This window comes from Felis catus, chromosome A1 (genome assembly GCF_018350175.1).
Source record: "Felis catus isolate Fca126 chromosome A1, F.catus_Fca126_mat1.0, whole genome shotgun sequence".
In the NCBI taxonomy this organism is placed as follows: domain Eukaryota; kingdom Metazoa; phylum Chordata; class Mammalia; order Carnivora; family Felidae; genus Felis; species Felis catus.
This window is the reverse complement of record NC_058368.1, coordinates 3727733-3971525: the sequence shown is the minus strand read 5'-3', so window position 1 is coordinate 3971525 and position 243793 is coordinate 3727733. Positions and strand designations below refer to the sequence as shown.

General features: G+C 42.1%; 1 protein-coding gene, 1 long non-coding RNA gene and 1 pseudogene across 7 annotated transcripts; 1 reads left to right on the top strand and 2 right to left on the bottom strand.

Annotated features, from left to right (window-relative positions):
* Positions 1-687: 687 nt before the first annotated feature.
* Positions 688-132616, bottom strand: SGCG (sarcoglycan gamma). Of its 6 annotated transcripts, none has more exons than XM_023249893.2 (8): positions 132376-132610; positions 81157-81351; positions 51273-51374; positions 46302-46389; positions 37909-38028; positions 19236-19308; positions 4146-4269; positions 688-1462 (listed from the first exon to the last, which is right to left on the bottom strand). In XM_023249893.2, the coding sequence occupies exons 1-8, from the start codon at positions 132562-132564 to the stop codon at positions 1289-1291; spliced, it is 1065 nt and encodes a 354-aa protein (XP_023105661.1). In that variant the 5' UTR covers positions 132565-132610; the 3' UTR covers positions 688-1288. The 6 variants fall into 6 exon arrangements, with proteins under 6 accessions (XP_023105661.1, XP_003980307.2, XP_044896842.1 ...); XM_003980258.6 differs by lacking the exon at positions 132376-132610 and adding an exon at positions 104629-104915; XM_045040864.1 differs by lacking the exon at positions 688-1462 and adding an exon at positions 1973-2762 and having other exon boundaries at positions 132376-132615.
* A 19748-nt stretch (positions 132617-152364) lies between these two features.
* LOC123380919 lies at positions 152365-158756 on the top strand. The gene is made up of 3 exons (XR_006587339.1): positions 152365-153780; positions 154884-155150; positions 158603-158756. It is a non-coding gene; the product is annotated as an uncharacterized LOC123380919 (long non-coding RNA).
* Positions 158757-198833: 40077 nt separating this feature from the next.
* On the bottom strand, positions 198834-207310 carry LOC109497810 (annotated as a pseudogene).
* Positions 207311-243793: the final 36483 nt, after the last annotated feature.

Sequence of the window (243793 nt, the reverse complement as noted above, 5' to 3'; positions counted from 1 at the left end):
ATAGTTACAAATCCTATAAATAGGAAGTTATAATGCTGTTGGTCCTACCACGTCTTGTGCTACTTGGAGATTCTAATTACAGCAACTGGTAAAACACAAAAACGAAACAAAACAATACAAAACATTAAAAAACCAAAAAGCCACCACTCTGTGATGACCGGCATTTAACAAAATGAGCGAGCGATTCATTCACACAAAGCTAGCCCGTTTTCACAGGCTCAGTGTGTCCTGTTTGATTTCTACAGTGGCACGTGCAACCCATTGGTATTAAACATATTTTCAAAAATGAAGAGAGTCTAAGGAGCAGCCAGTCCGTTACTGTTGTGTCAGAAGTAAATACACAGGCTGGGCAGTTATGAGTCCCACCCCCTCCTGGCTCTCTGATCCTGGTGGGTGACGAAACCCCTTTGGACTTGGGTTACTTCACTTGTCAAATGAATATCATCCCATTTACAGTTACCATGTAGTTGGTGTTTGGATGGAATGAGAAAATACGCCAGAGTTTTTTGAAGCGAGAACAGCCGTTGACACGTAGGCTCACGTTTCGGTTTCGCTTCACCGGCTATTAGATGACCTTCTGACTTGTCCTAGCTGAACCTTTTTTTAATCACCAGGAACTTGGGGGAAAATGATACCTACCTCAGAATGCCGGAGTGAGGATTAGAGGACATAAAAGACAAACTGAAGTTTGTGAAAATGTAGGTTGATTTTTATTGCTTGTTGACTATGCATAAAGAAAACATGATTGATTTTGTAGAATTTATTCCCTCGACTACATGTTGAAAATCAGATCCACCTAAGTCCCCTTAAAACCTGAAGGTTTTCTCGTGAGACCTGACACGCTGTGCGTTAAAATGAGTGCGTGGGTGTCAGTGACATAATGGGACCACATTGAACTTTGGGGGCATTTAGACCAATGCTGTTTCCGTGGGGAATTAGATATTCACAACTGAGCAGCCTAAGTTAATTCCACACAGCAATTCAATCTTTCACTGTAGATTATCTACAAGAAAGAAAAGGAAAAGTCGCAGCGGTTCTGATGAAAATAAGTGTAGTGGAACAAACATTTCCTCGTTTGCCGTTGCTAGACGTCCGTGTCTCGTAAGTGGACACCATTCTGAGAGCGCGTAGTGGCATCCTGCTTCCGCTGGCACGTTTTTCCGTCCTCCGACTTCCCATCCGCCGTCTCGGTTTCATAGGATGTTAGGTTGCTCAGTGTGAAGGCCTGAGGTCGGTACCGTAAAGCTCACGGACATGAGGCAGGCGTTCGGTGGAAGACGCAGGTGGCTCAGAGGCAGACGTGACTGCTTTCGTGGCACGTCGTACCCGCGCCAGCCACGGACAGGTAAAGCTTCCCATCTGGACACACACAGATTTCATAGAGTTCTTGTGAGCTGCCGGCAGAGCCCTGAGTCCCCTGAACCAACTTGGGTAAACACACGGTTTCAGCGTCAAGCACGAGCTGTTTGGGAGAAAACAAGAGATGAAGTGGTCCAGTGGGATGAGCGGGACAGCGTGAAACTCGTATCTCCAAATGCTCCAAACAGATTAGTTTTTTCTCCGCATAGAAAATGAAATGAGGCCTGGGACTTAAGTCTTAGATGATCATTATATGATCAGATTTTCTTTCTTTAAGAAAATTTTCAACGTTTATTTTTGAGAGAGAGAGAGAGACAAAGCACAAGCAGGGGAGGGGCGGAAAGAGAGGGAGACACAGAATCCGAAGCAGGCTCCAAGGCTCTGAGCGGTCAGCATGGAGCCTGACGCGGGGCTCGAACCCACAAACTGGGAGATCATGACCTGAGCCGAAGTCAGACGCTGAACCAACTGAGCCACCCAGGCGCCCCTAATATTTATTTATTTTTTTGAGAGAGAGAGACAGAGAGAGAGAGAGAGAGACAGACAGACAATCTGAAGCAGGCTCCAGGCTCTGAGCTGTCAGCACAGAGCCAGATGTGGGGCTCGAACTCACAAGCCATGAGATCATGACCTGAGCCAAAGTCGGACGCTTAACCCACTGAGCCACCCAGGCGTCCCTTCACAATTTTTACCTGTGAATGTTGGGATTTCTGTTGATTTTGTTTTCCTAGAAGAGGCAATTACATTCATCCGATTAGCCACCAACCATTTCCCTAGTTTCTAAAATATTTGAAACTCTGCTGCCTTCTCGTAGGTGTGGAGGAACAGCAGACACACAGATTAACGCTAACTGAAAGTGAGTAAAAGCTATTGGGGTTTTTGCTCCTATTCTAGTTGAAACTGAAATGTAAACAAATGGTCATTAGTTGAGGTTTGAAATTCTGGGAACGAAGAAAGAAGAACCCTCTCGAGTAGCCAAATCTCACCCACTCCAGGGCGCTCGCTTGTTAGCAGGAATTAAGGTGTGTCGCAGGCAGGCCGAATGTTCTTCCCTGCAAACAAGGCTGGACTCTTCTTTATTTACATACTCTTATCTACAAACTCCAATCTTATTTTTTTAACTTTTAAAAAATTTTAAGTTTATTTAATTTGAGAGAGAGAGAGAGAGAGGGAGGGTGGGAGGGGCATAAAGGGAGGGAGACAGAGAATCGCAAGCAGGCTCCGCACTGGCAGTGCAGGGCCCAGTGCTGGGCTCGAACTCATAACCGTGAGATCATGACCTGAGCTGAAACCAAGAGTCGGACGCTCAGCCGACTCAGCCATCTGGGTGCCCTCATGGACTCCGATCATATATGTATATAAACTGATGTGTGCAGTCTGTACTCTCGGGAAGTTGGCCACTCCTGTGTGAAGTAGTGGACGGAACAGTATTAGAAGCAAAGCTTTGCCTTGTGGTCTGGGACACGGTCAGAGGAAAAGAAGGGAAATGTGTACTGTATTGTTTTTAAACGTGGAACCTACTCATGCTATTGTCCAGTCTTTGGGTTCTGTCTGCTCTCCTTTCTTATGGTTACTTGGTGATGTTTCTTTTCTAGTTATTTTTTTCCTGCTCTTCTAGCAAACCCTAGTCACTCAGTAGTCCGCATACCAGTTCCTTGTTCATCTGCGTTGGTCTTTACGGGAATATATCTTGTGGGAGGCCAGACATCTCCTCACTTGGAGCTAGCTCCCAGTAAGAAGGGATAGCAACTTCAATTATGAGTCAGGCTGTATGCAATCATAAACATGACCTCATTGACGGAAACAAGTGACATTATTTCAAAATTAAAATCGGTATGTATTTTGTCAAGGTCATACAGTTGAAGTATGTAGTCACATTATGATGTGGTAATGAGATACCAGAATTCTTGACTTCTCATGTTTGCGTCTATCTGCTCCTGACATCACAACGTTTTAAGTACAACTTGAAGGGGCTTCACCAGATGACTGTTCTATTCTCCTGGAAGGCTGCCGTTGGACAGGTCCTGGCCACACACATGGGCCACCTCTCATGGTCTACGCTTGCTACTACTGTCCCTTCCTGTTAATATTAAATTAACATAATTTAAAAATGTTGTCACCCATATTATCACATTGGTATCGTCTGTGACTTAGTTAATTAAGCAAGTATTATTTTCCCTACTTGACAAATGAGAAGACAGGTCCAGGTCCGGAGAGGCCTGTTAACTTCCCCGAACTCAAACAGGTAACCTGTGAACTGATCTGGTACTAGGACAATCAATATTGAGTAGCAAGCGTTCTACTGCTTTGTTACGCACTTTGGCTTGTGTCGGTGACCTTTTATCCCCGGACTTGAAGTTCCAGATGTCATCTTTCTTGTGGCTTTTAAAGCTCTTATTTTTCACATTTAACTTGCACGCAAACTTAATTTGGTACGAGAAAGCGTAGCGCTCTAGGCAATACGCGCTGGTGGCTGTCATTTATGGGGAGCTCCCAGTGACCGCCATATTGAGAGAAGCCGCATCCACAGGAAGTGGCTCGGCAAATCTGCAGTGTTCTTTCCCAGATGAAAATAACAAGAGACTGGACAGCACAGATACCAGGCAAAGAATACTGTCTGGATCCAGTACAGAATAACTCTAACCTTTCTTGGCTCTTCTTGAAATGCACGATTGTCTCTTGCCTTCTTTCCAGTCGGTTTACAGACGGCCATAAATTTAACGATACCTTAATGGATGTGAGGATCACCAGGAAATACACAACAGGAGCTGGCGCACTGAACTCACCATTCCATCACTACTTTGGAAAACGATATCCATTTGAGAAAGGGCCTCGATTTTCCCAGCATGAGCTTTAATATGAACACCCTTTGGGGCATCCATGCTTAGACTCCGTGTGGGAGACTCTAATCTGAAATGAGGTAAAGAAACAAACAAACACACAAACAAAAAAAAACAGTATTAAAAATGATTCCCCAGGAATCCCTCACTGACTGAATGGCGTTGCATGAAAATATAACTAATAAAGTATAAAGCACCATCGTGTCGTGCTTGAATCCCACTAGAGTGTATACGCCTTATTGACCAATCCGGAAATAATGTGTTAGTTTCAGTAAGGAAATTAACTTGCCATCAGTGAGAGTCTACGAAATCAGTATCCTCTAAAAACGGATAAAACATTAGACAGCCCTACCCCTACGTAGTAGTTTCAGATGGCAGGGTTAAGCACCCTGCATATTACACACCAAAAGAAATTGCTACTTGTGAAAACTCTGTAAAGCTTTCTTTTTAGTGAAAACTCAAACTTGTTTGGGGGAAAAAGACAGATTTAAGGAAGGATAACATGTTCATTTGCCACCTGTTCATAAAATAGAATGCATGTTTAGTCTTGAGGTTTTGTTTGCTTTTTTTTTTTTTTTTTTTTTTTTTTAAAGCTTAGGAGGGTTACAAAGGCAAAGATTTCTTTTGGGAAAGAAATGAACTGGTAGAGTCGATATACTGGCAGGATGGAGACTGGCCTCAGCTGGCTTTGTTTTTGTAAAATCTATCAGAATCTCCTTGGGACTAAGTCAAACATAGATACAGAGCCGGGAATATATGGATCAGAGAAATGCCATTTGCCTCTGCCTGAAAAAACACTAAATTTCCACCAGATGGCACACCATGATCACTTGAAAGGTTCAACCCAAGGCAACGCCCGACCCAACCTAAGGCAACCCAACCCCAAAGTCTGGAAGGCTGATTTGACTGAAATGTTTAAAGATCAGTAAGAAGTGGAACAGGATACAGGGTACAGGTCTGTGATCCACCCACGGCAGGGTAAGATTAGGGTAGGCCTGGGCAGGGGAGACAAAGGGAGCGGCTCCAGAGGACAGAAGTATCTAGATCGTTAATTAGCATTTGAACTGATTGAATATCTACCCCATAGACCTTTGACTCTGGAGGAACTGTTACCTTCAATTGGCAAGTTTTTTGTCTACCACTCTTTGTTACAGAAAACAAAGTTTCGTTTTTTTTTATGTACATCTCAATATGAAAAATTTGATGTTACGCGTTGTGAAATTTATATTTACATCGAGTACAAGAAAACACTTAAGAGATATGTATGGGATGTATTGGTCAAATTATGTTAAGCTTAGGTTATGGGGTAACACTTAGATATATCCAGATGATTCGGTCTGTGGATTGCCTGCCCATTTTGCCACTTTGCCATCTGCTAATTATCTACATTTTTCCTGCCTGGATTGATAGAAAGAAAGGGAGGGGGGATGGGGAAGGAAAGGAAGGGAGAAAAGCATGGAAGCAACTTGCAGAGGTCTGGTCCCTTTTAGGCAAACCACTGGTGATCTTGAAGACCCTAGTGAAGGCAAGTGTGCTTCAAGATCAGTCATCAAACCACAAAATGACTCCACTAGTCAGGTCCATTAGTCAGGACCAATCACCAGTTCTTAGCCAGGTCATAATACGGTGTTTCTGGAATAGCAAATGTCTTCCCCTTTGCATCACTTCTGACCTTGAAGATGAAACGTATCAGTTCGGCACAAGTTAAGACACATTTTACCAAAAAAGGCTGTGATTAGACAGCTCTGAAGTACACATTTCCATGAACACGCTGAGCAACAGTCAGATATAAAAGAACTTACTTTTTTCTCTTTTGTTATATTTTAGTTTGCCGGTTAGATATCGAGCCCTTTCTTCAAATAGGAACATATAAATATTTACTCGTGGCCGGGGGTGTCTGGGTGGCTGTCGGTTGAGTGTCCGGCTCTTGATTTCAGCTCAGGTCATAATCTCATAGTTTGTGGGATCGAGCCCCGTGCTGGGCTTTGCACTGACAGCACAGAGCCTGCTTGGGATTCTCTCTCTCCCTCTCTCTCTGCCCCTCCCCCACTCTCTCAAATAAATAAACATTCAAAAAACATATTTACTCGTGACTTACACGAGGAACAAAAAGTTTTGAACACTGCTCCAGAAATACACTAAATAAATAAGCTGTGTGTGTAAATACACAAACATGCTCACACACAATTCGGGTTATAAAAATACAATTAATTAAGATAATGTGATTGTCAAAGCAGGTGAGTTTTAAGCTGTGTTCCTTTTTAAGTAAAGACACACAGAATTCAGTAACTTCCCAAACTTTGGCCCGTATTCATTTTTGAGTTTAGGGCATGTAACTGGTCAATCACATCTGATTATAATATTTCTTGCTCCTGTCATGTTAGTGCCATTCAAACAAAGGGGAAAAGTTATTGAAACGTATGGATAATGTTTTGATTTCAAGCCCTTTCGGGCTCCCATTAAGCCCAAATTTTGCAAAGAGGATGAGGGAGCAGGGAGCATAAACGCAAACTGACGAGAAAAGCTGGCCTTGAGGCAGCACTGGCCAAATCACGCAAGGGCTGGATCGGGTCCCCTGGCAGACCACGCCGACCGCGAGGCCCTGTTCACTGTGTTCGTCTTTAATCTAAACGTGGTGGGGGAAAATGCATTTAATTCATTTCACCCTTATTTATGAAGTCCCTATTATGTGCTGTTCTAGGTTTGTAGAAAACAGTAGCAAACAAGGCAGACAAGCTTGCTGCCTTTAGGAGTCTAACATTCAAGCAGAGGAAAGGCTGTAAGCAGAGGAACGACCCGATTCCAGCTATGTTTTACAGACAAATCTATTGAGTCTGCTCAAGACAGATAAGCAGCTCAGAGCTCTCCTCTCAGTGCCCACTTGCACATAAATGCTGGCTAAAACACAATGGGAAAACAAAATACATTAAAACACATACTAGGCATAAAAAACAACAAGCAAAGGGCATTTTCATTGTGCCAGAAACACAAGAAACTCCTAGAGTGATGAGTGGGAGTTGAAATGCTGGAGCCCTGGAGGTACTGGGCAGACTAATGCCATGTGGACTGGTATTTTAAATCTCTACAAGGAAGGAGTTGTGGCCAACTACGGGAAGGGGGTGGGGGGGGGCGGAACAGAGGTGTTTGGCAACGGGCTCTGGGCACACAGATGGGAGGTGAAACGCAGCATGGTAACAACCCTAAAGCAGGCTGCTCGTTCGGGGATGTGAGCAGAGAGTCTTCAATCATGCATTAGTGTAGAACCCAAACACACACACTATTCAGGCCTTGCAGGAGCCCAACCTGAGAAATACTTATAAACCCTGGCTTCAGAACAGTGCCCCCTGCAGGGCCCGGGCAGAAGTGAAAGTGAAACAGACATGAAAGGCAAATGGAAGGGTCTCCCCGACCCCTTCTCTCAGATGAAGGGCCAAAGGGCATGAATGCCCAGAATTGCCAAACCACATGGGCGAATCTCTCAACATGAGGAACTAGAGATAACAGATCAGCCAGAAAGGGACTAACACGTAACTAAGTTCAGGGCATCCAAAGAGATAAATCAATGCTCACAGAACAAGACCAGAGTAGAAAAAGAAAGACTTAAAAACCAGGTAAGCAGGTGCGCCTGGGCGGCTTAGCTGGCTGGGCGAACGACTCTTGATTTTGGTTTTGTGTATGATCTCACGGTTTGTGAGATCGAGCCCCCAGTCAGGCTCCACGCTCCCAGCACGGAGCCTGCTTAGGATTCTCTGTCACTTCCTCTGCCTCTCTCTCGCTCACACACACAAAAATTAATAAGTGAAACTTTAAAAAAAATGAAAACCAAGTAAGTAGAAATTCATGAAATAAAAAAATTGAAGTCTTCCGGCAGGCTAAATGGGAGGCGTGCCACATATGAAAAGAGAATAGGACGCTGTAATGTGGCTTTGGCAATTCAGTGGAAAAACGAGAAATGTAAAATCTGAAATAGAAGCTTAATGTTTTTCAATGCATAAAATAAAGCACATAGAATTTCAAAGGGAACTAATGACTTTTAAATACAAATGTAAAAATATCTTTCAATGGGTGATACAGCAATTTATGAGCTTGTTTAGTAATGTATTAAATAAGATCTGGTCGGAGGTCTTACAACTAGTGTGATTTCAAAGCAGGGAAGAGTGTGTAACGTATTCTGTGATACTAGCTATAACCTTTACGTGATACTTGAGGTACCTCTGGCTTCTACAGACGAAGAAGTCAAAGAAACTGCTGATACTACTGTGGTTTGTTGCCTCTCATTTATAGCTGGAGGAATGCAAAATGTGAATTGGAGGTCAGCGAAAATGAAGGATTTCTTTTTCACGTTCAAAATCATTAGCCCGCTAAATTCTATTCTTGGATACCCAGGGGATCCACAGACCACAAGTGAAGAACGCCTGTACTCTGGAGAATGAGAAGACACAGAAATGACGAGGTCACGGTTAATCACTTTCCAGAATTCACAAATAACAAGAGTTCCTAACATTGAAGTGGCAACCTAATACCCAAGTATGAATTAAGACATACCCGGCACCCAGACACTTGGCGGTAGAACTGCAAAACTTTGAGATTAATGAGAAATATTCAGAATGAAAATTGCTCACCAAAGACCCAAAGGTAATGAATAATATCTCGAGAATGCTGATGAAAATTTACCATCGGCCTAAAAATCTATCCCAGCTTAACTATCATTCCACTATGAAGGGACTAGACATTTCAGGCCCAGAGGGAAAAGTTTACTATCTATACAGTGCTTCTAGGAACTAAAACCAGAGGAAAAGAGTATTTTGCAAGAAGCAGTATTTTGCAAAAAGACTATTTTGCAAGCACCATCTAATGGTGGACATTAGGATAATCAACACACTGTGTGGGTAAAGCTGAGTAGGTATTGCTTGAAAAACAGAAAACGGAGATATGAGTAAAAGCAAAGTGGAAACAAGATGGGAATAACTTAAATTTTTTTTTTTTATAATTTGGGAAGAGAATGATAATCACTTAAACTTCATCAGAAAGTATTAATTTATCTCCATGCATGTAAAATATAAAGGGTAACCATTACAAGAATAAAAACGGAACCAGTAGAGGAAAACACCAGAGGGAAAATAAGGAAAAGCTTCTTGATCTAACCAAAGGTCAGTAAGAAGAAAAAATGAAATGAACAAGCACAGTAAATAAAACATAATACCACAGAAATACGTCAAGTATGTCAGTGGTAACAATCAATATAAACGGTCAATTCCCCTATTAAAAGTTAGGAACTTTACTGTCGGTAGGGGGTTAAATCCAGAAATTTGAGAAACTGAAACATGAGATATACCCCACACGAAAAACAAATCTGGTTGGATCAAAGACCTAAATCTGAAAAGCAAATGTGGTTGTGAAAGCATTCGTTCCCTTCCTAATGCCCAAACAGTGTTTTCCAATACACTCAAGTTCCTAAGGGTTTATTTTCACTATTCTGTTCCTGGATGAAACTTCTTTTTTTTTTTTTTTAAGATTTTATTTTTTAAGTAATGTCTACACCCAATGTACTGCTGGAACCCCCACCTCCAAGGTGCTGAGTCATAGGCTTCACTGACTGAGCCAGCCAGGCAGACCCCCTCCTTTGTTTCCTTTTTTTTCCCTGTTTTTGGATGAAACTTTCAATTCTTTAAACTGTTTCCACTTGTTGAGTTGACTAAATGTACTATGTTTTGTTTTGATATTTTATGACTTTTTCTTTTTTCTTGGAATTTCTAGAATTAAGGAAAACGAGCCACACCATAAACTGCCAATCACCATGAGGCACAAATTACTTTCACTATTTAAGTAGACTTGGAATAGTAACCTGTGATAAATGAAAAATAAATACTTGGGATGAGGAATGTGATTATGCAAGCTGTGTGAGATCAATTCGATGCTTCATTTGTTAATCATGCATTTGTAGACACTGATTTTTTATCAATGAGTTGTTTCAAAAAACACGGAAAGAGAAGGAATTAAAATATTCCCAAGATAACACTTTCAGACCATATGCAAATATATGTGAAAACCAAGAATACATTAATAATTACCTAGGCAAAAACAGTTGATCAACATTGACCCTTATAAAGGTAAAGGTTTAAACAGACTAATTTCTCCAAGAAGAAGAATTGGGGGTGCCTGGGTGGCTCAGTCGGTTAAGCATTCGACTTTGGCTCAGGTAACTATCTCATGGTTCATGAGTTTGAGCTCCACATCAGGCTCTGTGTTGACAGCTCAGAGCCTGGAACCTGCTTTCGATTCTGTGTCTCCCTCTCTCTCTGCCCCTACCCCGCTCGCACTCCCTCTCTGTCTCTCAAAAAATAAATACGTGTTAAAAACTTTTTTAAAAATCAGTAAAAGAAGGATTGCACTATTTTTTTTTTAATGTTTATTTACTCTTGACAGAGAGAGACAGAGAAGGAGTGAGGGAGGGGCAGAGAGACGGAGACAAAGAATCGAAAGCAGGTTCCAGGATCTGAGCTGTCAGCACAGAGCCCGACGCAGGGCTCGAACCCACAAACTGTGAGATCATGACCTGAGCTGAAGCTGGAAGCTTTTTTTTTTTTAATTTTTAATATTAATTTATTTTTGAGAGAGAGAGAGAGACAGACAGACAGAGCAGGAGCGAGGAAGGGGCAGAGAGAGAGGGAGACACAGGATCTGAAGCAGGCTGCAGGCTCCGAGCCGTCAGCACAGAGCCTGACGCGGGGCTTAAACTCACGAACTGTGAGATCATGACCTGAGCTGAAGTCAGACGCTTACCTGACTGAGCCACCCAGGCGCCCCAAGAAGAATTGCACTCTTAAGGAATTATATTTAAAAAATTAATCAGGCCCATATGGTTCCAGGGAGAATTCCACCAAAAACCTTCAGAGATCAGAGCATCCCAATTGTCAACAAATCATTCCAGAACACTGAAAATAAGGGAAATCTTCCCCATTCTTGAAAAGCATGGATAACATAGTTACCTAAACCTTACGAAAATAGCACACAAACAAGAAAGTTACAGACTGACATCACCAAAGGTATATGAACGCGAAGGTTCTAGATAGAATATTGGCAGGTGGAATTGAACACCAATTTAAGAAAAGAATGCACCGTGACCAAGTAGAATTGATTCCATGAATGCAAGATTGGTGTGGTATGAGAAAACCCATGAACATGATCCACTGTATTAACACACCTAAAGAACACAGAAACATGGCCATCTCCACAAGGGCTAAAGAGTCTTTGACAAAGTCTAACGGCCATTCAACACAAAATAGAAACTGGTATTTATTTGCTTTATAAAACACGTATTCACATCGTCTTCATGGGGGAACACCGGGGGCATCTGCATTCAGACTGGGAAAAGGCAAGGATTACGCTACGCCCACTTCTTTCTCACGTGGCGCTAACAGTGCTGGGACATGGGATGAGATATCAGAAACGAATCCGAGACACAGAGTTGGAAAAGAAGGCACAATAGTATATTTATCTGCAGATGATAGGACAGCGTACCTGAAAACCCTAATGAGCCAACATAAAACTGACTCAAAGAATAAAAAGTTTGGTAAGGTTGTTTATATAAAATTATCACACGGCAATCAGTAGCTTTCATATCCACAGTGGTAACTTGTTAGGGGATATAATCGCGACAAAAGTGAGCTTAGGGGTAAACTTTTTAAAAGAAAATCTTTATTTCTGAGAGAGAGGGAGAGAGAGAGTGAGCGAGCAGGGGAGGGGCAGAGAGAGGGAGACAGAGGGTCTGAAGCTGGCTTTGTGCTGACAGCAGAGAGCCAGATGTGGGGCTTGAACTCACGAACTGAGGTCATGACCCGAGCCGAAGTTGGATACTCAACTGAGCCACCTGGGTGCCGAGCTTAGCGGTAAACTTCCAAGAAATGTGAAAAACATACATAAGGAAAACTTTTAAGTATTCCTGAAAGGGCAAAAGTGGATTTCAACAAATGGAAAGACATCCCATGTTTCTCGGGTAAATAATGACATAAAGATGGCAGTTTTCCCCGAGTTAATTTATGAATTTAAGATAATCCTAATAAAAGAATATGCTTTTCTTGAACTAGATAAGTTAATGCTCAAGTTCGGAAAAATAAGCAAGAACTGGCAGAGAAATATTGAAAGCTACGAGGGTATGTGTGCATGTGTGTGACAGAGAGAGAGAGCGAGAGAGAGAGAGAGAGAGAGAGAGAGAGAGAGAGAGAGAGACTAGTCCTACCAGACATTAAACTATATTTTATAGGGGCACGTGCATGGCTCAGCTGGTTAAGCGTCCAAGTCTTGGTTTCGGCTCAGGTCATGATCCCATGGTTTGCGGGTTCGAGCCCCATATCAGGCTCCGTGCTGCCCGTATGGATCCTACTTGGGATTCTCTCTCTCCTTCTCTCTGCTTCTCCCCAACTCAAAATAAATAAATAAACTCAATAAAATAAAATAAAATAAAATAAAATAAACTTTATACCCTATTTAACAAGGTTGGGACTAGGGCCTGAACAGGAAGACTAGGGGAACAGAACAGAAAATACACAAACAGACCCACATGCATAGGGAAATTTAATAGATGATAAAGGTTTTATTTCAAATCGTAGCGACAAAGGTGGAATTTCTAATAGATAATCTAGTTGCTGGCTCCGGTGGCTGGATGACTGGAAAAGATAAAATTAGACCCACACTTCACACCTGATACCTGATACAGGAATAAACTCTAAAGGCATCAGGGATCTAAAATGTATCGTAATGTAAAAAGGCAAAACCAGACAAGCAACATGCCTGACTTCCTCTTTCTGTAAGGAAAGTTTCAAATTATGTCTTAAAATCCAGATGTAATGAATGAAATTGTAAATAAATTTGAGTGTATAAACATTAAAAATAGAATGTTAACAGGAAAAATGTTAATATTCAGAATATTTCATATTATACTTTAATCCCTACAAATCCACTAAAATTTTGTTTTAATGTTTATTTTGAGAGAGAGAGACAGAGACGGAGACGGAGCACGAGCAGGGGAGGGGCAGAGAGAGAGAGAGGGAGGGAGGGAGACACAGAATCCCAAGCAGGCTCCAGACTCTGAGCTCTCAGCACAGAGCCCAATGCGGGGCTCAAACTCACGAACTACGAGATCATGACCTGAGCCGAAGTCGGACGCTTAACTGACTGAGACACCCAGGCGCCCCTCTACAAATCCACTTTAAAGAGTCATTAAAGAAGCAAAGGAGGGGCGCCTGGGTGGCGCAGTCGGTTAAGCGTCCGACTTCAGCCAGGTCATGATCTCGCGGTCTGTGAGTTCGAGCCCCGCGTCGGGCTCTGGGCTGATGGCTCAGAGCCTGGAGCCTGTTTCCGATTCTGTGTCTCCCCCTCTCTCTGCCCCTCGCCCGTTCATGCTCTGTCTCTCTCTGTCCCGAAAATAAATAAACGTTGAAAAAAAAAATAATTTAAAAAAAAAAAGAAGCAAAGGAGATGGAAGGCAGTTCCAGGAGAAGCAGCCTTAAATAAAAAGGGAACGATTTATAAGATCTGAAGAGAAGGCTGAGTATTTAAATAACAAAATAAAAATGTGAAAGATGCTGAACCACACTAGTCCCTAGGGAAATGAAAAGTAAAATAACACAAGATAACATGAAACAGATCATCAAGTCTGACAGTGCAAAATACAGGTAAAAAGGTGAGGAAAGACAGACCCTTACACTGCTCGCGGAGCAACAAACCGGATCAGGCACTTTGAGAGGCACACTGGCCAGGTTTGGCAAAGTTCCGTATGTTCACATCCCAAACCCACGCTTTGTAAAACTTGGTAGAATAGACAACTCAGAGCAGGGCTCTCCGTCCTAAAAGATATCTGAAAAGCTACGCACCCGGTACATAGTTTTAAGTTAACATTGTGTTTTTCGTAAGTTTAAGTATTTACAAAAGATATCATTTCTTGCTCTCTCTCTCTGTCCCAAAAATAAATAAAAGTTGAAAAAAAAATTAAAAAAAAAAAGGGGCGCATGGGTGGCGCAGTCGGTTAAGCGTCCGACTTCAGCCAGGTCACGATCTCACGGTCCGTGAGTTCGAGCCCCACGTCGGGCTCTGGGCTGATGGCTCAGAGCCTGGAGCCTGCTTCCGATTCTGTGTCTCCCTCTCTCTCTGCCCATCCCCGGTTCATGCTCTCTCTCTCTCTGTCCCAAAAATAAATAAAAGTTGAAAAAAAATTTTAAAAAAAAGATATCATTTCTGCATATTATACACACCATCATTTTGAAATAACACTCATCACTTTACAGTGTATTTGATGGAAACTAAAAATCACGAAGATTCTATATTGACCTCCTTTGGGTTACAATTCAATATGCTAAGATTTTTTTTTTTTGCTTAAATTGTCCAGCTGTGACTGGGAGTCCTTCGACTGGGAGCTCGTTCATTTGGCTCCTGGGTCTTCTTGATGTACCCTCGCTGTTTTGATTTTTGAGCACAGCTTATTCACTGGCACTGCAAAATGTTCCAAATTCATCTTCTACATTCGCTGCCCCCGTCCTAGAATGAGCCATTTCTTCAAGGAATCCTGATTTCTTTTATTGCAGAATGAGATGAGGAACCAACTGCTGGGTGACACGGAGTTTAATTACCTGATCGCTCACTTCTCGAATTTCTATTCTGTTATTTTTCAAATCTGCCATTTTCATACGACTGTGACATTGCCTAACCTTGTATTCAAAATTTTGTTCTCTTTGCGGGCACCTGGGTGGCTCAGTCAGTGTGGCATCCGACTTGGGCTCAGGTCATGATCTTGTGGTTTGTGAATTCCCCTGATGGGCTCTCCGCTCTCAGCACGGAGCCCCCTTCAGATCCTGTCTCCCTCTCTCTCTGACCTCCCCCGTCTGTTCTCTCAAAACTAAAAATAAACATTAAAAAAAATTTTTTTTAAAGAATACATTTTTTTTCTCTTTGAGCCTTTTATTCATATCTTTTAAAAATCTCTCACTTTGCTCTCTTACTTAGAGTTTCAGGGGGTAACTTGTAGAGGCTGCTAATTCTATGTCTTTGCATTATTATTATTATTGTAGTAAACGCATCTTCAGCAATGACTGTCTGTCTTCCATAGGTGTTTTTATGTCATGGGTAACGGGATACTTTCTTCAAAGTAGTTGGACTTCAGTGCAGTTGTTAACATTAATTTTCCAGCTCTGAGATCTTATGAGGTAGTGTGGATATAGTCCTCCTGTCTTGGCCAAGCAAAGGCCTGTAGTTCCTGATTTCTTTTGGGTCACCCAACCCAGGGCCCAAGTCGCAGCATCTTTAGACTACCAGGCAAATTTTCTACAATAACTTCTCTGGGAGACCAGGGTGTACAGGGCGTCTCAGCCTGAGCATTTCACACACACTAGGCTGTGGCTTGGCATCCCGTCCCATAATACATTAAGGTCCCGCCCCCCATCTCTACGGGATCCTGATTCTCTAGCAGTACATTAGCTCAGCTCTGACAATGAATTTCCTCTTTGTTACTGAGACCTAAGGATGAGCTTGTCTCGCTTTCTAGCTGAACAATGTTTATAAGTCTACAATATATATTTAAAAGTATTTATTTCCTTCCTCCCTCCCTCTCCCCTTCCTTGCCTTACTATTTATTTATTTATTTATTTATTTATTTATTTATTTATTTATTTAGAAGTAAACTCGTATTTACAAGTGTTTGAAACAGGAGCAAATGTTTCCCCGTCCTCTCCTTTTACTTTACCTAATGAAGACACACCTGTATTACTGGCCAGGTGCTAGGCATTGTTTCCGGCAATTTACAAATAGTCACTTAGTCAACTGCCATCACATCCCTATTGGGTTGCAGAGTTTACCCTGTGATGTTAATGTTTCCCGATTCCTTAAGTTTTAGTTCAAATGCTTCCTTCCCTGTGACGTCATCTCAGCTAACCCCGGGAGGATTTTGAGCTTTTTCTCCTATGCCCTCACTATATTTTGGACTTTCATCAGAGCAAGGAACTATACTGTTCTAACTTGTTTGCCTATTTCACTTCCCAACAGACTTTAAAATCATGAAGAGCAGGATCCATGCCTTTTATCAGTGCAGAACTAGCATCTACCCTGGCACAAAAACACGTCTGGTACATTTTTGCTCAATTTTTTAAAAAAACAATGAATTCTGGGGCGCCTGGGTGGCTCGGTCGGTTGAGCGTCCGACTTCGGCTCAGGTCACGATCTCGCGGTCCGTGAGTTCGAGCCCCGCGTCGGGCTCTGTGCTGACTGCTCAGAGCCTGGAGCCTGCTTCGGATTCTGTGTCTCCCTCTTTCTCTGCCCCTCCCCCATTCATGCTCTGTCTCTCTCTGTCTCAAGAATAAATAAATGTTAAAAAAAATAAAAAACAATGAATTACATCACATGAATGAACAGCAAGTCAAAATGAAGGCAGCATGTCAGAGTTCATATTGTCCTTGTGACTGATTTTGCTATAAGAAATGCAAATCTAGTTTAAATACAAATTAATTACCTTTTTTCTTAAATAGTAATTGTCACCCTTCTATGACTATCATTTGAGCAAATATCAAAATTTAAATTTGTGATATTTACACATGTATATTTCAGAGATATATTTGCAAATGCATTATGATCTCAACCCTACAAAATCCACATTCTTTCCTTTCAGGATATTCTAGAATCATTTTCACTGTACTTGGGCCAAGAATAGTAATGGTACTGGACTCAGAAAGAAAAAGTGGGAGAAGGTTTATAGTAAGGATTTACAGAAGAAAATATGACTATCATATAATGGATTAGTGGAGTCTGGCTGTAAATCAAAGGATAAACCACTCAGGGGTCCACTTAGCTGGTGGAGACAATACAGTCAATGCACGTGGGCTTTGGGTCAGAGCTGAATTTGGATGATCTTTTGGACACTCTTTAATCTTTGCTTATTAGAACACGCTACTGTCTTGATCTCAGTCTTTCTGTTTTATAAAATGGGGATGAAGCTGATAATTTTTAGGGTCGAGTTGATGATTAAATGAGATAAACTTTGAGACAGCATGGAACACAGATGCGTGACATTCAGGACATGTTAGCTGATACCTTCCAGCTTCACCCCATTCCTCCAGGAATTCTTACAAGTTCATTATTTCCTCAGTCAATTTGGTTATAATGCCTGGGTTATGTGACGTCCCGCAGTATGTCACGTTTCAGAAAGCAAGACGATACTTGTCTGCCATTTCTTTTTTTAGCAAGGGTCTGCTGTAGAACAGGCAGATTTATATCCTGATGGACAACATAGGATGAATGGTTTAATTTCAAGCGCTGTATCTTTTAAAACAGTGACATTTAGTTCAAAAAGGAGTTTGGTATCTCTACAATTTGTACGATTTTATAATTTCAAAATGGTTTTAATGGGATTATGTTTTAAAGATATTGCATCACTTTTGTATCCTAGAAAAGTAAAATGTTCTTCTTTCCTAACTATAATAATTCTGTAATATTGATCTTATGACCCTTTATCAAAATTAATGAAATTGTTCTCTAACGTAATTAGAGTCACAATTTATTTTCATGCTGCAAATGTTCTCTAAGTGGGTAAGATAAATTAAACTCTCACTTGCTTTTGACTAATATTTAATTAGGCATTAAAAATAAGAGAAATGCTTAATTTCCTTTTATTCCATTTAGTGTGATTATTCACTTGGTATAATACTGATAATAAAAATGATTATGTGTCTTCAACTTCCAGTTTACAAAATACTCTTTACCTAACGGCTTATTAAATCTTTCCCAGAATCCTTTGAGATATGTATTACTACCAGCATTTTATAAATGAGAAAAAATAGTTTCAAAAGGTTAGTTTGGCCAAGGTCACAAGGCTTCTTGGTGTAAAGCCGGGACTGACTTTATTTCTTCTATGATACATAATATATTAGATGTTAATTGTTCTGCCTTTATTTCAAGTTCAAATGATTTTGCTATAAGAAATGCAAATCTAGTTTAATTACAAATTAATTACCTTTTTACTTAAATAGTAATTGTCACCCTTCTATGACTATCATTTGAGCAAATATCAAAATTTAAATTTGTGATATTTACACGTGTGTATTTCAGAGATATATTTGAATATAATTTTGAGTGATGCCTTAGACTTTAGACATTTGTTTTAAAAAATAGTATTTGGGGGTGCCTGGGTGGCTCAGTAGGTTAAACATCTGAATCTTGACCTCGGCTCAGGTCATGATCTCCTGTTCATGAGTTCAAGCCCCGCATTGGGCTCTACGCTGGCATCATGGAGCCTGCTTGGGATTTTGTCTTTCCCTCTCTCTGCCCCTCCCCTGCTCGTGTGTGCACGCTCTCTCTCTCTCAAAATAAATAAACTTTAAAAATAAAAGTGCTTTGATTTGTTATAAAATACAAATATAATATTGGAATAAATGTCATCGGTAGTGCAGTGATAAAGTGAAATGCACATAGGCACACGGAGACCCTGTATGAAGAATCCCTTTGCATCTGGAACTGGGTGACTGTATATCTTCTGACATTAGGTAAAGATACACATTGTTGAGGACGTTATCCTAAGTGAAAGGGCCGGTCACAAAGTACAAATACTGTATGATTCCACTTGCATGAGGTGCCTAGAGTCATAAAATTCATGGAGACAGAAAGCGGGATGGTGGTTTCCAGGGTTGGTGGCGGGTGAGAATAGGGAGGAGTTTACCCGCCACAGAGTATCAGTTTTGCGAAATGAAAAGAATTCTGGAGATGGGTGGTGGTGACGGTACAACAGTGCGAATGTACTTAATACTTTCGAACTCCACACTTAAAAAGTGGTTAAGGTGGTAAGTTTTCTGTTGGGGGCAGATTAAGCATAGGGAATCTGTAGCACTTTTTAGTGTCCTTGGATTTTAGTAAGTTGTCACTAGCTGGTAAGTGGAACATGATGAGAATAAAGACGGTGAACGGAATAAGGCAGATGCTGGTAATAACGGCTAAAATATTATTCCAGCACATATCCAGGTGCCTTCCATAAAAGAGTTTAAATGTGAACAGAATTCTTACCTCAGGTCCTGAAATGGGTCGGCTCTGACGAGTGGGGTCTCCACTGAATGTTCAAAAAGGGCGCCTTCAGGCCCTAAACAAAACCAGAGATGCAACTTTGTACAGAAATCAGATAAACAGCATCAAGGAAATGAAACATTTAGTTTATATACTAAAGCACAAGTGGACTTTGATCTTGTTGCTGAATCTGTGCAGATGGAAACAAGAAACTGCAACTAATATACAGGAACAGTATAGACTGTTAACTTTTCCAGTGAGCTGAAATTATTCTCAGAGGGCACTCTCTTACAAGGAACTACAACTCGGCAATTAGTCTTTAAGGGTATAACAATTACTTTCTAATATAACCAATTAGTCATATTACAATGATGTGTGGTTATTGTAATGGACATAAGTACAAGGCAGGCATAAAGCCTATCAACTGATATGTATTATCTTTACTTTCTCCATCATTGAAATTGTCGATGCACAAATTATATGACCTTACTTCCGTTATTACTATTTGGCTTCAAAGTAATATTCCTCAGGACCTATTTGCATACATTACACTAGATGTTTTGTAAATGGTTTCGTAAAGTAACTCTCAGTAAATCTCTGTTAATTTTCAGTGTAACTATGTTTCCCTTATATATGCATTCATATGAAGTATTCCCAACCAAGATGATATAAAAATATATCATTGGTGTAACGTCTGTTTCTTGTGGAAAATAGGACATATTATTTAGGGTCATATAATCTAATTTAAACTGGGAAAAAAAGTTCCACTATAAAATATCATTATATAAACAATGCATTTAAATAACTCTGTAGAGTATGATCCTGTATAACCATTTGTGTAAGGGAAGCATAGTAATTTAAAAAGCCTAGTCTTGGGGCACCTGGGTGGCTCAGTCGGTTGGGCGTCCAACTTCGGCTCAGGTCATGATCTCGCGGTCCATGAGTTCGAGCCCCGTGTCGGGCTCTGTGCTGACCGCTCAGAGCCTGGAGCCTGTTTCAGATTCTGTGTCTCCCTCGCTCTCTGACCTTCCCCCATTCATGCTCTGTCTCTCTCTCAAAAATGAATAAACATTAACAAAAATTTTATAAAAAAAAGCCTAGTCTTACAACGCTAACTTTTTTTTTTTTTTAAAAGAATGTATCACTAAGATTAGATGTAGTAAATGGTCTGGTCATTTCCACTATAAAATGTCAATAGTTTGGATGACTCCATCTTTCTCTCCTGGAACACAGAATAATTTATGATGAATGGATATTCATATGAAGATCTGTAGTAAGACTGTGGTATAAGAGGAGTTGGAATGGTGGTGAAGAGTTCACAGAACCCACACTCTGGAGTTCATGGACATAACCCAACACTGACGGGGAAATTGCTCTAGGCTGCCCCATCCTTCCCTACCCGTGGCTACTGTAGGTTCCTTCGGTTCAGAAATACAGACGTATTTCAGTAAGAATACTACTGCCCGAACAGCGGATGATATATGCCTAGACACCAGTTAGGTTTTTATAACTATTTACTAAGATTGATTCCACATGTGCACTGAGTATTTATGGACTGAAATGAGCTTTACAAGTGGTGCAAAAACAAGAAAGATTTCCACTGGCTTCATAGCCAGACTTCCACATGGTGCCTCTACTGCCTCCGGTCCATTCTATCCTGCCACCAGTGTGAACGGCCGTTTGCCAAAGAAAATGCTTGGTAAGATAATAATGACCTCCATGATGACATATTCAATGACAGTTTCCATCCTCATCTTTCCTCGACCCAAATTCTGGGAACACAGTCTCTCTTGGCATCGAGAAAATGGCTCCCGTGACGTTTCTCCCGCCACACGCTCTGCCTTTTCACACTGTCCTTTGCTGGCTATGCTTCCTTTATCTGGCAGACCCTAATGTTGGTATCTCTCAGAACTCACTTGGCTGATGATGCCCTCATTTCTATCTCTGGTCAAGACTTGAACTCTGAGCACTAAATAGCTCACATATCCAAGAGCTGACTTGGCATATCCATTTGGCTGTTTCAGACATATCATACATTTATGCATCTAAAACATTAATTGTCTAGTCTTTGTTTTGAAAATGTATTTTCCTCCTCAGTCTTCTCCAGTATCTAGAGAATAATGCCATCATCCAGAAACAAATATAATCCTTTGATCTTTGATTCCCTCTCTTAATATCTGCCACCCGTTTGATCTATTGGCACGTCTTTGTATGTCAGTTCTTAATTTGGAGTCATTAGTGTCCTTCAGTGGCCAATGCTGCCACCTAGCCAGGTCACCAGCATCTACTGCCTGTACAGTTGACATCCTCCTAAATGGTCTGTTTCCTCTCTTTCCTCCAAATAATCTATTTTCCCTTGTAATAGGTTATATTGATCTTAAAATGTATAGATCAAAAAGCACCATTTGAAACAATTCAATGTCTTTCCACTGCATTAAAAACAAATCCAAAGTCCTTATAATGGCCAACAAGTACTTGCATGAACTGGTTTCTCTGTATCTCCCCTTACACCAGGCTTGTTTCAGACTGAAATTCCATATGATTAAAATATAAAAATCATGAAATAATATCACACAGATATGCCCAAATAGAACAGTTATCCAAACAAATGTTGACTAAAATATAAAAATCATGAAATAATATCACACAGATACACCCAAATAGAACAGTTATCCAAACAAATGTTGATTAAAATATAAAAATCATGAAATAATATCACACAGATAACCCCAAATAGAACAGTTATCAAAACAAATGTAAATGTTTTATTTATTTTTAAAAAATTTTTAACGTTATTTATCATTAAGAGACAAAGTATGAGTGAGGAGGGGCAGAGAGAAAGGGAGACACAGAATCTGAAGCAAGCTCCAGGCTCCAAGCTGTCAGCACAGAGTCTGACATGGGGCTCGAACTCACAAACCACGAGATCATGACCTGAGCCGAAGTCGGACGCCCAACTGACTGAGCCACGCAGGTGCCGCAAAATGTAAATGTTTAAAACTCCTCATTAAAGACCAAAGTCTAGGGTCTTCTGGGTGGCTCAGTTGGTTGAGTGTCCAACTCTTGATTTTGGCTGAGTTTTTGATCCCAGGGTCCTGACTGAGCCCTGAGTCGGGCTCCGCACTGAGCATGAAGCCTGCTTGGGATTCTCTTTCTCTGTCCCTCTGCCCCCTCCCCTGCTTAGGTGCTCGTTCTCTCTCTCTAAAGCAAAAATAAAAATAACCCCCCTCCCCCCCCCAAAAAAAAACACAAGGTCTATTCAAATGGGTTAAAAAAATAAATTTCAGCTAAATGCCACTTTCAAGAGAAACGTAAGTCATTTAATATGAGGATTTAGGTTGGAAGGGTAATTTAAAGAGGTCATCAACTTCCTACAGTTTAGAGAAGTCATTGCACAGGGAAGTGATGTTTAGCACTGATGGAATCATTCTGTGATTAAAAGGGGAATATCAACACATCTAAGAGAAGCAAAGCGGGAGCAGAAATTATTGGACCACTGAATTAATCAACCTGCAGACTTCTCATGTAAGATAATACATGTCCTTATCACTTAACCCAGATTTAATTGGGTCTTTTGTTCTTTTCAGCTGAAAGATCGTCAACTGATGGGCCAGGTTATCCGACGTCCACAGAGCTTCATTACCAAGCGTTTGGAGATCTTTGGTTATGTTCTTAAAGGATATGGTGATCTATTAGCATCTTGTAGATAATCTGTCTTCATGTCTTTTTAAGGGACCTGGACTTATCACCTTTGTTTACGTCCACTTTTTCAGTTGTTGAAATCTTATTCTCCAGATCCTCAGTGGCTTTGTGAGTGACTGCAGTGTTTCTCCACCATCACTTCTGACTTCATGTAATCCTGCTTAGCCACAACAGGTGCAAAGAAACTGAACTGGCTTATCACTGAATCTTGCTGTCCTCAAGGGAAATTGGATACCATTATAGGACCCTGTTTTTCTTACTAAATGTTGGGGAATGGGCCCAGCCAAGCAGATCACTGCCAAGGAATCAAAGTAGATTTTTTGCCAGAAGTCAGTTCTGGCAATAGCCTAATAAAACATTTTTTTGAGATGAACTTTTGATGCTGCTCCAGTAATATGTTCTATAACTGGGTTAACAAAAGGGCATGCTAACTTTGGTCACTTGGTGACCAATTCTATTTTTAGGGGGAAAAAATAAGACTGTTTAAAGGCCGTGATCAATTTCAAACCGAGTTCATGAAATTATTTAATCTCCTCCATAAATCTGATTTAAAAACAATTCTTCAGTTCCCCAGCTGACTAGAGCCTAAATGGAAATCGCTTAACACAGAACATTGTGTAAATGTAATGGTAAAACATCTTAATTTGATACATTTATATATTGTAAGATGACTGTCATTGTAGGGATAATTAGCATCTCTATCATGTTACCTAGTCGTCCTTTCTTTTTAGTGACTGTGATAACCAAGTTCTAGTCTCTTAGCAGTTTCGATGATTAAACACAATAATGTTTTCTTTTTTTTTTTTTTTTAATTTTTCTTTTCAACGTTTATTTATTTTTGGGACAGAGAGAGACAGAGCATGAACGGGGGAGGGGCAGAGAGAGAGGGAGACACAGAATCGGAAACAGGCTCCAGGCTCTGAGCCATCAGCCCAGAGCCCGACGCGGGGCTCGAACTCACGGACCGCGAGATCGTGACCTGGCCGAAGTCGGACGCTTAACCGACTGCGCCACCCAGGCGCCCCCACAATAATGTTTTCTATGCTCATTCCAGTCTGCATGAGACTCTGGGGTTTATTTACTACTTGTTGCAAGTTGGTACACTTACACAACATCTGTCCTCTCCCCCATCCCCTGGCAACTATGGTTTTATTCTTGGTTTTTATGAGTTTTGATTTTTTTTAGACTCCACATAGGACATCAGACAGTTGTTTTCCTCTGTCTTATCTCACTTAGCATAATGTGTTCAAGGTCTGTGTTGTTGCAAACGGCAGGATGTCCTTTCTCATGACTGAATAATACCCTATTGTATGTACACGCCGCATCCTCTTTATCCATTCACCTGTTGACGGGCACTTAAGTTGTTTCTGTATCTTGGCTACTGTGAATACTGCTGCAGTGAATATGGGAGTGCCTTCATGTCTTCAATGTCCTCCTTTCATTTCCTTAGGGTGTATACCCAGAAGGAGGATTGCTGCATCATATAGATACATGTTGAGTTTTTTGAGGACCCTCCATACTGTTTTCGACAATTTCCATTCCCACCCACAGCGTACTCCCTTTTCTCCACATCCTCACCGATATGTGTTATCTCTTATTTTCTTGATGAGAGCCATTCTAACAGGTATGACGTGATATTGCATTATAGTTTTGATTTGCATTTCCCTGATGAGTATTTACGTTGATCATTTTTTCGCGTACCTGTTGGACATTTGAATGTCTTCTTGGAAAAATGTCTATTGAGTTTCTTTGCCCATTTTAAAATCTTTTTTTGTTTGTTTGTTTTTGAGTTGTGTGAGTTTTTTTTGTTGCTCTTGCTCTTATTGATTTGTAGGAGTTATGCACTTGAACGTTTTATCATTGAGTTCTTATATATTTCAGATATGAACCCCTCCTCCGATATACGGTTTGCAAAAATTTCTCCCATTCTGTATGTTGCCTTTTCATTTTGTTAATATTTTATTTTGCTGTGCAGAAGCTTTCAGCTTTGTACGGTCCCTCCTGTTGAGTTTTTCTTTTGTCTGTTTGTGCTTTTGGTGTCACATCCAAACAATCTTTGCCAAGACCAATGTCGAGGAGCATCTTGTCTAAGTTTTCTCCAAGGAGGTTTAGGGCACCACATCTGATGTTCAAGTCTTGGATCCATTTTGAGTTAGATTTTGTAAGAGGTGTAAGACAGAGATCAAATTCATTGTTTTGTACATGTTTATCCAGTTTTCCCAACACCATTTGTTGAGGGGACTATCCTTTCCCCATTGGGTGTTCTTGGCTCCCTTGCTGAATATTAATTGAGGGCATATTAATTGAGGGTTAATTCTGGGCTCTCAATCTATTCCATTGGTCTATAGGTCTATTTTTATGCCAGTACCATACTGTTTTTATTACTATAGCTTTGTAGTACAGTTTTTAATCAGGAAATGTGATACCTCTAGTCCCTCTGCCCCGCCCCCCTCAGGATTGCTTTGGCTATTAGGGGTCTTTTGTGGTTCCAAGTTTTAGGACTGTTTTTTTGTATTTCTGTGAAGAATACCATTGGCATACTGGTGGGAATGCTGTTGAATCTACAGATGGATTTGGATAGTATAGACTTCTCCACATTACTGATTCTTTTGATTCATGAATATGGGATGTCTTTCCATTGGTTTGTGTCTTCTTCAGTCTTCAACAAAGTCTTGTAACTTGCATTGTACAGATCATTTACTTCCTTGGCTAAATTTATTCATAACAAAATATTTTATTGTTTTTGATGCTATTGTGAATGGGACGGTTTTCTCTACGTCTTTTTCAGATGTTTTATCGTCAGTGTATAGAGATGCAACTGATTTCTGTATGTTGATTTTACATCTTGAAACTTTACTGAAATTGCTGCTTAGTTCCAGCAGCTTTTTTGGTTGAATCCTTAGAAGATTTTCTACATAAAAAGTCATACCTTCTGCAAATGGAATCTGCTTAAGAATTAAAGAGGTTTCATTTTATTCTTGGAGTACTGAAGACAAAGGTAATGGAAAGAAACCATTTCTTTATGCAAGAGTCAAGATCAGGATTTAGCACCAGTCAGATATTTGGAGTGTACTACGTTAAATAAAGAACCACTTGATCTCTCCTCTTTAATCCTATGCTTTGGGCAGTCATGCAAGAGACCAGGAGAGAGAAAAGTGAAGCAAAGCATTTAATTTTCTTTCCCAGTCCCCAGAGTGAAATTGGCTCTGTCTCTATCAGTTCTCTTTCCTTGGCTCTCAGCCACTGCTGCTTCTGCTCCAGGAAACTCCAAAGGCTACCTGGAGTGGAGCCATTTAAAACAAGAGCAAACTTTTATAGTAAGTAGTGGAAGGAAGCTTTAATGGAAACTGATCTTTAAAAATTAATGTTTATAAAAATATGCTTATTGTATTTTATATTTAACAAAACTTAGTTCTAACTATAACAACTACGAATTCACAGAAAATAAACAAAGAATAACTCAAGTTTTGTCCTGCGGTGCACTTTTTCCAACACAGTTGGAATTATATGATGGCTGTATTAATTTTCTATTTCTGTGTCACAAATTGTGACAAACTTCACTGCTTAAAACAGTAACCACTTGTTAGCTCACAGTCCTTTGGTCAGAAGTCCTACCCAGTGGGCTTGGTTGGATTTTATGCTCAAGGCATCACGAGGGCAAAGTCAAGGAGTCAGCCACGCAGGGCTCTTTTCTGGAGTCTCTGGGTAAGAATCTTGTTCCAAGCCCAGTCAGGCTGTTGGCAGAAGAGAGTTCCACGTGGTTTTAGGGGTGAGGCCCTATTTTCCCACTGTCAGCCTAGCACCTAAGATTCTAGAGGCGCCACATTTCCTGTCACATGGCCCTCTCCGTCTTCATATAGCAACAGAGAACCCTTTTAGCACTTCAAATTCTCTGGTTTCCCTGTATACCACCAGTCACGGAAAACTCTCTGCTTATAAAGAACCCATGTGATTAGAGTAGGCCATCGAGAATGGATCCTCAGATAGACGGACTCCCTTTTGCCACAGAAATAACATAATCACGGGAGTGATATCTTATCATATTCACAGCTTCCTTCCATGCTCAGAGGTGAGGTAATTTTACAAGGGCAAGATCGCTGGGGGTCTCATTCTTAGAATTTTGCCTACCACAGCGACACAACATGACATTGTTCACAAGGTTTACAGAGGCAGTAAAACCATCGTGACGGTCAAACCGATGGCACTGCCACGCTTCCCAAAGGTGAATAATGTCATCTTTTGACCATCAGTAACATTATTGATCTTTGGAGTACCCGCCAGGTCACCTTCTCGGTTCACTTTCACTTCTTCAGCGGCCGGCAAGTCTGACTTCCCAGGTCTTCTTTTGTTACTGGTTTTGTCAGTGGCTCCAGTGTTTCTGTACCACTTTTGGCTTCTGGAGCCCTGCATCTTTTGCAAGAGTCACAATCGAATTTCATGACCAATCTGTCTCTGCCTGGTTGCGCTCTGTCCGCTGTCCTCCAGTCAGTGGAAGACCCGGGGTAGAGATGCGTGGGGCTGTATGTGTCGCGAAGTGCGGACAGGTGAGACATGAGCCAGGTCACATAGCTGTTCCGTGAGCAGCCGGGACTGGAACTCGGTCTGGCTCTCAGAGTGTCATCCACTCTTATTTTTAACAATCGTCTATCAATAGCCCTTCACGCTCTACACTCTGTTCAGAACGATGAGTCCTACTTTTTCTTCCTGACAAACCTCTAGACATTTCTCTAGGACCACCTCAAATCCCTCTTTCCTTGAGAAACCCTGTCCGACCTAGTCTTTGTCTCTTTCCATCACACTCGGGCACAACTGACGTCCTTGTCCAGGCTGCTCCTGTAGCCCTTGGCCCAAACATCTGTTACAATCCTTAGCAGACTGTGTCCAACCAATTAATTTGTGGTAACAGCTCTCCAGTTAAAATATAAACGTCACGTGAAAGGAAGTGTGTCTTAATTATTTTGTACTATAGGCATTTAGCTTCATTTCTAGCTGGCAATACACAGGAAGGCAATGTGAACGTAAGTCCAGAGAAACGGCGTGGGGTTAAGTTAGACAGGTGGTTCTCAACCAGAGGTGATTTGGCAACGCCGTCATCCTTCCGAAAAGTTTCGGCGATGTTTGGAGACATTTTGGTTATCAAAACTCCCAGGGAAAGAACGCTGCTGGATTGATGGCTGAAGGTCAGGGACGCTGCTGAATACGCCGCATTGCACAGATACCCCCACACGTATACCAAAGATACTATCCAGCCCTAAACGTCAGTAGTGTTGAGGCTGAGAAAGTTTAAGTTATATGACACAGAGAGGGAATCAGACCTTAGAAAAAAACAAGGAGAGAAGTCAGAATTGTACGACTCCCTGCATTGCTTTAACTGCAAATTCAGGGAAGCTAAGAACATACTGAAAAGCTGAGAGGAGTCAAGGTCTGGGTCGAAATGTCACTGTTCATGCAGTCACCACTCCTGGCTGCCCTGGTGAGGAGAACTCCGTATTGTTTTAAAGGCATAATGACAAGGAAAGTATTCAGAAATTACAGGTACAGTATATTTGCCCCAGTTAGTTTCGCTGGGGAGCAGAGGGGCTTAGAAGAAAACTATACGCGACAAAAATAACTATGAAAAAGAAGAAGAACATAACTTATCTTTAAAAAGGCTAACTTAAAGGCGCCTGAGTGGGTCAGTGGGTTAAGCGTCTGACTCCTGGTTTCAGTTCAGGTCATGATCTCACAGTCTGTGAGGTCGAATCCCACATCAGGGTCTGTGCGGGCAGCGTGGAGCCTGCTTGGGATTCTCTCTCTCTGCCCCTCCTGGGTGTGCGAACTCCCCCCGCCTCTCAAGTAATAAAAAGAAATTAAAGAAATTGAAAAATAAATAAAAAGGCTAACTTAAATGTGTGTGCCAGAGAGAGCATCTATCTGGTACCAACAGGTTTTTCCCACTGACTCCGGTCAGATCAGTGTAGGGAGTGGTTGTCAGCCTGTGGTCCCTGGAACAGCAGCATTACCTGACAACTCATAGGAAATGCAGATTTTCCACACCTGCTGAATCAGAAACTTGGGGAATGAAGCCCAACAATATGTATTTTAATAAGCCCTCCAGGTGATTCTGAAACATACATGCAGGTAATAAATAATATAGGTGCTTATCAATTTTTTTCACCTCTTCCACTAAAATTAACATCAAGGCCTGGAAGGAGTCCTACGCTAAGAAAAATTTCACTTAAGGGATGCCCTGTGTCGGATGGCTTGGGTTTGAAGCAATCTCTCCTGTTTTTTAGGCTGTTTTCCCTACAGATTTCGTTGCCCTGCAGTGCCATAACACTTTATCAAGACCTCTGCTGTCCTCTGTATATACTGATCCACTTAATCTAGCAATGTTAGTATGGTAGGGATCATCAATCCGCTTTTAAAAATGAGGAAACAGCCAACAGAGATCAACTTGCCTGAGGTCATGTGGCTAGTAATCGTTGAGACAGGAACAGAATCTAGATCTAAAAAGCCAATATACTTTGTACTAGCAATAGTAGAGTTCTTTTTTTTGAAGGTTATTTATTTATTTTTGAGGGTAGGGGGCAGAGGAGGGGTGGGAATCTCAAGCAGGCTTCCCTCTGTCAGCCTGGAGCCTGACACAGGGCTCAAACTCATGAACTGTGAGCCACCCAGCACCCCTGAGATAGATTTCTGATGACTGAGGCACTTGGACTTTCTAGCCATTTCTTTATTAGGAAACAATCAATGTCCTTTAAATAGATCCTAATGTCCTTTATTTTAGTAAGAAAACCACAGACCCTATTGCCTTAGTATATGCTGCAACATAGGTATGATTCTTGTAGTTTGTTTTGTGAGGAGTTACACACTACATAAGACTTTATACTAGGGTTGAGTCTGCTTCTATGTTTTCTTTGTTAGTTTTTAAAATTAATTTTTTTAAATTTATATCCAAATTAGTTAGCATAGAGTGCAACAATGATTTCAGGAGTAGATTCCTTAGTGCCCCTTACCCATTTAGCCCACCCCTCCTCCCACAACCCCTCCAGTAACCCTCTGTTTGTTCTCCATATTTATGAGTCTCTTATGCTTTGTCCCCTTCCCTGTTTTTATATTATTTTTGTTTCCCTTCCCTTATGTTCCTCCGTTTTGTCTCTTAAAGTCCTCATATGAGTTAAGTTATAGATATTTGTCTTTCTCTGACTAATTTCGCTTAGCATAATACCCTCCAGTTCTATCCACATGGTTGCAAATGGCAAGATTTCATTCTTTTTGATTGCCGAGTAATACTCCATTGAATGTATGTATATACCACACTTTCTTTATCCGTTCATCTATTGATGGACATTTGGGCTCTTTCCATACTCTGGCTACTGTTGATAGTGCTGCTATAAACATGGGGGTTCATGTGTCCCTTTGAAACAGTACACTTGTACCCCTTGGATAAATACCTAGTAGTGCAGTTGCTGGGTCATAGAGTAGTTCTATTTTTAATTTTTTGAGGAACTTCCATACTGTTTTCCAGAGTGGCTGCACCAGCTTGCGTTCCCACCAACAATGCAAAAGAGATCCTCTTTCTCCACATCCTCGCCAACATCTGTTGTTGCCCGAGTTGTTAATGTTAGCCATTCTGACAGGTGTGAGGTGGTATCTCATTGTGGTTTTGATTTGTATTTCCCTGATGCTGAGTGATGTTGAGCATTTTTCATGTATCGGTTGGCCATCTGGATTTCTTCTTTGGAGAAGTGTCTATTCATGTGTTTTGCCCATTTCTTCACTGGATTGTTTTTTGGGTGTTGAGTTTGATAAGTTCTTTATAGATTTTGGATACTAACCCTTTATCTGATATGCTGTTTGCAAATATCTTCTCCCATTCTGTCAGTTGCCTTTTAGTTTCCTGATTGTTTTCTTCCCTGTGCAGAAGCTTTTTATTTTGATGAGGTCCCTATAGTTCATTTTTGCTTTTGTTTCCCTTGCCTCTGGAGACGTGTTGAGTAAGAAGTTGCTGCGGCCAAGATCAAAGAGGTTTTGCCTGCTTTCGACTCGAGGATTTTGATGGCTTCCTGTCTTACATTTAATATTTCATCCATTTTGAGTTTATTTTTGTGTACGGTGTGAGAAAGTGGTCTAGGTTCATATTTCTGCATGTCGCTGTCCAGTATTCCCAGCACCACTTGCTGAAGAGACTGTCTTTATTCCATTAGATATTCTTTCCTGCTTTGTCAAAGATTAGTTGGCCATACATTTGTGGGTCCATTTCTGGGTTCTCTATTCTGTCCCACTGATCTGAGTGTCTGTTCTTGTGCCAGTACCATACTATCTTGATAATTACAGCTTTATTGTATAGCTTGAAGTCTGGGATTGTGATGCCTCCTGCCTTGGTTTTCTTCTTCAAGATTGCTTTGGCTATTCGGGGTCTTTTCTGGTTCCATACAAATTTTAGGATTATGTGTTCTAGCTCTGTGAAGAATGCTGGTGTTATTTTGATAGGGATTGCATTGAATATGTAGATTAATTTGGGTAGTATCAACATTTTAACAATACTTGTTCTTCCTATCTGGGAGCATGGAATCTTTTTCCATTTTTTTTGTGTCTTCTTCCATTTCTTTCATAAGCTTTCTACAGTTTTCAGTATATAGATTTTTCACCTCTTTGGTTAGATTTATTCCTAGGTATTTTATAGTTTTTTGTGCAACTGTAAATGGGATCGATTCCTTGATTTCTCTTTCTGTTGCTTCACTATTGGTGTATAGGAATGCAACGGATTTCTGTGCATTGATTTTATATCCTGCAACTTTGCTGAATTCATGAATCACTTCTAGCAGTTTTTTGGTGGAATCTTTAGGGTTTTCCATATAGAATATCATGTCATCTGCGAAGAGTGAAAGTTTGACCTCCTCCTGGCCAATCTGGATGCCTTTTGTTTCTTTGTGTTGTCTGATTGCAGAGGCCAAGACTTCCAATACTATGTTGAATAACAGTGGGGAGAGTGGACATCCCTGTCTTGTTCCTGACCTTAGAGGGAAAGCTCTCAGTTTTTCCCCATTGAGGATGATTTTAGAGTTGGGTTGTTCATATATGGCTTTTATGATCTTTAAGTATGATCCTTCTATCCCTACTTTCTTGAGGGTTTTTTTTCCCAGAAAGATACTGTATTTGGTCAAATGTTTTCTCTGCACCTATTGAGAGGATCATATGGTTCTTGTCCTTTCTTTTATTGATGTGATGAATCATGTTAATTGTTTTGTGGATACTGAACCAGCCCTGCATCCCAGGTATAAACCCCACTTGGTCGTGGTGAATAATTTTCTAATGTATTGTTGGAGCCAGTTGGCTACTATCTTGTTGAGGATTTTTGCATCCATGTTCATCAGGAAATTGGTCTATAGTTCTCCTTTTTAGTTGGGTCTCTGTCTGGTTTTGGAATCAAGGTAATGTTGGCTTCATAGAACGAGTTTGGTAGTTTTCCTTCCATTTCTATTTTTTGGAACAGCTTCAAGAGAATAGGTGTTAACCCTTACTTAAATGTTTGGTAGAATTCCCCTGGAAAGCCATCTGGCCCTGGACTCTTGTTTTTTGGGAGATTTTTGATTACTAATTCGATTTTCTTACTGGTTATGGGTCTGTTCAAATTTTCTACTTCTTCCTTTTTCAGTTTTGGTAGTGTATATGTTTCTAGGAATTTGTCCATTTCTTCCAGATTGCCCATTTTATTGGCATATAATTGCTCATAATATTCTCTTATTATTGTTTTTATTTCTGCTGTGTTGGTTGTGATCTCTCCTCTTTCATTCTTGATTTTATTTATTTGGGTCTTTTTCTTCTTGATCAAACTGGCTAGTGGTTTATCAATTTTGTTAATTCTTTCAAAGAACCAGCTTCTGGTTTCATTGATCTTTTCTACTGGTTTTTGGTTTCAATAGCATTAATTTCTGTTCCAATCTTTATTATTTCCTCTCTTCTGCTGGTTTTGGGTTTTATTTGCTGTTCTTTTTCCAGCTCCTTAAGGCATAAGGTTAGGTTGTGTATCTGAGATCTTTCTTCCTTCTTTAGGAAGGCCTGGATTGCTATATACTTTCCTCTTAGGACCGTCTTTGCTGCGGCCCAGAGGTTTTGTGTTGTGTTATGGTGTTATTTTCATTGGCTTCCATATACTTTTTAATTTCCTCTTTAACATCTTGGTTAGCCCATTCATTCTTTAGTAGGATGTTCTTCAGATTCCAAGTATTTGTTACCTTTCCAAATTTTTTCTTGTGGTTGATTTCGAATTTCATAGCATTGTGGTCTGAAAATATGCACGATATGATCTCAATCATTTTTTTCTTACTTAGGGTGATTTGTGTCCCAGTATATGGTCTATTCTGGAGAACGTTCCACGTGCACTGGAGAAGAATGTATATTCTGCTGCTTTAGGATTAAATGTTCTGAATATATCTGTTAAGTCCATCTGGTCCAGTGTGTCATTCAAAGCCATTGTTTCCTTCTTGATATTTTGATTAGATGATCTGTCTATTGCTATGAATGGGGTGTTGAAGTCTCCTACTATTATGGTATTACTATCAACGAGTTTATGTTTGTGATAAAGTGATTTATATATTTGGGCGCTGCCACATTTGGCGCATAAATGTTTACAATTGTTAGGTCTTCTTGGTGGATAGACCCCTTGATTTTGATATAATGCTCTTCTGCATTTCTTGATACAGTATTTATTTTAAAGTCTAGATTGTCTGGTATAAGTATGGCTACTCCAGTTTTCTTTTGTTGACCATTAGCATGATAAATGGTTCTCCATCCCCTTACTTTCAATCTGAAGGTGTCTTTAGGTCTAAAGTGGGTCTCTTGTAAACAGCATATAGATGGATCTTGTTTTCTTATCCTTTCTGTTACCCTATGTCTTTTGATTGGAGCCCTGAGTCCATTGATGTTTAGAGTGAGTACTGAAAGGTATGAATTTATTGCCATTATGTTGCTTGTAGAGTTGGAGTTTCTGGTGGTGTTCTTTGGTCCTTTCTAATCTTCATTTCTTTTGGTCTTTATTTATTTATGCATTTATTTTTTCATCTTTTCTCCCCTCAGAGAATTCCCCTTAAGATTTCTTGCAGGGCTGGTTTAGTGGTCACAAACTCCTTTAATTTTTGTTTGTCTGGGAAAGTTTTTATCTCTCCTTCTGTTTTGAATGACAGCCTTGCTGGATAAAGAACTCTTGGCTGCATATTTTTCTGATTCAGCACATTGAATATATCCTGCCACTCTTTTCTCGTCTGCCAAGTTTCTGTGGATAGGTCTGCTGCAAATCTGATCTGTCTTCCCTTGTAGGTTAAGAACTTTTTTTCCCTTGCTGCTTTCATGATTCTCTCCTTGCCTGAGTATTTTGTGAATTTGACTATGATATGCCTTGTTGATGGTCGGTTTTTGTTGAGTCTAATAGGGGTCCTCTATGCTTCCTAGATTTTGATGACTGTGTCTTTCCCCAGGTTAGGAAAGTTTTCTGCTATGATTTGCTCACATAACCCTTCTACCCCTATTTCTCTCTCTTCCTCTTCTGGGACCCCTATGATTCTGATGTTCCTTTTTAATGAGTCACTGATTTCTCTAATTCTTAAATCATGCTCTTTTGTCTTAATCTCCCTCTTTTTTTCTGCTCCGTTATTCTCCATAACTTTGTTCTCTATATCGCTGATTCTCTGTTCTGCCTCATCCATCCTTGCCACCGCGGCATCCGTTTGTGATTGCAGCTCAGTTATAGCATTTTTTATTTCATCCTGACTAGTTTTACTTCTCTTATCTCCACAGAAAGGGATTCTAATCTATTTTTGACTCCACCCAGTATTCTTATTATCGTGATTCTAAATTCTGGTTCAGACATCTTGCTTGTATCTGCGTTGGTTAAGTCCCTGGTTGTCGTTTCTTCATGCTCTTTCTTTTGGGGTGTATTCTTTCATTTTGTCACTTGGAAGGCAGAAAAGGAATTAATGAGGTAGAAAAAATTAAAATTAAAAAATTAAAAACACACACACAAACATTGAATAAATGATGCTAGATACTAGGTGTGTTTTGGTCTGGGTGTTGAAAGGGGCTTGAAAGATTAGAGAAAAAAGGGTAAAGAAGAAAAAAAAGGAAATCCTTTGAAAATTTGAAAAAATGAATACACTGAAGTAGACTAAAATGAAATGATGGAAGTAAAATAGAATTTGAAAAAATTTACACAAAAGTAAAAAATATAGTAAAAACAAAAGTATTTTAAATGAAAATTGAAAATAAAAATGAATTTTTTCTCTTTCTGTATTCAAGAAAAAGAAAACAAATGAAAAAGAGAAAAAAAGAAAAAATAAAGAAAAGTGAATAGATGGATCTGCTAACAGACTGAAATACGACTGGAATTACTTTGTTTTCCCCTAGAAGCCAGACTATGAAGCACTTTATAATTCATAAACCAAACAGGCAGTGAGACTTCTATTCTTGAAGAGCGAGGTTGGCCCAGTTGGGCGGGCTCAGTGTAATGTCTCCGTTCTCCACTAGATGGCGCTGCTAGCCTACTGGGGTGGATTGTTGTGGCGCTTGTAGGTGCATATGCGCATGCACAGAAGCGGTGAAAATGGCGTCACCCAGCTACCCAGTCTCTAGTATCAGAAGTCTGTTCTTCCCAATCAGCAATCACACACCCGTCCTCTGTCTTCAGCTCTCGTTCACTCCCCGGTTTTTCACTGTCTGTGACCAGGCCCCAGGCAGTACCTCTCTTCCGAGTTTTATCTCAGATGCGGTTGTTTTCCCTGGCCTCTTACTTCCGAAGGACTGCAGCTTTGACCCATTCCGCCCCTCTGTGGGAGGGTCTCACCGAGCAACGGCAGGTACGTTTGCGGGACCCTGCTGCTGCCAATGCCCAGAGACTGCGGCTGTGTGCCAGCCCGCCCCAGAAAATGTTTGAGAGGTGTTTCAGGGATTACCGACAATCACAACACACACCTGGCACCAGGCTTCACCCTTAACGATCTTGTTCCAGCACCAGCGAATGTGGCCATTCTCTGGGGTCTGCTGGGCCCAGGTTGCCTCACAGCCTCTACCAAATCTCCTTCCAGCAGTGGAACCGCTTTTCCTCACGTGGCCTGAGAACCGCTCAGATCCCACTCTGCTCCCGGGGATTCGTCCTTCCCACCAAAGCACCACCAGGTATGGAGCTGCGGAGTTGCAGCTTGTTTACAAGCTTGTTTGCAGTCCCCTTGTTTACAGTCTTAATGGAATTTAAACCCTCTCCTTTCTCCCTTTTTAGTTTAGTCCCTGTGGCTGTTTCCAATTTTCCACTTTCTCTCCAGCTGTTTTTGGCAGGGAGTGCTTTTACCGTATTCTCCCCACTGTCTCCGTCCTCTCTCCACATGCAAAAGCAGTTCTGTGCCCTCCGTGGCCTCTCTCTCCCCAAGTTCTCCTCTCCGTGCCGCATACCTGCTGAATTCTGTGGTCTAGGTTGTACATATTGTTGTGTTAATCTTCAGATCAGTTTTCTAGGTGTGCAGGATGGTTTAGTGTTGGTCTGGCTGTGTTTCATGGACGCGGGACACACAAAAAACTTCCATGCTGTTCTGCCATCTTGGCGGCCTCCTGAGTCTGCTTCTTAAGGAAGTTTTCATTTATGAGTCTTGGTAATAATGTGTGAGAGAATAAGGTTGCCATTGTTTTTCAGAATAGTACAGAAAAGTGCTGGGATGAATTTAACTACTGTCTCATTACATTTTTATAGAAGCTCAGCAGGTAAATTTCACACACATTCTGGACATTTTTTCTTTCACAAAATTGCTTTTTTTTTCAGCCCTAAAAGTGATTCTTATAAGAATCCCACCCAATCTTTATTTCCAAGAGAGACAGTTTTTTGCAGCAATAGAAGGACTCCAAGTGCTTGATACAATGAGAATAAAAGAAACTCTAGACAAAGTTCTTTTGCAAAACCATATGGAAAAGAGATACTTGAATATCATACAGATGACAGAGGAATTTATAAGCCTTTGGGTTACCCTAATTGGAAAGAGATAAAGGGTAACCATATGGTGGAAGAAAAGAGTAAGCAAAGAGTTATGAGGAGGATTTCATTCTTCCAGGAGAGTATCAAGAATTAAAAAAACAAACATTATGAAGAAGAGTCAACAAATTCAACTACTTTTTCTTACCTGCCTGACAATTTCCAGAGTAAACTTGCCAAAAGTAAAATATGCTTTTGTGGAAGTGTATTCTACGGGATTTTGTTTTTCTCAAGAGTTCCTACGTATAAATGGATAAAGAAAATGTGATATTTATATATGCAATGGAATATAACTCAGCCATAAAAAGAAGGAAATCTTGCCATTGGCAACAATATGGATGGACCATGAGGGAATTATGCTAAGTGAAGTCAGTCACAGAAAGACAAATACTGTGTGATCTTACGTACATGTAGAATCTAAAAAAGAAACCAAACTCATAGATACAGAGAATATACTGATGGTTGTCAGAGGCAGGAGATGGGGTTGGGCAAAATGGGTGAAGGGCATCAAAAGGGACAAACTTTTAGTTATAAAATATCCCTAAGTCCTAGGGATATGATGTACAGCATGGTGACTAGAGTTAACAATGCCGTATTGGATATTTGAAAGTTGCTAAGAGAATAGATCTTGAACCTAACATAACACGGATCACTGAATTCTACTACCAATATTGTACTACATGGTGACTGACTAAAAGTTTTTAAAAAATAAACAGATAAAGAGCACTACATTAAAGAACCTATGTTCACACACACACACACACATACACAGAAACATTGTATGTTAACTACACTGCAATTAAAATAAAAAAATAAAAGTTCTTGTCACTAGAAAAAAACTTCTGTGTGGTGATCGACATTAACTAGACTTACCGGGGGACCATTTCACAATATATACAGATATCAAATCATTATGTTGTTCACCTGAAACTAATGTTATCTATGAATTATATCTCAATTAAGGAAAAAGTTATCACACACCTGTTACTCGAAGTTTATCTGTACCAACCACAACTTCCTTTTCATCGACAGTAAAGAGTGGCTTGCCATCCTTGGAGTTGATCTGGAAGTGTTGACTCTGGACCTCTACCATTTTGGGACCTGCACGATTCATTAAAACAGTTTGTTATGAAGTGTTTACTATACGTAGTGTCAAAATCTCTTTTTACACAGGTCACATCACCCAGCAATACCAAATTACTAAATATACAAAATCCGTTACCAACAGTACTTTTAAAAAATTTTGCGATTAAATTTTTACGTTCTGAGCCTAAATCTATGATATTATTAAAATTAATTTATGTCGAATACATGCTAATCTACAAAGCACAAATGTATGGAGGTGCTGAATCACTCACTAGGTTGTACACCTGACCCAAAGGTAGCCCTGTTTGTCAACTATACTCAAATTAAAAAAAAAAAAATTAAAAAGAACAAGAAAGCGTTAATCTATGTCACATAAAAGAATAAATCATTTAAAAGTGAAGTTTTTCAAGTTAAAACTAGCCAAAAATAACATAATTTGTCTACTCAGCTTATGTAAATTTGTAATCTTTTGAGTATTAGCCAACTAAGGATTTTATATTCTGAAACGTGAGGTTTGCGAAAGACCATTTTTATCTAATGTTTACTTTTGAGAGAGAGCGTGAGCGGGGGAAGGGCAGAGAGAGGGGGACAGAGGATCCAAAGCGGGCTCTGCACTGACGGCAGCCAGCCCGACGCGGGGCTCAAACTCAGGAACCACAAGACCATGACCTGAGCCAAAGTTGGGTGCTCAACCGACTGAGCCACCCAGGCGCCCCATGAATGACCATTTTAAGAGTGGCTCACTTTCAAAGTATAAGAGACTCTTAAGAACAGAGAACAAACTGAGGGCTGATGGGGGGTGGGAGGGAGGGGAGGGTGGGTGAAGGGTATTGAGGAGGGCACCTTTTGGGATGAGCTCTGGGTGTTGTATGGAAACCAATTTGACAATAAATTTCATATTTAAAATAAAATAAAAATAAAATAAAATAAAATGAAATAAAATAAATAAATTTGAAATCTAAAGCAGAAAAAAAAAAAAAAAAAAGAATGGCTGACTTTAATGGCCAAAGCCAGCCCAGAAGATGAATCCTACTCAGATTCTCTTATGGTGTTTTTGTCATCTTCTTCACTCCCTCCTTCTTTGTATTTCAGTGACAACAGCAACACTTTCCTGTCCCAGTTTCATCTCCTAGGTGAGCTGTGGACTCACTGCTTTAGATTCCCTCTAGACTCACAAGGTTTGGTGAGTGTTCCCACGTGCCCGGGGACCGGGGATGCTGTGCCCTCAAGAGCATATGCGACCTTGTTCCATTTCCCTTGCCCACACTCAGGAATTCACCATTTTATGTCTCTTAATTCTTTGTGTTTCCAATCTTTCTAACCCTGGAGCATAACAGATTAATCTCTCCAGAACACAGCTCCGAGCATTCGCTCAAGGAACTACACGCGTTCCCTAATTCTTTTGTAGGTTTGCTTTATATTCTTATCTGGGAGAGTAAATGTACTGAGAAAATGGATATCTTACAGTCTTTGAGTGTGTGTCCCTGTATCACTCCCACTACTCATTAAAGTTGAGGGATGTCTAACTAGAAATTAAATAGAAGCTCTTCAGTGAATACATTAAACAGTTTTGGATATGGTCACCAACATATTCTTACGTTATTTCATTAATCAACACTTCAAAAGCCTTCATTTACCTATGTCTGTGTGTATGTGTAGGAGTTATAAAGTGGACCACAATTCTCTATTTTTCCTCTATGTCTTAATCTTCTTTCTCTTAAGGAAACCTGACTTTATTTTTTGGATAGTGGCCTGCATTTTTGCTCATCTGCACTTTCACCCAGACTCAGTCACTCAGGGATTCAGTGGCACCATTTATCTCTTCTGGATCATGGATATACCTTAGACATTTATCATAGAAGTACTGATTTGCATTAAATGATGAATATTAAGTTATCTGAATTTAAAATTGAAAGGGGGAAAAAACCCTGGAATAATTTCTCCAGTAAGACTTCACTGTTTAGCTTATTGGAGACTCATATAACAGTTCTAGGGGGCTTGATTAAGTAAAAAGGGTTAAATGACATGATTTTTTTTTTCTGTAACCATTGTTTCATATATGGTGACGAAATGTTCAACGAGTTTAGTTGCATAATTTTCATGAGTAGGGAAACCATATAAACCCTTACTCGAGTCAAAGTAAATGCAGGGGTGCCTGGGTGGCTCAGTCAGTTAAGCGCCTGACTTCGGCTCAGGTCATGATCCCATGGTTTCTGAGTTTAAGCCCCGCATCAGACTCTGCACTGACAGTGTGGAGCCTATTTGGAATAATTCTCTCTCTCTCTCTCTCTCTCTCTCTCTCTCTCTCTCTCTCTCAAAAATAAAGATACAAACTTAAGAAAAAGAAAATGCAAAAATATGACTCTTGATCATAGGGTCATGAGTTTGAGCCCCACGTTGGGTGTAGAGATTACTAAAAATAATAATAATAATAATAAACTTTAAAAAATGTAAAAAACTGAGTGTACCACTCAGCACATATTTATGGCATGTTTTTTTATGTTCAAGGTTTTGTGCTAAGAACCTTGGATATATAAACAAGTGGGATATAGCTCACAACTTAGTGCACTGAAAAGCAAAGCATATAAACCTAGTTTCAGGACAATTTGGTAAGCGCTATGATACAAGCATGGGCAGCGTTTAACGAGAACCCGCAATCCATGGTCTGTCCTTGTGGGTCAGGAATGGCACCCTGGGGAAATGATGTCTGAGCTGACCTTGAAGAAAGACTTTCCATTTCCCCGATGAAGGGAGAATGAGGCATGCCAGGTAGAGGGAAATACTAGAGGAAAGGCTCAGAAGTGAATAGAATTCCGTCTTCATTTTATTAAAAACAAGGAGGCATCGAATGTTAACTTTGAACACGTTTCCACTTCAGAAAACATCATTCCCTAGCCCATAACCACAGGGATAATCATCTCTTAAAATAACTGAGTTTCTAATTAATCTTTTAGATTTTATTAATATTCTACCTGTTTTTATGAACCTCGCTGGACACTGATTACAGCCAAGCAAATAATCTTCTTCTGCAGTGGAGCTAAGAGATGAAATTCAAACTCTACCTTGGTGGTAAAAAAACCAAGAGCTATCTGGTAAAGGAAAATTTTTAACGAGCGGCTTTGGTACAAAGAAGGAAATGAAAAATGAAAGAAAGAAATAAAGGACGGTTTTAGGACCTGACTAATTAAGTTTGTGAAATTGGCCGAAGGGTTTTCTCCGGTGAAAATACAACCAAGTTTTTCCTGACACGCAGAATCCCTGACAGCTTTAATTGCATGTGTGATTCCCTCCTCACCCCTCTGCCTCAGTCCCGGCCCCCCCCAGCCTCTTCCCAGGCAGCCGGGCAGGGAGCCAGTCTATTTCGGCCTTATGCTTCCTCTATTTCTTTTGCCCACAAATGAGCAAACACATGTATCTTTCCTTCTAGCTCTTTCCTACTTCCATGAAGGTAGCCTACAATAGGTAAGCTTCTGCCCTTTACTTTTATCGCTTCCAAATATGCCCGGGGAGTTACTCCGAATCAATTCATAGGCGTCTTCCTTATTCTTTTTAACAGATGCATGGTATTCACGCGGATGCACTGTGGTTATTCAACAGTTCACCCATACGTCTGGATATTTAAGTAGTTTTTGAAGTTTCTTTCAAAATGTTTATTTTTGGGAGAGCAGGCGAGCGAGCGCATGCTATTGGGGGAGGGGCAGAGAGAGAGGAAGACAGAGGATCCAAAGTGGGCTCTGGGCTGTCAGCACAGAGCCCAGTGCGGGGCTCAAACCCATGAGCCAGGAGATCGTGACCTGAGCCGAAGTCAGGGTGAGCCACCCAGGCGCCCCTGCCCCTTTGTCTTTTTTTGTGGGACCGGAAAGTGGATTCATTTAGGTTTTCTTCCGAACCTACTGTTTCTGGTTTGTCTTTCCAGCCACTGTAGTTGCCGGTTTTGTCTCCTCTTTAGACTTGGGTTCTTATGAAAACGTTCGGTATCCTTAAGTGGGCATCACTTGCCTCTGGGCCCACTGGTGGTATTTCAATACACTTAATTTTGGGGTTTCCTGGGGGAAGTACTATTTGTTCCTCAGTTGGAGAAAAATCCAGGTGGAGTTTCTGGAAGTCTTTCCGGGTTAGAATCTGCCTGGTGCTGACGGCACAAGTTTTGGATTTCCCCTCTGAGAGCGTGCCGGTCAGATTCTTGGCAAATGCTTGCTGTTCTACGGGGAAGAGTGGTCCGTGTCAACCCATTCACCATCGACATCCTCCCCTCCCTGAGACCGGCACTTCCCCACCCATCTGTCATTCTCTTCCTCTTCTTTTGAATTCTAGAATGTCTGCTTCTGACATGCAATCTAGCATCGAATTCTCTGTATTCTTGCACTCATGCTTCTATCGAGGTCTCCGTAGGCTCACTCCAGGATTTCTTCTGCAACATCTGCGGATATGGTGCTCAGGAGAGCTGAACCAAAGTTCCAGATGATGTCATCACAGTTTTTTTTTTGTGTGTTTTACACAGGCCAGATCTTGGAGGGGTCTCGGTCATAGCCAGAGGAGCTATGACCTGTCTTGGAATAGTGTTGATTACTACTGTCATGACTTTCCTAGACCTTTGGTCAATTACAAACTTGTTGGCCTCAGCTTTGAGCAATGATGGCACGGTTGGGCAGCAAACAGAAGGCTCTTGGTTATTTCTCTTCGACGGGGCTGCAGAAACCCCTGCCCAAAGGATCGAAGCTAAAGAGAAAAAGTGCATGAATTCCCACCAGTCTGGAGAAAAGGTCCCTGAGCATCACCCTTACTTCAAATCTCTTGTCAGAACTTGCTGTGCGCTTTAGTAATTTATTTGCTAACCTGGCGGGGGGTCACTAATCAAGTGGCTGAAATGTCAAACATGTCTGTTACTGTCCTGCTTTGGTCTCTCGAGGATATTCTTACATCCACAGCCTGTTTCGACCTTGTGCTGCGTTTGGAGCGTCTCTTCCCTGGGGCGTGCTGCACCGGAAGGTCCCCTGTCTTCAGGTTTGCAGTCACTGTCCTCTGTCTCCTTTTCCCTGGGGAAGGATTGCAAAGCAGCAATATCTAGGTAACCTCAGAGAAACATGCAGCTGGGATAACACTGGTATTTTCGACCTCACTTCTGATGTTTCTTCTGCTGAGTTCAATCATTACACCCAAAGATATCTTGGCTGCAGGTGCACTGCTGTTCCTTAATAGAGGGTCCATGAAACTCTGCAATACTACATTCACTTTATCCTTCTGTTTTACGTTTCTATTCTTGATATTAGTCACGCTCTGGGTATACAAAGGCTTTTGCAGAAGCTTACCAGGGCTATGCATAAGTTCCAAGAACCCGAACCAACTTAATGGGTTAATGAGATTCTTACTTCTCAGCTTTGCTATTCGAACACCTGGATCTAAGACAGTGTGATTGTGACAGAGGACATCTTTCAGCACCCAGGAAAATGATTTGGGTGTCTGCGTGATGGTGACCAAATTGAGCCATAAACCTTACCAGCCTCCCCACTGGGTTCATTTGGTTGTTAGCTGAAAATCCCCAGTTGGATTGGTAGTGACCGTAACTCTAGAGAAATCGCAGGGCAGAGAGGCCAGCGGCCCTGCTTGATCAAACTCTATACCGACTGCCAGTTGCCGGAAAGCTGGTGGTTCCCCAGGAACCACTGGCTGCAGCCCGGCTCGGTCCTCAGAAAACCCGTACTGCCGAACCCGACCAGCCCTCCTGTGTAAACTTTTTTAAGCTAACCAGAATTCGTCTCTGTTATTTGAAATCAAAAGAAAATGACTGGTAGGCAACCAGAGCTGAACTCACAGTTAGTAAGTTTTCCCGTTATTTTGCTATGAGTTGGTATCTTTCAGCTCAAGGATTTAGAGTGTTAGCTACTGTTCATGTCAGTGTTTGACTTCTTTGGGGATTTAAGACTTTTGGTTTTGACCGTACTGGTTGCCATTGTTTTCAGTGGTTTGGTAATGAGCAAGTATTCATTTCATTACATGGGATGAATTTGGCTAGTTCACATAAATTACATTTTAATGTCCAGGTTGGCTACATTTAACTTCTTCCCGGAAACGTGAGGCCGGAACGGCTGTGATTGCGGAAGTCGTTTACTTGAAAATACCCTCGGTGAGCTGGGCAGTACTCCCTGCTTCAGGGTCTGCCACATAGCAGAGGCTTTTCAACCAAGGGTTTAAGAAAAATCACCAGCTTTAACATTATATCAAGCACGAAACACCCAGGTTAAAACTCAAGATTTAAGGTGAACAATTTAAACCAATGTAATTCTAATGGGAAAAATTTTTTTTTAAATTTTTTTTTAAGTAAATTCCTTGGTGACAAAAATGGTAACCATATTTGCAGGAAATAGGGCCATAATTTAAGGAAACTGGTGTGCCATAATTTAAGGAAATCTGATTGGACAGAGGGAGTGGTACATTCCGGGCTGAGGGAGAGAAGTCCTGGGGTTTGCTTTTCCTGCTAAACTACTAATTCCTGCTAACTCCTGGTTTGGCTTGTTTTGCTAAATAGCTGTGTTCTTGAGCAAATTCGATTTTCACTGCTTCAGTTTTTTTTCATTCATGGAATTGGAGGCAGATTTATATCACATCTAACTCTCTTGTTTTAAATTTTTAAAAAATTTTAAAAAGTGTTTATTTTTTTGGGGGGGGGGAGAGCATCAGTGGGGGAGGAGCAGAGATAGAGGGAGGCACAGAATCGGAAGCAGGCTCCAGGCTCTGAGCTGTCAGCACAGAGCCTGATGCAGGGCTTGAACCCACGAACTGTGAGATCATGACCGAAGTCGGAAACTTAACGGATTGAGCCACCCAGGTGTCCCTAACTCTCTTGTACGATATATGAAAATCTACATTCAACAAAAAACTAAATGAGGAAATAAGTATTTGTAATAAATCATTTTTACAAGAATATAAAGGGAGTCTTTTACTTGTGGAGCTCCTAAGGGGTACGTACATATTATTTACATGTGACAGCATATAGAAAGTTGCATGTAGACATCCAACAAATGACAAATGAATGACAAAAGATGAGCAAAAATCCCTCAAACATATAAAAGCTAGAGCCAAAGAAGTCTGTGAAATAATGGTAAAGATAAATCATAATCCTACATAATCTTTCAAGAAAATATGATTTGATCTTAGACACGTTTCAAGAACACGTACGCTGAATAAACTCAGGTTCATGTCGGGAACCACTGAGAATCTCACTGGACTTAGTGATCGAACAAACTTCTAAGCAAAAGAGAAGTAAGTTATGAAGATTAAAGCAGAACATATAATATGGAACTTGTGTTTCAGCATGATAAAAAGGAATCATCAGGCTAATAGACGGCTGCAGTTTCCAATGGAACATTATTCTGTTTCGTGAAAAAGAGACGTTGAAAGTTACCAGTTTGTGCTGGCGGGACGCTTTTCATCTGTTTTCCCATAACCCAGAAGGCCACTCAGTTTCTTAGATTTGGCACATGTATAGACTGCTGATAGTACAGAGAAGGGATACACATTCCTTTCACCAGGTGAAAGGAATTTCTTCCTTTCATTTCTTCCACCTGTGATCTTTCTCGGTAATCCTTTTTTTCTCACTGTATAAGAGTTCGTGTGATCTCACTGCTGGGTGAGCTTACTCTCTGGTCTTAGCTGGTTGGATAGGATACATAGCTGCCCCCGGGCAGTTGGTTGCACACGTTACTTGGGCCAATCAGAGTACTTTATTGTGAATTTAGAATTCATGAAACTAAAGACCGCGCTGGCTGGTGTTGAGAAGCACAGCCTATCAGATGAAGAACCAGAGAGGTCCTGTACGTCCTACAGAGTTAGAACCGATGTGGCCAAGTGAAAATAACGGGCAGAGATGCTGTAGAAAGGAGGGGTACATGGGCGAGGAGAAAGGGAAGGTGAAGGAGGGGTGGGGAGAGGAAGAGCGAGAGAGAATCTTTTGGCCCTTAGCCCCTGGTCTCTGTTCTTTTGAGGCCAGATACTTTGGCTCCTTTCCTTTGGTCTCTGAGATTCCTTTGCGTTCTGTACTAATCATGTGTCTTTTACTACCTTGAATGGTCCTCTATTTCTTGCAATCGCAGTAACTTTAAAATATCTCAGACTGTCTCCCTCGTGATGCCAACTATTCTCTGCAGTCAACACAGCATGATATTTAGAAAACTCGTACTGTAATTGTTCATGAGTAACTGTGAATTCTTCAGAAGAGAGACGTGTATCCATTCAGCACAACTATCCACGGACCACTCACATGCAAAGCACTGTGAAGAGGTTAGACTCACCCACTTTTAACCTGCCCGTGACCTCCCCTTCAGAGTTGCGTGCGTTGACGGTCACATTCTGAGTTGACTGCAGAAGCAGAGATGAATCCTAGAAGGGCATTTACAAAATGTGACAAATACATCCTATTCACTCATTTACTCACTTATTTTTAGAGAGACATATTTTTAGACTTATTTTTAGTGTGTACATGTGCGTTCCGTGGGCAGGAACACCCAAAAGGATGGAGAGGGAGAATCTTAAGCAGGCTCCACACTCAGTGCGTCGGTGTACAGCCCAACGCGGGGCTTGATCTCACGATCCTGGGATCATGACCTGAGCCAAAGTCAAGAGTCAAACACTCAAGTGACTGAGGCACCCGGGCACCCCAATGACTAGATAGTATTCAAAATGACCGTGGGGCACCCGGGTGGCTCGGTCGGTTAAGCGTCCGATTTTAGCTCAGGTCACGATCTCGCGGTTCATGGGTTCGAGCCCCACGTCGGGCTGTGTGCTGACAGCTCAGAGTCTGGAGCCTGCTTGGGATTCTGTGTCTCCCTCTCTCTGCCCCTCCCCACTCACGCTCTGTCTCTCTCTCTCTCCAAAATAAACAAACATTAAAAATTTTAAATAAAAAATAAAATCACTGCATATTTATATTCATATATAAATTTAGGATTTATATAAGATACTTTTTCCATAGTCAGAGATCCTGTGGCCCTACGCAGTATTTTAAAATCTTGGATTATACTATGTTAAAAGAGTACATGAAAATTTTTTACTCCAACAGTTTCAAACAATACGTATTTATTATATTATTGCTTTTGTGGGTCAGGAGTCTAGGCACAGGCTACCTTGGTCCCCTGTTCAGGGTCTCAAGGGGACTGAAGGGCTGAGGATTCATTCCAGACTCAAGAGCTTCTTCTAAGCTCATGTGGTTGGTGGCAAAATCCATTTCCTTGCTGCTACAGGGTGTCCTAACTCCTTTTTTCATAAATTATAATATTTTTATGCTCGTATGCAATGGCTATAGTGTACCACGTTAGCTCTCTGGGTGAAGATCTAAAATAATCGAGTTTTAATCAGTGTTTTTTCCTGTTCCAAGGAATTAAAATTTCTTAATATTAAAATATTAAAAATTTTTTAATATCTATGTCCAGGACATGACATATTTTTAGAAGATAAATCAGAGCATGGTTAGTTCTTCTGTAAGAAACACCACATTACTTATTTTCGAAATGTAAAGCCTTTTCACAACTTCACAAGAGCTTTTTAAAATTTATCAGATATCTATATTTTTTAAACTTTTGTTGGAAGATAAGGTGGCTTTATGTCATAAGCGCCTCCTGTGGTATCATAGTTCCGAATGGCCGGTTTTGCACTACAGAAGATTGTTTGCTTTTATATAAGCAATTTTCTTCAAAAAAGAACGTAACGATTTGGCTGTTGGATTCAGGCGGGTTTATGATCCATTCAGAGGGAACCGAATGTCTTCCAAAGTTGTAGCGAGTACCGTGATTTTTCAGAAGGAAAGAAGTTTCAGGAACGCTCTGGAACTCTGGCAGGTCCGAAATTCTCCCCATCGCTCTGTGGAAGCAGATGACCTATCGGCATCTCGTGTTTCATCCACTGATGTGACCTTGATACTTGTCTTCACGTTGTTCAAAAATAAGTAGCACGGTAAGAGTTAACGGTTTACCGGTTTCTTACGTAGAGCCTCGGCGTGCAGGGGTGTGAGGAGGGGCTCACCTCCCGCCGTCTCGGGGCTCTCCCTGTGTGGTGGCCTCCTCAATGGTGAGCTTTAGCCTGTGAGCTTTAGGCTGGCTGCTCTTCCTTGGACTCCCAACCATATCTTCTCAACTCGGGGAGGACCCCTGCCTCTTCGTTGGCCCCGCTCCCTCACCGTGGCCTTCGAAACTCTCTGCAAGTAGCAAACTGGGGCGGTCCTGGGGCTCACCTCTTGTGTCCGCCTCTCAGGGAGAACTGTCCTGACCGCCACTGTCCAACGTCTGCAAACTGTCCTACTCCATTTTGGTGCTCTGACAGAATACCAGAGACTCGGTGGCTTATAAACAACAAAGGTTTCTTTCTCGCAGTTCTGGAGACGGGGAAGTCCAAGGTCATGGTGCTGGCAGATTTGCTGTGTCCAGTGAGACTCACTTTCGGGTTCACAGAAGGGGCCTCCCAGCCTCCAGCTCACCTGGTGGAAGGGGTGAGGGGGCTCTCTGGGCCTCCCTGATCAGGGCACTGATTCCCTCATGAGGAAGTCGCCAAAATCCCACCTCCTAATACCATCACCCTGGGGGTTAGGGTTTCAACATGTGAATTTCCAGGCCACAGCAAAAACCATGGTTTCTGATACATTTTCAAGTTTTTTAGTTGTTTAATAAAAGCGGGTAAGTCCGTTCCCTGTTATTTCTGTCTCGTATTACCTGTTTTGATTTTTATCATTTCTTGTCTTTTTCATAGAAGCTCCTCAAAAACAGCTTTCTCTCTGTGAGATGCTTAAGTGTGCTTTTCCAGTCATTTTCAGAATGATTATTTCTACTTAGTTGGAAGTTAATTCTCTTTTTGGGGAGTTTAGTTGGATTCCTTTTTTTAGATGAAGGCTTTCTTATGTGGTTTCCAGTCTCAGTCTCAAGCTTCCCTCTGTGGATGTATTTTGATTTCTGGATTTACCGAGCCTGTCTAAGGGCTTTCCCATTGTTTTCATTGAGACCCCTGGGTTTCTCAGCCTTGTCATGGTGGCTCAGGGCTCGTGTCCTCGGATGACATTCGGGTCTTGGTCTGGCATCTTCATTCAAGTCTGGGCAGTAGGTGCAACTATTTTCTGCCTTTCATTGCTGTCTCATGCAGTGGGTCTGGCTAGAGCCCCAAGCAGTCCCATCAGGCAACATTCTGGTCCCTGTGTCTCTGTGGGCTTTGACCGTAAGCTGTCCCTGCCTCTTTCCAGGACTGTGAACTTCAAAGACAATCATTCCAAGTAAAGCTTTACCATTGCGTGTTTTGGTTTCACTTCATCTTTGACGATGTCTGTATGTTGCTAATTACAACTTTTTTGTTTTATCAGTTATAATTGCTATGTGCTTAGGTTAATAATGGGCAGGGTAGGTGGTTATAAATCATGAGTTCCAGGCCCAATCTTCACAGGACCTCATGTATTAGCTTTGAAGAGTTACCAAGTAATTAGAAGCCAGAGTACCATGTTGAATTATATTTAGAATAAGGAAATTCTCTCACTTCAGCAATATACATAAATTAATATGTGCCAAATTTTGTAAATCCATTTCTGTAATTTTATGGAAAATTACCTCCTAGACTCATCTTTGAAAAGGAAACATAAGTAATACATCAGTGCACACAGAATATAGAAGACCTAATTTTGTTCAGTTAATCCAATTATTGGAAAGCCATATTAGTTACCAGATACTTTATAGCTCTGTGATCACATAATATCATTCCAAATGTTTCTATAATTTTATGTATCGATCGACATACTGCATCAATGCATCATTGTAAGAGTTTAATATATGATTATCTAAAATAATTGACATAATTTTGCTCCCTGATTTTTTTTAAGTATATGGAGATATAAAAAATCTGATAAGATATAACTAAAAGTACTATTAAGTCCAGAATATTAAATTTGCTAGAACTAATCACCTGATTTCAGCCATCAGGCTATTTTACCAGTCTTCTCTCCTCAAAACTATAGGTAGGGAATCAGCCAGCATAACTCTGGGGGGGAAAATGGTTCTAATATTTAAATTATTTGCTCACATCTGACTTCCCCCTTTACATAAGTTTGGGTTTATTCCTCATGTTGCCATATGACACGGCTATTTAATACACTGAAATGCCATCACGATTCACCTAAGTGCCTTAGCTCTTCAGCTAAGCCCACGGCATCTGGCTCACGCATGTATCAGCCTGTCCTATTCCAGGTCATTTGTGGGTTCCTCCTGTCAACTGAGACATTATCAGAAGTAATACAATAGTGCCTAAGAGCTACTAATGTGCCTTGCACTCTCGAGACTCCTTGGCAGTGTATTTATGTGCAAGTCTTACACGGCATCCCATTATGGTTGGTAGTAGGGCTTGGTGACCGTTCTGATGGCTGTGTGGGGGTGTGCTTTACCCCTCCTACAAGACCACATGATTCTCAGCGGTTGGCCTTTTGTATCCTTTCCAACTGCCCTAGAGTCACTCGAAGAGCCTCAGCATGTAGGAGGTACTGACACCTCCTTTCACATGTGTAAACACGGGAGGAAAACGAAGAGTACACTCTTCATCCAACAAGTAGGTTACAGTTGGGTGAAGTCTCAACATTTCATTGAGATGACACCCAACCAATAATTTAGCAAAAGGTTTACCTTTACTATGAAGTCCATAGCATCACATGAAGAAAAATAGAACATATTACAAAAGCTATTTGACTGTGTTTCACGCTTGGCTCTATTTGTTACAAATTTCATGGAGGTAAATGAAGATAATACGGAGGCAGATTTATTTTTAAAGTCACACAATTATTTAACAGATATGTTTAATCTACTTGTGGAGAATCCCACAGGACCATAATCTATAATTAGCGTAATTAGTACAGAACATGCTACAATGAAACTAATTTCTTTCTAAACTTCTCAGATAATTTTAAATGCCTTGAGAAAAGTGTCTTTAAATTACCTGCACTAATGGAAAGAGGTTTAGATTGCCTTTGATAAAGGTTTTAATTACCAGACGTTTTAAATTATGGTTTAAATTTCTGAGGCCACCGAGTTCAGAGCTGAAGCACATGAAAATGGCATCTTTTTATAATGTAATATTGGAAATAAGTTTTACAACCTTCTACCAAGCTTTTATAAAGCGTGTAACATGAACGCGTGTACATATATACGTTCTAAGAACTCTCTTCCGAAATAGCTGAATTTCTATGCTTAACGATTATTAATTTTTCATAAAACACAGCACATTTGCATGTTTCATCACTTTCTTACCACTCTGGAGTGTATTTCCTTGGCGTACAATGGGAATAAAAATTCTGACTCCCCTTCCAGGCGAAGACCATCCTTTGTAACACGCAAGTGACCCATTCCTGTCTGTTAAAAAGACGAGACAACAGAGATTTTGTTTTTGCTTTCCTTTTCACTTCTTTTAGTATCAGCTAAAATTATAGATGCATTTTCATAAATCTTCTATTGGCACTTCTCTGGATTTCTCTTACTTTGCTTAAAACCTTAGTTGTTTTTATTAAATTGTCAATATTTCATTAACCCTTGCGTAATACAAAGGACTATTTAGGAAATACGTGTGAGATTGAAAGAGTCACTTCACAATAAACACCCGAGAGTCGCCACCATGTAAGAAAAAGACTCTTACCATTATTATTTAAAACTGTTTTTTTAAAATAAAATGTAATAAAATGGGCTGTTTTGAGGTGTACCATTCTATGAGTTTTAACACGTGTAGCCACTGATACAATCAGGGTACACAACAGTTTCACCACCCCCACCCCCATGGTACCATTGAAAAAAAATTTTTTTAATGTTTTTATTATTTTTTAATTTTCCAGAGAGAGAGAGAGAGAGAGAGAGAGAGAGAGAGAGAATCCAAAGCAGGGTCCAGGCTCTGGGCCGTCAGCACAGAGCCTGACGCAGGGCTTGAACTCATCAGCTGTGAGATCATGACCCGAGCTGAAGTCGGACACTCAACTGACTGAACCACCCAGGTCCCCCCCCCCACCCCCCCGCCACCATGACACCTTCTTGAGGTTTCATGTGTATCAGGTAAGTTTACAATATAGCAACTGTTCGGTGGCCATTTCTTAAGCACAAAACCGTATAGGAGGACGTGAAGCTCTATTCAAAGGGTCTGTTCTCAAAGAATTTTTCATCATGAAGAATGCCCACAAAGGATAGAAGACTTAATTATGGAGATCACCAGTGACCATCATGCTATTAAATCTCATGGACATTTTTAAACTTCATTCCCTTTGCTTTCTCAGCAGCATTTAACACTGGACCTCTTTCTCATTGGTACCCTATCCTCACTCGGTTTCCAGGACACCAGGCTCTCTTAGCTTCTCTCCTTGGCCTCCATATACATTCATCCTCCTCTGCCCAGCCCTGGACTGCTGGCTTCCTCAGCAGTCCGGCCCCTTCCTGTGAGCCTTCTCTGACCACACCCTCAGCTCCCAGTACCATCTCAGTGTGGAAATTCTCACCTGTTTTTATCTGCAGTTTACATTTTCTCTTCTGAGCTCCAGACCTGTATATACAATTCTCCATCTCTCCTTCCCTTTCGAAAGTTTGGTAACACCTAACTACAACAAACTGAATTCTGATCTCCCCTCTCTTCTGAGTCTACAGTTAGATTTTTAAAAGGGAGAGTAGAATGGTCAGATAAAATGGAACAATGACATTAAGCACAGTTTTATACAGTGAGAGGTGACTTCCGGGACAGAGATCTGTTACTCTGAACTGATGCCACAGACTTCTCTTCTCAAGAACTCCACTGACTGATAAGCCCTGTTAACAAGAACCAGATTCAGTCTGGAATCATTCGGCCTGGCTAGCTGTCTGTGAGCCACCATTATGGCCCTCTTCCCAAACGTGGGTGTGGGAGCAGTGGATTTTGCACTGTGATCAATGGAAGTCCCTCAGTGCCGCTGGGCTTGGGTCAACCGACACCACAGGCAGAGAAGGTTTCCCGAGTCACTCTTACATTTGTGACTGCGTGTGTAGCTTTGGAGGCGGGGCTCCAAATCTAAAAAGTTGACAGCCACTATGGTACAACTTCTCACAAAATGTAACCGTGCAGTTGTAAGACACAGTTTGTGAAATGAAGCCAACATGAGCAATGTTGTAAGATCCATCATGTGTGTATAATAAACCAACTTTTAGCAGACAACTGCATCAGGAACTTTTGGTCCTAGAATTAGCCAAAGTGAGGTTCCAACATTGTACTTTCAAATCTGAAAATCTGCTGTGGATTTCTGGGTTCAACCGAACAGACGCCAGGAGTTTTTCTGGACTCTGTTTCGCTACATCGGCAGAAAACAACAAAAAAGTAATGCGGATCCCAGCCTCTGAAGCAGCTTATTTATATAATCACATCGCAAAAGGGGATTGTTCTTTGTCATGTGTCATTTCCTCCTCTGGCTTTTTCATTCATTGAAAAATGAGGAAATTGACATGAGATGACCTCAGCCCATATTCTATGGTTTTAACAAAATGAATTACAAACCTCTACAAACAATCCATCACTACTCAATGTCTGAAAACAAAACAATATGCCTATTTTCGTTTTTTTTTTTAACTCAGGTATGTTGAGCTACAACTCACAAATAATAAAATTCACCCTTTTTAGTGAATATTTTTGCCAGGTTTCACAATCAAAGTACAACACACCAACACCGTGAAGGTACACAACAGTTCTGGGGACGATAAACAATGCCCCCCCGCAGTCACAGCCAACCCCCACTCCTTGGCAACCACTGCTTTCTGTTGCAATAGTCTTGCCCTTTCCAGAATGTCATCTAAATGGAATCATACAGTATGTAGCCTTTTCAGACTGCCTTCTTTCCCTAGGATAAAGCGTCTGGCAGTCATCCATGCTTTTGTGTGTATCAGGAGTTTGTTTCTTTTTAGAGAGGCAGACTATTCCACTGGAGAATATTCCACGGTTTGTTTATACACGTGTCAGTTGAAAGACATTTAGCTTGCTCTGATGATTACGAATAAAGGGCTTCTGTGCGCACATAGTGGTCATTTCTGATGAGCAAACGCCTGGGGATTTGCTGCGTTGTATGGTAGGTTTATGGTTAACCTTATAAGAAACAAGAAACCGCCAAACCGTTCAGTTTTCCAAGACGGTTGTACCATTTTGCATTCCCATAAGCAATATACGCGTATTCTGGTTGCACTGTATTCTTGTCAGCACTTAGTACTGTCAGTACTTTTTTTCATTCTAATAGGAGCGTGATGGTATCATATTGTGGTTTTAATTTGTATTTTCCTAATGACTAATGATAGTAAGTGTTCTTCAGTGGGCTTTTTACTATCCACATCTTTGTCGATATGTAATTTGCAAATATTCTTACCAAGTTTGTGGTTTTTTATTCCTTGACTGGTGTCTTTTGCAGAGCAAAAGTTTTCAATTTTCAAGAAGTTTAATTTATCGCTTTTCTCTTATGATTATGCTTTTGATATTTTATGTGACAACTTTCCCTAAACCAAGGACATATTTTCTCCTATGTTTTCTTCTAGCATTTTTATAGTTTTAGATTACACATTTAGGTCTCTGACCAGTTTTTAGTTAACTTTTGTGTATGGTGTGGGGCATACATGAAGATTATTTTGCATATGGGTGGATATTCAATTATTCCAGCACCATACGGTGATAATTGTATCCCTTCTCTACTGAATTACTTTTGTACTTTTGTCAAAAATTAACCACATGTGGTTGTATTTCTGGATTGTCTATTCTGGTCTGTTGACCTATGTGTCTGTACTTACTGTACTGTATTGATTACTCTAACCCTACCGTCAGGTTTGAAATCACCCAGTGGGAGTTCAAAATTATTTTGGCAATTCGAATAATTTAAAAAAATCTTTATTATGATAAAGTATACTTAATAACATTCACCATTTTAGCCATCTTTAATTGCATAGTACAGTGGTATTAAGTACCTTCATATCGTCGCACAATCACCACCATCCTTCTCCATAATTGTTTCATGCTTTCCAACTGAAACTCTGTGCCCATTAAACCCAGCTCCCTATTCCCCACTCCCCCAGCCCCTGGTAGCTCCTATTCTACTTCTTGATTCTATAAATCTGATTATTCTATGTGCCTAAAGTTAGTGGAATCATATACATTTTTTGTCTTTCTTTCTAACTTTATCCTAGCATTTTGCCTTTAAATATAAGTTTTAGAATCAGCTTATCTATTCTACAAACATTTCTGCTGGGTTTTTGACTAGAAATGTATTGAATATAAGTATGAATTTGGGAAGAACTAACATCTTAAAAATATTGAGTCTTCCAATGTTCGAACACTATTTCCCCATTGAATCATAAAAATTTCTTTCATCATTGTTTTGTAGTTTTCAGCATATAAATCTTATTCATATTTTGCTTGATTTTTACATAAATACTTCGTGTGTCTTGGTGCCATTATAAATGACATTATTTTTATCTCACACCAGCTTCTATTTAGTCAATACTGTTCTGGCTTATCCTTTTTCCTTCTTTTATTTTCAAACTCTCTCATTTTTTTCTTTTATGTCTCTTATAAGGACATTATAGATGATCTTTTAAAAAACACAACTTGAAAATCTTCATTAATAGTAAAGTTTAGTGTTCATAGTCATTTAAATTAATGAAATATTCTGATGGATTTATACTATCTTATTTTTCTCTAAGAAAAGTCACTCTGGTTATTGAGTACTATCTCCCATGACCTGACAATCATCGGGCCCCTTGAGCTCTGACACCCATAGCAAAGCCCTGTAAGAACACTGTGGTTTTAAGAACACAAAAGGTGTACGATTCCATTAAGGCCACGTGTTCTTGTTAAATAAAATGCCCCAGCTGGGTGAAGAGGGCTTCTACGAAGAGGCGTGACCGAATAATTTAAATTATTATTCAGGTCCCAGAAGGGTGAATAGAACCCCTCAGTGGCGAAGCTCCCCCGGGGAAGGGTGTCCAGCTCAAGTGCAATGGGGAGAGGGTGGTGGCAGAGGTAGGAGGGTGGAAACATGCAAGGGATTGAGTTTATAAGTAGATGAAAGAGCAAGGGAGCTAAGTTCCTCGTTGTCACGGAAGGGAGGTACAAATACAAAAAGAGAGAAAATGAGGTTAATCCCCATATTGTTGCACTGAAGTTAAACATTTGTATGAACCCATGGTGTTCCACATGTAGATGGATAGGTAGAGAAATGTTCATATAAAGGTGTGTGTGTGTGTGTGTGTGTGTGTGTGTGTGTGCATCTGCATGCATGCACGCAGGTGTTAGTTACATGTCCTCTGAGTGGGTCTGGGCTAGCAGCACACTGACAGCAATGAGCGCGTCTGACACTTGAATCTCAGGTTCTAAATACCATTCCACACTAAGAGGGATTAGAGCTCCTTGGAGAGACAGCTAATTTCAGGGCCAGAGTAAGCAAAGAGCATGATGAGCCTGGAAGATCCTGTGTGGGTAGACAAGAAAGGGCACAGAGAATACTGAGGATAGACCAAAAGGCAGAAAAGCCGGCTAAAAGGGGCTCCCAGAGGCCAAATCAGACTGAATATAAGCACTGAAAGAAATGGCAGCAATGGATTATGAGAGCCCACTGAATTGAATTAGAAATCATGAGTCCATACAGACATGCAAAAATAAACAAATGAATGGAAGGGTTGACGAAAACAGTGTCTTTACATAGTTTAAACCTATCTCCTTACCAAATAGTTATACCTGCAAATGGGAAAACAGTAATTTTACAGGGAAGAAGCCTGGCCCTTTAATCACGTGCTTAAAGTGATGGGCCAAGTAAAACATTCGTCGTGCTGATGGAAGTCCTGAATTCCAGAGGGTCGAACAGAGGGTTCCCAGAGTTGGGGAAGGATGAGGGTAGGAGAGGACAGTGCGTGAGCAGAACCTCAGAGCCTTTGAGTGCAAGAGATGAGCAGTGGGGAGGCGAGGGTTTCCTATGGTGACCAACATCGATGGGGATGAAAGGGAGTTGGGCCTCATCTGCAGCACATTGGAGGCCGATGGCAGAGGGAAATCCGGGAAGGAGAGGGGCATTAAGAGGTGAGTGCCTGCTGCTCCCCACTGACTCCTGTTTATGAGGAGAGGGTCTGGAGCCGTGTGGCCATAGGCTCTGGGCACCAGGTCCGTTCTTGAACTTTGAGGTGGAACAGACTTGCTCTGGATCCCTCAGTCTCTCCTGACTCTTGCTGATGGCATTGTGGTTCCGTCACTTCTACTCCCTTGTATCATAGGAGTGGCAGCACGCTCTTTCGGCATCCGTGTGTTTGCTCATGGAGTTGACGAATAACTTTCTTATTTTAATTTATACAGCTAATTCTTACTAATCCTTCGTTTCAGTTCTCCCTGTCCACGACACCCTGTGCATAGCTCTGTAGTAGCACTTATATCATTACTAATATAAGAGCCTGTTTGTTTCTGCACAAAATATTGGTTATTCCTCCGAGAGGTAGAGTATAATCTTCTGCCCATGAATCTGGCCTACCAGCAGGTATGACATCAAAAGAAGTCTTGAGGCTTCTGCTCAGGCCTACTGGAATACTTTAGAAGTCCTGACTAGTCCTACCATGTAAGAAGTCCAGGGACCTTGAGATCACATGCTGGGGAGACCAAGGGCAGACTCTCCAGTTGTCAGTTTCAGCTGAGCCCAGCTTTCCAGCCATCCCTGCACTGGCACCAGATATGTGAATGAAGTCATCCCAAACCCTCCAAACCAGCCCTAATACCAGCTAATTATATCTGAGTGACCTCAATTGACATGGGGGGTGGTGGCGGGCAGAATTGCCTCGCTGAGCCCTGCCCCATTTTCTGACTTACAAAATCAAAAGTTACGATAAAATAGCTTTTGTTTTAAGCCATTTGTTTTTAGACTAACATGTTTTGTAGCAACAGATTAGCCAGGATACTTCTTGTGAGCAGGGATGAACCGCATCTATTCTCAACTCTTCGTTTAATATCTGATGCGCAAAAGTGCTCAGCATGTGGTTGTTGAGCTGTTAAACGATCCGTGTCCAGAAAAACATCAGTTAAGCTGATAAAGCTCGAGGTCACTTAGATCCTACATTGCACCACACTGTCAGTTTCATGTGAATGGGACATCTCATCTCTGGCTTTCCTTCCTTTGGTGCATCAGCTGCTGTCAATCATAATGTGACTGTACCGTGACTCGTTCATTGTTTTGGCAAGAATCAACCAAGTGCCAGAGTTTGACTCTGTTCTGCTCCCACCACTCGTTCAGAGTGGGCTCAACACTTCTGGGCAATAGCAGGGGGCAGGGAGAGCAGTCCCTGCAGGATGATGCCTTGGTTGAATCCTTAGGCAATTTACACAGACGCCAGAAGGGTGAATGAACTCTCAGTGCAAAGCCCCTTCCATGTAACAAGAACAGTGTCATGACTCAAATTCTTCCCATCCATGACTTTAACCTTTACCTGTGGCACAAACCCTTCCCCACTTTTCATCTTCCCAAAGCTGGAGCTCACAGATGGGGTGCTGCTCTGGCCCTTAATCATCATTTTCTTAGTTGCAAGCTTAGCATTCACAGCTCGAACTCAAGTAGAACACGATCTAGTTAACTTTCCCTGGAACCCTAAATTCATCTGGTCAATTTCCTATTGTTGTTGGCTTTCTTCATTCTGGAGGCCAAAAACTGCAAAATATTTGATATTTCTGCAGGCTTCTCTGATTTCCTTTCATCTCTTAAAGTTTAATTAACTTACATATCCTTTTGAATTTACTACATTAATTTGGTTTCACATAACTACCTTTGATAACTTTCCCTTCTTGTAGGAAATAGATTACCCTCCGCTTTCCTTCTCCGATCAGCACTGCCCCATTCAACATTTTCTAAAGGCCAGCTGGGTATGGTAAGGAAACACTTGGGGTTTTTTTTCCTTCCTCTGTAGGAAAAACTCAGTTCTCCCCTACTATGTCTTTCCTTCCTGTTGAGGATCCTGTTCCTCACATAGACACTTCATTTCTGACATTTCTGGTCACCAAATAAATGTGTGGAAGTTTTCCCCGCAACTATAAATCCTCAGATCCCAGCAGAGTGTCCAAGAATTCAATTCAATTCAGACATATCTTCCCAGAGACATCACCAAATTCCACAGACTAAGGGCTCAGTCCCACCCAACCGCTTTTAGATGCCAGTCATAAGCCAAGGTTATCACCTGTGCTTCTGACCAACCAGCTCTTTATTGGAGGTTCCAATGGTCCCCTCCTTGGGTTTGATTAAATTGCTAAAACAGGTCACAAAACTCAAGGAAAAACTTATAATTACCAGTATATTAAAAAATATGGTATAGGACACAGATAAACAGCCAGACGAAGAGCTGTATAGGGCATGGTCTGGGAAAATCCCACGTGCAGGGACCTTTGGATTTGTCTCCATGGAGTTGGGGTATATCACTCTCCTGGTGTGGATATGTTTGCTAATCTAGAAGCTCCCCTTATCCCTTACGACTGGGATTTATGGAGGGCTTCCTTATGTAGGCATGATCAATCATTTCCAGCCTCTCTCCTTTCTTTGGAGAATGGGGTGTAAGGCTGAAAACTCCAATGAAACTGGACTACCTTCTCCCACCATACACAAAAATAAATTTAAAATGGATTAACAACCTAAATGTGAGATCTGAAACCACAAAAATCCTAGAAGAGAGCACAAGCAGTAATGTCTCTGACATTGGCCATGGCAACATTTCTAGATATGTCTCCTAAGGCAAGGAAAATAAAGTAAAAAATAAACTACTGGGACTGCACCTAAATAAAAAAAAAAACACACTTCTGCATGGAGAGGGAAACAATCAACAAGACTAAAAGGCAACCTGCTGAATGGGAGAGGATATTTTCAAATGACATATCCAATAAAGAGTTAGTATCCAAAATATATAAAGAACTGATACAACTCAACACCCAGAAAACAAATAACCCAACTTAAAAAAGGGCAGAAGATATGGACAGACATTTCTCCAAAGAAGACGTCCAGATGGTCAACAGACACATGAAAGGATGCTCAACAGCACTCACCTTGAAGGAAATACAAATCAAAACTATAATGAGATACCACCTTACACTTGTCAGAGTGGCTAAAATAAAAAACACAAGAAACAACAAGTGTTGGTAAGGATGTGGATAAAAAGGAACTTACTTTCACTGCTGATAGTTTGCTGAATGCAAACTGGGGCAGCCACTGTGGAAAATGGTATGGAGATTCCTTAAAACATTAAAAATAGAACTACCCTAGGATCTAGTAATCACACTACTGGGTATTTACCCCCAAAATGCAAAAGCACTAATTCAAAGTGATTCATGAACCCCTATGTTTACAGCAGCATTATTTACAATAGCCAAATTATGGAAGCAGCCCAAGTGTCCATCGATAGATGAATGGATAAAAGAGATGTGGTATGTATATACAATGGAATATTATTCAGCCACAAAAATAGAGAAATCTTGCCACTTGCAATAATACAAATGGAGTGAGAGAGTATGATGCTAAGTGAAATAAGTCAGATAAAGACAAATACCATATGATTTCATTCATATGTGGAATTTGAAAACTAAAACAATGAGCCAGTGTAAAAACAGAGAGAGACACACACACACAAACCAAGAAACATTCTCTTGACTATGGAGAACAAACTGATGGTTACTAGAGGGAAGGTGGGTTCTGAGATGGGTGAAATAGATGATAGGGATTAAGGAGTGCACTTCTGTGATAAACGCTGGGGGATGTATGGAATTTTTGAATCACCATATTGTACACCTGAAACTAATACAACACTGTGTGTTAACTGTATTGGAATTAAAATTTTAAACTTTTTTGTTTAACGTTTATTTATTTTTGGGACAGAGAGAGACAGAGCACGAACGGGGGAGGGGCAGAGAGAGAGGGAGACACAGAATCGGAAACAGGCTCCAGGCTCTGAGCCATCAGCCCAGAGCCTGACGCGGGGCTCGAACTCACGGACCACGAGATCGTGACCTGGCTGAAGTCGGACGCTTAACCGACTGCGCCACCCAGGCGCCCCTAAAATTTTTAAAAATAAGATAAAACCTGTAACTTTCTGGATGTCCTTTATCAAGTTGATTTGTAACTCTTGATGTAAAAAGCATATGTAACTCTGCACCTAATGTTCCTTCCCTAGAGCACTCTCTTCTTTGTAAAGATTGTGTATCCCAGGCAGCTGTCTTTAACTTGGGCTGTAATAAAACTCTTTTATTTCTTAAAAAAATAATAGACTGTTATAACTATGAGCGTTTTATGTAAGCCTTATGGTAACCAAAGCCAAAACCTATAGTAGATTCACAAAAGATAAAGGGAAAAGAACATAAGCAGAACACTATGTAAAAATCATCAAATCACAAAGGAAGGAAACAAGACTTGAAGAAGGGAACCAAGGAATTACAAAACAACCAGAAAACAATCAACAAAATGACAGTCATAAGTTCATACCTACCAAAAATTACTTGAAATGTAAATGGACTAAATTTTCCACTCAAAAGACACAGGGTGGCTAGATAACACAATAAAACCAAACAAGAGTCAACTACATGCTGCCTATAAGAGACTGATTTCATCTCTACAGACACATATAGACTGAAAGTGATGGAAAAAGATATTCCATGAAAATGGAAACCAACAGGAATCAAGGGTAGCTATTCTTATATCAGAAAAAACAGACTATAAACCAAGGACTATAGCAAGAGATGAAGAAGGTCATTATAGAATGCTAAGAGGGTCAATTCATCAAGAGAATGTAACACCAGAAAATATTCACCCAACATTTGAGTATAAGAACTGAAGGGAGAAATAGAGAGTAATACAGTAATAGCAGGAAACTTCAATATTCCACTTTCAACAATGGATACATCACTCAGACAGAAAATCACTAAGGAAACAGGGTGGTTAAACTGTACGTTAGACCAGATAAACATTCAGCCCGACAGCAGCAGATTATACATTATTCTCATGTGGTATACAATGACAATGGAATATTATTTAGCCTTAAAAAAAGAGGGAAATCCTGTCTTTTGTGACAACCTGGATGAACACGGAGGGTCTTATGCTAGGTGAAATGGTCACACAGAGAAAGACAAATACTGCATAGTATAACTTTATGTGAAATCTAAAGAGGGGGGAAATCAAATTCATGGAAACAGATAGAAAAGTGGTTGCCAGGGGCTGGGGGTGGGGTGGGGTGGGGTGGGGAGAAGTAGGAAAAGGTTGGTAAAAAGGTACAAACATTCAGTTAAAAGACCTGAATGGAGTCTCAGGATCTATTGTGTAACAACATGGTGACTATAGCTGATACCACTGTTTTGGGTAGTTTAAATTTGCTAATAGAGTAGAACTTATTCTCCCTCACACACAAAAGGTAAATATGGGAGGTGATGGATGTGTGAACTCCCTGAGGGAAGTCCTTTCGCAATGTGTATGTCTATCATATCATCATGTGGTACGCCTCAAATCTCTTTCAATTTTGTCAACTCTACTTCAATAAAGCTGAAAAAATTATAGAAAATGTCAAGAGTCAGTGGCAAGCAGTGGATGTGGAGGCTCTGGAACTCTCACATCCTGGTGGGAGTTGGCGCAATCCGTCCTCAACACTGGCAGCTTCCATTAAAGCTGAATGTACCCACAACGCATGAGTCACATTCTGTCAGAGTCCACATTCAACTCACACTGCCTCAAGTCCCACTCGGTCTTTGGCCCATGACAATGTGGCTTCCACCATCACCGTTCTACCGAAATTGCTCTCCCCAATAACCTTGTTATTAAAAAATCCAACGCCCCTTCTCAATTCTCATTCTACTGGAAAATTCTTGTAGCATTTGGGACTGTTGGCCAATCCAGAATTCTTCGCACTCCACCTTCCCTTGAGGCTTCGGGCAGTTTGGTTTATCTTTTGGCTTCGACTGTTCCTTTGGCACTTTTTCTCAACAACGTCCTCCTAGGCTTTTTTGTGAAAGGCCCGCGTTTCTTGGAGTTGCATGCTTGGCACCATGTAAATACTGAATATATGTTAAACCTTCACACACATCCTCTTACACGTGAGTACCCCTCCTTAGTGTTCTCCAGATAATTTCTTAAAACACTAACCTAACGTTTACTCTCCCTCTTTAAAAACTGGGGTACACAATACCACACAAGTGACCTACGGGCATACAAGGCTCTTATACGTGGTCCCTATTTCTACAGGTTTATCTCCTGCCCTTCTCCTTCGAACCTTACATCTTTGTGACAATACACTTCTCACTCAACAATCTTTCTTCATCCTTGTATTGCATCCCCAAACGATCGGAGTCCTGTTGAAGCTTTTCTGATCTCAGGCCACCATAACTCCTTCTTCTGGATTTCTACAAAAGTTTGATCACATCTCTCATAGAAACCTTATCCCATTATGTTACATGTATCTAGACCTCTACTGCACTGAGGGTTTTGTAAACCCGGCCTGTATTGTGGGGGCTAGCACCCTACACGCAGCAGGACCCAACAATGGGTTCACTGATTGGCCTTTGCAACCGCGAGATCCACGATACCTTACGTTAGCTGCTCGGCATACATTTAAAAAACGAACAGGTTGATAATTGGTATTACTTCAGAATTCGCACGTTTAGGATGACCCATGGTGTGTAGCAAGGAATTTGGCATTTGGGGGGATGTTGTAGTGATTTTAAAGTTTTTAACCTTGTTGTGCTTTCATAAACTTCATGCCGACACTTGAGAGGTGATATAAAATCAAACTGAGGCTCCTTTAATTATTCTCATAACTATTATTTGTTTACCTCAGGTTTTTGGGTTTTTTCAATCACTTCTGGGAGTTCTCTATGCAACTTTTCTTCCTTGCTAGGCTGCTAGTAAAAACTTTAGGCATCAAAAAAATGTGAGTTTTTCTAGTTCATAAGGATTTTTTCCCCTTAGAAACAGGAAGAATTATTTCACGAATGAATGTTTACAGTTTTTTTTATCTGACTATATTCTAAAGCACTGCAACAGATCAAGGACAGACATAAATTTATTCTTCAGTGGTATGATTTGTATACAATTTTCTCTCAATTTTATTGTGATCCTGATTTTTCATATTGTGGGCAAGGGGTTCCTAGAATTTAATGAGAAATTAAAGTGAGCATATTTTGTGTAAAGATGTCCTTGGGGAATAGTCTCAGAATAATCAGTGATTGTCTTGTCTATTTTCAAATACCCATAAAGAGACTCATTTCTCAATGCTTTATATCTTAGGAAGTTTTGATGTTTATTTCTTCTAAACCATGCAGAAGACTGGATAATGAATTTTCATTTTGGCTCAGCATAAGAAAGGATAAAGTTTGGTCAAGTTGATCAGCTGACTCGTCAACAGTAAAACTTTGAGAGTCTCTAGAAATATATATGGAAACCAGTTCTGGGTATACTTCATTTAATGAAATTGATGTTTCCCAGCAACTTGCTATAGAAGCAAATTTAATTTCAACTGAATTATATCTTCTATTGACTTCCAAAACAAGTTAAAAATATATCTTCTCCTAGAAGAAAAATCCCTTTAATATTATTACAGTTATACAAAAGCAAAAACCCCCCGGAAAAAAACTTATTTGCTAGTAAAGTTGTCTTCTGATGAAAAATGGATAATTTCATTTTGACATTAAAAGCAATCCAAGGAATGATCCAAACTACAAAATGCCACCTAATAAAAACCTATAAAGGAAAATATACAATATACAAATACTCTGGCAGTACAACATACATATTCCTTTGGCTCATAATTTTCCCACTATATCACCGCAAAACTTAAATGCAGGGTAGTTTCCCTAAGTTTTCCATAGACTCACGAAGCAATGCACTTTCCCCCCCCTCAACTTACATTATTCAAATGTATTGGCATATTTGTACAATAGAGGCAGCACAGAATCTTTCACAAGGAAATAAAGACAAATAGGTATGATATGCTCTACCTTTGTTTAAGCAGCAAAGTTATCCCAGTGTATGACAAAATATTGGTTACTGCCTGACAATGATTTTGAAGTTAGTAGGATGTATTTGCGTTTACCACCCTTTCCCATCAAACAAGTTTTAATTTTTTATCAGTTTATATATTTATCAGTTTATACTTATCAGTTATCAGTTTTTATATTTATCAGCTTATCAGTTTATCAATTTATAATTATTAACATCACAAAGAAGTTACATAATTTTTAATGTTTTAATTTATTACATTATTTACATTATTACATTAAAATTATGGAGCTTACTTGTATTTCAGAAACATTTTAATTAAGCATAAGTTTTAGAAAAGTGAGATTATAATTGTACTGAATTTACTAATTTATATTCTGTCTCTAAAATCTCTTTATGTTCCATGGGTCTTTTTGGTGTTTATGAGCCACATGATTTGGACGGGTTTTTTTTAATGTTTATTGACTTTTGAGACAGAACGAGAGTGCAAGCAGGCGAAGGGCAGAGAGAGGATCTGAAGCGGGTTCCGTGCTGACAGCAGAGAGCCTGATGTGGGGCTCGAACTCACAGAGCTGCGAGATCATCACCTGAGCGGAAGTCGGATGCTTAACCGACGGAGCCACCCAGGCGCCAGATCATTCTAGTTTTATGGAATGTTTTGGTATTTGCTAGAGCAAGCTTTCCCTTGTTACTCTTTGTCATGAATAAAGCTAATATGAAGTCTTTTCATCCAGCTGTGCAGACCCTTTTACTCAGGGTTCCTTTCGGGACTGTCGGGAAAGTATATTCCCGCAAATTGAGGGTCTTGCGGATTTGTGTCATTATTGCAATATGAAGTGTGATTCTTCTAGTTCATTTTCTAACTAGTTTGGACTAAAATATGAGTGGGTGTTAGACACTACATTTTGTACCTCATTTTATTACTCAACATATCAAAGGGGGGTTTTGCATTTAATTCTTCTGGATTTTATAAGACAACATGGTAATAATTTGCAAGTAATTCTTTTCCCTCAAATCATCTGCTGTTTAACTATTTCAATGCCTTATTTAACAGATTGCCTTGCTGTACTGACAATATTTCAAAAAATAAAAGGGTAGCATACAGTAATGCACTTCTCTTGTTTTTGGCTTCAACAGAAATGCCTCTAGGGTTTCAGAATCAAGTATGTGTCTGGCTGCTGGTTCGGGTAAATATTCGCTATCATGTTAGGGGAAGTATGCTGGTCAACTATTTCTTTTTATTACCGCCATCTACGATAGCCCATGTGTGTGGTGCAGTGAAAAAAGGGCGGATTTCAAATGAAATGAAATGGATGCAAATTCTAATTCTTATTTTCTCACCCGGTGATCTCAGACAATTTTTAAATTTCTGACACTTCAAGTTAAGGAACACCTATGTTTATGGAGCGGCGCCTCGTATGTGGTGGCATAGATAGGGTATTAGGAAAAAACACATAGACTGGCTTCTTTTCTACCTCGTAGAGTTAATAAAACGACCCAGGGAAGGAAACAGGAGAGAAGCCACCGTAAGAGCAGAGCAGTTTGAGAGACAAGAAGAAAATGAAGGAACATCAAAGAGCCAAGAATGACTGGATGGTGTGTTCACTGAGTAGCATAGATAACGCTACTGTAAACATGAGAAAAGATCAGCGTGGTACTTTGTAAAGGTGACACACAACTTCATGGAGAATTTTGTATTTGCAGGCTCTATGTTTGAAATTATTCACGATATACTGCAAAGACAAAAATAATCAGGTCATAGTGCTAAGGACACCTGGAAAGTTAAAAGGAAGGAGGAATGACTTTGCCCTCTTATCTATATGTGAAAACAATAATAAGCTTATCATAATGAAAACTGGGTCCTAACACATTGTCAAAAGAAGCAACAAACAGGTAGAGGAAGCATATAGCTCTAAAGCAGATTCTCTTCATAGCTGCCTATTATATGATAAAGGAAGCATTATGAAAATATACCAAGCTATATCTAGATAGTTCCGTTAGGGTCCCTCTCTCTCTCTGCTTCTCTCCCCTCATGCTTTGTCTATCGCAAAAATAAATAAATGTTAAAAGGTTTTTTAAAAATCGGGGGCACCTAGGTGGCTCAGTTGGTTGAGCAGCCGACATCGGCTCAGGTCATGATCTCACGGTTCGTGAGCTCGAGCCCCGCGTCGGGCTCTGTGCTGACAGCTCAGGGCCTGGAGCCTGCTTCGGATTCTGTGTCTCCCTCTCTCTCTGCCCTTGCCCCGCTCATGCTTTGTCTCTCTCTGTCTCTCAAAAATAAATAAATGTTAAAATTTTTTTTTAGATAGTTCTGTTAGGAGTAATTTCTTGTTTCTTTCTCAAGTCTTCTTTCTTTCAAAACTGCATACGAAATTCACAAACATTAAAAGTAATAAAAGTTGTCAAAAGCAAAAAACAGATCATTCTATAAATGGTGTTCATAAAACCGGGTGTTTGGGGGAGAGAAATCTAGTTAAAACTGCTCATATCAGGAATACTCTGAATGGTAGTTCCTTAATTTGCTATTTGGAAAAGGTGGCATTATACAGAGACGTTATATATGGATATGTTTATAATGCTGTATACACTTGAAAGTGCTTTATATGTTCTAAAGCACTACACAAAGTTATTTATCATCATAACCATCATCGTTTTCTACTATCCTGGCATTAAAACCAAATTTCCAGAATATCTGAATGTGCTTCTCCATATATTACCAGTAGTGTGGGAATACTCAGACCAGGTGATTCAAGCAGTATAGATTTGGGGATTAAAGTCAGAGTACCAGGCTGGCCAACAGGAGGAGTCTACATCAAATCAATCAGTCCATATTGTTTTATACAACTCACAGCTGGGAAGTGTCCTAGAGATCAGATGCTTTTGCTACCACTCACCTGGACATTTGGATACGAAGAGAAGTCAATGTTATACCACCATGCTGACATCTCAGAGAATTTGGGGAAACAACTTTAAGGACACACATTATTTATCCAAGTGCGTTTGCAAAGAAATTGAGAATTTGTGAGCGAATGTCATGGTCCACTCAGTATCAGAGTCTATGAACAAAATACATAATAGATGAGCAAATTTCTGATTCGTAGTTTTGCATCCACCCACCCATCTGCAAATCCTATAGTAATTTTGTGTAATCAACCTAGTACTGAATTTGTGCCGTCTTTTTCTTGGTCGTTGCTAATTTCATACACATGTGCGAAAATTATCTTTCATTTCTTCTCGTTTTTTAGGAGCGTCAAGTATTTACTGGGGACCTAAATTCCGTACAAGGCACTGTGATACTGGGAATTAAAATAAAACAGAACAAAAACCTCTACTGGCCCCTCAGAAAAGTTTCTCTGACGTGAAAAAATATACCAGTAGTACAGACAACTTTGAGAGTTCAGAACGAGGCATGATTAATAGAGAAACTGGAGACTATTTCTCAGAGCGTGTGGGACTCAATCTGGGCCAAGACAGAAAGATAAGAAAGACTCAAGTTCACTTTTAAAGGGTTCTTAATGGAATGGCAATAATGAACTTTGTCATAGAAAGATTGCTATGGAGGAGGACGCTGAAAAGTCTCCTATTAATTCTTAAGACACAGTAGATAAATGGTCCCCCTCTCTGGGTCTCATTTTTTTTTTTTTTGAGTATAGTCATCCTTGAAATTCTGTTATCTCAAACTCTGTAGACAGAATGTCTGAAATTGGTCGGACTTTCACATCTGACAGTCACATACAGTCCAAGCATTATGGCTCTATCGCAATGGTGACTACTGACCACACAGACCTTTGTTTCAGTGATGGTTTTAACCCCCTGCTCTTTGTACTAATATCAACCACATCATCCATGCTCACACCCATATTTGACCAATGGAATGATAGTATTGTCTGAGTGTGACTTTCCCCATATTTTTACAGCGAAAGTTTAACAGGATGACATTCATTTTGTGCTCAACACAGAATAAAGTAAAAAACACTTTGGCCCAAGGATTTCGTAATTTTGTGCCACATTTAAACCAAGCATTTAAGTATCATAAATAATAGCAAACAACTGAAAATAGAACTACCCTACGACCCAGCAATTGCACTACGAGGAATTTATCCAAAGGACACAGCAGTGCTGATCCATAGGGGCACATGCACCCCAGTGTTCACAGCAGCACTATCAACAATAGCCAAATTATGGAAAGAGCCCAAATGTCCACCAACTGATGAATGGATAAAGAAAATGTGGTTTAGGGGTCCCTGAGTGGCTCAGTCGGTTGAGCGTCCAACTTTGGCTCAGGTCATGATCTCATGGTTCGTGAGCTCGAGCCCCGCGTCAGGCTCTGTGCTGACGGCTCAGAGCCTGGAGCCTGCTTTGGATTCTAGGTCTGTTCTCTCTCTGCCCCTCCCCTGCTTGCTCTCTGTCTCTCTCTCAAAAATAATAAATATTAAAATTAAAAAAAGAGGTTTATATATACAATGGAATACTACCTGGCAATGAGAAAGCATGAAATCTCGCCATTTGTAACAACATGGATGGAACCGGAGGGTATTATGCTAAGTGAAATAAGGCAGGCAAAAAAGACAGAGATCATATGTTTTCACTCATATGCGGAATTTGAGAAACTTAATGAAGACCATGGGGGAGGGGAAGGGGAAAAAACAATGGAGAGGGAGGCAAAATGGAGAGGGAGGCAAACCACAGGAGACCCTTAAATACAAAAAAAACCCACTAAGGTTTGATGGGGGGTGGGGGAGAGGGGAAAGTGGGTGAGGAGGGCACTTGTTGGGATGAGCGCTGGGCACTGGTTGTAAGCGATGAATCATGGGAATCTACTCCCAAAGCCAAGAGCACACTGTATACATTGTATGTCAGCTGACTTGACAATAAATTATATTGAAACACACACACACACACACACACACACACACACACACACAAATACTTGCAAACAGTACTGTGTGCATGTGCACCATCAGAAAATCACAGATGAACATAATCCTAATTAAAACCAAGATTCTTATCCAGTCTGGCTCCTAAGCTAATGTTCTTTCCATCTTCCAGTACTGGTAAAAATTGGGCTTTTGTTCTTTTTTAAACAAGTAACACTTCAAGAAGTGAGTGAGACTAGGTGGGTTTATTAATTACAAGATATTCTCTTCATTAGCATTCATGAGAAAAAAACAAACTATTTGCCCAAAGGCATTATCAGTCTTACATCATTAGTGGGAAAGGGAAGCATGTGGATCCATTTGCATCTAGAGCACATTTACTGTGCTGGAATACTCCCCGTGACGGGAACGTGGATCTGGTGCCCGGGGTAAGCGGATGACTGAGTGCCACCAGGCGTGGCAAGAACCTAAGGCTTGTGAGACTGGGTGCTCTTGCTTTCTTTATTTCCCAATCGTTAAAATATGCTTAAGTCACTCATGGAAAAGTTAGAATAAAAAGGAAAACTGAAGGAATGTCCTTGAGATAAAAATGAAAACTACAGTGCTATGCACATCTCTAGACACCGGTGACAATGGGACTTGTGTCACTGTGGTATCAGTGAAATTCCTGTGTAGTTGGACCAGCTCTAGGTGTATCTTCCTCCCCTCCACCCCGGCTCACTAATAGCTTGTCTTCTTAGAAAGAAAATGCCATTAAGTTAGTACGCGCTCTTACTGCCTGTGACCTCTGGATCAATCCCACTGGATTATGACTAAGACACAAATCAAACATTTCAATTTGCCTTTTAGACTGGTAAGCACCGATGTCGTGTAATTCTTTTTAGAGAGCTGTAAATAATTTGAGAAAATGTCAAGGTGCTGCTTGAAAATGCCACCGCGTCATGGTTTTCTTTTAATCCGAGTCTCCGTTGGTGTGAAAAATGCGTGGGAAAGAGGGAGGGGGTGTAAGGAGCCAATATGGGCTCCCTGACGATGGAACGACCAGGAGGCCAGGCTCTGGAAGGCAGGGACGGAGAACAGGAGGCCACCTGCTCTCGCCCCACGAGCACGGGTCTCTGTAAAGGCAGGTGGGAGTCAGAGGGTGAAACTCTGTGACGTGGAGCGAAGAAGTGGAAATCTCTTCCACGATCTACGGGCCAGATGAAATGTCACTGCCTTCACCCTTACACCTGCTGTTTTCCTGTGGGCAGAGACCACACAGCTTTTGGCAAACAAAGGGCCAGGCTGAACACAACGTCACCTGCAGACCTGGTAGGCTCCGGGGGACCTGTGGGTGCCTGTCCCCCCCCCCCATCCCGCAGTGATTTCCGTGAGCGAAGTCTTGTCACTGAAAAGAGGCATCTTAAAATATACTGTCGTGACAGTACATTTCACATATTAAAAAATAATAATAATAAAAATAAATTAAAAAATATATATACTGTCGTATCAGTAACTGAACATATGATAGAAATTCTTTTTTCCACTCAGCTACTGCAGTAAGTAAGATATATCTTTTAAACACTTATTTATGTTTAGAGAGAAAGAGAGAGAAAGCAAGCATGCACAGGGCAGGGGCAGAGAGAGAGAGAGGGAGAGAGAATCCTAACGCCGCCTGCGCAGAGCCCGACATGGGGCTTCATCGTATAACCTTGGGATCGTGACCTGAGCCAAAACCAAGGGTCAGACGCTGAACTGACTGAGCCACCCAGGTGCCCAGTAAGATATTTTTAAATAAAATCTCTGCCCAATCTAATGAAACATTTGTCAAATATTGAAATACTCTAGCAGAAAGTATTTTTGGACAAGCAACTTTTGTTTTGACTGAACTTGATCTCTTCAATAAACGATCAAGGCCTGACACAGATAAGAATTCTTTCCATTTCAACAGCTTATGCGTCATCTTTTCTTTTTGAATGAATTCTATTTGATAAATGCTATTCGACGTATTTGCCAGGAAGACCAGGGCTGAGATACGGGTGATGAGTCGACAGCTCTTTAGACAAAGTGCGATGTCTTGCTCCGCATGATCTCATTCAGGCGTATTCCATCAGTTAAGGAACAGAATGCTTCTACATTACGACACATCTCGGCATCAACCATTAAGAATGATAGGCTTTAGGAAACAACGTGAAATCTGGACAAGTGACACCACATAAGTAACACTGTATTACCTGAAAGTAGTCTGAACTCTCGATGACCCTAAGGCAATGTGTTCCCAAACCTCGTCTACAACCTGGACTCGGGTCCCTGGGAGAACCCTGAGCCCCACTCTAGACGCCATTAACCAGCATCTTTTGGGAAGTGGCTTCACAAGATCTATTTCTACTAACCTTTCCAGGAACTGTCACGCACACTGAGTGGGACAGCCCTCATTCCCGTGTGATGTTACCCTCCAGCCTCCTCCCTAATCTGCACTTTAGCAACTGGATTATCCTGCTCTTCGATCGCCTTTGCCTATTCTGGGTTGCCTTGGCTCCTTCTCTATTCCCTTGCTAAAAATACAGAACGACAATTTAATTGAAGGAAATAAGGAAAATACTCTCATTCAGTCATTCGATCAGTTATGTATTCAAGAAATATTTAGGGAGTGTTGATTTTATGCTAGATGCTAGATGTTGAGTCTACTGGGCTTAACGGACACGATCCTAGTGGGTGAGAAGACATTAACCACAGAAAGGTATACAAATTCAAATTATGATGTGTGCTATGACGGGGGAAACAAATCGGAGTCCTAGAAAATAGAAGGATAGGAGGACCCTGTCTTCGCCTGTGGATGGGGATGGTCAAGGAACATCCCTTTGAGCTGAGTCCCAGTCAACATCCCTTTGAGCTGAGACTGTGTGTGTGTGTGTGTGTGTGTGTGTGTGTGCGCGCGCGCGCGCGCGCGCGCGCGCGTCGCTGTTCTAGGTAGAGGGAATAACGTGTGCAGAAGCACTGAGTCGAAAGAGAACTATCCGCAGAATTTTAAGAGCTAATGTGGTTTTGGGCTCAATGGGAAGGGAATCCACTCATTGATTTTCCATAACAGGATTGGATGTACACAATGGAGTCATCTCCTCATCTCAGACTGCTCCAGACAGAGCTTTTAAAACAGCTGAAGAGGCAGGCTGGGGTAACCAGGGCCAGGGATCACCAGGCTCCAAGGTGGCTGGATGGGCTCCCCTTTCCTGCACATTTCTGTTCCCCCAATTTCTAACTTACATCCTGACTGATCTCCCCTCTCTGGCAGTCTGAAAAGTCAACTTTGGGCCACTGAAGTGGGGTACACAGGAGGGCCCTGCCATCAGAGAAACACTTTGGCCCCTCTCTGCACCCCAGGCCAGGAGGAGCGCCCTGCAGGGCTGGTGAGTTGGGAGAAGAAGCAGTCCACTGGCTCAGCTCCTCCGTCCCTGAGGATCTACCTGCCCTGAGATTTCCAGTTTGCTGTCCGTACAGTAAAGCAGATCGGAAGTGTGGCACAGTGGTCAGGTCCCTGCCCTTGGAGGGGTGTCTGCAGTTTCCCATGCTATCTGTGACTTGCTGGGTAACTCCTCTAATTCTGAGGGACAAGATGTTTGGGCAGGTCCAAACTGTACCCTGCACTTGGCTTTTATCAGTAATACAGACGTTATTTTGAGCTGTCCCTACCTGACTCCTTTTTCTCCTTTTCACTGGTTCTGAACTTGGCTGGGGAAAAAGTGGTATTTCCTGGGTCCCCTAAGATCCCACTAGGGCTCCTTGGGACACGGTGTGAGGACCCCAAATCCGAGTACTTCATAGTACTTACTACCTTCTAACTGGGTGCAGAAGACCTCTGACGACCTGGCTTAGGTGTTCCTGATTTTCATGGAAACTGGTATTTGTTAAGTACGCCGATCGCTGAAATCACCAAAATAAAATATATAATGGTGTAGTCAGTCAAAGCCATATTCATAGGGTAATTGTGAGGATGAACTGAGTTGATGGGAATAAACGGACTGTGCAATCTGTGTGCATCAGTTAGGAGTTATTAAAATAAAAAAGAGACTCTTAAATATAAGCTCTTTTCATGATAATAATATACCAATACATATATTCGGTGATTTCCTCGATTATAATGAAATAATCAATCTATCCTAATAATGAATATAAGAACATTTTTGTTATTAAAGTGAAAAACTGAGGATACATAATAAAATATTTTCAAAAAGAAATAAATTTACTTGCTGAATAAAGAATTTCTCAGGTAGTAAATGGTTCAAAGGCACAGTATTAGATTAGGCTCAAATATTCTTATCTTTTTCTTATGTCCTCAGTTACTTAAGATATATCAATGTCCAGCAATGCAAAGAGTCAAAAATTAAATATGTCCTCAATAATAAGTGGTTACGAATATAAATCATCAGGAAAATTCATTTAGGTACTTTTAGAGTTTTTCTCTCGGTTTTCTTTCTGGTTGTCAATATCTAGCAAAAGAGAAATGAAACACTCTGAATCGTGGATAACACTGTATTCACTGTCTACTGCTATGGAACAAACTATCGGGAACGTAGCAGCTTAAAACACTGTGTGTTTCTTCTGTCTCAGTTTCCCTGGGTCAGGATTCTGGGCGCTGCTCAGGGTCTCACACAATTGCGGCTGAGGGATCAGCTAGGCGGGGTTCCTTTCTGGACTTGGGGTTCCCCTCCAAGCTGTGGGGCTGTTGGTAGCATTCAGTTCCTTGCAGGAGAGGGAACAAGGTCTCCATGCTGCCAGGGGCCACTCTCAGCCCCTAGTGGCTGCCCCTCGTCCTCGCCACGGGGCCCCTCACAGACCCTCTCAACACGCCAGCTCAGGCCTTCAAGGCCACGGGAGAATCTCCCATGAGAGGGCTTTCTTTTAAGGCCATTTACCTGATTGAGTCAGGCCTCCCCAGGATAATGTCTCTCCTCACTAACTCAAAATCACTGATTTGGGCCATTAATCGTATCTGCAAAGTGCCTTTGCCTTTGCTACATAATGTGACTTAATTCCACCACTTCTGCCATATTCGATTGAAATCACAGGTCCTAGAAGCAAATCACAGGTCCTGCCCACAGTCAAGGGGAGGGGATTATACAGAACACGACACCAGGGCTGGAGGTCATGGGAGCCTTCTTACAATTCTGCCGACCACAAGCATAAACCAGGTAGTTTGAAAAAAAAAAAAAAGATATTTAACCGTACAAAGCCATTGTAGGGATTGTCTTCATCAGCTTTTCCTACATAATCGAACACAGTCTAGATTGCCATGGAGCTAGTGTGCCATATTCAACATTCGCTACCCATCCAAAGCAAGGAAAGCAAGATCACGAGTCTTGATCCGCCAAAATGAGACAACAGTACTTATTGAAAATCCATGAGGAAAGCACCTGAGAAAGCATCATCAAAGTTTACATCAGGAAGGACTTAGGTATCGTCCAGTATTCATCAAGTATTTTAGAGATGAAGAAAACAAGTCATCGAGAGAACGCATTCAAGTTTTCATATGCAGTGAGTGCCGATAAATTTTCTTCAGATTTTCAGAGTTTATAAAATGCCATAGTTAACAAATGGAGGCATTAGAAAATATCACTAAGGGGACGCCTGAGTGGCTTAGTTAAGCATCCAGACTTCGGTTCAGGTCATGATGTAACGGTTTGTGAGTTCGAGCCCCGCGTCGGGCTCTGTGCTGACAGCTCGGAGCCTGGAGCCTGCTTCGGATTCTGTGTCTCCCTCTCTCTCTCTGTCCCTCCCCTGCTCACTCTCTGTCTATGTCTGTCTCTCAAAAATCAACCTTAAAAATTTTTTTTTAAAGAAAAAGTTCTTTAAAAAATTTTTTTTTCAACATTTATTTATTTTGGGGACAGAGAGAGACACAGCATGAACGGGGGAGGGGCAGAGAGAGAGGGAGACACAGATACGGAAACAGGCTCCAGGCTCTGAGCCATCAGCCCAGAGCCTGACGCGGGGCTCGAACTCCCGGACCGCGAGATCGTGACCTGGCTGAAGTCGGACGCTTAACCGACTGCGCCACCCAGGCGCCCCGAAAAAGTTCTTTTAGACATGACTCCCAAAGCAAGGGAAACAAAAGCAAAACTATTGGGACTTCATCAAAATAAGGGGTTAATATCCAAGGTATGTAAATAACTTATGCAACTCAACACTGAAAAACAAACAATCCGATCACAAAATGGGCAGAAGAGACGAGCAGACGTTTTTCTAAAGAAGACATCCAGATGGCCAACAGACACATGAAAAGATGCTCAATGTCACTCATCAGCAGGGAAATATGAATCAAAACCACACTGAGATACCACCTCACGCCGGTCAGAGTGGCTAAAATCGACAACACAGGAAACAACAGTGTTGGCAAGGGTGTAGAGAAAAAGGAACCCTCATGCACTGCTGGGGGGAATGCAAAATTGTGCAGCCCCTGTGGAAAACAGGGGTTTCCTCAAAAAGTTGCAAACAGAACCACCATACGATGTAGCAATTCCAGTACTGGGTGTTCACCCAAAGAAAAGGAAAATGCTAATTTGAAAAGGTATATGTGCCCCTACATTCATTGCAGCATTATTTATAATAGTCGAGATATGGAAGCAGCCCAAGGGTCCACTGATGGATGAAAGAGCAAAGAAGATGGGGTACATACAAGGAAATATTATTCAGCATAAAAAAGAACAGGACCTTGTCATTTGCAACAACATGGATGAATCTAGAGGGTATCACGCTGAGTGAAATAAGTCAGTCAGAGAAAGACAAATACCATACAGTATCACTCATACGTGCAACTTAAGAAACAAAACAAATGAACAAAGAAAAACAGAAACTAACCGAAAACTAGGCTCTTAACTATACAGAACAAACAGACGGTTACGGGAGGGGAGGTGGGCAGGGGGATGGGTGTAATGGAGGAAGGGGATCCAGAATACACTCCATGTGATGAGCACTGCATAATGTGCATAACTGTTGAGTCTGCAAAGTGCCTTATAAGTTACTTACAGGTTGCTTACAGGTTACTGAAACTAATATAACACAGTATGTTACTTATACTGGAATTAAAAAAATAATAATTAAATAATAATTTAAAAAAAACACAAAAAACTGTCACCTACCAACCTGGAGAAGCCTGCCTCTTTCTTTGGTCTCTCCCTGCCTTCGTGTTTGGGGGCCAATTTCAGATTCACCCGGGTAGCTCCTGAGAGGGTCAAGAACCAATATAGAACTATAAGCTTAATTCTGATATTCAATACTACAATTCTGCTCTGATTGTTTATATCCTTTTTTACCCCCAAATAAAAAGTAACTAAAGAAATTTAACTTTCAGGGTTAGTGTGGTTTTTTTTTTCTTTTTAAGCTTGGATTCTTTCATCTTATCTTGTTAAAATTACATTCATTGAATGCACTAAAATATTTTATACACAAATAAATAAATAACCATAAAGGTTTAAAAAAATCCATGCGGGTCATTAAAAATTAAAGATGCCTTATTTTGACATACTTACTGATAAGACTCATGGATGTCATTTTATAACCATGCACACTAGAACTAAAACTAATATTGTATATTAGTTTTATGGAAGGGAAGTATAAAAAGGAAAAACGGAATTAGCCACTTTATTGCACTGATTTCTTTTAATGTCCACATTCCTAACTGATTTAGTTATGATCGTGGCCAACACAAAATATTCTAGAACCTTTATGGTTAGCATCAGTTGCTACAATGTCCTAATATTACTTTATATTCAACAGATGTCATACGTGGCAATGATGTAAAATTCTGCTACACGAAGTTACAGTGCTAAGAGTGGAACTCATTGGTGAGATACTCACGATCTGGGGTCTTTGTGATGCGTGTCGGGCACATAGAGGCTGTTAAAGGCTTGGTTTCACAGAGTTCAGATTAGTTCCCTTGTCAACACTTAACTTCTGTTTGAGGTCTCGATATTCTTTGACATCCTTGTGTTTTCATTTGGTAATGTTTTACTTGTCTTCCCCCATAAATTTGATCATGGCATTTTTAAATATATTACCCATAGTTGATTTTACTGTTTTCTATAGAGAAATATTAAAGTATGAAGAGTGGACAAGGGGACTGGAATGATCGCATGTGTAAGATAATAAACCTTCCATTGCTACCCACTGGGGATCTAAGCAGAGAAAGTCTTCTAAACTTTGCTAATTTGGGAAGTTATGGTTTTCAGTCTATCGAGACTAATGACTGTGTAGGTGGCTGCATTCAGGTAGAGAATTAGAAACTAGCTGTTGCATGTTAAAAATTCTATAGCTTTCTGCAAATGTTGAGAGCTCTAGCTGATTTTATCATTTTGGTGCCAAAGCTCATGAAAGGGTTTTATAGTCCTGTTACTTCCTTGGCATGTATGTATTCAAGGAAGGATATTAGTTTACAGAAGAATAAAATAAAAACAAAACTGCAATCTTCTATACAGAGAAATCTTTCAAACTAGGAAAAAAATGAAAGGATAAATTAACTTACAGTATGTAGGGAGTATTTCCAAAGCAAGGGATTAAGCTCACCCACAGATGAGAACTGTATCATTTATAGCATCTCACTTTGAGGAGAATGACCGAAAGTCTACCCATCGTCTTTCGGTCAAACCCTGGCACTTTGTGCAGAATAATCTTTTTGTGCATCTTGCCTTTTGATCCACGAACATGTGTTTGTTCGCCTTATTTTGTTGAAAGGCAGCACGGAAGCACCCTGAATTAGCAACAGGTTCCTGAATGTCGAAGAAAATGCCATGCGTGCTGACCGTATCTCGCGAGAAAGTGCGGGCTAGGGACAGGGGCAGCAATGGCAAGGAAACATTTGCTGGTCTCTGGGGTTAGCCATCCTAACTTGAAGTGGACTCAGCTGCTGGCACAATTTGGGTTAATGTAATCAAAATCTATAACGCCCAAAACTCGTTTTCAGTGCTACAATATAAGGCAAGAGCGCAAGGTAGATACACTGTCACTTTACACTCACATACAGTCTATAAAATTAATTCACACACATTTCTAATATAATGCACACCTTTATTCATTCAGGATATATTTACTGAGTGCTAAGCATGTGCCAAGATGATTGACAGAACTCACGGTCCCTGATGCCAAGGGACTATTAAAATCTGGCCTCCCTAGTAAATTTTCTGTCCCCATTCCGCATAACTGAAGGGCGCACTGCATGTGAGTGGAGGGCCCTCTAGTCAGGAGGCATCCGAGAGAACCCACAGTTTATCATCTGAGGACTCCAACCTCAGTTAACTGTCCCCAAAATATTAAAATAAAAAATTTAAATTTAGAGGGGGTCCTGGCTGGCTCAGTCGGTTAAGCATCTGACTTCAGCTCGGGTGGGTCATGGTCTTGTGGTTTGTGAGTTCGAGCCCCACATCGGGCTCTGGGCTGACAGCTCGGAGCCTGGAGCCTGCTTCGGATTCTGTGTCTCCCTCTCTCTCTCTGCCCCTCCCCCACTCATGCTCTCTTTCTCTCTCAAAAACAAACATTAAAAAATTTAATTTATGGATAAAATGAAGATGATGTACGACACATTAATAAAGGTGTCCAATGGAACAAAATACTATTGTGGTAGCGTAAAAATATTGTTTTTGTAAATTTTAAAGAAGAAATGACTACTTCTGTTTGGCTAATTTAAATATTTTTAGGTATTTTTAATAGTTAAATATAATTTATAATAACAATGTATAATGTTTATATTAAATAACATATTTTAAGGCATTAAAAAAATTTTTTTTAACGTTTGTTTATTTTTGAGACAGAGAGAGACAGAGCATGAACGGAGGAGGGTCAGAGAGAGGAAGACACAGAATCCGAAACAGGCTCCAGGCTCCGAGCTGTCAGCACAGAGCCCGAAGTGGGGCTCAAACTCACAGACCGCGAGATCATGACCTGAGCCGAAGTCGGCCGCTTAACCGACTGAGCCACCCAGGCGCCCCTTAAAGCATATTTTGATTGGGTTGGTATATTACTTCCTTGAATACATGAAAATGTAAATATTTATTTAGGTCAATGAAATAAATAATGTGCCTACTGGCCACAGAGCAGTGGCAGGAGGGAAATACTTGCCTAGAAAGAGAAAGAGAGTCATCAGCGGAAGGCATTTCACACTGAAAGCTACAACTACTGTTCTTAGAGAGAGTCCTTGCCTATTTCACACCTTCAAGATGCATGCGAGGAACAGATTAACCTACAGGTGATGTTCATTACGGTGTTTTTTGCCACCGTGACTATCTAGCAAAAACTAGATATTCTATATTAAATGAATATTTTTTCAAAAAGTACACAAAAATATCATCAGAGCATACAACATTACCCAACAATCTAGAAAACATGAGGATGTGTAAAATAGAATATGAATTCCTTACGCTACTGGTATTTCATCTACTAAATGTGTTGCTAAGTGTTGAAGCATGAAGCTGTGCATGAATTTATTAATTTATCATATTTTAAAGTAAAGTTTTTTTTTTAATTTTTTTAATGTTTATTTATTTTTGAGACAGAGAGAGACAGAGCATGAATGGGGGAGGGGCAGAGAGAGAGGGAGACACAGAATCGGAAACAGGCTCCAGGCTCTGAGCCATCAGCCCAGAGCCTGACACGGGGCTCGAACTCCTGGACCACGAGATCATGACCTGAGCCGAAGTCGACCGCTTAACCAACCGAGCCACCCAGGCGCCCCTAAAGTAAAGTTTTTTAAGCAAATGAGACAGTAGCATCTGGATGGTTATTATTTATGGATTAATGAGATTAGGAAAACAGGATTCATAAAATTTTACAAATTATTGAATAATCATTACGCAATTCTGACTCAAACCCAAGATTTGCACCATTTTCTCACGTGTAAACATAATGACTAATAAAAAAAAATTGCAACAGAAAACCAAAAAACCCAACACACTATAGTTCATAGTGAAATTAAGAAAAAGTAGAGTATGGGGGCGCCTGGGCGGCTCAGTGGGTTCAGCATCCCACTTCGGCTCAGGTCACGATCTCATGGTTCGGGAGCCGGTGCCCAAAACGGGGCTGGCTGTTGTCAGCGCTGAGCCCACTTCGAATCCTCTGTCCCCCTTTCTCTGTCCCTCCCCCGCTTGCGCTCTCTCAAACATAAACATTAAAGAAAGAAAAAGCACGAGTATTTTGCCGCGAGATCATCCTGATCCAGACAGAAACAAACGTCAATGACACTAAAGGAGGCTTCTACCAATTCAATATGGATAAAGTGATCCAACAAACAGAAGAAGAACATGCTTGCCAGGAAAGGAAGACGATACTTACTGGGGAAAACCACATCACTTTAAGAATCCAAATCGTGAGAGCAAAATTCACAAGGAGGATGATGAGTAAAAGGAGAACAAATAAGTAGAGGCAGCGTTTTCTCCAGCCATAAATGCCAATTTTGTAGACACACGGGTTCTCTGGCCTCTGCACGTGGGTGCCTTCTGTGGCTGTAGTGTACTGTTCACGGACCATCTGCCATGCCGTAGGGGGAAGGTGGGAGATGGGACGGGGGGGGGGGGGGAGAGGGAGACAGAGAAGGAGAGAGAGAAAGGGAGAGAAGGAGTGAGAGGGAGGAGACAAAGGAGGGGGAGAGAGGGAAAGAGACAGAGAAGGAGAGAGAGAAAGGAGAGGAAGGAAGGGGAGAGAGGGAGAGAGAGAGAGAGAGAAGGAGAGAGAGAAAGGGAGAGAAGGAGGGAGAGAGGGAGGAGACGAAGGAGGGGGAGAGAGGGAAAGAGACAGAGAAGGAGAGAGAGAAAGGAGAGGAAGGAAGGGGAGAGAGGGAGAGAGAGAGAGAAGGAGAGAGAGAAAGGGAGAGAAGGAGGGAGAGAGGGAGGAGACGAAGGAGGGGGAGAGAGGGAGAGAGACAGATAGAAACAGAGAACTTGTTTGTCAATACTGATTTACTAAAAGTCCAACAAAATAACACCTTCTACCCCAATAATAAATTTCTAGAATGAAAATGATTTTTAAAAAGAACTGAACATTACTTTGAAACATGTCACTGTTTCAAGCATGCAAAATAGTTTAGCTATGGCAAATCCATCTGAAATCCAGTGGCCACATTTTCAGATTTTAATCAATAAATTCAACTTTCAAAATTCTGCACAGTTAAACTTAGAATGGAAGCATTAACCTAAAATAATCAAGTAATCGAGTTTTTAAAGGACTCGGTGGAAAATCAAGCTGATACCTGTATGTCTTTTTAAAATCCAATTACTTAGTTAAGTCAAATTATTAAGCCACGTCTTTCTACAGTCGCTAAATTACTCAGAATTAAAAAGGCTCTTGTCGAGATACCCACCACCGTAATTTTTTGCCTATAATAAATTTCCTTGGTATTCACCTACTTCCAAGAACGATCAGAATGTACACGTGCATGCAAATGGTTACAAGTACCCGCCGTTTTACGTAAGTTCGCGCAAGAGTTTCCATAACCACTTCGACTCCATGGGGAGATTTAAGAAAACAGCCATTATTCCGCTTTCCACACTGTCCACTTTTGGTTTTAATTTATGAAGGGAAGAGGACAGATAATGAAGCCCTTCCTGACTGTACATGCGGTAAAACGACGAATCAGAACAGAAAACCTTCTCCTCCGGGATTCTGCTTTTTCCTCGTGCCACGGTCTTACGTTTATTTTTAGGGACGGTTTGGAGGTGTCCTTATTCAAGTAAGTCACAGTCTGAAATAACTCTTTAAATCTCCTTCTCGCTCAACAACTGGCATTTTCCCGTGTTGTGATTATATAAAACTATGCTATTCAGCACACGGGATTTGCAGACCCGCAGGACGGACCGTCTACGTTGTTCGAAACCTCAGGGCTTACTGGTTCCACGCTGGTGTAACTTACCTGCTCCTTGGCTTGAGCTCCTGGGCCTTCCCGACTCAGGGCCCACCGCACCCCACCCCGCCGTTGCTCCCCAGCCCCAGGAGCGACGCTTGCTTCTTCTCTCTTCCCTCCAAACCTCACATCGCCTCAGCTCCGCCTTAACCCCCATCCCGAATCCGTCCACCCCTCTGGCTACCCCCCTAGTCGGGCCACCACGGACTCTCTCATCTGCACCGTCGTTTCCCTCCAGAAGCCGTTCTCCACCCAGAAGCCAAGGGTGCAAGATGTCAGCAAGCTGTGTCGTGCCAGGCTTTCAGGTGGCTTCCCCCCGCCGCACTGAGAACATCTGAACTCCACGACCACCGGGCAGACCCTGCGTGAAGGGTCTCTGCGTACTTCTTCGACATCACTTACCACCATTTTACCTTTTCCTCTCCGGCTACTCCTTGACAGACCAGGTCATCTCACCCCAGGGCCTCCGTCCCAGGCATCGCGTCCACCTGAAACACTCTGCGTGCGGGCTCCTTCTCAGCCTTCAGTCATTTGATCGCATGTCATTTGCTCAAAGAAGCCTTCTCCGGGCACGCAGTCACCTGCCATTGCCTTCCGCTCTTACGCTTCTTTCGGACTGTTTGCCATCATCCGAAATAATGGTGGCAGCTCCACAATTTCTGTGAAGCGTGGGCTAACAGACCGCAAGTGGATCGGGAAGGGTGGCCAGAGTGTCTGAATTTATAGCCAGTGCGCCACTTCACACCATCGCTCCGGATCCGTGAAAATAGCAGCTTTCCAAGAACGTGTGTACGCACACAGAGTTTCCAACTGCTACACATTTCTATTCCTATATATAGTCTCCTATTGCTGCTGCAACACATTACCACAAACCTAGAGGCTTAACCCAACACAACTTCAGTATCTTATGGTTTGGGAGGTCAGAAGTCTGAAAGTGGGTCTGTGGGGGCTAAAAATCCAAGGGTGGGGAGGTCTGTAATCCTTCCGGAGGAGCCAGGCAAAATCTGCTCCCTCCTCTTTCCAGCTTCCAGGGCTGCCCACACTCCTTGGCTACAACCTCTATTTATGTTGCCGCGGCTCCTGGCTCCTTTCTGACTCTGACCCTCCTGCTTCTCCGTCACAAGGACCTTTGGGATTACAGCGGGCCCACCTCCGTAATCCAAGATAATCTCCCCATCTCAAAGGCCTTAACATAATCACAACTGAACCATTCCTTTTATCATGCAAGGTTCCAGGGATTAGGACATGGCCATATGTGGGGGTCATTATTCTGCCTCTCCTAGGAAGCTTTTGTTCCCACTTACATAAGATGGGGAAGACTTTAATATCCATTTAAGACAATTTTGCTGTGGTTTACAGGACAGACGATAGCAATTCTGTGATGAGGGTAGCCCTTAAATCCCTCTTACTTGTCCTGGGAATCTGTTTTATTTGATTATTCACTTGTTTACTGACTCCCCCCTCCTCAGAACATAAACTCTATGTGAGCCTTTTCATTGCTGTGCCCCTAAAACAGGGTAACTGACAAATAATAGTGACACAATAGAAGCCTTAAGGGAATGAGTGAATGGATGAAAAAATAGAAAGAAAGACGGCACCCGGGTGGCTCCGTCGGTTAAACGTCTGACTCCGGCTCAGGTCATGATATCACGGTTTGTGGGTTCGAGCCCTCAGTCGGGCTCTCTGTGCCGATAGCTCAGAGCCTGGAGCCTGCTTTGGATTCTGAGTCTCCCTCTCTCTCTGTCCCTTCCTGCTCATGCTCTGTCTCTCTCTCTCTCAAAAATACATAAACGTTAAAACATTAAAAAAAAATAGAACTACTGAATCTCACAAACACTAATTGGGCTACCTACCTGCCAGAGGTGAGGCTGGTAAACGGGGCTAGATAGATGGAGTGTTTTCTCCGAATTACATCCTAAACAAAACATTCTATGATTTATGAACGCACTGAATCCATTAAGAAAAGAGTTGGCACTTGCAGTCTAACACTCTTCTAAAATAACGATTGTTGATGAGGAGCTAATTCCAAAGGGGACCCAGGCTAAGTAGGTAAAAATAAAACATGCGGTCTCTGCTAAAGCATTTTCAGAAAAGACCTGTTGGAAAGAGAACTTCTAATATGAGGTCTCTAGGATCTTATTACTGAAAGAATACTAACAAGGATAAACTACATAAAGACTGGAAAAATGGTCTTATCAGAAGGGGCGAGCCACCAGCCTGGGGCTCCTGAGGACAGTGTTAATGTCTTACCACCGTATGCTCTGGCCAACAGCAGGTGCTTCACAAATATCTACAGCCCCAGCTCCATTTCTCTACTCCTCCCTCCAGCAAAACTCCTTGAGTGGGTTGACCATACCCACTGTTTTTCTAATTCTGTGCCTGCCTTCTCTCTAGAACTCGCTTCCAGACAGGCTTTCACACCGGCCACCCGTTGAACTTGCTCTGGTAAGCTCATCAAGGGTCTCCGTGTTGCTAAGCAAAGCGGGCTCACACGACCCAGGGTTAGCACATGCCAAATAGTCATTGCCTCCTCTTCCGCTAGGGTTCCGGAAACCCTACTTGCAATGGCGATGGCCGCTCATTCTCATTTGCCGTGTCCTCATCATCTCTGAGCCACAGGCTCAGCCCCGAGATTACTTCCCCTCTTCATTTGAATTTACCCCCAGTTGTAGATGTGTCTTTAAGCTGAGGACTCCTAGTTCCTAGCTATGGCTCACCTTGAACTCAAGATTCCCCAACTGGGAATCTCAAGTTGCACATGTCCTGACCAAAGCTGACCACATCTCCCCAACCTGCTCCTTGTAAAACTGTCCCCAAATCGCTGAGTGGCAACTTCGTTCATTCTTCAAGGTGCTCAAGTCAAGAGGCACCTGGGTGGCTCAGTCGGTTAAGCATCTGACTCTTGATTTTGACTCAGGTCATGATCTCCCAGTCGTGGGATCTAGCCTCACATGGGGCTCTACACTGACAGTGCAGAGCCTCCTTGGGATCCTCTCTCCCGCCCCTCCCCTGCTTGTGCTCTTTCTCGCTCTCTCAAAACAAAGAAATAAACTTTAACAAATTAAGAAAAAAGATGCTCAAGTCAAAAATCTTTCAGTTGTTCTCAATCCCTTTCTTTCTCCATACCGCATGCAACCCATCAACAACTCAGTGAATCAAAGTGCTACCAATAATCCGGATCTGACTGCGTCTCACCATCGGTCACCTGGCCGACTGCAGCTGCCACCTCACAGTTCTCTGCTTCTATCCCAAACCTCCCACAGGCCACTTCCAACATGGGGGCTAGAGAGGTCCTGTGAAAGCATCGACTGGGTCACCGAGCACCTCTCCATAAAATCCTCCTGCGGCTTTCCATTCCACTCAGAGTAAACCCCGACATCCTCAGCCTGACTGGCAGGGCCCATCCTGACCTCGTCCTCTACCGCTCTCCTCCTTACTCCTGGCTCACTCACACCGGTCTTACTCACCCGCGTACCTTCCAAGCGTGAACTCTGGAGTTGCGATGCCCTCTACCTGGAAGCCGGGAAGGTCTTCTCCCAGATAATGGCTGGCGTCTCCTTCGCATCCCTCAACTCCCTGCTCAAAGAGCATTTATCAACCAGCCTTCCCTGGTCATCTGATTTAAATAACCCTCCGCTCTCACCACTGCATATTTCTCTCTGCTCCTTCTTGCTTTATTTTTATTTTTTTTTACCATAGCACTTAACTCTACATGACATACTATGTACCTTATTGACTTACTTTACTGTAAAGTCTCACCTCAGCGCATAGAAGCCCCCAGAAGGTAGGGCTCTCAATTGTTGGGTTATTTTCTTGTATCCCCAGGTGCCTAGAGCAGTGCCTGGCACGCAGTATGCCCTCGATAAACATTTGCTCAATAAATTGAGTATAAACGTTGAATGCACAGATACCCAGATAATTTAAATGTACAACAACAACAAAAATACGTTGAGAGTTACTTCAGAGTTCCCTCAACTGTTTATATTTAGTAAGTGGAAACCCACTCACAACGGACTAGGTTAGTGTGACCAGCTGTTTGCTGCGAGAGAGAAGGCAGGCTCTACCCTACAATCTCTGGAGGGTCTCCCAGGAGAGAGGAAACCGGGGAAAGTGCTCTGTTTAGTCTAGGAGTCACCCCACATTTGCACCCCTGCTTTGCTGACGGCCCAAGGAAGAGGCCGGACCCCGTTTCCTCAGCAGACCCTACCGACTCCAGGCTGACTCTCGGAAGCCAGCGACCTGCTTTCTGGTCCTTCCAGACTCGAGCCGTATTTACCAAAGCCACAGACTTCTCCTTTCATATCTGTTTGTTTTCCCGGTTGTAGTGCTTACTCTATCGCGTTTTACGTATTTTGGCCAAGCGGGTATCGCTATTTCTCAGTGCTGACTATTACGCAGAAAACGAGGACTTTATTCTAGACAGGCATGATGTGAGTGGCCAGGCGGAACACTCAACTTAAATTTTCTTCTAAAGAGTCGATTTTGTTATTTAATAAATTATTAGCTTACAGTCCTCACGGCTCATAGTGGTTTTCATTTTTTATTTGACACCGTGTATTAAATTTTTGCCAGAAGAGACTCTCAGAGACTATCTGCTTGGGCTAGCTTCCTTCAGATATTATTATAATCAGCCTTGGGAAGGATACCAATTCTTCAGGACTCTGAAGTCAGACAACAGCAAGGTAGCATTCACGCTGGCAGGAAAGTGCACCGCAACGAGGCAGAGCACTTTGTGATTTATTTATAAGCCTTGTACAAAAACATTAATGAAATGATGCTTTATCTTAGAACTTAAAATTTATAATCCAAGATAAGGAATTTTGAGTTTTACTACATCTTGAATAAAAATTACCTTCATAGACCACTTTAGTTTTTTAAATAACTTATGTTATCATTCAAAAATGAATTCCCGGGGGTGCCTGGGTGGCTCAGTCTGTTAAGCGTCTGACTCCGGCTCAGGTCATGATCTCGCGGTCTGTGGGTTCGAGCCCCCGTGTCGGGCTCTGTGCTGAAAGCTCAGAGCCCGGAGCCTGCTGTGGATTCTGTGTCTCCCTCTCTCTCTCTGCCCCTCCCCCATTCGCACTCTGTCTCTGTCTCTCTCTCAAAAAAGTAAATAAACATTAAAAAAACTTTTTTTTTAAATTACACCTCTTTTCCTGTTAACCTAATCCTCAAAGTATGTTGATGGTGGTATACTTAATTTTGATGGGTTTTAAGTGCTTCTCTCAAATGTGGTTATCAACATTTTAGTTTTTATTAAATTTTTTTTAATGTTTATTTATTTTTAAAGGAGAGAAAGTGGGGGAGGGGGCAGAGAGAGAGGGAGACAGAATCTGAAGTAGGCAGGCTCTGAGCTGTCAGCACAGAGCCCCACGCGGGGCTCGAACTCAGGAACTGCAAGATCATGACCTGGGCTGAAGTCAGATGCTTAACCTACTGAGCCACCCAGGCGCCCCAGTTATCAACATTTTAATAGATAGGGAATCAAATATGAAGCATTAGAATACATTTTTGTGTAAGTATCAGTTTTTATCTGCTTTGAATTAATGGTTCCCTATTTATTATTGAAAATAAAACCACATCATGGACAGGAATTCTGTCTTCTGTATTCTTTGATTCTTGTCATGGGACATAACGTAGTGAACTGAGCATTGTGTCTACTAAATAAATGTTGTTAAGTGGCATTCTTAATTTCAAACATCATTTATTGACACGCCTAATTTGGACAGGCTGTTGCCAGGAGTTTGAGACACAGAGATCATAAACCCCTGGAAGATGTTGAAAGGAAGCTACTATGATGTGATTTTTAAAAAGACGGGTTTGAAAAGAACTAAACAGACCCTTTAGAAACGAGAAACTCAGTTATATTTTAAAATTCAAAAAGGAGTTATATAGCTTAAAGCTATAAGACATACAAAATATATGTCTTCTCTGTATCTAACAGATCACATCCAGGCGAAAAGAAAATTGGTATAGAAGATAAATCTTAGAAAACATGACAGCGTTCAACTTTGCAAATGTAGCCTTGCTGCAGAATTAATGAACTCACCCCAGTGAGGGCCTATCTATAGGCTGTGGGCAAAGAGTCCAGAGTGTGGCAGAGAATTCAAATCCACCCTTCCAGCTAGCACTTCTCGGTAGGGCAACTGCCGGGAGCGATGCTGAGACTCTGGGCCTGCACAGCAATCCCCAGAAGGAAGGGAAGGAGGAAGCAGCAGTGACTCCAAGAACCTCCCAGCTAACCTGTTCTGGGACGAGTAATCTAGATTATTGGTGAATGGGGCGCCCTTCACTGGTGCTGCCTATTTCCAGCCTGCACACATCACCACACATCCTTTTCCCCCAAAAGGAGAGGAAAACTTCAGCCACCCCTCCTTTGACACCGGGGCAGGAGCAGAGGACAGGAGCCATCTCTCATTTATGTTATATATGAACGCCCATAATGACAGGGCACATTAGGGTGGGGTATTGCTGTAATACTATAGATATAAAATACATTCCGGGCAGCTGTAGAAATGCTAGACTTGTGTGCATCTAACAAACATCTATTCATCTGTATACATGTAATAAAAATGGGAGAACTTCAGGAAACAGTGAAGGAAGCCATCATCACAGTGATTTTAGCATACCTCTACGGATAGATCAAGCCCTCTAAAATGAGTGGCGCTACACGAAACCTGAACGATACAACTGAAATGTGTTCAAATGGACACGTATAGAGCCCTATCCCCGAAACTGGGAAATGCTTATTTTTCTCAAGCATACGGGTAACATTTGCAAAATCCGTTAACATGCTAGTTCAACAAGAAAGTATGAAGAAGGGCCAATGGATCGGCTTCAGACAAATTCTCTGCTCTGGTGATAATACAGTACAATCAGAACTGCATTGCACACTAACGGATAAAACAGAAACCAAAGTCTTTGAAATATGATAAGAGGACGGGGTTGAGGCTTGAGATCATGCTTACTCAGACACACACACATGATTCAGACTGTGTTTTCCTGCCATAACCACAAGGCAAGGCGGGGGGAGGATGTCCAGTGGGCACCAGCTCCTCAGCCACCTCATGTCTCCAAGGGAGAGTCACCCACGTATCAGGGTTGGAATTCTGACCGCTTTGAGTAAGGTCCTGCCAGGCCACAGGGCATGCTGACTGGGGGTGGACCACACGTCTAATAGCACCCGTCACGTCAACCCCAAAACTGTAGGAAAATCATTTTTGACACTCTCAAAAACTGCCTTTCATACCACGTAACACAGCTCTAATATCCGGGTGGCGTAACTTTTTAAATTTATTTATCTGATGGAGTGAGACAGCGAGGAGAGGAGGGGGCGGAGGGAGAGGGGGAGAGAGAGAGAGAATCCCAAGCAGACTCCGCACCATCAGCTTGGAGCCTGACATGGGGCTCGAACCCATGAGTGGTGAGATGGCGACCTGAGCCAAAACCAAGAGTCGAACACCTAACCGACTGAGCCACCCTCACCTTGTAATTTCTTACTACACATCTAGTGCTATCATGTTACATCATCTATTAAAACGATAAGGCATGGACTGAGGTGAGTGGTCAGTCGCACGATTATGTAACCGTGGCCAGGGGGAGGGGTCAACTGCGCGACTGTGTCACCGAGGCCAGTAGGAGTGATGCGCCCGTGACAGGCAATCGGTGAGTATGCGGTGGACAAATGAATGCATAGACAGTAGGACTTACAGGCGGCAAAGCATAGTTTTGTGCTTCAGTATGAAACATGAGATCATGACAAAGGGCAGACAGAGAGAGGAGACGATTAGAAGCGTCTAAAGCAAGCCCGCTTTAGTGATAAGTAAACGGAAGGCGAGAAACAAGAGGCATCCAGGACGCGTGGGCCACTCTTCCGGGGAAGGAGGAAGATAGTGTGCTTATCGGTTGAAGCGGACTAGGTCGTGACAGCACTGAGAACCGCAGGCCCAGCTGCACCTCCATTTGCTTTCAGACTTCTCAAAGACAGCTCCTTCCCACAGTAATTAGCTAACTTCCTGCCTCCCTGCTTGCATTATATAACTCATCACTCGGAACGGGAGCCACGGTTTAGGAGAACAAGGAGTACGGGGACGAGCCCACCCTCACCGATGTGTGACAGAAAGCACGTCAGAACAAGACACACTCAAGAGCTGGTAGTAAACTGGGGGGGAACATGTGCCTTAAAGGCAAGGTTGATGCCCTTAAAAACCACAAGTAACCCAGCAACACTTGCGCAAGGCCACGCGCGCACGTCAGAGAAACTTAACTGAGCAGCAATGCACGCGGTAAAAAAGTTCAGCTTCACCGTGACTCCAAGGAGTTCAAATAACCACGAGCACTGGAGCCGTCTGCAAAGACTGAGAGATTGGCAAACTGACAATAGCCAGCATTGGCAAAGTGTCTGAAAAATAACCCCGGTACTCCTCTGCTGGTGAGCGGGAGGGGGAACGTAATCCTTCTGGAAAGATACTTGGCACTGAGTACCAAGAGCCTCAAACACGCACAGGCATTTCAGTTCTAGGAACTTAGTCCAAAGGAACAATTAGGAATGAAAATGAAGATTTGTGTTTCAGGATATCTACGGTAGCATTAGCCAGGGCGGTGAAGAACTGGACACTAAATAAATAATGAAGGCTAACGAAGTCACCGGATTCTCACACTATGACAGAATTGACGACTTGAAATGGAAAAAAAAAAAAATCCCAGGAAGATGCTAATGACCGTGTGTTAAGTGAAAAAGAGAGAATTTTGAAATACATGTTAAAATGTATACCCACAGAAAAAAAGATGATGAAATTTAAAAATTGTTAAGACGATTTCCTCAGACTCTTTTTTTTCATTTAAAATTGCATTCCCTAGGGGCACCCGGATGGCTCAGTTGGTTAAGCAATCCACTTTGGCTCAGGTCATGGTCTCACAGTTGGTGAGTCTGAGTCCCACATCGGGCTCTGCGCTGACAGCTTGGAGCCTGCTTGGGATTCTGTGTCCCCCTCCCTCTCTGCTGCTCCCCTGCTAGAGCTCTGTATCTGTCTCTCTCAAAAATAAACATGTAAATAAAATTTTTAAATGCCTCCCCCAAATGTTGTCAGATTTATAGAATTTATACAAATCTATCTTTTGAGATATGTGTGTGTGTATATACATATATATTCCTTTGATAATACTGAAGTTAGTAATTAATTTACCATACTCATCCCAACTTTATCACTAGTTAGGATGACCAATTTCAAGAATAGATCTGCTTTACCTTTTCATCAAATTGCTCAGCATTGTAAACCTAAATAGAGCAAAGTACACGGATTGTAATTGTCAATTTCATCCAAAGTTACAATCACACATGCCCAATATTCTAAATGCATACACAAGTCCACACTCAAACAGATTAAAAGGTCATCAAATTATCCTCTCATCCTTACACCACGATTGACTCTTAAAATAAAACGGCAAACGTTGCCATTTAAAAAAAGCTCTTTACAAATTACACCAAACCAAGAGAATTAAGTGCCCTGTAAGTAGCTAAGAAAGCTAAATGGGAAGAAACCTTTATTTAAATGAACGAGTGACTACAAGGAAAGAGAAAACATCAAACCCGCTGTCATACAAATGTTAGCTAAAAAACCCTGTTTTTTAAATGTTTGTTTATTTTTGTGAGAGAGACAGAAAGAGAGAGAGAGAGAGGGAGGGAGGAAGGGAGGGAGACAGGGCATGAGCAGGGGAGGGGCAGAGAGGGCGAAGAGACACAGAATCCCAAGTGGGCTCCAGGCGCCGAACCATCAGCACGGAGCCCAACACGGGTCTCAAACTCACCGCAACATCATGACCTGAGCCAAAATTGGATGCTTAACCCACTGACCCATCCAGGCACCCCAAGAAACTGTGGCTTTAAATGTCATGTTTTGTTTCATGGTTCAGATAGAGGCTTATTTTCAAAGCGTTAGGTTTATAAAGGTGGGCAATTCAAATATACTTTTCTTAGCATTTTGTCCTTGTTTTGATTAAATGAACTCCGAAGTCTGAGGCTTTTAGGTGTCATTATATAGTATCTAAGGAGTAACAGTAACATCCAGAAACTGAAGCTGGCAGAGCAATTAAGAACAGCACTCGCGTCAGTTACAAGTGCGCCCGTGAAAGTGTCACAACAAAGGCTGCCGCATTTGGACACCTCGCTTTTTTTTGTTTAATTTTTAAAAAATTCTTCCTTATTTTTTAGAGAGAGAGAGAGAGAGAGAGAGAGAGAGAGAGAGAGAGAGGCAGAGTGTGAGCAGGGGAGGGGCAGAGACACAGAATCGGAAGCAGGCTCCAGGCTCCGAGCTGTCGGCACAGAGCCCAACACGGGGCTCGAGCCCACGAATGTTAAGATCATTCCCTGAGCCGAAGTCAGACGCTCGACCGACTGAGCCCCCCGGGCGCCCCTGGAGAACTAGCTTCTTAACCAGAACCAGGTGTTACTTGGTACCAACTAGGGTCCGCTTCTTCGCGGGGCTCATACCTACCGTTAACCTGTGACTCTGTGCGTGCATAGCGAATGCAGAGGGCCAGTAGTGGTTGGCTGCGGTAAGAGCCAAGTTAGTTAACAAAATGTATACTGAGGCGCTGCGAGAAGCCCTAAGGCAACCCCGTGTGGCCCTGGCGAAGGTCGCTCAGTGGCCTCCCTTGTCCCTGGGAGGAAGCTCCACTCCGGGGCTGCCTCCCGCCTCTCCAGCCCCATCCCGTCCCATCCCGTCCCACTGTGCCCTTCTCAGCGCTGACTTCTTCCGATCCCTCAAACAGAACCAGCTTTTCCTATCTTGTAGCCTTCACACGTTGGTCCTTCTGCCCGAATCACGTGGTCTGTGCCACGTGGCTGCCACCTCGGCCGGGACTTAGATGGACTTCCACCAGCACCCCTTCTGTGTACCTTCCGCCCCGTCGTCATTTACAACCGAGGCCTGCTTATTTCCCTCATTTTCCAGGACGGATAATGCTGCCTTCATTTGTTGACTTTTTCTGGTCCGTTCCTCTTTAGACTCCTATCTATCTCCACGAGGGCAGGAAGAATGTTTTGTTCACTGTCACGTACACAGCACCGAGAGTAGGACTTGCCAACAGAGTGGCTCAATTATATATGTACTGGTTACAGGCAGGCAGGCCAAAGAAGACACATTCGCATCTAAATGTGCTTGTGGACAGGGCGCCTGGGTGGCTCAGTCGGTTAAGCGTCCGACTTCGGCTCAGGTCACGATCTCGCGGTCTGTGGGTTCGAGACCCGCGTCGGGCTCTGTGCCGACCGCTCGGAGCGGGGAGCCTGCTTCGGATTCTGGGTCTCCCTCTCCCTCGGCCCTCCCCTGCTCGCTCGCACGTGTGGGCTGTCTCTCAAAAACAAACGTGAAAAAATTGATGATTTCCATGTCTACAAAACGGCATTACGCGTGAAAATGCAAGTCATTCCATCTCTACCCGAGGATCGTATTATCTCTCCTACCCATTCTTTAACTGAGAGCCTACCAACTTCAATAGAAACTCCATGAATAGCTCGGAAAAGAATGGGAACACACCAAACAAAAGGGGAAAATGATTGATTTACACATCATTGTTTGCCAGACCCTTTTATTGGCATAATGATATGATTGATGCGTATGTCATAATTCATAGGCTGACACTTCCCTCATTCCACATCTCGGCGATCCTGCGCACAACTCCATTTTCTAGCACGAATGGGAATCGTAAGCTCTCTTTGTGTCCAAAGAGCACATTTTAAGGGTCAAGATCACATAAAGTTCTACCCTGATAAGATAGGGGAGTCGGATTTTGGAGGAAGATTAGCATCAGAAAAGCACTGTTCCTACTTTCGCTTTTCAACCGTCTTATCTTAGGTATTTCCCTCTTGCTTTCACATAAAACCAGCCTGATTTCTAAAGACACCCTTACTTAGCTCTATGATGAAAACTTCGTGATGCCGTGATGGATTCTGTCAACCGATCAAGTCAAAAGGCCCCACAGCCTTCTCCTCACAGTGGAGACTCCTTCGTCTGAAGACACGTCCTGAATTTTGGTGGAATATGTTCGAAGAGCTTTTCGGCAGGGCTTTGTGGCTTTGCCACCTGGCCCTGTCCATGAGACAAGGCCCACGGAGCCACATTTCTTTCTGATCCCTGCACCTGCTTCCTTGAGAATGTGGTCCCCCCTGCTGTTTTATCTTCTTTTCCTTCTTCAGACTGTCATTCCTTTCTCAAATTCTACTCCAACCTGTGATCCTACTCAAGCTCTGGGCAAATGGTCCGCAAGATTTACTTGGAGACTCACAGTTTCTTACAGTGAAGACGAAAGTGGAGGCGGAAGGCATATGATGTTATTCGGTCTTGGCTTATCGCCTTGTCTTTAAAATATCCACTCTCTGATTTCGATGGTCCAAAGTGACCAAGGCTATTTATTTCCTGATTTAGTATGTAGTCTTTTAGGAAACTGTATATGGTTACCATTTTCCCCCATGTGTTTGTTGTTGATTTTGTGCTTTGTCAAATTACTCAGAAACTATCTGCAAATATGTGGAATATTTCATTGCATAGTGTTTCCTGAATGCTTTATCAACAAAAAAAGGATCACCAAACATAGAGTTTAATTATGCAGTCTTTCAAGAATTTCTTTTAACACATGAAGCCTTCATTGGGCTGTTTACTGGCATTATAACTTATAAATGCTTTCCTACTATCATGAGTAATGTAATCGTTTTCTTCAAAGTGCCCAAATGCTTACAGTTGGGATTCCCAGAGTTCTGAGGGTGCATCTAACTCCTGACCTGCTGGTGTCCTTCTCCCACCAGGTGGAATAGAAGACTCATGGGTGCCTTACATGTATTTCACATCATGAGAATTGTAAGTTTCACAAAGGTTATTATGCTTCTGATCACTCTCACTACTCCAAACAAAGCCCCTTTATTACCATCGGGCACCAAACATTCACAACCAACCCAGTTAACCTTATAACATATGCTCTGATATATGCCCAAGTATATTCTTAAGTCTTACATATTTGGAGGCCAGTATTTCCCCGAAATTTGCCACCCTAGTTCCAAAGGGAAAGGGCACTGTTCCTAAAATAATGTTTAACACAGAGTGTTAGACTTGCTATTATTGTATACTAAGTACAACATTTGTGGTCTTTTGACTCTGAAGCTAGATCATACTAGAATTTCAAAGAATACGTATTTATAGAAGATGACGGTGCTACATCTTGACAAAGTTCTGGAAACTATTATTACAAATACAACTCACACCAGATCAGAAAAGCTCTACAGTATCATTGATATAATCAATCAAAACCCAAATGCCAATATACTAAATTATATAAATGATTCACATATTTACATATTTTCCATATTTTAAATACTCATTATGTTAAAAATGTTCATGATCAATTCCTCTCAGCATATCAAAAAATTAAATATTTATTTTTTGTTTTCGTCCCTTTAAAATGTTTTGATAACAGGGGCACCTGAGTGGCTCAGTCCATTGAGCATCTGACTCCTGATTTCAGCTCAGATCATGATCTCACAGTTCATGGCTTCGGGCCCTGTGTCAGGCTCTGTGCTGACACCACAGAGCCTGCTTGGGATTCTCTCTCTCTCTCTCTCTCTCTCTCTCTCTCTTTCTGCCCCTTCCTCAGTCATGTGTGCATGTGCACGTGCTCTCTCTCTTAAGATAAACTTTAAACAGTTTAAAAAATAAAACGCTTTGATAACAGAATATGATTTAATCAAAGTAATCACCAAAATAATAATGACCTCTATTTGTCTATACTGAGAGCAAAGGGATAATTAGTTAGTTGAAGTTAGCCACTACTTAAGGTGGAGTTATGCTGGCCTTTCTGTTGATAGCTTTAACTTATTCCCCTGCTAATGAACCGAAGCAACGTTAATTTCTCTCTCCTGCCTCCAGTTTCCTATCTTACGCAACATCCAAAAAATACTGCATCCACGTTCCCATATCGTTTGCCCCATACCCACAAGGGCAGGATTTTTTCTCTTCTGTCACGCTCTTGGCCAGTCTTGCTCCCTAGAACACTGCCAATATTTGATGAATAAATGGATGAAAATAACGCAGAGATCAATTCTCCATTAAATGCTCTTTATAAACTGCTGTTCTACTGGATTATATGACCAAAGAGTCCTACTTACAGAAGTAAAACAGTCATGAAAGAAATCATTTTCTAAAATCCACGCAAAGGTCAAATAATCATAAAGGCAGCAAACCTGAGAACTACTGCATAGATACTGTGGTGTCGGGTAGACCTTCTTCCCTCGTCACCGAGGAGCTCATTCTCTCGGTCGCCAGGAATACTCCCTGCTCACAGTGTGCACCTGAGGTCCTGGAACTGTCGTTGGTCAAAGAGGGCTACCCACCCCCCATCCAAAGCGACGCCCCTCCCAGGGCAGCTAATGACAGGTCGCTCTGGTGGCACAAGGGCCTGGCCCTTGTTGTCTTCATTCATGTCTTCTCTGAAGGGTCAGTCTGGCTCCAGAGAGCACCCCCCCCACCTCTCCGCTCTGCCCAGCCAGTCCGGTGGGATCACGGAGCCCTCTGTCTCCAGCTTCTTCTTCTGCCCATTCCTGCTTCCTCCACTCCCACAGAGCTCTTCCTCCTAGCAACCCTTCCTAATGAACGTCCTCCATGCAAATCTCAGTCTCCTGTCGTTTGTTTGTTTCCTGGGGAAACGGGTGGCCTGGAGAAAGCAATGGATGACACCTGGTCAAAGGCAAGGGCCGGAACTTCCATGCTAGTTGTTGAGGAGGACAGACACAGACGGGCAGCCAGCAAGGGAGTTCTCTCCATTTGTGCAAGAAGACATATCAAGGATGGATGGTCAGGGGGCTGAGGGCCCCTGGCCCCCACAAAGATCACAACTCTTTGCTCGGTTTCCAGACGTGGAAACCCTCGACTGAAGAGAGGCCAGGTCCCCAGAAGGAAACACCTGTGACACTGGAGCAAGCGCACAGTGCGAGGACTCATCCAGCCCTGCTCCAGCAGAACCAGAGGCCGTGTGACTGGCTGTGGTACAATGAGGAAAGGGCAACCCTGTGGAAGAATCACAGTATGGTCCTCTAGCGTTCTGGAATAAGGTGGTGCCGTCTGCGGTAGGGAATTACATGCCATTTGTAAAACATTTCCCTAAGCGCTCCCGGGCTTTTGTGGACACAGGGCACCCGACCGTGAGACATCTATCTGGCCACGTGGCCAGAATCTCCCATCACAACTTGAGTTTTGTTAGCCCTCCACCGAGGCATGAGGTCAGAGGCCAGCAGTAATCTCCTGGACGTTAGAAGTGGCATACCAGGCACCGGGGCAGGCAGAGGGCACAAGAGGCTGCGTGCACAGGTGACTCAGGGTTCCGTCACCCCCCACCTCTGCCTCATCTCAGTCCTCTGGCCACAGAGGGGTGTCCCTTACGACCAGCCTGTAGAGGGAGAAAATGGCCAAACCTGGCTTCAGGGTGGGTTGGCTCAGTATGTTGGTGCAAGCCACAAACGTCTTGCTGTGGACCATGGCCCCGTCAAGGTGCTGAAAGGAAATCTTCCCAAAGCACAAAGCTTCAGGTAGTTCATCTGCACATCCACTTTTGGCGGAAGCAGAGACAAGCTGAGGTTGGGATACAGACAGTCTCACTGACAGGGGTGAATGGCTTGGCGGTTTCATCAGGACCTGGAAGGGGGACGACAATGAGATGAGGGAAAGAGCCCGAGGGTGGACCTGTGGGGGCACAAGGGCAAAGACCTTCGCTTCACACACTAACATCCTCCCGAGTGTCCGCTGTGGAGGAGGCACCAAACGGCCAGAATGACTCAGCCAGTTGACAGCAGCCAGCTCATCGTCACCCACCCTGTGCTCCCACAGCGGGTTCGTTAACACAGTGGCCACAGTGGCTGCGATGGAGGCCACGTGTGGGCCCAACGAGGGAGCCCTCTCGTCAAGGCTGATCTAGCTACTGCCACTACTGAATGTCTAAACTGCCAACAACAGACACCCACGCTGAGGCTGGACACAGCCCAACACGTGCAAGCAGCCACTCAATGGCAAGACAATTGTATCACTCTGACTGGAACACACGGGACGGGTATGGGCTTTTCTCTTTCGCCTGCATGGCCTTGGCCACCATGACTCTCTGAGGACCTACAGATGTTGGATCCACTGGTGTGGGACGCCCTGTGACACTGCAGTGAATCAAATGATCCACTTCATAACAAAGGGCACCGTGGCACTTGACTATGGGCCTACTGTTGTCAACACCCACGGCATGTCCCAGAGCTGCCGGTTTGGGAACGGGATGGGACAGCCTTTTGAGGTTGCTGTTGAGGTCCCAGTGTGGAGATTCCTTGTGAGGGTGGGTGATGCCTCAGGATGCAGTCCGTACCGGCCATCTGAACCACCACGTGGCACCGTATCCCATCCTCAATGGGTAGAACGCATGGCCTGGGAACCAAGGGTGAGAGTAGGAGTGGTCATTCTTACCATCACTTTTAATGACCTGGATGGGAAATCCAGGCCTCCCATCCCCACGACTACGGGCTCTGTGGATCTAGAAGTCTGTTCCCCGGTGGGAAATGCTTCCACCAGGGAGTGCAGCGTGAGTGCCATTAATGTGCATGCCACCATCCATTCACTTGAGCCCCTTGTACCAAGACAGCAGTTAGAAGGAAAGGATGTGCCATTCCTGGCTGGGAAGAATGTCTGTCACCCAGAAGGCCTGGAAGGGCATTTCTCGGTGTCCTCTGACTGTGCGGATGGCAAATGGACACGTGTTCACGCAAAGGCTGATCCATAAGGGCACGGTGACCAACGGCTCAGACCCCTCAGAGGTGAACGCCAGGGTCATCACCCGGGTTGGCTACCTAGACCAGCAAAGGTATTAGGTGGGAATGAACGGGTGGCCGGGGGTGGTGGGCGGGAGGGAGACACGATGAGTGTCGGTTGCCTTCTGGAGACTGACGGCAGCCACGGAGCCTGTAGTGCATCCCGCTGATGTTCCTTCAGTGGCTTCCTCAGGGAAAGAGTCTGACCAGAACCCTGTGGGGGGCAGGGGGCGATCTCCAAATTAGGTACGTGGAGTAATCCGCACGACGCGAGGGGTGAACAGCAGTGGCGTATTTCCCTGGTCAGTCTTCAGGACCCAGGCCTCACTCTTCCAGCTGCCACGGGTGACACCTGAGGATGAGAATGGCTTCGATGGCACTGAGCCGCCCCACCTACCGTATGTCCCACGTCCACTGTTTGGTAACAGCAGGGGGGCAAAAGCCCAGGCCCCTCCCTCAATCTGAGGACAACTCGGAGGGCCATCGCGGCTCTGACGCGTCTACATCGCTATTCAACCCTCCTGCCCAACTGGGCTGCCTTCGGTCGCGTGCAGGTGTTTTCCCTCCAATAAACCGGCAGGCAAGTCTCCAGCTCAGTGTGGTTCCTGGGGACACTGGTCTGAACAACGGCTGTCGGAAACATCGGGATTTTAACAAGCGATCGATCAGTCAGACACATCGATGGATTTCTCAGTAGCACACGGCTCCACCTTGTCTATCTCAGGTCGGATTCTCCGGAACCTGAGGTGAGGACGCTCGTACAAATGATTCATGAAGGGAATGTTCTCTAAGAGGCATAAATGTCAGGCGATGAGAACAGCTGGTCGGGGCAGGAGAAGCCAGACACAAAGATGTGTCTAGTGACACGTGGGTACCTAGAGAACTGTCCTAACCGTCACTGGCGGTTCAGTGGCCAGTTCGTGTACCAGACCGGTGAGGGGGACCTGAGCCCGCCCTAGCACCATTCATCCCGTATAGACATGACCCTGACGTTTGACATTATTTACAAAGGAAGGCAGAGCTTAGAATGTTCCTCGAGTGACACAGGGAGACTGCATTTAACCAGGGAATAAAGAAGCCTGTCATCTATGTCATTAAGTCCTTGGAGTTTTCTAACCAAACTGAAATTTTCAGGCAAAGCAACTATATAACCCCTTCCCCTCAAAACCTCAATTTGCCTAGTCCCTAAAAATAGCATTGAACTAAATGCTAACTCTGAGAAATACCCACACAAAGTTAAGGACCAATTTTAAGAAAAGAAAAGTTATTTAAATGTGTCAACCCAGCTGAGCTTCTTTTTAGTTACAAGTCTCCGTGTGAAAGACTTAGGGCAAAAAGAAATTCTTGAGGTAGGCATAATTAAGGTTCTTATCAAATGTAGTGTATATGCAATTTTCTGATTGCTTTGACAGTTCATTAACAAGTTTCAGGAACTTCAAGGTCACGATTCACTTCTATCTTTATAGACACCTTTTCTTCAGGACTGAAATGTGAGGATTTAAAGCGATTTTCAACTGTTGCACAGAATACACATTCAAATGCACTCCGGTAGGGGGACAGCATACCTCTATGTTTCACCAAGATTAACATTCTAGAATGTTTCATATAAAATTTTCATTAAGATCTAAAATGTTTTATGAAGGGAAAATGTTCATAGGAAACCCAGTCAGTTGAGTTTTGTTTTTTGTTTTTGTTTTTGTTTTTCCTGAAGGCAATAGGGATTTCCAGTAAGTTAGTGACAATACCAGAGAGGGTTTTCTGTTTGTGTTCTGGAATGTGCATTTCCTCCTCAGCAGCCCAGACTGAGTGTGGAGAGCATTCCTTAGTCTAGTACCTTCTATATGGGGCTCACGGTGCCTTCCTAGGGGATCCAGGAGAAGCAGGTTAGAAATCCTGATCACTCACCATTCTGAGGCTCCTCCCTGACCTCCTGGTCACTGAGACTACGAGGTTATGTGTTTCCTCATTATTGACAGTGACTGTGAAGGCAAGGAGGGGTGGGGTCAGGAGGGGGGAGGAGTATGACTACTCTTCACCAGGAAGTCAGACACTGTCTAAATGTTTTGTCTCAACTGCATTTGGCACTCATTGTAACCTCAAGAGGTAGTACTGCGAATTTATTCCTATTTTTACAAATGCGGAAACTGAGGCTGAGGGTAATTAAGCAAGTCGCACAAACAAGGCCCCACGGCGGGAGAGTGGCCCTCTGACTTCACAGCCTGAACTTGTAATGATTGCCTCTTCGTGCATAGTGTGCTTTTCAGGGGTGTTCTACACATAAGACTAACTGAGAACGTTCAGAAGAGAACTGAAATAGTCACGAGGGTGAGGCAAGCTTTCACAGCCTCCATCTCAACAGCAATGACCTCTTCCTGCTGGCTCTCCCTTCGTTCCCCAGTCCTCAGCCTTGGACTTTCTAGAACTCCTCTCCTCTCCCTCCCCCTTGCCCCCAACCCATCCTGCACGGCAACCAGAGGGAGCATCCCAAAGAATAATCCGGTCTCTGTGGCTTTCCTGTGGCAAATGCTTAAATGGCGCCCCACTGCTTCCGGAGGAAGCGTGGACCCCTTTGGGGGCAAGCGAACCCTCCTGCGACCCCAGCTCGGTTTTCATCGGCGGAAGGCTGCGCACCAGTCAGACCCGCGCCCAGCACTCTTCAATATTTCGAGGGGTCCTGAGAGAAGTCTTGAGACTTCTGCAGATGTACAAATTGCTAAGAATACTCCTGTTCCCAGTTTTTCATACGTTTCTCCAGGGCAAAATCACCTTTAAAATTGAGTGAAGTTGTGCCCTGAAAATGACAAGTCCCGTGGGCGAGGAATTCAACAACACTCCTGGGGCCGTCATGGAAAGATCTGGCCTCGTAGTGGGTCCGAAGCACACAGAGCTAGGCAGATGCTGTTGAGGCTGAGAAGAAGAGGAGGAGGGAAGGCTGGAGGGGTAGAGGCAGGTTCTGAGGAGTAGGAAAGTAGCAGAATCCTGCTCTGGAGTTCTTCCCCCTCCCACTAGGAACCCCTGGGGGGGGGGGGCTGCTTAGCAGGCTGGCTGGGCTCATTTGAGAAGAAACAAGGGTCTAGGAGAAGCCAAGTAAAACGGGGGGCAAAGGGGGAACCAGAGGTCCTACAAAATACACCAAGTTCAACAGCAGGGCCGCTCATCATTTACAGTTATTACTGGATTTTCATACTCGATAGCAATTCGACTAGAAGGTGAGTATTTTGAAGGACAACCTGGAACCATTTTATTTTCAGCATTTTAACTGTGTAGGGGAGGAAATATTTTTCCTTCCACCCTTGAAGGTCTTCCAGGTGGTGTAAGAATAAAGGGGGAAAAAAAACAAATCAAACAAAACCAAGCCAAAGGCTCACCACATGCACGTGGAGGCCCAGTAACGAAGTTGAGGCTTGAGGACAAGACGGGGGTGGGTGGCTTTTATACCTTTTGAAGAAAGTGGCCATAAGTCGGTGAGGAATTGACAAAGAAAACTTGGCTTTGGGAGCTCCCATTTGTAAACAATTTTTTTTTACGTTTATTTATTTTTGAGACAGAGGGAGAGAGAGAGAGAGCGTGAGTGGAGGAGAGCACGAGAAAGGGGGAGACACAGGATCCCAAGCAGGCTCCAGGCTGTCAGCACAGAGCCCAGTGCGGGGCTCGAACTCACGGGCCACGAGACCATGACCTGAGCCAAAGTCGGACGCCTTAACGGACTGAGCCACCCAGGCACCCCCCCCCCCCCCATTCATGAGGAATTCTAAGCAGAGTTTTGGCTGGGGGCGTAAATCAGTAAAAAGTAACAAGAGGTGCTTGTATAGGCTTCTTGGCTCTAACTTCTCCACCTCAGGTGATGAGGATGTCTCTTTATCTCCTGCTACAGGGAGGGCGCCTTTCACAGGGGAGGCTGGAGACAGGTGCGGGAGGTGGGGCTCAGGGTGTTCTGCTGGCTGTTTCTGAACCGGCCTTTACATTTTGGGGTGGCCTGCCCTTGGCACCTGCCAGCGCGAGCTTACAGCCTCTTTGGAAACCTGGATTTTTCGGTCTCGGGAATGGGACATTTACATATGCAGAAGTGCTTTCCTTTTCATTTGGCTTTGAGAGAAAATCTCAGCTCTAAGTTCTAGAACCTATAAAACTAACACCAACTTGAACCGTTCGTCTTGAAACTCTGAGTGTGCCTCTTTGCACCTATTTCAGCAAAATGTTTCCAAGAAAGTAAGCAGAAAGTAAACACAGGACGTTTCGTGCTAGTGAGTTACTCCGTCCTGCTGGCCAGTCTTTCTGCCAGCTGCGCCCTGTCTTCCCTCCTCTTTCTCTGCGCCTTCCTTTCAACTTGCTTTCCGGATCTCTCCTGAATCGACTCAGGAAACAGAGAAAGAGCTGACAAGTTTAGGAGGCCCGAGTGTTGGCACATGGTTACCTTCTACCTTATTTATATTTACTCTTTGACAAGTGTTTTGAACAACGTGTTGTTTTCCAGGTTTTAGGAGAGCACTATTCTCTCCTGTTTTTGCTCCAAGAATATTTGGGAAGCCGAAGTTGGTATTCTTCTCTTGTTTTGCTTATTCCCCAGATTTATCTCACGACTTGAAATTTTGCTCTCATTAACTTCACTCTATTTTTTAACGTCTGTAACAGCGCTATGGACAAAAGGTAAAGCAAACGTAGTTCTACCACAAAAGCTGAAGGGCGGAATTAGAATCAGGCAATCTTAAAGATTATATTTTATCTACATTAACTACAGTATACAACTTAATGTCCGATAAATACAGAAATGCTACCATGGAGTTCTACAGATTAAAAACATTAGAAACACAAATCGTGTGAAAAATACCTAGCGTGTTAGCAGTCAGAGTAACTTAAGAGTTGAAATGAGAAATGATACCAAATGTTATTGATACTTACATATAATCATTTCCAGAGAAAGCTATTCAACACTTTAAAAGGAACTTATTAACTATTATGTCACCTATGAAGAAAAACAAGTGGAGAAATCTTGTACCTACTCGGTTTTTAAGTTGTACATTGTAGTGATGTTTTAAAAAATCCAAGCTGAAGGATACAAAAATCCAAGGTAAAACTTGGGCCTTACCTTAGACGTCGCAGAAAGCACGGGGTGGGCAGTACCGGCTCCAGAGTTAGGCGGGGACTCAATGTTTTGAACTTTCCCCTTCCCTGCAGAATGAGTGAAGGGTTGAGGTTTCACCCACTGTGCCGGGAAGGCTCTCACGTGTTTTGGCCTTGTGTCATGTTTCATTCCCTCATATTAGCAACAGGCGTGTCTAATTTTACTCAGTGACATAAACAGCTCATACCACACTTAAAATTGTTTGGGCACCAATTCTGGGACACAGCTCTAAGTGGGCCAAAAAAAAGAAAAGAAAATTCTTATAAAACCAACATTTAAATCTTGAATCACGATGGCCTTATGTAATGATAACTTTCTAAAATAAACTTTACCTTAAATGAATAGCAGAAAAGCAGACTGGTTTCCAGGAGAAGCTAATGTTGACAAAATCTCATAGAAATCATTTCAAATTAACAGGCAGCATTTAGAACTTAGGACTTTATTAGTATTAAGTGTAAACTATTCTCATTCAAATGAAATGCATATTAGAATAGCCACTCCTTAAAGATCAGTTTCTTTAAGTCTCTTTTTAAGTGAAAAATCTTAATGTTTGAGAAGAAAACCTTGAGGAATTACCATCCTAATAAAGAGAAGGCAAATACATTCCATATGTTAAAATTCTGACTGTTCTTTACTAATAAACTAAACTAATGTTTAACAAAGTATGCGAATGTAACAGTGCAATCTTGATGTTTTATCTTTATTGAAAAAGAAAAAGATCATTAAACTTTTATAAGAGGTAAAGGAAATAAATATCGAGCTTTAAAAAAAATTTTTTTTTTCAACGTTTATTTTATTTTTGGGACAGAGAGAGACAGAGCACGAACGGGGGAGGGGCAGAGAGAGAGGGAGACACAGAATCGGAAGCAGGCTCCAGGCTCTGAGCCATCAGCCCAGAGCCCAACGCGGGGCTCGAACTCACGGACCGCGAGATCGTGACCTGGCTGAAGTCGGACGCTTCACCGACTGCGCCACCCAGGCGCCCCAATATCGAGCTTTTTAATAATCTTTTATTTTGTCCTATTTTTGTACAGCCTGGTGAGCTGCCTGAATTAACATGGACTAAACTGTATGTTTGAAATTTGGATTTTAGCACTAAAACTTGAAAAGGACAAGTGGTGTAATTATAATCCATATACTTAATATTTATTTTCTTTTCTTCTCAGGAGACCTCTTCTCTTATTCTATTTATTCCTAACCCTAACGTCTTTTGACATTTGATGCTTCTTATACTGACAGCTGCAGGCCTTAAATTAAGAGCTGATACAGCTTCAACTAATCACACACTTATTTATAAGACTTTAAAAAATCTTTCATGACCTCTCCGCCCATTACTGTTTTCCCTATCACGGCAATTTAGTTGGACATAAAATTATAGCACAACTATCAATTCCTAATAAAAACATAGAACACTTAACAATGATGACATAAGATGTATTTTTGTACCAGTATGTGTCTAAAAAGTCAAAATTGGCAACTCCTAACTCAGTATTCTGGTTGAAATGTCACACGTCGAAAGGTTACGCATCGAGGGGCCTTTTCATCAATCAGTAAATTGGCTTTATAACGACGAACTTTTCAATGTTTTGGGGACTGCTTTGTACAAATGTTAGCCACGCTGTGGACTCGATCTGCATTCACATCTAAACATTCATTTAGTACTACCAACTTCTCTTTTCGGTCCTTCAGTAGGAAGGCCTAGAGGAAAAAAAACCTTTCATTTTATAGAATAGTTGAAATTATTAAAACACCTTCGAAGTCTTTAATGCAGGTCTGGCTTCACTCTGTAACTCACAAATACACATCTCCTATGTTTTCAGTGGAATCCTAACACTTTAAAACTGTAAGAGACCTTAAAGGAAACCAGGTCTAACATTCCACTGGATGTTAGGTTACGGAGCTCAGGCTTACGGAGCTGGCTTGGCCATAGCCCGGCACAGAGATGGAATCTTACCTACAGAGAGAACAAACTGATGGTCACCAGAGGGGAGAGGGTCGGGGGTGGGTGCAGGTGATTAAGAAGTACAAAGTGCCAGCCTACATAAATCATGGAGATGGAAAGTTCAGCATAGGGAATATAGTCAGTAATATTGCAATGATGTCATTTGGTGCCAGACGGTGACTACGCTCATCTTGGCGGGCAGCGTGTAATGTCCAGAATTGTTGAATCACTATACACCTAAAAGTAGCGTAGCATTGTGTGTCCATTACACTTCAATTAAAAAAAAAAAAAAAAAAAAAAAAAAAAGAAAGTCCTGAGGCTCTTGTGTTAAGAGGGTCTTACATAACTCTAGGATCTCTCTGGGATTCTTTTTTTTTTTTTTAATTTTTTTTAATGTTTATTTATTTTTGAGAGAGAGAGAGGCAAAGCACGAGCAGGGGACGGGCAGAGAGAGGGAGACACAGAACAAGAAGCAGGCTCCAGTCTCCGAGCTGTCAGCACAGAGCCCGATGCGGGGCTCGAACTCACAGACCATGAGATCATGACCTGAGCCGAAGCCAGACGCTCAACCGACTGAGCCACCCAGGCGCCCCTCTCTGGGATTCTTAAGAGGGTCTTCCATAAGTCTAGGATCTCTCTGGGATTCTTAAGAGGGTCTTCCATAAGTCTAGGATCTCTCTGGGATTCTTAAGAGGGTCTTCCATAACTCTAGAATCTCTCTGGGATTCTTAAGAGGGTCTTCCTTAAGTCTAGAATCTCTCTGGGATTCTTAAGAGGGTCTTCCATAACTCTAGAATCTCTCTGGGATTCTCAAGAGGGTCTTCCATAACTCTAGGATCCTTCTGGGCTTCACCCGCATCCTCCCTCCTGTTGTCAGTTACCAATCCTGCCCTCCTACCTTGCTTCTGCCTGGGGGCAGACAGTCCTGCTGCTCGCCATGTAGCTTAAGATACTGGGTTGGGGAGACCACTTTTAGATCTAGCGAAAAGTAGGAGTTTCTGGTGGAGATACGGTTCATTTTGGACTACTCATTTTTGGTTTTGATATGAAGTGAGCTGTAGGTTGGCCCGAGGAGGGACAAGACACAGGGTGCGGGGGTATGGGATCATTCAAAGTGTGAAAAGAATACAGCAGTCGTGAGGAGCAGGGAAGTCAATTCACTCGTGAAATATACTAGATCGTGTTCAGGGCCCAGCCGGACTCGATCACTACCCACTGGTCCCATTTTTGACAGTTCCTGTGACTTTGGACACTGACTGTAGACATGAGCGCCCATGACTAAATCCCCCCAAACCACCTCACGCTTGCCTCCGCAACGAAACTCATCTCCCCAAACCCGTTCTTTCGTCCATCCGTCCTTTCTCAGTGTATGACTCCATCCTCCCCAAAGTCATGGACGACCCATAAAGGAACATCCCTCACCAACCAGCCCGCCGGTCACTAAGCCCCAGGATCGCCTGCTCTGCCTGCTCTCTCGTCTCCAGATCCCCGTCTGATGGGGGGCGGGGGTCACATCAGGACTCGCCGGGTGGTGCTGCCCACTTCCAGGTCCTGCCACGTTCCACTTTACTCTCCTGGAACTGCCAGAGAGACGCCAGGAACAGGTAATTCTCTCCACAGCACTCCCCAGCCTAAAGCCCTTCAGGGAGCCTCGAGGGTGCGGTATCCTGTACTCAACGGGGCACACACACCTTCACGATTGGGCCGCGCGTCTGTCTCTCCTGCCCTGCCCTCGGGTACCTGGCCAAGCCTCTGACTAGAGTCACCTCCAGTCCTTTTCTGCAGGAAAACGAATGACTGTCTAACCTTTAAAAGTCTGTTCACGTCACTATCAGCTTTCTAGATGTGTTTATAAACTTAGAGTTCTTTGTATTCACGTTGCCATCATTGGTTTATATACGTGTTCTCCCTACTAGACCATGAACTCCTTGCTCAGCACCTGCATAAAGTGAGCCCTCAGTCAACTGGCCTCTGAACAGTGACACCAAACTTCAGTGTTTTTTACGATACCAATTCCACAGTCACAATTTAAAAAAAAAAAAAAAAAAAAGATCTAACATATGATCAGCATGACATTCTAAGACTTTTCCAGAAGAGGTCAGTATAACAGTAATAAAGATATTAGCTTTCAGGGCAAATGACAGTGAAACCAAATTAAATTATTTTGTAAGAGATAAACTTTCAAGCATTAAAAAATACCACATCAGTTCTCTGCCCCTCCAATCGAAGCCACACTTCCTCAGGAGAGATGGCCACAAATTTTTGCACTAGCAAAATGGAGTGAGATGATTCTGCACACAAATGAAAACTCTCGATGAATTTAAATCTGGAATGTAATTAACATCATCACCTGGATGCTTCTCACCCAAATTTCTCTGGTTATTTTTAAATAGGGATCATCCATGTGTGCACATTTGAAAAAGATAATTCGTATTCTCTTTTGGAGTTGCTGTATCAATAAAAAATTAAATTGATCGCTACACTACCGCATGTAGGCGTTTTGTGGCTTCTTATGGTACTTTGGGAGAGTTGGGGAGTCACTGTTTAGGGTAAAGAGCTAATTCAGTGTTGTCAGGGATGATGGGAAAGAAAACTGTGGAATCCTGGAAAAATAAGAGGTGAGAAAGACAAAAAAAAAGGAAACTCACATTTCAGAAGAGAAACATGGCCTATCTGAGATTTCAAAAGTTACCCGCTGGTAATCACTTCACTGGGTCATCGTATGTTTAAAGTCTTATTCCATGGACACAGGACTTTGCCTAAATTGACAGGGAACAGGTTCCACCACTCCGTTAGGTGCAGACTCGAGCAGTGACTCTCAGGTCGGGCAGCAAACGGAGATGTGGAGTGCACATAGCAGAATCACAGGAAATGCACAAGGAGTAACGACCAAAGCCCAGCTTGCACACGCGAAGGGGAAATCTATCAGGAGGGCTTGTAATGGAAACCTCAGTGTCTCCCACTTCCCCCGCCCCATCCACACTTCCATCGGTCAGAGGTCACCGCTTAGATCTTCCTTCTACCTACCGCTGACCTTCAAGTACCCTTACAAGGCTCTAGCTGGGTTTATGAACTTTCGACCTAGTCTATTACTTCATGTACATTACCCGCGGGGAGCCCTTGTCTCCTTTTTCCTATGTGCTTTTATCATCAGTTCGTTTCTTCTGCGGTCACCGCTGCAATTTCAAACAATCGACTTAAACATTCACTTCCTGTTCCATAATGACCGTGTATCCGTTGGTCCTGCTGCCTGATGGAGGGCATTAGCATTCTGAATGTCCCAGCCCCTTGCCCACAGTGCCTTCCACTCTTGTCTCCAAACTTCTGTCCTTCCCTTTATTTTTTGTGCATGCTCACAATGGTCATATTCATCTTCTACACCTTCTACACTGAAACTAATCACCCGGGGCGCCCGGGTGGTTCAGTCGGTTGAGCGTCCGACTTCGTCAGGTCACGATCTCACGGTTTGAGCTCAAGTCCCGCGTGGGGGTCTGTGCTGACAGCTCAGAGCCCGGGGCCTGCTTCGGATTCTGTGTCTCCCTCCCTCTCTCTCTGTGCCCCTTCCCCTGCTTGCACTCTGTCTCTCACTCTCTCAAAAATAAAGAGACATTGAAAAAAAATTTTTAAAAAGAAACTAATCATCTGCATCTTCTGTGATTCGATCAAGTTGACTTAAAAATTAATGCAATACACCGTGTTCACATTTTACAACTAGCTACCCGACTATCCAACCATGCTCCTTTCAGAGATAAGCACCTGTGCCCCTCAATGCTTCTATTATCAGTTTGAATGATCCACTTTTGAAATATTTCTCCAAATATTTTAATTGCCTTGTACGGACACTGTGTCTTTCCCGGAGAGCTTTTGTGGTTGGGGGCTTCTGAATGCCATCTTTCCATCTTTATTGTTGTTGTACAAGAAATTTTGCTAAATTTGCCGTCCTCAGCCTATCTCCTACTTGTCTCTCACTTTTTATTCCTTTAACCTATTATTTGGAATCAATGTCACTTTTCTTCTTGAAGGAAAAAAAATGTTCCTTTCTAGTTTAAGTAGCTTGTACCATGGTTTTCTTGTAGGACCCACCTCCACCTCCTCACTTTCTGATGGTCTTTGTGTTTCTTTTATTCTCTACTTCTGCCCCATCGTCAGACTTCTGGCGAATTTCTGATAATAAAACCCATTGTATACGATCGCGTTTTTCTTCAGCATCCTTGTATGCCAGACTCTCCCTCGTCCCGTGCCAGTCCATGGGGCTGAGCTGGCCTCCCGCACAGTGGTCGTGTTCCTCACCGCACTCCTAAGCTGCGTGAACAGTTCCCCGAATCAGCTCTCAGGTCCTCTCCTCATTTACCCCCTTGCTTTGGTGAGATGTCCCCTCAAATGAGCATTCGGAAAGGGTTTGGGGGAAGTAGATTATCTGAGTCCTTTTATGTCAGGAAATGTATCAATTCTGCTCCCAAACTGGTTAATACTTTCATTTAGCATAAAATTCTGGACTAAAATAATTTCAGACTAAACTTTGAAGTCCTGGCTCCATTGACATCTGTCCTTAAGAGTTCCCGCAGAGAAATGTAATTCTAGTCATTGGCATTTCTAGTTTATTTTGAGTAAGGTACGTTACTATTTAAAGGTAGCTGTGTGCATCTTTTGTTGGTAAAATTAATATTCTCCCTAGTTTATTTCCTGTTATGTTCCTCTGGTATTTCACATATCTGAATACATCAAAGAGAAGGTAGCGTCCATTTATAAAATATAAGTGTATTTGTTCTTACTGAAAAGTAATGATTGAGTAAGATACTCAAGTTATATTTCATGAATATTCTTTAAATCTGCTCTGATCAGAAATTTCTGACCAAGAACTAGAGAGTAAATGATGGTAGGATTTATGAAAAGGAAGATACGTGATATAAAATAAACTGGAGGGAAAGAAAAACAATTGAAAAAATACTGGAAATCTGCATTTGGAGGCAAAGTTAAGATCTGTTCCCAGGGCCATGGAAAGCATGTCAGGCATTGAAATTTGTGAGAATAGCCACTTACAAAAAAGAACACTTATTCCTTCCGTGAGGACGTTTCTCCTAGTGTAATAGTTCTTCTGGATTCTCTCTATAATTGCACTCATTTCTTCCCAGGGTAAGTGGTTTAATTCTTCTCCCTGATGAGTTACAATAAGAAAGGGGGTCTGTATGGTGCAATCCCTCCCTCATCAGGGACCTTCATGCCTGCAGGGAGTACAGTTTCAGGCTGTAAGTTTCAACTGTAACCTTCCCGGGGGCGGGGGGCAAGGGGTGGGGGGGACCTGTGATCATCCAGTGCTAAAAGGTGGGTGAGTCCTTGCTGGGAATGCAACGTTAGCAAGCCCATGGTCGCTGCACATCTAGAATATGTTCTCCGACAGCTCCCTTTGCAACAAAAATGACATTTAGACCTTCATTTGCCTCATCTCAATTGGCTCAGAACTCGGGCAGTAAACACAGAAGGGATTTTTCTCAATCTTCTCAAACTAAAAACAAACAAAAACAATCAGCATCGAACAACCACACATCTCTGCTAAGGATCTACTTTTATAGCAGGGGCTATTCTGTATTAGCACCTAATCTAACTCTTCTCTTTCAACTTCTTCTTTTTGCCTGGCTGGTGCCCTCTTGGATACCTCTGTGGTCCTCACAGAATTCAGGACAGACCAATGTGTCACTGCTCATTTACCTCCCTATATCCTGTTATTCCTTTATTTGATCCTAAGTTTGATGGCAGGGACTGAGTCTTGACCCCTGTATTTCCTGAGCCTCTACGTACTCAGTAAATATCTGCTAAATGAATGCATCTAGTAAGTGAACCGCAATTCCTACACTTATATAGCTTTCTTTCCAGCTTAGAGGGCAGACCGCTAAACACTCAATAATGTGGTTCGCCTAAGAGTTTAGGTAGGTAGCACAGGCTACGGAGACATATAAAGGAAAAGGTAATTCTTTCTGGAAGAGACCTAGTGGCAGTGCATTCTCCAACAGCAGAAATCATCGTTACCTCGGCCGGCTGAAATTTCTAATGCTTGTGCATGTTTCAAACGCATTCGATAAGTTGGCATAATAGCGTGTGAACATAATTTGTAAAAATATGAGAGTCAACACATATGGACATATGTGCCTGTCGCTGACCTAAGTTTTCTATTGATTCACGAGTGGGTTTGGAGAGCACTAACCAAAACCTTCAAAAAGTTACTGTTACAGTATTGATGACTTTCGCTGAACCCCCTAAACCCTCCAAAATCAGGTTCAGATAGCTGATAGCCTCTATGGCTTGACAGCTTGGCTGATCTCCTATATTCTGTAGTCTGATTATGATTCACACTACACAGCGTTAATGTAAAAATCTTCCTTACTTATTCTTTCCCTAGAAATAATGTAAACCAATGGCCCCAAATTCTAGGCTTTCGGATCAAGTGAATTTTAAATTCAGCTTTTTCACAAGTAATAGCTTGTGTTAGGTAACTCAGTTACCTTCTTTAATGGTTTGTTTTCTGCCATTAATGTCGGGGATAATATTAGCTCCTTAATTATTTAAAATAATTAAATGAGGCAATGCACAAAAGGCTCTTGGCACATAGTAAAACACGTATGATTGGTAGCTATGGTAGCTATTATTACAACTCTTTCTCAATGCCGTGAGTGAATTTTTCAAAACGAAATAAAATATGTGAATCGCAGATTATGACAAATTCAGCCTTTATAGCAAAGGTATTTTGGTTTACTTAATAGTATACCTAACATGATAAAAAGCATTTAGACTTGATTTGACTTGATGTTGTGCCTACTCATTAGCTCAGCCAGTAACGAACCTTCACAGGCAGTCCACACAACAGCAAACCAAATTATTATTTTTTTCTTACAGTTTATCAAACCAAATTATTATTTTTCCTTACCGTTTAGCTTTCTGATATCCAAATCCACAGCATTTGTCAACAACTTGCCCTGATACGATACGTATAGTCGAACAGTCTTGGCAGACACACGGGGATACTTTATAGTCTGAAAACTAAAGATGCTGGTAATCCCATGCAGCTGCACTTGACTTGCTCCTGACCGTTGTCCTGCTCAGGTCATGCTGAGGGGCCCTGTGCTCCTGACCTCCTACCTCCATCCTATCTACCGAAAAGTCTTCAAGATCCTATTATATCAAAAACCCTTTTTCCACTGAAAATGCGTAGCTGGACACTAGAGGGATCTTGACAACAGAAATGCTGTGTTGTGAGGTCGTGGGAGTGCCAGCACGATTATGGTGCTGGGGCTCGGGAGAAAAGACAGTGGTGAAGAGAATGACACCGAGAGATGAGATGGAGAGGTGAAGCTGGCTTGGAAATCTTGTGTTTAATGTTTATTTATTCTTGAGAGAGAGAGAGAGAGAGAGACAGAGTGCGAGCAGGGGAGGGGCAGAGAGAGAGGGAGACACAGAATCCGAAGCAGGCTCCAGGCTCCGAGTGGTCAGCACAGAGCCCGATATGGGGCTCGAACCCACGAACCGTGAGATCATGACCTGAGCTGAAGTTGGACGCTTAACCAACTGAGCCACCCAGGAGCCCTGGATCCTTTGTGTTTAAAGACTTATTATAGGCATGGACATTTCAGTCATCATGTTGCAAACTCAGCGTATTTTAATCGTCCCTCCCACTTCTCTGCAACCCTTCTCTTCTGTTCTCCTCCTTAGCTTAATGGCATTGCCATTGGCCAGTTGGCCACAGTGGAAGTCATCCATAGCTTAATGTAAATTATTTCAACTACTGTGCATATTTGTTCCTCAATTGGCAAATGCTCTTTTGCTAATTTTTAACTGGAGAAGGAAGACTGCAATGAAAGGGGAAAAAATGAAGGATGTTGGCCTAAGCACATCCCATGCGTGACCCAGTCTGGTTGTCTACCATGAAAGAAAAAAAGCTGTTTGATATCCAGCATCAGATTCAGCATAATTTTTTTAAATTTATTTGTTTTTTAAGATTTCTTTTGAGAGAGAGAGAGCAGCAGCAGGGGAGGGGCAGAGAGACAGGAAGAGGGAGACAGAATCCCAAGCAGGCTCCGCGCTGTCAGCACAGAGCCCGACGCAGGGCTTGAACTCGCGAACCATGAGATCACGACCTGAGCCAAAGTCAAGAGTGTGATACTTAACTGACTGAGACACCCAGGCACCCCAGATTGTATACAATTTCAGCAACAAGAAAACCTGGCATCTCCACAATAGCACAAAAGCTGGTTTCTCCAGCAAGGCACAAAAATCCCATTCGTTCACTAATATGCAAAAAGGAGACAAACACTTTTCTCATTTAAAAATGAGAAACTGGGGGCGCCTGGGTGGCGCAGTCGGTTGAGCGTCCGACTTCAGCCAGGTCACCATCTCACGGCCCGTGAGTTCGAGCCCCGCGTCGGGCTCTGGGCTGATGGCTCGGAGCCTGGAGCCTGTTTCCGATTCTGTGTCTCCCTCTCTCTCTGCCCCTCCCCCGTTCATGCTCTCTCTCTGTCCCAAAAATAAATAAACGTTGAAAAAAAAATTTTTTTTAAAATGAGAAACTGAAAACTTGAAAATGGCAAACATGAACACGTTCATTCCAAGAAAACGTAGAAATACACGCTTTTTGTTCGTTTCTCAACATCCATTAACTCTACCACTGGTAACGACCGCTGGGTTTTCTTTTTGAGCAGCCACCCCTACCTTGCTTTTAGTCTATTCGTTCGGTCAAGTCACATCAATGCCATTCCCAGGTTCAGTGGCAGGTCATGTGACTCAGCCCGGGCTGAGCAGAGCAAGGTGCTCTCTTGGCCACAGAGATGCTTTCAGGATGAGTCCATCGAAACCAACCAGCCTCAGTCAGAGCAGCCCCACGACTTTCGCTTCAGTGACTGACAAGACACACTTTGGTTTCTGCTGGACTTGAAGCTGACAGCGATTCGAGCCTGGCTTGTGAGCGGCCATGACCACCTGACAGCACGAGGGCTGGAGCTGGGCGACGAGAAAAATGCATGGTAACTTCAAGTCCACGAATCACGGCATGCCTAAATCAGCTGCAGTCTCATACTTTTTCGGCTGCGTCGGTCGGCACATTGCCTTTCTTCATCGAAAACTATAGAGTTGGTATTTGACAATTGGCAACGTAGAAATCTAACCTAAGTTTTAGTGAAATCGGTGCAATAAAGAAGCTGGTGTGGGAGAAGGAGGGGACGACGGTGGCAAGAGTAAAACTTCATAAAATGAAGAGAGGTGATGAACACAAATGTGAACAACTCCCTGCCATCAGCCATGAAACAGAACTTGGGGGGTGCAGAACTCCATATCCTCTGTGGTGGCATACACAAACGATGGGACTATTCTGTGCTACCACGTGCTCTGGGGAGGTCAAGGATGGGGACCAAAAGACATCACGTGACTTGGCAAGAGAAGAATGGGAAAATCTAAGGTGGTAGTTCTAAACTAAAAAAAAAAGAAAACCATAGGCATAGTAACGATTCAAGAAACCCTCATGCAAAAGCTCTGAACTTTCCCACATACTATTATTTCATCAAAGCAAAGACTGATGATTTTAAGACCACGGATGTTTTTCAGCACTAAGGAAGTACCTCTGCAAATTAAACTATAACACTAATTACAATATGCATCGCAAGTAAGAGCTATCAAAATGTAAGAAATGGACATTTTAGATTTGGTAAAATATGATAACAGCACAACAGAGTGAATGGTAACAGCAGTTGTCTGTCATTTGGTGATTTATTTAAATAATATTCGTCAAGGGTTGTCTCTGTCACACAAGAGTTGCTTTTGTTGATTTGTTTTTATGTCTGTCTGCTAGAATAAAGGAGAAATTCAGTTCTCATCTCAGTAATTATCTAAGAAAAGTAAAGCCTTTTTAGGTAGCTGTATGGAAATGCTTCCCATTGTATATGGTGGTTGTTAAATGGAATTCATGACTGAGTCTCTAAAATCATTTTTCTGGGATGCTGACTTGGTTTGTCTTATACGAACCGCTTATACTTAAAGGCCACCAGGATCCTGCTGAGGCCACGTCTGCTGTTTTTGATCCAATGAGCACCACGTTGGTCCCAAACACTGTTCTAGATGCTAAGGACACCAGAGTGCACAGGACAAAGGACGCCTTGCCTTCTTAGAGCTTATATTCTAGTTGAGAGGAAACAGTCAATAAATGTGAAAACAATGAACAAGAAGGTTTCTTACAGTGGCAAGTTTACTAAGAAAATAAATAAGGGGGCCCCTGGGTGGCTCAGTCGGTTGAGCGTCTGACTTTGGCTCAGGTTGTGATCTCATGGTTCGTGGGTTTGAGCCCCATGTCGGGCTCTGTGCTGACAGTTCAGAGCCCGGAGCCTGCTTCGGATTCTGTGTCTCCCCCTCTCTCTACCCCTCCCCTGCTCATGCTCTGTCTACCTCGATCTCTCCATAATAAATAAACTTAAAAAAAAAAGAAAATAAATAAGGGGGCACCTGGGTGGCTCAGTCGGTTGAGCGTCTGACTGTGGCTCAGCTCATGATCTCACGGTTCATGAGTTCGAGCCCTGCGTCGGGCTCTGTGCTGACAGCTCAGATTCTGTCTCCATCTCTCTCTGCCCCTTCCCTGCTCGCACTCTGCCTCTCTCTCAAAAATAAACACTTAAATTTTTTTGTTCATTAAAAAAAAAGAAATAGGGTGATGGGGAGAATATTTTAAATACCTAGGGCAGGCCTTTGTGGGATGATCTGAATAATGAGAAAGAACTAATCGTGAAAATACTAGGGCAAAGTGTGACACGGGCAAGGGGTGGCACATGCAATGGCCCTGGGGCGGGAACGGTCTTCTATGTTGAAGAGGCACAAGCAAGGCCCCGGGGTGGGAACATGGTGTGTGGAAAAGCACAGACAAAGCCAGAGAGACTGAGGCATGAAGAACAGTGGTTCTCAGCCGTGGCAACACAGCAGAACCAAGCAGGGGATGTATAACATAACACCTACCATTCTCCAGGACCCTCTGCAGCACTTCCGACGTGTCTGGCACAACAGGGGCCCCGCTATCAGTCCGGTTGCCTAGGCCAGTCTCGTGGGTCCCCAAGGACGGAGCCACAGCTGCACAACGACGTCGCTCCGGCCCAGTGTGAGAGGAGACGCTCTTCCAGATGCCAGACTCAGAAACACACGGGGGGGACGGACACGGTCAGCGCACTGCTGCTCGCCTCCGCCGACAAGCCCGCTCCATACAGCCGTCCCTCTCCTCTCTCCCTTCTTCTGAGTGGCTGCTTTCAGGAGGTCTGTGCCGGGATGGGAGACGTTCCGGGCTGACCGCAATTTTCCTCACGACCCGGAGTTTTTGTGCTTGTCCGATGTTCGCTTCCCAGTCAGCCCTCCCTCCCTTCCCGCCTCCCTCCCTCCCTCCCTTCCTTACTCCCCTCCTCCCTTCTCCCCCTTCCCTCCTCCTCCCTTCCCTCGCCTCCCCTCCCCTCCCCTAATACAAGGTCCGTCTATGCTCAGCTTTAACAGGTTGCCTCCTGGACGTGCGACCGACCTGTGCGACTCTGTCTGCCCACCTGCCGTCCGCGTGTGCACTTCCTGTCCTCCCTGTGAGACGTGCACGCTTTGCACCACGCAGGACACACCCGGGTTTCTGAGTCTGCAGCTCCAGTGGCCTCTCTCGCTATTCTTTCAGACATACCCCTGTTCGATTCCCACTCTTTGGGGGCAACTTTCCACTAATTTTGTGTTTGGGTGTTAGCTGTCTCCTACTTTTGCCTCAACTAGAGTGTGCATGGGTTTCTCTCTCCTTGTTGCTTCTGAATGCTTTCGGGAGGGCACTGTGTAACTATTAACCTCACACTGTCACCTTCAAGATGGAAATCGGTCACCGACGTGTTTATCACGGGGCTACGAGGGTCCTTAGCTACGCGCGACAACTGTTGGCGGCCACCATGGTGTTCCCTTCCGCGGATCTGACTCCTGAAAGAAGTCTGGTCTCTCACAAAACCCTAGATAACCAGACAAAAGGAAAATAGCATACTTCAGGTTCAGTAAAAGCTTAAACGGAGCCCAGGATTGAGGACAGCTTGTGGCCTTGGTTCGAGCCAGACTTTCAGGATTCCCGATTCCTCTGTAGATCGTATCCCACTTTCAATCCCTGGCAACGTGAGTGCTCTCTTTTGGAACGTGATTCTGTTCAGTTCACCTTTATGCCTTGGAGTATAACTGAAAGCTTAGTCATTTTTGACAGTTCATTTCAACTCAATAGCATGAAGTAATTGCTTTAGCTCCCAAAGTGAGATTTTTTTTGCTTTTCTTTTCCTTTTTTCTTTTCTTTCTTTTGTTCTTTCTCTTTCTTCTTTTTTCTTTCCCTTTGTTTCTTTTCTTTTTCCTTCTTTCCTTCTTTCCTTCTTTCCTTCCTTCCTTCCTTCCTTCCTTCCTTCCTTCCTTCCTTCCTTCCTTCTTTCTGTATATTTGCAAGAAGCAGTTAAGCTTTTTTTCACCTCTAGGCTACACTATGTGGACATTAAGTCCACTACCGGTTTATCGATATGGCTGGTAAAACCCTCTGCTCAGGTTCACACGGCTGTATATCGCCAAGCGGCTGTGAGCTTGTCCCCACCGTGTGTGCAGAATCCTCCTTCTCTTCCTGGGCCACACTCAGTCCTTTTCTACCAAACTGTCACTGTAAACTTATCCCATTTGAATCCTTATTCTTTAGGCCAATGGTGAGCATCATCTATTCTGATATATTCTTGGTTTTAATAACTGAAACACAGAGGTGATACTCTGAATAATACTTAGGCTTTGTGCAACGGAAACACTATTATTTAACAACATTAACACTTGAAGAAGCATTTGCAAAAATGTCCTTCCAACATAACAGATACACGATACATTTCTGAGAAAAAAATGTATATATATTAAATTCTTTGTAATGTTTATTTATTTTTGGGGGGGGGGGCATGAGCAGGGAAGGGGCAGAGAGAGAGGGAGACACAGAATCCGAAGCAGGCTCCAGGCTCCGAGCTGTCAGCACACAACCCGACTTGGGGCTCGAACTCCCGAACCGGAAGATCAAGACCTGAGCCGAAGTCTCCTAACTGACTGAGCCACCCAGGTGCCCCTGAGAAAATATATTTAGATTTACCAACAAACGTCTAGAACGCAGCCAATTATCTGGACACAAATGGTGGTGTACCTTATGAGGAAGATCATCCCAGGCCTTTTTCTTCCCACAGTATAAACAACTGTTTTTTTTTTTAAATGGACTCGCATTGAAAGAAATAGTTTTAGGAATGTTTTCAGGAAAGACAAGTCAAATAAGCTTTGCATTTAAAAAGATTTCACAGAAACCTGATGTCCTTCAGTAGGTGAATGGATAAGCAAACTGTGGTGCAAACAGGCGATGAAATATTATTCAGCCATGAAAGGAAATGAGCTCTCACGCCCTGAGAAGATGTACGGGAACTTAAATGCATGCTACTAGGTACAAAGAGCTAGTCTGAGGAGGCTACCTACTGCGTGGTTCCGAGCATATGACGTCCTGCAAAAGGCAAAAGTACGAAGCCAGTAAGGAGATGAGCGGTGGGGCACCTGGGTGGTTCAGTTGGTTAAGCGTCCGCCTCTTGGTCTTGGCTCAGGTTGCGATCTCACAGTTAGCGAGTTCGAGCCCCCTGCCGGGCTCTGCACTGTCAGCTTGGGATTCTTTCTCTCCTTCTCACTCTGCCGCTCCCCTCTCTCTGTCCTTCTCCCTCCCTCTCTCTCTCTTTCACACACACACACACACACACACACACACACACACACACACACACACACTAAAGTAAAAAAAAAAAAGATCACTGGTCACCAGAAAACTGTGGGGAGAAAGGGCTAAATACACAGAACACAGGGAACTTCTAGGGCAGTGAAACTATTCTCTCTGGTGCTATAATGGTGGATGCATGTCATTATACAGTTGTCCAAACCTGTGGAATATACAACACCAAGAGTGAACTCTAATTGCAAACTCTGAGCTTTGGGTGATAATAGTTGCCACCGGTAGGCTCATCAACTGTAACAAATGTAGGATGAGATGTTGATATTGGGGAGACTGGGGGGGCAGGAGGAATATGGGAAATCGTTGTACCTTCTTCTAAATTTTGCTGTGGACCTACAACTATCCTCTCTCCCCAAAGTCTTTAAAATTGTTTACCTTTCATCCCATATTGTTTTGCTCCTTTTTTAAATACAACAATTGTACGTCAAAATTTTGTTCAAGAAATACCGGTCATTTACTTGTGGAACTGAGTATGTCACATAATTACTGATTTGAGGATGATGCGATATATCCCTTTCATTGTTCAAAAACTGTCTTAAATCATTTTTTTTGCCCCAATTTTTTTAATGGAGTAAGTTGATTAAAATTTTCAAATACAAACTAGATCAAGATAGACACACGATAAGATTGCCTTACACAGCTCAAAGCTAGGCTGATAATAATTTATTTTCTGTCTTTAATAAACCAGTCATACGTGCAACCACTCTCTCTCTCAAGTCTTTCATGTAAACCTCAAATACATGTCTAATCTTGCACTAATTCGTAAATAGGGGAAAGCACCATGGAGGGGAGGGTCACAGAAGCGTAATGGCCTAAAGAAGGTGAAGGAAAAGCAAGAGGGGAGGACCCGGGGAAGCAGCTCTGAAGAGGAAAGGACAGATGCAGGCACGGTTAGGGTTACGGTTGGGGAGAACAGGAAGTTGAGGCAGGGCATCGTCCCAGCCGAGAGGAGGGAGGTCAGCAGCGAAGGGTGGTGAGGACCACGGAGGAGGTCTGGGATGACTCCCGACGGGATGGAGAGGGAACAAGTCGAGCACAAGCGAAGCACAGCAGCGTGATGCTAAAGGGTCCTGCCAGCTGCGGCTGCAGGCTGTGAATGGTCAGCACTGGCCACTGGACGTTTATGGGATTTTAAAGACATTTGGGGGAGAAGAACAGGAAAATCGCCGCACAGGACTAACCTATGGCAGGACTTTTCTCAGGGATGGAGCAGATACACGTGGACAGGTGGAAGCGGACGGTGCTGGCCAGGCCAAGGCAGCTCTGGAACCAACAAGGGCCCGGCTACGCGGGAAGGGAAATGACAAGGAGGGGGAGGACAAGGAGGTCGGGGGACAGCAGTCCAAGAAAGTGACAGGGGCAGGGCCTCGGCCTCTTCATGACAGTTCCTACGTGCAAAGGACGTTCGGGGCAGGTTTCCGTGCTCCTACTTGAGAGGCTGGAAAACATTAAGCCTAACTCCACAACAATTCGCTGAGCAATCCAAGATGGTAGCAGGTTCCAAGCTGCCAAGCGTCATGGAAGCAGAGGCCTCTGGACCCAAATGCAGGAAACTGGGAGGCCGTGTAGAGCGAGGCTTTAATGGAACTTAGCAAGTGAAAGGTTTCAACGTGGCTGTGTGGGAGCACAAGTGGAACGGAAAGCAAGGTTAAGCAGCAGAGCAGGAATGGTTTGAAGTGAATAATGAGGCATCCCATTTTGGACAAAGATGCGGGACGAGCGGATTGCTGGACGGAGACACACAGTCTGCGGTCTGAGATTAGGGCAGGCGAGCCAGAGGAGCTCTGAGGCGCTACAACACAAGCCATTGCTAATGGAAGTCTGGCCTTTCAATCTTCCCCCCTCCCTTTTCTGAGTGCAGCAGATTAACTTTTAGATATCTGTTTGTTTGACTGGGGCAGGAGTTGACAGCCACACTTTGGATATAATACAGAAATCATGTCGAAAGCATATCCTGTGGAAAATTTCCACCCCCAGACTGAGATATAATTGGCAAATACAAACTGCATCTATTAAAAAAAATTTTTTAATGGCTATTTTTTTGAGAGAGAGAGAGAGAGAGAGAGAGAGCGAGCATGTGAGCAGGGGAGAGGCAGACACACATAGAATCCGAAGCAGGATCCAGGCTCTGAGCTGTGAGCACAGAGCCTGATAGGGGACTTGAACTCATGGGCTGGACCGGAGATCAGGACCTCGGGCCAAGTTGGACGCTTAACTGACTGAGCCACCCAAGCGCCTCAAAATTGTAGGTGTACAACGTGATGTGAAATGATCCCCGCCATCAAGCTAATTAACACACCTATCACCTCAAGTACTTACCGGTTCCCGCCCTCCTTCCCTCCCCCTCCCCTTCTCTCCTTCCTTCCTGCCTTTCTTCCCTGGTCAGAACACTTAAACGTTATCACCTTAGCAAAATTCAACTGTACAGTAAAGTATGAGATGTTATAACGGTTATTATCAAAAACAACAGGAGATAACCAGTGTTGGCGAGGACATGGAGGAACCGGAACTCTCACACACTGTTGACGAGAACGTAAAACGGCGCAGCCATTATGGAAAACAGGGTGGAGGTTCCTCAAAAGGTTAAAAATAGAACTATCACATGATCCAGCAATGCCACTTGTGGGTATATATCCAAAGGAAGTAAGTCACGATATTGAAGACGTGGCTTCACTTCTGAGTCCACTGCGACCTCGTTCACAACAGCCAAGATATGGAAACAACCTAAGTGTCCATCAACACATGAACGGACAAAGAAAATGTGGTGTATGTATGCATGGCTCATTTTTTAGAGACTATTTTTCGGAGCAGTTTCAGGTTTACAACAGAACTGAGAGGGAGGTACAGAGATTTGCCATATACCTCCTGCCTCCACACACGCACAGACTCCTCCGTTTTCAATACCACTCACCGGAATGACGTTTTTTACCAAAGCTGAATTATACTGACACATCATGATCACTGAAAGTCCATATTTTACCCTAGAGTTCACTCTTGGTGTGTATGCTCTACAGGTTTGGACACATATATAATGATATATAACCATCACTATATAATATAACAGTATTTTCTTTTTTGAAATGGGGGAGTAGGGTTCCATTCATTTATTTTCTTTCCAGCTATACTGAGGTATATTTGACACACAACATTTTAAAGGCATAAGGTGTACAGTGTGTTGATTTGATACATTTATGTACTGCAAAATGATTACCACCTTTTGCTGACTTTATTTGAAAACACAATCTACAAATAACCAAAATCTATGAGTTGGAAAAACGTCTTCCAAATGTTTAATGTGTAGCAAATAAAGGATTAACATCACTTGTCAGTGAGTAGTTAATATTTTTAAATCGGGCAACATAGAAAAATCTGGAGCCCTTCCCACTATGAACCAAAGAAGACTTTATGAAACTAAATAGTTTAATGAAACTGTAAAATCTTTTAAATGCCAAACGAGGCAAACATGATAAAATAATTTTTAGGGTTTTTTTCCTCCTTACTTCCAATTTATATAAATTCTTATCTCTTAAAGGAAAATGACTCTTCCGGCTCGCCTCCATTTGATTACTATATGTAGAAACAAAGTCATAAACCAAATATGCAGATGATCATGGCTTACTGAAAGGTACAATACAATATCCACTTTAAATATGGATTACATAAATACATTTCTCTAATTTTTTATATTTTGGCCTGTCGCAACAGTTTCATATAGTGATGAAATTCAAGGATGATCCTTTTTGTTTGTTTTTTTTGTTTTTTAATGTTTATTTTAGACAGAGAGAGAGCGAGCCAGAGCGCGAGCGCGCTAGCGGGGGAGGGGCAGAGAGAGAGGGAGACACAGAATCTGAAGCGGATTCCAGGCTCTGAGCTGTCAGCACAGAGCCCAACACAGGGCTTGAATCCAAGAACTGTGAGATCATGACCTGAGCTGAAGTCAGATGCTTAACCGACTGAGCCACCCAGGCGCCCAAGGATGATCCTTAATGTTACGTAACACGTATAGCAAATTCACAGTGATGCATATATTAAGGTATCATTTTTTTGGTATCATTATTAAGGTATCATAAGGTATCATATATCATATCATATCATAAGGTATCATATGTTAAGGTATCATTTATAAATTAGAGGTAGTTTACAACCATGAACTTACAAACAGTTTGAAGTTTCAGCTCCTAACTTTCCTCCTGAGAGGAAAGCAATATGGTTTTTTTTTTAAATTTTGTGAATTATTTCACTGTCTGAAGCAAGAAGTGAAAAAAGAAGATGAAGAAAAAATAAACAGGCGCAATTCTTTCTTTCCTAAGCCTTTTGAGTATGACTGTATTAGGATTTTGTATGAAGTGATCCCCTCAGAAAATCACGTTTACGAATCTCCTGTGAAAACGAATAAAGGAAACCTCCCTGAAAACGGAGTTGGGAGTCATGGCGGAGGAGACACTCCTCACGGCCTACCCAGTCCAGCAGGAAGAGGCAAGATTTCCTTTCAGTCTGGCGACCGCACGCAGCCCTTGCCTGCGGCCAAAGACAAGCTGTCACCACCTCAGTCACCTGCAGTCGCCACTTGCAGCCTATTTTCCCCCATTGAACATCTGTTCAGAACGACCCCTCCCAACTTCCTTCTTCCCTGTACGAAAGGCTGCTCTTCCAGATCTTTCAACAATAGCTAAATTCTGGAAAGAGCCTGCATGTCCATCAACTGACGAATGGATAAAGAAGGTGTGGTTTATACTGCTTGGCCATGAGAAAGAATGAAATCCTGCCACGTGCAGCCGCGTGGATGGAACTGGAAGGTATTAGGCTGAGTGAAATAAGTCAGTCAGAGAGAGATGGATACCATATGTTTTCACTCCTATGTGGATCTTGAGAAGCTTAACAGAAGACCATGGGGGAGGGAAGGGGGAAAAATAGTTACAAACAGAGAGGGAGGGAGGCCAACCATAAGAGACTCTTAAATACTGAGAACAAACTGAGGGTGGATGGGGGAGAGGGGAGAGTGGGTGATGGGCATGGAGGAGGGCACCTGTTGGGACGAGCTCTGGGTGTTGTAAGTAAGTGATGAATCATGGGAATCTGCCCCCAAAACCAAGAGCACACTGTATCTCCACTGTACGTTGGCCAACTTGACAATTAATTATACTTAAAAACAAACAAAAGGATGTTTTTGTTCTCTGGACTTGCCTGGGGTTCCCTGTAGTTTGTGCGTCCTAACCCGCGACTTCTCTGCTGTGCCCCAATAAACCAATTTGCTGCTTGACAGCCTTTGTTGTTTAATTTTTAAAGTTGACAATGTCAGTCTATGTTGAAAACTATTTCACGACGGAAGTTTTGATTCCTTTGGAATTGATTGTTTTCATTAGTACAGATCAGGTTTGGTCAATGATGGCCTGTGTGTCAAAGAAGACCGGCCACCTGTTTTTGTTAAGGACAGTCTTCCCAGGCCACAGCCATGCTGACTTGTTTATGTATTTCCAACCCTACCACTGCAGAGTTGTGTACTTGTGACAGAAATCTTACGGCCCGCAGAGCCTAAAATATTTATTATTTACAGAAAAAGCTTGCCTACCTACTTCTGATACTTCTCGTTGTAGATATGCAAGTCGTGTTTTAGTTGGGTTTTACTACTTTAAAATAAATTTATTGTCTCATTATCATGGTTAATCCAAGAGGTGAATCTGATGATTATATTACATTCTTATGTCCCCTTCACGCTCCCTGCAAAGTAAAAATCTAAAATCAACCAGTACTTAACTTGAGTACCTGTCCTGACCACAAATTCATACTTCAGGTCTCAGTTTTACGTCACAAGGTAAATAAAACACCCAAACCTCAATTTATTAGTTTCAAGCAACCGAATGCTCAAAACTGTCCTGATGTCTGTCCTCACTTTCCAATGAATATTTGGAAGAAATACTAATAAATAAAAACAAAATTTCGTAGTAAAGGTGTAGACAGCTCAAAAATAAACAACAGGTTAGATAACCAACTTAATCCACAGATGAACATAAATGAGAATTACTCTTATTATACATCTAATCATTCAATATCATTTAATATAGCATTTAACTTTATTGCTAATTTGAAAATCCCAGAGGTCGGTTAAAATTTGGTTTATTTAAGATTTAATTAGCGGCGCCTGGCTGGCTCCATCAGTTAAGCATCTGACTCTTGATTTGGGTTCAGATCACAATCTCACAATTCATGAGATTGGGCTCCGTGCTGCCAGAGAAGAGCCTGCTTGGGAGTCTCTCTCTCCCTCTCTCTCTGCCATTCCTCTGCTTGTTCTCTCTCTCTCAGAATAAATACAGTTAAAAAAACACTTTGAAAAAAATAAAATTAAACAATTTTTTTAATGTTTTATTCATTTTTGAGACAGAGAGAGACAGAGCGTGAGCAGGGGAGGGGCAGAGAGAGAGGGGGACACAGAACCCGAAGCAGGCTCCCGGCTCCGAGCTGTCGGCACAGAGCCCGACGCGGGGCTCGAACTCACGGACCGCGAGATCACGACCTGAGCCGAAGTCGGATGCTCAGCCGACTGAGCCACCCAGGTACCCCCAAAATAAAATTTAGATAATGAATGTCATGGAGTCCTTTTGTGAATCTAGCTCAGAATCTAGCTAGTACAGCTTATTTTTCGTAATATCACAATTATCTTCAGAAATGGTTGCATAGGAAGTATTCCCCCCAAATAGTGAAATTTATTACACCCACAGAGTTCTTCCAATATAATGGACTGAGAAGACATGAGAGAGCACCATTTGCAGCACCAAGACACGGAAATTCTTCACAAAATGTAATACTTTACAAATATATAGTCAAACAGGAACGAATGGAACATTCTCAAGGCTAGAAAAAAGAATGGAAATTAGAGGCAGAGATGCAGGTTATTAGATCCACTTATGGATCTAGGGCCTAGATATTGAGCCTGAATCCTAACGCTCAACAAAGACGGGAGAGTTGGCCTCTGTCCAGCAGAAGGCCAGAGCTCCCACCATGCAAAGAAAGTACAAGAAGGGATCCCTCCCTCTCTAAGGCTTGTGATAGAAAGATGAACCACTGGGTAGAAAGCAAAGTCATAAGCTTGCACCAACTACGAGCCTGTACCATTTATAGGTGTGAATGTGTCCAAACTTACAAAAGATATGTGCTATCACCCCAAGCCTTGGAATTGACATAAGAGCTGCTCTGAGACCCATAAAACCTCTGCATCCCAGCAGATACATGAGAAGAAACACCACTAGGGAGACTTTCACACCTGCTGCAGTTGAGATTCCTATCTAAGAATAACTCTCAGTGTAGATGAGCTCACACAAAATAATTACAAATCACTGGAGCAATTAAACCATCATGATGTGGAAGGAGGGAATCAGCAGCCTGAGCAGAGACGGAAGACGGAAACAAGAAGGGCCAAAATGCACCTGGTGAGGATTCAAGGAGGAGGTGGAAAAAAAAAATACAAGAGAGGAGCATTTTTCAAAGAGATAGTGATGCCCACCTTTCCAGACTCGTAGAAAGGTTCTCACAGCTGGAAGAGTCACGTGGAACCCTAAGCACCATGTGGTATTTCTCAAAGAAACATACACCGCAGGACAGCCGCCTGGGCGTGAGACGGGCCATAGGAAGGGACTGGAATATCGTTCTTTTGTTATTCCAGTTGGGTCATTCTCACCAAAGTTTGGATTATGGAAAGCAAAGGGGAAAAGAAGCCGGAACGCAAAACTTAGGCCGCAAAATAGGATGATATGTGAAGGGTGACACAACTGTTGCTTCAGATAAGTATGACTAACATGAAAAGCTTTCATAACAAAGGTGAGAACAGCGGGCTGGACACCATCGCACCGTGCTCCACACGTCTCCAGACTTGCTAACGGAACGCCGTGTCAATGAGATACTATTTTATGTACTGTACAGGCCTTCTGTTATTTCCCAATTTATTGAAAAAATCAGAGAAATCTATTTAATTAGAAAATGTAGGCACTGAAGTCCCCTCCAAGACTTCTGCAGGGTTTCTAAGGAAGAATCCAAGGCTGTCAGGGCACCGCGGTTACTGGTGCTGACTCTTTATGCTAGCGAACATTCACCTTAAAGATGAGTCTTCTTCCTTGATTCAAAGTGTTACTAGCGATAGTTTGGTCGACCAGACATTTGAGCTAGCTTGCATTCACAAGAAGAACGCCAGACTGACCAGAGGAAAGTTTTCTTTCCTCTTGTCTCTGTGCTAGGGCCGGGGCAGTGGGAGTGGGGGAGGGAGTGTGGGGCGAGCAGGGTGTAAGGTCTGTGTTATTCCTCAACCCTGCTGAGCAATCACCTTGGCAAACCACAGCCTCTCTGGGCCTGGTTTCTGTCTGTGTTAAGTGGGGCCCTCCTCACAGGGTGCTTGTGAAGACGGATGAATGTAATGAATGCCCACCGTGCCAGGCCTAAAGGAGGAGCTCACTCAAGGTGAGGAACACAGCACTTTTCTTTTTTTTTTTTTAATTAAAAAAAATTTTTTTAATGTTTATTTATTTTTGAGACAGAGCGTGAGCGAGGGAGGGGCAGAGAGAGAGAGGGAGACACAGAATCGGAAGCAGGCTCCAGGCTCTGAGCTGTCAGCACAGAGCCCGACACGGGGCTCGAACTCACCAACCTCGAGATCATGACCTGAGCCGAAGTCAGACACTCAATCGACCGAGCCACCCGGGCATCCCAGCGCTTTTTAGAGCAAGTGCTAGAAGTCAGAGAGACAGCAGCAAGCTCTCTACATGTTAGAGGCAAAGTCTTTGGAGAATGGTTTACTGGGTATTTACCTGAAATCATTTCAGAGTATAGGCAATTATAAACAGAGTCAAGAATCTTAAGGGAGAAGGATACCAAGGTTACGGAAGAGGAACCATGGCTTCCAAGAGCAGCCATGGGGCAGGAAGGCGTGCACTGGCTGGGGATTGGAGCATCTGGGAACCAAGCCTTTGAAAGGCAAAACAACCTCGGTTATAATCCAACCCACAGAATTTCATGTAAATAATCTGGTGACTCCTAAAGACATTTTTATAAAAACAACTTTTATACAGCCTTAGCCTTTTTTTTCAGTGTTTGTTTATTTCAAGACACAGAGTGTGAACAGGGGAGGGGCAGAGAGAGACTCCCAAGCAGGCCCTGTGCTGTCAGCTCAGAGCCTGACACAGGGCTCGATCTCACCAACCCTGAGACGGTGACAATCATCTCACGTTGATGCCGAAATCCAGACTCAGAGGCTGAACCTCCTGAGCCACCCAGGTGCCTCAGCCTTAGTCTTTTTATACCTGGTTGCTACTGAGGCCCCTGTCTTCAATGCAATATGACTGTAGTTAAGATTTCCTAGTTTTTCAACTTCCCCTTTTATCATTCAATTCATTTACTGTATGTTATTTTTGAAAAAGGAGTTTAGCAACAAAGAGTAAAGTCTACGAAGACAAAATATTCCAGGCACATTTCTATAAATTAATACCAGGTTCCTGTTACTTATCCAATTAAGTGTTCATTGTTTTATGATTAACGTAAGTATTCATGTAATTACACTTCATTATAACGGACTGACTCAAGGGTTTGCAGGTGCCGCAACCAAGCCCACCTACATGCTGAGAACTTAATCTGAGTGATCTCAGCCAGGGATCCAGAACTGCCTACAAGAACAGTTAACCTTTTGAAACCCAGTCCAAAGAGCAGATGTCTAACTATCGCCAGGTTTTCAAAGGAATCCATGACCTTAAAATAGTTTGGAAGCATTGATTTACTGACTATATCCTTCCTTTTCCTGATGCCTCCTATTCCAGCACGAGTATCTCCCTCATGTGTAACAAAATGATATACTAAAAACTCAGGCCGTTATGGGTAGCTATTTTGTTTCCGAATTTAGAAGGTGTCAGGATGGGAAAGTTACAGGCAAATATAACTTCAAAGGAGGAATACTTCACACAGATAACCCTGTATTTGTACCACTCACGCCATATAACTAGTTGTGTTGACTTCACATAAATTTAACCACCAAAGATACAACGAAATGGGCACTTTTTGAAAAATCACAAAGCAACATCACCTAATTAGAAGGGTTATTATATTACAATAAGCATGTCCCTATAAATCGCTTTCTAACAGTGCAATTCTAGAGAAAGAAGTAAAATTAACATTAACTTTTTGCTTAACTGTACGTCCATAGATAGTTGCCTATTTTGCCCAAAGGGCATTAGAAGCTCTTTTAGGGCACAATCGAAAGAACTAAACATCTAAATGAGGGCCTAATAACTTTTAAGAAGTCATACCCAAGATAATACAATGATGCTGACTGAAATGTAATAGTGTACATATATATTTAATATAATCTATCTAAAATATCCTCTAGACACAATTAAAATGATTCTTTAAAAATGAAATGAGTCATATGATCCTCATTCTCTCTGAAAGAGGTATTAGAATAGTTTAAAAAAGCAAATACATTATTTGTTAAACATCAGTTTCCTGATTTCTTTCATAGGCTGCTATGTATATCTAATGATTTTCACTTGCTAAATGGATTTTCATCACTGTATTTTTTCCGATATTTATCTTATAGATGTAATTGTTTTACAGGCCAGGTTTTCTACACTTTTAAGCCCACACTGTACATGAATGATTTAGGTGTAATATCTACTAAAAATTGTGTTTAATGTCTGGTTCAGTAATAACATACATTAAACATCAGAAGAGCATAGGACTTAAGCAAAATGAAATACTTGAAAATACGGTAACTCAATAAATTTAAAAGTCTACTCCATATTTTTACACACGCGGAACAGATGTCACTTTGGAGACACCTTCTTTTCTAGAGAGGAAGTTCTCCTACCAGAGACACTGAACCTTTTAGTGAAACATTCCATCACCAAAACCAGGAGGTCAGCTCCTGGAAAATTTTGAAAAATATTGTGATATCGATTGTATTTTTTAGGGGGGGGGGTTAAAATAGCCTGCTCGCATTCAAGAAAGAAAAGCACAGTGAGAGCCATAGGAAAATATTTGCTTTAAAAGAAAACTAAACACGATTCCACTGCTTTACAAACACAGATCTACCTGTGTTAAAGCCCACCCGGCGGCATTAACACACAGAGCGCCGTCGCTAACAATCCACCTGCACAACATTCGGCATCACTCCATGAGTTGTTTCACAAAAAAAAAAAAAAAAACAAACTGCGTGTGATTGTGTCGGTATGTATAAACACCAGAGCACCCAGTAACGACTTAAAAATTATCAACTCGCTAACTCTGGTTTAACCAAACGAGAACACGCAAATACATAAATGCCAACCCTGGGAACTTAACGGGGGATAATGGGTACAAGGGGGTTGGATCTTCGTTATAATCCCACCGAAGAGCGGGTGAGCCACCTGTGATTTTAAGCATCTCTGCGTCTCCGCGAAAACGCCCCAACTAACCCTGGGCAACTTTGTACTCGGTGCATTTACTCTGCTTACTCAGTGTCCGTGGATGGGCTAGTCGCCCATCCAGGGCAATGTTTTTTGGCAAAATCAATCTGCAGGAAACAAATCAATCTTATCTCCATTCCGTCTCATCCCCGCAACCCCCCCCCCCCGCCCACGCCGGCCTCCCTCTCCCTCCCCCCTACTCTTCCCCTCCCCCACCCCGGCCCCGACAAAGTTATTTAAGTGCTGGCAGAGCGCACGCACATCAGTTAGCAAAGTTTTCTCCCGCAAAGAAAGGCCACCTGTCCCGGCTACGTTTCCCACCTGTGCCAGAGCCCTCACAGCCTGGCAGAGGACGTCCCACGTTGCGTGGGACACAGGGGGTGCCGAGAGAGAGGGGGCGGGGTGGGAAGGTAGCTCCGGGGTCTTGGGCAAGGGCTGCGGAGGAACTAGGCGGCCCCAACCTCGGAGGAGTCCGTTCAGGGGCTGCAAGAGAAGGAAGGAAGGACATCCGGGCAACGGAGAGCGGAGTGGTGGCCCGTGACCATTCTCTCTACCTGCGGTCCTCCTGGCGGTCCGGGCGAGCAAACGGCCACCGCACTTCCCTTCATTCCCGACGGGATGAGACCCCCGGCTTCTCCCCGGACCGCGCGGGCCTGGGCTCCGTCCTCCTTCCTCGGCGACCGCAGCGACAGCTCTGCTCCTGGGCGGGGGCACCGCTCCCCCCGAGCCGCGGGGGCCCCCATCCCCGCCCGGGCTCCCCGCGCCACCGGCCGGGCGCGCGGGGAGGCGGAGGCCGTTCCCCTCGGGGGGGGGGGGGGGAGACTCGGCCCGGTCCCCCGCACCGCCCCGGGGCGGCCTCGCTCTCGCGCGCGCGCCGGACCCAGCAGGGGGCGCCGGCGGCGGGACGCGCCCCCCGGCTCCCCTCCGCCGCGCCCCCTGCCGGCCCCAGCGCCGCGCGCCCCGCACGACCGCGCCCCCGCGTGCCGCCCGTCCCACCGCCGCGAGCCCCGACAGCACCCCGGCGCCCCCTCCCGCCCTCCGCTCGCCCCCCACGGTCGCGCACGCGCGCGCGTCGCTGAGCAGGGTGCTCGCAGACCCCCCGCTCCCAGCCGGCTCCTCCAGGCTGCCCGCGGGGGGCGCCCTCCTGCTCCCCTCCGGCCCTCGGGCGCCCGCCTCGGGCATCCCGGGCCTGGGGCTCGCGCAACCACCCCTCTTCCCACCTGGGCTCCGGGGCCCCCGCTGCAACAGCCGGCGCATTTCCTAATTTAGGGCGTCCCCGCCGGGGGCATGGTCCCTTGCAGGAGGCTCGAGAGCCTTGCCTGCCACCCCTGGGGCTCCGGAAGCGGCGCCCTCTCCTCGTCGACACTCCTGCAAAGCAAGGGCCGGCCCCCGCCGCGAGGAGGCACCCCGCGGGATGGGCGGAAGCCTGGTGCCGGCAGAAATGCCGCCGCGCACCGCCAGCTCCCTGCGTAGGGCTCCTTCGCAGCGAGCGCTGATCACGACTTTTACGAAGCCGCTTTTACTCTGGTTTTCCCAGGCCTGGAGAGGTGCGCCCCACTGTGTTTCCATGGCCTCCAGGTATCCTGTGAGTGCTGATGTACCTCAATCGTGGATTTTCTGGTTGCGTCCACACAGTTGCGCCCCTTTGTCTACACAGGAGGGTGAACTTGGTTTTAGCATTTTTGTGTCTGGAGAATGGTTTGGGTATCTGAACACGTTTGGTGCATGTGCTCGGGAGGTAAATTCTCTCCTTCCTGCAAGGATCATTTTGGTGTGTTTTCTGATTTATTACTGTTTATTTATTTAGAGAGAGAGCGTGAGCAGCAGAGGGGTGGAGGGAGAAGGAAAGAGAAGCCCGAGCGGGCTCCTTGCCCAACGCGGAGCCCTTAGCCAGGCTGGATCTCAGGAGTGGGAGATTAGGACCTGAGCCGAAATCGAGAGTCAGGTTTAACCAATTGAGCCACCCCGTTTGCCCCTAGTTTCTGATTTTCTTAAATGGAGTTATGCTACCGTATTGGGAACCAGATGGAAACATAAAGATCCTGGAGAATTTAAACATGTGTTTCATGTAAGAAAACGAGTAGTCCCAAGGCGGAAATGTTTCTAATGCTCAGATTACATGAAAGCAAACTTTTTCAAAAGTACAAATGGAGGGGGTAAGTCAGTGTCCAATAAGAGAAGCCCAATGAAAGGTTTCATATCACCTCATAGGTGATAGTGACAACCATTTCTTTCAAAAACTTCACTCTCACAAGGATAATATAAGATTGATACAGGTTGCGCTATATTATTAAGGACATGCGAATCATTTTCTATCTGTTTTGCAGGCAGCATAGTGAAAAGAATTGCGAACCGTTGCTCTAAAAATGTCCTTACTATCCAGCAAAGGTTGCAGGGTGTACGTTTGTGTCAAAGAATTCAAAAGTTATTAATTCATTTTCACTGCCGAAACTAATACGATCTCAGAGTCAGGACTTCTTTTCTGTTGCCTTAGAAAGAAGTAACTGGCAACAGTTTGATGCTGTGGAGGGTGAGAACACAGAGGATTCAGAGCACTTGCCATAATTGTCCTGGCAGGAAAGCTAAATACAGCCAAAGCAGTGTATGGAAAAACCCCAGTCGTGTGTACAAGGGCATGACAGCTCCAGTTTGAGCACCCTATCAGTAAAAAATATTTTGAGCGACCCGGTACATGTATATTTATTTGTAAATTATATGCATTTGTGAAGACACAGTATGTTACATGCCTGAAGTTAACATACTACATTGGAAAACAAATAGAAACTTAAAAAGGAAAGATAAAGGTACACAGGGGAAAAGTATCGGAATAAATGAGGATCTCTGCACACGGGCTCCCCAGTGGAACAACCATAGTGGTGCAAAGTTTTAAAAACAATCATTTGAAGTGTCTGGAAATTGTCCCAAGGGCATACAGGCAATGAAGGAACATTTGTTCATGAAAATCTACTAAATCTTGGTAAGAAGAGCAAGAATCTGGGCATCTGGTCAATGCCATGGAAACTCTGCTCTGGAGGAATGTGGACGGAGAAGATGGCCTCTCTCCCCAGTTCCTGGTCTAGGATATCGGCTTCTCCTTGGGAGGGGCAGGCCTCCACCCTTCTCAGCCCCGGTCCCCAAGCTGTGTGCAGACGTGGCTGAGGGGTGTGGGGCTTTCCACCTATCCAGCCACCACTGGGGGCGGGGGGATGGTGGGAGGTGTGGAAGCTCTACGCCAGGTATAGCGGGGTAAGAATATTGGGCTTCTACTAATGACCCCACCATAGCTTACTCATAGGGTGGAGGTTCCGCCTTGGGAGAGGAAAACTGAAAATAAATAGCAAGGGCTACAGACCCCAATCAGTGCCCTGCCCATAGAGCACAAGGGTCACTGTGAAGGAAAAGGCTGCTGCCTGCCTCCAGCTCTGGGGCAGCAGGGCAGAGGTTCTGGGCAGTGGGAAACACAGGCTGTAACATGGCCCCACAGCTCTCCCTGAGAAGAAGGATTTTATTTCGAAGAGGGTGTGGGGAAGCTCATACCTAAGGACACAGTGGAGATCTTGGTAATGAGCAATTAACAGGACGTTGGAAGCTCCGTGATAGCAAAAAGCTAAATGGTGGACCAGCTAGGAATTTAAGAGAGAAACCCAGGGAAAAAGAAAAAAGCTCCCCCTCACTGCCCCACCACCAGGGTGGAGGAAACCTCAGAGACTGGCCTCAAAGATTACTCCTGCAAAGGGACTGGACTGTAATTGGATCCAACTGAGGAACAGTTTATGCCTAGGTGTTGTTGAAAATAACAGGGAAATCAGCCAGCAATTAGTGGAGGCTAAGAACTGAGTGTGATACGCACAGAGGCAAACCAACCAGAAGCTCAACAGGGACTTTGGGGACAGGAGTCTCAGAGGCTAAACAGACCAAGAAAGAAAAGAGGAAAGACTCAAATTCTTCAAGCCAGGAGTGAAAGAGGGACCATCAATATCAACCTTAGAGAAAAGGATTTTCAAGGAATACTGCGAACAACCCTGTACTGACAAATTATGTAATTTACATGATATATGCAAACAAATGCAAAAGAAGGAAACGTGTTCCCTTCCTTCAACCACGCACAAAAGTTAACTTAAAATGGGTCACAGGCCTCGTGCAGGAGCTTAAAGAAAAGACTCCTAGAAGAAAATATCAGAGTCAATCCTTGTAACCGTGGGTGGGGCGGTCATAAGCAACAAATGAAAAAACCGGACAAATGTGGCTTCACCAAAATTAACAAGGTTTTGCCATCAAGAAAGTGAAAAAACAACACACTGAGTGGGAGAAAATATTTGCAAATCACGTATCTAACAAGAGACTTATAACCAGAGTATGTAGAGAGAACTTTAACAACTCCGCAATGAGAAGACCACTCTGTTAAAAACAGGCAAAGGATCTGGATAGTTATTTCTCCAAAGAAAATACACAAATAACCAGTAATTGCATGAAAAGATACTCAAAACTATTAGCCACTAAGGAAATACAAACCAAAATCACAATGAGATACCACTCCACACCCTCTAGAAAGGCTATAATAAAAGGAAAAAGTAGGGGTGCCTGGGTGGCTCAGTTAAGTGTCCGACTTCAGCTCAGGTCATGATCTCCCAGTTTGTGAGTTCAAGCCCTGTGCCGGGCTCTGTGCAGACAGCTCGGAGCCTGGAGCCTGCTTCAGATTCTGTGTCTCCCTCTGTCTCTGCTCTCCCTTGTTCATGCTCTGTCCCTGTCTCAAAAATGAATAAATACTAAAAAGATAGGAAGACAAATAATAGCAAATTGTTGACAAGGATGTGGGGCAACACTTCTTTTAGTATGCCAAGAGACATAAAAATGTGTTTTCACACAAAACTTGTATGCACATGTTTATGGCAGCATTATTCAGAATAATCTAGAAACAACAGAAATGCTCATCAACTAATGGATGAATTAAAAAAATGTACACCCATACAACGGGATTCAGCTGTAAACAGTAATGAAGGACTGTTACATACTGCCATATGGATGAACCTTGAAAACATGCAGGGTGTCACAAAACTGGTCACAAAACATCCACATTATGTTATTTGACTTACGGAAAATGTCTGGAAGAGACACTGAGGGGGTGATCACCGCACGCCTCTGTGGATATGCTCAAAATCTCTTAATTATATACCATAAGTGGATAAATGCTTATGGTCTGCTAATGATATCTGAATAAAGGTACTAAACAAAGTGCTTATAAATAATAATAGTCACGTGCCCCCAACCCCCAACTCCAGGGAAGCTAGGCAAAGTTGGAAGAGAGAGAGTCCCAAGTAGCCGTTGTTTCTGCTTTGAAGTTTTCTTCTTTGGTGATTAAAACTAACTGGGAATAAGTTCTCGGGTCGCTTCTATAAAACCCATCCCTTCTCTGACATATTTACTTCTGTGATGACATCCTGGGTTCTTTTTTAATTTTTTGGACTGTATTTTCAAAAGAGGCTCGATAAGTCAGGGTTCTTTCTGTGACTGTTTAGGTTAAATTGGTACAGTGTATGTGTCAGAATTATCAGTTGTGATTTCACAATTCAGAGGGACACCATGATGTGGTAAAAGAACGCTGAACTTTGTGCTAGGGGCCCTAGTTAATTTAAATTCATTTCCTACATCCAGCAATCCTTTCTGTGGCGAGAGCTCTCTCTACGGACCCAAAGCTTTTCAATGTATTGTATTTTGAGAAGGAGAGAGAGAAAGAGCACAGGAGCAGGGAAGAGGGGCAGAGGGAAGGGGGTTAGAGAGGGGGGGGGAGAGAATCTTAAATAGGTTCCATGCTCAGTGAGGAATCCAATGCGGGGCTCAATCCCATGACCCTGGGATCATGACCGGAGCTGAAATCAACAGTCAGCCGCTCAACTGACTGAGCCACCCAGGTGTCCCCTAAAATTTATTTTTAAAATTAATCTTTAAAAGTGCCGTTGTCTATTTTATTTTAAATGTTCAATTTTCTGTATTAGTGACTGTGTCACAAGAAAGGCTAGAGTTTTGAATGTGCCTGTGTTTCTTACCCGTAGGCAATGTGTACTCCCTAAAATCACGGTAGTTCTAAAAGCTGATGATTCGGAACATCAGTAACCCTAGGAGTGTGTAACTGAAGTCTCACGTGATCTCAAGAGCCTGTCTGGGTCCAGAAATCCAGGCGCTCTGATCTCTTTCTACTGGTCACTAGAGGAACTTGGTTAAATGACTTAAAGTCTTATATCTCCACTTCCTAGTCTACACAGCATAGGGTAAAAATTAGAACTTAATTCATAGGCATGTGGTAAGAAATAAATGAGTTAAGGTTTGTAAAATTAACAGAGCCCAATTGCTAGGATCCAATAAGTTATTTTTTAGTTGGACTTCCCCCCCCCCCGCCCCCCGCCAAGGCTAATATGGGCCGCTTTTCACTGGCTGTTCCAACAAGAAGTTAATATAAGGAAGATACTTCTAAATGTCCCAACTAGCTGACGTTTGTTGGAAAGTGCTTCCCATATATATGTTCGTATATACATAATATTTAAATACCACGTTCATACTCACATAATGTGGCACTTAAAATATACATGTGGTGTGGTGTACTTTTAATAGAGTAGTGGATCTTTGCAAATATTCCAAAGAGGCTTGTGAGAAAAAATGATTAGACATGTATAATGCTGTGGGACTCTGCTCGTGTAAGGCCAGAGTCTGGACAGAAAAATGTCAATTTAAACAATATAGGACTACATAGGAGGTTGTATTTTTTTTTTTCTTTTGCCGAAAAGAACGAGTAAAACACTTTTGGTTCTATTTCTGTCTAATATTTCGTTAAGAAGGTTATTTTAATATCCAACCGTGTTCAATGAATTATTCCAAAATAAAATATATTCCTTTAACCTAATATTGGACTTTATTAGAAAAATTAATGTTTTCCCTTGGTTTTTTTTCCTCACTTATTCACGCAGTGTCAAGAATTTTCTCAAGGCAAGAAAAGATAATGAAACTATTCAAAAGGGACTTTATGGGCCTTTGTGCCCCAGGAGAATCACTCCAGGGCCTTATAACTAAGCGATTCAAAGTTGGGGAGTTGGCCTCCACTTCTTGAAGGGGTCCCCATCGATATTCTGCAGCCCCAAGGGCCAGAGGCTGAGGGAGAGTCAGCGACAAGTCCCTTGACGTGGGTAACTACGAGCTGGGGAAAACGGGGTGGACGCATCACAGTGCCTGCCGGTGACAGACTGCTTTATGGGCACAAGGGGGACCTCTCTTTACAGGTGTCCAAGAAATAACTGTTGATGCGTGGCAGATGGAAAGGGGGCTTAAGCACCGTTACCTGTTGTAACGAATTCATATTTGGGCTGTAGAGTCTTTGATCCGAGTGTTCACCACTCATGTTCCTGATTGAAATTTGTGTGTATTTGTCGAAGACTCAAGAGCAGAAGGTGAAGGTCCTCTTGAGTGGACTTGTTTGTTTCCATGCGATTTCTTCGGATACTTGGTATAGGTGTGGTTTGAAAAGGTGGTTGGTGGCGTAAGGGGAACCCGGAAATATTAGCGGTGGGATTTAATGGCGTGGTTATTTTTTTGTAAGGCAGTGACTTACAAGGTACTTTTCTCTAGTGTTGTGTATCGGTCATTGTTACTACTCATGCTACTACTGCTCTGTGTCACAGGTTTTCTCGTCCTAGGATCCAGGTTAAAGGAGGGGCCTTTATTGGAGGCAAGCTGTCCCTAAGGGAAAAATCCAGAGAGCTGATGGAAACACACCATGTACCAGAAAGCTTCTCTTTCCGCCCGACACGTGTCAGCCCAAGGACATTCGTATCCCAAAGGAAGTCACCAGCCCGATCCGAATACCAACCGAGCCTCATCGCAAATGCGTATCCCTCTCAAGACACTGGAGGCCACTTGGTCACAGGTAGATGTGTATAATCCTGTAACTTGTTTAGAATCTAAAAGAAAGGGAAGACAAGTAGCTTGGAACAGTAATGCAATCTACCACACAGATGTGGTATTGAGGGAGTAAAATTTAATGGTGCCACATTTTATTCTTGGGTTTTCATTTTCTGTCTTAAAAACTCAGCCAAGTTTTGGGGCGCCTGGGTGGCTCAGTCAGTTAAGCGTCCGACTTCGGCTCAGGTCATGATCTCACAGTTCGTGAGTTCGAGCCCCGCGTCGGGCTCTGGGCTGATGGCTCGGAGCCTGGAGCCTGTTTCAGATTCTGTGTCTCCCTCTCTCTCTACCCCTCCCCCGTTCATGCTCTGTCTCTCTCTGTCTCAAAGATAAATAAACGTTAAAAAAAAAAACTCAGCCAAGTTTTACATAATTTCAAACTAAAAAGACATATGGTTTGTGATTTCATTAAATGATTTCGCGTGGAATGACACTTCGATTACATTTATGACCGTTACACTTTCTTTCCTTTGCTAGGGCACTGGGGTTTTAGGCTGGGGCGTACTTCCCTAAGTCTGTGGGTCACTTGGTACTGACTCAGGAACACAACTCCCTAATTGATTTCATGGCTCTCTACGTGTGTATTTTGCAGGACTTTCTTGTTCAATCTACATATTATAAATCATGATTCACAGGGACAGAAGTCTCTTTCAAGTCCAATACTATTTCTGCAGTATTTTATTGGTGCAAAAATATATTACACAATAAATAAGAGTACTTTTAAAGACTATTCCTGTACCCATCAAAGATGATAGCTGTTCCAGACGATCTTTGCATACTCTTAATTTTTATAAACTTGAGTTATTTCAGAATATTTCTTTTTATTATCATTAAGGAAATCAATGAACAACGCAGGGGAATTTTGTTTCTGAGTTCCAATAGGGCCATCGTTAACAACAAGTGTTCTGGTGTGCCTGGGTAGCTCAGTCGGTTAAGCGTCCGACTTCAGCTCGGGTCACGATCTCGCGGTCCGTGAGTTTGAGCCCCGCGTCAGGCTCTGGGCTGATGGCTCAGAGCCTGGAGCCTGCTTCCGATTCTGTGTCTCCCTCTTTCTCTGCCCCTCCCCCGTTCATGCTCTGTCTCTCTCTGTCTCAAAAATAAATAAACGTTAAACAAAATAATAACAAGTGTTCCGTGCAACGACCACACAGTCACTTATTTTTTTCTTTTGTTCAATTCAGTTATTTTGCGTGGTGAACATTTCCAATTTCTCCTTGAAGTTCATTCCTCAACCATAGTAACATTTGGTTTTGTAGAAGATTTTCATTTTAGAGTTCTCACATCTAATTTTTCATTCTAATCTCATAATGTCTATGAGAGATGGTCTGTTAAATGATTTGCTATATAGTGATAGACTTTGAAGTTTCAGTAAAATGAACGTACCTTTCTTTAGATCTCTTCTCTTTTCTTTCACTTTATTGAAATCATTTTGATTACCTAATAATGAAAGTTGATGACCCAGATTTTTTCCAGTGCGTAAACATATTGGGAGCAGTCAGACATATTCGGAAACAGAATGGACTCTTTATGCCCCAACATCATTTGTGTATTATTCTTTCAGTATATTAAGTGTGCCTCAGTGTCTAAAAGTAATCATTGCAGCCTGAAAAAATATGTTATTCCTGAAAACTTATCCAATAGAATAATATACCTTTAGTCCTCTTCCTGTTAGCTTTCTACATTTCTTATCCTTTATTTACTGTATATTTTCATTGAATTTTTACAGGAGAAAACCAAACTCCAAATTTAGAATAGTTAAAATTATGGACATCATCTTGTACCACTGTTTAATTTCACTAAATCTTTTTTTTTTAATTTTTTTTAACGTTTTATTTATTTTTGAGACAGGGAGAGACAGAGCATGAACAGGGGAGGGTCAGAGAGAGGGAGACACAGAATCTGAAACAGGCTCCGGGTTCTGAGGTGTCAGCACAGAGCCCGACGCGGGGCTCGAACTCACAGACCGCGAGATCGTGACCCGAGCCGAAGTCGGCCGCTTAACCAACTGAGCCACCCAGGCGCCCCTAATTTCACTAAATCTTAATGTAATCAAATTTAATATGATTTACAAACTGTAACAAAGTAATTTCTAGAAGCATAGTAATGTTAGACACTATATGTCGTGCCCACTCCTTCTCAACTCTCTCCTTTCCTTCTTCCCCTTTTTGGATTAACAGACATTTTTATTTCAACTTTCCTTTTCTCCCCCTGTCCTGTTCTTTTCTGTTTTGTGTTACTTTATTATTTTCTTCACTTCCTTTTTCTTGCCATCAACTTTTCATCTTCTGTCCACCGTCTGTTTCTTTTCCACTTATTCGTCTCATTTCATTTCAGATTTTCTTTATTTGATGCTTTCACTTCTAAAATTATCTTCTCTTTTTTCTCGTTCCTTAATTATTCACTATTATACCACAAAGCGATTCATTAAAATCTCTTTTGTGTCACCTCGCATGAGGGATTATTTGAAAATTAACGGGTCTCTATTATGCCTCTCTGATAAAAATAAGATTTAACAGACCAAAAGAGAGCCTAAAGTCTTTGAAAGGTGACAAGTCCAAGTATTACCAGCACTTAAGTAAAAAAAAAGAAAAAAAAATCTATGTAAGACCGAGTAAGAGAAAAATTCTTCTCCTAACATGCAAGTAAAAGAAACAAATGGTAATTAGGGGAGAAAAGACAAACTACCTGGGTGATAGATTGTGAAGATACAATTAGTACATAATGGGAGTTAAGAGAGAGAAGAAAAATGGACCTAATGCAAGAGGAGACGCGGCAGTGGGGGAAAAAAATGAGAAAATTTCTCTTAAGATGAAGAAAGATATGGATATTTACTTAAAATTTCACCATGTTCAAGCAGAATGAAAGAGATCGTAATTTAAAAACTGGAATAGCAAAAACAAGCTTCCGATTATAAACTAAGTAAGCCACATGGGTGTGAAGTACAAGATAGAGAATACAGTCAATAATATTGTAATAATGCCGGATGGCAACAGATGGTAACTACGTTTATTGTAGTGAGCATTTCATAATGTATATAAATGCCAAATCAATGTGTTGTGCACCTGAAACTAATATAATACTGTATGTCAACTATACTTCAATAAAAAAGAGAATTTACTGGGGTTCCTGGGTGGCTCAGTTGGTTGGGCGTCAGACTCATGATCTCACTGTTTATGGGATCAAGTCCAACGGGGGGCAGAGAGAGAGAATCCCAAGCAGGCTCCCGGCTGTCAGCATGAAACCCACCGGGATTCGATCTCATGACTGTGAGATAATGACCTGTTCAGAAATCAAGACTCAAATGCTTAATGGACCGAGCCACCCAAGAGCCCCATAAAAAAAAAAAAATTACTGACAATATCTAGAAAGAAAAAATAAATGGTTAGTAAGGAGATGGAATCAGCTTTACTTTAGAATTTTTGTGTTAATATTAAATATTGGAAGATGATGAACACATTTTCAGTTTATGACTTAGTAGGATTTGACTTTGGCCAATACAACATTTATGCCAAACAGCAAAAGGGATATTTTCAAATGCGTGAAGACTCCCAAACTATACCACCATGTATTATCTCTAGAAATATTATTGAATATTTAAGAAACCTATTATACATTGAGAGCGAGTAGTGAAAGGAATAAAAATATGATAAGGTTCTGTTTCTTATGGGAGAGCCTACAAAGACTAGCTTGGTCCTTATGTTGACAGAAGAATGTAAGCTTTAAATAGTTTATAATGACAGAGTCATAGAATAAAGTTAGCTGTATAACTTCAAAATCCTAAATTGCCCAAAGTAATTTAGTCTTGGCTGTTTGAAGGACAAAATGAAGGAAATAAAGGATCAAAGAAAACATTAGACGTGTTTTGAATTTTAGAAGAGAAAGAAAATTTAAGAGAACCACACAAAGTATAATGATGATACGATGGACCCTGGATTTGCAAACTCACATTTTTTTCCCATCCTCTTCTCTCATAGAGACGCAGGGAAGCTGCAAACTGAGCTGGAGCTGGTGTCTCAATGTGAGTAGGTTGCTCTAATCACATGTGGGCAGACATCCATGGAATCCGTGGTGTGGGGCCGAGTCAGCCACTTGAGGAAGGAATCCGGACTCAGGCTGCTTGCTTTGTCGTCGTGGATCATGACGGGGGATCTGAGTAATGGTGAAGTGATGCGTGATGGTATTCCATGATACTCACATGCTTTTGAATGCTCGTGGATCCTAAAAGGGGGGGGATTTCTTTTCTTGGGGAAATTTGGAATGACCGGATCGTATGGTATTTCTTGTCTTTGGATCATATGGCATTTCTATTTTTAATTTTTTGAGGAAACTCTATACCGTTTTCCACAGGAGTTGCACCAGTCTACATCCCCATCAACAGTGCGCCAGGATTTCGCTTTCTCCAAGGCCTCACCAACATTTACTATTTCTTGGCTTGTTCATTTCAGCCATCCTAACAGGTGTACAGTGACAGCCCATTGCCGTTTTGATTTGCGTTTCCCTGATGATTAGTGATGTTGAGCATCTTTTCGTGTGTCTGTCGGTCTTTGGAAGAATGTTCAGTTCCACTGCCCATTTTTTAAGCAGATTGATTTCTTTTTTGTTTTTTGGTGTTGTGTTTTTAAAGCTCTTTATATATTTTGGATCTTAACCCCTTACTGGATAGATCATTTGCCAATATCTTCTCCCCTTCAGTAGGTTGCTATTTTGCTTTGTTGATGGTTTCCTTTGCTGTGCAAAAGCTCCTTATGTTGATGCAATTCCAATAGTTGAGTTTTTGCTTTTGTTTCCCTTGCCTCAGGAGATGTATCTGGAAACAGTTACTATGGCCAATGTCAGAGTAATTGCTGCCTGTGCTGTCTCCTAGGAGTTTTATGGATTTAGGTCTCACATTTAGGTCTTTAATGTAATTTGAGTTTATTTTTGTACTGAGCCATAAGGTGAAATTTGATAATGTACCCAAATGTTCACAGGCAGCTAAAAGGTAATGATAAGGATACTGTTTACAATGGTCAATACACCTGGGATGATACTAGAAATTAGGAGTAAAAGGAAAGCAGAGATATCCAGTTAAATAATTTTCAACCAAAGGGGCAGTACTGTTGCTTTCTTGGGGGAGTATCTGGAAATAAGTGGGGACGTTTGGGTTGTTAGGCAGCCTGGAGCGCTGGTGGCATTTAGGGTCCTTGTGCAATTAATATCCTGAAGTATGTAGACGATTCTTCTGAATGAAGACTTGTCTTTTTCTGAGTGCCAGTGGTGCCTCACTGAGAAATACTGTCCTATGAACTTGGGATTTTTAAAGAATGAAGCTGATAATGGAAATTAAATTAAATTAAATTAAATTAAATTAAATTAAATTGTAAGCTATTCGTATAACAGTAAAGGACACAAATAGGCAATACATACACAGAGAAACATAAATGGTCAACAGCTGTAAGGAAAAGATTCCATCATTTAATAAATAACAAAGTGATGATAAAAACAAGATATCTATTCTTCAGATTGGCAAATATTTAAAAAAAAACATATAGCATTCAACGTTATAAAGGTTTTTGATAAATGACAATCTCATAAACTGCTAATGAGAGTTTTCTTTTGGCACAAGATTTTTGGAAGACAAATTAAACTATCCATCAAAAACTTTTAAGCACTATAGGCTCATTTGGAACAATGATTCTGCTACTACAAATTTTTCTTAAAATAACATTTAGACAGTGTTGCACAGATGAACTTCGAGATTGTCATAATGTTGTGAGTTGTAGTGAAAATTAGTAAAGGACTGTAATTTCTAATCAATAAGGCATTGGTTAAGTGAATTATTATATAACTGTTCAGTGGAACATGAGTCAGTCATTAAAACTATGAGGTCAGTTTATGTTGACTTAAAAATGTGTCCATGATGTATTGTTGATAAAAAAGACAAAGGGGTACCAGGGTGGCTCAGTTGGTTAAGCATCCAACTCTTGGTTTTGGCTCAGGACATGATCCCAAGGTTCGTGAGTTTGAGCCTTGCATTGGGCTCTGTGCTGCCAGTGACGAATCTGCTTGGGATTCTCTCTCTCTCTCTCTGCCCCTCCCTTGCTTTTCTCTCTCTCTTCCTCTCTCTCTCTCTCTCAATAAATAAATAAACTTAAAAAAAAAGACAAATATTAAGCAGTCTTGTAGAGTAATAACTTTTATCTAAAAAATAGGTATGCCTCTCTCAGTGAGTGCAAAAGTTGGAAGTTTGAAGAATATGCGACTAAATATTACCTTGGGTGTGTGAAGTCAAGCATTTCTCTTTTTTAGTCTTTGCTTTGCTTCCTGAATGTTAAATAAGGGGATAGGTTTCCAGTACTTTTGAAAAAGCAAATTACTAGTTAACAACTTCCTACTATTAAACCATTGCGTGAGATATAATTTGAATTTTTGGAATTCGATCTATACATTATTGGGAAATGAATCACTCTACTACATATTTTTAAACAATGTAAAACTTAAAAATGCAACTAAATTCAATGAAATTCACCAGACATAACATGAAGCACCAATATAATGTTAGCAGATAACATTAGCATCAATATAATGTTAGAAGATATCCATCCCTCGAAGATGGGTATGTGAAGCAATTATATTCATATAAATAATTGAACAAAATTGAATAGTAATTGAAACAAAAGCTAAAATGACTCTCAGAAAGATATCATTAAAATTAAGATACTAATTCTATCTGTTCATGTATAAAAGGTTGCCTGCTTTTCTACCATTCAGGTGAGAAGATCATAACCTACTAATTATCTAACTATATATTTTTATATTTACATATGTGGGTGTATAGATATACATGTGATTTTGATTCCATTATTCTTAGAATATATTTTCATATATAATACCTACTAGCATATTTACTTTTTAAATCATTAAAATAAGTTAATCTTATAACGCATTTGGAAAATACAGACATAGAAACAAATTTCAATATCCACTAACCTAATACAACCACTGTTAGCATTTTCAGAGTTTCATTCTAGTCAGTTCATCTGCATAGACTTCTCCAGAGTACTAATGTTAGTGTGCCTGTCTATTATTATGAAACCGATTTTCCAACCATTCAAGATAATTTAAAACAAAGAAATGTCTTTCCTTTTCCCACACTGATTAACACTGTATTATGTCAAGGTGTGAGTACCCTTCACCTTGGTATCCTGTGCCACCATTCATCCCAGAAAGCAATTCTACCAGAGCCTTGGATCAGCCAGGAAAAAAAGAAATGCATTGGCAGGGTTTAGGCGATAATTCCACCCTTCATTTCCATTGAAATTTCCATAACTATCAAGATCATAATTACAGGTAATTTCATCAGTAGCATGTCTTAACAATGCAAAGAGAAAACAATTGCTGAAGTGCCCACTACTGTCTGCATATGGGGTGGTGTGTGTTTCGTAGTCCATCATTGAGCTGACAATGAGCTTGACCTTACTCCCTCAACTTGGGATTCCCTGGGTAATTGTCACTGTGAGTAGGAACCGTGTTCATCTATGATGGAAGAAGAGCTACCACGTGAACCCATGTAAGAAATAATTGGTGGTCAGCCAGGTCATGAACAACTGGCCAAATACCGTGTTTTGTTTCCGTGGGTCCCTTAGAGCAACAGCAAGGTGATAAGGCCTTGTCAATACACATTCTCCGCTGTGTGAGTTTTGGTCAAGGCTCGGTTTGTTGTGGTCATGGCTGACTGGGGGCATCTGCACTGTGGCTCAGCACACCGTCTCCTGACGGTCACTGCCCAGGTGTCAGGAGCCATGTTTGGAATAGAGGTGGCAGCACAGATGCGAGGGACTGGACATCTGGGAGAGGTGGGATGTTGCCGGAATGGCGAAACTTCATTCTGAGCTGTGCCGTGATCCTTTCAATGTGGGTTTTCTGCACTATTCAGGAAGAACTGATGGCCGCTGTCTACGTGACATTTACCTTCTAGGGTAAATAAAGTTACCTGCTTCTTGAACCAAACCTAAAGTCAGAAAGGTGGCATTTTCATCAAAGGAAAAATGGGAGACCCGGTGCCTCAGAGTCTCTGAGCAGTGTCTTTGCTCCGTTTAATGGACATTTGTAAAGTCCTTTCTCTTAACATTCTTAGTATTTTATTCGTTTATTTTCCTAGGAATAAAGGGTAAAATTGCCAAGATATGTCTATGAGTTACAGGCCCAGGGTAGAACATCCTTTAAGTGAACCAGACTCCTACAGCTTACTTTTCCAACAGTAAACTCAGCCAAAGTTCATTCTTCCTATTTTATTGTTTACTATCTCTTTCATTTTTCTATTCTGTATTGGCTGTAAGCTATGGCAAATTTTGCACATTACTGTTATTATCAAGTTATTAAATTAAATAATCATATTATCTAAGTAGACATCCAGAAATGTAACACAGTGCATTGTGAAGCTGGGGCATGGATTGATAATATTGTGGATTCTGTCTTAAAATCTCGAATAATTTGGTTTTAAAATCAAACGTCTCTTTTAAATAAAATTTTAAATCAAACTTGAACATTTTCAAGTGTAAATGAATGCAGCCATTTCCTTAAAAGGAATTTTAAATAAAACAAAATACAGAAAAGAGCACAGGGCATAAATGTAAAAACTCAGTGAGTTGTCACTTTGTGAATGTCCACATACCCAACATTCAGACCAAAAAAACAGAAATTTATCAGCACTCAAGTGAATTCATTCGTGCTCCCTCTCGGTATGGCTCCCTCCTTCTTACTCAGTGCCAACCCCTGTTTTGATTTCTAACAAGAAAAAAAGTTTAGGTTCGCCTGTCTTGGGGACTTTAAATGAAATCCTGTGATGGACAAATGATAGATAGATAGGTGGATAGATAGATAGATAGATGCTTAGAGATATAGATACAGAGATACATAGATTTGTGTTTGGCTTCCCCTGAACATTATTGTTTACGAACCTCATTTCTGTTGTATTTAGCAGCAGTTCATTTTTGTTGCTTTGAGTCACAATTGAAGAGTTAGAACACAGTTTGTTTAACCGCTGATGGACTTTTTGTCTTGTTTCCCCCTTTCGACTCCGTGAGTAGTCTGGTACACGACTTGTGGTACACTGTGCAAACGTTCCTGTTGGTTGTGTACTGAAGACTGGCATCGTTGGCCCACACAGGATAATGGCAGTTTCAGGGTGCTAGCACCAATTGTGTTATCAGCACCATGGTTACTGAGAACAAGTTAAGGTTGCTTGGCAGTTTCTTTTTTTGTGTTTTTTACCGAATATGTAAGTCAGTGTCACAATTTCAGTGTCAGGCCTATAAATCAAGGGGTAATTAGAGAAGTCTGGCTTTTTCCCCCGGTCCCCTACACTGTGTTCCTTCCCTCCCTGAAGCACCACGTTTGAGAAGTAGCTACCGTAGGGCTTCCCCTGTCTCCATATGCAGCCAGTAAGTGAGCATCATGCGTGTTAGAAATGGGTTTCTTTGATGAAAAGTGTGGCTTGTTGGTAAGCAGAATGGTTACGGAAATCGCGTTGACCAGTGAAATTCACAACGTTTTAAGATCTATAAATTGGCTAGGAACATGTTGAGCACACTTGCATAAGCACATGAGGACACTAGAATGGTGAGAGTCAAGTAGCCTAGAAGTGGAGCTTTGGATAGGGTTGCTAAGTGATCTCATGTTCAGTCACTGAGTTGGAAGATAATCCATGAGCTATATGATTAGCACAGTTCTACAAAGGGAATATTGTCACATTTGTTTTGGGTGGAACTTTGTGGAAGGTGCTGTGGGCTTGAGGTAACTTGCAGAACTGGCCATAGAACTGTTCCGTGTCTATTTTGTAACGAATGTATGTGTGACAGATTTCGATCCGAGATTTAGGTTTTAAATGAAGTCTGTAATACTTACCAGCCCTAACTATTGCTGGCGACTGATAACTTATCAAAAAGACTCTTGCTACGATCACTGCTGAGAGTGGCCTTCACTACCTTCTTGATCTGGGAAAATCCTACTTCAAGCTACCCAAAAGACATATTATGAAAGAGGACTTGTAACAAATACAACAAAGACCACTAATCAATGTTTCCAATGAAGATATCGGTAATGATGTCATAAAGATTAAATAGTAAAATATATATTCCAAATTTATATGCAGTCAATCTAACCTAATCAGAATCACGCTAAACAAACTACGTAAAGAATCGATGTTTACAAAGCCTTACCAGAAAGGTGAAGTTGCTTAGCATCACCTTATAGGTATCGGGTATTGGTTTCTGAGAATAAAAATCTAGAAATATTATAGGAGTCATTTTTAGAATGTGACTTCAGCAAGTTTCATTCCGTGAAAATGAATTGTTTTTCAGATCATTATTTCCACAGAGGTTTCAATTAAGTTCCAGCATTATCAGACTGTTTTGGTGTCTGTGACATTCTGAGATCCAGCTGTGGGGAGCCAGGGGGGAATGTGCTAGGTTTTGGTAGAGTTATTTATAGATTAGAAATTAATTTATCTCCCAGTTAATCCTCCTGACAGCTGATTGACAAGGGCAGACAAGTTAGACACCGAAGAATGGAAGAGGGCCTTCTGAACAGGAAAGCTGTAGGCGCGGGGAAGGTGCACAGGGAGGGGGAGAGACGGGAGAAAAGGCTAACAAGTGATTTTTTAAATCAACCCCAAGCACTACCTCTATTCTGGAACAATATTCTTTGGTGGTAGGAGTTGAACTGTTGAGACGTTGCACTAACATGACCGCACCAAGCCTTCAAGTTCTTTGTCAAGTTTCCCGCCCAAACTTGACTGACCCACTTGAACAGCTCCCTAGAAAATACCAATTTCCCCTTTTTGTTTTACAAAATTTTAACTTATATAATGATGCTTTTAGTTTTAAGGTTGTAATCTCTCCTTGTAAGTGTTACAGCCAATCATTTATTTATATTCTATACATTTAGCCCAGGTTTTGATTTAAGTTGATTTCCTATGGCGATTGCCATCTTAGTTTTTCATGGTTTAATTAACTGAGTAGATTTCAATATAATATGTTTTAGTCTATCATTTTTAAAAATTAACTTTCATGATGTGTTAAGAATTAAATACTGTCAAGTTGCTGCAAAATTGTTACCATTTTAATAGAACTACACAAAACAGGAAGAAATTACCGAGATTTAATGTGCTTTTTGAAAATTTTAGTTATGAGATCCATCAATGCTGACATCTTAATTTTGTTCTACTCTTCAAGTGATGCATTTATTTTTATGTAATTATGAGCTGTCAAAGGTCCCTTTCATAACAACAGATTTTATTTGCTTCACTGAACTTAATGAAATCCTTGTGCATGAGTGAATTTCACAGATATATTTAAATTCAGTACCTGAAAGTCTTGTTTCTAATGGTGTTTATTATTTCAAAACATGAAGGCTACTGAAGAAAAAACAAATAAAATCCTATGAACCACAGGTTAAAAGATATCGAAGAAGATATTTAGCAGATTTTGATGGCTTTGGTCGGTTGTATTCCTACATCGTTTCAATCTCTTGGATGGCTAATTTAATCTTAACGTTGCCAGACACGATTCTGTAACTTTCTTTGGAAATCCAGTTGTCTCCCTTTCTCTGTGGTTTTGCTTTCCACGGTTTCAGTTACCCCAGTCAAACTTGGTCCGGGAGCAGACAGTCCTCCTTCTGACTTATCATCACAAGGTCAATAGTAGTGTCACGATGCCTACGTTATTCACCTCACTTCATCTCATCGCACGGGCATTTTATCATCTCACATCGTCACAAGAAGAGTGAGTATGGTACAACAAGACATTTTGAGAAGGAGAGAGAGAGAGAGAGAGAGAGACCAGGTCCATGTTACTTTCACTACAGTATATTGTTATAATTTCTCTATTGTATTATTATTGCTATTAATCTTTTACAATCCTCAGTGTAAAAATTAAACTTCATCGTAGGCATGTACTGGAATAAACATAGTATATGTAGGGTTGGGTACTCTCCATGGTTTCAGGCATCCATTGGATGTCTTGGAGCATATCCTCATGGATAAGGGGGGACTACACGATGTGCTGTCGTCAGAAAGGGTTTCCTTAGAACTAACAGCTTTGTTTTGACGACTCCATCATTCCAAAAAAGGTATTTAGTCCATTCAATGGTTTCCCTAAATCAATCAGCCACATTAAACATTCTATGAGTTTTAGAACCATCTCCGGATTTGGAGGTTCTGAGGAAGGAAGAACTACCAGAAGCCTAGTCCTTATGCCCCCTCCCTGGCACCCCATGTACTCTTCCTCTTTTTCTCTATTTCTGCCCTCCCTCTCTCTCCCCTCCTCTTCCTTCCCACCCACTCCCCTCTCCTTCTCTTCTCTTCCCTCCTCTTTCTTAACCTACCCTTTTCCTTCCTCCCTCCCATCAGTCATCACCCTATACTGATGACCCCTGCTCAGTTGATGAGATTTGTTTTGGCCACTCATGGTTAGGATATCACTTTTGATTGTTTTGGTCATCTTCCATTTCTAAATATATGCTATAATTATTAAGCCTATAGTTTTTTTTAAGTTTATATACTTATTTTGAGGAGGTCAGAGAGAGAGAGAGAGAGAGAGAGAGAGAGAGAGAGAGAATCCCAAGCAGGTTGCTGACAGCACAGAGCCTACCTAACACAGGGCTCGATCTCACGAACTGTGAGATCGTGGCCTGAGCTGATATTGAGTCAGACACTCTCAGGTGCCCTTATACTTCTTATCTTGTTCAGAGTTCATTCCATATATAATGATACCTTTAAATTCTAGTCCTTTGACCTTCTTCTGGTCACCTCCTTTAAGTCTGAGTGCAGTGCAGAAGAACAGAGTATTGACTTTGGGCAGCGAAGCTGGATTTCAGTCCAGCTCCGCCACTGAAGTGTTGGGTCCTGTCCCTCTCTGGGCTTTGGTTCCCAATAAGGGGGTTGGACGAAGTTAACGTTCTTAACCTGGATGCTAAGAATTAGACCTCAGTATTCTTTGAAATTCTTAAATTTATAAAGAAAATTTTGTGTAAGTGTGCATTCGTTTGGACAGTGTCTAAACCTTTTATAAGATTCTCAAAAAGTTTCCTTGATTACAGTAACTTCATATCTATGGTGTCAGATTATGTTTCAGACACATCATGTTCTAATAATCACTTATAAAAAGTATATTAAAGCCTTTGGAGACTCTGGACTGTGCTAGAAATTTAAGAAGCCGTGGCTTGGTACCCCGGGACAAACATACAAGAGGCCCTAAAGTATCTTGTGAATGTATAAAAAACGTGATTAAATGTTCTCAGCCAGAAACGGCACCAAACGGTAGAAAACAAACAGTTGTCACTCCTATTACAAATTTACATATCTCGAAATGCATGACATAAATTAACTTGAATTAGAAGTCACAAGGTTTCTTAGCTCTGGGGTTTCAAGCTGTGACTTTCTGCAACATGTAAATTCAGTGAACCTAAAACTTCTTCACCATGAATAGTCATGAACAGATTTCAAGAATAGTGTCATAAGTTCCTATTGAAACTACAGTCTGAAAGGTTCATTAACTTAAGTGAAGAAATAAAATCTGAATTGGCTCAAACCCCTTATCTATATTTAAAAATTTTACCCTTGTGCTCTTTGCCGGTTTTTCAAATAATTTGAAACGCTTTGCAATAATCTGTAACAATAATTAGGACGTTTTTAGACGGGATAAAATAGATGTCTTATAGTCTTAACTCTCACTTCATTGGCTTCAACTTTAGTGATGAAAAAAGTCCTTCATAAACTTTCGGTACCATTTTCACCTTGATTTTGTCCCTTTAATTAAGTACAGGTAAGCAAACAGTCAAGTTGTGCCGACTTTATGTCAGGAAATTTGCCAGCCGGGAGAAGACAAAGAGAAAGACATTCTGCCCAAGGGACTTCTTAAACCGAATGTAGCAGCTCACTTGGGAGCACGAGGAAATGACAAGCGGCATCAGGTTTCCTATAAGGAGTTTTTAAGAGAATATCGGTGGGATTCTACGCGCTGAGAAAAAGTAGGGTAAGAAGCATATCGAGTATGGTTAGGTTTCGTTACTGGATGGGTCAGGTTTGGAGCAGACCACGGATTAGAGGTAAATGCGTGTTGTTCACTGGGACGTGGTCCTGAAACGGTTTGGTGTCACTCAGCTTTTGCTCTAGAAGACGCTGCGAGAATTGCACAAGCGTTTCGAGACCGAACTTGAACGCGCTCGCTTTCTCTTTAAGAAAGATAGTTAAAAGATGGTGCGCTGGCAGTGACCCTGAAAACTTCTGAGTCAAAAAGACGCTGGAAAGCGTGGCGGGAACAGCCACACAGAGGGAAGTGATATCTGTGACACACAACCGACGGAGAATGGTTATTTGGAAGAGACGGGATGACTCCTATAAAATGGGCTCAAAAACTTACAAGAGGCAAAACAGTACAACTGACAAAGGCCCATACAGACTGTGACAGATGGTTTTCAAGGGTGGCTGCCGTCCATCCCGTCCTTCCCTCTGCGTGTGTGTGTGGCTCTTTACCCATTTAGAGATGTCTTCTCGGTTTTTCCTGAATCCAGCCTGGTTCAATGAATTTCCTTGACCAATAAGATGCAACAGAAATCATGGTGAATAAGCAATTGGGAGAAAAGGAAATCTGAACGCCCGAGACAATGAGACATGTTTAACCTTGCTTATTATAATCACAGATATGAAAAGGCAATGTCATTTCACACACACCAGAGAGGCACGTTTAGAAAGCCTGACAATAGCAGACGACGGTGCGGGTGTCACTGTTGGGGTCAATAAAGCTTGGTACAGACACATTAGAGACCCCTTGCTGGAGCATCCAGACGCGTTGCATGTGAGCATCTCCCAGACAGCTGACTCTGTTCTACGTGTACACTCTAGCCTAGTTTCCACGTAAGTCGGTGGAAACGTGTGACAATGTGTAGCCTGGCAAAAGCTTATTAAAGCAAAAGATTGGAAATCAGCTAAATGTTTGCCGTCAGGAGAAAGAAAAATTTGTGATGAGTTTGTGTGAAGGAGCAAAGCAAGTTGCAGCTTACTAGCTTATTATTTGTGGAAGGCGCTCATAGGTCGTGGGGTCGGTGCTAAGTGTTTCCACGAACCGTTTCATTTCAGGTGTCCTAACACCACCGTGAGTACGATCGTCCTCGTCATCCTCATCCTGTTTTCCAGAGAAGGGGAGTCGTTTCCCAAGACGTACAGCTGGTGAATGAGAGAGAGGAGATTTGAACTCGGCAGTCCATATTCTTAACGACTCCGTTAGGCTGCGTTTTGAAAATTGTTGAAGACCCCCAAGGGATTCTCCACTTGCAGACATCTGCCCCCAGAGGTGGGGGGATGAGGGCACGTGCCTGTCCTTCCCTTCGTGAGCTCCGGCTGGTGGTGAGCCTCTAGATCCAGGTGTCTTCGGGTGTCCATGGGTGAGAATAGAGGGGTGTCCAGGCAGGAGAACGTTAGCTTGCTTGAGAAGAGAAAACACAAGAGTTGTCGTATCAAATTTTCAAGGCTTGTAAATAAATTTTGCACACTCGGAAGAAAACATGGAGATGTTCTTATGTTAAAGGAATAGCGCAGGATATTGTGTTGGAAAGGAGACAATCAAAGCATTAGACCTGATACTAGTATACTGGAAATACATTGGCTTGTTGTAGGGATTCAGTGAAAGTGTGTATTTATTGAGGGTCTGGTGCATGATGGAGAGGCGCTCAATAAATAAATGTTCTCTTCTTTAATCTAAAATCTCTGTTCGCAGTATTATTGTTTATGTTAACACCTCAATAAAACCGTGGGCTTTCATAGGAAAGCCCTTGAGGTCTGAATTTATGAATTTGTATGTGCTGATTTCAGCACGTTCTAAGTATACAAGCAAAGACACAAGAAATAATAATGGATTTTGAGTAGCGGTGCAAAGTCAGCAGCCAGAAAGATGTCCAAGAGCCAGTAAAAGTTTATTAATAAGTAGGGGAAAGCGGAGGTCATTTGTTGGCTGAGACCAAGTCTGGTCTAGAAATAGTTTATAACTCCCCATCAGTAGTATACCCTTGAAAACAGTCATGAATTTCTGTCACCTTGATCGGGGAATACTTGTTCCTGTTCAAGATGATGGAGGACAGCATTGAATAAAACAAAGACCTCAGCCACCATGAAGCATAGTGACAGACAATAAACACATAAATATATAAAATATATGTCACGTCAATACTGGGAGAGACGGTGATAAGTGCCTTGATATGTAAAGCAGGAAAGGGGGTTATGTGCAGATGGGCACCTAGGGTCGAGACCATAAATTCGGTAGGGAGGTCTCTTGGAGAAGTGGCCTTTTAGTAAAGACCTGCAGGAAAGATTATTGTGAAGAGAAAGACGAGCAAGAACAAGAGGGTGCCTGTTAGTTCTAGAAAGATCCAAGAGGCCAATTTACTTCAGCAAATCTAGGGAGGGTGTGGAAATAAAGGTGGCCACATCAGGTACCATTTGCTGGCCACCAAGAAGACATTGGCTTGTTCTCTATGTGTGATGACAAAACCATTGAGCGATACTGTGATGGACTGAATTGTGCCCCCCCCCATCACCCCCTACCACATTCACATGTTGAAACCCTAACCTCCAAGGTGACTGTATTTGGAGATTTGGCCTTTAAGGAGGCAATTGTCTTAAGGGTGGAGCCCTAATCCAATCTAGCGGGTGTCCTCCTAAAATGAAGAGATTAGGACATATGACAGCCACGAGGCATGTGAGGAAAAGAGGAAAAGCCATGTGAGGACACAGGGAGCAGGTGACCATCTGCAAGCTAACAAGGGAGGCCTCAGGAGATACCAAACCTGCCGACCCCTTGTTCCTCCACTTCCAGCCTCCAGGACCGTGAGAACAAATTTCTGTTGTCCACTCCACCCATTGAATAGATCGCAGTAACAGGGGCAATGTGGCAGATACTCCAGGTGAAAAAAGAAAATAGTCCAGGTGAGAGGTGACAGTGGCTTGAGCCCTAAAGGGTCAGATTAACCCATCATGGAAGAAGCTGTATCCTGGAGTTTCCTGATTGGCAAGTTGTGGGACGACTTTATTTACTGAGATTGAAATCTGTGGATCTGAAAGATAGATGCCAGTTTCTTTGAAGAGCTTTTGCAGAAAAGCAAACTTTGAGGGTCAGGGTCAGGAATTTGGGTCTTTTTTTTTTCTTAATGTTTATTTATTTTTGAGAGAGAGAGACAGAGCACGAGTGGGGGAGGGACAGACAGAGAGGGAGACACAGCTCCAGGCTCCAGGCTCCGAGCTGTCTGCACAGGGCCTGATGTGGGGCCCGAACTCACGGACCGTGAGATCATGACATGTGCCGAAGTAAGACACTTAACTGACTGAGCCACCCAGGCGACCCAGGAATTTAGGTCTTAGAGCAGTCTCTGTTCATAGATAGGACTTGGGTCTCCTTGATATGATACACTATATTATATATGCTACAATATATATTCCTCAGATATGATATATAGCCATCTAATATTTTTGTATATCCTCATATACTTTATATATACATATATATATATATATATGTATATCTATATATAGGTCTCCCTAGAACTCCATTTTTGCATAGAATAGCTCCCAATGTTTAGTCTGATTAGACAGAGATGGAAGGGGCAATAAAAAGTTTCCTGGGAAATTTCCATCCACCATGCTGCAATGACTTTGAAGATTGTCCACACAAAATCCTTCCCCTTCAAGCTCTTCTCAGATCTAACTGCCTCTATGACATCATTTTGGATTCCTCTAGCCCTTCCTGAGGGCCTTCTGTCTGAGCTATTTATTATTTGCATCATATGATTTTGTTATTATATACCTTAATGTATATTTCACTAAGGGTTCGTCACTTTTGGTGTATTGTTTCTTTTGATGTGTTTACCTGGCTATGTTGTGAATTCACTGAGAGCAGTAACCATGCCCTTATTTTTTGTTCTTAAAAACATTGAGACCAGAAGTGGTCAGAGCTTTGGTTGGATATTTTGGTTACGTGAAATAGACAAACACCTCTAAAATAAACTGTACAGATCATTCTTTGCTCTGAGGAATAATTTGTTTCAGCACTTTTCAGAAGCAATCTTTTAAAGAGAAATGATAAACATTAAACTAGAGATGTGTTTTACTGGGAAATTTTTGTTGCTTTACAAAAGAAAATTACACTTGAGAGAGGAAGAACTGTTCTGACCAATGTGAGCACAACATTCCTAGTAATTAGAGTATCCTTTTGTTCTGGAAATAGGTTACAGAGTCGAACGAAAGATGACATGGCAAAACGGAGTGCTGGCTGGAGTCGTGGGGTCTGGGTCAGCACGCCCGGTGATGTCTACAGGAGTTGTAATTTCAATGACTTAGATTGTTCAATGACATCTTGTAATGATTTTTGTGTGATTCCAAACTGCCTGCACAATTCATGGTCATTTCCAAGACAAATTTTAGACATTTTTTGTCGCTCCCCGAACATACGGAAATTTTGTCGTGCCTCTCTTAAAGAGAAACAGTGAATTAAGTTACTGAACGGTTAATTCCTTCACTTGGCAATTATTTATTGCATGTTGAAGTGGGCCAGATAGAGCGACGAACAGGCTGGAGAAGGTTCAGGCCTCAATGTCAACTCAATCATTTAGTAAACCTTACACGAACACCCCTCTGCTTAATTGCTAATGTAGTGGAGAGTGCACAATGGAGTGATTTTATTGATGGGGGCTGCATTCTGGGTTATTAGCGGCGCAGTTGCAGGTGAAGTCTAAAATTAGACATTACTCACAGCCTGATCTCTCTCTCTCTCTCTCTCTCTCTCTCTCTCTCTCTCTCTCTCCCTCTAGGGGCTTCTCTTACGCGTATGTGTGCTGTCTGCTACCCATTTGACTCAAAACTCTGTGCTTGTCGGAGTCAGGCCTGGACCACCCACCAGTGCCCCATCAGAAGCTGGCACGTTAACGTGTGTACGGAATTTTAACTAATGAATGGGATGCAACGGACGATCCGGCGTGCCCCGTAATTTACAATTTGCTTTTTAGAGTGTACTTAGACATTTATTTTTCTCTCTTTCATTTTAAAGTTCGGTCGTTTTCCTGAGGCAAAGTATGCCTTGAATCGTGCGTGCCATTTTCAAGATGTATCCATGGTCTGACCCATACCTGATTTAACTCGAGTATTAACACGTGCTTTTCTGTAGGTGCTCTTGCGTCTCCTTGCATACGTTTTGCTATTTGGAAAGATTTTTTAAAGTCATGATTCGCACGAATAGGAGGTCCTCAATTATACCTGGATTTGCATTACTTGTTTAATAGGATAAGCCCAGATGTGCTGAGATGGTTTAAACACTATGCCTCCCAGATGTGCCTCTGTTAAATCACAAATTCAAGGTAATAAATATGCTGCTGTTGTATGTTCAGTTTCATTAAAATCTATCTCTAGGCAATTTATCTTTATTAATTTGTGATGTTTTTCATTGAAAATTGCCAGAATATTTTGGCTGGGAGATTCAGACTCCCTGCCGACTGCAGAATTGTACATCTGGAAACTCTTTTGAAAGCAGTCCTCATTCACCTTGCCTCAGAAGAGCATGCCTTTTTCTTTGTATTTCTATCATTATTTATGACTGTCATTCTAATTCACATACATTATAAAAATTGTGAAAAACACAGTATACAGAAAACTTAACATCAGCTACAACCTCAGCATCACCAACGTTTTAATGTACTTATGGGGCCCCCCAGGGTGGCTCAGTCGGTTGAGCATCTGACTTCAGCTCAGGTCGTGATCTCGTGGTTCATGAGTTCGGGCCCCGCGTCGGGCTCTGTGCCGACACCTCGGAGCCTGGAGCCTGCTTCGGATTCTGTGTCTCCCTCTCTCTCTGCCCCTCCCTGACTCACACTCTGTCTCTCTCTGTCTCTCAAAAATGAATACATGTTAAAAAAATTAAATTATCTCTATTAAAATTTTCCATTCAGCATTCCATCTAATCAAATGACCAATGTCATTGTGGAGACTGTTAAAAAGCATGTATTAAAGAGAAATCCAGGTACAGTAAAATCCTTTTATTCCCCACGTGTCTTGAGACATTTCTTTTTCCCTTCGTGCTCAGTGCTTGTGTATGTTATTTCCCTTTGCACTTGTCAAGGTTAAAATTATTGGACTCACACAGGGAATAATAACTTTGAGGTTCTCACTCTATAGTCTGTGCCTTAGAAAAGATGCAAAGTAATTGTCTTCATACAATTTTGGCTTTATCTTTGTGCAAGTTACTGTGTCCTAATAGAATCTTTGCCTTTCACAAAAGGTGGCCAACCCAACCACAGTTCTGTTGTCTCTTAAGACATATGTGTCTTCATTCAACTGTCGACACTAAATGGTATTGTGTGATTGAAATTTGCTAAGAGAGTGGAGCTCAAATGTTCTTTCTCACACACCCATAAAAGTGAGGTGATGGATGTGTTAATTAAATAGATTGAAGGAATCTTTTCACAATGTAGCTATACATCAAAATCACCACTATGTATACTTTAAATATTGTATAATTTTCTATGTCAATTATACCTCAAAGCTGAATTTAAGAAAAAAAAAAACTACAAAGTAGGCACCTTCCAAATATTTATTGGAAGACTGTTTTCTTTTTAAAAAAAATTTTAAATTTTATTTTTGAGAGAGAGAGAGAGAGAGAGAGAGAGAGAGAGAGAGAGAGCACACAAGCAGGGGAGAGGGTCAGAGGAAGAGAGAGAATCCCAAGCAGACTCCACACTCAGGGGGGAGCCCGACATGGGGCTGGATCCCATCGTGACCTGAGCCGAAATCAAGAGTCAGTCACTTAATAGACTGAGCCACCCAGACGCTCCTTCGAAGAATGTTTTCTAACTGTATTTCTAATAGTCAACAAATCTTGATTGCAAAAATGATACAGCCCATCTTATGTGATAGATATGAGTCTCTAACTGGGAAAATGTCCCTCTTTGTGTTGGCTGCTAAAAGCTTAGCCCAGTATAACTTTAGGATCTCCATTGTCTGCTTGTGTATTAGGAAAGAGGCAAAGCAAATGTCTTCAAAGGTTACCCCACCTTTGGGCCTCATTCTGTTGCATTTCCCATTCCTACATTTATTTTTCTTTCCTTTAGTTCATCATTTTGTGGTATTTTAAGCCTTTCATTGTAAACTCCTCATAACCCATCTGCAATGAGATTTTTAAGAGAATAAATAAAATAAAGTAATTTAAGTCCCGACTTCACGATTAAATTTTCTTTCTTTCAAAAAAATTTTTGTCCTCTGAAACCTAATAACTCCGTGGAATTTTGTGGGGAGTGCTGACTTTCTGTATTTTTATTTTCCGCATTTGTTTTGCAAGCATAGGATGTACTTGTTGAGTGCTAGGAATTAAAGAAGGCTACGTGTAGGATGGGTTTCAGTTTTGTAATTCCGATGACTATAACTTGAAATTTATAGTCCCGGCAGACGTTTCACACACGACCCCCACGACCGCCCACAGACAATAGAATCCGAGAGTCGACCCGAGTTGTCTTCTAGCAGAAGGCAAATCTGAATTGCAGAGCCCAAGTGACTGGACTAGGGCACATTGGTTGCCAGCAGGGTGAAAATGGAACTTAGGTCATTTGACTGAACTCACCTCCCCTCTACCTATGCCCCTTACCATAACAATCAGTCCGCCCCAGACATATTTTGTTAGCATGTATACTGAATATGAAGGAACCCAGAATCCCCCATCCCCGATAGCTTGCAGTCTGCTATTAGAGAAGACAACGATCAGGTTAGCTGAAAAACAATGCGTGGAATATTCACTGTATAGAAATGGTACTGAGTGCTCCAGGTTCTCAAGAGGGTAGACCACATCCTGTTTGAGGGGTGGGAAAGGCCACAGCGGGTCAGGGGGGTGGGCTAGGGCCCGGTTTTTAAGGATGGGCTGTTGCCCGACCATTAGAGGTTGAAGGGGGGAAACAGGCCCAGCGGGTAAACCCAGATGGCGACGGAACAGAGTGAGAAGGGCACACACCATGGTGTGACAAGGGGCCCGATACACCTGGGGACGGGAGGCATGAAGTCGCTGTTGTTAGATGTTCACCTCTGTAAGATGAGGGAGAAGACGGTGGAAATCCTGCAAGGATCAGCAGGCAAAAGCTGCAAACGGCTACGGTGCTTTAAGTCTGTGCTTCTCAAACTTTAACGTGCATATGAATTACTACCAAGAGTACTGCTTCCGGCTCCAGGGTAGGTCTGAAATTCAGCATTTCTCCCGTGCTCCCGGGAGCTGTGGTCTCTGGCAAGACTCCAACTTCTAATCAGTAGTCAGGATGCCTGCTTCTTGATCTTTTAAGTGTTCTTAAACTAGGTTTCCCAGATCCCTGAGGCGCCCTGGGGTTGGGAGTAATTCTTATGCAAATAAATTACATTTTAATCTGCCTTAGTTCCTGGGGTTCTAAGGTTAAGATTTTACTTGAAAAAAAAAATGGGGTGGATTACAAAAATCTCACCTCTTGAGACCCCGTAGCTCGTATGTAGCTCCTTAGCTCCGTGTCACTCCCATACAATGAGTATTCTATGTTCTGTTATTCAGCTAATTTGCTTTTTGGTTTCTTTCCCACCAGATTGAAAGCTTTCAGGGATCAGGGACTCCGGATTCCTTACTATTTATGAATAAATGTTTAGAAAATATTTCTGGGCTGGAGCGATTGCTATGGCAAGGGAAATCGATAAAGGGGAGTGATTTCGGTCGGGTGACCTAAGTTCCATTTTGGAAACCAATTATTTCGATCACAGGAAGCCATCAACAAGTTTTGAGAATATCATGGCCAGGTAGGTATTCTAAAAAGAGCTCCAGTAGTTAGGAGTAGGGTTTAAGACGGGAAGCCAGGAGACCAGGTAAGTTTCTTCCCTTGCAACGCGTTATCAGGGTCGTGGTGGCTTTGCTAGGAAGGTGAAAATGAGAATTGAAACAGAAGGTGCGATTGGAGAAATGTGGGAAGGACTGGGTACCTTATTGGATGTGAGTAGTCAAATGAAGATCAGGGGACTGAGCGCTCTCCAGGATTTGAGGTGAAAAGAAAAGTTTCGATTTTGTCGCACGCTTGACCATTTGTCGCACTTCTTTCCCCGTCTGCCTGCTTCCTCCGTAAATCTTCTGGGAGCAGCCTGGTCCCAGACCCCCTCCTCTGCCCTACGCCTTGTTACCATGGCACAGATTTCCTTCCTTCCACTCTCCTTTTCCACCTTCCTTTTTTAAAATTTTATTTTACTTATTTATTCATTTATTTTTTTTTAATTTGAGAGAGAGAGAGAGAGCGCATGGGGGAGGGGCAGAGAGAGAAGGAGAGACAGAGAGAGAGCATCTTAAGCCCCTACTCAGGGCTCAACCTCATGACCTTGAGATCACCTAAACTGAAATCAAGAGTTGGTCGCTTAACCAGAGCCACCCAGGCACCCTGCTCCCACTTGCTTTTTCACAGCAATTAACATAGTAGTGGTGTTTTTTCCTGTTCTTTCTTCAACGCATGAGATTTCCTCCCTAATTAGGCTAAGCATTTCTCTGTCCGAGAACAGTGTTTCAGTTATTTTTGCAAACAGAAGGCCCGGCACCAGGTGCCTGAAAAAGGTTTTGGAATGAATAACCATAAAGAGGGACAGTATTTAATTCCTCATCTGCCTGAGTGCCGGTGCTCAGGAAACACACGTTGAAACATCAGTTTGCTTCACACTTGTGTGAAGACAGACCCTGGGACATCAGCAGAGACTGATTTGGAGTCTGGAAGAACTGCCACTCACGAGTTATGCGACCTCGGATAAATTATTTAACTTCTCTAGGCTTCTGGGCTGCATAAAAGCTCCATAACTGTCCTTTAAATGGAGGTAAATATTGCCATCTTCCTTTAAAGATGGCCTTCATCTTGCTGTGTAATGTTTTATGTGTTTCCAAACTGCAATACCAGGGGTAAAAATGTGAGTAGGTTTAGGTACTTAAGTGGACCTTGAAAACAACCACAGCACAACAGCTATTTCAGAAGGGATATAATCATCCCCAACTGTTGACACTGGAGAGGAAAAATAAAGACCATTTATTTTTCAGCAGGACACTAAGGTACCATCGAAACGTGTACAAATCTTCTTGAGGAAAAGGGGAGACACATTTAATGCCACGACCATCCGAGTCCCCGAATTTGAACGTCATAGAGAGAATCTGGAATGAACTCAAGAGTAGGTGTCGTGAAAATCTGTAATAATAAAGATCTATTGAAACAACTCCCTATTAATATCTAGATACAGCTCTTTCCCAAATGTAGGACATAGAGTTGCATTATTCCAAGAAGACTTCCTCCCATAATAAAATATAATAATGGATATAGAAAGTATAAAATGCTTGCCTCTGAAACATAACTTTTGGACTCAGAGGAGAGGACACATAGGATAGAATCATTTTGAAGCCCATAGTATTTGAAATCCCATTTATATTCATAATAGTCCGTACTTTTCAACTTTTAATAGGTCCTTTCATTTCTAAAGAGAAGGGTTCACACATGAACACCATCACACATTTTGTCCGTAGAGCTTCCGGAGAGCACTGAAAGAAAGAAATCAGGAGAATTTTTCCTATTTCTAGTTAATTGCCTTGGAGTTTGCTCCATTTTCCTCTTGCCTCTGCGTGTGCAATTATGGGATGAAACATTAAAATAGAAGAAGATCGGGATTAATCTCAGCTTTGTATAGAACACATGCAAAAACAGCATTGTTTGATGACCTTGGTCAGGGGCAGTGAGCCAGATTCCTTCCAATGCCTTAATTAATCCCTGATACTAAATTAAGTTCTTAAAATTCACCGGAGTGCAACTGATAACATTACAGCTTCTCCAAGTGCCTCCCAGGGAGTGACAGAGGCAGGGCTGCTGGAACATTTCAGACCTCTACCTTCTATATTTTTTTCAACGGTTCAGTTCTCATAAGGTTTCCAAAGTACAGTGTTTAATAAAAAGCTATTTTAAAACATCATATTGCAGGGACACCTGGTCCGACTCTTGATTTCAGCTCAGGTCATGAGCCCAGGGTTGTGGGACGGGGCTCCAAGCTGAGTGCGGAGCCTGCTTAAGATTCTCTCTCTCTCTCTCTCTCTCTCTCTCTCTCTCTCCCTCTGTCCTTCCCCCACTTGCGTGCACGTGAGCATGCACTCCCTCTCTCTAGAAATAAAATAAAATAAGATAAGGGTGCCTCGGTGACTCTGTCGGTTGAGCGTCTGACTCTTGTTTTTGGCTCAGGTCATGATCTCGCACTTGGTGAGTTGGAGCCCTGCGTCGGGTTCCGCGCTAACGGCACGGAGCCTGCCTGAAATTCTCTCTCTCTCTCTCTCTCTCCATCTCTCTGCCCGCCCCCCTCTCAAAATAAAGAAACTTAAAAAAATACGAATAAATAAATAAAATAAAGTATCTTATATTTTAGGCTATGGCATACTTCAAAATTTTGATGGTTCTACATCACCTACAAGAAAAATTCTAACTCACGGGGCCGTTCACGGTCTAACATCGCTATCTTCCTCATCTTACCCGAGGGCATCGCCCTGTGTGTTCTAAACTGGAATTGCAATGAGTCCACTGTATACACACTGCTTCCAGGGTTTTTTTTTTAACATCTGTTTTCTCTGCTTGGAAAACCACTCCTCCCCTGCTCTTCAAAGCTCTAGGAAAACCTTATGTTCTCTTCTAGAGGGAGTTAGAGTCTAGAAGTCGATAGTAAAGTAGTTCATCCTCCTCTGTCCCCATCATGCTTTGAAAGCACCTCCACTCTGCCTCCTCCCGTGTTGCCATTTAATTATTTATAATTACCTCACCACTACATTTGGAGGCAGAAACGATGTTTCATTCATCTCTCGATTTCCAGTATTTTATACAGAGTGGGCACATCGCAGGTGATTGATAAATGTTTCTTTAACCCATTACGGTTTCAAACGGGTACTTCTCAAGGTTTGCTGAATTTAAGTGCTTATACTATTCTCTTTACTATTACTATCACTCAACATATCCAAAACACCTACTGGGACTCAGTCACTATTTTAAGGTTTTACAACTCTCAAAACACCATATGACATGAGGTACTCTGATTTTCTGTAACACTGTTCTATCCATTTTATAATTACAGGTTCTTTTGTGAATATCTCTTAAACGGCATCTCAAAATATTTTACTCCACTGTCAGAGAAGTTTAGATTTCACCACATTATTCTTTGATATGTATGTATGAGAGTAATTATCGGCCAAAGCACTTTCTCAGAAGTTCTGAGAATTTCCTCTACCCAAGGCTGTTATGCCTTCGATCTCTCTCGCTTCATTCATACATCAGGTGGTCATTCTTTAACTTGTTTGAAAATCCTTTCCGCTATAGATTATTCAATTATCATACTGAAAATAATGACTTGGTTAGTTCCTTTATTCATCTGCAAACATTTGTTACAGATCTATGTCTTATGCACTAGGATACAAGTCTCTCTTGTCTCCTAGTCTCCTGAGTCTCTCTTCCTTTAATGTCCTGCAACTTATAAGTTATTTTCCATCAAGCTGTTTAGAGACAGAGGGTGACTTTCAGAAGCATACTCTCAAATATGTCCGAGTTATTGGGAGGCTGGCTGTCCGGTGGTATGGGACACTGATCCCACACGCTCTGTGGAGCCAGATTTCCTCCAGTCTCCCCAGTGAGTTTCCCGGGTTGGAACGCAACCCCTTGACTCCCACTACTAGAGTTCGGGAATTCCTGAACATTTTTGCCAAAATGGCGGCACAGTCGTCTCTGGGAGAAGACTCTGTGGAAGCCCCGTGGAGCCACCTGAGAAAGAATTCAAGCCACGTCCATGGCTGAGGGTCATTGAGTTTGTGGGGGGTTGCCTGCCAAGAATCTCTTTGTGGGCCGGGAGGGTATGGCTGTAGGACCTTCCAGGAGAGAAGCCAGCCCAGAATGACCCAGGCTTGTGAGACTGATGCCGTCCAGCTTCCCTGGTGGGAGGAGTAAGAAGGCTGACAGTGGTGGTGGTTGCTTGAACATGTCCCCGGGCCAGCTGAATGCGGGTCTGGGATTAGGGGGATGGTGAGGGCTGTTAAAAAATAGAAAGGACTGAAGTACTGACCTCAGGAGCTCGGAGGCACAGGATGCCTGCTCTGGGATGTGCGAGTGAGAAGGGGACAGGGCACTAGCCGCGGTCTGGCAGTCGCACACTGGCCATCTCACGGCTTCAGCCAAGGCAGGGTGCAGGCGGGGGAGCACCCGGAGCAGTAGTGGGAGGAGGATCCTAAGGACAAGTTCCAGGGCGGGTCGCCAAGAAGTGTCTGCGCCCACTCCCGTATCTAGTGGTCATCTATACGTCCGGTGGCCACAGAGCCAGTCAGAGCCACGGTGGCCCCTGGCAAAGAATGTCAGGGTCCAAGGCAGGTGGGTGTGGGGGGCAGGCCGCTGCCACGGGGGCCACCACCCCCTCCGCGCCGGGTCACGGCAACTCCGGCAGGTGCGGCGCCCGGCCAGGCAGAACAGCAGATGGTTTTGGTGGCCGGCCAGTTCTGAGAGAAGGTGGCACATCCCCAGTAATTCCCAGAAATACTTCTGGAGGAGGGCGAGGGGTCAGACAATATCTGAAACCCAGCACGTGCGCTGAAGCCAGGATGAGTTGGCCTCTACTTAGATAAATAGCAATCAAGGAAGGGACGTCACGGGATTCTTCACCGTGTTCATGTCTCCGTGTAGGGTCTATGAGTTGTGCCCATGTGTCTAGTGCTCCATGCGCCATCTGGGCCTTCAGAGCTGACTTTCTGACCCTGTACACCTCCACACCGCAAAAAACCCAGAGATCAAGAGAGGAGACCCCTCACCAAGACAACTAGGAACGCCCATTTCTCCTTCCCTCCTAGTTTACCCCCCCTCCCCCGCCCTGCCATTGTTATGGGATATGGTTACTATAGTGATGTGAGAGAGAAAAATGAGAGAGAACCGTGAGTGATGTTTCAATAAGATAGGGTTCGGCTGCGTTAATCCTGTGAGCTGAACTTGAGACATCATCTCACCTAATGCCTGTGATTCTGACGTGCGTCATGAATCAATAGCGCATCCCGAGCGTCTGCAGGTCAATCGGTCTCTGTCTTTGCTGTGGTTTCTCATCACCACTAAGGGAGGAGTGTCTGTAAGTGTCACACTGCAGGTGATGGCCCTGATAGTGGCATGATGCCCATCTCGCATCAGGTTCTAGAAATCCGGTGGTTCGCTAGACAGTAAAGCCCCTGTTCTCCTAGAGTTACATGCTAGTGGGTAGGAGACAGACAACTGAACGGGCGAGACCATACTTTCAAAGAATAACAAATGCTAGGATGAAAACTAAGTGGAGTGCAGGGATTGAGTGAACTTGGATTTCTGCTGAGAGCAGTGCCTTCTGGATAGAGACTGAGATTTCAGTATCTATGGTGAGGCAACGGAGTGAGTATGAATATGGTAGCCTCCAGACAGGGACACCTCCAGACAGGGACACCTGTCATTTAGAACGTAGATTTATTATTCTACTCACATTTGTATGTGAAAGAAAAATCATGTAGTAGGCAGAAGTAATTAGTGAACCACTGACTCTGCTCTTAAGCGTCTGGATTTAAAGAGTGCTTGCATCTGGAAAATAGAAAGGAGAAAGGCAGAGTCCTTGACAAACATGAAATCTCTCTCATTCCTCTAGAATTACTTAGCCCCCCAAAACTGCATTCCTCACTTAACAGTTTTCTTGACCAGAGGCTGCCATGATTGTGCCAACGTTTATACCAAAATATTGACAATAACTACTGATTGCTGTATCTGTATTTCTAGGGTCTTTATAACCATTACCTTCAATACAGCAATCCATTTCATTATCTGTAAGGTTAAGCCTCAGAAAGTTTATGGAAGTTCCTTAAGTTTACACTGCTAAGTAATAATGCAAATGGATTACAACTCAGATCACGTTGCAATCTGTCTATCCTTCCTGCCACCCGCATGGTACCTTTGCACCTTGGAACTTCACTAGCATCCTCAACATTTTTTCCCTATCAAGCTTTCTTCCTTTACCACAGGTAGGCAGGACTCGGTAAATTCCAATTTGATTTGTGTGCCTGGGGACTGCATCAGGAACTCGTGTAGTTTCAAAAATCTCTAATTGCGCAATTCTTTCAGCTTTCCACCTGCGAAGCCATTTTGCTGAGAACATTTATAAGTTGCATTTGATCCTGTTCTCTTTAGTGTACATGTAGAGATATCACAAATTTTAGAACCGACCAAATTTAGCAACAGGAGGAAATTAAAGATGCAAAGTATTTGCATAATCCACACAAAACCACTCAGCTCGGATTGAAGATGAGTAAACTGAAGTCTATATACATTGGAAAGAAAAGTTTTATATTTCTGAAAACTGTGGGTAAAGTTTAGAATGTCTACACTGTATGACATTATATGTACCACTTTAAAAAGATGCCACACAGAGATGATTCGAAATTAAGTATGTGATCATACTTCTCATGTTCTCCTTGAATCTAAATTCTTAACATTTTAGGGAAAGATTCCAAAACCAACAGTGCATCCAGAGTGATGATAAGGTATTTGAGTTTTATGGTCAACACTTTTCCTCCAGTTTGCCGAACCACCGTGCTCAGGAGAACATGTCCATTTATTCTCAATTGATTTACTGCTAGATCTTTTGCCTGCCTGGGTTCTCGCAGTGAGTTGATGCTTCAAGACAAAGGAGAATTTTGAACAAATAACGATAGAATTATTCTGTCAACCCAGCTCTCTTCACGAACATTCATCTGCTTACCTGCTTTGGGGTGGAGGTGATGTGACCACACTGACCCAAACTTAGAATTTGGCTTCAGGACCTGCTCAGGATGATGATATTTTAGACTTTTCACTTACTATTATAGAACCTCGTTACATCACTTTGTCCTAGTAAGTGGGGACAGGGGGATGATTTTGTTTAGTCATATTCTGTGGGGTAATAAATTCACTTCTCTTCTTGGTAACAGATTTCCTCCTGCTGATAGAGGATAAATTATTTGAAACACACTCTTACATGTCCAGTCTTCCATTAGATCATGAATTCCTCATGGAAAAGGACAGCATGTATTTCTTGTTTTTCCCTGTAGAGCAGAGGATAATTGGTAACATTTTTATTGGTTAATGAAATGGAATAGGACTACACCAACTCATTTAGCAATGTATTTTTCCTTCTGAATACTTTGCCATTTTCAATGAATTATAACGCCATCCCTCCAGCCATTCAAACCGGACAAACAAGCAAGTCAACGGACAAAAAGCCAGTGTCACCAGCAAAACGCTGGAGTCATCCCGAGCCTTCATTTTTAGCTCATGCTTCACACCCAACCCAATGGTTATTAGGTGCAAATCGAATTGGTTCTACCCTCAGCATATATCGCAGAATTCCATCCCTTCCCTTCTTCCCTCCTGCTGCTGTAAAGTTCCTTTCCCTCCTTTGCCAGGATTATTAAAATTGCTTCCTCACCAGTCAGTTCTGTTCTCGTCTCCTTGTGGTCTGCTCGTAACACAGTAGCCTGGGTGATCCTTTAAAATCGTAAGTCACATCACTGCCATCTTTGTATTTAAATCGGGACATTGGCTTCCCACCGTGTTCAGAGTGAAGCCGGGTCATTCCAATAGGGCTATGAGGCCCTGCATCAACCTTATGTCATATGACCTCTCCAACCCCATGCCTGCCTTGCTTCCCTTGCTTACTGTGCCGTGGCCACACTGGCCGGCTTGCTGTTCCTTGATCATACCAGGCTCCCTCCCTCCCAGGGCCTTCGCACTTGCAATTCTTCTCCCTGAAAAGTGAGGGATAGCCACGCACGTCATCCCTTACTTCACTGAGGTCTTTCTCAAATGCAGTTTCCCAGGGAATTCTATCAAATAGCCACGCTGTTCTCACCCAACTCTTCCCTGCTTGTGTTTTTTCTTTACTACTTATTGCTATATATGCCCTTATAGATTTACTTATCTTTATTTTATGTTTCACTAGAAGCTTCCCTAAAAGTTCCCTAAGGGAAAGGATTTTTACTGGTCTCTCCATCTGCTTGGTTTGTTTCCTTGTATAGGTTTTATCTGTTAAGAAAGAGATAACACAGGCGTCTTCCTATTCTGGGCAGGATCTGCATTATCCTAATTAACAACTCCAGGAAGGAGGAAGACAGTTTCCCCCAATGCTTCTGGTAGAAAGTATGAAGATTATTTTCTAGTGGCAATATTCTGTTCCATGTGCCAATTGCAGGGGAAACTGGAGGAAAAATTAGCCATGTTTAAAGACAACATATATTCTCGTATTGACATATTGTGTAAGGACAGAGTAGCTGGACACACAGTATTCTTTTAAGAATTTGTGAGCACAAGAGAATCTCAGTGTCTGGGCTGAATTGTTTGGAGACCTTACCATATAACTACACAAATAGGAGTGGCTGGCAAGGGAGGAATGCACCAAAAAGCAAAAGCCAGTCTAGGCACAACCAGAATACAAGACAATCCAAAAGAGTTCATTGCGTGGAGATCTCGACCCCAATGGTAAATATTTTTGCCTTGCTTTTTACAAGTAAAATAGGGTATTTCAAAGCTCCCGGTGGGTAGTATAATTTTTGTCTCAGCTGAGATTTTGTTTTTCAGTTTTTAAATGTGAACATAGTTGGCACGTGTGACATTGGTTTCAGGTATGTAACAGGGATTCAACTTCTCTACACATTATGTTATGCTCACCATAAGTTTAGCTGCCATCTGTTCCTATACAACATTATTAAAATATCATTGGCTATATTCCCTAATGCTGTAACTTTTATTCCCAGGACTCCTTCATGCCGATAAGAGGTTAGTATCCAAAATATATAAAGAACTTGTACCACTCAACACCAAAACACAAACGATCTGATTTTAAAATTCAGGGCAGAAGACCTGAATAGACATTTTTCCAAAGAGGACATCCAGATGGCCAACGGACACATGAGAAGATGTTCAACCTCGCTAATCCTCAAAGAAATGCAAATCCAAACCACAGTGAGATATCACTTTGCACCTGTCAGAATGTCTAAACTTTAAAAGGCAAGAAATAACAATTGTTGCTGAGAATGAGGAGAAAAAGAAACTCTCATGTACTGTTGTTGGGAACTGTAAGTTGGTGCAGCCACTGTGGAAAACGGTGTGGAGGTTCCTCGAAAAAATTGAAAGAAGAAATGCCATGTGACCCAACAATTCTACGACTGGGTAGTTACCCAAGTGCAATTCGATTGCAGAATATATATATACCCTCCTCTGTCTCCAGATGTAAAAACACAACGGCCTTTGTGGGGGAAGAGGGTTGGCAGAATTTAACATGATCATGATTTTCAGATTGAATGTATGCAACATGTTGAGTGTCTTTGAGAGAGGTTTTAAAGCAAGAATCTCTTATGGTGCATAGGTTCCTGGGTTAGTAGATTTTAGATTGAGCTTTTCACAAAGGCATGAAAGGAAATCAGAATCTATGACTAGACAGAGTTATAAAATATATTCCACGTGGAAAGATTTCGTGTTTATGTTCATAGCCACTACACGTGATGCTGAGGCCTTTCCTGGGGACATAGACTCCTCCAGAATCCTGCTGTTGGCTAACTTCCAAGGCAGGTCCAGAGGCCAAGTAGATTGAGGTAACGAGAGACCCACTGCACTTGGGCTACATGGAGACTATAGATGAGCGAGTCTGAGAAGCTGCAAGGCCACAAGCCAGACTAGAGTGAGTGAAAGAGGGGAAACTGAGGTGTTCAATATAGACAACTCGTTGGAGAATTTGATATAGGAAAGAACAGAAGTTTGGGATGGTATCGCCAGAGGGGAACAAGAGGCCAAGGAAGATGTCTGCAAAGTTGGGAGGTAAGAGAGCAGGTCTGTATGCTGATGGGAATGATCCGGTAAAAACGGGTGCAGAAAAGATGGGGCACCTGGGTGGCTCAGTCAGTTGAGTGTCTGACTCTTGCCTTCAGATCAGGTCATGTTCCCAGGGTCATGGGATCGAGCCCCGCATTGGGATCTGTGCTGAGTGTGGAGCCTGCTTAAGATTCTCTCTCTCAATCTCCCTCTGCCCCTCTCCCCTGCTCATGTGCATTGCATGTTCTCTCTCTCTAAAATAAAATAAAATAAAATAATAAAATAAAATAATGCAGAAGAGAATTTAATGGCTGCATATATTTCTTGAGAAAGCGAGAGGGCTAAGGATCCAGGGCTTAAGTGGAAAGACTGGGTTTCAAAAGGATCAGAGAAACTTCTCTCTTTGTATCCAGAGAAGGACTAAGCATATGTGTGCAGATATCGGGTGGAATGAGAACGGACCTTACGGTTTGGTTGGTTCGTTGATTTCATTTCTTCAGTGGGGTCATCAGGTATGAGAGAGGATACAGCCTCTGTAGGAGTGTCTCTCAAGAAGCAGGTAACTAACCCGAGTCTCAATTTCCTAATCTGTGAAATGGAGATTCTACTAATGGTTGTCGTCAGGACTGCTAATCTGTGTAAAAAAGTTAGCTCAGTTCTTAGCACAGAATCATGCAACAAATGCTGATAATTTTTGTCTCTTATAAACAGGCAGCCTCATCTTCACCATCATTGAGGAGGAAGCTCTGTAACTTCACATCACAGTATAAACCAGGCCTGAGGAAGGGGCATGAGCATCGGTGTTGATCGTAGTGAAGCGAGTAACTGGGGAGGTTTGGCAGAAATCGGATCTGTTCAAACATATGTGGTGTGAGGGTTGATAAAGCTAATAGTTATTAGGACACTATAAGTTCAAGGACTCTTGGAATAGCATGTGCATAAAAACTGCAAAAAAAAAACAACTGAAAAGGGACAGTATTTATTATTCATTAAAACTTTAACTTAGAGGGGTAAAAAATTTAACATCTATTTTAAGCTATGAATGTATGTCGGCTTTGGTGGAGTCGGCATCTTTGAAAACTTTTTATAATCTGGAAAGTTACTCAGCAGAAAAGGAGCGTGTGTCATGAGCAAGACTTCATTCAAGTCAAACAGAGATTTATTTATTGCCTCTCACTTAGAAGGACTTCGTTGTGAGTATTTTGAAATGAACGTGTCAGAGCTGCAGTTACGATTGATTTGTTCGCATGATTAAGATTTCTGTGTTTGATGATCCTGAAACCTAAGATTTTTGGAGTTACTCTCACCAAAGCAGCTGTTCCGGCTTTGGATACAGGCTCAGTGTGAGAGTTGAAAACGAAAACTGTCTTATATCCTCAATCAGTATACGCTTCACCATTAAATTCCGTTGCTTCTGATGTTTGAAAAAAACACAGCCCTTTAAAAATGTTATTTTCATCTGTCAGATGGATGTCAAAAGTTTTGCATGCCACAATGAGGCAAAAATATTAATGTCAAATATATTGATATTGATATATTGATATCAAATATCACAAACATATCCTATACACATACACATATCACAAACAAATATCCTATAAACGTCTATGTTTATTTTTTTAAGGAACGTTGCTTTTCAGTTTCTCCCTCCCTCCCTCCCTCCCTCCCTTCCTTCCTTATTTCCTTCGTTTTTGTTTCTTTGTAAATGTTTATATTCTTTTATCTGTGCATGCCTTTCAACTCAGATCACCAGACTGCAGGACGTAGGAACTGAAGGAATATCTCTGTTTTCATCTGAATTTGGCAAAATAATTTAAATGGCAAAAATAATTTATAGATGGTAGCAATGATCTGACATGGCTATTCAGATATGTGCAGAATGGGAAGCAACTTAGTGATTTTACGTTGAGATTTTCAAATTGTGTTTCTCTTAACAAAGTATTGAACATAAATGATCTTAAATGGCGCCATTTTACTGGTCTTTTCTGTCCCTTCTTGTCCTGGACAACGTCTTGGCCAACTTTGTCTCCCCCCACCCCGTACTTATGTCAGGATACCTCATTTGAAATTCAAAATAGTATTTCAGCCTCCAATGAATACCATTGAAATCAGTGAATACTGCCTGAGCCCTGCAGACGTCGCAGGGAAAATAAAAGCTATGGGTGGACAATACCTCGGCCTCTTACCCATGTTATTCCTGGCCAACCCCTTCTCGTCAGTGTCAGTGGGGGAAATGGCTTCTCCCTGTGCCATCCATGTGCCCTTGATTCCTTGAGCTTTGGCCCTCTTTATTATTTCATCTTCTCCCTCTTTACAGCCTTTGTCACGCTACTTATATTCAAAAATTTAAAAACATCTATTGCTAATCTAATTCCTCACTTAGCTCTTAAAGTTAGCTAAGAGCTATTTTTCTCCCTCTCCTATAAATGGGAGTCTAAGAGTGTTCTTTTCCCGAGTCCACTGACACCCGCTTCAACCTTCGCTAATTCGCTGCAACCATCCCCATTCATGACCTTCTTCTAGCTGTTAAATTCAATGAGTTTCTCAGTCTTTCTCTGACACCCGTGGGAATAACCCCATCAAAAACTGCTGACTTGAAGGTAAGAGAAGCTTATGAGATCGAGAAGAAAGTACTTCCAGTTAAGATCCATCATTTTCCTCTGAGAAATGGCCATCTACAAAAAACACATGTGGGTTTGGTCCCGTCCGTCATCTCTGGGGTTATGAGCACTGGTTAAATGTTTGTACAACATCTCAACAGTCTGCTTTTCCTTCTGGGTCTTTTCTCCTTCTCCCAAGGGTATGATTTACTTACCCCATTTCTCCCTTCTGCTCATGTGTGTGACTGTCATCAGGCTGCTGCACCAAGCATGGTCAAGTGCGGGCAGGTTACCTATAGTCTGTGCAAGAAAGAACAAGCTCCATGGACGCTGTCCATTTGTAGCTGGGGAAGGGTCTCCAAATTCCCCTTTTAACCTGGACGTGACCTGAATATCCACATGAGCCCCTGGATGGAGCAATAGCGTTTAAGTGTTTAAAAGCCAGACTCCAGGCTCTGGAACCAGACTGCTTGGGTGGATGGAACAGTTCTGCCCCTTGGAAACGTTACTTAACACTCTGTCCCTCAGTTTCCTAATCCGTAAAATGGAAATAGTTATTATTTGTGCTAAAAGAGATAATCCATGTAAAGCATTTAGGAAGGAGCTTGATATTTCGTGAGCACTCAACAAGCTTTAGCTGATATTAGTATTAGAATTAAAATTGGATGGGGAACCTGGGTGGCTCTGTCAGTTAAGCTTCTGACTCTTGATTTCAGCTCAGGTCAAGAATGCCCGGTTTGTGAGTTCGAGCCCTGCGTCGGGGGTCTGTGTTGACAGTGTGGAGTCTGCTTGGGAGTTTCTCTCTCCCTCTCTCTCTACTCCTCTCTCTCTCTCTCTCTCTCTCAAAATAAATAAATAAATGTTTAAAAAAATTTTTTTTTCAACGTTTATTTTTGGGACAGAGAGAGACAGAGCATGAACGGGGGAGGGGCAGAGAGAGAGGGAGACACAGAATCGGAAACAGGCTCCAGGCTCCGAGCTGTCAGCCCAGAGCCTGGCGCGGGGCTCGAACTCCCGGACCGCGAGATCATGACCTGGCTGAAGTCGGACGCTTAACCGACTGCGTCACCCAGGCGCCCCTAAAAAAATTTTTTAACATTTATTGTTGAGAGACAAGGTGAGACAGAGCACGAGTGGGGGAGGGGCAGCGAGGGGCGGTGGGTAGTCACAGAATCCAAAGCAGGCTCCAGGCTCTGAGCTGTCAACACAGAGCCTGACGTGGGGCTCAAACCCACGGAACGCAAGATCATGACCTGAGCGGAAGTTGGCTGCCCAACCAACTGAGCCACCCAGACGCCCCATAAATAAATAAATTTTTAAAAAATAAAATAAACTGGAATTGGGATGAGGATAAAAATAGCATGAGAATTTATATTAGAATTGTCACTGGGCTGCCTTTAAGCCCACCAGTGACACCCCATGTGTACATTTTGAAGATGAAGAAAGAAAGAAGAGACCAGAAATTACAGCAAAACTGGGTGAGGCCACAGTAAATGACAATGATTCATGTGGAGCCTGCATTAATAGACATACTAAGTCAGGATATATCTGCCTTTAAATGATAAGTGGATGTTTTACAAATATCACATGTCTTCATAGTCAAGAAATTCCAATTAGCTTAAAAGGCAAAATCTCAGCCATAAACCTTCTAATATCTTTTGGGTGCAATTCATGTTCTCCTCTGTTGAGTAACTTACCTGCTGACATTTAGAATAGTAAATGAATAGCTGTTTTTAAAGGCTGACAAAAAGATATTTCTAGTCTACCTAGTTTGGAAAGGACCTGAGGTGATGTGTAGCCCCTTTAAAAATTCTATTTCCATAAACTATGCTAAGTTGTTAGTTCTCTATCAGGTAAGACATTGCTCTTTGTGTAAATGTGAAGGCATATTTTGCACTAAATGATGGTGTGCGAAGTCTTAGCCATGACTCATTTTCCTCATTTACAAACCAAGGGGGTATACTAATTACAAGATCTCTCACATCTCTTGCAGTGTTATTATCGGCTATGCGACTCTTGAGTATAAAGCAATTACACAGATATATCCTCAAGTTACTGTTGAGTTATTGTTGCCAGAGGGTGCTGTAATCACATTGTGTAGAAAAAAAAATCATGGCTCAATCAAATGGAGATTTGCTGTTGGTTTTCAACTTCAGTTCTAAGCAGATAGTGACTTCAAAAGGAATTTAAAGCGTCCCCGACATCGACATTGTTCTAGTCACAAAAACACTGATTGTGTTGGAGAGAACAAAAATCATACAATGGTTTACAGTGGAAGGAAAGAGAGCTGTAGCAACTCAACTATTGTCTGTGATTGGCTTCTGGGCCAGGTTATACAGTCTGGGCACACACCTAATTATTTCCAGATTCCTACTGAAGTGATGAAAGAAGTTTGGAGAGGAAAGAAACCCCCACAGTAGTGCTGGAAACTAGAGAGAGGGGGAAACTGGACGTTGGATTTTATCAAGTTTCTTCAACTTAAGATCTGGGTGGGGTCAGCGTGGAATAAAAGCCAACCCAATTAACAATGCTATTGGAAGGGAAAACTAACCAAGTAATCACGGGACCGCAAATGAATTTCACAAATCCTCCTTCTGTACATTGCTACTGCAACAAAAATATAAGCACTTGAAAATGAAAATAACATTCTCTAAAATAACAATTCGGTAGAGAGGAAGTTACTATAGTCATTGGTAATTTATAAGATCGAAGGAGAATAGTGCACGTAAAATGTTATAAGATAGAGCAAAATTGAAAATGAAGAAATGAAAAACCGTAATGAAAATGTATGGCTTAAACGGTTTTCACTATTTAGTAAGGAAAAGGAAAAAACGCAAGAATTTAGCTTTTGTTTTCTCCTGCTGTCTTATCAGTAGTATTCGGACTACTGAACGTTCTAGAAACAACTTTTCCTTAGTAAACAGGACACGGCACTCACCTGGTTATCTGCCTGGGTCCCCACCATGCCTCCTATGCCCCTCTACCATTCTGAATAGTGGAGGCTTGCCCTGAGCTCCAACCCATTCTACACGTCACACAATCTTAACGGTTTCATCTATTCCTATGGCTTTAGTGACCTCTGACATGTGAGTGGTGCTCACGGTTACGTTCCAAAACACAGTCCTTTCGCTGAATATTTAAATGCTTATTTCTGTCACCTGCACTGTTAACCACCTTAACCCAAGTTTTTTTTATCGTTTTTTTGTTTAAAAAACCTCGGAAGAATTCTCTGCCATTGATTCCAGTCACCCTCTGATCGACTCTTCAAGATTAGTCAGAAGGAACTTTTAAAATATGCAAATATAATACGCCACTCCTCTGCTTAAAGCTCTTCAATATGTTCCCGTTGCTTTTCTGATAGAGATAAACATTTTAAGCATGGCCTATAATATCCTTTCTAATCTGGCCCCTGCTTATCTCCCCAAGCTTGTTATTGAGACCTTCTTCCCCTTGCCAGAACATCTCTTGGGGAATGTGCTCGTTGCTGGACTTAAACATTTTTGCAGCATATTCCTTCCTCTTTCAGTAAAGACACAGCAAAAAAGCTTCTTAAAACCGATTCAGGGGCGCTGGATTGCTCAGTCGGATAAACGTCCCACTCTTGGTTTTGGCTCAGGTCACGGTCTCACTGGTTTCGTGAGTTTGAGCCCCACGTCGGGCTCCGCACTGACAGTGAGGAGGCTGCTTGGGATTCTCTGGCTTCCCCTCTCTCTGCCCCTCCCCCACCTGGGTTGTCTCTGTCTCTCTCAAAACAAATAAATAAACTTAAAAAAAATTATTTTGAAAACCTGTCTAAAGTCTAAGGTATTTGACAGACTTTTGTCCTATTTTTATGTGTCGTTCTGTTTAATTTATTATTCCGTGACTCCCAAAGCCAATCCTAGAGTTTGTACTCATGTACGTTTATATCTGCTGAATACCATGTTTCTAACCATACTTCTTGTTTTGCAAACAGTTTGTTACTTTAGCTACACATTACATCATATTGCTTGGGACCTTTACGTATAGGACACTTTTGTTTCCCTGTGCCTGTCCTGTGCACCTTCTGGTGGCCACCCCTGACTCATCATCTAATGAGACACTACATAACGCCATGGCACTTACAGCATTCACTCTAAGTCAGTTTTTCTAAGTCCTTTCTATGACTTTTTATGGAGAAAAATTCAGCTAAGACAAATTAAATACTAAGGGATAAGATTTGTTGGGTAGGTTTGAGCTTTGCAGAACCACAAACATGATAAAGTCTAAGGAAGGTTTGTTTTACTCCATCCCCACAAGAACCGATTTTTGCCTCTTTGAAGATGATGTCACACCATTAAAAATGCACGTTCAGATTGAGCACGTCAGCCTTGAGGAATTGTCCTTCTGACGGGGAGGGTGGCCCAAGGGTATTTTAAGGACTTGTTCCTGGAAACTCACCCTAGAGTCTTTTTCTACAGTCCTCTCGATAGCTCCATGGGCCACTTATATCTACAAATAAGTTCTCTTCTTGACAAACCAAAAATGGAGTCTTCAACCACGTATCCTGTATATTGCATCCTGTTACTGAATACTAAGCCATGTACATGTAGGGCGAAGTTCCAAGAACGACTGGGGAGTTGTACGCTGAATAATTACCAGAGTTAACATAAGGTGGGAGTACCTTTAATTTCTAAAAGGTCAGAGTGAACACTTGGGATACTCAGGGGAGATATTAGAGTAATATTCTACACCCGCCTGTATTTTTTTAATTTTAGAGATAAAGAGAGAAAGCAGAAGTGGGGGAGAGGGGTGGAGAGAGACAGAATCTTAAGCAGGCTCTGTGCTCAGCACAGAATCTGATGCAGGGCTTGGTTCCATTACCCTGGGATCATGACCTGAGCTGAAGTCGAGTTAGACGCTCAACCAACGGAGCCACCCAAGAGCCTTCTAAACCTGCCTTTAAAAGCTTGATCAATGTCAAGCGATTAACTGGTGTAAATAATATCATTGCTTGCCACAATGAAGTCCAACATTCTGTAAAGAAATAAAGAATGTAGCATTTGTTAAGCAATAGATAAAATGTCTACTTTCCAAAAAGATTTAGACATTGCAAGAACAGGAACATGTCACCTATAAACAGGAAAGAAATAGTCAGTAGAAACAAATCCAGAAATAAAACATGTAACTATGTTGGCTACAAGGTCTTTAAATTAGTTCTTAAAATATGCTTCAGATTAAATGAAAATACGAATATAATACCCAGAGAAATAAAATATATAAAAAGAACCAAATGGAAATTCTAGAACTAAGAAACAATCTGAAATAAAAAAAAAATTCACTGGATGATATAAACGCCAGATTAGATTGCTATGGAAGAAAAACTCATCAACTCAAAAATGATAGGAACTGTCCAAACTGAAACAATGAAAAGAGACAGGAAAATGAAAGAAAATAAACAGGCAAAACTAGAACCTCAGTGACCAGTGACCTGTGGGACGACGCAAAGCAATTTAACATGCGTTTACTTAGAGACCTCAAGAGGGGAGTGGCCAAAGAAAGAAGTGGAAGAAATAATGGCCAAAGTATTTTCCAAATTTGTAAAATACCAGAAGTCTGTAGATCCAGGAACCTTAATACGCACCAAGCAAAAAGAAGGCCACACCGCCATTAGCACAAGTAGGTTGTTGCAAGATAGGCATGAAGGGAAAAATTTTCAGAGTTACAGTAAAAAAAGACCATACCCCACACCGAAGCGTGAAACTAAGAGTGACGGGAAACTCCAGTCAGACACCACGCCTGGCAGGAGATAATACAGTGTCTGTAACGTGCTGAATGGAAGAAGAAAGCCCCATTCTGATTTTATACCCCGTGAACATATTTTTCTAAGCACGAAGGCAACAATACAAAAGAAGGAAATCTTGCCACTTGTAGCAACGTGGATAGAGCTAGAGGGTGTTAAGGTAAACAAAACGTGGCAGCGAGAGAAAGACAAATACCATATGGTCTCACTCATATGTGGAATTTAAGAAACACAACAAATGAACAAGGGGTAAAAATAGAAAGAGGCAAACCACGAAACAGATTAACTATGGGGAACAAACTGATGGTTTCCAGAGGGGAGGTGGGTGGGGGGATGGGTTACACAGGTGATGGGGATTAAGGAGTCCCTCGCTCTGCTGAGCACCCGGTGATGTACGGAAGTGTTGAATCGCTATATTGTACACCTGAAACTAACACTACATTGTATGTTAACTAACTGGAATTAAAAAAAAAAACTGAACACAAAAAGAATGAAGGCAACATAAGGATTTTCTCAGACAATCAAAAACAGAATTATTAGCTGCCGATCTGTATTGCAAGAAATGTGAAAGAGACTTCTTTTGTTTTAAAGGAAATAAAACAGTACGGTAACCTGGATGTACACAAAGAAATGGAAGAATACAGGAAATGACTAAGTATGTAGGGAAATGTAAAAGACATTTTTCTGTCATTAAAAATGTCTTCAGAACATAGTTGATCTCTTTTTAAGTTTATTTATTAGTTTTGAGAGAGAGAGAGAGAGAGAGAGAGAGAGAGAGATAGCACGAGCAGGAGCAAAGAGAGAGGGGGAGAGAGAGAACCCTACACAGGCTCTGCATTGTCACCCCAGAGCCTGATGTGGGGCTCGAACACACGAACTGTGAGATCATGACCTGAGCGGAAACCGAGAGTCTGACACTTAACTGACGGAGCCATCCCCAAGTCCCAAGGTAGCTGACTGTTAATAAAAATGATAACACTATGGAGTGGCGTTTATAACGTGTGGAAATGAAAAGGGTGAGAACAGCACAAAGGACAGGATGTGGGAAGAAGCATACTGCAGTCTGGTTCTTACGTTACGCCGTGATACAATACTATTGATAGACGGTGATAAGTTAGAGATCCATACTGTTATCTTTACAGCAACCAATGGAAAATAAAAATAAGAGGTATACTAAGCCAATAGTAGAAATCAAGTGAAATTATAAAAATATTCAATCCAAAAAAAAATAAATAAATAAAGGGCAAGAAAAGGGGGACCTGGGTGGCCCAGTCGTTGAAGTGTCCAACTTTGGCTCAGGTCTGATCTCTCCGGTCATGGGTTCGACCCGTGTCGGGCTCTGTCTTGACAACTCAGAGATGAGCCTGTTTCAGATTCTGTGTCTCCCCCTTTCTCTGCGTCTCCCCCAACTCTCTCTCTCTCTTTCACTCAAATAAACATTTAAAAAAATTAGTAAAATAAGTCAAGAAAAAAGGAACAACAACAAAAAAGATAAGGCAAATGGAAAACAAAAAATAAGGTAGATTTAAACCCAAGTGTTTGCGTCTGTGTATTTAAATATTCCAACACATCTATGGTTTTAAAAACCTTGTTTTTCTAAAGAAACAGATGGGTGAAAGCCAAGACACTGATTAATATATATCATGCAAAGACAAATCATAAGAAAACTGGAGTGGCTATATTAAAATTTGAAAAAGTAGAATTCACAGCAAGGAAGACTGCCAGGCATAAAGGAACACATTTGAAAAAGACAAAAAGGTCAATCCAAAAAGAAGACAACACTATTTAAAATGTGTATGTAACTAATATAGAAAGTAAAAAAATACTTGAAGAGCAAACATATGTAACTATAGAGAGGAATAAATACTTCTATCTCAGAAATTAATAAGACAAGAACACATATAATTAATAAACCATAAATTAATTGAACAAAGCTATCCACCAAGTTGATCAAATTGACATTTATGGATCACTGTATTCAAGAGAACCATAATATACATTTTTTATAAATGCACACGGTTATAGACAATAGGCCATGAAATGAGTCTCAATAGTTAAAAGAAATTGAAATTATAGAGTATAATCTCTGATCACAATGGAATTATATTAAAAATAGAAAAGTACAGGATATCTAAAATGTCCAAATGTTTGAAAATTAAACAGCACAATTTAAAATAACATGTGGGTCAAAGCAGATATCAAAAGGGAAATGATAAAATATTTTGAACTGAATGATAACGAAAAAAGATAATTGGGGAAAACAATAAATTCCAATTTGTGTGATTCATGTAAAGCTTTACTTAGAAAGCAATTTATAGCTTTAAACTTGGAGGCGAATAGTTTACAATATGACCCTAATGCACAAACCATAAAAGAAAAGTAATAAATCAGACTTTATCAAAATTATCAAAAGTAATCAAAATGTTTCTTCTTCTAAATGTACACTTAAGAAAATAAAAAGGGAAGGGGCGCCTGGGTAGCTCAGTAGGTTAAGCATCCAACTCTTGGCTCGGCTCATGTCATGATCTCCTAGTTCGTGAGTTCGAGCCCCATGTTGGGCTCTGCACTGACACCACTGGGACTAGGATGGGCCTGCTTGGGATTTGCTCTCTCTCCCTCTCTCTCTGCTCCTCCCCCACTTGAGCTCATGCTCTCTTTCTCAAAAAACAAGTAGATATAAAAATTTTTAGTATATGTGCTGCCGAAGCAAGCACTATAAAAATTTTTTAAAAATTACAAGGAAAAGGGAAGCCATTGCTGGGAGAAAATATTTGTTATATAATATGGTAGGCTGAATCTTGGCCCCAAAGGATGTCCATGTCCTAATCCCCAGAACCTGTGTTCCCTTCAGTGGTTAAGAGGGCTTTGTGACGTAACTAAGTTAAAGATCTTGAGATGAGGAAGTTATCTCAGACTGAGTAAACTTGATGTGAACGTGAAAGTCCTTATGTGAGGGTAGGTGATGAGACGCCAGGAGAGATTTAAAGATGCAACGCTGCTGGCTGTGAAGACGGAAGGAGGGTCCATGGCCAGGGGTGCAGGTACAGGTGGTCTCTAGATAATGGAAGAAGGCAAGGAGATGGCGTCCCTCCTAGAGCCTCCGGAAAGGAACGTAGCCTTGCCGACACCTTGGTTTCAGCCTTGTAAGAAATTTCGGAATTCTGACTTTCGGGACTTTGTGTTGCCTCTGGGTTTTTGGTAATTTGTTACAGCGGCAATTGTAAATATTATATTTAATCTGACAAACACTTATATTCAGAATATAAAAAGTAGTTTCGCAGCTCAATTATAAGAAAACAAGCTAATTGAAAAATGGCCAAAAGATTTGAGCAGACCTTACACGAAGGAGACATATGAAAGATGTTCAACATCATTAGTCACCAGTGAAATATCTAAAATGCCGCCACACATCGACGAGGATGGGTACAATTTAAAATGCAGGCACTAACACGTTTTGAACTGCACGTGGGACAACTGGGATACTTGTAAATTGCTGAGAAACGTATAAGGTATAACTGATTTGGAAAATGTATTAGAAGTTTCTTATAAAGTTAAACATACACTTACCCTGTGACCCAACAATTCCACTCTTAGGTATTTACTAAATAAAAATAAAAATGGATGGCATACAAAGGCTGGCATATGAATATTTGTAGAAACTTTATTCATAACAGTCAAAATCTAGGAACAAGTCAAACTGTCTATCAGATAGTAAATGGATTTTGAAAAATGTGGTTCATCTGGGCAAAGAAAAAGAACTCCGTGATAAAAGGAGCAAAGTGAGTGAAGGAGGAATCACAACGACATTAGACTGAGCGAAAGTGGCCACGATAGGGTGCATATCGCAGCATTTCATTCATATGAGATTCTAGAAAGATCAGTGGTTCCTGGGGCCAAGGATAAGGGGGGGAGGAAACTAATGCAAATTTGTCTGAAGAAGCTTTTTGGGGGTGATGGAAATGTTCTGTATCTTGAGTGTGTTCGTGGTTACATAGATGCATACATTTGTCTAATCTCATCAAATTGTTCACTTGAAATGGGTCAGTTATATATATATGTATATATATACGTATCATAGTTAATAAAGTTTATTAAAACAAAAGAAAATCTAAATGGCTGCAAGAAAAAAACCCCACAAATCTCTCTCTTTTACCTTTCCAATTAGTTCTACTTGACAGTGCTTTAATTTTTTTTTTTTTTTACATTTATTTATTTTTGAGAGACAGAGTGAGACAGAGCACTAGCAGAGAAGGGGCAGAGAGAGAAGGAGACACAGAACCCGAAGCAGGCTCCAGGCTCTGGGCAAGTGTTCAGCACAGAGCCCGATGCGGGGCTCGAACTCAAGAACCATGAGATCATGACCTGAGCCGAAGTCGGACACCCAACCGACTGAGCCACCCAGGCGCCCCTATTTGACAGTGTTTTAGAACATTCCAGTCTTCCGCCCACTGTTCTGTGCTCACATATAGGTTGACCCTAAGTTTCCTCTTTTGTTTTCACCCAAACTGCAGAATTTGGCAAATGTTCTCTGATTTTGCACCATGGAGTTACGATCGTATCCTATTTTCAGTATGGATGGTGTTTTCTTCCCCATTTTGACTCCTTTGTAATTTTTTTAATGTTTATTATTTTTGAGAGAGAGAGAGAGAGACCCACAGAGTGCGAGCAGGGGAGGGGCAGAGAGAGAGGAGGACACAGAATCTGAAGCAGGCTCCAGGCTCCGAGCCGTCAGCACAGAGCCTGACACGGGGCTCGAAGTCACAGATCGCGAGATCGTGACCTGAGCTGAGGTCAGACGCTTAACCGACTGAGCCACCCAGGTGCCCCTCGACTCCTTTCTGAATCAAAAAGTGGTTTAGTGGTTTGTTCAGGTGGAAGATAAAGCAAATGAGTACCACGTTCCCATTTTCCCAGACAGTCCCAACAAAAATGAAAATTTTCCTCTTAAATCTTAGAATAACAGGTTTTGTTTCATTGTCCCTAACATTTAGCAAGATAATAATTTGATTTCATTGCATTTTATAATACCTTAGGCATTATATATGGATCCAAGCATAGCATGCGTTGAAAACAAAATTATTATGTAAAATTATTATGTAAAGCTACTGTGCCAAGGGAAGAAGAGATTACCTGAATTTAAATTTACCTTCATGTTCTTATGTGGATTCGGATTTCTCCTGTCATTTAATTCTTGTCTCTTTTCATACTGTCTTAGCCACTTGGTGTTGGTCTTGCGCCTTGTCCGCTGTCCATCCGAATGTTGACGAACCTTTCCCGAAAAGGTTCTAAGAGTGTGACCTTTTAAGCACCTGTAAAGCTGTATTTCTTGAATTTTAGGTTATTGACAAATATTTTTAAGATCGCCCTAACTATCAAATCACCTGGCAATTATTTAGATTAATACATTAAAAAAGAATTTTTGTGTGTTTCTTGGATTCAAATCTACGGGCGGAACACACGGAAGAGTTACGCTGATGTATTAACCCTCTTGAAATAAAATGCTCCAGAAAATAATTTGCCATCTGGTTATCTCCTTTACTAAGTTGGCAATGCTGATATTATTTTTAAAATCAGGAGAACAGCATCACTGACTTATTTCACTCGAGAAGCTTTCAATACTCGAAATCTGGAATAAAATCGAACCCTTTCTTGATAGAAACATTTACATTATTCACTACATTAACCACACGCCTGTGAAGCTATAGGATGTCAACCATATGTTGAGGGGGCACGATGATGCCGTCGCGGCAGATTTGGGAAAGTACCTTCATTAAGATGTCCGACTCGTCCAGATGTGAGGTACAATTTTCACCTATTACCAGTTGACAGTCTTCCCGATTGGATTCGTTGGAACATTTTCTCCTGTCTGATTTCACCTGACGCAAGATTCCGACAGTCTTAATTTAGGGCCCATTAGAGAGAACCGCAGCAAATGTTTCTGTTCCTATCAGCCCTAACAATTTCCCACACCAGCCAAAATGGCTCTTGATGTGTTTACGCAAAGGTGGCTTGGAGTAATGTATCACAGCACAATGGAAGGGGGAGAGGAATTTGTTCTGAGAGAACATCAATCAAACTAAATCCGGGGATATACCATCTTGAAGAGGAGAATTGTCCCTAACTTCTATCGTGCTAAAGAATGATTCGTACACAGTAGCTTCCTTTACAAGTATATTTCTTTAAAGATCTGTATCCACAACATGTGCTTTGATTATGAGTTTTCAGGATTTGGAATCAAGAAGATTGTGGTTTAGTCTGTGCTCTGCCCATAATGGGTTGCACATTCTTTTTTTTTTTTTTTTAACGTTTATTTATTATTGAGAGAGAGAGAGAGAATGAGTGGGGAAGGGACAGAGAGAGAGAGGGAGACACAGAATCCGAAGCAGGTTCCAGGCTCTGAGCTGTCAGTGCAGAGCCCAATGCGGGGCTCGAACTCACAAGCCACGAGATCATGACCTGAGCCAAAATCGGACATTTAACCGACTGAGTCACCCAGGCGCCCCAGTGGGTGGCACATTCTTGGGAAATTTGTGTCACTCATATAAGTCTCAGTTTCCATATTATTAAAATATAACTTAGTGAAATCTTTTCTAAATGTCCAATAGAGTTTCTTGTATTTTTTAAGAGAGATGGAAAGTCCTTTAGTAAAAGGTAGAAAACTATATATAAAAATGAAAGGAATTGTAGCAGCTGTATTTTTACTTTCTCAGCACAGGGTATTGATAAGGGCAATTCGATATACATAGTTTAATTATTTTATATTTTTAGCAGTAAAGTATACCTAATATTTTCAAGTTTTTCTTATTGTAGTAAAACACACACAAGATCTACCCTCGTAGCAAAAATTCAAATGTACAGCATTGTTAACTGTAAGCACCGTGTTGTACAGATCTCTAGAATTTTTTCATCTTGTGCAATGGAAACTCTTTACCCATTGAACACGAATTCCCTATTTCTCCCTCTCCTCCCAGCTCCTGGCAACAGCCATTCTATTTTCTGTGTCTATGAGTTTGACCACTTTAGAGGCCAAACATGGGTGAAATCATACAGCATTTCTCTTTTGGTGATTGCCTTATTTCACTTAACATAATGTCCTCAAGGTTCATCCATGTTGTGGCATATGACAGGATTTCCTCATTTTTTCTTTTGTGGCTCAATACTATTCCACCGTAAGCATATATCGCATTTTCTTTATCCATTCATCCATCAATGGACATTTAGGTTTTTTCCACCTCTTGACTGCGGAGAGAGGTGAACACCAGAGTATAAATTGCTCTTCAAGATCGAACTTTTAATTCTTTGGAGTGTATACCCAGAAATGGAATAGCTGGATCACATGGTAGTTCTGTTTTAATTTTTTTGAGGCACGTCCATACTGTTTTCTAAACTATCTATACCATTTCATATTCCCGCTAATAGCATATAAGTGTTCCGATTTCTTCATATCCACACTAAAACTTGTTATCTCTTGTCTTTTTGATAATAGGCATCTTAAAAGGTTTGAGGTGATGGGTGACCGGGTGGCTCAGTCGGTTAAGCATCTGGCTCTGGCTCTGGCTCAGGTCATGATCTCACGGTTTGTGATTTGGAGACCCTCATGGGGTGGGCTCGAACTCACAAACTGTGAGATCACGACCTGAGCTGGCACTTAACCAACTGAGCCCCGCATCAGGCAGAAAGCTGTCAGTGCAGAGCTTGCTTGAGATCCTCTGTCTCCCTCTCTCTCTGCCTCTCTCTCTGTAAAATAAATAAAAATTTAACAATAAAATAAAATAAAATAGGTAAAGGAGTTGATTAAACATTTGTCCAAAGAAGACATATGAATGGCTCACAAGTATATGAAAAGATGCTCAACATCACCAATCATCAGGGACATGCAAATCAAAAATTTGCTATTAAATTGTAGGAGTTTTAAAAATACATATTAGGACATGAATTCCCTTTTCAGATATGTGGTTTACGAATATTTCCCCTCATTTCATAGGTTGCCCTTTCACATTGTTGATTGTTTTCTTTGCCGTGCGGAAGCTTTTTAGTTTGATGTCGTCCCATTTGTCTATTGTTGCTTTTATTGCCCTTGCTTTTGGTATCACAGCCAAGAAATCACTACCAGACCAATATTATGAAGATTTTCCCCTACGGTTTCTTCTGGGAGTTTTATATTTTCAGGTCTCTAATCCATTTTGAGTTCATTTTCGTGTACAGTATAAGAAAGATGTTTAATTTTATTCTTTTGCATGTGGGTATCCAGTTTTCCCAACATCATTTGTTTTTGTCATTGTGTAGCCTTGGCATCCTTGTCAAAGATAATTTGACCATACATGCATAAGTTTTCTTCATTCTCTATTCTGTTTAATTGTTTTGTATGTCTGTTTTTATGTCAGTATCCTAATGTTTTGAGTACTGTAGCTTTGTAATATATTTTAAAGCCAGGAAGTATGAAGCCCCCAGCTTTTTCTTATTCAATATTGGTTTTGGTATATTCAGAGTCCTCTGTACTTCCATATAATTGTAGAATTATTTTTCTGTTTCTGTAAAAATTTCTATTGTGAATTTGATAAAAATTGCATTGACTCTGTAGATTACTTTAGATGGTATGGACATTTTATTTTATTTTTATTTGATTAGTTTTTTTTAATGCTTATTTTTATTCTTGAGAGAGAGAGAGAGAGAGAGAGAGAGAGACAGCAGAGCATGAACAGGGGAGGGGCAGAGAGAGAGGGAGACACAGAATCCGAAGCAGGCTCCAGGCTCCGAGCTGTCAGCACAGAGCCCAACGCGGGGCTCAAACCCATGAACTGCAAGATCATGACCTGAGTCGAAGTCAGACGCTCAACCGACTGAGCCACCCAGGAACCCTGGGCCATTTAAAAAATATAAAGTATTCCAATCCATGAACATAGGATATCTTTCATTTATTTGTATTGTATTTAATTTCTTTCAGTAATGTTGTAGTTTCAGTGCACAAGTCCTTCGTCTCCACTGTTGAACTCAGACCTGAGCATTTTATTCATTTTCTTTTGTAAATGGGACTGCTCTCTTCATTTCCTTGTTAGATTATTAGTTATTTTGTGTATACGATTATAGTTGATTTCTGCAGGTTGATTTTGTATTCTGTAACTTTACAATTTTTTTTGTTTTTGGTTTTAGTTCTAACCTTTTATTTTCTTGCTGAAATCTTTAGGGGTTTCTGCATATAAGATCATGTCATCTGCAAACAGATTTGTTTTTTTTTTTTCACTTACTTGAACCATCTTTGCATCCCAGAGATAATTCCCATCAGTCATGGTGTATGATTCATTTAATGGGCTGTTGAATTTGGTTTGCCAATATTTTGCGGGAATTTTTGCATTTACATTGAGGGATATTTGCCTGTAGTTTTCTTTTCTTGTTTTCCTTTGCTATCTCTGCTATCAAATTAATGCTTGTCTCATAAAATGAATTTGGAAGTATTCCCTTCTCTTCAATTGTTTTGCAAGAGTTTGACAAGGACTAGTGTTAATTCTTCCTCAAATGTTTGATTGTATTCACCAGTGAAGCGATCTGGTCCTTAGCTTTGTCCTCATTGAGAGATTTTTTATCATTAATTAAATGTCTTTATTAGTTACAGGTCTATCTACATTTTTATTTCTAATGATTCAGTCTTGGTAGATTGTAGCTTTCCAGAAACTTGTCCATTTCTTCTAGGTTATCCAGTTCATTGGCATGTAATTGCTTGAAGTAGTCTATTAGTCTATTATAATCTTTGAATTTCTGTGGTATCAGTTGTAATGTCTTCTCTTTAATTTCTGATTTTTTTAGTCTACCCTCTTTTTTTCTAAGGTCTGTCAAATTTGTTGATCTTTGCAGAAAGCCAACTCTTCATTTATTATTGTTTTTTTCTATTGTTTTTCTGTTTTTTATTTCATTTATTTCTGCTCTAAGTTATGTCCTTTTTTGCCAACTTTGGCCTTCTTTTGTTGCTGTTCTTACTTCTTTGGGATATATAGTTGGGCTATTCAGTTGAGATCTTATTTTTTGAATGTGTACTTTATTGTTGTAAACTTCCTATAATTTTTGATGCATCCTGTAGTTTTAGTGTACTTTGTTTTTATTTTCATGTGTCTCAAGATGTTTTCTAATTTCTCTTTTGGTTTATTCTTTGACTGATTCATTAATGGTTCAAGAAGGTATTATTTAATTTCCACATGTCTGTGAATTTTCCAGCTTTCTTTCAGCCAGTGATTTCTAGTTTCATTGTAGTCAGAAAGGATATTCAGTATGATTTTAACTTTATTAAATTTGTTAGACTTGATTTGAGGCCTATTTGGTTGAGTTTGGAGAATGCACCGTGTGCATTTGAGAGGAGTGTACATTTTAGTATAGTTGGGTAGGATGTCCTGGTATTTCTACCGGGTGTAGATTCCTTTGGTCTATAGTGTTTAGTCTTCTGTTTTCTTATTGATATTCTGTCTGGATCTTGTATCTATTATTGAAAATGGGGTATTCAAATTTCCCACTATTATGGTGTTGTTGTCTCTTCCTTCAGTTCTGTCAAAGTCTGCTTCATGTATGTGTGCTCTGATGTTAGGTCAGCATATAATTGTTTTATCTTCTTAATGTACTGACCTTTTGGCCATTTTATATTCTCCTTCTTTGTGTCCTGTGACAGTTTTTAATTTAAATTCTATTTTGTCTGGGATAAGTATGGACACCCCTATTTTCTTTTGATTAACATTTGCATGGAATATAATTTTCTTTAAAAAAATTTTTTTTTAATCTTTATTTATTTTTGAGAGAGAGACAGAGTGTGAGCAGGGGAGGAGCAGAGAGAGAGGAAGACACAGAATCCAAAGCAGGCTCCAGGCCCCGAGCTGTCAGCACAGAGTACAGAGTCCAAGCCCGACGCAGGGCTTGAACTCACAAACCGTGAGATCATGACCTGAGCCAAAGTCAGATGCTCAACCGACTGAGCCACCGGGCACCCCATGGAATATAATTTTCTATCCTTTCACTGTTAAGCTGGGTGTGTCCTTGAATCTAAAATCTGTCTTTTACAGCTAGCTTATAGTTGGATCATTTTTTTAATCCATTCATCTACTCTTCTGATTTGGGAGTTTAATCTATTTACATTTAGAGTAATAACTGATAGGAAGGACTTACTGTTACCATTTTCTTCATTGCTATTTTTCGATCTCATAGCTTTTTTGTCCAACCTTTCCCCTCCCCCTGTCTTCCCGTGTGATTCTTTGATTTTTTTCGTAGTGACATGCTTTGATTACTTATTATTTCCTTTATTTGTATCTTCTACAGATATTTTCTTTGTGGTTACCTGGGGCCTTATGTATCTTGCACGTATAACAATCTAGTCAAAGCTGATGACAACTTAACTTCAACCACGTACAAATAGTCCACACGTCGCTTCTCCTTCTCTCCACACTTTGTAACTGATGTCACAAATTACATCTTTTTGTTTTGCATATCCTTTGGACTATTTTTATAGTTAAAGTTATTTTTTATACTTTTATCTTTTAACTTATATACCAGAATAAAAAAAAAAGATGCATGCACCACCGTTACAGTATTTTGGTGCTCCATATTTCTCTATATATTTACCTTTAATTCCTTTTGTCATGTCTTGTAAGGCAGGTCTACTGGTGATGAGCTTTCTTAGCCTTTCTTTCTTTCTTTCTTTTTTTTTTTTTTTCCCAATCTGGGAAAACCTTTAATTATCCTTCATTTTGACATTATAGTATTGCTCAGCTCCAGAATCTCTGTTTCTTTTTTTATATTTTCTATCTCTTTGTTGATCTTTTTGTTTTATTCATGTGTTATTTTCTTGAGCTCACAGAGTGCCTTTCAGACAATTCTTTTGAGTTCTTTAGGTAATTTATATATCTCGCATTCTTTAGGATTAATTTCTGGAGTTTTATCTTGTTCTTTTTATGGGGGCTCCTTTCTTTGTTTCTTTATTGTTTTATAACTCGGTGTTGGAATATGCCCATTTGTAAAGCCATCCAGCTCTCCCAGTCCTTAGGGATTGATTGCATACAGGGGAAGATGCTCATTAAACAGCCCCACTAGAGATTTTAGGGGCACCTAAAAACTTTGGGGGGAAGATATGACTTCTCTAGGCCTGTACGAGGAATTTATCAAGTAGAGAGGCACAGCCAGCTTCTTCCTCAGGAGCCTATGATCTCTAGCTCTACCTGGTGTCTCTGGGTGACCCTGAAATTTTTGGTTCTACAGCAGTAAGGCCTAATTCTCTCTTGTTCTCACCAGCTTCCAGGCATTGAACGTGTGCTGACTTCCCATCAGTGCCCTAAGACAGGCAAACAGGTGCCAGTCCTTCAGGCAGCCATCAGAAAAACTGGAACACTGAACACACGCCCCACTTCTCGTCCCCCTTCCTGGGAGAGAAGATTTGAGTCGTGCCTCTTTTCCCACTCACGCCAAGCTGTGCCAGCTACAGCCAGCCACTTCGCATCCTTCTTTGTTTACGGCGGCCCCTCGTAGGCATACAAACTGAGCTAGTTCCATCGGGGCTCCGAATGAAATAAGACAAATTAGACCCTCGGGTAGCCCTTAGGAGAACCAGAATGTTGGGTGCATGAATGCCCTACTCTTCTCCTGCTCCCCGAGGGAGAAGTAGCTAGTAGGGTTGTCCTCTCCCAGTGCTGTCCTCCGCTAGCTTGGGGGAGGAGCTGAAACAGGAAAAGGGAAATTGATCTTCTGATGCATTTCAGTGCAGCTCTTCTCAGCTTTGGGCTCCCTTGGTTTACTGCAACCGCTTACCTGGATTTGGGGATTATCTAAATGCCAACAGTTGGGTCCACATGTCTAGTTAAATCATTGTTTTTGTGGGGAAACTAGGGCTGGGACTTCCTATTCCATCGTGATGACCCCAATGTCTATTGTTAAGTTATTTCATTGCTAAGAAATTCTTCTATTAGTGTCATAAACTGTTATACCTCTAACCTGTGTTAGTAGAGTAGCTATCCATGATTTAAACTGACCCAAATCAGGCTTCTATGAATATGACCTGTCTCTACCCATCTTTTGTTCTCAGGAGCTTCCATTTTTTAATACGATCACAATTGGTTGAGCCAGATGTGGCTCTCACTCCAAAATGCATCACTGAGCCAATTTCCTGGCCAACTTTCCTACTTGAGACCAGACACAGTGTGAAGGAAACGTCTCTCAGGTGACTGAGGTCCTAAGACAAAACTTTGTAGTTATTAGAGTTTGTGTTTTCGTCATGTGTAAAAAACCATCCTCAAGGAAGAAAACAATGAAGTCAACCCACTGAGGGAAGCAGACATGAGGGACACAAACACAGTTTTTTTGTGTGTTTGTTTTTGAGAGAGAGAGTGTGAGTAGGGGAGGTGCAGAGAGAGAAGGGGACAGAGGATCCAAAGTAGGCTCCGCACTGACAGCAGAGAGCCTGATGTGGGGCTTGAACTCATGAACTGTGATATCGTGACCTGAGCTGATGTCCAGTGTTTAACCGACTGAGTCACCCAGGTACCTCCAAACCCAGTCTTAATGGTGCTTGGTGCCCCTTGAGCTATTTATTTGTGCCCCATATGCATTTTTACTCCTGGTGTTCAAAAGTTTCATAGTCAAATTAGTTAAATCCGGGCTTTTACTTGCATCCCAAAGAGGCTTAACTAATGCAATTTTCACTGAACTTAAAAAATATCCCATACCCCAATAGCAACTTGAACCTCATGTTTTTAACTATTATATTGCATTGCTATGTGGTCTTCATCTACATTGTTTATTTTCTTCTCTTCTTAAAAGAAGTACAGTTGAATAAAACATTTAATGCTTTTATTTGTTTGTTTGTGTCTACTCTAATCCACTGTAAACATTAAACCATTCTAACCATTCTATAATATGCCATCAAGAGGTTGCCTGGGGTTGTGTTGTTAAAATAGCTATTTGATAGGATTGTACATACACAGCAAAGAAACGGTCTATGGCGTTGCGTCTATAATTTCATACCCTTCATGTTCTTCTGTCTTCCTCTCAACCTGTATTTTTGCCAGATAAATATCAATGTTTACAAGGATCGTGCCTACAATCCTTTCTTTTCCTCCTTAGTAATTTTCTCTATGAAAAAGTTAACAGATCATTCTAAAACTGTTCTTGATGGGTAAGCTGTCCTTACTGAAGATGCATTAGCCTAACTACGGCTCCGAAAGTAACCATAATAACTTTTAATCTTTATCATTTTGTCTCTTTGATGGTTCCCAAATGGTTCTAGAATATGTGAGACAACACATCTATTATGGTGGAATAATGGTGGCCCTAATAGTGCTGAGGCAAGGGCTCTTTGGCTGTGTCACTTTCTTATGAGAACATTAGTCGAGTCTATTTGGGTCCGGAAAAATGAGACAACATTTCAGCTGGAGGAAGTGACATGTTGTTGTTGCCAGACAGGCAGTTTATTATTCTTCTCTGAGCAGAATCCCCAAAAGATGCTTTTATTTGTATTTCCAGATGTCTAATCATATCATCATAATGATGGACTATTTTAGAATACAATTACATAGGCAGCATCCTCAAGAATAAATAAAATGATAAGCTCCAGTGAATTATCAGAGTTTATGGGAAAAAAGTTTTTAAAGATACAAAGCAATCTATTTCCAACTTCTTATGAGAAACTGCTCTAAACTTGGGGAAATCATAGCCATTTTTAGAGTTTGCAGGGACATTGTGATCACTTGATCATAAGCCTACACAGAGATAGTTTAGAAAGGAAATTACAAGTACACAGCAGGGGGACCTAATATCCTCCAGAAGTTCAGGGAAGGCATTTTGGAGAAATAAACTGTAACCTGAGTCCTGCAGGATAAGAGAGGAGCAGGGGTGAGAGCAGATGGCTGAGGTTTCCTGGGCAAGGTGAATATCCTGGCAGGTGCGAGAGAAGGCGTGTTTGTTCGAGAAACTGAAAGACGTCAGGGTCGGCTAATCCTCCACAACTGTGTAGCCCTGGGGAAATTAGTTAGCTTCAGTAAGCCTCAGGGCCTTCCATGTACAAATTAGCATAATGATAGCAGTGCCGGGCTGGCTCAGTCCTTAAAGCAAGTGACTCCTGATCGCTGAGCTCAGTTTGTGAATTTGAGCCCCACCAAGAGCATGGAGCCTACTTTTAAAAACAAAAGACACCTTAAGAAAATTTAAGGTACTAATAGTGCCTATATCCTGAAACTGTCGGGATTAATTGGAATTCTATTCGGAAAGGTTTTCATCCCAGGGCCTTGCACGTACGGTTTCACTAAAGAGTAGCTTTGATGTGAAGAAATTGAAAGATTTTAAGTGAAGAATGACATGATCAGAGTTTCAAAATCAGTCATTCTTCAGGATAGAAATGGATTTCTAGAGAACAGATTAAAAATGGCGAGATCAATTAAAATAACCTCAGAGCGATCCAGCTGAGAAGTGGTGATGGTGTGGGCCAAGGTAATAACAACAGAGATAGAGAAGTGGATTAATGAAATCTCAAATATTAGATGTTAGTGCAATATAGGTGGAGTTTAGGGGTAAAGAGAGAGAGCAGTGCGGGATATCTCCCAGTCTTCTAGTTTCCTATGATTGCATGAGAAATTAACGTAAATGGCAACTTGAAGTAACATCTATGTATTATCTCACAGTTTCTGAATCAGGAGTCGTCAGAGCTTAGCTGGGTCCTCTGCTCAGAGTCTCCCAAGGCTGAGATCAAGTTGGCAGTTGGGGGCACCTGGGTGGCTCCGTCGGTTGAGCGTCAGACTTCTGTTCGGGTCATGATCTTGCAGTTCTTGAGTTGGAGCCCCATGTCGAGCTTACAGTTGTCAGCACAGAGCCCGCTTGGGATCCTCTGTCTCCCCTCTCTGTCTCTCCCCTGCTTGCACTCTCTCAACAGTTAAACAAACAAACAAACAAACAAACAAAAGATGGCAGCTGTGACTGCAGTCTCATTTAAAGGCTCTAACTGGAGGGGCGCCTGGGTGGCGCAGTCGGTTAAGCGTCCGACTTCAGCCAGGTCACGATCTCGTGCTCCGTGAGTTCGAGCCCTGCATCGGGCTCTGGGCTGATGGCTCAGAGCCTGGAGCCTGTTTCCGATTCTGTGTCTCCCTCTCTCTCTGCCCCTCCCCCGTTCATGCTCTGTCTCTCTCTGTCCCAAAAATAAATAAACGTTGAAAAAAAAATTAAAAAAAAATAAATAAAGGCTCTAACTGGAAAAGACTTTCCTTCCAAACCCTTTGGAACCTGTCTCTGGTGAGACGATACTACAATTCCCTAACTCCATTAATTTGGTCGCATCTTTATCATGATCTGCACCATCCGTGGTGCTGCCTCCATGAACTTTGAACTCCAGCCAGCCTCTCAAAGGTGTTCTGTGCCTCAGCATGCTAACACAAACTGTCTCAGAGTATCAAGGAAACTGTAATTGATAATGCATATCCTTGCCACTTAAATTTACTATTGGGAGTTTTAGAGTCTGCACATGGAACAACACATCTTCCAACTATGTCTCCTTTTGAACACTTTAGGCAATTATCACTCCATTTCTGGAATGTGACCTCTTTGTGGTTGGTAACACCCCTGCTTTCCACACACTGCCGTGAGTGGGAAGGATGGTCAAGGGACCCCTGGGCAGAGTGCAAAGAGGAGTAGATTCGCCTATGGGAAGAATGTTTGTTCCTTGTCTGGGCAAGCCTTAAGAGCAACCTGGGAAAGTGTGATGTCAAGACGCTAGTTGCATTTTATTCAAAATCAACTGCGAATATTTATTCATAATACTGAACCACCGTGCATGTGTAAGCCCGTTGTACTTACTAAAACCAAAGCTCACACGTTGCATTTTATACATAAAAAAAGAAAGGAGGAAAATGAATAAATTAAATGAAGCATCTTTAAAAGTGACAAAAAATATAATTGTAGAATTCTACAGTGGCATTTTAGAATTTTTCTCCTCAAGCGAAGAATGTTCTGTTGGAACTCTTGTTCTAATTGGATAAATTGCGTTCCTTGCTGGAATGGAAGGAGGTGGCGACTATCCTAAGCATGACCTCATGAGCCCTCAAATTATAGATGCCAGAGCCCGTCCCTGAAAGGAGTCTGCATGTATGGATTTCCCTGCAGTGCACGTCAACCAGAAAAACTCAGTATTGTTACCTAAGCGAGAAGCCATGTCATAGGTTTAACTCGCTCAGATTTTGGAGTTCATTATGGCAGCTAGTATTAATTGAACATAAACCGAAGTGGGTACCTTCTGGAAATTATCACGAGGGTCATAGCCCACGTCTGTGTAAAGGACACAGTTGATGTGATGACACTGGGGCCGGTGATGTTCACACCGTTGCCCTGGATGCTGTCCACCCGTCCCTGGTCACAGATGGTGGGGGATCTTTGTTTGAGCTTATGTTGGAGGTGACAATCATGGCCATGGGCATGGTGCGTGTCTTGTGTGTCTCACAGGATGGTTGAGACATACCCTCTGTGTCCAGAAAGGAGCTGGCAGTGAAGCACTGGCCTGGGGGTGACAATAAGTTGTGCTGCCACCTTCAAGCTGGACTTGAGGGTACTGTGGGAGAGGAGAGTATCAGGGAGCAGGGCACCAGGGCCGACTGATATGTTGGTACCGATGGAAGTGGTCTGGTGCATCTCACAGGGGTGGTGGGCAGGAAGCTAGCTGCTACCTACCCTCAGGCTTGCCCACAACCCCCAGTGGTGGTGGGGGGGTGTAGGTGGTGCCTGTCTCATGGGTCTCACAGGGTGGGTTGTAGCCCACCGGCATCTCAGTGCCAGGCTACGTGACACCGTCCCGGGCTACACGTTACCCTGCACCAAGTCAGCCGTGGTGACCGGCCATGGGCTGTTGTGTCGTAGGCGAGGCTAGAACGGACACAAGAAGGTCATGCACAGGCTGGACTTGACCTCCGTGGGCACTGTGATTGGAGGCACCTGGGTAGGCTGGGAGATAGGCTGCATGGTGATGGTGGCAATGGTGCACCCTCATCACCAACCCTCATCACCGTGGTCTGTGCAACCAGCACGGTGACAGCAGTGGGGGCTGATCACCTGGCTTGAAGGGATGGCAATGGTGCCCACGGTAGTGATGGGCCAGGGAGGCTCTGGTGCGGTGGCCCGCAGCTCTGCAAGGCTGGTGGGAATGCTGCCTGTCCCTCTGCCGAGGGTTGTGACATCTGGGCCGCTTTTCATGATCAACACGGTGACGGCTGGCTTGATGGTGGAGACGGCGACAGTTGTGACCAGGTGAACACCCCTCAACGGGCACGGAGCAGAGGATAGTGCCTGCCTGGCTGTCCAGGGACCCTCTTTAGCACCACCTGGGTCACTCCGTGCTTCTCATGGCCAGTGGCATTTTGAACAGCAGCAGTGATTTCGGTGGGTGCTCCCATTCCTGAAGTCATCACCTTGGTGATGATGGTGGTGAAAAGGGACGTGGTGTCGAGACTGCTGGTCCCGCCTGCGGCTGGTATGGGGATGGTCTCGATTATGGTGTTGTGTTGGGCTTGGCCTGCCGGAATGGCCAGGATGATGGGCTTAGTCCCAGCCCCACTGGCTCGCATGGCACTGATGATGGTGATGGGCTTGCCATCTGCTGAGGTCCCCAGCTTCAGGATGGTCCCAGCTGAAAGGGACCCTTTGATCCGGACTACCAACGTCACTTTGCCCAGATTGCAAGTCAGAGCGCCGCCTCCCAGGATAGAGATGGGGCTTTTCACCAGGGCGGTGGCCTTGATGACCCCACCTACCAGCGTGGTCGCTACCTGGCTTTGCCGGGCCATTATCATAGTCCCTGATGTGTGCACCTAAGTGATAGGATGGGTGGACGTGTGGACATCAGAAGAGATGGACATCCTCACCTGGGCAGCTGCAGGTGTTTGAGTGGCTGGGTTGCTCACCATGACTGGTGAAGAGGCCACTTCAGTAGCCCAGAGAGTGGCAGGGCCAGGTGCCAGGTGTCAGAGCCATGGTTTTGATGATGGTGATGCTTGTGGGGACACTTGGCACTGTGAGTGCCAAGGAAGGAAGGCTTGCTGGCGGCAGCTGTGGTCGCTGGCCATTAGTGCCACCATCTCTCTCATTTTGGGACTGCTGCTGATCACTGTTCCCTGGGCACTCTGTAGTGAAAACTGCCTTTTTTTTAAAATATGAAATTGATTGTCAAATTGGTTTCCATACAACACCCAGTGCTCATCCCAACAGGTGCCCTCCTCAATGCCCATCACCCACTTTCCCCTCCCTCCCACCCCCCATCAACCCTCAGTTTGTTCTTAGTTTTTAAGAGTCTCTTATGGTTTGGCTCTCTCCCTCTCTAATTTTTTTTCCTTCCCCTCCCCCATGGTCTTCTGTTAAGTTTCTCAGGATGCGCGTAAGACTGAAAACATATGGTATCTGTCTTTCTCTATATGACGTATTTCAGCATCCTTTCTTAATGAAAACCCTCGAGAAAGTCAGGATAGAAGGAACATACTTAAACATCATAAAAGCCATTTACGAAAAGCCCACAGCTAACATCATCCTCAACGGGGAAAAACTGAGAGCTTTCCCCCTGAGATCAGGAACACGACAGGGATGCCCACTCTCACTGCTGTTGTTTAACACAGTGCTGGAAGTTCTAGCATCAGCAATCAGACAACAAAAGGAAATCAAAGGCATCAAAATTGGCAAAGATGAAGTCAAGCTTTCACTTTTTGCAGATGACATGATATTATACATGGAAAACCCGATAGACCCCACCAAGAGTCTTCTAGAACTGATACATGAATTCAGCAAAGTCGCAGGATACAAAATCAATGTACAGAAATCGGTTGCATTCTTATACACTAACAATGAAGCAACAGAAAGACAACTAAAGAAACTGATCCCATTCACAATTGCACCAAGAAGCATATAATACCTAGGAATAAACCTAACCAAAGATGTAAAAGATCTGTATGCTGAAAACTATAGAAAGCTTATGAAGGAAACTGAAAAAGACACAAAGAAATGGAAAAACATTCCGTGCTCATGGATTGGAAGAATAAATATTGTTAAAATGTCAATACTACCCAAAGCAGTCTACACATTCAATGCGATCCCAAACAAAATTGCACCAGCATTTTTCTTAAAGCTAGAACAAGCAATCCTAAAATGTGAATGGTACCACAAAAGACCCCAAATAGCCAAAGTAATATTGAAGAAGAAAACCAAAGCAGGAAGCATCACAATCCCAGACTTTAGCTTCTACTACAAAGCTGTAATCATCAAGACAGCATGGTATTGGCATAAAAACAGACACATAGACCAATGGAATAGAATAGAGACTCCAGAACTGGACCCACAAAAGTATGGCCAACTAATCTTTGACAAAACAGGAAAGAATATCCCCAATGGAAAAAAGACAGTCTCTTTAACAAATGGTGCTGAGAGAACTGGACAGCAACATGCAGAAGATTGAAACTAGACCACTTTCTCACACCATTCACAAAAACAAACTCAAAATGGATAAAGGACCTGGATGTGAGATAGGAAACCATCAAAACCCTAGAGGAGAAAGCAGGAAAAAACCTCTCTGACCGCAGCTGCAACAATTTCTTACTTGACACATCTCCAAAAGCAAGGGAATTAAAAGCAAAAATGAACTATTGGGACCTCATGAAGATAAAAAGCTTTTGCACTGCAAAGGAAACAATCAACAAAACTAAAAGGCAACTGACCGAATGGGAAAAGATATTTGCAAATGACATATCGGGCAAAGGGCTAGTACCCAAAATCTATAAAGAACTCACCAAACTCCACACCCGAAAGACAAATAATCCAGTGAAGAAATGGGCAGAAAACATGAATAGACACTTCACTAAAGAAGACATCCAGGTGGCCAACAGGCACATGAAACGATGCTCAACATCACTCATCATCAGGGAAATACAAATAAAAACCACACTGAGATACCACCTCACGCCGGTCAGAGTGGCTAAAATGAACAACTCAGGAGACTATAGATGTTGGCGAGGATGTGGAGAAACGGGAACCCTCTTGCACTGTTGATGGGAATGCAAACTGGTGCAGCCACTCTGGAAAACTGTGGAGGTTCCTCAAAAAGTTAAAAATACATCTACCCTATGACCCAGCAATAGCACTGCTAGGAATTTACCCAAGGGATACTGGAGTGCTGATGCATAGGGGCACTTGTACCCCAATGTTTATAGCAGCACTTTCAACAATAGCCAAATTATGGAAAGAGCCTAAATGTCCATCAACTGACAAATGGATAAAGAAGATGTGGCTTATATATACAATGGAATACTATTTGGCAGTGAGAAAGAATGAAATATGGCCTTTTGTAGCGATGTGGATGGAACTGGAGAGTGTTATGCTAAGTGAAAACTGCTTTTAATAAAGGGATGAGCAACTTCTACATTGTTAGATTGAGTGATTAGATGTGATTAGAGATTATTTCCTGTCTCCCAATAGATACACATACACTTTCCCAGTTCTGTTTATCAAGAAGGCCACATGCAGGACTTTACAGAACCATCTTTGTCATAAATCAAGTGTCTGTGTGTAGGTTTATCTGGGGTCTCTCACTTCTGTCTCATTGGTCTGCCTATCTCTGCCCCCAGTCTCAGACTCCTTATTTACCATAGTTTAAAAATAAATCTTGATGTCCGTTAGGGCATGTCTGTTTTCTTCTCTTTTGGCTACTCTCGGTCCTTCACATTCCCATATAAGTTTTCGAACCAGCTGCCAATTTCATAAAAAAACCTAAAGGGATTTCGAACGATAGTTCATTGAATCTATAAATCAATATGGAGAGAATTCACATCTTTACAATATTGTCTCTTCCAATTTATGACCATGATATATCTTTTATTCTTCTACATCAGTTTTTTCTCTTGATGTTTTATAATTTTCTGTGTAGAAACTTTCCACGTTTAATTAGATTTATTTCACATTATTTAAAATATTTTTTAACATTTATTTATTTTTGAGAGACAGAGAGAGACAGAGCATGAGCAGGGAAGGGGCACAGAGAGAGGGAGACACAGAATCGGAAGCAGGCTCCAGGCTCTGAGCTGTCAGCACAGAGCCTGACGTGGGGCTCGAACCCACGAACTGTGAGATGATGACCTGAGGTGAAATCAGATGCTTAACCCACTGAGACACCTTGGCACTCCTATTTCAAATGATTTTTAAAAGTTTTAAAAAATTCTTTTGTTTTGGATATTTAGAAAAAAATTAGTTTTTAATATTGGTCTTACATAAAATAAACTTACAGAACTCAAATATTCCTTTTAATAACTATTCATGGATAGTTTTGGATTTTTGTGTGCATAATCATATTACCTACATAAGATGATTATATTCGTGCATTTCTTTTTTTTTAAGTCTTATTATTTATTTTGAGAGAGAAAGGGGGATGGTGCAGAGAGAGAGGGAGAGGATCCCAAGCAGGCTCTGAACTATCAGTGTAGAGCCTGACATGGGGCAGGATCCCATGAACTGCAAGATCATGACCTGAACTGAAATCAGGAGTCAGATGCTTAACTGACTGAGCCACCCAGGCACACTCCTGCATTTCCAATCACTGTATCTGATTTCTTTTTCTTGCTTTACTGCATTGGCTAAGATCTCCAATACAATGGTGAATGGAAGGGGAGAAAATGGGCATCCCAGTTTGTTTCCCAACCTCAAATAGAAGTATAAAGCATTCCACCATTGCGTATAACGTTTTCATAGTTGTTCTTTCAGACGAAAGAAACCTCCTTCTATTTCTAGTTGCTAAGAGCTTTTAACAATCAATGTTGAATTTTTTTTCAAATGTTTTTCTGCATAGATTGAGATCCTATGAATTTTATCCTTTATCTTATTCTATTTTATTCCATTTAATTTTCTTCTTTATAAATTGCATTGTTTGATTTTTTTTTCCCCCAAGGAGAAGCCAACTTTGTGTTTCTAAGGTAAGTTCAGCTTGGTCACTCATATTACCCTTTATGTATAAATGGGTTCGGTTTGCAGATACTTTAAGAGTTTGGCATGTATGTTCATATAGGAGATCAGCCGAGTTTTTAATATTATACTGTCCTGTTCCACTTTTGCAGCCAAGGTTTTGCAGCCTTCAAAAAACGAGCTAGAATGTGTATGCTCCCTGCATATCCTCTGAAAGGATCTGTACAGAATTGGCCCTAATGTCTCCCTAAATGTACGTCATTGCTGAAGTGTTCTGGACTGCTCTGACATCGATGGGCACTCTACCCCGGCATACTTGGAAGATCTAAGATTTCAATAAAGGGGCCTTATTTACAGGATATGGAACCCACTCTTGATGCACCTGTGCCACTAGAAAACGGATCCTTGGCTAATTGAATTATATTGCTGTCTTCCTCTTAAAAGAAGCGTAAATTTATTGGATGCTTACTTTAAGTCAGGCCCTCTAAGAATTTTGCCTCTACTGTCTCACTTAATCCCTTAAGAAAACTAAAAGAGCCTGTGGTTTGCTGATGAGGAGGCCGAGGCACAGAGAGGCCAGAAAACTCCACGCAGGGCAGAGCTGGGGAGCGGTGGAGGCAGGTTTCCTGGAATCGGAGCCTACACCCCTCATCGCTGGCTGATGCACCTTGCTTTGGCTTAGTCTGTTGCTTTTTTTCTTCTCTATTGAATTGACTCCTCCGCTCACTTATTTCCCATTTTTCTAAATACTGTATCTAATACATGCCTTCACAGTCAAATTTGCCTTGATTAATGCTTTGCCCAAATTCTGTGTTTCAATGTATGGTATTTTAGGTCCACTCACGGCTGAATAGTTGTTAATTTTAATTTTGAGTTTTCCTCTATCTGGAGTTATTTAGAAGAATGGTTTGACATTTTTTTTCCATGGAAAGTCTCTTTGGGGCTAGCCTTTGGTTGTGTACCGTCTGATTTTGTAACATTGTAATCAGAACTTGGCTGTGTAATTTCTGCCTTGAGCACTTTTTCCTTTAGAATTTTTTAGTAACCTAACATCTGGCTAATTATTGCAAGTGTCCTGTGGTGTTTGAAAAGAATGTATTTTCTATTTGTTTGTTGCACGATTCTCTCTACATATCTATCACAGCAAGCTGAATATTCGTGATATTCGAATTCTTAACACTGTCATTTTTCCCCCCAGGTTATTTGCCATTTTCTGAGAGGGATTTTTCCTTCTCCCTCCTCGGATCTAGTTTGCCAGCCTCTCTTTGTATGTTTAAAAATATTTGCTGTCTATATTTCAATGCTATGTTTAGTCCTTCATGTTTTTTTGACGTCTTGATGAAGTGTGCCTTTTATCAATATAAAACACTTGTCCTCTTCACGCTCAATATGTGACCTTTCTTCAGTTTTGTCAAATATTCATTTTTAGGAAAGCCTGCCTGTTGACTGCTCCTCTCAGCCTGGATTTTCAGTGGGGCTTTATCTCCCAGAGGTCTTCCAGAACCCGTTAGGACACAAATCCTTTTCTAAAACCTTTCTCAGGCTCCTGCGGGGAAAGCAGGGGCATAGATCTGCAATCCCGCAAGGCCACCAACGTTGTGTTTCCTTTCCCTTTTTTTCTCTTTGTTTTTTCCACCCTGCCTATATTATGTTTTGCTAGGTATTAACTTCCAAATGTGGACAGGTCTGTTCAGGCGAAGCCTGCACGGCTACATTCCATGGGCCCTTGGGCGGCTTGCTGGAACCTTCTCTTTCCTTCTGTTTCTTGTTGGCACCTCCTGGTGCACAGCCCCGGTTTTTTTCTCTTACCTCAAAGGAGTAATAATGGGAATTATTTGACTAGAAAGGGATAATAATAGAAATGATTATTCCTCCATTAATGTTTCATACAACCCTCTATTCTAGCGCCCATAATCTGTGCATTATTTTTTAACAGGGTCATCCATTAAATTTGAAGTCCTTAGTCGCGGGAACCGGGCCGAACCACCTTTCTGGTCCTTTACGAGTAGCATGATGCCCGGCACACAGGCACTCAATAGATGGGACAGGTGAGGCACGTGTAGATAGACGAATGCGTTCCTAAGCACCCAACATAGAAGGCCGCAGGAGATGTAAATATAATGAACCAGGCGTCCTTGCTCCTGCCCTCAGCCTCTCAAATCTGTTCTTCACATAACGATCAGAAAGATTCTTCTAAAACTTAAGTCTGATCTTATCACCTCTCTGTTCAACATCTGGTTTCAGGGACTCCCTATCTCACTCCAGGCGAAAGCTAGTGCATCCCTAAGGAATGCTTAACTGAACTAAATTAAAGCTTAGAACCAGGGTGGAATCATGGGAAGACAGTAACAATGGTCTGATTCCGTTTCACAGATTCTGTAATTTTGTCATCTACACTTACACACTTGAGCGTCTGTTAATACTTTAAATACCTCTGACATTTTGACGCTGTAGGATGGTATTTTGACCTTGTCCCGTGGTGCCCAACACAACGTGTTCTCATCTCCCTCCACTCCTTCCACAGCCCACCCTGGCTATGCTGGCCTCCCTGATTTGCCTTAAGCAACCCGAGCAGACTGCAACCAACACGATTCTGCATTTGCTCGCCCTCTGCCCGGCGCGTACTCTTCCGGCCCGAGAGCCACATGGCTCGCTCTCTCGCCCGGTCCTAACCGCTGCTGGAATGTCACCTTTCCTGAGAATCCTATCCCAACACAGTGCGCCCGTGTCTCTCTGACCGCGTTGATTTCCTTACACTCTGTGGCACCCCCCGACTCGGTAGGTACATGGTTGTTTATTTCCTCCTCCTGGAATGTGAACTGCACGACAAAAAAGACACCCATCTGGTTTTTCACTGCTGCATCCCAAGGGCTTAGTGAATGGTAGATGTAATTTTTGAATGAATCAATACAAGTATTTGCTTGGTTTTGGTGGCTACTGCTATATTGGCCGTAGTCACGCGTACTGCGATCGTAGCCATACCCATGTCAGGAAGGAGCTGGGACACTGGTCGCCGGGTGTCAATACCCCAGGGGAGAGGTCGGGCTTGCGGCCATGGCAGGGCAGGCTGGCAGCCACGTGCCCCTACCCGCACTCCCCATGAGCCATGGGCTTGGTCGTCCGTGGACAAGCGAGGACCGTGGGCTTGAAACACAGACCCGAGAGAAGGATGCTGCGAAGCGTGCAGTCTCGGGTTTCGTGGCAAAAAGGTGTTAGGGGAGCAAGACCGACCTCGAATATGGTGTCCGCCCCATGTCCACTTCTCGCATTCACGTTGCCGTGGGCAGTAAAGCACGTGAAAAGTTTTACTTGCCTTTCGTTCAAATGTAGGTCTGCTATTTCACAGGCCAGGACTTTGGTGACGTGCATGCAGGGGTCCCCAGACGATCTTTCCCCCCCCTCAGCTTGCAACCCCAGTATGGCCCCTGATGATTCCCAGTATAACTAAGGGAGTGAATTAAAGGATACGCATCGGGCATCCTCAAGAAATGCTTAATTGGACTAGGTTAAAGCTTAGAGCCAGCATGGAATCAGGGGAAGACAAGAAAAATGGTCTCATTCTGTTTGAAAAATTCTGTAGTTTTGTCTTCTACCCTTACAAACGTGAGCATCTGTTAATATTTTAAATATCTATGATATTTTGACTCTGTCGGATGGTATTTTGACACAGAGGCTGAATTTTCTAATGGACTAGTAATCGATAAGAACACTGGAATTAAATGATCCGTGAAGTAATAGAGAGGAAGTCGATCTTAAATCTCGTCCTGTATCTCACATTTGTTGAGAATTTACAGGATACCCGGGTACCGCAAGGGTGCGCTTAATTAAGAGTATTAATGAATAATGATTTGATTAATTGTTAACGAGGGGACTAAGGGTGTTCTCATTAACTCGGTGGAGTTGGTAATACGGCAGCAACCCTGAAAGTTACATGGTAATATTGTCTCCATTTCACCTTGAGGACAGAGAGTCAGAAAACGGTTTGGCCAGGGGAGGAGCTGGAATTGCATCGTAAGTAACTGCAGCTCAGAATCTGTTCTACCCTGGGGTTTCTCTCTCGCAATCGGTAGCTGGCGGCCTCGAGAAGAGCTGAATGCCATCATGCTTAACAGGCTTGAGAAAAAATGCAAAGGAACACAGGGATTCAGGTTGTGAAAACGTTCTCGGGGTCTGGAGCTAACGGCGACTGGGAAGAATTCCAGAGATGGGGAGGAAAATGAAGGGAAGGCACGAATCTCGCTGAGCGCCTTTGAAAGGATGACCGTGAATTGATGTCCGTCCCTGAGTAATAATTTGATCCTTCAAGGGAGGCGACCGTATATACGAAACCATGATAAAGCCACATCTTTCTTGTTTTCCTGAAGTCGGTATAAACCAAAGTATTTTTCTTGTACATATTCTACAAAAAGTCTGTAATTAATCTTCAGAGTTGACTGTTGCAAAGAGTTTTAATTAGTCAGCATGCATGGTACGAATGTATCAGATTAATACCGGTGCAGCAGAGTCCCGCCTGGCCCTTGGGGAAAGGGTGAGATGTGGTTCGACACAAACCACAGGAGAAATTGAGATGGAGAGGTTTACTGCTCACAGGTGCTGCAGGAAGTAGCCGGAGCCACCCGGGAAGGTCAAGGCTGGTTCAAACACAGAGAGAGAGAGGCAGAGCGTGAGTGGGGGAGGAGCAGAGAGAGAGGGAGACCCAGAATCCGAAGCAGGCTCCAGGCTCCGAGCTGTCGACACAGAGCCCGACGTGGGGCCCGAACTCACGGACCGTGAGATCATGCCCTGAGCTGAAGTTGAGCATTTAACCGACGGAGCCACCCAGGCGCCCCAAGAGTCCTAGCTCTTAAAAAATCTTACACTTCAAAAAGATACTTGCCTCATTTCTTAGTTACTATTTGTGCGTTTGGCTACTGTTCCCTTTTGTAGCTTCTCCCAGGGACATCATTACAGATGCCCCACTTGTCACTTACTTGTTGATTGTAATTGTGTTTATGAATGCAGTAGGCTCCCCATCTCAGTTGTGAATTGTTTTCCCGGAACTTAGTACCAAGGTTAGAAAGGATGGTGGTCAAGGTGTGTTTGTCAAAATAAATAAATAAATAAATAAAAGACTCATAGGCAATATCTTTGTTGTTAACTATGACCTATGTACTATTATTGTCTATTACTGTCTGTTATTATCTATTATTACCTTGCTGTTATTATCTATCTGTTGGCAGTATCTAATAAACCCCTTCACCACCCTTTATACAGTTCTTAGCACCAGCAAAAGAGGGTTTCAGGCACACAGCACAGTATGGTGAGTCCACAGTGTATGTATCAGGCCATGCTCACCACAAATATCGTGACCGTTTGTCACCATACAACACTGTGAAAACACCGCTGACCATGTTCTCTGTGCAGTGCCTCTCAGCCCGGCGACGTACTCATTTCGTAACTGTACCTTCAGCTCCCCTTTGCCCATTTTGCCTATCCCACCCACCCCCTCCCCTCTGGCAGCCGTGGGTCTGTTGTCTGTCATTTATAGGTCTGATTCATTCTTTACAGTAAGACTGAGGAAGGTGAATTGTTTGCTCAGATTGAGTGCCTTGCTCAAGGTTGGGCAATGAATTTATGATGAGTCGGGATATGGACTGAAACCCCTTAACCTCATGCTTTCAAACACACCAGAAGATCTTGAAATAATTCTTCCCGTGGTCTTAAATGTCACTGATGGGAGATAGCTGTATTTTTTATTTTTTAGTTGTTATTTAAATTCCAGTGAGTTAACATAGAGGGTAGTATTTGTTTCAGGGATACAGTTTAGTGATACAGCACTTCTTATAACACCCAGTGACACTGAACTTTAATGTGAGATCTGTGGCTTGTTCCAGGACCTCTCTGCTTGATACATCTCAAAGGCCTCCCAATATTTTTTTTCAGTTAAAAACATTTTTTATGTTTATTTATTTTTAAGACAGAGAGACAGAGCGTGAGTGGGTGAAGGGCAGAGAGAGAGGGAGACACAGAATCCGAAGCAGGCTCCAGGCTCCGAGCTGTCAGCGCAGAGCCTGATGTGGGGCCCGAACTCACAAATTGTGAGATCATGATCTGAGCTGAAGTTGAGCATTTAACCGACGGAGTCACCCAGGCACCCCAAAGGCATCCCAATAATTAACACCAGGAATAAAGTTTTGATGGCGATGTTAGTATTACTTATGTACTCTCTATGAACTAACTGGTGTCTCACAGAGATGTATTACATGTTGAAGTGCATTTTTCTTTGTAAAAACAATGCGAGCGTTTTGAATTATTCAAACCATCTTTATACTTTTTAAAACAAAATGTAATTCCATTTTCCTATTATTTTATTTCTTACCGAGATCAACAATGTTCAAAATGGTTGATTAGCAAAACGTTTAGTAGACTATTTTAGGGTATTTACATAGGGTAACACAAGCAAGGTTTCCCTCTCCAAAAGTGAGATAAGTATATAAATGCATTTGTCACTTTGGGTGAACTCAGCATGGCCTTCTTTGAGCTTTGTGCTAGAACAAAACAAATGCGGTTGCTAGTTGATGAAGAAGAGTGATGTCGCAGAAAAACTAACTTCTATTTCTTCCCCTCCTTCTCTTCCTCTTCCTTCTGTTAATCAATCTATCATCTATCTATGATTGATCTATTATCTATCTATCTATCTATCTATCTATCTATCTATCTATCTATCCTATTATCTATCTACCTATCTATTATCTATCTATCTATCATCTATCATTTATCTATCATCTATCTATTATCTATCTATCTATCTATCATCTATCATCTATCAATCATTTATCTATCATCTATCTATTATCTATCTATCTATCTATCTATCTATCCATCCTGCTAGCTTATCCTTCTTTTGGTATTTGTATTTCTTTCTGTCTTCCTTTCTTCCTTTCTGAAATTCACTAAAAAAACCTGTTGGTAACACTTCCAATTCTGACAAACTTCTGGTGTTTCATGTGAAAAGAATGGTTTTAGGAAGTCCTACATCAAAAGAGAATATCCTGGGAACCCTTAGGTTAGCTTAAAGTAGACATAGGAAAAAAAAAGTAGACATAGGTACACTGCTTTAGAAGATGCTTGTTAAAGAATTTTAAACAGTGAATTCTGAAACTACAAGAGGAAGATGGAGTATATAGAATTTTCCACACTTACCTGACCATGCAACTATTTACATTTCTCATGACACTCTTCAAAGGAACACCAACTGGGAAAATGTGTGTCTGTGAAATCAAGCTTAGTAATTACATGACACAAATGCTTTGAATTCTGACAATTTTTTTATACTGCAATTTTCATTAATGATTGTTTCTTCTGGTATTTCTAACAAGCCTTGCTTTGCATTAATTTGAAATCATTCATTCTATCTGCTGCAGAATAGAGACTATTTGACTTCATCAAATATTGTACCATTTATGTATTGAAAATATACTACTTTACTTGATTGTTTGTGTCTTGAATTATATATTTTTAAACAACTCACCTTGAAGTAATTATGGGTTCACAGGAAGTTACAAAAAAAACTTACAAGGATGTCTACACCCAGTTTCCCCAGTGTTAACATCTTGCACACCTACCATATAGTAACAAGATAAGAAAATCGGCATTAGTATAATACACAGAGCTTGTTCAAATTTTACTGGTTCTAAGTACTCTCATTTGTGTGTGTGTGTGTGTGTGTGTGTGTGTGTACAAGTGTGTGCAATGTTATCCCTATGTGGATTCACCACAATCAAGATAAAGAGCTGTTCTACCTTCACAAAGTGCTCTTTGCTACCCCTCATAGCCAGGTCCACCCCCTCCCCCCATATTCATCCTAATCACTGCCAACTACTGTTGTCCATTTCTATAATTGGATATTTTGAGAATTTTACATAAATGCAACCATACAGTATGGAACCTTCTGAGATTGGCTTTTTTCACTCAGCACAATCCCCCTGAAATCCATCCACAACATGGGTATCAACACATTAACACTCATTAATTTCTACGGTTGAGTAGAATTCCATGGTGTGGATGGACCATGGCTTATCTGATGATTTTTTGAAGGACATTTGGATTATTTCTAGTTTGGCCTTTTGTTTTTAATTTTTTAATGTTTATTTATTTTTGAGAGAGAGTGCGTGCATGTGCACAAGCGGTGGGGAGGTGGGGGGTGGGGGTTGGGGGGATGGGGGGTGGGTGCGAGCAGAGAGCTTGATCTGGGGCTTGAACCCACTAAAGGGTTCAAGATCATGACCTAAGCCGAAGTCAGATGCTCAACCAACTGAGCCACCCAGGCGCCCTTCTAGCTCGGTCTTTCAAGAATAAAGCTTATATAGGGGCACCTGGGTGGCTCAGTTTGTGGAGTGTTCGACTTCAGCTCAGGTCACGATCTAGTGGTTTGAGCCCAGAGTTGGCTCTGTGCTGACAGCTCAGAACCTGGAGCCTGCTTCTGGTTCTGTGTCTCCCTCTCTCTCTCTGCCCCTCCCCGCTTGTGCTCTGTCTCTCTGTCTCTCAAAAATAAATAAACGTTAAAACAATTAAAAAAAAACAAATAAGAAAGCTTATATAAACACTCCCACACAGGTTTTTGTGTGAACGTAACTCTTCATTTATCTGTGATTAATGCCCAGAGTGTAACTGTGGGCTCGTAGGGTAGTTTATGGTTTTAAGAAGTTTCCAAACTGTTTTCCAGAGTGGCTGTACCATGTTATTTCCACCAGCAACCAGTGAGTGATCTAACTTCTCTGCACCCTCAGCAGCATTAGCTGTTACCTCTATATTTTATTTTAACCGTTCTGCTCAGTGTGTCACGATATCTTATTTTGGTTTCCCGTTTCCCTAATGGCTAATGATGCTGAAAATCTTTTCTTGTACACGATTGCCATCTTCTCTGGTGACCTCTATGTGTTGCTCAGTTTCTAATTGGATTCGATTTTTTCAGTATTGAGTTTTGAGAGTACTTTATAGACTTGACACTTTAGGTGCAAGTTTTGTCAGATGTATAGTTTGTAAATATTATTTCTACCCGTTTTACGACTCATCCTCTTATCCTCTTTACAGAGCGTTTGGCAGAGCAAAAGTCTTAAATTTTCGTGATTTCCAATCAAATTGTATTTTAATTGCAACATTATTACTTTTAAAAACTTCACTTGATGTAATGTACCCTTTTGATTTTGCCAAAAGTTACTCTTCCTTATTATAAAGCATTTTAAAAAGCACAATTTTTAAAACCCTATAAATTCTATTCAAATTAGCCATCATTAGCATTTTTGGGAATAGACTCAATCTCTCTGCATATATTCATATCCATGCGAAACAGAGAAGTAATTTACAAGAATGACTTTTTTAACTTTTTTTAACTTTAAATGACTTTTTTAACTTTAAAAAAACATTAAGTTCATTTTTATTCAAATTCAAAAGACAGGCAACCGAAGTGAAAATATGAGATAGGTTGAGCTTTAGATAAATTTTCATTTGCATTAGGGAATTTGAGTGTAAAGGGTACTAAGTGACCCCTTTACAAATAAGAAAAAGGTCATGACCCTTGAACCACATGGGTTTGACTGTGGGTCCACTTACACATGCATTTTTCATAGTGCACCACTGTAAATGTATTTTCTCTTCCTTATGATTTTCTTTTTTTTTTAATGTTTGTTTCTTTTTGAGAGAGAGAGAAAGAGAGAGTGCAAGCAGGAGAGGGGCAGAGAGGGAGGGAGAGAGACAATCCAAAGCAGGCTCTGTGCTGTCAGGGCAGAGTCGGACCCAGGGCTTGATCTCACAAACTGTGAGCTCGTGAGCTGAGAGGAAATTAAGAGTTGGATGCTTAACCGACTGAGCCAACCAGGTGCCCCTCTTTCTTATGATTTTCTTAATAACATTCGCTTTTCCCTAGCTTACTTTATTGTAGGAATACAGTATATAAAACATATAATATTCAGGGGCACCCGGATGGCTCAATCGGTTAAGTGTCCGACTTCGGCTCAGGTCGTGATCTCAGGGTTTGTGGGTTTGAGCCTCACGTCGGGCTCTGTGCTGACAGCTCAGAGCCTGGAGCCTGCTTCCGATTCTGTGTCTCCCTCCCTCTCTGCCCCTCCCCTGCTCACGCTCTGTCTCTCTGACTCTCAAAAATAAATAAAGCGTTTAAAAAAATTGAAAACACGTGACATACAAAATGTGTTAATCGACTGTGTATGTTATTACTGAGTCTTCCGATCAATGGTAGGCTATTAGTAGTTCAGGTCTGGGGGGTCCAAAGTCTTATGCAGATCTTTGACTGCTTGGGGGTCAGCACCCCTGCCCCCTGTACTGTTCAAGGGTCAACTGTATTTTCTTTTGTTATAGATTTCAATTTACTATATCGATTGGCTCCATCCTGTGAAGGTAATAATCACCCCTTTTGTATAGCCTTCTGTTTCTCTTTCTCCCGAATTCCTATTTTTATTACTTTTGTACAACTGATGACACCTTTACAGTGGGTACATTCTGTGCTATAACCCTAACACCCACAGGGTGTCAGCTGGCTTCTCTTTTGGCGGCTCCACGGTAGGATCCTATTTTGTGAAAAGGTTGCTCCCGTGACCCCCCACGCGCTGGATGCAGTCACTCCAGCCAAACGCCAGTGGCTGTGCCAGTTTTTCATCCCTGATCTTTACTTTCAGGGAATCTGTACGCTTCGCGAGTGTGCACGAGAGAGCATGGCCCTCTCCTATAATGTGTGTCTTTCTCTCCGTCTTTTCCAGACCTCAGATCCTCACTCTGTGTCACGCTTTGAGGCCGAGGCTGTCCCTTGAGGAAAGGGAGATCATATTTCTTAAGTCCTTCCTGCGGCATTTGTTGATTTTGGTAATCGAGTTACTCCCACCGCCCCATTCTTCCACAGCTCTTTCTTCGGTCGTGATGTCTAGGCGCATGTGTCTTGTATCCAGGGATGGGAAGAATTGTATCAAGAAAGCAGAGGTGGGAAACAGGTGGACGTAGCAAGGCTTCCACAGGCAAGCGTTTTGCTCTTTCTCGTGAGGTCTTTTTTTTTTTTCCTCCCAAACCAGGAATTTAGTTTATTAATTATGCTATTTTTATCTATTCTACCTCATTAATTTATCCCTTCATTTATTTTCATGATGTCCTCCCTTGTATTTTCTTGAGGATTCCTTTGTTGGCTTTGTTTTTCCATTTTTTTTGAGATGAGCATTTAATATGTTTATTTTCATTCTTTCATTTTTCCTGGTAAGTGTTCAGTGCTATGGCATCTCTCCTTGTTGCTTTAAATGTGTCCCGTAGATTTGGAAATACAATGCTGTGTTATGATTATTTTTAACAGATATTTTGTTATTTCAGTTTGTATTTCTTCTGTCGCCCAAGAGTTGTTTAATAGATTTTAAATACCCAGGGTAAAGTCTCATTTTCATTTTAGCTTTTATTAATACGTTCCAAATTTATTGCATTGTGGTGAGAACTGTTTCCTGTAATATTTCTACATTATTCAACTTAACTAATGTTTTCCTTGTAGCCTAGCAGACGATCCATTGTTGTGAATGTTTCAAGAGTATGGAACTTTCTCTTAAAGTTGAGTATATATCTATAAGGTCTCCTTGTTGATGACATTGTTTAAGTATTCTGTCTGCTTATATCTTTTTGTTCATTTTATCTGTCTTGGCCAAGAGTGGTCTTTGTTTTTTTTTTTTTTTAAATTTTTTTTTTCAACGTTTATTTATTTTTGGGACAGAGAGAGACAGAGCATGAATGGGGGAGGGGCAGAGAGAGAGGGAGACACAGAGTCGGAAACAGGCTCCAGGCGCCGAGCCATCAGCCCAGAGCCTGACGCGGGGCTCGAACTCACGGACCACGAGATCGTGACCTGGCTGAAGTCGGACGCTTAACCGACTGTGCCACCCAGGCGCCCCAGAGTGGTCTTTGAATGTCTCCTCTTATCAACGTGTCATGGGTCTATGACTCTTTGAATCTCTTGTACTTTTCGCATCGTAGGGTGCTTGCTATATTATTTAGGATACGAATATTTCTCAGTGCATAATCACCCTTGTGAATTACAGCTTTTAGCATTAAAAAGTGCCTTTCTTCATCACACGTAGTGCTTTTAGGCTTGCATTCTACTTTGTGTGATATCTGGGTTGCTGCTTCTATCTTCTTATTGTTTCTATATGCCTGGGATACCTTTGTGCGTCTATATTTACCATCTGGAATCTCTTTGTCTTAGGTCCTCCCTTGTTTACAGCATACACTTGGGTTTTGTCCTGCAAGCTAAGTGGAAAGTTGACTTTATTCCTCTGAACCCTTGCCTCTGAGGGTCCCCCTGAAATCTTAATAACATCGCCTCTGTGAAGTTCCTGCAAAGTTCCCTGCAGGGTCTCTGGCATGTGGCATGTGGGCTCCGGGGACAGGGGACAAAGAACACTTACTCAGGAGTACTGTTGCTCTGTTTCCCTGAGCCTTCACCTGAGAGCTAAGGCTTGCACATGGGGCTGGGAGTGGCCGTGTGCTGAGATCCTTCTAAGGGCGATTAGCCCCTCCCTCAGTTGGACAAGGGAAACAGGCCACTAATTTTCATCTTTTTATGCTTTTCTAATTGCTTCTTTCCTACCACAGAGCTGGGAATCCAGCGTGGGGAGGGTGGTATTCTTGATGCCTCCCTCCCTCCCTCCCTCCATTTCTGTCTCTTTTTCTCCTCCTCTTCACCATCCCTTAGGATTGAAAGTCATCAGGCTGTACATTTTTTTTTTCCTCCCGGAAACCCTATCTTTCCTTGGCCCGAGGGCAGCAACCCCAGGGTCTAGACCTCAGAGGAGAAAGAAGTATCTTTTTTGTATACTGGGAGACACTCTCTCACCAGGTTGCTCTAGGCACGCCTTCTTTAAATGGTCAAGTAATTTAAAAACTCCTCTTTTGACAAAGCCTGGTTTGCAACTCAGTTGCCCTGCTGACAACTCAAGCAAAGATCTAATTTGACAGTTAAAGCTGAAAAATGACTTCCCGGATATAGAAGCCGGTATCTGCTCATCCCCGAAGCACCGAAACACTTCATTTCGAAGGACAGAGAGCTTCGCCTGCGCTTGGAAATGTGTAGAAAAAACGGTGCAGGGGCGCCTGGGTGGCGCAGTCGGTTAAGCGTCCGACTTCAGCCAGGTCACGATCTCGCGGTCCGGGAGTTCGAGCCCCGCGTCGGGCTCTGGGCTGATGGCTTGGAGCCTGGAGCCTGTTTCCGATTCTGTGTCTCCCTCTCTCTCTGCCCCTCCCCCGTTCATGCTCTGTCTCTCTCTGTCCCAAAAATAAATAAATAAACGTTGAAAAAAAAATTTAAAAAAAAAAAAAGAAAAAAACGGTGCAATTATCTCCGTGGCAGGTGTAGTCGAGGGGCGCTGTGGACACTCTCCGTCCTGCTGTGGCTACTTAAGTCATCTGTGCACCAGTAGGTCCCTTTTTACCCTGTCACGGTGTCTGGGATCGCCACCATTTTTGTGCAAGTGTTCAGAGAGGTCCCGGTTTCCAGGAAAAATTGTTAAAATGTGAGTCAGCTAAGCGCTGTGGCGAGAGATTGGTGGCTACCTGTACTAGTGAATGGCTTTGTGTTGGCCGCTGATTCATCCAGAAGAAGTGAAGGTTCGGCCACTGTTGCATCATCTCTAATGCGAAGAGACGACGTGGGGTTGTGGAGGCTCTCCTCGAAAGATGAGGAAAACAGGATTGATTGTGTGAATCACATCTGGCATCAAAGTCAAGGCTCAAATGCATCATTCGGAGTCTTCCTTTTTGAAGCTAAACTTGGCATCCGTACCCGGAGATCGGGTAGAACTCTTATGTCTAGTGCATGGATGATAGTGGAGCGACAGCGTGTTTTCCAACCAACACTCCTGGCTTTTCACAAACTCTGCATATGCAAATCTCTAATGATACTGTACCTACAGATGATGAAAGTTTAGGAAGAGAATCAGGAAAACCACTTAATTATTTCCACTTTACTTTTTTTTTTTTTAATATGAAATTTATTGCCAAATCGGTTTCCATACAGCACCCGGGGCTCATCCCAACAGGTGCCCTCCTCCATGCCCATCACCCACCCTCCCCTCCCTCCCACCCTCCATCAACCCTCAGTTTGTTCTCAGTTTTTGAGAGTCTTTTATGGTTTGGCTCCCTCCCTCTCGAATTTACTTTTTTAATGTTTATTTATTTTTGAGAGACAGAGACAGAGCGTGAGCGGGAGAGGGTCAGAGAGAGAGGGAGACACAGAATCCGAAGCAGGCTCCAGGCTCCGTGCTGTCAGGGCAGAGCCTGATGCGCGGCTCAATCTCATGAACTGTGAGATCGTCACCTGAGCTGAAATCAAGAGTCAGCCGCTTAACCGACTGAGCCATGCAGGTGCCCCTGAACCAAATCTTTAGATTGGGCAAAACAGCAGTTGTTTTAAGCAGCTACCTGAGAGGTCATCAGGGTATGGACATCGTGATGACAAGACTCAAAGTTCTGGAATTTCTGAAGATGAAATAAGCAGGCAATCAACGCACAGCCCCACATAGTTTAGCTTGTTAACACCCATAGAAAGAACTTTTTCCCCCCTCTTTTCTTTGACTCCTAGAACTGCCGCTTCCTTTGCCTCATTAAAACCGCTTACTTTTACCCTACAAGCGGGAGCCCTACCTGGGTAGCTTCCTGCACCCGCACCCCCCGGATTATAACTCTTTAATCCCAAACACACCCTGTCTTGCATCTCCTCAGGCTTTATCCTCAGGCCGATGGGACAATGTGACTGGGGGTGATTCAGTAACTTGTCCCAGTTCAGATGTCAACCCCCAATCCCACGACTGGGGCAACACTACTTTGGCAGGGTTTTTAAAGCACCATTAATTCAGTCACTAACTTAAAGTTGGAGGGTTCAGACAAAGGCTGTATTGTTTCAAGGTAAAATCTATTTCAAAAAATCAATGTGTTTTGTTCCCCCCAACATACAGAGTTTGTTAAATTATTTGTGAGAACTCACAGGGACAGATTTCTAAGACAAATTTCTAAGATTTCTAAGTGACTGCATTAGAGGAGTTAGGCATTTGAAATAATAACCATTTATTTTGATGCCCAGTAATTCAGAAATGATAGGAGGTGATACTGAGTGGCACATTCTGGGCGAGTGCGTCCTTTCCATGTATTCATTCATGGGAGCCCTATTGCTAGCTGTAGTTTCCAGATGAGAAAACTGGGGTTCAAAGGAGGGCAAAAGATTCGGGAAAAATCGTAATTGAGGAGGTGGAACCCAAAGTCATCTCATTCTAAAAACACTCGTGCTTAAATATTGCTTGTCTGGACTCTCTTCCATTCATCGTCCAGAGTGATCTTGCAAAACAATGAAAATAGGGCCCTATTACTTCCCTGGTATCTTACCCTTCAAACGCTTCCCATTTCCCTTGAAATTCCCAGCCCTTTTACTGAGCTATGTCTGTTTTCCCCTTCAGCCTCCCGAAGGCGCCCCTCCCCTCATCCTACCCTCTAGCCATGTTGTATTTTTTAGTTATTTCACACTCTTTCCTCCCTCTTCCTAGAATATTCCACATTCTTCAATCCCTTTTACTCTTTTTTTTTTAAATTTTTTTTTTCAACGTTTATTTATTTTTGGGACAGAGAGAGACAGAGCATGAACGGGCGAGGGGCAGAGAGAGAGGGAGACACAGAATCGGAAACAGGCTCCAGGCTCTGAGCCATCAGCCCAGAGCCTGACGCGGGGCTCGAACTCACGGACCGCGAGATCGTGACCTGGCTGAAGTCGGACGCTTAACAGACTGCGCCACCCAGGCGCCCCCCTTTTACTCTTTGCTCGACCAACTGCTATTTATGTGACCGGTCTCAGCTAACTCTTTATTCACTCCTGGGGCCTTTTTGAAATCTACACTTGTTTTGAAAGTCTCACACAATACTTATACTCCCCTCTCATGATATATAATACATATATATGCGTATGATATATAATATATATATATAACTCCCCCTTCAATATATAATACATAACAATATAATAATCTATAACGGTATATATTATAATGATTAGGCTTGTTTAATGATTGTATTCTTCATGATACTGAAGATTCATTTCGGGCAGGGTCAATGTCTATCTTGTGGTCACTGATTTCTGCATGCCTGCTACAGCACCAGACTATATAAGTATGTCTTGAGTGGTTTAATCAGATATTAGTCTGATATCAGTGTTAATTAGCGTTGAATATTTAGATGCAGGTAAGGATCAAATATACCAAATAAATGTGAACCTCGACATGAATGTGCTAAAGTAAGATTATCCCATTCGATTCTGCCTTCTTAGTGCCCACCACGATAACAATGAACAGTAATGGATGCTAGATTAAATATTTTTGGACGAATTTATGAACACGTAAATGGTCGAGCATAACTCAGCCAACGTGTGCATAAATATTTTCTTGGGCAAACTGGTAATGATCATTAGAATCCTAGAATCTTTGCAGCTAAAGACAAAATGAGAGAAGAGATGTAAAAGCATAATTAAAATGCTTGAAAGATGTAAAATAATAATTGTTTATGGGAAAATACAGAGAGCCATATTAAATATTAGATAACATTTGCCCAATAAACCTGTGTTTTATCTGCTATATCAATTGCTATCGCAAAAATACCTGCAGAGAATAAATTTCATCTCTTTTCATATTCAAGTTTATATTCTTGCTGGTTCAGCTTCTTATTTTATGGTCTTTCCTGGGAGTGTTTACTTGAGATGCTACAGATTATACTTAAAGTTTGACTGGCACTAGTAATTTCTACATACTGGTATTATTAAATAATCTTTATGAATATTAGCTTTCCTTAAAATCAGGGGAGGATTGATTGAACTTGTCTGAGAAGAGCTTGGGTAGAGCACCGAAAGAAGCAGAAGTCATTGTACAATGCAACTGGTAGGCAGAATATTGAAGACAAAAAACTGAACTCTGCTATTGAGTTGAAGCCACCGTAGCTCAATGTATGTGCAATATTTTTATATCTACATCATACTATCTTTGATTAAAGCTTTTGCATGTTCATATGTTTGATTCCTTTTATTATCTGGTAATGTAGTACCTACATACAATGGAATATTATTTACCCTTTCAGTGGAAGGGTAATAAAAAGGAAGGCACCTCTCACAAGGATGAACCTTGAGTACGTTATGGAGGTGAAATAAACCAGCCACAAAAATACAAATACGTTATGGTTCCAGTTACGGAAGATAGCCGGAGGAGTCAAATTCACGGAATCAGAGAGTAGAATGGTAGTTGTCAGGGGCTTCTGGGGAGGAGGAATGGGGAGGTTTTATTTATTTATTTTTTACTGGCTCTAGAGGTTTGGTTTCCTAAGATAAAAACGTTCCGAGATGGGTTGCACAGCAATGTGAATACCTATGACAGTATTGCGCTGTGTACTGTAGAAATGGCTAATGAAAGGAACGATCCAAATGACAGCCCTGCCTTAGTTTAAAGCTAGGTTCTCTTTTCTGCTTATTATGGATCTTTGATAAGAAATACAATTGCTGAGAAGTCTGTTTTGCTTGCTGTTTGCTACGAGCATTGTGAGGCCTTTCCTGAATGTAACCCGCTGTGTAGTAGAATGGGTTGTAAACCTTCCTAAATGTAGTCTGATATGTAATGGAATGAGTGATTGTACATAAACTAACCGGCATTTCTCGCTTCTGTAAACCTGCTTGCTTAGCACATTCCTCACCTACCCTACCCCCTTCCCCCTTCCCCCTTTTTCCTCCCGCCACAAGTAACGGACAAAGCCTTCCCGCCAAAGGACAGACAAAGGACGCCCAATCAGAGAACAACAAATGTCCTTACTTTAAAATCAACTAATCAGGCCCCTCATAATTTGAAACCTCCCCTGTGCTATTTGTCTCTGTCTATAAAAACGCTGTACCAACCCTGATCGAGGCCTCTTGCGTCACCGGCGACGAGTGCGCAGAGGACCAGGTTCGAACCTGCAATAAACGACCCTTGCCGCTTGGCTTTGACTTATGACTCTGGTGGACTTTTGTGGGAGGTTTCGGAACTTCGGGCATTACAGCTAAGGTGCTACATTTTATGTTCTGTATTTTTTTTGGCATGATAAGATATACAAGGTAAGTAAAAAGTAGGCTGGATATTTTTAAGCTCTCTATCAGAGATGCAAAGATAGCCCATAATCGCCATTTAGAAATATTTGACATACGTGGTTTCCTTTGGAGCAAATGATCTTTACAGTTTCCTTTGTAATCACGCTGTTGAGATGAGATGTACCTTTCTTCAAGTGTGTATTGCAAATATTGGTTTTTCCAATCTGGGCTTTTGCTTTACCAACTCTATAGGACTTCGAAATGTGATAAAACCAAGCCTTATTGATACTTTACGTAAAGGAAGAATCGGCCTAAGAAGAACTCTGTTCCCAACTTGTTCTTCTTTTAATGAATCCCGTAAGGTATCTTCATGACCAGGAGGAAAGGGTCTTGTTGTAGGGATGCTGACGTAGAGAGCAGAAGGTGACAGGTAATCTTAATCCTCGTGTTGACTACCTGCCTCTGCCCCCTGCCACCGGCCTCTTTGTCCCCCATGGCCTCTTCCATGTTCCCAAAGTTACAAGATCAGTGCCATTTTAGGATCTTTGTCTCACACATAGCTATATACTTAGAGAGCCGTGGAGATTTTTCAGTTTGATGCTATTATGAGCACTTTGGCACCACATACACTTCTGTGTATATTTTTGCTTAAGGAAAAATCCCCAGTCTGGGCAAAGGATATACATGCAACATTCAGATTCTTACTGCCTCTTTCCTCCTAAGAAGGATTTACGTTTCCGTAAGTATATAAGAATTAAGTCCATTGTCCCACAAGCACCTCAACTAAAGGTATTATTAATCTCGAAACATTTGGCAATCCTAGATGTATAAATGACATCTCCTTATTGTTTCAACTTGAATGTCTTTGTCTAATGATGACTGACAACTGATGCTTACTTTCCTATTTTTCTTTAGGGCGTTCATACTTTTCTTATTGATTTGTAAGAAGTATTTGCGACTCAAATGTGCCGCCCCTCTGTCAGACGTCTTGCAAACATTTCTCTGGAGTTACATTTGTCCTACAGCTTTCTCATGGGATTGTCTGTCAAACAGAAATTTACATTTTTATGTGCTTAGTTCTATCAATCACTTCCCTTGTGGAGTCTTACCTTGGTGTCATGGTGAGAAAGATTTTTCTTAATCAAAGATGGCTGTGCCCCTATAGTTTCCTATTTTTTTTCCTTATACTAAAATACTTGTATATTTTCTTTTGATACTATTTTTAAAAATAACCTGGTGCTGTTAGGGAACCAGGCTGGAACGCTGGTGGAAAAACTAAGCAGTCCTCGGAGACTTTGGTGGATCGGAGATTTATTTAACACCGGTGGGCTCAGAGGAGATGGTTTCTCCAAAGATCTGAGGACAGAATGCAAGAGGGAAGGGTGATTTATAGTTGTCAGCCTCCATGTTTGGGGGGGGGAGCGGTTTTGCGCAGGCGGCAAACAGGGCAAGAAGAACCCAGAAGAGGGGTCTCCAAGCCAGAGACTAGAGTTTGTCTTAGTCCCATCGGCCATCTTTGGCGCAGTATTTTATTTATTCCTCCAACAGGGCTACAAAGTGAAGCTTGGATACACATGGCACGACCAGTTTCTCCTATTGCAGGTGGATTTTGTTCCCAGTGGATCCAGTTACTGAGTTTCAAATGTCAGGATTGTCCTGGGCTTGTTCGAGAAAAATCCGTCTACCTACTTTCCACGGCTGCAGCGGTGGGTGTGAAGACAGAGAGGCAGGGGCTAATTTCCACGTCTCTAGTATATAGGAAATTGTTCTGCCCCCAGAGCTTCTCCACGTTTTGTCTCACTTTTATATTTCATTGATTGCAGTGGGATTTTGGAAGCCCAGATCCATGGGTCCATTCAGTACCCTTTCCTTCTTTCACATTGTGCTGTGGATGACTGTTCAGCAAATCATTCTTGTAGTACCTACCGGGTCCCTCTTCCACCGGCTTTCAAGAATAGCTCCCTTTACCAGCAAGCGTGAGTGAGGTAGAGCACAAAAATTTCGTCAGCTGGCCTCTGTTACCTGAAGGCTCTTCCTTGGGCCACTACCAGGAGCGTGCCAAACCAGAAGCCTGCCCCTCAGGCCATTGCTTCATTGTACTCAAATGAGCCTCTTCCACTTAAAATCTGCATAGAATCAGCTGTCTCTGAGCTGGGCCTGGGGCACAAGAGTAGGAGGGCGCACAGCTTTATAAGAGCCATGTCTTAGATGACTACAGTGTCGATCTCAGTAGACATACCCTACTGGTTTTCAAAGCTAGATGTTTCAGGGGGTTCATCTCTCAGGCGCACATCTTAAAAGTTTGGGTGCCCAGTGTGGGGTTCAAACCCTTCACTCATCAGGGGGAAGCTCTAGGTTTTGAATGCCTTCCCAATTGTAGGTTGCCATGTCAGGAGTGGGGTCTACGTGGAGAGATTATGTCCCAGTGATGTGGTTTTCTTCTAGTTTGTTGAAGTTATAGTCATTGCTCAGCTGGCCTCTAGTTTTGTTTGGTTTTGTTTTTTTCCCTCAAAGGAAATTGTTCCGTATGTAGCTGTAGACTTAATATGTCCACGGGAGGAGGTGAGTTTGGGATCTTCCTGTGTCGCCATCTTGACCCAACGCCTCCACCCATTCGCTTTGTGTCTTTGGGGATTTATCTACAAAATTTTAATAAAGGAATTATAGAATATTTTACTCTTAGTGTCTGGCTTCTTCCCACTTAGCATAATGTTTTTGAGAGTTATCCACATTATTATGTATATCAATACTTCATTCCTTTTTGTGGCCGAATAATATTTCTTTGTAAGTGTATATCGCAATTTGTTTATCCATTTCTCCATTCATGCACATTTAGGTTCTTTACACCTTTTGGCGATTGTAAATAGTTTGCTACGGTCTCTGCATTTTTTAAAGATACAGTTCCCTTAAAAACTTTGGGGACCTCAGACTTTGTGTCACTGTAATACACTGTAATACACTGTAATACACTGCATTAGACAAAATACATAGCCAAATTGCTTTTTAAAAAAATTTTTTAAGGATTATTTATTTTTGAGAGAGAGACAGAGTGCTAGTGGGAGAGGGACAGGGAGAGAGGGAGACACAGACTCTGAAACAGGCTCCAGGCTCTGAGCTGTCAACACAGAGCCTGACGCGGGGCTCGAACTCACGAACCACGAGATCATGACCTGAACCGAAGTTGACGCTTAACCGACTGAGCCACCCAGGTGCCCTGACATAGCCAAATTTCCTTATGAAAGAAGACCTTATTTACCTTTAGCCACAAGTGATATTAATTTGGGACAATAGATGTAAGATTCTTAGAAGCCATCTTGAAAAGCCAAATTGAGGGGTGCCCAGGTGGCTCAGTGGGTTAAACGGCCGACTTCGGCTCAGGTCATGATCTCGTGGTCTGTGAGTTCGAGCCCCGTGTAGGGCTCTGTGCTGACAGCTCAGAGCCTGGAGCCTGTTTCACATTCTGTGTCTCCCTCTTTCTCTGACCCTCCCCTGTTCATGCTCTCTCTCTCTCTCAAAAATAAATAAATGTTAAAAAAAATTAAAAAAAAAAGCCAAAGTGATATGCAGCATATTCGTGTTCTGCCAGTATATAACCTGGATCCCTGTTGTAAAGCTTTCTGTAGCTCTTTCCTTCACCTTCTCATCCACAATTCCCTTAAGATCCTTTGGGCTTTTGTCTACTGCTTGGTCCCAAGACATTACCAGACAGCTTTGGTGTTTTATGGCAACACCCTAATTCTAGATACCAAATTCTGTCCCAGAATCTACTACTATGTAACAAACTACCCCAAAATTTAATGGATTAAGATATTAATCACATTACTACATCTAATGATTTTGAGAGTCAGAGATTCAGAGAGCTTAGGTGATTATCCTCCTCTACAAGGGACAAGTTGAAGTCATCTGGTGGCGTTCAGCTGTCGGCCAATCTGTTCTTAGTGGTTGGAGTTGTGCAACCATAACCACTTTCTAATCCTGATGTTTTCGGTTCCCCCAAAAGAAAAGGCATTCCTATTCCCCTCTGCTTCCAGCTGCTGGGCACCACTAATTTACTTCCTATAATATGGATTTACCCATTCTGGACATTTCATATACAGTCAGACCTTCATTTGTGGGCATAACTTGTTCCAGAAACATGCTTATACTCCAAAGTACTTGTATATCAAAGAGAATTTCAAGAACCACTGGCTCAGTTATGATCACGTACATTCCTGTACGATCACGTACGGTCTGAGTACATTCAGCATCACATACCGCTCATATTACAATACATCACTTGTTTATTATGTTAAAATTTATTAGAGACATTTTCTTGTCTTGCAGAACACTCCCAGAAGAAGTTACCAGCAATCCAAGGTTTTACTGTATAGGGAAGGATACCATTATGGTTTACTTCCATAATTTCAATCCCTTCACATGTATTGAGGCTCGTTTTATAGTCCAGCTGTTACTAACCCCAAATTTGGCTACCCATCCCTCAATATTGAGGCCAATACTCAAGAGGTGAGTTTTGATTGAAAAGGCATAGGAGCTTTATTCAGGAGGCTGGCCACTTGGGGAGAAGGCAGACTATTGTCCAAAAGCCATTTCTGCCTAGCCCAGAGATATTAAGGGGTTTAATCAGTGAAGGGAGTTCAGTGGCCTGTGACATTTCTTGATTACAGCAGACTCAATGATGCCAGCTACAAAGTTATCTCAGTGCTCTGGGGTTTTGCAAGAAGTCCTAGTTCCTTGGTGCCTGGGGGTGGGGCAGCGCATAGACGATTCGGTTCCTCGGTAACTGGGGGAGGTTGTGAAAGATAGTCTGGTTCTTTGGGACCCAGGAGAGGTTGTGTGAGAGAGCCTGGTGACTAGCAGAAGTGCTCTGTTCTCTCTAGGAAAGAATGCATGATCTATAGGTATACAAAGAAAGGTTTAATTCGTCGATCACATAGGCTCAGAGTGCTCGCTAAAGTATAAAGACTACTAGGTTGGCAAGAGGGGCCAAGGCAGTGGCTTCAATTCCCCACTGTCAATCTCATCATTCCATATCTGTGGAATTAGGGGCAAAGGTCCATCTTCTGTGTCCACTTTCTGCTGATCAGGGACAATGTAGGGAGTTTGGGATGGAAGGACTCTTACACAGTTGGAGACTCTTGTTTCCAGCTTTTCCACTGAAGGGGGCATCTCCAAGCTAGTATGAATAGTGCCAGCTCCTGCTTGACAAGATGCGAAAAATCAAACAACAACCAACGAGAACAAGAAACATAGCAATGCTTAGTATTGTATACTTCCATTTGGATGGTATTGAATTTAGCCAATTGCTAAAGGTATCTACATCTATAGCTATGATGTGTTTACCTAAATCTTTCATTACTTCAGTTATATTTTTTGAGTAATTTGGGACATATACACAGCACTGTTTTATGGGATATGTAAGTTCTGTGAAATGGGCAGAAGACATGAATAGACACTTTTCCAAAGAAGAATCCAGATGGCCAACAGACACATGAAAGATGCTCAACATCACTCCTCATCAGGGAAATACAAATCAAAGCCACACTGAGATATCACCTCACACCAGTCAGAGTGGCTAAAATGAACAAGCCAGCTTGATAATAAATTATATTAAAAAAAGTTTCAAGTTCCCAAAGATTTAAAAAAAAATAATGTTTATTTATTTTTGAGAGAGAGGGAGAGAGAGAGAGAGAGAAAGTGAGAGAGAGAGAGAGAAAGCTCAAGCTGTGGAGGGGCAGAGAGAAAGGGAGACACAGAATCTGAAGCAGGTTCCAGGCTCCACACTCCACACTGTTGGCATGGAGCCCGATGCAGGGCTTGAACCCACAGACCGTGAGATCATGACCTGAGCTGAAACTACGAGTTGGACACTTAACCAACCGACTGACCAACCCCGGGCGCCCCTCAAAGATGTTAAAAGTGGTCCCAGCGATTACTCATGAGAACACTATGAGACAAAATTAATCATTGTAAGCCATCTTTTGCCAGCAAAATTACAACAGAAATAACATGAGCTTATTTGACCTTTCGCAAACCTTGGTAGAATAAAGATGTTTATATTTAGAGTGAATCACTCTAGAAACACGTCTGATTTAATGAACCCAACCAACTCAAATTAGCTTTGATACCAAATATGCTACACCTGCGTCCCCCGAAAGTCGATCAATTTGTTCCCTGAAGTCAGTTTTCCGGAGGGCTCCTGTGGGGAAATCTCAAGTGGGCAGTTTCAATCCAGGGGAGCCCCGGGCCCCTCATGCTGATTTGGGAGGCCTTCGGTTTGAACCTCCTCAGGAGGGGGCCTAACGGCTTGAGGTGCTTGGAGCTCCTTGACATAGAGGAGAGGAGGAGCCTGTGGTGCCTGAGGACCCAGGTCGGCACTGGAGCTGGTTATGGGAGCCTCGGCCTTGGCCTTGTGGGAACCAGCGGAGGGGGAGGGGAGGCAGAGCTGGCAGGGTGTTGCCACCAAGAGTGCAGGTGGATTTAAAAAGTTCGAAGGACACCCTTCCCTTATCTCTGTCTCCTGCCTCTCCCTCCTGCAGAACAGGTTTTTTTCTCGGACTCTTTTTAGGTCTTTGCACCATGTAATTTTGGCAGAGACAGAGAAAGAGAGAGTGCCGGCTGGGGAGGGGCAGAGAGAAAGGGAGACAGAGGATCTGTAGCGGGCTGTGCACCGAGAGTGGAGCCCGACGTGGGGCTCGAACTCAGGAACCACGAGACCATGACCTGAGCCGAAGGTGGATGCTTACCCGACTGAGGCACCCAGGCGCCCAAAACGTGTCCTTTTTCAAAAGTTTATTTATTTATTTATTTATTGAGAGAGTGGGGGGAGGGGCAGAGAGAGATGGAGATGGAGAATCCCAGGCAGACTCTTCGATTTCGGCACAGAGCGCGACATGGGGCTCAATCTTACAAACTGAACTGTGAGGCCATGATCTGGGCTGAAATCAAAGGTTGGTCGCTTAGCTGACTGAGCCACCCGGGTGCCCCTATTTAAAATATGTCCTAATGGGCTTTCTTTGGGAACAGAAGGAGTAGTCCCCATCTTCCTAGGCGAAAGTTCGGGAAGAACCCAGGAGAAACAAAATCATAACAAGACGAATCTGTGACCGTTTGTTCTTCCCCCAAATTGAGGGGCTCATTGATCTACATAGGCCAGGCTGTGTTACAGTAAAAACGTCATCCTTTTCTTAATTGTGAGCTTCTGGTTATATTCTTTCCATTTATTCAAAATACGACCCAGTGGGCTGTTGGTGAGACAGAGGTAGAACCTCCCATTGTACAAAAATTTAACACAACGCCACCCACCCCCACCAAAATAGATCTGTTCCAGATGCCAAATAGAGTGACCATTATTCAGGTCCCTTTTAGTTTCTCCCCAAAGCCATGCCTTTCTAATGGGAAAAAGTAAGAGCAACAAAACAGAAGCACCCAGTGCTTTACAAATGAGAAACATGCAGGGGCGCGTTGGGCACTCTGAGGGACTTACCCCGTCCGGAAGCTCATGGGCTTTCCCAAGTCCTCCTTTCCTTGTCACCGAAACCAAGATGCCAGACTGGCAGTTGGTGTAGGTAGCTTAGGAATCATCAGGGAGATTCTCTGAGATGAAAACAGTGTTGGCAGCTGCGGGACTGGTCAGTCCTCCCAGGCTCCCTTCCAGGGCCAACCGGCATGGAGCAGCGGGTCTCCCTTGACCATCAGAATGACTCGTCCCGAAGCAAAGAGTCAGCCCTGGCACGCTGCAGGTCCCGCGGTTTTGCCCATCCAAGCGTGGCGTGGTAGCTCTCCTGGCTCATTTGCCAAATTTGTTACCAAAACCCAAGTTCAGCTCACTCTGAAGGCCAATTCTCAAGAGCCAAGTTTTGACGAGAAAGGAACATGAGCTTGATTCAGGAGACCAGCCATCTGAGAAGGCAGACTCTTATTCCCAGGTCAACTCCACCATTCCTGTCTGGCCCAGGGACTTTTTTTTTTTTTTTAATGTTTATTTATTTGAGAGAGAGTGAGAGAGAGAGCACTCGGGTACATGAGCGGGAGAAGGCAGAGAGAGAGAGGGAGAGGGAGAGAATCCTAAGCAGGCTCTGCACTGTTAACACAGAGCCCAGTGCAGGGCTTGAACTCATGATGGTGAGATCATGACCTGAGCCGAAACCAAGAGTCGGGTGCTTCATTGACTGAGCCACCCAGGTGCCCCTGGCCCAGAGACTCTTAAAGCCACTTAATCAGTTATGGAAGTGCTGTGGTCTGCAACCTTTCTTGATTTCGTGAAGACTCAAGGATGCCAGTGACAGAGTTATCTCAGTGCTTGGAGGTTGTGCAAGAGGTTCTGGTTTCTTGGTGCCCAAGGGAGGTTGTGCAAGAAAGCCCGATGATGTGCAAAAGTGCTCTGGTCTCTCTAGGACAGAATGCATGGTCTGTAGTTATGCAAAGAAAGGTTTAGTTCATTGATCAGGCGGTCCAAGAAAAGTTTGTACACTACTGGGTTGGCCAGAGGGCCTGAGGAGGCTTCATAACATATGGTGTATCCTGGAGAATGTTCCATGTGCCCTTGAGAAGAATTCGTGTTCCGGTGCTTGTTGTTGGGGGCGTGCTCTACCTTGAGACTAGTTGCTTTACAGTGTCGATTGAAGTATTCTACTTCCTATTTGGTATTTAGTCTAGTTGCTCTATTCATTATTGTAAGTGCTATGTTAAAGTCTCCCATATTATTGCTGAATTGTCCATTTCTCTCGTCAGTCTGTCAGCTTTTTCTCCATGTATTTTGTATCTTATTGTGGGTTTCATTTGTATTTCTCTAATGGCTAACGATACGGAGCATCATTTTCACATTTTATCCATATTTTTCAAATTACCCAAGAGTAACATGGATTCCTTTCGTAATTGGAAAAAAAATATTTTGTAAAAATAGATCCAGTGACTTCTCTAATAATGGCTACAGTTTTCGACTTGCAAATACAATTCTGACATGTTATCTGCCCAATAGCAAGTACCTAATAGTATTTGACAAAGTAAGTTTTACTTCTATTATTTTATTTCAAGCATGTTAAATTTATTCTCCCTTAGAAGTACGTAAATTTTATTTTATTTTTATTTATTTATTTATTTTTTCTAACGTTTATTTATTTTTGAGACAGAGAGAGACAGAGCATGAACAGGGGAGGGGCAGAGAGAGAGGGAGACACAGAATCCAAAACAGGCTCCAGGCTCTGAGCTGTCAGCACAGAGCCCGACGTGGGGCTCGAACTCACGGACTGTGAGATCATGACCTGAGCCAAAGTCTGACGCTTAACCGACCAAGCCACCCAGGCGCCCCAGAAGTACGTAAATTTTAAATGGCTAACTTATATGAGGTTGGAAACATTAAATATGATTACTTATATGAACCATTGTTTCAAAGAATTATCTTTGAATTATTTGTATTTGTATTGTATTATCTTTGAATATCTTTGTATTAGGTCAGTTCAGCAAGAGAACTGAAACACTCAACATAAAAAGGATTTAAATATTTTTTACCCAAATCATAGGCTGAGTTTATCTGACAGTTTTCTCAAAAAGGTATAGTGAAGTCTGACACAGGACAGAAATTTGAATTCTACACTCAGTGATGAGAAAAAGCAAAGATTTTATATTTCGTATGTTTATTTGACTATGCAAAAAGTAATTTTTAGCATTGAAGTTTTTGAAGAAATGCTTCCAAAATTTTAATTTTTCTTCCAAAAATATCCCAGGAAGATAGGCCCCTCCCAGAATTTCCTTTGTTTATGAGGAGCTTTTGTCACTTTAAACAATACTTTTATTTATATTCAATTGAAAATTACTATTAATCGTGATGACATTTAACACATTTATTTTAGGGTCATTAAGTGATATCTGTCAGTAGACATCTATCCCCAAGCAAATGACAGTTTCTCAGTATCTAAGGGTCAAGAAATAAACATAATTAACTTTTGATTCAGGGAATGTAGATGATTGAGTTATAGACGAGCTTTTAAAAGGTTAAAACATGCCTCTCGATTTTAGACATGTATGTCATGCAGGAATAACAAGTGTATGAAGTAAAGAACTTTGAAATAAATTAAATGTAAAGATAATTCGAGAAGAAAATAAGCTTGATTTACAGTTTGCCACTCTTTTGATCGGGGATATTTATGATAACCTTTTCAAGTAAATAGGAAATAAATCTAATGCCCTACCTAATTTTGTCACAGTGTTTATATTTTTATCCATTTCACTTTTAATTTATGAATCCCTAGTAAGTAGCTTAGTTAGCAGTTGGAACAGATATTTCTAGACTGGAGTGTCTTCAATTTGGATTGTGACCAGAAGTAAGGCTTATGTTTGGTTGGAATGAAGACAGTGTTCCCCAACACTTCGCTGCCTGTTCTGGGACGATATGAAAGTGTTAGAATTGAAAGCGTGTTTCTTGTACAACAATTTTCTTTAGTTAATATCATGAACAAATTGTTTGAAATATAAAGACTATCTTTAGCGGAATAATACGCTTGTTTTTTGAGGTGCAATAGAGGAATTCAAATAAATGAATGTATATAATTTATCAGGAAGTAAAGGAGTTTGTTTTATGCCAGGAGAGTGGTTGAAGTCATACACTTTGGTGACCAACAGAACGGGTCCAAGTTCTAGGCCTGCCATTTTCTGTGTCACCTTGATGTCACCTACTCTTCAAGACTTCAGCTTCAGTAATCATAGCTCATAGGATTAAGAGAGGGCATATTTGAAAATTCTTTTTATTTTCATTTTTTAAATGTTTATTTTGGACAGAGAGAGCGAGAGAGCTCCTGAGGGTCAGAGCAAGAGGGAGACACAGAATCTGAAGCAGGCTCCAGGCTCTGAGCCATCAGCACAGAGCCCGATGCAGGGCTCAAACCCACAAACCGTGAGATCATGACCTGAAGTCGGATGCCTAACTGACTGAGCCACCCAGGCACCCCTGCAAATTATTTAATGTAGAGCCAGGCATAGAGAAAGTGCCTAATATATATATATACTATATTATTATATAACAGATATTATGATGTTATATTATATTAACATGTATAATTTAAATAAGTAATAAATCTTTAAATAAATACATATATATAATGTATGTCATGTATGTAATATATACACAGTAGCTCTTAAAAATCAATTCTAGGTGAGCACTTCTAGAGTATGAACCCGCATTGACGTCAGCAGAATGCAGGCTCTGTAGTTCAGCAGCTGTTACCTTATTCACCGCTGCTGTCATCAGTTACTTCGACAGATCTTTCCGAATATTGCAAAACAATTTGAGCTTTGTCCATTGTCTCAGAATGTTGTGGACTGAACGTTTGTGCCCCACCCTCCAGATTCATACACTGACATCCTAACCCCTGATTTGATGGTATGAGGAGGTGGGACCTGGAGGCGATTAGGTCATGAGGCTGGACCCCTCATGGATGGGGTTAATTCCCTTGTAAAAGGAACCCCAGAGAGCTCTCTCTCACCCCTCTTCTGCCACATGAAGATATGTGAAGAGGTTGGCTATCTTCACTTTTCAAATTGCTGATGCTTCCTTATACCTGAAGGATCGTATGCAAACTCTTCCGCCATGACTTCAGGGTTCTTTTCAAATGTTGTCCTGATATTACGTGGCACTTTATAAGTCTTCCCTCATATAAACCTTGTAATCTAACTGGACTGCCATGTTTATGGTTTCATAGCCTAAGCCCAGATTTGCTTTCTGGTACAGCTTTGTACATTCTGCTCCCTTCATTTAGAGTTTCTTCTTACATGTGATCATTCCTTATGTGTATGGACCCTTCCTTCTGTGTAGCCAAACCTGCTTTCCACACCCGGAACTTTCCCATTGTAATCTCTGCAATAGATATTTTTCCCAAACTTAAACTATAAAACAAGTCAGGGGGGCAAAGACACAACACTCATCATTTTTAATTAATTAATTAATTTTAAAGTTTACTTTTATTTATCTTGAGAAAGATACAGAGGGCCAGCAGGGGAGGGGCAGAGAGAGGAGACAGAATCCCAAGCAGACTCCATGCTCCAAAGAGCCCATTGTGGGGCTCGAACTCACAAACTATGAGATTATGACCTGAGCCAAAATCAAGAGTCAGACACTTAACGGACTGAGTCACCCAGGTGGTCACAACACCCATCATTTTAATTTTAATTTTTTAATGTTTATTTATTTTTTAGAGACAGAGAGAGAGAGAGAGAGAATATTAAGCAGGCTTCATGCTCAGTGCAGATAAAACACAAGTGTTTTAAAAGAATGCCTCTCAAGTTTTAGATTTAGAAAGGCTTGCTGCAACACAGATCGCTGAGCACCACCCCAGAATTTGATTTCTTAGGATTGGGGTGGGGCCCCAGAACCGCATCTTAAGTGATGCTGGAGCTGCTGATCTGGGGTCATGCTCGGATAGCATCCCTCACACGTGACCCTGAGTCATGTAAATAATTCTAGAGAACATACTCGACACAGTGCTAGTGATCATACCTACAATGAGATTGAAACAAAGCTCCATAGTAAACAACATTAGATGTCAATACAAAGTAACCAAATAGAAAGAGATTTCAATAGTATATTCTAAAATAATGAAATGAGCCAAATACCTTTTCTTTCTTTATTTTTTGAGAGAGAGAGAGAGAGAGAGAGAGAGAGAGAGAGAGAGAATGTGCATGCACACGTGGGGGAAGAGGCAGAGAGAAAGGGAGAGAGAGAATCCCAAGCAGGCTCAGCCCAGTAAGCTCAGAGCCCGACCCATGAATCTTGAGATCATGATCCAAGCCAAAATCAAGAGTCGGGCACTTAAGTGAGCCACCCAGCCACCCCTGAGCCAAATATCTTAAAGAAGGACAGCTAATTACACAGAATTGTTCTCATTACCTACAAAATGAAATATCTTAGGTGTCTTTAATACTTATAACAAGAATGATAGGGTAGCCCTGAGTTTTTAACAATGTTAACAGTTGAAGTCACTTTTATCATAATGACAAGACAATAGGTTACACAATCCAGGCAAAAGAGTCAAAGTTTTAAAAGTGGATCTTTTCAGGGACAGGTGCCCGATGGCTCAGTCTGTCAAGGGTCCAACTTCCTCTCAGGTCATGATCTCACGGTTTGTGGGTCGGAGCCCTGCAGAGAGCTCTAGCTTTGACGGTGCAGAGCCTGCTTGGGACTCCCTCTCTCCCCCTCTCTCTCTGTCCCTCCCCTGCTTATGCATTCTTTCCCTCTCAAAATAAATACACAAGCTGACAAAAAAAAGTAGATCCTTTCAGGGCAAGACCAGATTATTAAAAAATAAAAATAAAATAGGAAGAGACACGGGGCCGATCAGATTAAATAGGCTCAGATGAATCGTCTCAGTTTATGCATAGTTCCCATGTGTAGACAAGAATCAATCAATGGCCCAGAGCTGTTGAAAATATTCCTTCTAAATTTCATAAGATTATTGAACTCTTAGGGTAGTAGGGAATGAATTATCATCGTATTAACTATAACCACAGAAAACTGTAAGAATAAGAGAACATCAAGGATAGGAATATGTGTCCAAATGAAGCGACAACTTTAAATCAATGGTCAAAGCACTTCTGTGACCTTTTTGAAGAGAGTAGTAGTAAGTTTTCTTTTTGGGACACATCTCCAGATACACACTGCTCACTTCCGTGAAGAAGACCGTAAGCACACTACCTAATGGTCAAATGTCATCTCATATCCTTGGAACCGTGGGGGCTTGTGGGTAGTTTGTGGGAGCAGAAATAAACCCTATGGTCTGATTTATTACCAATCGCTTCTCTCCATTCTTTATCAATAAAAACATTCTTGGTGGGCCTAGTGCCGTATATATACATACGTGTATGTACCTATGTATATACATGCAATATATATATGTAATTTTTTTCCTTATGTGCATGCTCAATGACAATAGCCACATATTGTCAAATGATACATATGCAACTAAGAAACGAACGTACGCAATGAGAGGAAGAGCAAAGGCAGAGGGAGGAGAGATAAGCAGCTGTTGGAAGGCTTAGGGGAGAGGAATGGGCAGGTCGCTGCAAGGCTGGTCCTTGGCTAACTAACCCTAGTAGGCCAAGTCTATCTGAGCTCTCTCTCCATTAAAGTCCCTGCCTCCTGTTTAGGTCCTCAGTACTTCTGTGCTGACACTCTCCTGCCTTCTAGAAAGTCATCTCATGCCGGGTTTGGATGACTGTGAATGTACGATGTCTGTCTGGCTCATGGGTTTTAGTGCATTGTTGAACACAGAAGGAACACAGGAAGCATCTTGTCAACTTCTCAGTTGCTGATAAGCAGGCCCTCTTGAAGCTATACTGCTCAGTCTCCCAGTTACAACTCAGAATAGGATATGTGAGTTTTGAGAAAAATCTGAGAAAAACGAAACACAGTAGCAACACTGGGGTCATTCACCTCTTAGGTCTCCCCAGTTCAGATTTCATCTTCAATCCTTTATCTTCATTCTGTGCCTCCTCTTTAGCCCACGATTCTGGTACTAACCAGTAGATCTGGGTTGTATTTCATTTGACGGAAGACCTTGGAGGTGAATAAATTTAATTAAAATTACCATCGGACGCTCACACACCGTCATGCTTCAGATCAAGATAAACAGAAGCTTTGCCAGAGGAACATCTAAATCTGCTGCAATGATTGTCAGCTGCCTTCACGAAGTCTTTCTTGGCAGAACGATGGCTTCAACAGCAATGCCATTAACCTCATAATAGTCGCCTCCCCGCTTGTGGGAAGGTGCCCTGTGAGAAAGCCTCTTCCAAGAATATTAGGGTAAGAACATCAGAATAAAGAACATGTGGGGCGGGGGGATGCAGGGATGCAAAATTAACCCAGATTCTGTCAGGCCTCCATATATGAGGGAGTAATGGCTGAGATTAAGCTGCAAATGGGGTGCCTGGGTGACTCACTCAGTTAAGCGTCTGACTCTCGATCTCAGCTCAGGGCATGATCCCAGGGTCACGAGACTGAGCCCTGTGTTGGGTTCTGTGCTGGGTGTGGAGTCTGCTTGGGATTCTCCCCCTCTCTCTCTCTCTCTCTCCCTCTGCCCTTCCTCCACTTGTGCTCTTTCTCTCTCTCTCTCCAAAACAAAATAAAACAAAACAAAACACCTACAATTGACTTGTGGTGGTGTTGACAGTGATATCCTATCCAAAGTCCACAGAGCACCAGTAGCTTTTCATTGCTACTGCATTTTAACACTAAATGAGGGCTAGTGGGGAGGTTATAAACTATGGAGTGAAATAATTGTTCTCTAAAAGAATAAGGAAAAAGGTAACATAATTCTTCCAGAGAAGAGAAAGTGTCATGGAGAAAAAAATGGGATTTGGAGTCAGGTATGAGTGAGTTTGAATCCTAGCTCTATTTTCTTTTACCGGGAGTCTTTACCTCCTTCTGGGAGTCTTTACCTCCTTCACTACGCGAGTGAGAAGGCTTGGACAGCTGAGGAGGGGTTTCAATGCCCTTTTTCATTCAAAACATCATTCTGAAAAAGATCATGGAGAATATCCCTGAATTTTCTTTCTAGTTTCTATGATCCCTTCACAACACAAAAAACATAAAAGGAAATAAAAACATCCAGTTAGAGAAATCCATGATTCCATGCAATCAAGATTCCATGATGCACAGGGAATCTCATTGATGTCCAAAAAGTTGTAACATTTATATAAGAGTGATACTCAAGGATAGAAAAGTCCAGGTTGGGGGGCGGGGTGGGCAGCATGTCTGTGAAAAGCACAAAGACAGCAAGGAACAGCACACGTTGGGGACATAGTGTATCTATCAGTAGTAAGGTCTAGAAAATCATCTAGATTTGGTATCCCAGTATGGAGTCTTTCTAATGTCCAGGAATATATGTTTCTTTTGTTTGCTAGTGACAGAACTTAGATTTGAGGTGGTTTACATGAAAAGGGAATTAACTGGTTCACAAACCTGGAAGTCCAAGACTGATTCCATGTATGGCTGGTTCTATAGAATCAAATCATGCTATTAGATTCTGTCTTCCTCTTTTGACTATGTGAGGGTCTATTCATGGCCTAACAGTTCTCTTTTCACTTAATGTACAAGTTTATCCTTATACTAATTCCACACTCTTTTTTAAAGAACTTTTATTTAAATTAAAAAAATTAATTCCAGTATCGTTAATATACTATGTAATATGAGTTTCAGGTGTACAATATAGTGATTCAACAATTCCATACATTACCTTGTGCTTATCACAAGTTCCCTCCTTAGTCCCCATCATCTATTTTGCCCATCCCCCAACACACTTTCTCTCTGGAAACCATCATCTTAACTATAGGTGAGTCTGGTTTTTGACTTGTCTCCCCCCCCTTTGTTTTGCTTGTTTTGTTTCTTAAATTCTACCTATGAGTGAAATCATATGGTATTTGTCTTTCTCTGACTGATTTGTTTCGCTTAGCATAATACTATACTCTCTAGCTCCATCCATGTCACTGCAAATGGCAATATTTCATTCTTTTTTCATGGCTGAGTAATATTCCATTGTAGATGCATGCTACATTTCTTTTGGCTATTACGGTTTTGTAGTAAATTTCGAAATCAGGTAACAAAAATTCTTCAATATTGTTACTTTTTATGTTTATTTATTTTTGAGACAGAGAGAGAGAGGGAGAGAGAAGATGAGTGGAGGAGGGACACAAAGAGGGGGGATAGAAGATTCGAAGGATGTTCTGCGTTGACAACAGAGAGCCTGATGCAGGGCTTGAACTCAGGAATTGTGAGATCATGACCTGAGCTGAAGTCTGACGCTTAACCGAGTGAGCCACTCAGGTGCCCCAATATGGTTACTTTTTTTTTTAATATGAAATTTATGGTCAAATTGGTTTCCATATAACACCCAGTGCTCATCCCAACAGGTGCCCTCCTTATTGTTATTTTTTAAAATAGTGTTTTGGATATTTTTGGTCTTCCACGTCGCCATATACACTGTAAGGCCAGCTTATCAATCTCTACAAAGAATTTGCTAGGATTTTGATACCTATTACACTGAACTTGTAGGTCAATTTGAGAAGGGCTGTCCTCTTAATAAACTTGAGATTTTCAATAAATATAAATGTTCTGCTTCTCAGTTTATTCAGATTTCTTGAATTCTTCTCAGAGAAATACCTACAGAAAGCCAGTGACCCAGCTATTTGAATGTATCCATGAAGAATACAAGTTTGTGGGCCTTGCCTGTTTGCTCCAGATTCAGGCTGAGTGAAGGAAAAGTGTTTTTTTTTTTGGCCTTTCTAAAAACAGGTTTCAGTAAAGCAAAGACAGAGGACCAGGGGAGGCTAATCTTGCCAAATGCAGACTCTGAAGAAGGTGTCAGTAATGTTTCAGAAAAGGGTACCAGCAGATGGGACGGAGTCAGAGAGAGGTGGGCATAAGCTGAAAAGAAAGGCATTGGGATTTAAGAGTAGATTAAAATATCATTTTCTGGAAATCGTTAAGTGGTTTCCAGAGAGGAATTTTGTTAAGAAGCAGTTTTCCTTCTGTCCATCCTTTCTGAGATTCTCTTTACTTGTCATCTCCCTCAAACAGGGATGTTGGGGTCCGGGATCTTGGGCATATCTCAGTACTGTAGCAACAGCTTCTGACCTCATAACACCTTAAAAAGTAAATCAAAAATTCTGAATAATAAATTTTTTGCAACATCTAAGTATATTGGGGAGTGTAAGCACAAAGAGTGTTCTATCCCAAATACAATGTATTGTACAAGAACATGAGCTTGAAGTGACCTTAGACAATACACTCTGTGCTGGGAGGGGATTTCAGAAATGTCACGGGGAATGGTGAATAAACCCAGGTCAGTAACAGGAACCTGTCAAACCATTCGTCCCCGCAGCTCCAAACTAGATGTGACCAGACAATGTGGGAAACTTTACTCACTTTTCTGAACTTAAACAACTTTCCTTCATAAACATCCAGTAAGTTTGGGAATCCAAATATTGTTCTGTGATTTGTTTTTCCTCTTACCCTGGACACCTGTAAAATGTTCTTCAAATATACTTTTCTGAAGTAGAGTGAAAGATGCATGAGAATTTATTATACTATTCGTTTCATTCAGTCTCTCTTCTAAGGTACATACAGAATACAACATGTGAGCCTGGATTAGTTGCTGATTTTCAACCAGAAAAATCATGGAAGCAAACCTGGAAATTGTCAAGTGAAAAAAGGCAGGTGCAAATTTTTTTGGATACTATGATCTCATTGTATATGAGATATAATTATGTAGGTATATATGTAGGCAGACTCCTGCGTGGCTCAGTCAGTTAAGCGTCTGACTCTTGATTTTGGTTCAGTTCATGATTCCCAGGTTGTGGGACTGAGCTCCACATCAGGCTCTGCACTGAGCTTGAAGCCTGCTTGGAACTCTCTCTCTCTCCCTCTGCCCCTTTCCCCTGCTCCCTTTTCTCTTTCACCCTTATTTGTGTGCTCTCTCTCTCTTAAAAAAAATTATATATATGTACATACCTGTATATAGTACTGTATGGTACATTATAAGAAAATTATATATTCAATGTATGAAAATTATATACAACATATATACATTTTATAAATGAATATAGTACATATATGTGTGTATGTGTATATATGTGTGTGTGTATGTGTATATGTAGTATATATACACTATATTCATACATATATATGTGTATATATGTGTATATATAGTATATATACACTATATTCATATATAGTACTATATATATATATGTATGCACACATTTTTAATATAAATCTATATGAATAGAAAAGTACCTGGAAAGATATATATTAAAGTTTAATTTCTGGGTACAGTGGACTGAATGTCTGTGTGTCCCCTAAATTCATATGTTGAAACCTTAACCCCCAATGTGATGCATTAGGGCCTTAAGGAGGTAATTGGATCACGAAGGTAGAGCCTTCACAAATAGGATTAGTGCTCTTATAAAAGGGGCCCCAGGGGGGTACTCTCACCCCTTTCTGCCATGTGAAGACATGAGGAGAAGTCCTTCATCTATAACCCTCAGGACAGCCCTCACCCGAACCAGACCACGTTGGTACCATGATATTGGACTTCCAGCCCCCAGAACCACGGGAAATGAATTTCTGTTGTTGATAAGCCATACAGTTTATGCTATTTTGTTATAGCAGCCTAAGCCAAGACCCCAGATGTTAGGCTATAATTCTATTTTATTTCTCTCAAAAGTTTCTTCTAACTAAAAATACATCTATTTGTTACAAAAATACTTTTTAAAATAGTAAAAGCAAAGCAATTTTATAAAATAAAATATAGCAGCATTTTTAAAAGAAATATGTAATTCAAGAGAAGTGATAACAATTCCAAACTTGTAGTCTGATAATATTATTTCAAATGCACATGGCAAATTGGCAGAGTAGAAAGGAGAAATCTATAAATACACAGTCACAGTGGGAGATTTTGACATATCTCTCTAATTTGTTTTTTTGAGTAATTAATCTAGCACTAGAGCAAAATATTTAAACAGACAAACTAAAATGCCCAAATGTATGAAATTATACAGAAGTCTTCATCTAATAATTAGGAAATATGTACTCTTTTTTCGACATGCTTTAGACATTTATGAAAATTGGCCACGGACTTCAACTTTGTCCACAAAGCAAGTCTAAACGTTTCTCAGAAGTGGTGTCATTTCAACCATGTTCTCTGACCACAGTGCTAGTGCATCAAACCAGAGAACAGAATCTTGGAATCTTTAAAAAAATTGAAATAGGAGAATCTGCTATATTGAAATATTTTTCGCATACCTCACAAAATACCTCATAGAGCATATCTTGGATATTCCTGAAGAACAGTTCAAGGGAAATTTATAGTTTTAAATACTTACATCAGAAAAGAGGAAAACTGGGGCACCGGGATGGCTCGGTCAGTTGAGTGGCTGACTCTTGATTTCGACTTAGGTCATGATCTCATGGTTCATGAGATTGAGCCCCACGCCAGGCTCTGCGCTGACAGTGTGGAGCCTGTTTGGGATGCTCTCTCTCCCTCCCTCTCTGCCCCTCCCCTGCTCATGTGCACACACACACTCTCTCTCTGAAAATGAATAAAAACATTAAAAAAAAAGAAAAGAGGAAATACCTGACGATTAAGGAGCTAAGCACACAGTTGAAGAAGCCGGAGAAAAATAAAGAAGAAGAGATAACGTAAAAAGGTAAAAGCAGGCATCAATGGAATAGAACTCAAATCATTAAGTACAAAGAAAGAGCAAAGCCAGAAATCGGTTCTTTCGGGGGCAAAAAAGATATGCACACTAGGGTGTGATTTTGCAAGAAGGGAAAAAGCACAAAATAAATATCAGTGAAAGTGTGAAAGAAGAGACACAGTTGCAGCTGCAGCAGAGATTAGAACTGTAAGAGACCACTGTGAATAAATTCATGGCTAAGTTAGATGAAATAGGCAAATTTTTTAGAAAAAATTGATGTAAAAAACAGTAGAGGAGCGCCTGGGTGGCTCAGTGCCCTTAAGCGCCGAACTCTTGCTTCGGGCTCAGGTAACGGCATCACGGTTTGTGAGATGGAGTCCTGGGTCCCGCTCTGTGCTGACGGCGAGGAGCCTGCTTGGGATTCTGTCGCGCTCTCTCTGTCCTTCTCCGGCTTATGCTTGATCTCTCTCTCTCTCTCTCTCTCTCTCTCTCTCAAAATAAATAAATAAATTATTTTAAAAAAGAAAAAACGATAGAAAACTTCTGTAGAAAGAACTATATCTAGGGGCACCTGGGTGGCTCAGTCGGTTGAGCATCCAACTTCGGCTCAGGTCATGATCTCACAGTCTGTGGGTTCGAGCCCCGTGTCGGGCTCTGTGCTGACAGCTCAGGGCCTGGAGCCTGCTTCCGATTCTGTGTCTCCCTCTCTCTCTGCCCCTCCCCTGCTTGTGCTCTGTCTCCCACTCAAAAATAAATAAACATTGAAAAAAAAAGAATGAACTATATCTATCAAATAAATTGAGTGGTTAAAAATCTACCCTTACGGCAACACCAAGCCCCATTGTTTTACTACAGAATTCTACTAAACTTTCAAGGAACAAATAATTGCATTTTTTTAATGTTTATTTTTGAGAGGGGAGGGAGGGGCAGAGAGAGAGGGAGACACAGAATCCGGCTCCAGGCTCTGAGCCGGTCAGCACAGAACCTGACGCGGGGCTCGAACCCACGAACTGTGAAATCATGACGTGAGCCAAAGTCGGAGGCTTAACCGGCCGAGCCAGGCGCCCCAATAATTATATTTTTTAACTGAAGTATAGTTGACACAGAACGTCACATTAGTTTCAGGTGTACAACATAGTGATTTGACAGGTGTATACATTAAGCTGCGCTCAGCAGAAATGCACCCCGGCTGTCACCACGTAATGCCGTAACAATGGCACGGACTGTGTTTGCTCTGCTACAGCTTTGGTCGCGTGACTTACTCCTTTCATAACTAGAAGCCTGTACCTCCCACTCCCCTTCACCCGTTTGGCCCATTCCCCGACCCCTTTCCCCTCTGGCAACGGTTAGTTTGCTCTCTCTGCTTATGGGTCTGTTAATAACTGCACTCTAAAACAAACTTTTCCAGAGAACAGAAGAGGAGGAAGCTCTTTCTATCATTTTATATGACTGCTATAACCTTGATACCAAAAGCTGAAAATGATAATACAAGGAAGGAACCTTCCAGCCCACGCTTAGCTCTGGATAGATGCCCTGAACTTCACAAAATACCAGTAAATCAAATCTTGTAA

Coding starts and splice junctions, on each gene's coding strand:
- SGCG (XM_023249893.2), bottom strand. CDS start 132,564: ATGGGGGCCCCCGCGGCTCGGGGGGAGCGGTGCCCCCGCCCAGGAGCA. Junction 81,352..132,375: donor GACCGCCAGGAGGACCGCAG/GTAGAGAGAATG, acceptor ACGGCATGGCAG/ATGGTCCGTGAACAGTACAC. Junction 51,375..81,156: donor AAGTGATGTGGTTTTCCCCA/GTAAGTATCGTC, acceptor TCTTTTTAACAG/ACAGGAATGGGTCACTTGCG.